General features: G+C 46.2%; 5 protein-coding genes across 7 annotated transcripts; all 5 read right to left on the bottom strand.

The window, feature by feature from the left end:
* Positions 1-17,035: 17,035 nt before the first annotated feature.
* MYH9 (myosin heavy chain 9) lies at positions 17,036-89,509 on the bottom strand. The gene is made up of 41 exons (XM_086753621.1): positions 89,355-89,509; positions 73,161-73,513; positions 67,594-67,750; positions 57,210-57,237; positions 56,656-56,749; positions 51,271-51,363; positions 50,497-50,560; positions 49,865-49,963; positions 48,853-48,996; positions 46,523-46,618; positions 45,349-45,467; positions 44,559-44,711; positions 42,056-42,229; positions 41,097-41,270; positions 40,388-40,502; positions 37,811-38,004; positions 37,338-37,459; positions 36,882-36,951; positions 34,843-35,003; positions 33,940-34,048; positions 32,799-32,930; positions 32,178-32,384; positions 31,523-31,660; positions 30,918-31,041; positions 29,925-30,096; positions 29,136-29,348; positions 28,543-28,687; positions 27,813-28,019; positions 26,743-26,847; positions 25,361-25,513; positions 24,773-25,021; positions 24,122-24,334; positions 23,228-23,440; positions 22,711-22,872; positions 21,854-21,982; positions 21,420-21,508; positions 21,092-21,215; positions 19,784-19,992; positions 19,246-19,354; positions 18,725-18,897; positions 17,036-18,547 (listed from the first exon to the last, which is right to left on the bottom strand). Exons 2-41 carry the CDS (start codon positions 73,491-73,493, stop codon positions 18,430-18,432), a joined length of 5,883 nt encoding a protein of 1,960 aa, XP_086609747.1. The 5' UTR covers positions 73,494-73,513; positions 89,355-89,509; the 3' UTR covers positions 17,036-18,429.
* A 21,445-nt stretch (positions 89,510-110,954) lies between these two features.
* TXN2 (thioredoxin 2) lies at positions 110,955-118,972 on the bottom strand. The gene is made up of 4 exons (XM_086753608.1): positions 118,936-118,972; positions 118,017-118,210; positions 116,284-116,407; positions 110,955-111,710 (listed from the first exon to the last, which is right to left on the bottom strand). Exons 2-4 carry the CDS (start codon positions 118,208-118,210, stop codon positions 111,594-111,596), a joined length of 435 nt encoding a protein of 144 aa, XP_086609734.1. The 5' UTR covers positions 118,936-118,972; the 3' UTR covers positions 110,955-111,593.
* An 840-nt stretch (positions 118,973-119,812) lies between these two features.
* On the bottom strand, positions 119,813-129,822 carry FOXRED2 (FAD dependent oxidoreductase domain containing 2). Its single transcript, XM_086740134.1, has 10 exons — positions 129,709-129,822; positions 128,630-129,175; positions 126,590-126,841; positions 125,826-126,095; positions 124,934-125,100; positions 124,124-124,289; positions 123,372-123,613; positions 122,335-122,505; positions 120,086-120,896; positions 119,813-120,009 (listed from the first exon to the last, which is right to left on the bottom strand). Exons 2-9 carry the CDS (start codon positions 129,151-129,153, stop codon positions 120,631-120,633), a joined length of 2,058 nt encoding a protein of 685 aa, XP_086596260.1. The 5' UTR covers positions 129,154-129,175; positions 129,709-129,822; the 3' UTR covers positions 119,813-120,009; positions 120,086-120,630.
* Positions 129,823-130,044: 222 nt separating this feature from the next.
* On the bottom strand, positions 130,045-137,656 carry EIF3D (eukaryotic translation initiation factor 3 subunit D). Of its 2 annotated transcripts, none has more exons than XM_086753586.1 (15): positions 137,521-137,656; positions 136,966-137,099; positions 136,594-136,639; positions 136,057-136,193; positions 135,855-135,940; positions 135,287-135,359; positions 135,039-135,154; positions 134,696-134,828; positions 133,917-134,064; positions 133,538-133,668; positions 133,046-133,131; positions 132,686-132,815; positions 132,076-132,218; positions 131,005-131,285; positions 130,045-130,168 (listed from the first exon to the last, which is right to left on the bottom strand). In XM_086753586.1, the coding sequence occupies exons 2-15, from the start codon at positions 137,086-137,088 to the stop codon at positions 130,155-130,157; spliced, it is 1,647 nt and encodes a 548-aa protein (XP_086609712.1). In that variant the 5' UTR covers positions 137,089-137,099; positions 137,521-137,656; the 3' UTR covers positions 130,045-130,154. The 2 variants fall into 2 exon arrangements, with proteins under 2 accessions (XP_086609712.1, XP_086609721.1); XM_086753595.1 differs by having other exon boundaries at positions 135,039-135,151.
* Positions 137,657-151,444: 13,788 nt separating this feature from the next.
* CACNG2 (calcium voltage-gated channel auxiliary subunit gamma 2) lies at positions 151,445-203,359 on the bottom strand. Of its 2 annotated transcripts, XM_086740133.1 has the most exons (5): positions 203,064-203,357; positions 202,383-202,528; positions 156,384-156,467; positions 152,503-152,643; positions 151,445-152,017 (listed from the first exon to the last, which is right to left on the bottom strand). In XM_086740133.1, exons 2-5 carry the CDS (start codon positions 202,522-202,524, stop codon positions 151,482-151,484), a joined length of 903 nt encoding a protein of 300 aa, XP_086596259.1. In that variant the 5' UTR covers positions 202,525-202,528; positions 203,064-203,357; the 3' UTR covers positions 151,445-151,481. The 2 variants fall into 2 exon arrangements, with proteins under 2 accessions (XP_086596259.1, XP_086596258.1); XM_086740132.1 differs by having other exon boundaries at positions 202,383-203,359.
* Between the last annotated feature and the right edge of the window lie 16,673 nt (positions 203,360-220,032).

The raw sequence follows: 220,032 nt of genomic DNA, 5'->3' as shown, positions 1-220,032 counted from the left end.
GCAGGGCTGGGGCAGTCACAGTGGCCACAGGGATTTGTAGTGTGCCAACTCCTCCAGTAGAGCCATGTCCCCTATGCCCCCACCACGGGCGCAGCCATGTTCCTACTCGTGCAGGGCTGGCTTTCAGGGTGAGGTTTTTGTGGCTCTGACTTGATCTTCTGCTTCAGGAGCATCCAGCTTCTGGGGATGTGCTGCTCAGCTCTGTACCTAATGCTGCCCCTGCTCAGCGTAACCTCCCGTCGCTCATGGCATGTGTCTTTTTCTGGCCTTTTCCAGGATTCCTCCATGCTGTTCTGGGCAACTCACCCCAGCGCTCATCTCACAGCCCCAGATTCCATCTGATTTCTTGAGAAATGGGCTGTTCTGCTTTCCCATTCCTAATAGTTTCCATGAGTTTCTCCTGCATTTTTGTATATAACTAACTAACTCATTCGTTCTGCTGCAGATGACTTCCAACCAGATGGAGACACCAGTCTTCCAAAACTTGAAGCCTGTTCATCAGCCCTTTTTTTTTTTTTTGTCTCTCCACATTTTTGATCTTGAGATTGGGATCCTCAATAGAAACTTGACATTGATTTTATTAGGCAGCTGCTGTCTGGTAGCACCAAGATGTTTGCTCTAGAATGAGGAATGTACAGGCAGCCTGTACTGTCCTGAAAGTAGTCTGGAAGCCATGGCAACTTGATGGAGAACTAATCCCCAGATCATAATACAAATCTGCCGTTGGCTTTATTAGGGGATGGGAATGGCACTCTTCCTCTGCCTGCCAACACTTTGTAGGAAAAGGAGAAAACCAGGAATGGAGGTGGTCATTGTGGGTCAACGCACATAGAAGGAAGCCCTTCTTGACTTCTCAAATATCACCATGGGTAACAAAGCTGGTGGACCAGTGAGATTATCTTGGTATGTCTTTACACATCTGCTGATCTTCATGAAATGACAGAGCCTTTGGTTTTGAGAGACAGGTACAATACATGACTCCAGTCTTCCCTTACACCACATTTTTCCTGATCCAAAAATAGTTTTCAAGGCCACGTTAAAAGCTATTTTAAGTGGTATGTTTTGTGCTGAGGTGCCAGATTGTCTCCTCCAGTGACGGGGAAAATCTCTTTTTTTCAAAATGATTACAAATCCCTGTGGAGTGGCAGGCACCCAGAGGACAATTACATGCAGCTTTTGTCTGCTCACCCACCAAGGGTAAACACGTCTCATTCATCTTGACTGGGTTTGATAAAAAAAGCCAGACTGTCAAACAACATTGGAGGAACAAGTTCAGTCCACTCTCCGCTTGAAAAGAAGCCGAGATTCTTGTGACTTCTCATTCAGAGAAAAGCAGCATTCCACCTAATTTTAATGAGGGGTTCTAGATGAAGGGTACAGGTTAAGATATTCCCCATGAGGCCCTGCAGAAGGCTTCAACCTGAAGTTAGCAGTTTGGAGACAAATCTGTGTGTGCACTTGGGAGTGCTCCTCACACCGTGGTCTAGGTGTCTGATACTCTCCTTGACAGATATCGAAAGAAGGAATTGCTCTACAGAGTCTAGCCTCCATTTTTCTCTTCATCTTCCCCTAACCCCAATTCCACCATCTCCTGCCGTGCAGGTGCCAAAGCTGCTGCCAGTTCCCTCTCACATCCCGCGTTCACATGGTCTTGTGCCGCAGAGCAGGGCCTGGGAGAGCTGGCGGTGCAGTAGGCAGGTCCCTTGGTGAGGCATTTTCGGCTGCCCATGGTCTGCAGCCTGCCAGCGGAGCAGCCAGGACCACCGCAGAGCACCCTCATGGTGCCGGTGAAAAGAGCTGAGGCAGGGTACTGCGCCTACCCCACCAGACTGACCTGCAGTTGCCGCTGCCATGCTCTACGCTATCGTTTGCTTTCTGTCATTACTGCCACGATACTTCATGTTATTATTTCTCTAGCCCTTTCCATTTCCTCTTAAAAAAGATTAATGAATTAGTCTTCACAGTATGCTTGTGAGATAGGTATTATCTCCATTGAACAGATGGGATATGAGGCATTCCTGAAGTCACAAAAAAGCTTTTGAGCTGGGACTACAATCTTAATCCGTTGATTTCCTTTCACACAACCCAGCTGCCTTTTAGGTATTTGTATGTGACATCTGAGACATACTAAACAGACAGCTGACTCCTCTGTTAACCCTTCCACTGCTGCCCAGCGCTCTTGCCAAAGGCTGCTACGTGCCATGATTTTATGGACAAGTTTGCAGAGCGCTCAACAGTGTTTTGTCTTTGAGAGATCAACGAGAGGCAACTGTAAGAAACTTTATCCTTCCAGAGAGCTCTCAGAAGCTGGTGTGAAGAATATTTATTTCTGAACAGGTTCATATCTTTTTAGCGTAAAGTTGTGGGGCTTTTCCCTTCCTTGGAAAGATACCATCTGAAGGGATTCCTTGAAGGAACATGTGCTGGTGCTCCCTCTGGGCTGGAGATCAGGTGTACTTCCATCAGGTCTATGGAAGTACAAAGAGCTGAGTCCCAGGACCTGCTCAGATGGAGCAGAGGCAATGACTCATGCGGGCTCTAAGGCACAGGCACGAAGTGAGGCATGAACTCGGCTATTAGTCTTTGACCTGAAGGCACAGAAATCATTAGGAGACAGTTCAAAGCAGATTTCCCCTCTCCACCCCCAGAACTGAGAATGGTTTCTTGCTGCTTCCATCATCTACACATGATGTCTCATCCTGCTGAGCAGCTCCCTCTTGCCCTCACAGCCTCCCGCAGCTTTGCCCCTCTCCTTCCCGGTGGATTCGGTCTCTCTGCTAGGCAGGTCAGAGGAGGTTTAGTGGCTTGCCCAACCCTGCTCATTCCTGCTGTTTCTGTCCTGCCAGCCAAGCTCCTGGAGCCAAACGCTCTTCCTCCTGACAGGAGTACTCCCACAGGTTATGAAGTGCCGCCAAGGTAAAGTTTCAGCCTGCACTTTGGTCATGGTTTCGCAGGACGCGGTGATGGGGCTTTCCGTAGCAACGAGCGTGGGTAAATGTTTCTCCTTGCTTATCTCGGGCCAGCTCTTTGCTATGAAATTTTATTAACAGAAGCTGCCTTTTTGTTTTGTCACCGACTCGCACACATAACACAAGTCAACAAAATCCAAAGACCTTGTCACCTGACTTAAACCGTCTGCCGGAAGGATGCCAGGCCGCAAGCAGTGGCAGGAGGCCAGTATCGATATGTCACTCTGACGCAAGGGTGCTGGCAGCTGTCAGTCAGTGGGTCAACATCCACAATGCACCCAGTCTGTTCCCAGTGCCACCTCTTGCAGTGAGGACGCCTGGCTTCAGCGCACGCCACCGAGCACCTCAGCGCTCCCGCAAAGCAGCAGTGTCAACAGCTGGGAATCAACCAGAGAGCTCAGAGCAAAACTTTCCCGACTTGTTTTCCTGCTGGCTTCAAACACTGCTGCAGCGCATTTATCCTTGCTGATTGCTGCTTGGTCTGTGGTTCTGTGAGATATCGTCGTGTACCAAAATTGTGCCGTTTCAGGTGCTAAAGCAGTACGACACCTGCAGTGCAGATGCAGTTATCTGCATATATGCAGTTAGCATTAAAATGCTGCCTGCCTGCACTGCTTACACCTGGAAGGATGCAGAATAAAGTAGGTCCTTCAGCGCTTCTAATATGTAAGGGCCTTACACTACAGCCCCAAAATGTATAATAATAGGAAACTGTGTGAAGAGAATGTCTGGGAAACGAAAAGTCTTTTGCTTTCCTGTTGAGATAGCGGGGCTGACTGGCTCAAGATAAATAGCGTGAGCCACGGAGGTACCACAGCGAGTGCATGGGGATGCAGACCAGAACAAAATAACAAACATTGGCTCGTTCCCACCCTCTGGGTGCCAGAGATCAGGAAGCGGGGAAATACCTGCCATTTATTCCCCTCGGCTGCCTGTCATGAGTGAACCAGAGGTTGTTGGAGGCTGGAGCCTACGTCAACGGGCCAGCAGTGATGGCTGTTGATGCAGTCCTCCAGTAGCCTCACAGTCCCTGCGTAAATTTGTCCCTGGCTGTGTCTCTGAAGTACCTCAGGGCTGTGCCACCCTCTCCTCTCTCAGACACGAGTCTGTAGCAGCAGAGTGGCCATTACATTATTATTCAGCCTAGACGGGCGCACAGAAAAACAGACAGCACAAATCATTATTTGCAGCTGCTCGTTTCCAAATAGGCTGGAGGCTGCACAGCTCGAGAAGGGCAAATGCCCCCGCCGGAGGCAGGATTCATTCCTGGTGTAACAGGCAGACAGAGCGAAGGACAAAGCAAAACACTCGCTGTGGTAGCTGGGCGCATCATGCGAACAGAAGGGGTGTTCTCACGTAACTCCTGTTCATTTTCAGTCCCCTGTTTATTAGGGCCCCTTCGCTACAACTCAATTTACTACATGGCTGATCTCTGGAGTCAGGGCTGATTCTTTCTCCCTAATTGGTTTATGGAAAAGCATCTGAAAGTGCATTGTTACACACAAAATGCCAAACTAAGCTGGGCTTTAACACGACTCAACTAGCAAGAACAGCCATCTCCCAAGGCAGAGAATAGCTTGCAGATATTTTTTACAGCGATCCACGTATCACCTTTCACTTCTGTGACTGATGCAAGGATAAAGAAAGGGTGTGTGGCTGAAGCAGGCCCACACCCTGATGTTTCCCAGCTGTTCAAGCCTTCCCTTGAGACGGCAGCCGTCTGTGCAAATTACAACAGCATGAATTACACCTCGGGATCCAAGCCACAGGAGTGTTTCCAGGATTGCTCCAGCTTTTTGCTATTCCAAACATTTTGCAGGCCCCTCCTCTTCTGCTGCTAAAGTTTTAGCTCTTTGTGTCCTTCGCGCTCGCAGAGTTTTCCAGTTCCATTCCTCATATTTTCCTTGGTCTCAGCTTTCAACTGAAATGTCCACGTGTCCAGTCCTACTTATTCAGCCTTCCAGATCACGACACATACATTATAGATGACTCCACCTGCTGGCTATTCAGTAGTCCAGCATTTGTATCAGAAGGACTGAGACGCGTTTGACTTACTCATATAAATATGATGACAAAATCATGCCTTTGCATTGTGTGTTTTCTGCAAAAGATTACGAGTTTTCCTTGGCAGAGAAAAGAGCTATGTGAATTTATGATAGCATCCTATCAGTAAGCACTTGCAATCTCATTTTACTTTGTTACGATGCTATTTGTTGCTGATACAGCACACATTTCAAATAAGATTTGAAACCATACTACATTTTTTTTTTAATGTGATTTCTCTACTCTAGAAATAGTTACTGCCTCTTTGGCTTCAGATCCAAATTAGAAAATGGTGATAAAGCACAAGAAATACTCTATATACGAGCCAAGAAGATATTTTCAAAGTTAGGCAAACCCTAGTTTGTAAAGAAAATCCCCCATACGTGCTACATCTGAATAAATACTGAAAGTTCGCCTAAAAACTTGGTGCGTGCAGAAAGCCAGAGCCAGCTAGGTCAAGAGACCTGACTCCGCGAGAGCATGAAGAAAGCCTTTTCTTGTGATCCAGCATGACATTTAAGCGCTTGTTTAACTTGAAGCGTGAGAAATATCATTGCAGTCAATGAGGTTATTGACACGCTTCTGGACAAGGCAAGCGTTCTGGTGCCGGGCTGAATCCGGGCCGTGCCTTGCACGCACGGCCAGAGCGGCCGTGCCGGCTGCAGGCAGGGGAAGCTGCCTACGTCTGTCTCGGAACATGTCCATCTGCCCTGCCGATTGCCAGTGCTCTCTTATCTCCAAGAAAATGAAATTATTTCAAACGCAATTTGTAGCCCACACTGAAAAAAAAAAAAAAAAAAAAAAAAGGCTAACCCTCTTCTCCCGGAATCATCCAAAACCCAGACAACACATAATCCACTACAGGAAATGTAAACGCCTAATGCAATTTTGTAGGCGGCTGGAGGGTGCCAAGTTTGCTAGCCCACACAACAGGTTGCAGATTTCACTGTGGAAAACAAAAACAAAAACAAAAAAAAAAAAGAAAGGGAAGGGAAGGGAAGGGAGGGCTGGACTGCAGCTCTTCTCGGTGCTCCCCAAACCTTGGGAACTTCAGCTGTGGCTGCTGGCAAGAAGGGACAGCTAATCCCGCCATCCATAGCAGTCAGAAACACAGCCATATTTAGTCATGTTTTCCAGCCCCTTCTCCTATTCCTGCCTGCTGAACAGCCATTTGGAAGGTGAGCAGGGCTACGAATTCGCACCGGAATAAAACATTACCAGCCCTTGCAAAATTCAAAATCCACAGCCCTGCAAAGCTGATGATAAAACCGTCGTGGAAAGCCCTGCCTGAGAGACGCTGGAGCTGGCCAAGGACACCAGCCCCGGGCCATGGGGTCCGGCTGACCCAGAAATTGGCTGCCTGACTCAGGATTACCACCAACGTGCTGGCCCCACTCCCCCCAGAGGCTTGCGTCCGACTTTATTAATACCACTTTTCTTCCCACAGGTTGCACCCAGATGGAGTTACGGTGGTTTGGGTAACACGGGTTAAACATGGAATGGGGAAGTTGCCTTATTCTCCCAAAAACATGCTATAAATTCAGGCAATTTAGGGCAGAGGGGAAAGCTGGAAGCAACCCGAGCGTATTCTTCAGCAGTGGGAGTGCCCGGGCAGGGCACCTGAACAAACGTCATTGCGGTACCAGGCTATAACCGTGTCATTCTGGAGGAGTCACTTTAGTTTCATCTCCCGGACTCGCTTACACTGATTTTTAAAGACATAGTATCTTTTTTTTTTCACCCCTTGATTCCCATTCTCCAGCCCTCAGCCTGTTTGGGTGCCTCAGCTGTACATCTCTTACCCAAATATACTTTGTATGTGACCTGAGCAGTGAGTTTCCTCAGTTTGCAGTATGTATTTAGAGGTTAATTAAAACATTCGTGTGATGGACTTTACCCTGGATAACATCCACGTTCTACTTCATGCATACTTACTTACATACGTGTGTCTATTTACACCCACGTATAAGCACATATGTACATGTATGCATGCACACAAGCACCTACATGCACATATGCACACATAAGGGTTTCAGAAAGCCCTGGCCCAGCTCTTTTCTACTCCTTCAGCTGGCTGCTTCGTGCACATCGCCCCTCAACATGGCTCTCCCAGGGCCTCCATCTCCTCCAGCTGCCCCTTCCGCCTGGAGCAGGGGATGCTCTGGCCCCCACCACCAAGCACAGCACTGGACGCTGGGTCCCAAGGGAAGCCCTGGGCTCCCGCTGTTAGAAGGTTACTGGGGATTTAGGGGCACATCCTTGACTTGCACCCTCCTATGCAGTTCCCCACTGGCCTGGATGCATGGGGGAGTGGGCGGTGTCCACCCCCACTGCAACTTCCTTGCCAATGTCCCTGCATCTGCTCCAGCGGCCCAGCCCCTTGGAGGTTGCTTCCCCCGCTGCATCCCTCAGGCCTCCACTTTTGCATTTTTTTCTTTTCCTCTCTTTTTCTGCAGCAGTAACTTTCCCTTGCGATCCATCAGTAGGGGAAAGGAGATGAGGAGAAATGAGAGTCAGAGGATCAGATTGTGAACAGGCATGAATTCACCCCTCCACTGCCAAAAGCTCGTTGAGGGCTCCAGAGCTACCAGGAGCGTAAGCCTACAGGCCGAGGGCTCGCTGTCCTGCCTCTGCTCAGCCCTCTTCTTCCCCAGCACCCACGGAGGTCTCTGCAGCGTACCCAACATCCCTCCAGAGCATACCCAAATTCCCTCCTCAGGCTGCCCGTGGCCTTCCTGTGTCACTGAGCCCAGACATGGCGCCAGGTAATCCCTTTCATCAATTCCTCCAGCTCCAACTGAAACCACTTTTAAAGCGGTTTTCAACTCCTCTACTTCTGCAGGGTGGCTGCTTTAGAATTAGTTTATACCAACACTCTCCATTTAATATAAAGCTATCATCAAGCCCTTGCTTGGTTTTAAAGGAGATCACCTCACGCTATCAGCTCAGTGCTGTGACGAAATGCCAGCTTAGGTGTCACTGCACCAAACCAGTCAGAAACAGGCCAAAAAAAAAATATTACCAGCTGAAATAAACTTCTCCTGTGTGCTTTAGCACTAATAGGCTAGCTGAGAGGCGTTGGCTTCTCCAGCTCTCAGAAACAAGCCCCTGCTCCAGCCTGCAGCCGGTAATCACATTTCATCCCAGCACAGACAAATTCCTCTTGCACTTCCTCCGTGCCGCCGAGCGCAGCACGCCCGCCCGGGAGAGCGGATTATAATCAAGCTCAGCAGGGCTCATAATCAACACAGGTAAGTACACATCATATCTTGCTGTGATTTGGAAATAAATAAGGTGACCCCTTTTCACCTGCTGTATCGTTGATAATTCATCTCCTTCCTCTAGTTTTCTACCCACGAGAAATTTCTTCAGCTGAAACCATTTTTCATTAGTTTTCTGAGTTACTTAATTTTTAAACGCATCTCGGTCCATCAGTCACAGCCAGTATTCTCCATCCACAATTTCCACGTCATCCTCTAAGGCTGTAATTTAGCAGCAGGATCCTACCAGATCCACACGTCCCAAAATTTTACCCAACAGCTTCTGCATAAGCCTATGCCCAGCTGCAGACATGGATGTGAGCATTAGCTAAAGGCAGGTTTTATATTTTCACCACTGGTCTTTCTTCCATCAATGTTTATCTCTTTCTTCATCTTTTTTTTTTTTTTTTTTAAAGACAGAAGTTCAAATTGCAGAGCAGAATTGCCATGAGCACTTCTTATTTCCCGTGAAATGTGCTATGACTGGCTCTGGCATCAAAGCATTTGCTGACTAGTTCAGAGAAGAGAGGAGAGAAGAAGAGAAAAAAAGAAAAAAAATTTAAAAGAGAAGAGAAAAAACAGTAAGTATTTTATCTATTCACTGCTCAGCAAAACCAAAAAAAGCAAAATTGCAAAAGCAGCAGCATCAAAATCACATGAGAGCAGTCACTATCCGGGCACAGTAGCTGCCTGGGTTAGCGAGAAGAGCTGTGCCAGTTGCAACGAGAGAACCACAGAACAGTTTGGGTTGGAAGGGACCTTTAAAGGCCATCTAGTCCAACCCCCCTGCAAGGAGCAGGGACATCTCCAACCAGATCAGGTTGCTCAGAGCCTCATCCAACCTGGCCTTGAATGTTTCCAGAGATGGAGCATCCACCACCTCCCTGGGCAACCTGTGCCAGTGTTCCACCACCCTCATCGTAAAAAATGTTTTCTTTATATCAAGTCTGAATCTGCCCTCTTGTAGTTTAAAACCATTGCCCCTTGTCCTATCACAACAGGCCCTGTCTTTCCTATAGGCCCCCTTTAGACACTGGAAGGCGGCTATCAAGTCTCTCTGGAGCCTTCTCTTCTCTGGGCTGAACAGCCCCAACTCTCCCAGCCTCTCCTTGCACAAGAAGCTCTGCTTGCACAAGAAGCGCTAACACTGTCACTAGAAACTGCAGCAGGCTTTGAAGCAGAGGTATCGGCACAGCCAAAAAAAGGTTTTAACGAGGTAACACGCAGCCCAATTTGCTGTGCAGGCTTTTGATCCTTTCTGCTGTCGATGTAATTGCATGCCGCGCAGCTCACAGCGAGCCGGCTCATCGTTTTCGGAAGCATAAGGCACCCAGCTGTCTCGCCCTGATGCATCCTTGTGGGTAAGGCACAGAGAAAGCTCTTGATCAGCTTTTGCTTGAAGCCTGGCTCGCTATTTCACTCTCACCTGGAAAGTTTCTGGGATGTGACTTCAAGAACAGGACTTACACTTCAGCGAGGATCTGCAGTTAAGAAACTGTGGTGGGACTCCACGTGAGGAAAGGGGGACCCTGCAGCGGGAGCAGCTTGGTTGGTGTAATTGGGAGCCCAAACGTGCTGTCATGATGGGAGCTGTGCCGCATTTGTGCTGCATGCCTTTATTCACACCCTTGCTGCCAAGCTGAAGGGAGCTGGCACCACATCCCCTCTCCTTTACTAAGAGAAGTCCTCACCTCTCTGCTGCAGCCATGGGGTTTGGTTCGGAGGAGAGACAGCCAGCGCAGCCGGCAGGCTGGTTCCACCAGAGGATAGCCTGCAGCATCTCTACGGCGTAGGAGGAAATCTACATCAAGATTAAAACCTCACTTAGCCTGAAGGTTGTTTGCCTGCACCACTCCCCCGGGGCAGAAGGTGAGCAAACCAGAGCTGTTTGTACAGAAAAGCTGCCAGCGTGGCTGGGCACAAGTGCCTGAATTTGCAGGGCTGACTGGTGCAGGGCACGCGTCCCCACTGCCACCCACAGAAGCATCCGTACACGGATGGGAGCAGCACAGGAGCTCCAGCAGCCAAGGATGCGGTGCTGCCATGTGCAGTGTGGCCTGCAGGGCTGGTCTTCCGTTCGCAGGGTGCAGCATGGCCCTGGCATAGCTTTGGGCGGGACACAGAGGATGAGCAAAGCCTGGCACCACCTCCCCATGAAGGGACCTGCCTTGTGTTTGCTTTGGGCAGCAGATGCATCAGGGTTAGGGAGAAAATCGTGGAGGGAGACCAGACAGTAGCTTCTCTGTAGCTTCTTTCTCATAACTCAGGAGCAAAGAGGTGCGTGATTGAGAGAGGAGGGGGGCACCCACGGCATGGACGGAGCTGCATCCAGGATCATTGTGCAGGATCATCTGGAAATAGCCTCTCTCCAAAGCCAGATTTCAAGGTCTTGGTCCCCTGGCTGGACAGAGCAGCTGTTTCCTGCTTTGCTGTCCAGGCTCTGACAGAACAGTCCCTCAAAATCTTCCCTCAGCATCCCCCCAGCACCTCTACGAGCAGTGCTATGGGACACCTGCTCTCCGTAGGGCTGCAGTACCTACGGCCCACCCAGCAGGAGAAGCTGCCTCATGATACTGCCACGAACTATTAAAAGCTGCAAGACGATTAAAATAAACTGTCACGGGACATTCATACCAAACAAAAAGCATGAGCTGGACTTCTTCATCTCCTAGGAAGGATAATCTGTATTTGCAGGCAAGGGAGCTGCCTGGGAGGCGGTTGGGTAGTGCTGGTGGGGGGGCTCCCCAGACCCACTTCTCCACCGGCAAGCGATGTGTGGGCAGGAGCGCTGCTGCAGGCGGCTGACTCTGGTTTCCTCCATTGAACAAAGCCTTTCCTGACTGCTGGGGCGGAGGAAGGAAACGCCCCACAGCAGGCACCTCAGCGGGAAGAGCTGGGGCTGGAAAGGCCAGTGCTCTCCTAGCCACAGCAGAGCCATGGCCGTGCTGTGGGAGGGTGATGGGGGCCTGAGTGGGAGACGATGGAGCACCTCTCTGCCGCCATCCAGCTTGCCAGGGCACATGGGGTTGAGCCCTGTGCTGGTGTCTCTGGGGTAGGTGTATTTCAGAAGCAAGAAACCCTTCTGCCCTGCTCTTGCAGGGTCAGGCATACACGTCACAAAGGGTGCGACATGACCTCAGACACGCTTCCCAGTATTCCAGTATTCCCTGCAGCAGGGGAAGCATGGGGGTGAGGTCTGCTGTACGGCTGGATCTCTGGCTGGGTCCCCTCCCCAGCACCAACAGCCCCACAGGCTGTGCTTGCACCCTGCTCATGCACTTTGGGCTCAAGTTGAGCTTCAAACAGCCCCATCCTACCAAGGCAGAGAGCACTCCCTGTGAACTGTAGCGGGCTAGTAGGACTTTCATACACCCCAGAACCAACCAGAAGAGCCCGCAGTTCCCTTCTGCACTGAGTTTCTTCCAGCAGAGGTTAGAGACTCCCTGACATCTCTCCAGCTGGTCCCAGCAACCCTCCTGCCCTCGCAAGAGGGCCCCTGCCTCTGTGCGGGCAGGTAATCCCCCTGCTGTTACTAAAAACGAGGTACTTTTAGGCTGTTGTTTAGGCTGGGGGTAAAGGCTTGATTGCAACCACCCAAGTACCTTCACTGGGGATGATCACAGCTACTGTGTTCCCAGGTCCACCAGCCCTGCATTACTCCTTGCGTGGCTGAAACTGGGGACCCATCTGCACACAGAGCAGGGCCAACCCGTCATGTTTAAGTCACCAGGTGAGAGGAAACCAAGTAGCAGCGATAGGTTGCACAGACAGGAAAATTTTGCTTTGACATAATTTGTTCCCTTTAGCTGCTTACTTTTTGAGTGCTGCCTTTTCTTCTCCCTGGTGGTGCGGTTGACACGTTGGAGGGAAGGGATGCCATCCAGAGGGACCTTGACAAGCTGGAGAGGTGGGCCCATGCAAACCTCATGAAGTTCAACAGGGCCAAAAGCACACGGGTCAGAGCAATCCCAAGCACAAATACAGGCTGGGCGGAGAATGGATTGAGAGCAGCCCTGAGGAGAAGGACTTGGGGGTCTTGGTTGATGAGAAGCTCAACATGAGCTGGCAATCTGCACTCGCAGCCCAGAAAGCCAACTGCTTCTTGGGCTGCATCAAAAGAAGCCTGGCCAGCAGGTTGAGGAGGGTAATTCTCCCCCTCTATTCCGCTCTCATGAGACCCCACCTGGAGCACTGCATCCAGCTCTGGAGCACCCAACGTAAGAATTACATGGACCAGTTGGAGAGAGTCCAGAGGAGGGGCCCAAAGATGATCAGAGGGCTGGAACTTGCCTGGGACTGGAGCTTGTCTCTCCCCGAGAGGTGAGCTCCTGGCTCCTGCACTGGCTGCAGGGGAGGCTTTGGGAGGCAGAAAGAGGGTCTGACAGAGCCAGCTCCAACCCAGGATGAATTTGGCAGCATGGGCACAGTGCACACAGCCCCTGTGCCCCTCTCAGCCCCCAGTAGGGAAGTGTTGAGAAGGAAATGAAACAGCAAGCTTTCAACACACACACACTGGTCAAGGGGCAGCCTGGGGAGGCTGCATCCATCCAGCAGCCTGCAGGGCCAGGAGGTTTCACCAGGGTCCTCTCTATTCCCAGGGACAGCCCAGGACGGGGAAGAGGGGTCCGGGAGGGAAGAGGCAGCCAAAGCTGTCTCAGTGCCTCCGGGCTAGGAGGAAGGATGCTTCCCTTGCTGCAGCACCAGGAGCGCTCATTGCCAGGAGTTTGGGGGAGGAAAAGTGAAAGGTGGGCTCCGTGCTGGTGCAATGCTGTTTCTTTATAAGGCAACACATGGAGATGTTTCCCTGGATACAGCAGGAATGAAGAGCAGGAGGCAAATTTCTTTGATCACAGCTCCAAGGGTTGGTTGTGTTTCGGTGGGGTTTGTTTTTTTTTTTTTTTCCCTTTTTTCCCCATCAAGGCTGGTACAGGCTGCCTTACGGGGCCGGCCGGTCAGCACAGCTCCTGATGATGATTCAGCATCTCACTGCTTCTAGATACATCTCTCAGCTGACCACCACCAGTCCCCTCCACTAATATGTCGTCTCCAGCGAGACTTTTTCTGGCCACAGAGCCTCACTTTAGCCTAAGCCTTACATGAGACCATGGATTTGAGCAATGGCTCCTCTCCTAATAAAGAGCCTAAGGAAGCAATCCATTTATCCTGAGCAATACACCCTGCCATGACACCCTCTTCCAGGAGGTTCTGCACAATTTCCATCAAGAGTCAATTAAGGCTGTAGTGAATTAAGCCGTCCACAGTATAATTCCAGATTAATTAGCAGCACACAACCACATTATGAGTAACAGTGTTGCAAGGGCAGCCACTCCATCACCGTCAGTTCTCCATTTCCCGCCTCGTTCTTCCTTCGGGCTGGGGTGCTGAACAATAGCGAAACCTCCAGGGCAGACCTCTCCCATGAGGCGCACGCGTGCACCCAGGCAGCACCACGTCCCACAGACTTCTGCTGCCTGCACATGTTCTCAGCTGCTGTAGGAGAGCAGAGAAGGCCTTGAGCGTTCATCATGCAGAAACAAATGATTGCCCAGATCCAAAGAGCGAGTGTGACTTTCGCTTCATGGACTTTCCAGTGTCTTTCTCCGCATGCTTTGCCTTTTGCAAATTGAAAGCGCCGTAGCCCAGCAAGGGAGTCTGCCCCACCACAGGGAGCTGGCTTGAGAAGGGACTCCAGCACCTCTCCTCTCACGTGCTAGACCATCATCGCTTGAGATGTTTCACTTTTTTTTTCTTCCTCTTGCTGCACTGCTGCTCAGCTGTTTGTTTTACTCAACACTGGCTCAAAATGGTAGCAAGGACGGGAGAGTCACAAATTTAGAATTGGAGGGTTTTTGATTAGTTGGGTTTTTTTTCCTCCTTTTCCTTCTGCTTTCGCTCAGGAAAGCATCAGAGGAAGGAAAGAAATAGGTCCAGACAGGCAACAAACAGTTATCTACAAGTATTAGCTATCTGTCCTGGAACCAGGAATATCGTCTCCAGCTGTGCTTGGAGACAAGGTTCAAAAGGACATGCCCCTGACAAAGCTCAGATCCAGGCTCTTCAGGGAAGGCAATGCAGCTGGGATCTTGCCAGCAGGGTTGGGACAAGGCATCTCCAGAATAGGCTGAGCAGCGCTCAGGACTGGGCTGGGCTTCCAGACGAGCCCCGTAGCTAGTCAGGATGGGGGACCCACACCAGCTCCAGAGCTTCTTCCCTGCTCCAAGTGCTATGAGCCAGGCTGTGCATCGTCACGGACAGATGCTCCTGGACAGCACAGGCCAACAATAAATGCTTTAAATTCTCCTGGGGCCTTGCTGATCTCTAGTTGGGCTGCAGCAGCCTGCATTTTAGTTTCAGATAATTCAAACCACTGCTCTGAGGCCTCCCTCACCCAGGGAAGGCAAAGCTGCAGTTTTCCACCATAGCTCCCTCCTGTGCCCATCACTGAGGCATCCCAGCCCTGCAGCCATTTAATCTGCACCCTCGGCTTTCACAAAGTAATTCACCATTTACGTGAAGTGGTACTTGAGACAATTTGGGGAGGAAATAGGGAAGAAGAGGGCTAAATCCTAAACCTGGCAGGTCAGTGGTGCTGTGCCATGGGAACCCAGCTGGAACTGGCTCTAATGGCCCCTGCCTTCACTCTGCCCTGGGGGAAACTGTAGCAGGAGCAATCCCAGTGCTCAGCTGCCCTCGGCACAGGAAGGCTCTTTGCCGCAGGGCTGGATGCTGCAGGCCCAGTGATTTACCTCTATCTCCCTGAGGCTGTGACAGGGCTGATTGCTCTGCCCCTCGGTTCTGCTGTTACAACAGCCTGTGAGGGCCATGCTGTAACCAGCATCATTTTATTTTAAGGCCAGGTTTATTATATTTAATGACCTGGTTTACAGATCCTTTGTGCCAGCACAACGATCTGGGGCGGGGACAGGAACATTTGAAATCAACTTTACCATCATCCCTTGCATCTTCTGAAACTATACCTATGCGTACCCTCTTGTTCAGACCCTTCCCAATCAGCCCTGAGGTTGGATGGTGCAGACAACAAACAAAGCTCCAGCACCAACTTCCAGGAACAACCCTCTTGTAGGGCCCACAGATCAGGCCCCAGGTTCAATCTCTTTTTTTCCTCTTGCTTTCTACAGCATTTGCAACCACTCACCTATTCAGATCATCCCCAACATCTGAGGAAAAGCTGTGAGAGGCATTTAGCAGCTCTGGAGATCCACAGAAGCAACTAACCTGGAGCAACAGGAACTTGCTAGCTCAAGATTGCACTCAAAGTGGAAAATGTTGTGCGAGACTAATTTTTACCCTTCCATGGGGATGCAACAAGTGGAAAGTTGAAGGAAAGTACTGTGGTAGTGGAAAAAGACACAAGTTTCTTTCCATCTTGCACAGGAGAGAGCAGCATCCAAGCAGTACACTGGCTTGCGCGCAGCAGTGCCAGGGACACAAAAAGCAACCTGAGCTTAAAGGGTCAGCACCCACCAGCACACAGGTGTTCTGGCAGTTCTGCTTTCTACCACAGCAGTGCCAGGCCAGCTGGCATTAGTTTAAAATGATGGGAAAGCAATTTTAATGTAATTTAAAGGGCATGCTGTTCACAAAGATACCCTAGATGTTTCTGCAAAACACTTCGGAAACAAAGATTGAAGTATCTGTGCCAAGTAAACTCCCAGAGGAGAGGCACTCCAGTCCTGTTTGTAACAGTGTGTATGCTAGACATCAGTGCGGCAGCGCCTGTATTCCCACACCAAAAATGCACCTCCATCCCTTCACACATTAATCCCCATCCAGGCTTTCAAAAGCTGCAGCTTGTGTAAGGTAACATCAGAAGTTGTTCAGGCTCACAATGGCCCCTTAATGTGACTACATCTGCTCATGCAGCAGCACACAGTGAATCTTCATGCCTCCTCCTTCTGCACATCCCCCTCCCTTTTCTTTTTTTAACTCCTACCTACACTTAAGTTTCTTAATGAGAAGACTTTTTCCCCTCTCAACCCAGGGTCCAACCCAGCCCCAGCCACAACTTCTAACTCAGACTTTCCCATCCAGGTTTAAAACTCTGCCAACACAGGAGGAGAGGGATGAGGTTACAATTATCAGGCAGGTGCTGGTGTCACACTCCAGCCTTTTATGCCATGGCTGTAGAACCAGAACACATGAGCACCTGGGGCAGTTAGTTTGAGGGGCGAAGGACCAGCACATGAATACAGCCACAAATTCCTTATTCCATTTCTAGCAGAAACATAACAAGATTTTCTGGGCACAAGCTGGAAGATGAGTGAAAGGCAATTTTGCCAATCCGTTGATAAAATGGACTTTTAGAGTTATTTATCACCTCCTCCACCAGCCTCGCTTTCCAGTGACTCCAGAGACTGGAAATAAAAGCAAAGAAGAGAGTTTGTTTGCATAGTTGTTACTTACAGATTCAGAAATACCATCTTCATGCCAAGAACAGAACCAGCTCGGCTCAGATTTACAGCCTGTTTTTTGAATAGGTAACTCTCTGAATGTACACAAACAAGGTGCATTATCTTCCTCCCAAATCCCCGACGTTGGCTGCTGCCAGGTGCCCCGGTGATGCAGACGGTACCGTAACACCCGATTTCAGCTCTGGAAAGCCACTCAGCGTGAGGCAAGGTCTGCAGTGCTGCAGACAAGACAGGCCCACGCTCGGACACCACAGCTGCCACCTTCAGAGGCGACGTGTAAGGTCTTCCCCGCACTTAGGGACAGAGGGAACAGCAACACGCGCAGACAGACTGCAGCACATGGATAATCTTTATTGGTAACATCAGTGGAGCACCAGTAAAACCATTACTGACTGTAGTGGTGACACACAGCTGAGGCACATGCTAAGGCACTTTTATTATATAAAAAAAATTTTAATCTTTTTTTTTTGTGACAGCAATTGGGACATGAGGCTCCTGCATTTAGAGTGCTTCAGGCATACAGTATGGCGCTTCATATTTAATTATTTTTACTTCGCTCATAAGTAGGTCTAAATGCAGCATATACAATATGGTTAAGAATACAGGTAAATCCAGCAACCAGTGTACAGTGTAGAAAAGTAAAGACTATCTATATATAACCATGGTCCCAATAGAAAGGCAGTGATAGAGACCTTTATTTTTTTTTCTTAATTACTTATTACGAGAGATACAAAGGCCTTACATATATCTGTGCAGATTAAAGGGTTTTTAATATACTCTTAGTCAATGGTGCACAATAACTAATCCCAACCCCTGGTTACAAAGCAGGTGCAAGAGGCTTGGACATGTCAATAAAAGAAGGATTTCCCTCCCCTTACCCCCACCCTCTGCCCACTACCCTATGAAATTCCCCTAGATTCTGTCTATTGCCATTAAATATATTTGGTCCCCCACAGATTCTCAGACAAGCACAAGGACATTGTTCTGCTTCCCCAGCCTGTCATTAACTACTGGTCCACACTACCTTAGATGAAACCGCTCAGAGGCAGAGACACTAACAGGACATCATTGCACTTCAGAGATCTGTCCAGACAGTAAAAATAAGAAGAGGGAAAAGAAAAAAAGACAACTTTGGCAAGTCCTCCAGGTAACCGGTCCCGAGAGGAGCTTCCCTCTTCGCCCCTATGAAAGAAGAAAGGGCAAATTGCCATGGCCAAAGCACACCATTTTTCCTGAAACTGCTCCCAAACCATGTGGGTGGGCAGATTAAAAGAGGCAGAAGTCTGAGGTCACTGAACATGATTGCCGAAAGCAAACAAAGAGGGAGGGGAAATAATACAGGAAGAAGCTTCCCTGCAGCTAGAATCAAAGATAAAAGGAGATTTACAGCAAAAATAATCTTTCCCTAACCCCACTCCCTCCAAACTGTGTAAGGATTCACCAGCAGACATGGCACAGACAGTTCAACAGGCCTTTGTACTGGCCAAACTGCTGGTCAGATTTCAGAGCCCCACTCTTTGGCATTAAATACAAAGAGGATTAGGAAAACTGGAAAGAGGAGGAAACTAGGAACACAGATGCCCGATGGCTCCAGATACACAGAGCTGGGCTCGCTCTGCAAATCCCCAGCCAATTCAGGAGGACAGGGTTTGCTGAAAGTCCAATGGAAGAGGGAAGGGTGGATGGGTCACTCCATCACACGTAACCTGGGTCAAATGGTAGGACTTATTCAGTAGCTTTGGCATCACCAGCATCTGCCTTGCCGTCCACTTCCTCATCGGAGCACTCTCCTGCACCCTTCCTGACAATTCGACGTGTCACGACAAACGGCAGGTCCCCGCGCCTAGGGAAGGACAGACAGTACGTCAGTAACACAAGGTTTCACTGAACTCACCAGATGGAAAGAGGTAAGGAAGTACCTGGCCACGTTGTTTGCTGTGGGCAGCTGCCACTGTGGGCAGTAACAGCAAGACTACACTGAACTGGCTGCTGAGGTATTGCACCAAATGCTCTGCCTTACCTGAGTTTGCTCTTCAGGGAGCTGACTTCTCTATTCATTGCATCAGCTGTTTCAGTGGCATCCTCCAGCTCACGCTGGAGCTTCCTACGGGATGCATTGGCTCGCTGGGCCTCCTCTTCTGCTTCCTCAAGCTGGCGTTTCAGCTGCTTCAAGCGCAGGTTTGCCTTGTCCGCCTGAGCACGTATGGGGGAAAAAAAAAAAAAGAAAAAAAAAAGAAAAAAAAAGATCAGTGCTTCCACAGAGTTACAGCACAGTAGTTAGAGCAGCAAAAAGCAGAATTTCCAAAGCCTCCTCCTTCCTTTTCTGAAGAAAGCTGCCTAGGAATTGACAGCTCCAAACTTGTCCTTGAAAGCATTACATTTTCATCTGTGTCATCTTGTAATTACCACAGTGAGGGAAAAGAAGAGAAATATACAGGAAGTTCAATGCTAGAGCCCTCTTAGATGCAGATGATGCTTCAGTCATAGAAGAGAAATGCTCCTGCCAGAAGACTCACCAATGCTGCAGGTAACTATACACACCTGATCTTTGAATTGCTCAGCATTACGCCTCTCATCATCCACCTGCAGCAAGATATCTTTCAGCTTCTTCTCGGCACGGCGCACCTGCTTGCTGGCAGCCTGGCGCTCCCTATACAGAAATACAGTGATACTCAGGTAAGAGCTTATCTCCCATTGTCCCCAACAAGATGACCTGCCTTGGACAAGCTAGAAATAAAGAAGATAGCAAAAGTCCCCCTAACTTAGAAAAGAAGGGGATGGGAGGCAGTGTTTCACAGAAATGACCACAAGACACTGGTATCACACAGGTATCACCATTCCTGAAGCTACAGAGGGGCAGCAAGTGTATCACAGCTGCAGTTTTAGGAGTGGTTAAATCTGGAAAGAGCTAGAAACCTCTACAGTGAAAAACAAGGAAGGTTTGCCTAAACCTTACTTCTGTACTACGCAGTATACCTAGGACGAAGCCCTCAGACCAATCAGAATCTGTTCAGAAGAGCTTAAAATGCCAGAGTGGGTGGAGGCCTGTAAAACAGATAGAGTTTCTACTAGGACATACTTTGTCTCCATGTCCAACTGCTCTTCCAGCTGTGCTATCTTTGCTTCCAAGGCCGTGATGGTAGCCTTGTACTTGGACTTTACTGCACTCTCCATCTCCTGCAGTTTAAGCTTAAGCTCCTTGTTCTGGCGCTCCATCTGCTGGCGAGCGTTCTCATTCTTCTGCGCGTTGCTACGCTCAGCATTCAGGTCGGCATTCATCTGATCAATCTGCAGAGAGAAGAAGTACTCAGCATATCGAGTGCTCCAGCCCAATAGGTTGATTTATTTCTCAGACACATGCTGACATGCAAAGAAAAAAGATCCTTGGAGTAAGCTGGATGAATACCTGGAATAACTATGATGCAAAGGGAGCTCTCTGTAGGCAGGGTACTTCTCAAAATATCTTAGTTTACCCAGATTTTCAAAGTAATTCCTTAAATAACAGGTTTACCAACCTCCTCTTAGGGCTAAATTTGCCAATCGCACACAATGCTCTCTGGAGCGAAGGCCATGGTTTGGCACTTACCATAGTGATTATCAGTCTTAGTGAATTACAAAAATCCTGAGGCAAGTGGATCCAATACGTGTGCTTTACTAATTTATTGTTTATTTGCTGTCTACTTCCACCACAAAGAAGCAGCTTAAAAATACTGACTTTCAAAGGTGAAAGGGCAAGAACTCAGTCCACTTCCAAGCCAGGACTCTGGCTGACAGTCAACCAAATATGAGGACTATGCTCTCATCCACCAGAGCGAACAAGCCGTTTGGAAAACCATCAGCCTAGCTCCTTGGCTTTGGAGCGCTAAGAAAACAACATGCTCAACTCTCAAAGTTGGGCAGCCGAAATATGGCAGAGAATAGGCAGATTAAGATCACGGTTTCTATAGCAGCCTAACAAACTCCATATGATTAGTCCATTTGAAGAAGCATAGAACTGGCAGTAAAATCATTTTCCAAACACATTGTGGCACTGATAGCATGCCAAGTTGGAGCAGCACGCTACAGATCATCTTTCTCATAATCCCTTAATACAGAAAATAGAGACTGGGAGATTTGGGTTTTGTTTTTATTTTTTTAAATAAACTTGGGAGGTTGTTCCAGCTACCCAATGATTTAAACGATCAAAACCAGTGAGTTAACACCAGCTCTGACTGCCAACCCTGTTTTCTGTATTGTGGTATTCAGGTGTTTCATCTTGCTCACATCTATACATTTCTGAGGGCCTGTACTCTGGACAAAGCAGCAGCTGGCATTACTCAGAGTGCAGTTTGAGAATTTACACAGACTAGAGAGAACCCGTACTGGCACACACAGCCTGAACAGGTACCTGAAGATTTGCCTTCTTGAGCCGGTCATTGATTATCTCTGTGTTGCCCTGTTCTTCTTCTAACTCCTCCTCCAGCTGAGCTATCCGGGCCTCCAGGCGTCTCTTTTCCTCCATGGCCAGTGCTCTATAGGACACAATCATTAAAGAAGTGTTGGTGGCATTAATGCCCTGGGGAAAATTCACCACTTTTAATTTTACAAAATAAGATCAGTCTTTCAAGAGCAGAAGGGATACAGTATGTGCTACAGTCTATATAAAAAAAATAACAGCCTGCAAAGTATTTTCTCAAACCAGCTCCTCCACCCTTAAAACAGGGAACATGACTCACCCTTTACCACTGTTGTTGGCAATCTCATCAGCCAGCTCATCCCTTTCTTGCTGGGCCTGGCGCTTGGCACGCTCAGCAGCTGCAAGTTCCTGGAATGAAAACGAGACGGTCAGTGATTCAATGGGAAGCTACCAATTAATGCAGCATAGAAAAAAAACAGTTACTGGTAATGGGTGGTATGGTCTCTGGCTAAATCCAGACTTAATTATAAGACACGGTCTGTTCCCCACCCACCCCACAGCTTCCTTTGTTTTGCACACTCCTATCACAACTGTCAAGAAAGGGCCAAATTCTGCATTTTGAAGTGGACCTCATATTTGAACAGAGCAAAAAGTACAAAAGAAAGGAAATAACTGCTTGAGCTTAGACTGCTACACTTAGTTCATGGCCAAAGAAAACGAACAAACCCTTGACTTGCATGCATATTCCATTACCTCCTGCAATTGGATCATCTCTGCCTCCATGCTCTTCAACTTCTTTTCATTTTCTTTGGCCTGTGCCAAGATCTCTTCTCTGGAAGTACGTGTATCCTCCAGTTCCCGCATGTAATCCTTCATTTGTGCCTGAAAAGGGAGAACAAAAAACCAAAAACAAAAAAAAAAAAAGAAAAAAAAAAAAAAGAAAGAATTTCAGAGCATCCACATTAACAAACTGGGTTTGTCTGTCTTATGGGAAACATGGAGGGAAAAATGGAAACAGAGATTCATTAATCTTCAGCTACCGAAAAGGTTGCTGGAAAAACAAAAGGAATCATCCTTTTCTCATTTCACAAGTAACAAGGAAAAGTGGTAATGGAAACAAATAGGACTGCTTAAATTGCAGGGGAAAAAAAAGTTGTCAGATAGAGGGAGCGGGGAAGGGGCTGTACAGGAAGGTTTCTAGTGAAGCAATGGAATGTACAGTCTTAGGGAGGATTTGGAGTTTTCCCAAAGAACAGATTAGACGAACACCTGGAATTACAAAAGCATAACAAAGCTTTCTTGGGGCAGGAGAAGGCCTAAATTATATTTAAGTCCCTCTAGCTTTGCAGTTCCAGAATCCTTTCCAAAAACACTGATGTGAGGTGAGCACTAGGCTGGACTTTCCCTACAGTTTCTCTACCAGGGAGTTAAACAGGCGGATCGGGGTTAGAAGGATATTTGAAATGCCAATAAATCTTTTGCGGTAAATTGCTACACAGTTCTGCTTCTCTTGTGACACTGATGCATTGTTCTCACGAGGTGAAATCTTGTATCCCATTTCTCTGGGTAAATGCTCTACACTGACAGCTAAAATAGTTGAAGGTTCTCACCTGCAGTTTGCGGAGCTGCTTGATGGCTTCTTCACGGTTCTTGTTAGCAGTGTCTATATGGCTTTCCAAATCCTTCAGGTCCATCTCTAGCTTCTTCCTGGCAGCCACAGCAATGGAACGCTGTTTTCTTTCGTCTTCCAATTCCGCCTCCATCTCCCGCACCTGTATGGAGAAATACAGGCATCAGCATTTCCGCTCCTTGACTTCCCAACAACCACTTTTCGTATCCCCCTTTCAAAGTGTACATAAGTGTAAGCATGTGACTTGTTTCCACTCTTCCTGCCAGGGGGATGGGGCTAACATTCCTCACTAATAAAGCCACATGGGTTCCTTTGATAGACAAAGGCCGTTTGAACAATCGTGCACACAAGAGGGAAAGTCTCTCACAGCTTTGTAGCGCTTCCTGCAGAGTTACCATTAATAAGAATCTGTGGATTGGCACTGTCTGTCTGACCATCTTTGGACACAAGTGTCTTTGTGTACAGAACGCTTTCAGGATTTACAGAGCAATTCTTACTTGTCTAATCAGCTGTTTCTTCTTCTCTTCATTCTGTTCATCACGGCCCTGGAGGTCCCGGTCAAACTGTGCCTTCATGGCCTGTTGGTTCACTTCTAGCCGCAGTTTGGCATCCTCTGTGGCCTGCAGTTCATCCTCCAGCTCTTCCAGCTGCGTCTTCATCTCCTCCACCTGCTGCTCCAGGGCTCGCTTAGCCTTCTCCAGCTCATGGACCTACAGCACAGTACCACACATGAGGCTTCCTCAAGGAGCGCAGACAAATTTAACCTATCCTAAGAGCAAGGAAGTCTAAGAACAGCCACTCACATAAGACATGATACAAGAACACTGCATCTGTCCCTTGTATTAGGCCAGAGATATCTCTCAAAGCCAGCTGCTTGCATACCTGCAAGCTGCCAGTGTGAATCACAATGACATATTTGTTCTGGTCATGTATGTGTGGTGGTGGGGAGAAAGAGAAAAGCATTTGTTAGCTCAGTCCTGACCTACTGCAGACTTATCAGACCTGGACACCTCTACTTCTGACAGAACTCAGGAAAATACTTCTTAGCCTCTGAATTTTTTCTTTTCCTTCCTGCTTATCAAAACATTTATTGTCTTGAAATATTGGCGTTACTGTCTTCTATTGCTCAGCTAATCCTGTATCAGGCTCACATCATACCTTCCTCTCTGCCACTATTTTCAGTTTGCCACTACCTCAACTGGGTCTTTTCCAGGCTCTTCCAACCCATCTTTCCCACTTACTAATGTAATACAAACATAACATTCATAAACGCACGTGCCCAGTGTTCTCTGCTACCTTCCTCTGTGTTAATGCTAGCATAAGCTTTTTGCAGTATTAAACCAATGACCTCTGTGACATTTCCTGCCCACATATTTTAACCTCATACTTACGCTTTTCCCAACATCATCCTTTGAACTCATCAGGTCTTCCATCTCTGCACGGAACTGCTTATTGATTCGTTCCAGCTCAGCCTTCTGCTCTATGGCTTCTTCCAGGGCTCTGGCCAGGGACAGGGCCTTAGTCTCCTTCTCACGAGCTTCTGCCTCAGCACGGTCCCGTTCTTCTGCATACTTGGCAGAGATGTTCTTCTCCTCCGCCAACAGCTATAAAAGCACAGCATCAGTAGTCTGAGAAGTTACTGACAATTTTCTAACAAGGTAAATATGCATCTTTTCATTATTGCCTTCTTAATAGTGTCCTGCCATGGATAGAAGGAACCAATAAAATGCAGCTTCAAAGAATGAAGCATGCCACCCCACCTTTAATAACTGTGCTGACCCCAAATGAACAAACTTCTGATTCCCTAGGCCTCCAACCTATTATTTCCAACTTTCTCTCAAAGATCTGGAAACAATGCCTTGAACTTGATCTTAGTCTTGATATAAATATTATCCCTTTGGGAAAAGGAGCACCACTAAACTTCCTATGCATGGAACAGAAATTCAGAAGTAAATATGTGTTCTCCAAGCAGCATTGCTTAGATATTCTTAAAGCCTGTCAATAAGACACACCTACTGAAAGTCCAGTGACTGAAGTCATACCTGATCAAACTTCTTCTGCTTCTTCTCTAGGTTGGAAACGATCTGCCGCTGATGATCCAGGTCCACAGTGAGGTCATCCAGCTCTTGCTGCAGGCGGGTCTTTGTTTTTTCCAGCTTGTCATAAGCAGCTGTCTTCTCTTCATAACGCTGGCTCAAGCCCTCCAAGTCCTTCTGCAGCTTCTTCCTGGCTTCCTCTGCTGATTCAAGGCAGCCCAGACCATCATCCATCTTCTTCTTTGCATCTATTGCCTGAAGGACAGAAAAGATAGCACATTAAGCCACATCACAGATAATGCTGTGTGTAGTTTACTGGCACCAGAAGTTGAGGAAATAAGTCTGCTCATTTCTGAATATAGTACTCCCCCCTCAAATAATACTACATGACTGAATTCCCCAAAGGAATCTACAAGCAGTTCATATGATTATCAGAGACCTTTTCACTTCCTCTCTCACTCAAATCAGCAGGATCACCCTTTCCCAAGAAAGGTTCTGTTACTAGAAGTCAATTCTGCATGTAGATTTTACTTCCCTCAAGACACTTATGCTTCTTCTTGAAACTCATGTGTTTATGGGATGCAGACTCTGTACCTGTTGCTGAAGAATAGAGATCTGTTTCTCCAGGTTTCTCTTTGTCTCCTCTTCTTCTTCTAGTTGCTCTTTGAAACTGTTCTTCTCATCCTCCATTTGCTTCAGCTTAGTGCTGAGGCTCAGTTTTAGGCGAGTCTCCTCCTGCAGCAGCTCCTATAAAGCAAACACCCCAGTGGAATTCAGCAGTGCTCCTTGGCTTTAAAGGCTCACAATCCTCGCCCACTCTCTCCAGAATGAGTACTTTTGAAGTTGAGTTTAAGTATGCAACGTATTTCATAGATAAGACAACCAAAGACAGAATATAAATAATTGTCTTCCAGTGAGTCAGTACAGAAACAAAACACTCAGAAGGGTCCTATTCTCTCATACACTCTGATTGAAGCATACTACTTCACCACACAGTCCTTTCTGGAGTCCTCCGAGTAGCACACAAAGCATTAAAACCTTTCCCAACAATAGCATGACTCTACTCTGCTACGTGACTTTCTCATACTCAAGTATCAAAGAAATGGACAACAGACTTAAGGGATTTAGCATGGTTAAAACCAACAACAGTCTTAGCAGAATTGTAAGACACTGGTCATTTACCAACTTAGGACACCAACAACATTTATTGACTTACGCTGCTAGTGCTTGAGCTGAAGGATCTGCAGAGACTATTAAGATCAATCTTCAAACTAGTGCATAATTTTTGTATTGTGCACTTTGAGTTTGTTTGTTTTTTTTTTTAAAAGTAATAGTGGATAGAACATCAATAACTGTTCAAGGTTACTCAGTATCTGAGGTTTGGCACACTCTTCCCTTCCCTTCCAACCTTCTGCTTGGTAACTCCATGCTTTACCAAGAGTCATATTCTGTTAACTGTAAATTGTTGTTCTATCCCAAAATATAAGACTAAGAATGATTTTTTTCCCAGAAAAAATACCAAATTATTTGAATCAATCACTTCCCCATCATCCCCTAGGAAATTAAATTTTCTGCTTAACTTTACAAATTTACTGGAAGTCATACACACACAAAAACCCTGTCAAATACTTGACTATGAAGACCTCAAACAAGAACCTAGCATTCCAGTGCAGTTCTAGCATTAAAGAGCTCTCAAGCAGAAAGGTGATAGTAGAGGACTTCTAAATCTAAGACAGGGAAAGTTACATATGTTCCACAGACAGTGGAAGCAAAAGGAAGATAAATAGCTTGTTTCTGTAGAAATGCTTTCAATACCATGCAATATAATCCCTTAGCAAAAAAAAAAAAGCCAGATCCAATCTTTGAAGCGTTGTATATCTAGTATTTAATGGTGTTCAGAGTGATTTCTCATTTTAAGAATCTGTAATGCACACTGGCTGTATCACACATAGATGGCGTAGCTTCCAAGCTCTCACCTGTGTATCCTGAAGCTGTGACTCCAGAGCAGAGAAGTCCTTTGCTAATTTGATTGATTTGCTGTCAGACTGGTTCAAAAGACCTGTGACGTTGTCCAACTCGACCTGAAGAAAAGATGAGAGTATCAGTTATTAAAAGCACCAGTAAAAACAAAGCCATGAACAGATGAGCTGCTATGACACCTGAAAGTGAAAACAGAGGCACCTCTCAACAGTAAGGCATGCATAGAAACTCTCAGGGAAATAAATGTATAATTTCCAAAGTCCCAGGGATGAAATATGAAAGTTGAAAGAGATTTTTACTTGGGATCACCTCTGTTGCAACAGCCTTCTGGTTTTGGTTGTTTTGATTTTTTAAGGCCAAATTTTAGACAGCCTGGCAAGAATTTTAAAAGCTTCTATTAAACTAACTCTCTTCTATTTTATACCATCTACTTTGGGACTGTATCTAGAGCCTCAGAATTACATTTTCACACTCCAAAAGAGAGCACACACACTGGCAATGCTCAAGTTTTAATGACAATACTCCATAAAGGAGAAGGCAGAAGACAATGCTCAGTGTGAATCAAAGGGATTTGTTGTTTCCCTGGAGAAAGGAGAAGAAAATCCTAAATTTCAACATTACTCTTGAGCCACTCCTCATAACCATCAACCACATTACAAGGCTTCAAGACACTGTATTCCAAATGAGTTACACAATCGTAAGGGTTTGTGCTGCTCTAGGTTTAGGAGCAGCTGGATGTTTACAGAACTGTACTGTACAAAGTGCTGCATACTGAAGGGGAGTGGACTTGCTGATATTTTAAGGCTTACAAAACTCAAATGGCAACTGGTTACTTCACCTTCTCAGTGCTGCTCATGATAAGCAACATCAATCCAAATATCCTGCCCTGGCAATGAGTTGAGGAGCTTGCCTAGGCCTTTGGAAGCAAATTGTGGAATTGCTTTGTGTAGGAACTTCATCTTCTAGAGGAACAAGATTTTTGAAGTAGCTATGGAGAGGTACCACTCTACCTTTTCTCTCTATCTCTGTGCTGAATCAGAAGCTATGGAAAACCCATGCCACTCACCTGCAATTTGTTAACCCTCTCAGCCAGTTCAGTCTTCACTCTTTCACCTTCTGTAAATTTCACCTGCAGTTCTTGGAGCTGAGCATCTACTTTTTTCCGTTTGTGCTCAGCATCTCCTTTGCCCTGCAGAAGAACCTTCACCTCATTGGACAGTTCAGCCCTCTCACTTTCCAGAGCTTGTTTTGCCTTTTCAAGATTTGCTTTCACCTGAAGAGGAAAAAAAACAAACAAACAAACAAAAGACTTTAGACATGGCAGGATCCTTCCACTGAGTACATTTTTTTTTTCCAATAAGCAAGCTAATGTTGCACGTTTAGCAGCTAAGTTGTAGGCTGCTTACTCAGAAAAAAACCAATTTGAACAGCCTGTCACTGATCAGCAGGAGACAATCTAACAATCAGAGAAGCCAACAATACAGGAAATAGTCTTGCACCATCAGATTTCCAAATTAAAGGTTGTACAAGTCAACAAGTGCTAGGAGTGAAAAGAATGTCTTGGCTACGCAGTATAACATGCCTGATGGGAAAAAAGTATGAGCACAACTACTTAAAACAACTTCATATATGCTTCATTGTGAAAAATGATCTATCAAGGGAAAAGCAGTACATATATCACAAGCCTAGTATCATGAACGCTTCATGTTCTTCTGCAGCTTTAAGACATGGTCATAGAACAGCTATCCTTTCAGGAAGGCTGACTGCTTTGGCCTTGCATTTTCTGTTCCACATACCCGTTTGGTTTGTTCTAACTGTTCTGCCAGCTCTTCAATAGCTTGTGAATGTTTCTGCCTCATCTCTTGAATTTGAGCCTCATGAGTCTTTGCCTCATCTTCAAGAGTCTTCTTCAAAACCGTTACTTCTTGTTCTCTCTTTGACCTGCAAAATTCACAAATTCCATTTAGATGCCAAGAAGAGAATCAAACAGATGTGCATATCCACCAACAGCATCTCTGATGAAGAAAAGTGCGAAGGGCTGTTTAGCCTCCCAAGCTACAAAGACACTTTTCAAAGTTAGAACTTAGCATTGCACCCTTAAGCGCAAACTGGCCACATTATTTTTATCCTAAGAAGTAACTGCCTGAAAGTATGAATATTTCAGAGGTATCACTAACACTATGGTTAGGGAGCAAATTAACTTTCTTACATCAGCTGAGGTAATACAGACTACAGCTTGCACACTACCTCCCCTTCTGTAGTCATTGAGGCTGCTAACCAACCTACCCTGATAAAGGCAAAGATTTGCTTTGGTAGAAAACTGGATGCAGCAGCATTTATTTAAAAAGTCAAAACCAAATAAAGCAACATAGCTACATGTCGGAGTTACCTGAGCTCTTGTTGAGCAGCTGTAGAATCTAGCGTGTCTTCTAGCTCTGTTTTCAATGCTTCCAGCTCTTCTCCCAGATCCCGCTTCTGTTTTTCTGCTTTATTCCTGAATGCTCTCTCTGACTCCAGGTCTTCCTGCAGCTCAGTGATCTGTGATTCGAGTTCCCTGATCTTTTTCAGGGCCATGTTCTTCTGAGCTGCCTCCTCTTCCACCCTGTGTTCAACATAGAGTTCTGGTCAGTGCCAGATTTAAACCATATGTAAATTCAAACCACCTGTCCTACCGAGGATAATAAAGAAAAAAAGCTGGTAGTGGTCAGCTCTACAATATTACATGCAAACTTTGATCGACATATCTACAAATTCTAAGTTCTATTTCCCAATACTTGAGAGAGCACAACTACTTACCTTAAAGAAGGGGACAGAGAGAGACTGACAACAGAAGAAAGCAGAAGAGAAAGCACCATTTTACATTGGAAATTGGACACTTTACTGAATAGATGAATATAGCAACTACCAGAGAGACAGTGTGTTGCCACTACTTTTTAACCTCCCCCCCCCCAAAATCTTACTGTTCCAGTGAAATGCATGCAGCGCCCATTACATTCATAGTCTAGCTCTGTACAGAGAATGTGGCTGTGAGCAGCAGCCAAAGAACTCTGATGCCAAGGACATGGATCTTAACAGTCTACAGACTGAAATACAACAGCCACGGATTTGATTTAGTCCTTTTTCCAAACTGACACAAGACACCCTGGACATCCCTGAATCCCACAGGTCAGGTTCTCACCTAGCTAAGGCTGCTTGCAGCTCCTCTTCCTTCTTGGCCAGCTGCATTTTGAGTTCTGCGATCTGAGCCTGCAGCTCAGCAATCTGGTCATGCAGATCACTGGAGTCCCCTTCAAGCTTTCGACGAGTCTTTTCCAATTCTTGCCTCTGCTTTTCTTCACGTCGCAGACGTTCTGATGGAGATAGGGACACATTAAGTTACACAGACAACATATACTCAAAGAACATTCTACAAGCAGAGAAAATAAAGGTATTTAAGTAACAATTTTTCTCCTAATAGTACAACTGTCCAAACTAGCTGGAGTGCATTATTCTCTCAGGATCTATACATGCAACTGTCCCCATATTTTGCCCTGAAAACATATCCAGGCAATTTCCTGTTCCCTCATCTTACAGCCAAATCTCCTCCCTCTCTTTCACTGTAATAAACAATGCCAGCACAGTGCCAGTCTCTCCCAAACCCACACCACACAGGCATAAGCACTCATTAAGTAACGCTGAACACAAGGTCTGCTCTCCCTTTACTGAAACTAAATAGGCTGGCTCCTGCTGTATTAACTGAGGTAGTCTCCAGATGAAGTGCCTCTAGCATGAACTCTGGAGAACTTCTACCAACGAGGTATCAGAAACAGCACTAACCCTGACAGATTGATGCTGCTGGAAGTAGAAAAGTAGAGACACTTCCACAGCAGGAGAAGAAAGAGAACCAGCTTCTCTTCTCCATTGGTTTGCTGGTTTGGAGAGGATTTTTATTTAGATCAAGGGCTCAGCTGACAAGGCACATAACCTTCAGCCAGCCACTGAACAGCTCTACCAAAACCGATCAATAGCATACTCACTACAGACTACTTTTAACCCCTCAGACACTGAAGAGGAGTAGAACTCTAGAAATTAAATTGAATTTCAACAAATGTTAACAAGAAACCACCTAAAACTAAACAGGCAACTACTTCGCAGGACCTGCCTTACGAAAAATAAAACAAAACCAAACCACCTTCAAGGTCTGTGATCATGGCCTCATGCTTATTCTTGAGTTTGGCTAAACTCTTAGATTTCTCCTCTTCCTCTGTAAGGTTTGTTGTAAATTCAGACATTCTGTCTTCCAACAGTTTCTTTTCCTGCAGAATGGAGAAGGCAGTGTCAAAGCAGTTGCGGAATTACAGGTGATTTTTCCAGAGCTGACTGTTCTTAAAGATCTCAATGGCATGAGTGCCTACTCCGGCTACAAGGAAGCTTGGAATGAAATAAATCCTTACAGGATTACGGATAGTATTCAAATAAATGTATTTGACAGCCCTTCCAAAGCTGTAAGGGAAGCCTGTTTATGAAATAACTTGATACTGTTTGGCATAATGATGTATCGGAAAACATTTGCTCGTGGATCATTATTTAGTCAAGGCTATTTAAATATCATACAATATTGACTTGTAAAGAATACATGCAAGCAGCTAATCTAAAATATCCAGGCCAAAGTCACCCAAGACAAGATTGAATCAATTCAAAAGTTTCCACATAAGGAAATGGTCAGCCTTTGGTGGGTTGCTCCAGGAGAAACACTTGTGCATCTTCAGTCTGCGTAAGAAGCTGCAGGAGTCTTACCTTAGCCAATTTGAGATTCTGATCTTCCAGGACTATCACATCTTCTTCCAGTTTCTTTAATTTGGCCTCCGTGGTCACTTTTTCTAGCTGCAACTTCTGCCTTGCGCTTTCCTCTTCTTCAAGCTGTTCCTCTAGTTCCTTCACAACACCCATAGAAAAGCAAGGTATTTGTCAGTGCCGTTCACGAAACAACGTAACGGCACAGTAGCAACAATAGAACTTGGAAGGTTTCTTTACCCTTCCTTCAAGGTATTATGAGTACTTTCCAGAAGTGACATCTCTGTCATAACTTAATGCAGTGTATTGCATTCTAACAAACAAGTTTCTAGGAGAATAAACAACACTGTTTTGCAAAGAATGCTACCATCCCAAAAACATCTGGCTTCAGCAAAGACTTGTCTAATTATTTGACAAGCAGCCATCATCTTCATCTTCAAGAATGGAACAGCTCATTCCGGATGACTGACTGAATGCTTCAGGCTCAGCACCAGAATCACTTCTACGTTCTATTGCTATTTCCACAGCTAGATTTTAGTATGTGCTGGTTTTTTTTTGGTTCTCTCTCTCTCTGTTTCCCTCCAAGTTGAGACAAAAGAACCACTGTAATCCCTACTTGCCTCTTTACTGACAAGATACAGCATTCCTAAGGCATTACCTGGATGTTCTGCTGCATTTTCTTCTTTTCAGCCTGCAGATGTTGACACCGTTCTTCCTCCTCCTCCACCCTTGCCTCCAGGTCATGACATATCTCCTCCAGTTCTTGTTTCTTGGCTGTCAGGCGGGCTCTTATCTCCTCAGCTTCAGCACAGAGTTCAGTTTCTGCTTGCAACTGTTCCTGCAGCTGCATCTTCTCTGCCATTAGCTACATTGGACAGAAAACCAGAAATACAAGCTCCGATTTACCAAAGCACTTAGCAATCTGTGTTAAGTGCAGTTACATGCTCCTGTGTTCCACAGTTACAGCCTTAATCACTGCAGCAGTTTACTGCTGCTAATCAAAAGCTAAACATCAAAATACAGTTTCTAAGCGTTTGTTCTCCTTCACAAATTATGCACTGCAACCACATATTATCTTAGCCGTAACAAATTTCTCAGAACATATCCATTTGAAATAATGAGATTGTCTAGTTTGAACAAGATGGCAGCCACGTCACATATTTCAACACGCTGGAATTCTGAACCTTGTCCATTAGACCAATAAAGCAAAGGAGGAGCTCTCAAGCAGTTGGCCTGGTGGAGAGAGAATGACTTTTACACATGAGATTTACAAAGTCACCTGGGCCTGGAAGGTCTCCATCTCACTCAGTCTATTTTCTGCAGCTAGCTGCTTCTCCTTGACCTTTATTAGTTCTTCTTCTTTGGCCATCATCTCCTCTTCCTGTCTGCTTACTTGCAGAAGGGGTTTCACCTGAAAGGGAAACCAAGGGAATGAGATGTGTATAGGGAACAAGGAAAACATGAAGAAATGCTCTTGTACTTGATAAGCACTGAATAAAACAACATTTTAGATAAGCGTTATATTTGAAGGACTGGCCAACTGTTTTGTTGTGAACACTGGGAGGATCATGGAGGACTAGGTATCATTTACTCTGCCAATAACACACTTTCTGCCTGCTCAACTTTTCCTCCAGGAGAGGATGCATCAGGAAAGGGTTTGGTAAATTCCAGGCCCTGAAGGGCTAAGTAGTAACAGCAGCAGAATAAAAAAGTTGCCATACAGTGAGGAAACTCACAGGTAAGTCAATGTAAACAAAAACCAAACACCCCCCACCTAAACCACCTAAACTGTGGCTAAACCACCACAACTGTGCTCCCCCACCAAAAACCCATAGAAGTCATTTCATAGGAAAGAGAACAAAAGTTTAAACTCCGCTCTCAACTCTCATTAAGCTGCAAAGTCTCATGGCTAAAAAGCAAGAAATCCCATATATTTAGAAAAGAGAACATTTCTTTGTGTGTTCATTGTCTTTATAAAGGTAAAATATCTAGAAGTCTAACAGCAAGATCAGATCTTGGTGATTTTCCTTTGCTCTTACAACCCTGGAGAAAGAGACAGCAAACCATCCTTGTATTAACAATTTTTGTCTAGTTAAATCAACTAGCCACATAGTAAATGACTCTTTGAAGTGCCATACCACCAAAGCAAGTGATCCTCTTACTCTTCTTAGGCATAAAGCATTAAAAGATTACTTCTGCTTTTCCACGACATTACTTGGTTGTGGAATCAAGCCTTTCACTTGGTTTATGCAGGCATACTGCATAGCTATAAAATACACTATGATATTCTCTGCCTAAGTGAATCAGGGTGTAATTGCAAGCCAGCCCAATTGTAGAGGAAGTGGGTTTTGTGCTCCCGTTCAATGAGAGAACCTGAAATTGCAACCAGACTATCAAAACTGCAAAGGGAAAAATATTACCTTGGTGAACAACCTCCACCATTGCCAGTTCCGCAGTTTCAAATAGGCAGCACAGTTCCTCTGAAGCACTTTCATGGCTGTCAATTGCTGCTGGCGCTTGGCAAAGGCTCTGCAAGGTAAGCGGAGATCAGACAAAGGAACCCACAGTGGCTCTCAATTCTCTCCACCACCAAGCCCTTTCGTAGATACCTCTGTATTTTTACTCTACAAGGTTCCCTCTAAAAACACAGAAACGTTTCCAGTTAACTTCCTCTGTCTTATAGAGTTTTATTCTGCTGAGTGGTTATCCTTTCCTTTAATCAATTTCCTATTTAATAAAGTTTTTCCCTAATGTCTTCTAATCTGAAAAGCCTCTCTATTTTCACTTCAAAAATGGGAGATCTGAAACAGAAGTGTGTTTTCCTGCCAATCTGACAGATACTACTTTTGTTTTTAGAACTGTACCATTTGCAGTCGTACCTAATAGCTTAAGAGAAACCCTACACCTTCTAGATCAGTACTGTACTAAGACCTTTTCATTTTCACATTTGCAGTTTGCAGCTCTTCTGTCAAAATCTTTGCCTGCTGTACAGTATTCCTATAGAGAGGAATAGACTTTACTGCTCTGGTAACATGTGGGATAGCAGCACACCAAGTTTCTTGCAGGTGCCACAAGTCCGGTATTACAGAGATCACAAAACCCTAAAACAACCATCAACTGTTACATACAACAAATAAATCATGGCCTTCCTGACAAAAAAAAACAAACAAACAAACAAAAAAAAAAACCAAAAAAACACACCCAAACCAAAATAAAAAAAAAATCAAACAATTTTCTAGTCAGCTTTTTTTGAAGAGAAACTTGTATGCGCATGGGAGAAATACACATTTATATAATGTACTTCACAAAAATATAGTCCTTACTTTCTGGCCAGGTAGCCTCTACAGCATGCTTGGAAGCCAATAATGACATCTGTGATCTTCAGGTCTCTCTCTTCTTCAAGATGAGCAAGGACTCCAGCTCTGAAAAACACTTTACTCTGTCCAATTCGGTAAAGGTTGGAATCCAGCTCCAATGCTTTGATCTAAAATGAGAGAGAGAAGAATTAACCATCTGCAAAGACTGCTTCATGTGAAACATCACAAAATATATTTGTGTCTCATGGCTGTAAGATACCCCTTCCCTACGATGAGCCACTCTGGACACCCAAAGTTGCTATCTCCCAATAAATTGGGAGAGACTCCTGTCTCAATTAAAGGAGTTAGAGCTCAGCCAAGTACAGCATGAAATGGAGGAAGAGACAGAAAATATGATAGAAAGCATTGTTTAACACAACACCGCATCAAGTACCCTGAACTACAAGGATGCTGTGAAGAACACGTGCCTAGTTCCAAGAGCCCTCTTCCTTTCCCAAAGGAAACACCTCTGTTGATCCTTCCTATTTATGGACATGTGTATTTAGGTGTATTCATACGTATTTATGGACACCAAGCTGTGTGGTGCTATCGACACGCTGGAGGCGAGTGATGCCATCCAGAGGGACCTTGACAGGCTGCAGAGGTGGGCCTGTACAAGTCTCATGAAGTTCAACCAGGCAAAGTGCAAGGTCCTGCAGCTGGGTCATGGCAATCCCAGGCACAAATACAGGCTGGGCAGAGAATGGATCGAGAGCAGCCCTGAGGAGGACTTGGGAGCGATGGTAGATGAGAAGCTCGATGTGAGCAGGCAATGCGCCCTTGCGGCCCAGAAGGCCAACCGCATCCTGGGCTGCATCAAAAGCAGCATGGCCAGCAGGTTGAGGGAGGTGATTCTCCCCCTCTACTCTGCCCTGGTGAGACCCCACCTGGAGTACTGCATCCAGTTCTGGAGCCCCCAACATAAGAAGGACATGGACCAGTTGGAGAGGGTCCAGAGGAAGGCCACAAAGATGATAAGAGGGCTGGAGCACCTCTCCTATGAGGACAGGCTGAGAGAGTTGGAGCTGTTCAGCCTGGAGAAGAATCAGCTTCAGGGAGACCTTATAGCAGTCTTCCAGTACCTCAAGGAGTACAAGAAAGATGAGGAGACTCTTCAGTAGGGCCTGTTGTGACAGGACTAGGGGTAACGGTTTCAAAATAGAGGGAGGCAGATTTAGATTAGATAGTAGGAAAAAATTTTTTACACTGAGGGTTGTAGAACACTGGCACACGTTGCCCAGAGAGGTGGTGGATGCCCCATCCCTGGAAACATTTAAGCCTAGGTTGGATGAGGCTCTGAACAACCTGACCTAGTGGAAGATGTCCCTGCTCCTTGCAGGGGGGTTGGACTAGATGACTTTTGAAGGTCCCTTCCAACCCTAACCATTCTATGATTCTATGATTTTTTTTTTCCAGTCCTAATCTTTGGTCAGACACAGGCACCTCAACCAACTTTCCCATTCCTTCAAAGGATTTGCTGTCAAAGCTTATACTACTTAAAAGGAATAAGGTATACTCCTTTAAGATAGAAAAAAGGGAATCCTTTACAGCCCAATTCAATTCAGTCTCTCGTAGTCTTAAAGCTATAGAGCTAAAGCTTTCCCTTTGAAGCAGGCAATTCTGCAGAAATTAATTGGAGCCTTCACTGAAAGCATTTGTCATCAGCAGGCCATTACAAAAAGTTTGTTGAAGCTCATACTTCAAGCATGTGCTAAAGATAACATTAATGTTTCTAAGCATTTTGATTCCAGGAATACTGCTGGCATCTCAAAGTGTATGCATCCATGGAAACAGAGAGATCCTCTTTGCCTAGGTTTTTTAACCTCATGCCAGTCAAAAGCCTCCATCTGTGAAACCAAGAAAAAGCTTTTTGCACCCTCTTCTCTCAGACAAAACATTCAACTTTGGAATTTTGGTCTGTGAGCACAAAATATATTTAACATGCAACAATTTCTACACCACAGCCATAAAGTTTTTATTCAAGTAGAGTTCCTGGAATGTCTTACCATCAGCACACAAGCCTGCTTCCCATCCATAAATCCTTTGGGAATTGCATTTGGAGTTAAGATTTCATATCTGAAAAGGAGAAAGCATTATACTAGTTACACAAGTGTATTTGAAAACAACAACAAAATCAGTAATGCATTTCTATGGCATTATGAGTTTAACAATTTATGGTTTTGTTAGAAGGAAAAAATCGCATCTCTAGACAGATGCAGAAGTATGAAGCAGCAGTGTTAGATGGGGTCCACTATGCCTCACCTTAACTACACACTTACTAGAAAAGAAGTCAAAGATGCTTTTGAGAGGCTTTGTGCCAGGGAATGCCAAAGAACAGATGTTCTGTGTTGCCACCTTTGAAAACAGTGGCAATCTAGCTGCAATAAAATACTTCAATTTTTGCACTTATATCTTAATTTTGCCAGGGTAAAGACTGCTTCAGATTCTTTTCTAGGCTTTACCTTTGTCTGAATTCCTGGAATACAACTCTGTTGGGGAAACCTTGACGACAAATACGGATTCCCTCCAGCACTCCATTACAGCGAAGCTGGTCGAGGACCAAGTGGGGATCTAGTTTTCCAGCCTAGTGAGGAAAAAGCATATTTTATAAATACCACAAAACTGTCACAAAAACAGCTTACCCCCTCACCTCCTCCTTTTTTTTTTTTTTTTTTTTTTAATAAAGCAACCAGTTCTCTTTTTCCCAGGTAGAAGTAATTGAAAGCTTTTATGCCACCTTAAGAAGAACTGCAAAGATCAGCTTCCAAAACTATGGTAAGTATACAGTTATTAAGGATGACCTTAAAAAGGTATCCTGAGAAAACAGGACCTCTTAAGATCTCTTGCAAAATCTGACAAAACATAGCAACCCAGCCACATGTTCCCAGAAGCCCACGTAAGAGTGCATGGGCTTTGCTGCTATAACTGTCTTTACCTTTTTCTCATGGTTGGGGATAATACAACGGACGAAGTTGGGATTGGTGTTCCTCAAGGTAGCCATTAGTTTAGCCAGTTGTTCCTTATAGAGCTGTCCCACTGTTCGGAACATACCCTTCCTGGTTTTAAAGGCCCCCGGCAATGCTGTATCTGACATACCAGCTACCTGATCCAGCCCAACAATACGGTCAACTAGAGAGAGCACAAGAGCGAGCATTAAGATTCTGCCACAAACAAAGGAAGTACTGGAACGTACAAAGAACATCTGGGTAGAACAGGATAAATGAGAGGAGCTGCAGGATCCTTTTTGCTTCATCTCTACACAGATGTCCACTCCTGTACAGAATTTGTGCAGGGATAGGAGCAGGAAGGAAAAAAAAAAGCAACAGCTCACTACAGGAAGTTTGAGTGAGGAATCAAACTTACTCCCAAATATATTCTACTAATGCTCTGGGTGGCAGCTCTGGAAGAGCAATCTAGAAGTGAGTTTCAGATGCTTTTACTTGCTTAGGTTACAATGAAAAAACAATAAACCAAGAGTTCTAGCTGCTAGCCCCGCAGAGTCAACTATCAGTTAACTCTGACCCAGAAGGTGCCACTGCTAAGAGAAAAAGCCCAGCTTCACTCTTGCAGTACAGGCAGAGCTGCCATGACCGGTGATCAGAAAAGCCGTATCTACTTGTAAACTGAGCAAACACGGTAAAAGGCATGACAGAAACCAAACCTCAAGATACCACTGCTTGAGTTATTTTTGGAGTACAAGTATTCTATAACAGAGACATGAATGATACCACTCGGAGAAAGTCAGAACTCTCTGCCCCAAGTTTCTCCACTATGCCACAGTGACATCCAAGCATTGATGACGCTATCACCTTGATCAGCAGACTCCATAGATCCTTTTTCTTCTACAGAAGTCAGCTAGATCTGACAGCAGCAGGGACAAGAAGGAACTAAAGCATTACTTTTTCCCATTGCTCTTCTACATGGAGATAAAATTCACCCACCCAACCAAAATCAACCGTATCACTATAAATTTCGACACCTCCAGTACATTTTTATTAAGGGCTTCAAGCCACTACTTCACTTTATCTTTAGTGGTTGGCTGATGCATGCACTAAGGCTCTCAGTATTCACAAAATACATCAGCTTGTGCTTAATTGGCTTCTGATTAAAAAAAACCAAAAAACAAAAACAAACCTGCTAAGAGAAACTCCTACAAAACAAGAAACAAGAAAGAATACTGTGATTTACAGCTAATATTAGTTTAGAACTGCTCACTTCTAGAGCAGCTGTTCAAATAGGGTCAAGGTTGTCTTATCAGAAAGAAAAGAAGGTTATGTTACTAGATGACATCACAGAGAAATCCACAGAACAGTGTCCCAGATTGCAGCTGGAGCAATCCTCTTAAAAATCTTGAGCCCTGCAATCTACATCAAGATAGCAAAAAGGACAGCCACTTGCAATAGAAGATCCAGCTAAGAACAGTCAATGAGAACTGATAAGCTGTGGTTCAGCTGACATTTGAAGTCCAAAAGAAGTTTCACACAGCAAAGGCCCCGTTAGGCACAAGTTGCTGGTGGCTGTTTTTCATGCAGTAAAAGTTTCTTTGCCAAACTAAATTTCTTTTAAATGATCAGCAGCTGAAGTCAAATCCCAATACTAGAATCAATGTTAAACTAGATTTCAGTTTAAATATCTCAGAAATCTTCCTTCCAAATCTTGCAAGAAATACAGCCTTGCTAGCTCTAAGCTCAAACAGTTGTCAGGGATTTGCTTTTAGCTGTTGCTACACGAGTCTTGCAAGAGTAAACTTTAGCACCTGAATATATCCATATCTTTCCTGTATCCACTTGCAAGGTGAGAGTTTTGCTTTTGTTTTAAAAGTCCATGAGGAGCTACTAGCACAAAGCAGAGGAAATGAACAAGAAAGACAAGCAGGTATGACAAAGGGACAAAGAAGTTAACGGAAGCGATTCTTGCACAGCTCTAGGATGCATTACACACATGACACAACAGCTGGGTTTCTCAGTCACCTGGTTCTAGATGAAGAATAGGAAAGTGTTGATAGAAATAGGCTCTCTGAACGTTCTGCATCTCTGCAACAGACAGAGACGTCAAAGAAAACCCACCACAGAAAGTGACAGCAACAGTAAGACTCAAAAGCAGATAAACCCAGAGAAGATAGTAAGATACTGAACAACACTGCAGGAAGAGCATTGCAGGACTGAAAACAGATTCAACCTCAGATCTTGTGTTGGAGTGCTGCAGCATGCAAGCTGCTGGGACATAGTAGTGCATTCATATTTTATCCTCAAATTTTTGGTTTCAAGAAGTGACTGCTATACATACGCAGCAAGCTTAACATAAGTTGATGCAAGTGAACCTCTCTCTTGAGTTACAGCGAGCATTTAATGCAATACCATGATGTAAACAAAGGATGTTTCAGATAATGCTCATCTTGGTGGCTTAGTCTTCAGGGGAAGAAGCAACATGGCTCATCATAAACTTTTGATGATCAAACTAACTCTTCACGTAAAACAAGAGAAAACAGATGAGATTAAGTTTAATTACATACCATCTTTCCACAGCTCAGACACAAACTTATCCGATGACTGGTGGAGAAGAGTAGCAATGTTATCATTCAGTGGATCCATGTTCTTCATCAGCCATTCATCTGCTTTATAATCCACCTGGAGAAGATAAACGTGTCAAGAAACTTGGAAGGGATTTTCTGCAGCACTATATGCAACAAGATTCCGTAAAGTCTATAAAAGTAGCACTCACATTTGCACAATCAACAACATATTACCTAATCATTCTTGGATTTGCTATCTAAGTAAACATACCTACAAATTTTAAACCCTAGCAAACAGCTGTTCTGTTCTGTCAGTACAGGGAATGGATTTGCAATGCTAGTTTGCACCACCCAGACTGTGACACAAAAACTAACTGCATCATCATTTTTGGTGATGAAGTCTTGATGTAAGGTTTCTGAAAAATACCTTCAATCTCACCAAGTCACAGAGAACAAATTTAAATTGGTCTCAGCTTCACATGTCTTCAACTATACATCTATAACTTGCAGGCAAATCCCCTTAGGTCCTGTAAGGTCCACAGCAATAACGGACCTTACAGGGCCACTATTAGTGGGAAACCAGTGAAATCTTCCCCTGGTTTCCTATAGGCAGCCATTTTGGTAAGTGGCCATTTCCAAGAAGCAGTGTTATGAATCACAAAATACAGCAGACATTCCCATGTTCACATTTTAGCTACTAATTCTTTACCTTGCCAGCATAATGTATGATACAGAAGTCAGCTTTGTCTTTCAGCTGTTTTGGCTTCTGAAATTTGGGGTGGGTGCCTTGCTCCTGCATAACTTTTTCCACAAAGCTTTTGTCTGTTGCTTTTGGGAACCAGCACTCTTCATCCAGCAGGGCCAGTATACCAGGAGGCCCAGCCTTAAAGAAAGAAAACATCAAAATATCATTAAATACATGACTATGCCAATAATTAACACCTGTAGATGGTTAGGGGCAAAAAAAAAGATACCTAAGCCTGATCCTCATCACATTCACCTGTTGTGTTTTATCAGTTCAACTATTTCCACACTAATAGAAATTGTTAATGATTCTTCAAAATCCTCATCTGAATTCTGAACATGTTTATGAGAAGGTCTCTTCCATGACATTTGTCTAGGTTGTTTACATGGGAAAAAAAATCTTTTAAATAGAAGGAACACTATCACACTGTTCTCCAAATATCCAGGTGTTTGAATGCAGAAGACCATAGTAGAACATTCTGCAAGCTGGTCCTTACTATTGGAAGATCTACTGTGAAACTTATAAATTTCCAAGTTTTATTAGAGCAGAATGAAAGTAGAGACTCATAGCTTCACATCACACACAGTTAAGTAAGGAAGCTCACACTACTTACGGTAAGCCACACATACATCTAGCACCATGCAGATCTACACAAATGGAGACAGTTTTGTGAAAGGAAGAAGTGGCTGACTAGATCTATTTTTATGCAATATTTCCTACAAAAATGATAGTAACATATTTATTGGTGACATACTTTCAGACAAAGAGGAAACTTTTAACTTCTGCTTCTAAGCATACCACAGTGCCAGTAGATTACAAAAGCTAGAGAGCTGGTTTTCAGTCTAAAAGGTGGAGGTTATGTGCTCAATGACAAAATTAGTGCAGCCATTTCTTGCTGCTTGACAGTAAAACAACAAGCTTACCGGCTTCTCTATGAGGTCAATGCAGGGCTGCAGATCCAGGCCAAAGTCAATGAAATTCCACTCTATGCCCTCCCTCTGGTATTCCTCTTGCTCCAGAATGAACATGGTGTGGTTAAAGAGCTGCTGCAACTTTTCATTTGTGTAGTTAATACACAACTGCTCAAAAGAGTTCAGCTAATGAAGAAAGAGGTAGAAAGATGTTTGAACAGTTGCTTTTGAAAACACACTTACTACTATCTTAGCATGAAAGATCACATCTATAGTTCAGGAATTTAAGCTAGTGTTTCCTGTGGGGTGGACCACCCTTTGTCAATAATCTGATCTGCTTATGAACTGCCTTTCCTGTAACATGCCACTGCATCACTGCTGCAATCCCTAGGGAAGTTGATACACAATGTTCCTCAGACTTTGCAAAAGAATGTTCAGCTGTAAACAGCAGAATTACTGCAACTACTTAACCCGGGAACAGAAAAGACTCTGGTTTTATCACAAACTCAGAGGTAGCAGGTCCTCTTCATAAGAGGAGGAAGCAACAGAAGCCTGAAGAGAAATTCCTCTAAGCATGGGGACTGGAAAGTCCCTTTTTAATCCTCACATATAAAAATCAGAGCAAGGAAAGTGAGGGAAATTTCTTCAACATTTCCAGATTTCTTCAAACTGTAAGGACAAGGTTAATAACCAGGGGTGCATTTTCACATTAGACCACACTAAATATAATGCAGCTGCTGAAGAGAATGGTCCTGTTCTACTTCCTCCATCTTTTATGAATTCCTAATCATGTATTTCTACTCCTTTCATTTTAATGAGGTCCAGCAACCATAAAACCAAAGGTAGACTTGATTGGGGGGAGGGGGGTGGGGGGGGTGGGTTGGGGGCGGGGGGGGGAAAGAACTCTTCTGTGGCTTAGTTTTCTATTTAATTAATAAATTGGTCTAATTCACCCTGCAGTTGCACATGAGCTAGATCCAGGTTGATAGGAGCTGCCTGGCTGGGATAATGGGGATGACAGAATAGTTATTTTCTGATGGCAGCCTGTGCTCGCTCCAGACTAAGTATAATGCAAAGTCACATTCTAAAATTGTTGTTTCATAGACATAATGCTGTGGCCTAACACTTCACTGTCACCTATAGAGGGAGCTCCCACTTCCCCCTTTGCAGACTAATTCAATTATAAAACACCATAAGAAAATATTTTCTGCAGGGCTAGAGGTGAACAGTTGCAGTCAGGAGTAGCAGAGGGGAAAAAGAGCAAGTTCATTCCTTGTCTGCATCCAGGAGCTGTTAAATCAGTGTAGCTCTATGCGAAACCACATTCTGATCCCAACAGAACATATGTTGGCTCTTGCGGCCCAGAAGGCCAACCGCATCCTGGGCTGCATCAAGAGGAGCATGGCCAGCAGGTCGAGGGAGGTGATTCTGCCCCTCTACTCTGCCCTGGTGAGACCCCACCTGGAGTACTGCGTCCAGTTCTGGAGTCCCCAACACAAGAAGGACATGGACCAGTTGGAATGGGTCCAGAGGAGTGCCACAAAGATGATCAGAGGGCTGGAGCACCTCTCCTATGAGGACAGGCTGAGAGAGTTGGGGCTGTTGAGCCTGCAGAAGAGGAGGCTCCAGGGAGACCTGATAGCGGTCTTCCAATACCTCAAGGGGGCCTACAGGAAAGATGGGGAGAAGCTGTTCAGTAGGGCCTGTTGTGATAGAACAAGGGGTAATGGGTTTAAATTAGAAGGAGGTAGGTTTAGATTAGATATTAGAAAAAAATTTTTTACAATGAGAGTTGTAGAGCACTGGAACAGGTTGCCCAGAGAGGTGGTGGATGCCCCATCCCTGGAATCGTTCAAGGCCAGGCTGGATGAGGCTCTGAGCAACCTGATCTAGTCAGGGATGTCCCTGCTTCTTGCAGGGGGGTTGGACTAGATGACCGTTGCAGGTCCCTTCCAACTCTAACTATTCTATGATTCTATGGTACTCTGTCTTTGTCTTTTCCAAAACTCATGATGAGGAAGAAGAAACCACTTCTAACAATTTTTAGTGATGCTAACAGGTTTCAGTGGTCCATCCTTTAGATATTTTGGGATAGATTAATGTGACATAAAATTTGAAGTCCAGTGGTGATCCGTAATTTTACACGATATTTTTAAAGACTTCTTTGCAGGTTAGCAAACTCTTAAGCTGAGCTATAACGAGTCAAGAACATCTGGAATTGTGAAATTAAAATAATTCTGATGTATACACCAAAAAGGATGCAAGCACCAGAATATAGCAATGAGATAAAACATTTGCAGAATACCTAAAATACTAAAGAATGAACCACTTATTTCAAGAAACAACATATCTGACAGTTCACATCAGCAGGGATCTCAAATAACAAACGTGGAAAACACATCCTTTCCTAGCCAGGACAGCTATACTATTCTTTCCCAGTTTTAAAGTGATTTTCTTTAGCAGTCTTTGTTCCATGGCAAACTGTGCTGAGTGCAAGGACCTGACTTCTCCTTACCTCAAAAATCTCAAAGCCAGCAATGTCAAGGATTCCAATGAAGGATGCACCCTGTCGCTTGGTCTTATCCAATGCTTTGTTGATACGCATAACTAGCCACCGGAACATACGTTCGTAAGTGGCTTTAGCCAGCGCTTCAATGGCAAAGTCAGCCTAAACAGAAAAAAGACAAAGATCAGGAGTTACATTCTAACACAAAGGAAGTCACAGATTATATTGTTTTACCATCTAATGGCGAACTGCAGCCCAAGATTTTTCTCTCCACCACCAAACTCACTGAACAAGGCCCATTTCAGAGGTTATTCCCAATGAAAAGTAGATAGCACAGCGATACTCCATAACAAGAACGAAGAATTTGTCTTACTAAATTTACATTCAGTTTCAAGGGTGAGCAGCAAATTCCTCCACTCTAGTAGCTGACCTGCTCGAAACCACTGCTTTCTATATTACAGCAATGTGAAAATATCATCCTTGCATCCAGCACTAAAGGAACTTACTCCCTTGGGACAGCCAGTCACCAAAATTAGGGGAGTTTTGTTTTCAGTTTGTTTTTTTTTTTTATTCAGATGAGAAAAAAAATGCTAGAGGGGTAGGGTGACTTCTATCTTTATACAGATCAAGTGAGCAAATATTAGAAGCAATATGTATGCTACATTATTCAAGTATGGTTCCATACATTGCAGCCATAAAGATGGTTATTAAATGCTAAAGAAACCTCTAACACAGTTGTTAGCTTTGTGGTGGCAAGATTAAAGACTAAATTACTCACTCATTTTTAGAGAATGCATACCTGCTCCTTTGTCTGAGCTTTCTGGACGTAGTCTCGCCCAACTTTGATGCGAGGAGTCAGAATACCTCTAGTGAAATCAGTCACATTGATACCCAACAGGTGAGACACTTTCTGAGCAGCTGAAAATGGTAAGAGGAAACAACAAATAGATTAATGTTCTTTTGTTTTTCTCACAGAAAGCAAAACAAAAAGGAAAAACATTCCTGCAACTGCCTTCCTGAAATAGTCATGAAACACCTTAAAAAAACATTAAATGAAGAACAGGTTAATGAGACAAAGAAAGGTATCTTCAAAAATCCCCCCCCAAATTCTTACAACCCATACTACAGGCTATTGAGTTTCTCCAGAAGCCACGAGAGTAAATTTGAAGCAATACTCTTATACCACCGAGTCCTAACTTGGAAGCTTTAGAAAGTTCATAGTCTATAATCAATTTAAAGACACATTAAGTAATGGATTTCTTAATCAAGGTAATTGTTCTGTCTTCATCTACTGATTAATCTTTGAGGTAACTCTGTACTTCAGATTTAAGATCCAAAACGCAAATGGTTTACTCCCCTCCTCAAACTGCCATTTAGAGCATATTTTCCATAATAATAATAATAGCCAAAAATATAAACACTTAAAGATAAATTAGCAACCTCTTATATTTCTGTAGTACATCTATAATGAAGGCTTAAGAGCTAGGTTTTTCGACAGATACCCTTCTATTATGTGAAACATGGTACTATTAAAACATGAGCACATACTTTAGACCCACCACAAAACTATTCACCTTACTCTTACAGTTACAAATCCACCTACAAAGTCAGCAAAGAACACTCCTTAAAGTCTGGTAACATAGGTTTGTAGGAGCTATCATTCCTAGGTTGGTTAAAACACACACAAGCTACATATTCCAGTAAAGTAATCCTTTTCTCACGGTCATCAGGTGTAGTCCTGTCACAAGAACAGGGCCACATTCTTGCCCATGGGTGGCTGCAAACTCATGCCTGGCAGAACAGTCTGTATTTGTATGAAGGAGCATGTCAGCTCCTTTGACAAATAATTCATCTTCTAGAAAAACAGGACTCCAGCACTTTCTACACACTGTAATATATTATTCTACTTGCAAGAACTTCCTGTAGGTTTTTTTTTGCACTTTTCTTTGTGGTAGGAAGAGGAGATTGGTTACCTGTATTGTCTGGCATAGAGGCTTGGTCTGTATTACGCTCCTTCTTGAAAACTATGTTGCCAAGTTGAAGAACACCTGAGATAACCTTCAGCAGACCTTTTAAATAATAACAATAATAATAATACCTTAGTGTCAGACACCACCAAAAGCCCTGATATGACCCAGCTACCTTTCCTGACATGGTTAAAAGGCCCTTTTCAACATCCCAAAGAACTTTCTGGAATTTGGAAAAAAACACAACAGGTAACTCCTCTGCATGACTCCTATTCAGGACACAGGACTTTCCCTGTCCCTCCTGTGCAAGGTTACACAGTCTGGAAATTTACCCATTCTCAGCATTGTTATAGTAAAGCAGGAGACAGGATTAAGGATAATGTGCCATCCTACATCATCTATATTTTTTGATAAAACATTTGTTCTCTGTTAGAGGGCCAAAATTCACTGTTTTCCTGAATGACTACTGTTAAACACAGGAAAGAGACAGCTCTTAAGGTACAAACCAATTAAGAAAGGAAGATTTTGCTCCCTTAACCCCATATCACTTTCAGCTCCCTGACCAAGGTCTACAGTCCACAGAGACACACACTGTAACACATGAAGGGCAGCAGGATGTGGGTGAAAGTGCCTGTACCATAACTATTACTAATTACATGCTGAAGCACCCCCACCCACTGATAATGATATATTCATACACTTCAGACGGTGCACGTCACGAAAGCAGCATCAGATGCTAGAACAGGAAAGACATTTTTCAATGCCATAGCATCAATTCAGTTTTCACCGTGTATCAAAGCTCATTGCTCAAGGCAACTAGAAGCTGTTCTGCAAAGTAAACTGCCAGTTACTTGTAGAGGAGATCTTGCACCAAAGACTTTTTCATCCTCTAATCTCTACCTGTTACAGAAACATTTGTTTTAAAACAATATCTTTTTGATAGCCGAGCAAACAAAGGCTCCATATATGCTACATCAGGACTAACAGAAAAGAAACATATATGTTCCTAGTGGTATGTTATGAAATCCAGTGGTTTGACACCTGAATTTGGAGTTCTGGCACTTGGAAAGACAGCTTGTTTTGATGTTGTCTCATAAATGAACATAGTGTTTAGACTTTACACCAAAACTAAGTAAGCCTACCATCCTGCCAGCTACTCTATGTATTATTCTTCTAAGCCTATAAGGAACATCAATGCACTTCACACTTTGACCAGCAAGTGCAAAACACTAAAGCTAGCTTTGGTGTAGTGGCTGGAACAAAAAGTTCATCTACGGAACAGCAAAGACATGCCATACAGCATACATTAAAAACTGGACTCAAAACTGAGCATAGCAGGACATCCTGACAATAAATTAGGCTGCCGATTCTTTTATTTGGTTTAGGCAAATTTTTCTTCCCCTCCACACAGCAGTTTCAGTCACAGACGATTCGGGGTATCAAGAATTGTAATAACCTGTGGATAACGACAGCATGGATATATAGCAGGCTGGACCGTGAAGAGCAATAGTTAAGGCACAGGCACATATTCCCTACAGCCACAAGAGCTGCAGCCTCCAGCAGAGGAGCTGGTGACCTCAAACCACCACAGATCCTTTTTTTAATGCAGAGAAAAAACAGTCCTAGTTTTAGAAGACCTTATACATCTAGAAATTGATATTTTTCAGAACACTGGTTCCCAACCAATGAGGCAGATCACAAATGAGACAGCACAGAGCTCTGGTGAATACGTATTACTGCACTTTGTGCTGGCTGCATGTAATTCTAGCTTCATGGTCATGGTACTGTGCTCCCAGAATCAGACAATATTAATTTCTGATCAGCAGTTCAGTGGTTCAGTGTTAAGCTGGAAATAAAGGCACTACGACCAGGCTATTCTCAAAGTACTAATCCAGCAGTGGTTGGATTAGGTACTTTAAAGCCACTGCTTAGGGACTGGGGGAGCACACAAGCCATGCACTGCACAAGAGAATGAGAGGATTCTTTTATCTTGGATATGTTATTCATAAACTGGATATAGAGCCCCCAGATTGGGAATAAAAACAGCAGCCATGTTTTCATTAGCTGCTTGACTTCTAACCTTAACTGTATAACCCGAAACTCTGCTGGTAGATTCTGAGGTGGGTTACTCCAAAGCCACTATGTTTATTACTTGCACACTGTTCACCGGGGGGGCGGGAGGCACGGGGCAGGAGGGGAAGGGGGTTGGGGATTGTGTGTGGACACCAGACAAAACAAAACCAACAAAAAAAAAAAAAAAAAAAAAGCTCTATAGAGGTATGATCTGCTCCTTCTTTCCTTTCCTTGCATTTTCAAGCCCTTTAGAGGATTCATACCCATTTGCTCCTCATCTGGAATGCCCATGATCTTCATGGCCTCCATGGTTTCCTGAAACATATCTTTGTCTTGCTGACCCGGGATCGTAACATGTCCATTGGAAAGGAAGCGATATTTGTTGTAAGGCTCCAGCAGCAGATCAGCTTTGGAAAGAATTGAGAAAGAAGTTACTATGGTTTTTGTTGTTTTGTTTTGTTTTTTTTTTTTCCCTTTTTAAATAGACAACAAGCTACCACTGAGATTACATTTCTGACTTGCATATGCTAGCAGGTGCTGGATGAATCTGGGATTAAGCCCAGTTTTACTGCAGACTGAAATTTAATGTATTTTAGATAAAAATTGGACTTTTTCTGTCTTATTTCTATGTCCCCCTCTGGACTACTTCACCAAAGCAGTGTCAATCATCATTATGCCCTAAGTCTATAAGAAGCAGGGATTAACTTGAAAGCAAAATTGCCTTTAATTTCAGGCACCTCATCTGTTTCAAGTGAGGGGAATGTTAATATATAGCTCTTGAAACAGTAGCAACTATGAGAAAAGTCCTCTCCTTCTGTCACCTCCAGATCAATCAGTAGTTCCCGCACAACATGGACCCTGATTACTAGGTGGAGCTAGGTGCACTGGGATCCTAGACTTTTGAGCTTCTTAGGCACCAGCAGCTTTGCTCCATTCAGTTAAACACTGAGTGCGTCACAGCAGGACTGCTCCTGCACTGGAAGGGTTTACATCACACAAGACCAGACTAAACATGGGACAGTGATTTAGATAAGGAAGGGCGTAGAGTCATTGCTGGCAAGGAGACAAGTGCAGAAAGGAACCAGAGAAGCAAGCTTTCAGGAACTGAGAAGTGCAAGGGGAGGGCAGAGGGATGTACGAGCATAGAGAAGAAGTGGAGGAGAGGTGACCATATCTAAAAGAAATTATGAAGGAACAGGTCCTAGCCTACAAGCGTTTTGGACCCTCTGTCATTGTGATAAGGGAACCTCATAACTACAACAAAGTCACACTTACTTTTCAAATGCTCGCCTGCCCCAGATAGCAGGTAGTAAAAGATGTGGAAGGTTCTCTCCTCTTTGGCTTGACGAATTGCACGTGACTTCTCCAGCAGATCTTCAGAGAGTCAAGGCATATGGCAGGACATACAAGTCACTTCCTAGTCTATCACAGAAGAAAAAACACTTCTCCTCATGCCAGTTAACAGGGGTATTAATTTAGCAATCATTATCAGTCAACAACCCACTGAGCTTCTGGTCCCAGTTCTGCCAGCCTCTGAATGATGGCTATGATGAGAGAGAATTAACTGAGAAAAAACAGTGGCCATTCATCCCCACTTGCCTTGGACAGAAGTGAGAATGGCTTATGAAATTCCAAAGCCATTCATCTTATTGCAGTTTATGCTTCTATTTCAGCCTCCTAAGATTAGAATTAATTCAAAAAAGCTTTCCACCATGATCACAAAGGTTACAAAATACTATACGAAGAAATAGAAGACTACAACAGTAGTCTTGCCAGCATAAATTTGAGTGCTTCCTACCATTTTCTCAATCTGACAAACAAAGTCAGTTGTGAAAAGATTGCTAGGTACCGTTAACGCCACCTCTACAGCTTTCACTTCTCCTTTTAAATGGTTACAGAAAGGATACAGGTCTCAATATTGGCTCCAACAATGTAGCCGTTGACATCAAAGTTGATTCTGATGAACTTGCCCTAAGAGTAAGACAAAAGCATTAAAACTAGTATTCACTCTATCTGGTAACAGCAGTAAACAGCAAAGGTAAATCTTCTCTTTTTAATCCAGGAAAGGAAATTCAGAACAGGTCAGGCAGGTTTCAGGCAAAACATAAGGTCAGCCAATAGGCAATGCCTGCTGATCACAACAGCGATTTAACAAAAATGACAGCAAACACTTTCAGACATTTCTGACATTCAGATAGTCTACAATTCAAATTCATTATGTTTCAGCCTAAATTTCCCACAACCAGGGTCCCTTCATTTTCATGTGCTATATAGTCTGGACAGTTCTGCTTCCTTCAACATTAGCTTCAACTATTTTCATTTAATTCCAGCTCTAGCTCCTCCATCTGCCTCTCAGATGCTGTCCATTGCTCTCCAGAGCAAGTAAAATAAGGATCCATATTTGCTCTCTAAGATAAAACTGATTGTAATAAACTTGCAACAAAAATCAGCATAGATGATCCTGGCATAGGGTCAGGTCCCTTCATTCCAGAGACCCATCCGGTCTATTCTAGACAATTCACTGAATTAAATTCACATCCCACATTAATTTGAGTGAAGTGACTCACAGACAGTTATCCTATTCCTGTTCTGTCCCTGACAACAATTCACCCAAAAGCAGATCAAGTCTCCCCTCTGGAAAGTGCAGAATACTGGCAACCATGCTGGATAGTAATACTCACAAATCTTGAGGAGTTGTCATTCTTTACTGTCTTGGCATTTCCAAAGGCCTCCAGAATGGGATTAGCCTGGAGCAACTGTCTCTCCAGTTCTCCCTAGAGAGAAATCAGAAATTAATAAACTAGGCAGCAACCTACTGCATTTACTTTGGGTCAAATCGGCGCTGAAGTTTCAATTCACACTAGCTTGGCATCTGTTGTAGAGAAGCCATGTTAAATCTTAGGAAATGATCCCTTAAATCTTCAAAGGAGACTCATTAGTTATCTAGGTAAAACAGAAAATTCACAAATATGCCTTATTCCCTTCCTCAACACAAGGACATCCCAGTGCTGTCTTCTGTTAACAAAAAGCCCTTCAAAGCCACTTGGCTATCACATCCCACAGACTTCTCAGGATCAAAGCAACACGCCGTACCATCCAAGATCAGGCTCTCATCCCAAAAGTGTCTTGCCATCTAGGCTGGAACAGTGAGGAAAACCCTGTCTTGCTACTGCGAGACAGCCTTGAACTCTGCTAGTGGTAGGTTAAGAAGCTAGTCTGAAAAGGTTTAATGCTTTTAAAATGCAGAAACAAAACAAAAAGCTTGCACTGAGAGACTACATCTTCCAAAACACAAACAAGCAAAAACCTCCTTTGTAAGGAGGCACATAAAAAAGAGAATTAGTGGTATCCCACAAACTGCATGATCGCTTGTATTCTGTTGCCGTATTTGTACACTCCTCCCCTCAAGGAACACAAAATGCTGGAGCTGTAGAAAAAGGAAATCCAGAACCTTTATCCCTGCCAAGTACCAGACCATTGGTGCATACACACCTTTCCCTGCAGGCGCTAGACATATTTCTGGTTGTTTTTAAAAATTACTTGTCCTCTGTGCTAAAAGCATGGAGTTCTATATATTTCAAGATTATCTAAAAAACTTCTAGAGACAGAAGATGACAGTTTAGATTAATGTTTCTCTTTTTAGCAGTTATCACTAAGTACTCAAGACTTCCTGTGCGTAACGGATGGAAATGAAGTTTGATTCATGAGAACTGGAATTTATGGGCAAATTATTTAAGGGTATTTCTAAAGGAAAATTGTTCCCACTCATTCTCAAAGTGCATTATAAAACAGATTAGTCCTTACACAGTCTCTCTAAAAATACATGCATTAAAAACAAGCAAACAAAAAAAACCAAAAGAGGAAGATACACGAGAAACTGTATAAAGAACTACAAGTCTTTATTTCTTACTTCCACAATCAGCTCACTTCATATTTGTAAAGTGCAAGGTCAAATAAGACCCTCAATCCCTGTAGAACTGTACATATACAGAAGGGGCAGCTGCTGCAAACACTTCCATTCACTGTCAAGTATATATAGCAAGGGGCTTAGGCCTGGGAAGGGAACCTGAACCAACTCATCTGCTCTCTTACAACAGAGCCAGCGTGCGGCTTTGTAAGAATCTTGAAGTTAGAGTTCAGACCTTGAAACTGTGTGGCAGTCACATTTCCCCTTCTATTCTGGCACATGCACTTAAGAGAACACTCTTCCCTCATCTCATTCCTCCTCCACATCCTGCAGTGAAGCCCTAGGCCTTTGTGACTGCAATCTGTTACTATGCAAGTGAGAGAGACCACCAATATAGCATTTCAACCCAACTATGGAACATGTAGGGAAGATACTTTTAAAAGCCCATTTTAAACTCTAAACAGAATTCAGGCTTTGACATCAAATCTGTTTTAATTATTTGGCTAAAAATAAAACTAAGGTCATGCTTAGCTACACAAAGATCCGAAGTTTACAGAAATCCATACTATAGACCTCCTGTCATTTAGTGCCTTAGTAAGAAAGTGTCATTAGTGTCAAGGAGGTGTTGGTAAACTGTAGTTTAGAAGCAATTAGGTCTCCTGAGCCACCAAGGTAGCAATACACAGAGAACGCCAGCTCAGGGACACAGCAATATGAAGCTGTGGGGAAAGGAAAATGTTAAAGAGTTGATCAAGTCGGTTCTCATGACTTGCCTTAGCACCACGATACAGTGGGAAGAGCAAGTTCTCAGCATGCCATGGTAGCAGCACATAAGATTAACTGGCTGCAATTACTGTGATGTATCCATTCCTTGCTGGCATGCACTGCACACTGTCTTTGTTTAAAAGGAAAATTCCTTTCTCTTTAAAATTGTAAAGAAGTTTTTGGGTGGGATTTGTTGTTTGTTTGGAGTTTTTTAACCTTAAATTTTGATGATCACCTTTCACTGAAGGAAAAGACTTCATTATTGTTATACAATGGGCAATTTTGCAAAGCAAAACCAGTAAAACACAGAGCTGTCCATCACAAGCTTTCTAGAAATTCTAAGGTTCCTATCATTAAGATGCTGCCAATTTTCTGACACCTGTAATTGCCATTCCCTGAACTGAAACAGATTTATTTAATACTTGGCATGCATTTGAAGTACATACAATACTCCTTATAAAAAGGGAAGCAATAACAGCCACTGGAGCTGTTGGGCAGCGCACATTCTTCAGTACGCTCTCCTCCTTTTGCTCTGAAGTTACAACACCAATTTAAAGCAACTAAAATCCTTGACATATATCTTGTACTCTGAATTTTTTGCATCTCATACACTTTTTGGAATGATTTCTATGCAAAGTAGAAGTTTTGTCAGCCATTTATACCTCAGGAAGCAGGAGAAAGGCATCTAGAAATCTCAGCTAGCTTTAAACAGCACACAATTTAAAAAACTAAAAGATGAGGGAGGGTGTTTGGGGTTTTGTTTGTTTTGGTGGGGTTTTTGTTGTTTTGGTTTTTACACTTTAGGGATTTGCTTTTGTTTTCTTCTCTGCAGTCATGTGTGAGATTCTCAAGTAATTGAATCCAAAAAACAGTGCGTTGGATGTGGAAGGGAAAAAGATCATCAATAACTTAACCTGCACTACAAATATTTAAGCATTAGAAACTATTACTCATTAATTTCTGATTAGCTGTGAACATTCTCATCTTGAAAAAAACTATTACACAATTTAAGATGTCAGTAAAAAAGCAGAGATTAAACATGGGAAAACATCAATCTCAACTTGCACAAATAAAGTTTCATCAAATGAAAAAAAGTGTTTATATAATTAGATTCAGTAGGCCCCAAAAGCAGCCCTAATGTGCTTAGTAATCACACCATGCAGGTAGAAGCTATTCAGCTGAATATACTAATGCACTGGGATCAGTGGAAGGTGCCAGTACCTCCAAAAACAAGAGAGCTAGAGCTGAAGAACATGCTTGAAAAACTTGACTTTGCTCTCATACTTGGAAAAACAGGGGTTTACATCCAAAACTTCTCGTAGGTGACAGTCAAGAAGTCTTCCTGGTAGATAAAGCACCACTACTTTCTATATTACTATTGGAGAAGTTCCATGCCTAGTCTTGTAGCACAAAGGTTCGACACAATCATATTCTGCCTTAAAGAAGAAAATCTGCCGTGACCAGTATACCAGAGATCCTCAAAAAATTTAACACATTCATCTTCATAAATGTTTATAATCTGGTTCCAAGTTTAAGGTTTGTAAAGAGTTTTTCCATAGAGCACTCATTACCAATTAACATTCAAAGACTCCAGTTCTAAATCCTCTCTGGTAAAGCCAGTGCTACTCTTTAGTCAAAAAAACTGGACCAAAATGTGAGCTGCAGGACTTTCCAGAAGAATCAAAACTTAAGGGGAAAAAAAAAAAAAAAAAAAAAAAAAAAGAAAAGAAAAAAAGAGGAAAAAAAAAGAGAAAAAAAAAAAAGAAAAAGTCAAACTTGGGCAAATCACCAACCAGTCCAACTTAAGATCGTTTTATTCTCCTAAGCAGACTGCCTGTCTTGCTTCAGTGGTTGAAATTTTGCTCAAGGATAAGCAGTGGAAGAATACTTAACTCAACCCCATGATTCTGTTTTCCGCACTTAAAAAAAGAAAAAGAAAAATGGAGAATGTTGCTAAATACAGCTACTGACAGACCATGGAAAAAGCCTTCATATGTCTGAAAGTTTGGCACATAGGAAGTTCTTTTTTGGTTGGAGTCCAGAAGTTAACTTATTACTTTGTGCATGCGCACACACAGTATGCCTGCATGCGGAGATGCCTTCTTATTAATATATTCTACACGCATAAGACACGCCTACACATTAAGCTACTGTGGGAAAACTCTTATGTAGAGATACAGTGGACAGACTTGGCATCTGGCTTTCATTACACTGCTCACCAGTGAACATTTCCAACATGTTCAGCTCTGGTAACGAGCTCACAGTCCTGGAGCACTCTATCTACAGCGCAGCCTTCCTCTCAACTTTTCTTCGCAACCTGCAGCTACATCTCACTGCAGGGACTAGAAAGCTAAACACCTAACTACATTTATCTGAAGAACACCACACACACCAGAGACGCTTATGGTTCTAGGAAAGTCTGGTTCAGTCCTATTGTCCCGCAGGAATGCTTTTCAAATGGTATATGTGGGAAAATCCTGCAAGAAAAAAGTTAAATGCAAACTAGTATTGAGCACAGAACACACGTATTCTTGATATTATTTCTGTCTCCAATTGAACATCCTCACAAAGATTACTGTGCACCACACACAAAAAAAAATTAACATTGTGAATTGTCTATGAATTTGTTTTAGCTGCAGAAAGTGATATTGGTGTGGAGTGAAAAGCTGCTCAAAAAAATCACACAATGGGACAGAAAACGCATTCCTGGTGCAGAACGTGCAGTAAACGTGCAGCTCACCTACGAGGATACAACTGACGAATTCGGCAATAGTCCATCGGGGGAGAGGGAGGGGGAAAAAAATATAAGTGAGACATCTTTAAAGTCCTCCCACCATCACCACCACCCTCCTTTCATGTGCTGCTAACACTCGGCTGTTTTCCACCCTTTTAATGTTTTCCTACAATTTCAAAGTTTTCAGCTGATGTCCACTAGCCTATCACTGTATTCTGCAGTTTTGAGACAGCACGTATAATAGTCAGACCTAATCCATACAGGTACAGAAGAAAGGAGACAACTTCTCCACAGAAGGACCAGTTTTAAACTGCCTAGAGTGGTTATAAGCAATACATCCATGTGAAAAGATCAGTACGGGTGATGCTTCATTTATAGTGTCTCTTATCTATGCACTTGCCCACAAATCCAAGATGAGTTTATCCCTACTGCAGGTCCACTGAATTCAAAGGAGTTATGACTTAGACCAATGCTCCCTGGCTTACAATTTTTGCCAAACTTTTATTGTTTCATAGTTCACTATGAAAACTCCCCAGTCCCCTGACAGATGTTAGAATCTAGACTTTTATTGAGCAATATGGCTTTTACCAACATCAGCCAATATATATTTGTTGTCCAAAGTCAGGACAGCAATAAAGCATCATCAAACCTAGGTCTTACCTGGTCTTTTTTAGACTTGTGTGAAGAAGCAACATGAGCCAGATACTGAATGACCTTCTTGGTGTTCTCTGTCTTACCAGCTCCTGATTCACCTCTGTAAAGAAAATCTGCAATTCATTCACAAACAAGACATATGGGGACATATCCATATTTCTAACCAATTTTGCTGTGTCTAGAAGAGAAATTGCTGTATCAGTAGTATCTGTAACTGTATCAGCCTCATCAGTATGAATGTACTTAAATATGACAGCTGCATTAAATCTGAAGGACTTTTCCAAGCCTTTTCCATTGACAAAGCTGTATTTCTCTAGGAGTTTGAGCATAATGGCTGTTTCAAAAATTCCCTTCTTCCTCCACTTCTTACAAAAATTATTCTACAGAAAGGATTAACTACATATTACTGGAGGAACTGTAGTGGAACCTTCCTTGACTCTCCATTATTACTCGATTTACTAAGCCCACCCCCAGCACTTACAATCAAGAGAGTCCTCCAACCAAAAATTTAAAACCACAAACTTTGACATCCAGGGAAGTTGACAACTGCAAATACTCACGTGCAAAGGATGGACTGATCCTCTCGATCTAGAATAAAATTTTTAAGATGTAGTCAGACTAAGACTCTAAAATTAAATTTCTGTGACAGAATGAAATCAACAAAGACAAAACCAGAAACTAGTAAACTCTGACAAGTATCTCCAGAAATACGGCCAGGTAACCCCTTCTCCGGGGACAGAGCCCAACCTCCCACCATATAACAAAGTATAACGGCACCATAATAATTTAATTTTCTTCTTTCTGGAAGAACAATGCTTGCATTACAACTTTTCTACAAACAACACAGAAGTCTACCACTGAACGCTTTTTTACTACAGAGCTATAATTTCATGTACACCTATTTTCTTTAGCCCTCTGCTCCTTATTACACTGGGCCCACAGTGACTTACAAAAGTTATTAGCAGAGCAGTGGAAATGGAAGGGGGAGGACGGAAGTGGTACAGGAACCATTACAAATCCCAAAGTGCCAAAAACTCACATCAGAGGCTTTCACCCCCAAAACAAACACTGGAAGCTCAGTAAGAAATTTTTTGTTACTTATTTTGTACAGAATGGACTTGAAAACTACACCACTGAGGAGTAGCCCGAGTCCTATAAAGCTATTTGTTTGTGGCACCATCCTCTATTATATTAACATAACTGCTGGTAACAGTAGAAACCTTTTCTTCTTCATGCTGACATACCAGTAGACGTACTAATTCCTGTGTTCAATTCCCAGCTGTGGATGATAGCATCTTTCCAGTTACAGAAATTACTTCACATAGCCTATCCACCACTATCTTCTCCCACATCTTCAACCTCCTTTTAGCTATCACCTATGATTCCACTTCCTCATACGCAGTGCTGACTAGTCCTTCCACCATGCCTTCATCCCATTGCTCCTTCACCACTTCTGTGTGAACACACTTCCCTGCCTCTGCCTTGTTTTCACCTTTCATCCACCTCTCCACCCCGTGCCCTTGCCACTCCCAGCCTGCATCCCATTCCTCCCGCATGCCACCAGCTGGGAGGACTGGGCAGATTGGAGAGAGCCCATGCCTATACCACAACAGCCTTAGTAGCTTGTAGTCATCACAGGGGCAGTGAGACCTGTTCAGACATGGAACAGACTTGGGCACAGCAAATCATTCATAGACAGTTCACAAGAGCTACTGGGGCTCTCACAAAACAGACTGTATCACCAAACTCAAAATCCCCATTAGTCTGCAAGTTATCCATTTGGCTGTGGTTTTTGGTTTTGTTTTTTTTTTTTATTTTAGGGGTTTGGGTTTTTTTTTTTTTTTTTTTTTGCTTAAGATCAGATCAGAGGACTATTACATCATCCAGTCTGAGAACCTCAGTAACACAGCAGTTACATTTCATGCAGTTATTGTCATTCTTTCCTTTTTCCACGCTGAGTACCAATTTTGTGTTGGACTGAAGTCTAAAGAGAGAGAAAGCAAGTCTCAAACATCCATGAGTATACAATTCACTGTATCGCTCTAATAAGTTATTTCAGCAATTGGTAACCTTCATCAGCACGTTTATGAATGTGACTATCTCCATATTATAGCTGCTGGTTTTTTCTATTCTTTTCTCTAGTAGCTTAGAGAACCCAATTGCATTCAATATTCTCCCCATCAGAGAGTACTTTGACAATATAATTGAGTCACCATTCAAGTTGATTTGTGCAAGATAAAGAGACTGAGCTGCAATTAGAGAAGGCTTTATAGTCAGATAGAGTTCAAGCACCTGAAACCACTTTCTATACCCCTAAACACTGCTGCTGCAAGTAAATTTAGCATTTCAGTCCTAACGTCATGAATGCCATATTCATCAAGGAAAATCTCCTATAACTCAGTTTATAAAGAGAGAAGAATATCTAGCATTTAGACACATTTTCATGGCATAAGGAAAACAAGTAAACCTACCAAGTTTGAGATTCTATCTTTTCTTAAATAATTTTGAAAACAGTAACAGAAACATTATGTTCACATGCTACAGATAGGCAACTTTTGCTGTTACAGTTCTTTACCAGAAACTGACTGTATGCAAATCAGCACAAAAAAATTAGAGGAAAATAACCTGCTTTATCCCTGTTAATACTTTTCTCAGAAAGAGCTGATCAGCTCTAAGACTGGAAGAAAGCAAGCAGAAGAAAATCATTACTCAAAGAGTTTTGGCCCAGCCAACTCTTAAGCATTCAAAGCTACAATGCTGCAGCTTTACTAGCATTGCATATTCATTTTTTTTCAAGTGCTGAATTTTATTAATTGCCTTTACGATACGCACCCCTTTTGCTGAGGGACAGGCAAAGAGTAGATGTTAGCCAGCTCCAAAGGCCCCATCCATTCAAGGTTACCACTGGGTCAAGGGCCCAGCAGGTACACGCCAGTCCTCTGCCTGACTCGGCACTTTGAGGGTGGATCAGGGGAATAACTAATGACTTACTAATGGATTGCCTAAGGAAACGTATTCTTTGGCAGTGCGACACCTGGGTGCAAATCTTTATCGCAAAGCGGCTATGTGAAAGGAAAAGATTGTGACTCCAAATAACATCTGACTTTCAAAAGCTTGACTATAAACAAGCAGCCCACTTGTCCAAGCAAAGGTTATACTCGCATTCAATTACTACACAGGCTCTTCTAAAAGGCCAATTTGGGGGGGGATAATCCTAAGAAAGGTGCTCCTTACTCCCAGTAGCCAAGTCCAGTGTTGAAATTATAGGCTTGAGCTCCTCATACAGGCAATGGAGCCCTAAGCACTTGAAAGGGCATGCTTTCCCCTTCCCTCTCCTCTAGGGGAGGATCTTTATTCTAGGAAAAAAAAAAAAAAACACCAAAAAAACCACCACCAAAAAAACACACCTAAACAAAAAACACACATTAGTAAGCAGACAGATAAACCAACTGCCCAACAGAAAAAGATGACCAAATCAGATAATACTCAGAAGCTCTTTGGCACTGAACACTTTTTGATGACGATAAGTCTTGTTGCACTTAGTTGAGCAGCTCTTTTCAAGCCTCATTGCAATGAGGCAAAGTAGCAACAGCACCCTGGAGTGACCCGAGAAAGTCCCAAAGGGGGAAGCACTGGATTTTTCCACGCCTTAACACACAGCAAGGTGTTGAAAGGTGCTCAGGCAGGAAAAGTCACAGACAGTGTTCAAAACCCTCTCGGCACTACATTCTCCTCCCCCGACGTACTTTCCCGGTGGCCGGCTGCAGCTGCGTTAGTCACCTCTGCTTTAAGCCAGCAGGAACGTACCTGCGAGTGCAGACAAGTCACCGGCAGCGTGCAGACACTGCCATAAAAGGCAACATTCCTGTTTGCAATCCAGAGGAATTCTTTCCCAGGACTGCAAAGCAGCAGTCATTGGGATAGCTGGAATTCTTCTAATTGTGTACAGACAGACAACTCCAATAATGTGTTGAGCAACAGGAAACTGGAGCCGAGCAAAGGGCCAAAGAGTTATGCCTTTGTATGCGTTAGCTCTTAGACACACTTCCAATTAAGAGTTGCTTTAAATGCCAATATTCATTCTCTGTACAATACCGACTTGTGCCATCACGAATCAGAATTCGGTTGCCCAGACAAGAGGCCACCTCCACCCTCTTTTTTATTTTTTAAATGATCATTCAACATGGGCGTACTGCACAACTTCAGTCAGCACTTGCCCTTGCTCCATTGTCAGTTGTGCAAGCAACCTAACTCAGCAAAAGAGAATGTGCTGGGTACCATAAACTCGGTTGCTTATAATAACACAATCAAGAAATGCCTGATTACAAGAAATCTGCATCTGCTTTTCAATTCTAAACAGAGTCACTTATTAAAAACAATCCAGAATAACAACTCATTACTTAATTATAGCAACAGTTCTGTATTTCAGAGCAGCTGGCAAGGAAAGCTTTTTATCTAGGCTCTTCGTTAGCTCTGATCACCGTAGTATTCAAGTGATCATAAGAAGCAGCAGCCTCAAGCATCCAGAGATTCAGGAAGTAAAACGTCCTTCAAATTTAAGCTATACAGTAGAATGGTATAAGATGATCAGTAGATTAATTTTACTATATTAAAAACCCCACAATATCTAACTCATTCTTGACTTTCTTCAGTCCAAAAATAAAATACTTAATTTTAGACTGCTTCCAGGACCTTCAGCTGCATTAAAAACTTAATTAAACCGAAATTTGTTTTCACAAGAGAGACATCTTGTACATAAAAAGTCCTCACCCAAATATTCCACTGCAAAACAACAAATCTAAATGAATGCTGAACTGCTGTGGTCGGATATATTAGCATAATTGATAAATTAATAGAGCCCCAAACTCCTGAATTTTGTTTTCAGATGTTTTGGGATGGGAGAAGAAAAAAGGTTGGGAGACTGGAAGAGAATGTACAATTTAGCTCAGTATCTCAGCTACAGAACATCCTAGCAGGCCTTTATCACCCACTTCCTCATGAGTGACTCCGTTTCAAGCCTGTTCATCTCCATAAAAGGAGAAGTAATATAGCATTCACACAATGGTGACATCATCCCTCCAGCTAAGAGGAAGTGTAGCTGAAAGGCAAAGGCTTGGCTTGCAATCCCCTGCCTATAGCTGACTCATTAAGGCTAAAAGCTTAACCATAGCTAGATGGTACCGCCCACCTCCTAACCACTGAGCATCTGGCAGAACTGAGCAGCCTGGTCGGCTAGGTTTCCGTTACTACACTGCTCCCCCAGCATCCCCCAGCCAGTGAATGCCTGTAGCCCAGCTTAGGCAGCTGGCTGGCTGACCAAGTTAGAGAGGTGACCTAAAGGAAGAATATAGCCTTAACTGCATGTAAGTGCTTCAACCATGTAGTAGTTTCAGCTCCTCAGTCCCTCCTCAAACTTCTCTTCCGGCCTCAGCATAGTTTTACAAGCAATGTCCTTCCCTCAGGCCTCTAACACAGGAGGAACCCCAGGCACTTGACACACTCTGCTACTCAGAACAACCCCTCCGGCACAAAATCTTATCAAATATGTTCACTGTGGTGCTTTAACCTACATGCTGGTTTCAGTAGGATCAAAAACACTTCAGGGGAACACTAGAAGCCTGAGCGCGTGCTTTCGCATTATCATTTAAGGAATGCATTATAGAGAAGTTTCAAAAGGCTAACAACCTATCATCAAGTAGACAAAAAAAAAAAAGAAAAAAGAAAAAGAAAGAAATCAAATGAAGGACAAACATAGCATATGCAAGACAGCTCTCAACAATAGAACTTAAAGATGTAAAAAAGGAGAAAAATCATTTGAGTTGGCAGGAACACTGCAGTGCCAAGATTCAGCTTTGCACTATCTGAAGTTTGAGGACAGTCAAAGAGAAAACTTAAGTTTCATTTCAAAAAATGAAATTCATCCTACTAGGTCAAATGCAAATATTTATTTCCCCAAGCCATTTTTGAACTAGAGCCCATATCCCTTTCTCTAGCATTCCTTAACTGAATCTGGAGATAGCAAAACAGGAAAATAAGTTAGGCTGTAATTTTAGGTTACACAAATGTTTATGAAGTTCTGACAGGAAAGAAAAACTGGTATACAGCCTGCAAAAGCTCAGGCAGCTCATAATACTAAACCAGTGAACTGCAGGCAGACTGACAGCAAGGGCTGAACCAGTGACTGCCAGAGATCTCCTGCTCTGCTTTACAAGAATGAAGCAAAAAGGGTGTGGTAACTACTGAAAAACAAGTGGGCAACGGACTCTTTTTTAGGTCCCTGTTCTACTGAAAACCGCATTTCAAGACACAGATTTCTAGACCTGCAGTTAGAAATCTCAAGTAATTCAAAGCATGTAAAACATGTCTTAAGAAAAACCAGAAACTACGTACACCTTTTCTTGCAATTTGTTTACAAACATAATCAAATGAACATCCTCCATAATTAGCAGCCAGACTTAACATTGTCCTTTGCATCAGGAATTTGGGAAAGTCTTGGGAACAAACTAGAGAAAACATAGGCTATATTCCTTTGGCTTTAGTGGAAACAGAACTTGACCTTTACACGCAACTTGAAAGAGATATCTGTGCTGCTACATAATCTAAACAGTTCTGTTAATCAAGCATCCCTAAATTGGTAAGCACACACAAAATATTGTATAGGATATAGAGATGCACTTTGGGACAGTGCAATATACAGTGCAGCATAGCAGACCAATGCTAAGAAACAAGCTGAGAAAAGACTTGAGACCAAGGAATTTAAAATAGAAGTGTTCTACTAGCTCAGAAACTGAAGAAAGACAAACATCTAAGAATTACAAATAAAATACTTCAAGGTCATATCCTATAGAAGCAGATCTAGAGGGTTGTTTCTTGTGAAAATGACAACTGAGCCTGAGGTACATGTGAAGGTCTACAACAGCAAGTGCTTTGCCTTACAATAGCTAATACTATTTCCTTCCTTAATGTAACAAGGCCAACAAAAATAATGAAGTTCCCGTGCTTCAAAAACTTTTTCTTCTGAAGTCCGAACCCAGAGACTACCTAACTCCCAAGTGAATACCAGCAAGGTGCTGGCTGCACAGGCTCCTTTGCAGAATAATCCACCAAGGTCAAGGAGGATTTAAGCACTGCACAATGATTTTAAAGAATTTTGTTCAGTGAACCTACGCTAATACGTGGAGAAACTGGATGAGAAAGGAGGTGTAGTATATTCATTAGCAATGTGCTGTCTGTTCCCTCTCCTACCTGTCTCTTAGTTGAGCAGGTTGAGCTTTGGAGACCAGAATAACCATACTGATCTAACCTATTATAAAAGTTTCAGATACTGGCATTAAAATAGCCGTCATGCTCCAGACACCAATGAAATTTCTAGCTTCTATCAGTATTTGATGTAGAAAACTCCCTATATGCATTCCAAATAGACGAACAGGTGCTGTTTAGCAGCTTTAAAATACCTTTTTCTCAATAGATCCCCTGGAAACTATGAATTGAGGTAAAGAATGTACCCCTTCAGTGTACACCTGCTGAATTAGAATAATGATTTGTTTGCTCAAGACACCACTCCACTTACAGGCACTAAGCTTCAATCATCAGCAGCAGAAGAGTAATTCTTCTGAAAGCAGTCAGACCTGAGGCTGCTGGCATCCAGGTTACCCAGGGAACAGAAACATTAAGATAAATGGTTGTTTTCTCTCAAAACAAAAATGTCACACTTTTTTTTTTTTCCTTCAGAGTTCTGCTCTTGAAGCACAGGAAGTCTCTCCAAGTACCATGAGCAAAGTAATGTTTTCATCTCATTTCTGAGTTTTAATGTCTTGGGTTGGAGAAAGGAGGGGAAAAAAAAAAAACCAACAACAAAAAAAAAAAACAACAAAAAAACCCCACTTAACACATTTTCTATCATGTTATTGTTTCAAGGTGAGATTTAACAAAAAGCAGTTTGACCTCTTGGAATACATAAATGCCACGACACTTCTGTGAATGTAGTAACCAGGGTACACACAAAAAGAGGACCAAGCTCACTCATAGTGCATCAGCATAGATGTCTGAAAAGGCTTAAATAGTTTCTAGATTAGCAGAGGTTAGAATAAAGCTATCATCGTCCTCTCCCTTCACAATTCCTTTCCGGACAAACACCCCTTTGAATGGCCTGTTTATTAGAATACCATAAATTGACTGAAAACCAAAAAAATTCGGAGTCCAAATCAATTAACATGCAAGGCTTTTCCACTCTCTCAGCTTAAGAGATAACTATACCCCACGCTAACAAAAGTCAGAGTCAATGGCTTGCTATCCTTCTCCAGACCATGAAGGATTCCCTGTCTTCAGGGCTCTAAAAGTAACCTAGGGAAGGCAGCCTAATCCTAAATGCCTCCGGCTCATGTGGAGCACTGGACCCTTTCATCTTCTGTTCTTTGTACAGATTCCTGCCATACCACTGGCACCAAGCCTCCCCCACCGCTAAGCAAAACTGAGAAAGTGGAACAGGAATGTTGCTTTCCATTGCCCCAGAGGCTAGCCAAGACCAGAGACACTACAACAACCTACTCCCCTTCATTCCCAATAGCAGACATCAGAATGCTACTGTTACTCTTTGCAATAAGGAAACAAGGCAGCAAATAACCCTAAAACAAATCTCTAAGGTTCTTGCTAGCACACATACACATGTGAAGCAACACAGACACACAAAAATCTTTCCCAATCTAGTTAAACAGGTCAAAGTAGGCTAATTAAAACGCTAACTGGGAGTGATATTCACGGCCAACAAGCATTTCAGAAGTCAGCAACAAGGTATCTCAAACCAGGCAAAGAAGAGCTGGGGTAAACTTCTAGACTGTCAACACTACTGAGAATATTGCATAGCTACAATTGTCCTGGGAAAGCAGAGCTCCAGCAGAGCTCAGCACAACTTTCCTGTGCTAGGAAAACAGAGGCAGGGCTGCCATTCTTTAGCTCTTTGCACCAAAGCAATTCAAGTCTGCCATTTCTGAGTTTTAGACATCACTCAAGCAGTGGTCTAACAGAGATACCTTCTCTTCAAAAAGGAAAGGAAATATCCATGTAGATTAATCACTAGCTCTGAACCGTTACCAGACCAGGAAAGGTCACCTGTCCCTTGTTGTAGAATCGCAAATGTCTGGATATCCACTGCCACATACTATGTATCTGTCAGGGATGAAGGACAAGATGCACGCATGCGCAGTTCCAAATAATGTAACTGTTGTCTATAGTGGGAAAAGGACTTCTTCAGTCTCCTTACAACAATGCCAAATGAAACTGTTTCTGATGCTATGTAGGAGAGATTTCTTTTTAGGGAACAGTAACTCTAGCATGGTTAAGTCAGTAGCTTGTTTAAGGAAAATATATGCTGGTATTTCAGCTGACAAGGAGTGGGCAAGGAAGAAAAGGAAGTAATAAAGGAAGTGAAACAGTGATAAGAGGTTTATGGACAACCATGTTGCCATGTATAGTATAGGCAGTGCAGCTCTCCTTGTCATTCATGGCAGATCTAGTCTTTGTCTGAAGGAAGTGAGGTTCTATATAGGTCCAGGTTCATATTTTTTCCCTCTGGATTCCTTCCAGAGTAATATGTCAGTAGTATAGCTGTACTTCAAGAGCTGCCACATCTTCAATGAATTGCCATCAGTACCCTGCCACCAGTCCACTGCAGTGTGACTGTACAGCTCACCCCTCCCCATTCAAGGCTTTAATCAATATTGCTTAATTGATCCATCATGTTAGCTCTCCCATGTGCTCTGCATGGCACTACACTTTACCAACACGTAAAATTAGTTTAAAGTCACTAACTCAGGCAAGTGAAAGTTTTTCTTGCTCCCTTTCCACTCTGAGAAACCATATTGTTATAGTCCTCTTGTGTTTGAAAGTGCAAGTGGGTAGTAAGGGCAGGGAAAAAGCAGAACTCTTTAAAACTCAGTCTAATTACAATTTTAAAGCATGGTTTTATTATAACTGCCCTTTGTTCAAAACAGCGAGGCTAATTGCCAAGACCTAGGAGAGAGAAACACCTTAACCATGGCTAGTTAACAGAAAATAAAGGACTAGTCAAATTCATACAAGCCATGCCAAAGCAAACTGTCCATTTTATCCTTTAAATGTTACAAAGCGTGCCTCATCATATAACCCAGCTACAAATAGGAAGAAAAGCACAAAATACCTCATACCTGAACACTCTCCAAGCATGCCAGACACAAGCACTGACTCTGTGAAAGACCTCCTCTCAGAAGGGGGGATATGCACAGGACATCAGAGCTTCGTATTTAAAAGTTGTCAAGTGACAAACAAGCAGTAGACAATATACGTGGTTCTTTACTTCACATTTGTATACACAGGGAAAAAAATAGGTCAATCCACTTGCTTTCTTTTATTCTATGAAAAGCCAACAGATGTATTTAATATTGCCTGATACTTTTATCCTTTACAGAACAAGAATGTAACCAAACAACTCCTGATCAGTAAAACTACCACTGACCATCACATTTCAAAATGCAGGTCACACTAAGCTTATTTCACCTAACCAGGCTGTATGACTGGACTTGAAATATTTTTGTTAAAAGCCTCCATTAACCAATATACATACCTGGCCTTCTACAGCTATTGTTCTATAGGGTCATCACTGAGAGGGAAAGTTCACTACCTCAGTTCTCCTTGCCTGCTTCTGTAACCCCATGCATTCACACCAGTCTGTTCTTTATGCCAAGCTTAACTCTTGCCAGACCCTTTGTAAGGTTCTTCAATCCACTAGAGCAGGAGAAAGCTATTCACTTGAACATAAGAGCTGGTACCAAGCAGGTGTCATGTGTCTTTAAGCAAGGACAGAGGGTGCAACAATGCCTTTTGATAACAGCAAGTTTTTCTCCTACAGCGTTTTGACTGCAACGTTGATTTGTGATTTCAACAAGAGTCATTATCTCAGTCAGCACTCACCTTGCATCATACTCCTGTAGGCTGTGTCTGTGATGGCATAGATATGAGGGGGCATCTCATGTCTCTTTTTGCCTTTGTACATCTCCACTATTTCTTCTGAGTATATGGGCAGGTTCTTGTAAGGATTGATTACCACACAGAACAGGCCTGAGTAGGTCTGGAAAGAAAACATCCCAGCAAATAAAGACAGGAATTAAAAATTTTGTCTACTTGCACATTTTAACATATTTATTGGAAAAACAAACAAAAAAAAATCAGTCCTTTTTTAAGTGCTTCTTCCAGTGATACCACATGGGATGCTTCCCACTAAGCAATATTAGAATCTGAGCAATAGCTAAAGTCATATCAACTTGATTAGTACTCAACCTTTCCAAGTATGCACAGAGCATCAACTGACTCATTAGTCACACTGATATCAAACTGGCCTGCTCCCTAGCTAATTAACAGTCCATTAGGATTGGCTTTTCTTCCATTAAAGTTCCTATATTCAAGTCAAGTGTCCATTTAATTATATAAGGTAGGTACTCAGCTCATAGAAACATGCATTTTATTATGTTCCGCCTCATGTTTACATGGATTTATCCAGTAATGGATCAACTACAACATAATAAACCAAAATAGTTACTAACAAAAATAGAAGTATACTCCTTAGAGGTTTTCAAGATCACTGGACTAGGCTGAATACAGTGTTGATCCTGCTCTGAACAAGAAGTTGGATTAGACGGCCTGTTCAGGCCTTCCAGCTTGAGCATTTTCATGATTTCTAATGTAAAAAGTATAACTAGAACTAGATTTTAAAAAAAAATCCCTCTAACAAAAAAAAACCAAAAAACAAAAAACAAAACAACACCACAAAACAACCCTAACAAACATTTTACTTTCAAAGGGAACAGAAAAAGCAGAGGCTTCTTAGATATTGCCTAGATATTCTAAGAATAGCATTCCAAGCCTTGTTCCTGGGTTTTAGAGCTACTCTAGTTCCTTGTCAATTTTAGAGGCAGCTGTTTCAAACATCTGGATAGGAGTAGCTTTCAACAGCAACTTGCCATGCTACCAGAAGAGAGGTTATTTTGCACTATTGCTATTGCTACCATCTCTTCGATTGTTTGCTCAATGAAGAGTGCTTCGGAGTGGTAAAGAGTTTTCCACAATGAGCGCCAAGAGTACTTAATCAGATTTAGTCTCTTTAGCTAGATAAAGGTAAGGATTAGATGACAGTGATCGAAGGGTGAAAATAGCATCGACTACACAGTTTACAGTCTTGTATCCAAGTTTTCTACATGCTGGCTTAAGGTTAAGTAATTCGCCCACTCTTACATGCAGCAGATTCAGACACAGCTTTCACCCTATATCTTTGAGAAAGCAACATTTTTATAGGTATTTAAGGTTACTCTTCCATCCTCCAGTATAAACTACCAGGAAATGTTTCCAGATTTTTTTTTTTTTTTTTTTTAATATTTGAGGAAAATTTGAATAGCTTACAGAAAATACTATTAGTTTCCCACTTCGGAAAAAGATATGAAAGTTGGCTAAAAATCTTTTAGTCTAGCACTTCTACAGTTCCAGGAAGCTAGCTTCAGTGAGACATTGTAGTCAGGTTGGCTTTGAGGTGGCGCTTGAAAGGAACAGTTTAAGGAGTTTGCAGAAACCAACTTGGTAATGCTAGTTCCTTTTGGCTCAGCCTTAGTTCTCCATCATGTCAGACAGTACTTGTACAGCACAGAATAGCAACTGAAAGACTGGGTCATGCTTTCCTGACTTTTGACTTCCACAGTGGTGGAAGACAGAATAGGAACAAGAGGTAGGAAGGAATCTACCCAGGAGTAGCGTGTTCACAGTACATGTAATACACTTTTTCCTTATACTGGCATGGAAATAATTGACATTGGAGTCAACTGAAGTGTTAGAAGAAAAGCTCTTATTTTATCAGATTTCTGGAAAACAAGTAAACAAAAACCCTCTAGGCTGCCAGTTGCAGCTGTCTGCATTAGCAACCATCTTGCCTCAAATCCCATGTCAGCAGCCACACGCACGTAGTAATTAAAAGAAGATGCCCTATATAGTCCCTGTTCCTCCCTTCAACTAAACTGTAACTCATGTCACAGACCAAATCTACATCTCCTTTGAAGATGTTAAGAAAGGTAAATGGCTGTTTGCTGCTTTTGGGAGATTAGAAATGAGAGGAAAGGAAAAGTGGTAGCAAATACTGTGGTAATATTCCACAAAGAATGTAAAGTTTTCTTGTTTGTGACATTTTACAGCCACGTTTCCTGACAAATTGGAATTGTCACTTTTCAGGTAAGAATAGTGTAAAGGTCTGAATGTGGACTGAAGCAGTCTTACAGATGAGAGCATAAGTTTAGAAAATGGAAGACATTAATTTCAATTAGAGTGATGAAGCCATGAAGCAGGTATGCAGGAAGAAGTCACCATCTTCTTCCAGCATTGTGGTTGCCAGGAGAAATACCTAAGAGAAGTCTCCTTGCAGTATAATGATCTCAGATAGATGTGTGAGGTAATATTTTTGTCTAATAAAGAGAGGCAACTAATAATGGCTGGGATAGGCAACTGAGCGAGACCACCATGTCAAGACAGCTGGTCAAGCACACTGACTGAGTTTTGTATAGGAAGCAAGCTGAATTATATCAAGCAGAAGCTGCCAGCCCCTACCACAGAGAAGACGAAAGTCATCTTCATCTTATTAAAGTAGAAATAAAGACTTACATGCATAAATCTCTGAATTGAACCCAAGGCTCAAACTAAAAGGCTAGTCTATTACAAGCATCTCTGGCTTGGAAATCTGTACTTTGTTTCAGACACTAGTATCTCAAAACGGAATTTTGGCATTACCTTTTGCTATTTCAAAGGACACGTGGACCAAACTGGAACTAGTTTTATTTTTCTAACTGCTAAACTAGCTCTGAAGAGCTGAATGGACTGCCTGCACATGACACAAAGCTGACAGCATAAGAATTTATTTTCCAGCAAATGTTAACTTCAGTTAAATAACTGGAACATGTAAGGTTGAGTTTTGAGTTTCACACTGAATACAAAAAAGGCAGTTCAGGTAAGCAACACAGAAGTTGAAAAATCATCTTCTGACAAAGCATTCTGAAGAGCAAGGGTTAATATGAAAGCCATTCTATTAGCAAGTCACCTCAGCGCAGAACCAATCAACACATGGAAACAGTAAACTGGTGTCAGATTCAAGGTCTTGGTTCTTCAAGTGTTTGATGCTCCCTGTTCAAAATTTGTCGGCTCCAGCCATAAGATTTCCCCCTTCCTTTTATAGGATAGGTAGATAGAAAAATAAAGTTAAAAAAAAAAAAAAAAAAAGAAAACAAAAGCACCACAAAAACACACAGCCCTGCTGGTAAAGAAGAGAGAAAGGACATGAGTAGAACTAAATTATGCGTACGATCTTTCCAGACATCTACGCTAGAGATACATTGCGTGTATTCTTTTTCTTCAAAAGGATTAATGATCAACTAACAGCCACTACAATGAAAGTATTTTAAGCCTTCGCATTAATCTCCTGACTTGCTGAGAACTGCTGACAAGTGAGATCAGTCCGTTTCACAAGTGCACAGAAACACGGTTTTGGCAAGACTAAGGTTCTATAACAGAACATTACCATGCTAGGTTTACCTGGGTGAAGGGTGTGGGGATTTTTTAATACTTCTTTCAATCCAATTAGAAGAACTCAATTTATTACAGCCACAGACTATGTCTGAAATTTCAAAGGATATCTTGCAAGATACATGAAACAGTCCATTACATAGCGCGCAACAGACTTTGAGATGCTGTTGAACTATTTTCAACAACTTATTACATAACCTAGCAATGTTTCCTGTTCTAGAAGGAACATTGCACATCATTACACATGATCTTGCAGACCCTATTTCATCTCAATACCAAGCTGCTGCTCTCTGAGAATAGATTTTGACCAATAGACAATGGAGTTATTGACTACACAGGAAAATTAACTGCATCAACCTCCACATTAGGTCTCAAAGTTTTGACATCAGAGGGTGAAAGTCAGACTAAATTTATATCAGCTTCACATCCTTCAGATGTTGTCTGATAATTTCTGCAACAGTTGCCTATATGCCTTCATTCCACTCCAGAAGAGCAGTGGTCACAGCACTAGCCAGAGCTCCTTAACTTAGGAGGCAACAGTTCACAAAGGTTTCTACCCAAGAGGGATAGCTAGGGAGAATTCCTGCCATGTGGTTTCTTAGATGCCACCAGCCCCTGTGAGGGCAGAAGAGATCATCTATAGCTTGCCACATAAGATGACTACATAAAATACTATATCCCTTTGGGAATGACAAAGTATACAGATAGGTAATGCAGAGAATTTTTATCTATGTCGTCTTCTCCATATGACAAGAGAGGCAGCTTTTGGGTTTTGGCAGCACAAAAAGTGTGTCTGTGTGTGGAGGGACGGGGCGAGATCCAGGTAGGCTTTCTTCAAGGACTGTATTAATATACATGTTTACAGACTAAATTTATTCTTTAATATCTTTTATTTTAATAGATCTTCTAATTTACTGTGAAGATTTCATAGTGCCTAAAAATACCGAACATCCGGCATTTCCACATCCCTCGGGATTCCATCTGAGGCAGTTCCATTTTAATTCTGAAAGCAGAGTGTAGTCTGAGAAAAATAAACCAAGACACACTAGTTTGTGTTTTAACCAGTCACTGCACCCAAATTTTACATTATTGCTGAGTTCAATAATTCATTCTATGCCTGCAGAGTATGAATAAAGTAGAGGCTATCACGAACAACATATGCTGGTTAAACAGAGGCCGCATGAAGAGGAAAATCAGAAGGGAACTGAAGAATCAGGTCAAGGTTCCAAGTTCTCCTTCTCTACCTTTCCTTATTTATTGCATTTGGTATTCGGTGAAGCAGTTAGTGCACGCTTCATTGGGTATGACATTGTTCCCATAAATGGTGTGTCTGTCATTTCCACAGCAGTAAGAAGCAAGAATCTCTGCTCTTGTCCATTTTGTGGTGGAAAGAAAAGCAAATATTTCCTATCTGTAAGCACATGCAGACACACATATGCCTTCTCTACCAAGGCACTCCAAGATCCATAATTTTTGTAACACAAAAAAGTTGTCATTAGCATTCTTTCCCACTGAAGCTCCAGACATGGGGGAAAAAAAAAGCAATTCAGATGTTAGGCATATTAGGACTGTGTTTTTATTATTATTTGGTTCAGTTCAGATCAGACTCCCTGTTTACCACTTTCCAACTGCTCTCACTTCTTGCTAAAAGAAAGTTAAATGGCATTCAAAACATCCTGCAAATGAAGACATTAAAATGTTAAGGACAGATTTACCACAGCATTCCTTGAAAGCTTCAACATTAACCAGAGGGGGATTGGCATAGTTTAGAGAAAAAATTTTAAGTAGAGGGAAGAAGCTAAGTCACATGACAGTAGCATACTGGGGCAATGAAAGGTTAACATACACATTTTAGAAGCAAAATTATTACAGTAAGTTCACATACTACGTAATCAAGAACTCTTACCCCAATAGACAAGTTTACTTACATAGATCAGTCCCGAGTAGTATCTCTCCTTCAAGTTGTGAAGCACAGAAGCCTCATTCAGGCATGTCAGCTCTGCCATATCTTCCACTTTAGAGAATTTGGGGGGGTTCATCTTCTGGATGTCATCCTTATTTACTTTCACTTTCTTCCCATTCTCTGCCAGTTCCACGATGGCCTCATCTCCTACTTCCTCCTTCAGGCTAGCTGCCTCAAACCCATTTTTCTCTGAGGGAACCCATACCAGCTTCTTAGCTGCCCAGTCAGCCTGAGTCAAGGGGTTATTAATGATGTTTTTGTCCACATAAAGGTACTTATCTGCATCTCTTTGCGACATTGTGTTTTAGAATTGGGGACCTGCGAAAAAGAAAAAGAGGGGAGGGAGAAAAATCAATATATTTTTAGATATTTTTAAAGCCTCAAGTTGCCTTGCAAAGTCTTAGAGGCAGACAAGCACATGCTAAGTACTCCGAGTCCCTGGTCATCACAGCATGCCTCCCCCTCCTTTAGTTTCATGTTAGTAAGCACTGGTAAGTTGTCAAACTTCCAATAAGGTCAAGGTTTTGCTTGCCAAGAGGATGAAAAAACCAAACTAGCAAGCAGTTTAAAAAAAAAAAAAAAAACAAAAACAAAACACCAAACAAAAAGCAAAAACCAAAACCTACAACAAAACACTGACCGTTAAGCATTTGGAAGCCATTATTTGGCAGAAAAGAGAAAGTACATTAAAGTGGAAAGTACCAGTTTTTAAGATGTGACAATACTCATAGCATCAGGTACTATATCAGTAACATTCAGGTCAAGATTAGCCCTTGACTCCTCTACTGCTAGAGATATTAGCTCCGAAATATAATCAATGTTTAATCTACATTTTTACTTCCTGTCTCCTTGTTCTGATAAGCTACAAATCAAATACCAAAACTGCCCAGAAATATACCATATACCAATCTAGACGATACATGAGATGCACTTTGCTTCTAAAAGACATCATCGATAATTTGATAACAGTTAAGACCAACATTAGATGCTTTCCATTGCCAACTTAGCAGCAAATCTCAGCCCACAAGTTTATATCTTCTTCCTAGATAATGCTCAGCAAAATACCTCCAAGACAGTAACAGAATAAACCTGTGGTCAGACAAAGTTTTACAGCCATAAATCCTATATTTGGATGTCTTCTACAAAGCTGTGGTCAGGTAGAGGAGAGTATACCACCCCTGCAAGAGGGAGATTTAGGCAGTATGCTCAGAAAATGGCACCCTAGATTGAGTGTTTCATCAAAACCAGAACACTACTGTCAGGGATTTTCTAGTTTATAAGGCAGCAATTTTATTGGTGCCATTCAGAAATCCTTTCAATCAGAAGAAAGGACTGCATGCGTCAAGGCTCATTAACCATGTAACAGTAGCCTCTTTACAAGGTCCCATAAACATGACTTCTGGGATGCTTCCTCACAAAAATACCAGTGTCCTCAATATATGTTTTTCATAACTTAGACACTAGAGCAGTTTATCACCAAAAGAACAGGAAATGAAAATATCAATATTAATGTAATGGAAGGCTGTCAGGATAATTTTTCCTACAGAACATACTCATATTTACAAACCAGCCTGCAAATCAAATAGGTGAAGTCTGACTATGGGTACAGCAGTCAAAAAGGTATTGAGAGCAGGACAGAAGCAGTTCAACTCCCCAAATTTTCATGAGAGCAATAATAGATGTTGAGTCCCAGCATTAGCAAGCAGTGAATGAAGCCAGAAAAACATCAGCTCTAATAATGATGGGCACAAATGCCCACACCAGTCATTTGTAAGCATGTAGGGAAATTCCTTTCAACAAATATATCACTGTAGGTGGTGTGCAACTTTGTGCCAGAGTCTGTATGGATAGCTGTATATTCCCAGTGAAAAATTCTTCAGCAAACAAAGAGAAAATTACTCTATAAACAATCATTTCCTTTAGCTTGAGTTTAAAAATCTTTGTCTTCAGCCTTACAGGATATGCCAAGCAGCTATCCCACACTTCACATCATCTTTCCTTCCCCAAGGGTCACTGACACTTCCACCTCAAGCACCACAACGGTGCTTCTCAGAGCAACTCCTCCTATCTGGCTTCTCGTATTTTTATTGAAAATCCAGATTATAACGGGTACACAAAGAAGAGATTTGTTGCAGAGATAAGATGCAGCAATCAGGAGGTTGCCACGAAAAATCTGAGCTGTCAAGAGCTCCAAGACCACACTACAACAGCTAGCCTGACAGAGTATGCAGGAAATAGAGAAAATTAAAAATTTAACAAAAGATATTGAGGCTCCATGACATTGTAGAGTACCATCTGCAGGTTGTGGTCAAAGGGTTAAGAAATGGGAGCGAAGGGAAGGAGGAGGGGGAAAAAGAAAAAAAAAAAAAAAAAAGAAAAAAAAGGAATAAATATTCAATTGTGTTGAGAGTTGTATCAGGTTTGGCAAGGCAACAGCTGTGCTCTACCCTCCATTACACAGTTTCCTGCCTATGCAACTCCCAGAATCTAACCAGTTGCCTTTTTTGGCTATAATCAGGCAGGACACAGAAGCAGAATGTTTCAGCTAAATTCAGTTTCATCATTTCCTGAGGAATCCTAAGTAACCAGCCCTCTGAAGTGTCCTACATTACACTGAAACATATTCCTCGCCTCTTTACTGTTAAGAGTACATGCATTCACCTTGGAGATTTATTCTGGGATAAAGACTAATTTTTTTTTGGATAAAAAAATACATAAGATCACAAGAAATCTTTCAAGGGGTATCTGCAGCCAGTTCTAGATCTGAAGAGAACTAAGGAAAGAAGATAGCTAGGGAGATGAATCAATTTACTCACAGGAGGAGAACCCCAAATTCTCTCACGTACAGCAAGACTGCGTTCTTCAGCCAGTAAGGAATAATCCTATAGCATCTATCACTTTTTATTCCCAGGACTGAAAACAACAACTTCCACAGCAGGAAGAGAAATAGCCTAACGCAGCTATTCTAAAATCTCACCAAACACTAGGTTTTTTATGTCAGTACTACCAAATAGTGAGGAGATTTAAAGATGGTCTGCACCTCAAACTTTAAACAGACTTGAAAATTGCCCTACTGCATGGCAGCAGCAAACAGTCTTGTTATCACCATCCCAAGCTAGTTTTCATATGCTCCAGAACAGAATCTTCAGGTACTAGAACTAAAAAAAAATGGGAGGATCATGCTAAGATAACATGGTATTAGTGCTATTCTCGAGGCTGACTTCGAACCCACAGGGCCTCTAAACTAGCAATACCACAAACCAACCATTAATTTGCCTTCTCCACAAGAACAGTACCAGAGGAATCAGATTCAGCAAGTTCCATCTCATGGGCTCCAAAACTTATCTTCCTAGCTTATGCTGCATTTCACTGGGCATTTCTGAAAACCCTTTAAAAGTGGTCAAGGAAGTAAGTCCAGTAAGCTCTTGCAGCCTTACTGCAAGTCACAGTGAATGCAAGTCATTACCATTACAGGAACAAATTAGGAAGCAATTTGTTTGCCTAGTAGTTAGCATTTTGGGTGTAGATAATTACATGAGGCAAGGACATTTATCTTTACATGGCTACTGTGCAACCGTCAGATGAGAATACCATTAACAATATTCTTTTCAATACAACACCAGTCTATAGATAAGACGACCAAAAAATACAGAAGGCAGACAGACCATTTTTGTTTTGAGTTCAAACGCCTCCTTCCTAGTATTGTTTCCAAAAATGAAATATTACAGTCACTTCCCTGTTAACTCAGTATGCTCCTGTATTGTGGTTTGTAGCAGTCTAACAAACAGGCTCATCAAGTGTTGCTTCTTTTCCATTATTTCAGGTGCCTAAAGACATTATTTTTCCATTTAACTAACTACATAGTTGCCACAAAGATGCCATACAGTTACAGATGGAGGCACAGCAATCTCTACAAGTTATGAATAGGAAGCAACTAAGACATTAATAATATGCAGTCCAACCTTAAAAAAAAAAAATCAAGAACCCTTTACATACAAATTTCCCTGCAGATTCTTTTGAGATGAAAAATTAAACATTGGCTTTAAGTTAAGATGCCATGCATTCCCTCTGAACTAGTTTTTTTTTTAATACAATCATATGGACAGAAGTTTGCCTCAGCCTCCTACAACTCCACAGCCTTAAGGCTTGAATTATGAGACACTTCTCTGCCTACTTAAATATCAAGTGCTTCCCAAAAACCTGGAAACAAACACCTCCTCTGGCTTGGAAAGGTCTAAAAGCTGTCTCTGCTATAAGGTCCTTTCCTTTAGATTATAGTGTTTTGTAATTGCTAAAAGCATAGAACATTATCTGTTTGCAATTTCATTTTCCAGAACTATTTGTATTATCTCCCCTCAATGTTTACTGCGTCAGCAGCCACAGAATTGTTTCTGGGACTGCGCCACTGCTCAATAGATGAGCTTGGGCTATGCTAAACTATCAAGGTAACTAGCTGAAGGAGAAATAGAATTAATATATTCAGAAGAGCATTAATGGAAACAGTTAAAGCATCACACTTATTAACAAGTATTAGAGCTCAAGCTAGGCAAGGAAAGCACTTGTAGTTTGAGTTACTCGAACTGCCATTAAAGTAGGGATCCCCACACCGTTCTTCTTAGGCTTCAGCCTCATAATCAACAAAAGATGCATTACTACTCCATTGGAATAGACAGCGTTAATTACAAACTATTTCCCTGCTTTAATGAACTATGAGAAGTTTGTGAAATACTGGGCTATAGAGAACATAAAAAAGCCAAATACACGTACTGTTACTTGCTGATTCAGGTCATCATTTCAGAACTTTGCTATAAGACTTAGCCTGCGTGAAAAGGGACATACGTGGGTAATTACCAGAAGTTTTCTTCTGCTTCATATCCACCAGTAAGACACTGTTATAAAAACTTCCTGCGATTTCACATGAAATGATCCCCCCATATGGTTTGTCTAGTGGCCTTTACACTAGCAGCGCAAGAAGAACTACCCTACAGATCAGGGTGATAAAAAGAATGAACAGTAAATAGCAAACACATTTAGACTAAAACAAGTTAATTCCCTTTGTTTATACAGTTTATACGCATTTTAAAAGTATTTCAGGAACACAGTTCTCATTTCATTTTCCAAACTTGTTTACCTTTAGCAGGTTGTGAGAGAATGGCATACAAGACAAAAAGCCCTTTCACAGACCAAAAGGAATGTACACCATTTCTGCAGGCAAGACAAGCCCTTCACGCTATAGAAATCACAGCAATACTGGTCACTTACAGTCCCATTTCACTGAGGACAATTTAGTTGTAACTGAAGAGACTTGATTCTTTGTTAATACAGAGCATTTAAGAAATAATCTGACTTTGAGAAGAAGCTAATGATTCAGAATAAGTTTGGTCAGTAACACTCATACGGCAGGAATCCTTGTTAAGCGTACAATCTGAACAGCTAATACTTGCATTATTTTTGCAAAGTCAACTATTTCATTTTCCCCAGCCAGCTGCATACAGTTCATGAAATCAACAGAAACAGTTGCATTAAATGCAGATAGAAAGCACAGCAAGTAGACTTTAGTGGCCAGAGTGTCTACAGTGACCATGAACTGACAACAGCAGAACCAAAACCTAACTCATCAAAAAACCCTCCCTATAATTCTTTTATATTCATTAAGAAACTCTTCAGATCTCATCTGTTTAGGACATACTAGGCTGACACTTCACAGCTCCACGTGCCAGGATGTTTATGGGCAAGAAAACTGCGAAGCTTGTTAGCACAAACTGCTCCAATTTGTAAATAACACCTATATAAAAACTGAAGTCTGAATCACTAAGGGTGAGAAATGAATCGCAGAGGGGAGGGGGAAATGAAGGGAAGCAGAAAAACAGGCAGGAAGCTGAATGGATGGACTGGTTATATCTGCTTGTTTCTCAAGTTCAGTATATTGTGACATACCAGTGCCTGATGCTTCAGGCTGAACTCAAGAATCATGAATTTCAGTTATCCCACTAGAGAATACAGCATCAGGCAAGTACACGAGTTTGCAACTAATACTCCCTCACAGATAGCCCCCTCAGCTGAGGGCATTCAGCTACGCTTACCCTTTCTGTTCAGAAGGCTGTGCTGCCACACAGACTCATTTCTTCTAGTTCAGCTTTATTTGGGATTCATAATGACTGCTATTAGGCTTACTGTAGTTCACTGCTTTCCTCTCTAGTCACAGTCTGACGCACACAATACATTGTTGAAAGATTTATTTCACAACTGGAATGCAGATTGCTGGCAATTATTGTCGCATATTCAGTTTGACTGTAGTGCTGCCCAGACTTGCCAGCTACCATGTTTATTACTGTAAGTTAAACTCAAGGCAGAGCACTAAAGTGCCTTCTCTGTAAGCACAGGGCTCCAAGAATCAAGAAGGAGGAATCTAATTATCTCATGTGTAAATGATACACAAGTGATCTATTGACCAGACTACACATATTCAGAAGAAAAGTGGAAGGGAATTCTCTGTCTTCCAGGTGGCCTAAAGGTACCTGGCGTGTACCCTCAGAACAATGAACACGGAATAAACGTTGCTCAGTTTCTGCGTGTCCAGCTCTCTTCATCAGCTGTCAAGCACCACTTTCTGGTATGTGTGAAGCAGCACTTGCATATTCTACTGTAACAGCTGACACAGGAGTTTTGCTGTGCAAAGCTGGGACTTTCCATGGCAAATTGCAAAGGCCACAAAGCCACCTACAAGGCACTGCCCTTACATGCCACTTAGTAGCCACCTTTTCTCTCCATTATGTTCAAACAAATGGCAAGATTGGGAGAACAGAAGCTACAAGCACAGCACATGTAGCTGTAACATAAATTAATGCCAATCTGAAGAGGCTAGTTTTGTGTGCCAAAGAGTGAAAATGGGACACTGCAGGCTTCATCACGGGCTACACGAGCACAGAAACAATCTTTGGCAACCACACTGCATACCATAAAGAAATCAACCAGTGTAGGTTATGGGCAAATATGGCCAGGCATAGTTCTGCTAAATTAACGCTAGGGAGGGTATGCTTACCCCTATTTTAATTGTACCTTCTCGGTTCAGTGAGACACAAAGACACACTACCATGTACATGGCACCAATAAAGTTAATCAGTTCTATGAAGCCTGTGCACATTGTTTAAACACACCAAACACTGGTTTAGGGAGGGGGAGGGTAGCCTTCCGTTGATTTCAAGTCCAGTCTTTAGCATGACAAAGCTAGGCTGGCTGCCACCCAATCCCATTCACTTTGAATAAATATTCAAAGTTTACAATCCTGCATAATACACTTTCTGCAACTGTTGTTTCTCATTAGTGCGCATACAGTACATGCCTTCTCAGCAGAGGAGAGAATTCCTCTTCCAGAGACAGTGTGCCCACAAGGAAAACATTCCAGGGGGAGAACACATTCTTCGTGACCACTCAGCAAAGTAATCCCACTTAAGGAGACAGCTGTAGTTCAGAAAACTGCAGCCCATCCCTGCTCTTCGAGCTGTTTTGCTGGAAGACTTGTTTTCAGGAGGCACAATGGACTGCTGAAGTTCTGATCGGGCACGCAGAATTCCCTAAGGACATTGTATAAGAGAGGGAGGAAGAGCTTGGAAAGTTTCAGCCTGTCCTTGTTATCTCAGGGTCACTTTTTATCTCTTCCCTAACATTTTGATTTAAGGCTAAAAAGATATCTGCCACGAACTCTCTGGGGCACTGAAGTGTAAGGCAGCTCTTCCAATACACAGTTCTATACCAATTAGCACTCCCTATCATCTTTGTCAACTCCAGGTTTCATTTCATTACAAGAAGGAACAAGGAATAAAACAATGACACCTAAATACAGAGAAGAAGAATGCAGTTCTGCTTCACTCTTTTAGAGACAAATATTTAGCCTATATGTGGGAAAAAGTAATCTTACAGGAGCAATTACTCTTGCTTACATTAACTGAGAACTTGCTTTGATATCAGCATCACTAATAATAATTTTCTTCCAGCTCATGTTGGAAAGAATGAAGAATTGGCACAAATACATCTGGGAAACCATTTTTAAAAAGATTATTTTTATACTACAGCAGGGTATTAAGTTTCTCTAGACACTTACAGCTCAACCTACTGTGCCAAACTACAACCATGTACAAACAGCCTTCTGCTAGATCTCGTATTTTTATTCTTGTTTCAAATAGCTCTGCTCCGCAACTAACAGCAGCTACAGGGATGGTAGGCAAAAAGCCTGGCACAGATAAGTCTACCAGCTTTACAAGGTCCAAGTTTGATCCTCAACTCTTCTAGCTATACATATGGATTCATTAAGAGGACCTATCTCTGTTTATGGAGGTGGGGGGCAGGAGGAGAGTGACTCTTTTTGGACATGAGAACAGCAATTCCTGCACTGAAGGAAAAGCCACATAGCCTTAAGCTCCAGGTTGTATGAGGTGAGGCTGAAAACAACCTTGCAGAACATAAATATCAAGTTCAAGATGGTCTGAAAAACTTTGAAACATTCCCATTGTGACACTTCCCTATTGCATTCAAGGTCTTGCACAGCTTTGTGGCTCCTTATTTAGCTATCCATTATAACCAATATTCTAGAGAAAGTCCCCGGTGCAATAGAGCACACAAGGAACACTCATTTGGTCTGTACACCTCAACCTCATGCTCATTTTCTGGTTAGTTTGTTCCCTTCCTGGCCTATGCTTTCTTCCTTAGATGTCAAATATATCAGTCTCTAAAAAGGAATAGCATTAGGCATCTCTTATTTTAGAATTCACCCAACCATGCCCTCCTGTCTGGATCTCCTGAAGCACTAATTTTTTTTTTTATTAAAGGAGAAGAAAGGACTCATATTCCAATCTGAAATGAGTAAAAGCAAGGGCACTTGAAGAGGAAGCTAGTCTGAACTGTTACAATCATGGTTATATGGCATATAAAATTTTCTATATTCCGGCATTATAGGAAAAGACTTTTTTTTGGAAAAAAAAAAAAGAAAATTATCCCCTTCTGACAGGAGACTGACATACTATGACATTCCACAGTCCCAATAAGAGAAGGCAAATATAATTTGGAAGCGTCCAACAAAGTTTTGCTTTCTGGCATAATAGGGTAAAAAACAACATGAGGAAATACTGACCGTAGAGTAGCAGAACTGTTTTATGTTTTTCCACCATAATTACCAACATTTTCCACAACCATATACACAACAGTGCCGTGGTGATGAGACACTGGAACAGGTTGCCCAGAGAAGTTGTGGATGCCCTCTCCCCCTGGAAGTGTTCCAGGCCAGGTTGCACGGGACTTTGAGCGACCTAGTCTAGTGGAAGGTGACCCTGCCCAGAGCACAGAGGATGGAACCGGATGATCTTTAAGGGCCCTTCCAACCCAAACCATTCTATTATAATCTTCTCCTTTTCTGCACAAGCAAGAGCTGAACCATTACAGCAGCTGTACTTTTTCCTGATATAATTGGTATAATACAGTGTGGTAGCATTTATCAATTAAATTTACATGAAGTTTTTAGAGCATTAAAGAACTAAAATCTAATAGTTCTGCCCATTAAGAAAAAACTTAGAATTTGACATGTAAAAAGATTCACTCCCACTATGTGGAGGAAGAAGATAAACTGACTGTGCATACTATATGCCAGTGCTATGCAGACAGTATGTAGATACTTAATTTTTAGAAGTCACACCAGTTTGTCTAATAAATTGGCAATCCCTTTTTTAAAGAAAAATTACAACTAATACATCTTCTTCATCACATTTCTGTGTTCTCATTTTACATTTCCCATCATACACTGCATTAAACTGCAAGCTCAAGTTCATCTATGCAAAACTTTGACTTGGGAAGGGCCATTAAAACAATTCAGAATAATTTACTGCATAATGAAAGGTCAAAGACTTTAGTATGTGCTATAAACATTCATACTGCAATATAACACAGACAATAAAAGCCAAGTGAACTGGTTCAAGTCACAAATCCTAAGTCACAGTTTAAAGAGCTTTTGTGCCTGTGGAGAAATCCTCTTCTGTACTCATGCTCCTCTACAAAAGAAAATTCCCTTTGTCAGTAAGCAGACGTGTCCATTTGAAACACAATAGTGTCAAGTATCCAATTACCTGTATATATATACACCTGTACTCATTTCTATATCCGTTTATTTAAACAATTCTGTAAAGTCTGAATACATTTTACTTTATGTCAAAGAGAGATAAAAACATCTCTATCTCTGAACAACAGAAAGACAGACATCTGAATATTATATATGAAGAATAAAATATATTAACTGGTATTCTGCTAAAAAAAAAAATCCATTAATACAAAAAAAAAAATAATGTTTTTCTTGGACTACTTCAGATGCATTTACAAGCAAAAAGTAACCCAAATTGTATTCTAGATAGTTACCTGCAATCAGCAATTTATGAATTAAATTGCATGTTTCTGGATACCTTCATCTCAAATCCACCCCTTCTGATCTGTTCCACTAATTGAACATAGTGAAACATACAACCACTCACCCCTCTAACCACCAAAAACAAGGAAGAAAAAAAGACCAAAGAAAAGTATCATTACCTTCCCCTAGATTTTAAACTATCAATGACATGGCCAAAAGAAAAGTCAGAGAGTATTTTTCTTCATCTGGGAAAAAAAACCTGTCAAAAGTCAGTTTACCTCATCAACCAACCAGTTCCAAGTGCTTAGCCAGGAACTCTCTCATCCAATTAATTGGTTTAACTTTAGATTTACATTCAGTAGTTGTTGCCAACTTCCTACATTTAAGCATCCTACACAAGCATTTGTTCAAATATGCCTAAGCCCTGAGATAGACTACCAATTTAAGAAGAAGGAACACTATAAATGAAAATTAATTTCTACTCACACTTTTCTCAAAGTAGTTCATTTTGTTGACTAGGAGCACAGCAAGAATGGAATCTCTTGCACCAAATGGTAAGCAGACTACAGCATAACAGTCATGCCAAAAAGAACTTACTGACTGAAAATTTAGCTAGTTTTAAGTCAGATTTGGAGAAAAACATAGAAGCAGCTGAAAAACTTTTTTTTTAACTGAAGTTATGCTGTAGGTTAAATTCAGTGCTTCCATTTTCTTTTGTTAGATATTTAAATCAACTTTAAGTACATCAGTAAAACTAGCTGGATTGAGTGCTGGCCACAACCGACCTCAACCAAAGTAAAACCTACTGCACCTCCAAGGTTAATTAGAAGAGCCTAAATTCAAGTGAGCTGGTGAAGTCTTAACCTTAAAAGAAAAACACAGCTGAATGTACTCTCATCACTACAAACAATGAAAAGGGAAATAAACTATTACAAGAGCATGCTTGAAATCTTAGATTTTAAACAGGAAGCTGCGCAACAAAAGAAAAAAAATCCGACTGTACAGGACTGTCAAAGCTGCACTGCAAAATTTCTCTAAACCCCTTCTCTTACAAGTTTGAATGCCTACTTTGCTTTCACCCAAATCAGAACTCCAGTTCTGCATTGAGGCATGTATCTATCACAATGGATTTCCTGCCAAGACTCATTAAAATGATAGTTCTTGATGAATACAAGTATTCATCAGTTAAGGAGACTTTATGATACAGATTTGCGATTTCCAAGTTAAGTTTCCCTCAACATATATTAATTATTAGCTTGAGTTTACTGAAATCACTCACCCATGTGGTTTTATTTACTACTCTCAGTAGAGTCAGCATACATGCATTAGGAGAAATTTAAATTTCTAGTAATGAAGACAAGCAGAATCCAAACCCTATGTACAAAACTCGAGAGGCATAAATTTCATTAAGAGGTCACGGAGTCAAACCACAGTATGCAGAGTTATATTTCATTATACCTCTCTGCATCCAGCAGCAATACATCTGTAATACTTCTATAAGAAATAATTTGCAGTAGACAAGTATGCTAGATCAATTTTACAGTTTCCACTTTGCCGTGGAAGACATGGCTTAGCAGTACCAGCTCCCAAAGTATTGAACAACAAAATCAATCCCAGTTCCATCACTGGAAAATTGTAGACACTACTATTTCTTTAGCCTTTTTAGGATGCTCAGAAAGGCAATACATTGTGCTGAACCACAACAGGCCAAAGGGCCATTAACTGGAAACAGGGACTAGTCCATTTTGCTGAACATGACTGAGTTGGAGTGAGGTCAGAAGTTGTTAAGCCACTACAGAGGCCTAGGATTGTGAGACGAATTAGTGTTGAGATTACTACTTCAAGTACTCAGAACAAGTTCTCACAGCCACTAAAGAAAAAAAGAGAAGCGGATAAACCATAATTAAGATGAACTTGTAAATTGATGCATTTCATTTAGTTGGACAACACCCATTTGCATTAGCTTCCAGGGCAGAAGCTGCATTTGGTTTTCGTCTCATCATACTCTATTTAAATCAGGTTGCTAGTTTCCATCTCTTTCTACACTAGGAAACTCAATTAGAACCATGGTGTGCTTAAATGGAAAAGAAATTTAAGGTACAAGGTCACCAAGCCACCACTAACCTAGAGCAATTGCCAGCAAAAAACAATGCCGCTGTAGGCAATCCTATGCTATTATAGTTTGGTTCCAACCCACAGAAGACTTAATGTTAGGCACACAATTTCTCTACTTAACATGCAAACAGCTGTGCCTCAATTATAAACTAAGAAAACAAAGACTAATAAGATATTTATATGAGAAATCAAAGATAAAAATGGATGTTAGAGCGCACCAAGTGCATTATTGAGTCAAACAAACAAAAACTTATTAAATCATCCACTCAGGATTAAAGTTTTGGGCCCCTTTTAGTAAACGTGCACACTAACTCTGGGCCTCTAAAATACACTTTAGTCAGCAGTTAGCTTCAGCATGTTACCCAATAACCTGAAGTTACCAGGCAAGAAAGCAGATGTAGTACACAGGGGTGGAGGATAAGACAATCTTAACTTTGACTTCCCCTTTTGGTAAACCTTGCATTAACCAGAAAGGTTCCTTTACCTTCAGTGGGTCCACTTATAATCTCATCCTATTATAGTCACACAAATTAATAGGTGACATAAATCTGAGCAAGACATGGGCCTAAGGATGGGGATAGAAGATTCAGCAGAATCAGCTTGGAAATCACAATACTTACGACATGTGTCCTGTCCCATCTGTTCAGTATCCTGGAGATTTACAGAACAAATCCTGAATTTTTGGGTACAGACAGACTACTTTCATCTCCCAGTACAACTGAAGTATATTTTCATGTAGTTAGTAGCCATGCCAATATACATACACTCCCTTGTACCTGCATGGGAATAGTCTGACAGAGGACTAACCTGTGAATTATTAGTTATTGTAAGTATTTAGTACATTATTTTTAAAGACCTGCCAAGATAATAATGGTTTAAGTTTTCAAGATAGTTTGTTGCAGTGGTAAATGTAAGACTCGGCACTTGTAACAGAAATATTTGCAGTGCTAAGTACTGTTGCAAAGAGATTTAAGCACCTGTGGCATCTGACTCCACCAGTTTTCAACTCAAACACAAGTATTAGAGCTACCACTCGCTACACAGTTTGAAGGCTCTCCAACGTTTTTTGTAATACCAAAATAATGTGCTGGACAACACAGATTATTTCAGCCTCCTAAGTGAGAAATTCTTCTAATCTCGTTCTTACAACTTTACTGGATAAGTAATTTTATGATTATTATTACTACTTCTACTCATTCATTACTGATTCACTTAAAAGATTATGGTGTAGCTCTCACAAGCTATTTGTCTTCTTAAAACATTTTGAAATAGATCAAAATCCACTTAGAGGAAATAATGAAAAAAAAATTATTCTTTCTTTTTTTCTTCAGATGAAACTATCACCCTGGCAATTTTTTTTTTTGTTGTGAGCATAACTGGAAAAAAAAAGAAAAATAATCCCAGAACCACGGTAGGAATATCCTAACAATCTATGCAAACAAAATCCAATAAAAGGCTTTCAGTTTCTACACCCATTCTTCTGGAACAGACAGAACCTAACTATTTAGTCTTCCTGTTTATACAAAAACAGCCACATGCTACCCAGTAGAGCAAACTCTGAGGTCGAAGTCTCGTCTCCAGAGAACTTCCACGATCAGATCTTGGCTATACAAGTCAAACACCCAAGAGATGACACCATATTACAAAAAGAACCACCTAACTCACCAGCTTCATGCTGGTCATACTCACTTTGAGGTTCCAGGTTGGTAAATATGAGTTCAGACCCCTGTTTCTATCCACTAACAGCAATTTTGCAGCCACCTTAGAGTTACTGAAAATTTTACCTGTCTACCTCCAGAAAGGCAGTGCACACACTATGAATAAGTGCAATTAATAAAGCCATCAAGAAGGAGAACACGTCAATTTAAACAGTTCCACCTGACATGGAGCTGCACGTAACCGTTGCATGATTTCACTCTGGTTATTTTTACAAGGTTGGATTAGCAGCACAATCTTGTGTTTATACAGTTTTAGCAATTGTGATTAACAACTTCAAAACTCTTTTGTGCTAAAGGCAGCTCCACTTAAATTTATCAATTGCTTCCCCCTTATTACAACTTTCTAGTTAACAAAAATATTTGCTTATCTCATTTAAACTGTGGGAGAGAGCGCTACAGTTGCAGACAGTGCATCTATGAGTCAATACATATCTGCACCATGATTTGCCATTTTTACTGGAATGCCACGGATAAGTGAACTTAATCACATTGTTACCTAGTGACTAATTTCAAAAGCATCTTTACACAAGCAGTAATTGATTATAGTGCTGTTACGTTGGAGTTAAAACTTCACCGTATCTAGTCTTATGGACAGGAGACGTATACTGGAGTGAAGGATGTGTAATTTAATCTTTCAAGACATGGTTCAACAGCCTCCATGCAAATAACTTATATTTTTTTATAGTGTAGGGCAGAGGCACAGAAATCATAGTCTGCAGGCCAAAGTCCATCTACAGTATCTCTTCAAGTCTGAAGCACAAATTTCTTATGCATTACTTGAGAGATTATTCTGTTTAGGACAGACCTACTCACTTAGAAAAACACTTAGGTTCTTAGTCTGCTCTGATGGAGTGCAGCTCAGGAGGTCATGATATAGGATACAGAAGAAAAACCTACAGAAGAAAGAAGACTAACAGCACAAATGCTGTTTCAAGAGGAAAAAAAGGAGGAAGAAAAGGAACCATAAAAAAAAAAATAAAAAAGAAGGGAATGGGGAATTTAACAGCCACTATACGAAGGGCTTCCAGACCAATATAGTCTACCTCTGAAAAATTCCGCTTTATTACCAGAAGCACGCTGTTGCTTTAAAACTCATTTCACCCTGCGTTTAGGCAAATTAGGAGCAACCCTTCTTAAACCCACTGGGTACACACCACCCTCGGGGGCTATGAAACTTGTTACTTTCCACACCTACTGCAGACAGGTTGGGAATGCTATCACTAAAAGCCGGAGAACTTTTCCTCCTCGGTTGGCGGTGATGCCTGAAAGCACAAGCTATCTGCAAGAGTTTTTACTGCAAGCTTCATCTTGCCCTGTCACTCCCTCCTCCCTCTCTCCTGGCTTCACTGTACAGACCAAACCGAACGAGGAAGTCGAGATCAGAGGGCGGAAGCCAAGCCCATTGCAATGTCTGCAGGAGGATTGTCAGCCTGTGACTCAGGCTGCAGCCCTGACAGCTGCCAAGCGGTCCAATTTTCCCCTACCCGTTACTTCCAAGGGACAGGCACTTAAAGGCGAGGAGGGGAAAGGAGGGGGAGAGGCACCGACGGGAAGGGAAGAGGACGGTCCGGTGAAAAAGAGCGCGAATAACGCCACCCCACCTCCGAGGCGGCCAGTTAGCAGGGCGGGGAGGGAGGAGAGAGGCAACTCCCCGGGCAGAATGCAACCGTGCGGCACGCACGGCCCCGAGGGAGAGGGGGAGGGCGCGGAGGGTGGGACGGGGAGCACCCCAGGCACCCCAGCCCGGCTGGGCGCCGACCTGCCTCCCGCCCGGCTCGGCGGGGAAGGCGGAGGAGGGCAGCGGGAGAGCGGTACCCTCTCGCCCGGCCGGACAAAGAGGCGCGAAACCCGCCAGGGGGGAAGCGCGGCGCCAGAGGAGTGGGGAGGGGGGACAAATCGAGGCCACCCGCGCCCACCGCCTTCGCCCCAACCGTTTCACCTGAGCCCGGCTACGGCGGAGGGAGGGAAACGCCGCGGCGGCGGCGGCTGCGTTCCTCGCGGCGAGAGAGTGGCGTCCTCACGCTGCCGGCTCCTCCCGCAAGCACCGCGACCGCCTCCCGCTCACCGGCACTGCGAGGCGTCCGGCCGGGAGGAGCCGCCGGGGCCCAGCAACGCCGCCGGCCCGCCCCTAACGCCCCCGCCCTCACAGCACCCCCAGCCAGTGGCGGAGCCGGCCGCGGAGAGCTGACAGCCGCCACCGCCAATAGGAGCCGACCACAGGGCGGAGACGAGCTGTTGAGGAAGAGGCGAGCCGTTGAAGGGGGCGGTTAGCAACGCCCGGGCGCGCGCGGAGCCCCGCCCCTCGGCGGGCCAGCCCAGCCCCGCGGCCGCTCGGGCGGGGTGCGGCACAGCGGAGGCCGGTAGCGGCAGCGGCTGCCGAGGGGCTCGGGAGGGGCGGGTGGCGCGCACCGGCCTCTCCTCCCTCTCTGTTCGCGGGGCCAGGCCGAGCTCCCCTTTTCCTTAGGTTCCCCTTCCCCTATGGTTCGAGTGGTGCCAAAGCCGCTCCCACAACGCCCCGCGCCAGGCCGTGCCAGGCCAGCCCCACAATGCCCTGCGTCGGGCGGGCACCGGCGGCAGCCGGGAGTTTCTGGCTGTCCGGAAACGCTGCCTCGCTGGCACTCGGGAGGGCCTCGGGTTTGCCGGCCCCAGCGTGCCTCTGGGGCTGGGAGAAAGGTATTCGGTAGCAGGGCGGTAGGCTGGACGGTGGCCCCGTCCTCTGGAGGCAATGCCAGAAGTCCTCGGAAATGGGATGGGGAGATTCCCCACCCGGTCAAGAAGTCCCCACCCAACCCTGCCTTCTTACAGTGCAAAATGACCGCCACAGGAAGATGCAAGTCAGAATTTCGTTTCATCCAATAACAGGACAGAACCGAGGCAAGCAGAAGCATCGGTATAAGCAGCCCCTGGTGTTGCTGAGGTGCTTGAACAGCAGATGTGAATGCTAAAGGAGGCTCAAAATGGATTAAAATAGGCATGCCAAAACAGTAGAGGTGTGAAAAGATGTAATTCTGCCTCTTTGCATTTATTACAGCACTTTTAAAGGAGAAAAATAGCAGATCTTAGCTGGGAAAGCAAATGCAAAAGGCAGAATGAACTGACAGCAGCAGTAATACGGGAAATAATGACTGCAAGCATGAAATGCAGACGTAAAAAGGCTGCCACAAAGTCATTTTTGAAGAGTGTATGATAGAGGGCATTTTATTTTTTTATTATTATTTTCTGACTCTCATACTTTCATATGTACTTTGCTCTTCCTGATGCTAAGATATAAATCTAAGGTTAGCTTGGACTGTCTTATTAAGATTTGGCAGTTTTTGTCTTTTTTTAAATCTGAGAATTTGGTCCCACTTCTGTTTAATCAATATCAAAACTTTCTTCATTAATTCAGCAGTAAAGCATCAAAACTGAGCTCAGAAAGCTCAGATTGCTGCAGGTGTACACCATCCTTTCCCTTAACAAAAAAAAAAAAAGTATCCCACCTCTCTTGAAAACTGTGTATTTCTCTCATAGTCAGATTTGCAGATGTGTGGTAGTTGAGGTGAGTCAGATTTGAAATGTCTATTTTCCATATCTTATTTTACTTTGAAAATAAGTGCAACAGATTTTTGTGTTGATCTGGTGGCAGGAAGTTACCCTGGAAAGGAGACACACCTCAGAGAGAAACAAGTGCGACTAAAAAAAAAGCTATCATAATAATTTTATACATCTGTTACTTTCTACAAATTTAAAAGATGTTTATTTGGATCCTTCAAACTTCACTCACATTTTCCATTGATGTTTGCAAGCCAGCATCATTTGGAAGAACAAACGTGTAGTGGTTATTTAATTCTAAAAAACATCATCTCAACAGCAGACATTGTTTGGTGGGAGTAAATTAATGGTCCTGTAGTATTTCTAGAGGGGAAAAAAAAATCTACTAAGCAGTGAGCACCCAGAGATGCCTCTTCAATTTGCCAGCCTTAACTGCAGACCAAACAAATGCCCACCTTGCTGAGCTACAGTGTTTTCCCCTGCGCTGATCTAATCCAAGACAACTACGCTGATGTTTTTTGGCAAACAGCAATCCCTGAGAGAAGCTTCCACTTCTGTGATCAGCAATAAATGCAGGAACATTTGATTTCTATATCTGACAAACAGATAAAGTGGCTAAATTCTTTTTGATGAATAATTTCCAACACTTTGTGAGGCAGAAGATACCTCTTCCAAAACTGGTTTCTTACTGACAAACTTGACAGAGTGAAACAAGAAGAGTGACAGAGACAAAAGGTGTTTACTTCATCGGAGAAGTCACATTGCTAAATGCTAACCACAGTGTCTTTAGACAGAAACCACACATACACAGATCTGGAGAACGTCACAATCTGGTATTGCTAAGAAGCCTGAGCTCTGCTTTTGCAAAAGCCTGAAACATCAGTAGTTTCAGTGCAGATTCATAATTAGAATTTCTCAAAAAGAAAAAAAAAAGCAGCTCTGGAGTAGCTTTAATATGTACACCCATACAAAGCAGCAGCTATAAATGCAAATGAGAACTTGAAGGGTTTTCATGTACTGTAACAAAAGGAAATGGCTCTTCGGGGGTGGGTCTGTAGAAGAAAGCCGCACACGTCTGTGGACTTCACGCTTGGGTCCTCTGAACAACCTGAACTTTGTCTACAATTTAGGCACCACCTCAACAAATGTCAAATCCAAATTGTGAGAGTGCAGAAGGTGGAAAACCATGATGTGGAACTTAAGATGTGGAAGTAGTGAAAGCAAGTAATGTTTCCACTGGGGGGTCAGAGCTTACAAATTTAGTGACTAACCTTTTAAGCCCAGGTTCTAGCTCTGTTCATCCAACCTCTACCAAGAGCAGCTCATACAAAAGAGCTGCACTGGACCACAGTAAAGGAAACGTGGCCTGGTAACCTGTCTCAGCCAGAAGCAGCCAGTAGCAGTTGTTAGGAGGAGAGTAGCCCTTTTCTTACAGAATGATGTTACCCTTGGCATGGTTCTGACACAGCTGTAGAAAAGGTACAGCTTAAATGGCCCATTTGCATAATTCAGAGTGCAATTCCATCATGCCCTCTTCATTAGTGAGCTGGTGTAAGATATCTACTCTCCCACTAGCCATTCATTCCTAGTCCTGTGCGATAGTTTACCACTGCTCCAGTGGTGCTGATGCACATGTTTCAAAAGCCATATTGTAAACTGGATCACTAAAGTAGAGTTTAAAAAGAAGGTTAAGAAAAAAGATCAGTTCACTGATCTAGTTTATCGGCCCACAGAGAGATGCATCAGCACAACTGAAGGATTAAACTGAGGCACTGTGGCAGGAGTCTTTCAAATTGACTTTGCTGATGGAGAAAATTTAAGAGGGAACTATACCTGCACCCCAAGACTGGGGAGGAGCCGTACCTGGCACACTCTAGCAAACAGTTATTCTACTTTTCACCTTTCCCCAACCCTCCACGCATGCAGTCTCGTGTCAACAACCTGCTGAACTCCTGCTCCCTCACTGCGGTTCTTGCTTCAGCTTTAGTAAAAGAGGAACATGTTTTTACTTTCTTAACACATTAATTACAAGATCTGCAGCTGACAAACACAGTGTTTACATACAGCATCTCTGCTTATTTGGGATACCATTCAGAGGCATAAATCTCTACCCATCAGTTATATAGCACAGTAAGTGTAGTCATCTTGTGCCAGAGTCCCTCCTTTCAATAAAATGGGAGAGACGCCATCTTGTAGGAGGGACCTTTACTGGGGGACGCAGGTTATCAAACAGCAGTGCTCTGACTGAAGTCACAGAAGTATCCTCAGAAACACACCTAAATGAAAACTTCTGTCTTAGGTAGAAGACAACTCTTCTTGGAGTTTGTGATTTCCTCCAAACCCTGAGATGAGTTTACAACTCCATTATGCATGGTTAGAGACACCACAGTCCTGACCTGACATACTAAGAATAATCGTCCAGAACTCTTTACCTCCAAGGAATTCTAATATAATCATGTCTGCCATCATGCAAGCGCAATGCTAAGCAACAGGCATTTTTTTAGTTCAGTGTATCCCCTTCCTAACCTTATTTCCTCGGGCCTTCTTCTCTTATTTTCTATTCAGCTTTAAATTTGGAGAAAGCTGACATTCAACACCACTATACAAAGGGGCCAACACGAATACGAGCCATCCAGCAAAAGTATCTTTGCCCCAAACCCGAGATTTAGAATCCAAGTTTTCTGCCTTGGGCCTACTCAGACTTGTCCAGAGTGCCAGCAGAACAAATCCTGTTACCTGCCTTAAATAAGCACGACAACTCTTCGCTGCAGAAAACAAACCAAGCATTTTCACACAATCTGTTACAGCCTAGCTCCTTCAGTGATAATTCAGCAAGTACGATACATGTAATTAATAAGTTTGTCTATCCTGGCCTTACAGCTCCCTGGTTCAAGAATTGCTAAGGATCCTTTATTAACATCTCAAATGCCTCCTTTTCCTTCTCCCTTGCTCAGAGGGGCTAAGAAATGCTTCAGATTCCTGAGTAGATTCAGTAGTAGAAAGGCTTGGGGGCATTCTTCTTAGCAGAGGATAAGCTGAAAGGAGCCAGCCCCTCTTGCAGCTGTCGTGCTTATGATGCTCAGGTAGCAAACATACTTGCCAGGCTTGGTCAGATATTGATAAGGAAAAATACTTTAAAGAGATTGACAAATCCATCTAAATGCTGTTTAATTCATGCTGATAAGGCAGGACTGTGGAGAGCTTTACGCCACCTTTGCTTCTCTTTTCCTTCCCTATGTCTCAGGCTGGGCCATGTTTTCACAAAACCAAGAATTCCGTGGCAAGGTGACTACACTATTTGGAAAACAGGACTAAGTTCAGAGAGTACATAAAGGTGATAGTGTTTAGCTACTCCACTTTTTTTTTTTTATTGTTTTAATTGCTTTTCAGCATCAGTCACCTTTAATGGACCTCTAAAGAAAAGGCATCTAACTGGGTTTGCTTCCTTCTTTCTCTCCCCAGGCGTTTTCCTACAGCAGGAATTTAGTCTCCCTTTATTTCTTTCCTCCCTACAAAAACCATGACAGCCCTCCTACTTTCAGCTTGCTGCCTTTCCTGGGGTTACTGCGTGAGCTTTTGCTTCGCTAATGGTGCCTCTCAGCTTACCTCATGTTTGCTGTTTGTTTTTGGGCTCAACTTGCAATAGTAATCAAGACCAAATATTTGCTCAAATGAAGTGGCTCTGTGGTTCTCATTCCAGGGAGCTGGCTGAGGACAAAGTGAAACTAGCTTGAAATATTCTAGTATGCCCAAGAGATGCTAGGAACAGGGGATTTTTCCAGTGCTGTAGAAAGTCAACCAGATTCTCACTGTAGCTTTGTTGTGGGAACTGCAGGGGAACTAACTCGTTTATAGCCTGCCACAATTAAAGACACCACTTTTGTCTTCCAGAAACCAAAGTCATTCTGGTCAAAGCCAAACTTTGGGATGATTCTTTTGGGCTACAACCAGACAGAAGACTTGGTGCGAAGTTACGCAAGCATTCATTCTCCCTTTTCTGCCAGACCGAAGCCCACATTTTTCTGATAAGGGGAGGCTACATCCTTTGTGCTTGCAAGTCAGCGGCAGGTCTTACAAACACACCCACAGATTCTCAGCGTAACATATTGCAAGCTCTGTGTGTCTGGAGCCAGTGCATGCTTTGCTCAACAACCCCCCCGTTCATTTCTGCCAAGATTCCCTCCCACATTTGGGATTTTTTTTTCCCTGCTCTCTTGAGAGCCTCCTCAATTCTCCCAGCTCCTCTGGCCTTCGACTGTCAGGGCTGTTCTGTACGACTTCGCTGCTCTGCTCTGCCTTTGGAAACCTATGGGCCGGTGCAGGAAGCTGGGCACAAAGTGCATTGCCCTTATTGTCAGCTCCGTGTTTGGGGCAGGTGGATGAACCAGAAGATTGAACAGACAGCGCTGGTACAGAAGGCAGAAAATTATCTGGGACGTTCTGAGATGTTAGCTTTGTAGGATGTGAGAAAATACCAACAGAGATACAGGAGGTGTCATCACTGTGGGAAGCCACCTTTTAGCAGAGGTGCAGATGAGAGCTCCATTTAACACAGCCACCTTCTCTCTCATTTGTCAGAGCATCGTTTCCTGGGATTATTGTGGAACAAAGAAAGCAACTCACTGGGCATCCTACATGTTTGCATAACACACAATTCCTGTCAAAAGTCAATACCTCACAGAGGACTACCAGGCTACTGAGCTGCACAACTGCAGGCTAACACCTGCTTTGCAATATTTCTCAGCTACCAAGAGACAAGAAAGTGTTAGAGGAACCAAACCCACAGGACAGAGGTGCTCGGGGGGCTTCTTGTGAAATTCCTTACGTGAGGTAGCAGCTCATGTTAGCCTGGGATGAAAGGAGTCCTGCAGGCACCGCTGCCTTCTGCACCGGCTCAGAGAAGAAAAAAAAAAAAAAAAGAAAAAAAAGAAAAAAAGGTTAACAGTTTGGGGTTTTTTTGTGTGTGTGTGGAAGAGAATATTTGAACTTTGAGTTACAGCCCCAAGAGTGATACAAATCTAAAGCATGAAGTAAAAGTACAGCTCTGCTCTCTTCTACCTATTGGGTCAAGGCATTCAACCCGTGGTAAATCCTGTGCATTCCCTCCTTGTCTTTTCTGTATACACATGGAGTAAAAGCATCCTTAAATCTCTTGCTGCTCCACCATTCTCCTGATTACAGCTGCATCTCACACTGAACTTGAAACACACACCTGTACGTAAGCTTGCGGCTAATTGCGAGACAGCACAGAGGCCTATAATTCTTTGACTCTTTATAGAGGAATGTACATGTATAAAAGCCTTTTGAATTTTCATGAGCTGCCCCTTAGATGTGGGATAGCAAAACACGAAAAGATGAAAACAAGATGCTCACCCGATGATTCAGCTTTCCTGCAAAGTTTCTTCTAGCAGCCACTCTAACCCTGAAAATAACCATCCTAGCCCCTTTTTTCCTGTGGGCTAAGGACACATCAGCAATGAGGATCATAATTTAAGTTTTTTATTCCCACTAGGAATCCACGAGAAAGAGCTTTTCATTACATGGAGAAAAAAGAATCATATGCAAGGAAAGAAGGTATGGGTATGTTGTTTTTTGTTTTTACTTAAGGAATGCTAAATCAGGTTTAGCTTTGCTAGGGAACATACCAGCTGTCTCCAATCTCTTTTTGTTATGATCTCTCTTGTACCTTAATTGAGAAAGCAGGGTGTGGAAGTTTCAACAAAGGCTCCCCTTTGTAGTGTGTTAATTAGGCACAGGAGTTAACAAAACCCCTCAGTTATAAACAATTACCTTTCCCCAGGCTTACTTTCATTTTCATGCTACCGCATTTTTACTAATTTTCTATTAGTTCTCCAGAGTGGACAAGACTAATTTCTAAAATTGGCCTTCTAATTAGCAAAGAGAGAAAAAAAAAAAAAAACAAGCAGGAAAATATGTAAAGCAGGAGGGGGAAAAAAAAGGTATAATTAGAAGCACTTAAAGATGCCTTTTTTTTTTTTTCTTTCCCTTCTTCTTCAGGATACAGGAGCGCAAGATCTTTTCAGATCCCTGTAAAGTCTCCTTTAAAACTGAAAATCCAGATTATGGTCCCCTGGAAGTGACTCTGGGAGTAAATGCCTGGGGTTGGAAAGAATCTGGTCTGGGTTTCTGTGCCCTGAAATAGGTGCTGCCCCCGCGGGAGGAGGAAACAGAGGAAAGGGAGAGGGGCTGCAAGCTGTAATTCCTCCAGACCCTCTCCATCCATTCCATTTGCAAAGCAAAGTTTGTTTTAAAAAGAGGGCTCTGCTTGGCCTGCCATCTTTTTGCCTGCCAGCGTCCTGGCTGGCTGCTCAGCATGGGCTCAGACCCAGAGACATGCAACAGCTGGGAAGGGAGAGGCCTCTGCCCTCCTCCCTGCCAACACTGGGCTTCATCCTGATGGCAATGACCTCACCTCTTGGCACCGAGCTGTCCCGCAGAGGAGTGCCAGCCACCCTGGCACTGGTACCCCTCCACCTCCCGCCAAGGGAAGGAAGAAGAAACCCCCAAGCCTGGGGTAGTCCTTCTGCTTCTAGAAGAGGCCATTCCAGTGATGGAAAACTGTACTGTAAAGAAACACAACTGCCATCTTAATGCTAAACATTTTACACCCTGCATTGGCATGAAACCTTTCACACTGCTGCTCTCTAATCTTGTTCCCTGTTGAATTTCTGGAGAAAGGTCAAGTGAGGCACTTTAACCCACAGTATCAGGAGAAGCACGTTATGATTCAGTCTCTAGTCAGTGTCAGACTTCTCTTGCTGCCTGTGATAGCACTGTTTGCCCAAGACCTTTACAAAGTAGAAGGCACTCAGATATTCAAGTGTAGATGAGGGGCTACATCTGTGTTCCCTGCAGGTTGCCTTTGCATCCAAGGAGTTGCCTAGAAAGCAGGAGAGCAGTGTTTATGTGGGACTGGGGAAAGGGTAGCTCAAGCTACAGTGCCAACAGGGTCTGTGTCCCCTGGCATGCCAGCAGACCTGGAAAAGACTGTCTAGGGGAAAACTCATAATTCTCTGTGGCAGCTTCCCAAGCATAGCAGTTCTCACTGGAAGAGACTGAGGATAGTCTAGTGAAGACAGGCATTCCCCGCTTTATTGCTGCACATCAAACCACAGTCCTCCTTTCTCACTGTGTTGCAGTAGCACAGACTGATTCTCAAGCCAAGATCCGCTCCTGTTGCTTTCCCTAAAGAACTTTTGAATTCAAATGGACTAGACAAACTCAATGAAAGAGCAATCAGAAGTGAAGAAAGGCTGAGACTGATCCCAATGCCTGTGGCAGCTCCCAGGCAGGAGCTGGGTACAGAGTACTACCCCGACTGACAAGGCAAGTCAGGGAACCAAGGACCCCACGGCAGCACATAGCTGCTTCATGTATGATGGAAAATGTTTAAACTGCTGTAGTTGGGGCCCACAGGAAACTTTTGGGAAGCGTGTGCTGGGTCTAAGACAGGAACCAAGAGAGTCAGTGTTTAAAATATGCACTGACAATTAATTGCTTCATTACTTAGAGAAAAATTGAGAAGGGAGGAAGGAGTAAAACTCAGCCACATCAGGAAACAGGCAAATAATTGTCTGGATACATCAGGTCTCCTGACTTCTGATCTAGGACTTTGCTGCTGCTCAGCCTACAGTGTCTTCCTCATCATGATAAGCTTCTCCTTCCAGGAGACAGCAAGGTCTCCTCTGCATTTAGTTATTTCCCCCTGGAACACACTTCATCTAAGAAAGGGTAATATGCCCTTGGAAGATCATTTTCCTAGGGAGAAAAGTTGGGGGAAGGTGGCCATTTGAAGCGTAAGACCCTGAGGGACTGCCTTCTCCCTCAACACCCACAGCAGGGGCTGCATGGCACAGCTAAGTCTCCCCCACTCTGTGACCCCCTGTGCCCCAAGTCCCCAGGGGCTGTGTAGTGTGCAGAGGACCCCTCAAGAGAAGTGCCCCAGCCATGCTATGGGATTAGGGCCAAGCTCAGCAAGGCGGTGCGATCCCTGCCTACGTGCTGGTCAACACAGCTCCTTCCCTGTCATGCAGTCCCCTGCCTGGGTGCTGCATGGATCCTGCGGGATCTCACATCCCGGAAAAGAAGCAAGCAGGAACATCTTGCATAGAGCTGCTTACCATCTCTGCGGGTGCCTTGTTTTGCCCTGCTGTACTGTTTCTCTTTCTCCTCCTACACCTTCCCTTGTACATACACTCTCAATTGAAGAATGAAAGTGCCACCCTTTAAACTAAGGAAGTTTTTGGCCCACAAGCTGCTGAAGAAAGGCACATAGACACATGAACTGCAGCCCCCCTCCCGCAGCACTTTGTAAAGCAAACAGATAGTCTCAGGCCGAAGGCTTTCTACACGTTGAACAGTCCAAGGCAAGGAGTCGTGTAGGGCAGAGCACTCGGAGAAGCTGGACCTCATAGCCTGGTCTCGCACATCCATGAGCAGAGACGTGGGAAACGCTGCCTTCCTGGAGCTGGAGTGGGGAGGGGAGCCTTGGAGGCAGCAGGCAGGAAGAGTCTGACTTGGGAAGGTGCCCAATCTCGCGCAGAGCGAGGCAGGTAACGATCATACCACTATTTATGGCTCTTTTTCGTTGCGACAACAACAGCCTTATATGGGCAAGAGCGCTCCACTCGAGGCAGAGCTGCGGAGGTGGAGCCTCAAGGGGCACTCCTGATGCTTGCTCCCAGGCTATCTGCCTGCACAAGCCACTGACCTCTTTCCCGGGAAAAACCCTGGGAACCCTTGCTGAATCCAGCTGTTTAAATTTCAAACTAGAAGATGACCCGGCTCCCCTCCCCTTCTCCCCCATACCTCCTACTAGCTGGAGCTGTGGTGAAGCAGAAACGTCTGCATTTGTAATGTTGTGGGCATCTGGGAGCACTGGGTTGGAGAGTCCCCCGCATCCGACGTGGGAAATGTATTCCCATCTGGTTGTGATAGCACTGAGAACCGGAAGAAAAAAAAAAAAGAAAAACAAACAACCCACCCCTCAATCCCCCCCCAGTGTTACTTTTCGGACATTAGTGAGTGTGTGAAAGGCTGCCTCTGGCAAATCTGGTGCACAAACTCCATTGCAGATCCTTTTGCCTCTGGATGTTCTTCGGAGGCCCCCCAGTATCTCCGGCTGAGCCACCAGTGTGCACACTGGGTTCTTACACATCAACCCCATCCAATCCAGCTGAACTATGCTGGAAACTGGTTACAAATAAAACTGAACATAAACATGCTAAAAATGTCACTGCCATCAGATAAGGTTGCTATGCACATAAAATTCCTCACACAGTTCATTAAACCAAGGACATGAAAAGTGAAGCCACATCCATATGGTGGCTGGGATGGGGAGGCGGGGTATGGTGAGTGGGGATTCAAGCTGTAACTGTTTTTGGGCCTGCTGCCAGACCGTAGAACATCACCACAGTGTGACTCAATTTCTCCTCATGGGGAGGGAAAGAAGAAAAAAAAAAAAGATGTCATTCCACCTCCTTCTCCGAACTCTGGTGTGTTTTGGGAAGGAGCAGCAGGCGGGAGCCAGGGATTATCCTTGCTGCTTGCGAGCTGCAGAAGGCTGGCCTTTCAGAGGACAAAGCACATGCTGACTGCCAGCCCTCAGCAATCTTTACCAAAACCAGTCATATTTAGCACTCCAGGAGGCAGTTATGTCTGTTTTATAAGACAGGAAGCAGGCACCGAGAGCTTCCTCTGTAATATACTTCTTATCGTCATGGCTATGCTCAAGTCGCAGAAACATGGGGTTCAGTAGGCTGGATGCTACTGCATGGGCTTGCCAGTTCTCAGACGCCCAGGTTTGCAGAGGTACATGAGCTGCCAGATGCAGTGACCTTCCGCACCACATACTGAGTTTTTATAGTTCTCAAGCTGAGTATTTTAAGAGCCAAAGAGGGCAGGAGCTGTGGGAGTGGTTCAGGGTGGGAGTGATTTCAGGTAATGCCCCCCTCTCCTGAGCTTACCACAACATTTAACTCCTTGCAGGCTGTCTGTGGCTCAGGAAAGAGAAGCTGTGCACCCTTTCCCCTGAGATGAGTGATGTGGTTTAGGTTAACCTACAAGGGTGGAACATCATGTTCCTCCTCAGCCTCACAAAGGTCATGGTTGGGGTGGGAGGACTACGCAAAGCCAACCCAAGTCTGAGCAGCCCCCGAAGGAAGAAGTCCTGTTCCCCTCCTTCCTCTGATCTTCACACTCCCATTGCCAATCCCAGATGACACAGACAGCTGATCCAGCTGGAAACAAACTTGAATCAAAAGAGAGAGAGATGTTTCCACCTTGATAATTTTCTTGGTCCATTTGACTACTTGGGTGCTAGAGAGCCATGGGAAATGCACGGTCATAGTCAACTGGACTATTAACTGGTCAGAAAATATCAGGGAATTGCATCCCAGGAGAGGCCAGAAAGCCTCCTTTCCAGTGATGTCTACTGCCAAACATGTAGGATTACCAAAATCATAGCATCATGTAGTGTAGGAGGTGACTTTGGAGGCCTCCAGTCCAACCACCTGCTCAGAGCAGGACCAGCGTTAAGATTAGATCAGGATGTTCAGGGGAAACCTCTGAGGATGGTAAATCCACAGTCTCTGTCCTTGCCTCCTGTCCTTTCCCTGAGCATCTCTGACAATCTGACTTTACCTTCTGCATAACCTCCATCTGGGTAGTAGGAAACAGTGGTTAGATCCCCCTCACAAGCCATCTCCTCTCTTGGCAATCCAGTCCAGCTCCCTCAACCCCTGCTCATGCGTCAGATGCTCCAGCTCCCTGGCCAGATTCATGCTCCTCTGCCTTAGTCTCTCCAGTTTGTTCATGTCCCTCTTGCAAATGCATCGTGAAGCAGCCTGAGCAATTGTCCATCTCAGCTCCTGGAGGAAAGCAGGTGCCTCTGCCTCCTTATAAAGGGACAAGTCTCTGTGAGTGTGTTTGTTGGGGTGTGCATGCACAGTACCAGCCTGTATCAGTGCGAGTACACAGTGTCGCACAGGGAGTCGGTGCATCCGCCCATCATTTAAATATTGGCTCAGAAGTGTAGGTGATAAAAATGGGTGCAAATTCACTCAAGTCCGTCTGTATGTGTACCCAGGGACGTCTGTGCGCTGTCCTCCTTCAGTGGCTCTGTGCCTTAGCAGGCATAGATCCTCCTTCCCGTTGTTATCGGAGATGTTTACAGTCAGGTCTAAATCTGGTCAGGTAGCTTCTCGATTACTCACCTCACAGTTATTACTCCGCTTCAGTAACCCTGAAGCTCGAGGAGACAGGGTGTACCAGGCGGTAGCTAGGACTGGAAGACAACAGAAATCATGTTCTGCTCTGGTGATGTTGCCCTCGGGCAACGCATCACTGCCGTGATGTCATTACTGTGAGGCGCAACCTTCAGAGCGTAAAAAAGAACACCCATTACTCAGTGGGCCAGCAGGTGATATCCAAGGAGGCAAGCGAGAAGGAAGATCTCAAAACTTTTGCCTGTTTGCTGTCCTGGGGATAATGGTAGGCAAAATGACATGTAACTGCAAATCAGCGGTGCCTTTTGAATTTCAGGATTGCAGCATGATGAGCAATCTCTCTGAAGCCTTCATAGAAGGTGGGAAATGGGGAAAGCTGAGATGAGCTCCAGGCTGTGGATGGGCGAATTGCACCGCAGGGATGTGAGATGTCAGGTACAAGGCTGACCGAGAGGTCACGGACATGATCTGCAGGCAGGGAGGGAGGCAGGGACAGGGCATCTCTGCACTGCCAGCTGAGCGTGCAGCTCAGCTTCCCCCAGTCCATCTTATGCAGCTGAAAGCCCCATCAGGGAGGAGTCCCTGGAGAGAGGGCTTGGGGCAGTCCAGTGCCGGCCACACCAGCGGCTGCCCTGAGCTACAGAGGCTGCAGCAGAATGAGAAAGCCCAAGAGTGTTGGTTCTCAGCCGGTAACATCCATGCCTCATTTTGCAGCAAGAACTGCCATTGAGCCTCTGTTGTAAGAGGCAGCCCAAAGTGCCTGGATGTCTGACACAGGAGGACAAGGGGTACCAGGTAAAGACCTCGGTGTTCAACTCCACGCCCCGAGTTGTGGGCTTACAGAGAAAAGGAAGCGAAGCAATGCTGTCTGCTGTGGGTAACAGAGATGTAAACCTGGGTTAACATACGGTGAGGCACTCAAAGGCCTGGCCTAGTTCAGAGCTGGGTAAAGTTAGCTCCCCAGCTATAGAAAATTATTACAGAAATACAATAAAACAATGTTTTACTACAAACCAAGGACAAGAATCACCAGCTGCTTCTGTCACCCAGCTCCCTTTAGTCTGAAACAATTTGAGGACTGCCTTAGGTGGCATGAGCAAAAGGCTCAGGTTTAAAATGCAGAGCTTGTTCCAGGGATCAGCATCTCCTGCGGACACCCTTTGGTCAATCCCAAAGTAAGGCAGGGAGGTAAAATAGAAGCTCAGCTCACCTTCCTCATCAGTTCCACCTCTGGACCAATGGGGCCCAGCTGGGATGGGATGGGAAGCCACGCCTGTGCCACCACCACTGCTGGATGTGCATAGGTTAGAGGGCCCAAAATACGTGCACAGCCACCATAAGCCATGGAACTTTGTTCTCTGCCCAGGGTGGCCCGACCCTCCCAGCTCTGGTCGCGTGCCCTCCTCCCTCCCCAGCTGTACCCCCAGGGCCAGGTTTTCCTGCTTCACCCCAAATGCTTATTTTTATTATTTTAAAACAAACAGTGTTGCGTCTGTTTTGATTTCCAGAAGAAGGTTAGAGGGAGGTCAGAGCTGACATCTGGGCTGGAGATAACATTCCCGTCTAATTAGCAAGCTCTGAATAACGAGGGCCTTCCTGTCCCATCCCCCTGTCCTGGCCCGGGAGAGGGCAGAGCCAGCGGAGGCTGCAGCAGAAATGGGGCAGGAGAACGGCCCCATTAGGTGACATTTTGTTTCCTAGTGCCCCTGGGCCTAGGGGCTGCTGAGAGGCACCCATGGGTGACGGCCAGAAGCTGCTCCTCCTTCATCTCTGCTTGGGCACCATTTGCAGGCCCCCAGCCTCCGTGGTCCCTTTTTCCAAGCATTTGGCCACAGCTTTCCAAAGTGCTGCCAGTCACCCCCTGAGACCCCGTTCACCCTTTCTGCAATGCAGAGGTTGTGGATGTAAACACCCTGGGTGCTACCCATATTGCTGTATGTGTGGCAAGAGAAGACACCAGGAGACATGATGTTGGCGGGGGGACACGGAAGAGATGCGGGGTGGGGTCCTCCCCAGCATGGCTGGGCCATCCGCTGCCCTCCCTTCAGTCTAGGGAGCTGCACATTGGCATCTCCGTCCCCACTCTCGGGAACTGGGTCGTTTGTCAGAGCGGCGCAGCCCTCCAGGCCGACACGATGCAGCTGTTTGTGCGCAGCGGCACTGCGAAGAGGAAGTAGCCATGGCAGGAGCCAGCTTTGGGTGGGACGCTGGGCTAGGGATGGCAGAGGAGCAGCAGTGCCGGGGAGACCCAGTCTGTGGGGGCTCTGGCAATTTGTAGACATATCCCCCTGCCCCCCGCAGCAGCGCACAAGAGACACTGGAATAAAGCCTGACTCAGCTGGGAGAGATGCTCCCCAGCTGAATCACCCCAGGATTTGCACCTTCCCTACATCTCCCCCACCGTGGGCTGGCTGTGCCCAGCCAGCAAAACCCTATGAGATCACAGATGCTTGCAAAACCCCATGAGATCATGGACGCAGGAAAGCGTGGCAGGGGCTGAACCACAGCCAGGTGCTCTCCAGGTGAGATTACAACACCGAGCACATCTGCCTCATGCAAAACCCCGGCTGACACCCCTTAGCAGAGCTGGTGACACACCAAACTGCCTGCCCCGTCAGCCCCGTGGCAGGGGAATTTGCTGCTGGCAGCCTCCAGCGCATGGCTGTGCTCAAGGGAAATGCCACAGCCTGTTGATTCCTCAGAGGGGATGTGATCTTCATTCCCAGTCTCAGCACAAAACCCCACAGAGGGAAGGAAAAGGAGGCAGGGGAACAAGGCTGGGGGTTTAACACTGGCAGAGCTCGGCCGCCGTGCTCCTGGCTGCAGGCTGAAGAGGACGAGGCTGGAAACCATGCCCTTGGCTTGGCCACGTGCCGCCAGCTGCCATGATCTGGGCATGATGTCGCAGGCATGCACAGCGTCATGGGGAGCCACAGAACAGGGAGATGACAGCAACCTAAGGAGTTTGCATGCAGACATGGCCACATGCTGCCAGTTTCCATGCTGCAGGCTCCAGCGAGACCAGCAGTGACGGGTCCGTCATGTTCCCACATACTTTAATCTCAAGGTTGCTGCTAGCTTCTCCCTTCCTGTGCAATGTCAGACAGATTAAGAAAACCCCAGACATGCTTCCTCTGAGTGTCACCAACAAAACCAAGACTGAGAACAGAACTTGAGTCCAGGGCCAGGGAAAGGGGGAACAGGAACTAAGCAGGGCCCAGAGAGGTACAAGGGGGTTGATGTGCTGGGTAACTGCATAGTTTAGCATTAGAAGTGCAGTGGCAGGCATGGCAGCAGCAACCTTTAATATTGCCCAAGCTCTGTGCAAAATCTCCATGCTCCTGCCAGGATCTTAGGGCTAAGACCTGGCCCAGCTGGGAAGGGGAAGCTGGACCTCCCCAGGTGGGGAGCTAAACTGAAAGAGCTAAGCTGGAGGATGAGCCCCTTGAGAGCAAACCCGGCGAGCGAGAAAGAAGAATGTGAGGGTTTTGTCTTGTAGCTTCCTGCCAAAAACTGGCACAGCTGTAAACACGAGTGCAGAACAATAAGGTCTCCTGTCCCAGCAGCTGCTAAAGCCGTCACCTGGGGAGCTTCCTGCAATCAGCCAGTGGAAGGACAAAAAGGAGCTCCCACATGCTTTCCTGCAATTTGTCATATGCCTGATCTCTGCTCTGCTCAGTCCCTGCCATCCTCCCTTCCCCCAGAGCTGCTTCTCATGCTCGGAGAAGAGGATGTGGTTACAAAGACCAGCCTCTGGTAAGGAGCAGGCTCATCATTCAGCCTTGCTTCTCCAAGCAGCAAGAAGTTATTTTCTTTATGACTTCTGAGTCACCCGATAGCCTCTCCACAGACAATATTTCCCCTGGGCCGTTTCTGCCCATGCTACGTGGACTTCCCCCATACCCGGGTTCAGGTAGCTCAGAGAAACCTGCAGCGCTCCACAGGTCCTCTCTGCCTGCCACGCATTGCAGCTCCAGGGCTTCCAGTGGCCAAGGAGTTGGCATGATGCTACTGCTGGCTTCTTTTCAGACCACCGCGCCTTTCCAAGGCGTTAATCTCTGGGTCTGAACACTGCCATGCTGGATCTCTCCTCACGGGTGAGTATTTTTAGAAAGTTTGAGCTCAGACCATACAGTCACTCCTGAGCTATGCCAGGATGAAAGGAAAACAACCACTTCTGCCTGAACAATACAGGCATGAAACAAAAAACCACTGCAAACGGGCTTTTTCAGCATCACTCAAAACTAGCCGAGCTTTGAAAGACGAAACTTGCAGTCAAAAAAAAAAAAAAAAAAGAAGAAAAGAAAAAGGTTCCTAGTGAACAGAAAGAGCTTGACAATTTACTTAAAAAGCCAGATTAAAGCAAAATGATGTTATATAAATATCAGCAGGCGTGCCGGAGCTTGCAGGCGGTACGGCGCTCCGTCTCCATCACAGCCGCTGTGCTAGCCAGACCCAGGGCGTTCGTTACCTGTTCGCTGCAGCCTGGCACAGCCCTGTGGTGAAAGCCACCTGCAAGGGAAGGAGCCGTGCAATCCCTGCGCCCACGGCTACGCGCCCCACAGGAAAGTGTTACTGCCTCATGACGGAGCAAGAAAGCCACCTCAGGGGATGCAGCTCCTCTCTGTCTGGAGGGCCTGAAGCTACATGCGTGCAGAGCTGGCTGGGACTAGCATGGAGGAGTTACAGCCACATGGGTGGCCAGAGGTCACCATGATCTCTGGAAACCACCGAAATCTCTGGTGCATTTTGTACGCTCTGGACAACTTGAAGTGGATGTTTCTGAGGACTCTCGCTGCAAAAATTTCCTGGTTTTCAGTATTGGTCGACAACTTCCCCGCTCATAGGAGAGATGGAGCCGGGGTGCCTTCAGCAGCAGAGGGATGACTAGCGTGTGCTGAGAAGGGTACAGGTTGCTCAGCCTTCCCTTGAGTGGGAGAGCAAGCAGGCTGGCTCCTGTCCTCTTCTGTCAGCAGCTACAGCTGCTGGGGACATCTGTGAGCCCCATAAGTTCCTGGCACACTCCACAACAGGGAACAAGAGTATCTGAGTGGATAAATACATGTATCTATACATGCAGGGACATTATTTCACAGAAGCTGCAGGCCATGGAGAAAATCCAATCAATTTTAGTGCATTTTTATTGCAACTTCTTGGATTATGAGGGCCTAGAAAGTCAATGTGGGCAGCCAGGAAGTTGGGTGCTGCCCTGTTGCTCACAGCTTCCAGCTCTTCTCTGCCCACAGGGCATGACCAGCTCCAGCGTTCCCCTCTGACCTCTCCTCACCAGACCGGTTCCCCCATGTCACTGCCCAGCAGGGACCCCTTGTCACCAGGAAGGCAGCCTCAGGGTTTCTCCTCGCTCCATTCCTGCGGGGATGTGGGATGCCACATTTTCAAGCTCTCCCCGGAGGTTTCTGGTTTCCACCCATTTGGCTCCCCTTGGGTATAAGAAACTGGAGGTTTTTCCCTGCTGCTCCTGCCTCCATCCTTCCCTGGATGGTGGAATGCACGTTGAGGAAAAAAGCAACCAGGCATGGCTCAGCACAGCAGCTCCCTCCAGCATTGCACCCAGCCTGTGGCTGCCACTCTCACTCACAGCCTCTGTTTTTTGGCCTGAGAAAGGTTTTAAGAGGGAAGGTGTTGCTGAAGTTACAAAGCTGTGGAGGTAGAGAAACCATGAAGCTCACAAGTGCACCCAGTGTTCTTGAGAAGAACAGCAGGAAGGCATCCCTGTTTGGTGATGGACTTGAGCCTGGGTGGGTTGCAGGGACAGGTACTGAGGACAGGACTGTGTAACAGCTGATCTGGTTTCGTTTTGGTTTGGAAGTCAAGCCTATGGTAGCTTTATCTAATCTTTTTATTGCTTAGGATATTGCAGCTGTGCAAGCTGTTATTCTTTAACTTGCAGTAACCTAAAACTCACAGCGAGAGCTTAATGCCATTCAGCAACAGTTTTGAGCAGCGCGGAGCTCAACGTTGCTGCTAACAGCCTTGCAGGTTGGAGAATTTAATTGCCCGTTCTGTCTGAAACCTGTAATTACTTAGTTGAGAAAAATGGAAAGGGGGGAAAGCTCAAATTGATGAACCAACTATTAGGGCAAATCCGCCGGGCTGGTGAAAGGCCCTGCCTAGGCCAGCGTCAGTGGTGGCTGTTTCCCTGTTGACATGGAGCTGGTCTTTGTTTTGTTCTTTGCACGGGAGGAATCATATAATGTTGATAAAGCAAAGGATTTACTGTCAGTGCTGGGTGTCTGGGCTGCTGAGGTCAGACCTGATTGGAGCCGAACGTGGCCAAAACTGTCCCCTTCAGAGCCGTAGGAGACCACATATACACAGCCCCCTGTGTGCTGCAAACCAGGAAACCTGAATTTTCCATCCTCTGCCAGCCAGCATTTGAAGCAGAGAAGGTAAGGCAGCTCTCCCTCCTTGCAGGCATTTGCCGTAGCCCAGAGCAGTTGAAGGTTAACATGGAGTTCAGCAGGCAGGCACAAACATCTTGGGGAAAGCAGCAGCTGCGTTAGGGCTTGATGCAAGTGTAAAGCCAACAGAAACGAATGGAAAACCTCCGCTTGCCTGGAATCGGGTGCCTTGGAAAAGACTGTGAGGACAGAGGCACCGTGCCTGACCTTTAGGGAGGATCTTGGTGTTGGGTTCAGAACATACCTGGGGAGGGAGAAGCAGGTTTAGCTGAGCTTTGCTCCCCTTGGGAACACACTGACTGCCATGTCCTCTTAAAACAGCAACCAGGAACGCTAGAAGCTGAGAAAACTGCTGTAATATAGGCAGGCTTGAGCAGGAGAGAGCAATGCTTAACAGATCAGAGGAGCATCAATGTGCGTAATTCCAAAAGGGAAAACAAACTGCATCCTTGCTGGAGGGACCAGAGAGGAAACATTTTCCCAGCTGACATGGAAAAAACAGCTACTGCTGAGGAATTACTTACTGCTTCAGCTTTCTTCTCTCAGGAAAGACCACCATCACATTCAGGTGGCATGAAAATTGCTGTGCAACCCCTCTTTTAAGCGCTACATAAATACACTGCTGGTGGTGCTTCCCGCTTGCACCTCCTCTGTTATTAACAGCAGCTGTGGGAATCCCTGAAGCCTCCCCCAGCAGTCAGCAAACAGGGAGCTGAATTAAGATCCTGCCACAGAAAAAGATCCTTGTGCTTTGAGTCCTGTCCTGTGGTGAAAACTGTGCAAAGCGCTTGGGGAATTGCAAGGTGCCCCCAAACATCTCCTCTCTGCCTGTTACACTGTTTCTGAAGGATTTCCACATGGCACCACATACATCGCTCTTCAGCATTTATCTCAAAGAGACAGTTGTGGGTTTCACATAATACACCCTAAAGCATGCTGGTGCTTCAATAGCTGAATGGCACCTTAACTCCTCTTTTCCTTAGAAGGAAGTGATAAAATAGCTAATTTGTACTGCCCCTTAATTACACAATGCAAAGTCACTGTGTTTTTTCCTGTTCTGTAGGATGGTGAAGCATGAAAGTTTGACTATTGTCGGGTATGTGACGCTGTTCCCCTACTTTTCCTGCTTGTGCAGGAAAATGGAGAGAGTCTTTACTAGAAGTGTTTACAGAGCAGGAACAGCGAAACTGCAGGGCAAATTGCCCGGTCTGAAACATGAGCAGCATAGCTTCTGTGGTCTCCCAAATAAAATAAAATGCTGTTTTTTACTGATCGTAACTGACCAACAGTTCTTTACCAAATTACATCCAAGTGACATCACCTCTAGCAGCACACCGGGGGTGAGATCAGCCCAGCCTAAATAGGGAGGTACCCATCTCAGGGACCAGCACCACCTCATACTGCTGCCCAGGCCCTGGGGTGATGGAAGCAGGTGGGAGCAGCACTTCCTGCAGTACTGCAGTTGCAGCAGGACTTGGATCGCCACTCCTCTGCTCCTTCAAAGGTCATAAATTGTTATTGCAAAGGTGCAGGGGAAAAAAAAAAAAATCCCTCGCTGCTTGTAACAACCTATGCCAAGGAGGTGAAATGGAGCAGAGCCAAAGCAGAGTTAAGAGTGACTGAAGGAAACAGAAGCTGAGGGGGAAGAAAAAAAAAAAAAAAGAAAAAGAAAAAAAGCAGCAGCAGCTTGTACATGGTTATTAAGCACTTACAATATTCTTGTGCAGCTTAGATAAGCGAACTGGAATTAAGCATGACAGTAGGCATCAGCCCTGGTGCTGTACTCTGCCTACAAGCGCAGGAGGCAGCTGGGAGCACTTAGAAGCCAGGTTAGCTGGAAACAGGTGTACGCAGGGAGGAGGAGGAAGAGATGGGAAGGGCTAAAGGCTGCTTGCGATACAAACACACAACTGCCTCCCTTAGTCTAAAGGTCAGGGCAATTAAAAGTCAAAAGACTGCCTTCTGGCAGGGCTCACCTGCATGAGCAGATTTAATCATTCACGCAAAGGAGAGGGAGGCTCTCAGGCAGGAAAGGGGTGAGAGAAGCATGGGAGGAGCCAGCACAGCTCAGGTTCCTGGTGCTCAACGAACTGCTGTTCCTCTGTGCACAGGAGGCGAGTCCTTCTTCTGGTATCCCAGATCCAGCAGCACCCCAAGGGGGTCCTAGAAGCAGCACTGAAAGCCCCATGAAAGAAGTCTACTTGTTTGTTTTTCAGCACATTACTGTTTAGTAGGGATCAAGTCGTAACCTGCGCTCTCCCAATCCACCATTAGAAACCAGCCACTGTGCTGCCGATACTCCCTCTTACCTCCCTGGACACACAAGGGACTTTTCTGCGATTTCTGAGAATCAGGTTTTATTCTCCAGCTAGACAGCAGTGACCGATAAAGTTCTCTTTATTACAGACCTACAAAAGGAGATCCATAAAATACTTCTCTCTATTTTTCCTTATAAAATTACAACAGGACCCTATGGATTTGTGGAGGCATTGTACCTGTCCCAGTGACACAAGGACAGAGAGATAAAGAGACAGGTTTCACAGACAAGGCAGAGGCATTCTCAGCTTTAAACAAACCCACCCAGGGCAGGTATGTACCCACATTTTGCAGGGAGCAGCTGTCCTCTGCTCTGGGCTATCAGATGCTAGGCAAAGAGAAAAACATTCCTCCTCTTAACTCAGCAGCAGCAGCTCTGCACGTTGGCTCTTTGCTGATAAACACAGGCTCCTAATTCCAGCCGCATTCCCCGTTTTGAGAATAAGCAGCCCCACTCCTCAGCGCCCTTTACAACTACTGCTGCTCAAGAGAAGGGGGAGTGGGAGGGAAGGGTTACAACACTGTCCATCTTCTAAAAACCCCAAACCAGAAGCAAACCCCAGGTTGTACAAGGCAGGCAGTTCACGTGCCCCTCAGCTCTCCCAGGCAAGGAATGCACAATGTGGAAGTGTCCAGAGGCAGAGGTACAGCCACCCTTTTACTTCAGGCTCCGATGAGTTTCTTGAGGAATGCCTCCAGCTGATCCTCATCCTTTATCCCCACAAACTTATCCACGACATCTCCGTTCTTCATAGCCAGCACGGTCGGCACTGCTGACACCTGGGGGCAAGAGAAACAAGGAGACACAGGTGAGCAGAGGCTGCGGGGAGCCCAGCTGCACCCGGGCCCCAAATAGAGCTCTACAGAAGTGGCTACAAGGGAGCTGAGCATACACTGCTCAAGGGTAGCACGTCCGCTCGCAAAACAGCCCAGCCAAGCTCCATGTTCCCTCATCTCTGCACTGATTTACATTGCACTGCTTAAGTCAAGGCTGAGAAGCTTTTCCAGTTTAAATAAGTCCCAAAATTTTAAAAGACAAACCCAAAGCTAATATAAAAAACAAACACATAAAGCTTTTCCTATCTTTCCAGTACAAATTCCTCCTCTCCTTCCCTTTTTTCCTATTATAAGCAAACAAACCCAGTCTTTTACCAGGACAGCTCTCAGACATGATGACCTTTGGACATTTTATGGCCAGCATGGTATCAGACTGGACCTGTGTCCTTCTCCAGACAGGACTGGAGCTGAAGGAGGATCTCCTCCCCTCCCATCACTGCACAAGCAGATTTCCTGCTCCATCCTACCCTGGTAATGACAACCTCCTCCCACCCATCTTTAGTTTTCTGCTCCTGTTTTCAGTGGTTTAGCTGGTCATGCACCAGTGACTATCCACTGCAAATCCCGGAGAATTAGGTAAGTGAAAAAGTCACTCTGACCAGAGCCAGCAGGCAGCTGCACTGCTCTGGATGCTGCTTTTTTAGCCCAGAATTTTCTGGGAACTACTCAAGAGAACAGCAGTGGAAATGACAATGTTCCCCAGGGACTTGTCAGCTGACTGGCGACAGAAGAGACCCTGGGGACACCACTGAGAGAAGGAGCAACTCCAGCTTGGAAAGCTGCAGCAGGGGTCATGTTTCTGACCCCAGAGCTTTGGTGCTCTTATCTCTGCAAAGCCTCCCCTCATCCCCGAAATGCGTCCTATCCTTATCTCGCCTGCTCCCTCCCTACCAGCCTGCAGAGCTTTCCCGCATGCGCTGCCAGCGAGGATCTGCAAATCCTTCCTCGGGAAACCCGCCAGAGGGCTGGCTTTTCTCCCATCGGGAGCCTGAGATGAAAGGGACATTTTGTGCTTCCCTTCCCACCCGATCCTGGCCGGCCAGTCCAGCGTGGCTCCCCGCAGTCTGTCTGTCCTCAAGGGCTTGTGCAGTCTGATCTGAAGGGATGGGAGCACCGGGGCTGCTGCAACGCATGATCTTCAGCTCCTCCTAGTGACTGGCGGCAGCGGATCCGGAGGGCTCGGGCCCCAGCGCTGGCAATGGTGCCGCCAACGTGCTCGCTTGTGATTTTAGAGGTGGCAAAGGATGGTACCGGCACTGCACTCAACTGGTCTCTCCCTCCCCGAGAAGGGCAAAGCTCCACTGAGCCTCCCTCTGGTTTGCAAAGTGGGTTAATAACGAGCACAGTTGCCCCAGCTTCATCCAAAAAACCAGCATACCCAACCAGCACCAGCAAGCATCAGGCCATTATGGCCTGGGTGAGGAACGGGCGACTCTTCGAAGCTCTACAGAGAGGCAGCTAACACAGAGTTACAAGCTCTGCATGCTGATCAGCACGCCCAAAAGCTTCACACAGCCTCAATCCCTCCGTCTCTTCCCCTTTTCGTGCTGGTGAGCAAACCCCGAGAACGGGCACCAGGTCCAGGGCTGGCGCTGCAGAGCTGGGTGAGAACCAGGCGCATTGAGCAACTTGCCTTTGCCCAGAAAAGATGCCACTTTTGACAGCTTGCTTCCTGCTAGCTGCAGCAAGGGCGGCCTGTCAATGGAGTACATACTTTGTTTTGTTGCTTGAGAAGCAAACATCATGGGAATTTCTAGAACGCAAAGTTGGGGCCTTTCCCCCCCCCCCCCCCTTCTTTTTCTGGGTCCCATCTGCACTGAACCTAAACAAACCCTCCTCCTCCCTAAAGAGCATTTCTAGGAAAAAAGTCAAGCTGCTTTTGATCAGCGCTGACCACACAGATAAACAAACAAATGTGGCCAGCCAGGCTATTCCTGGCAGCACCCGTACCAAAAGAATTCTCTCTCATCTGAAACTGGGGTTTTATACAAGCGTGGATGCCACGCAACAGAGCAGGAGGAAGGATTTCACCCAGGTTTTGGAATGAGGCGTAACACAGGACCGAGCTCCGCTGATGAATGACTGTCCCCGTATCCAGCAGCTCTCCTGGGCTGCCCACCCGCAGTGGCTGGAGAAGGGGCTGCCCTTTCCCAGTCGCCACGCAGGCGGGCAACGGGCCAAGGCAAGAGATGAATCTAAAGAATTTTAAGAGATGGCAGTTTAAACAAAAGTATTCCTTCTCCCTTTCTGCTCTCAGGGCGAGAGGTCAGGAGCGGGCTGGAGCAGTGGAGAAAGGCCACAACCAGAGATGAAAGGTGTTGGATAAAAGGAGGGATCCCCAGAGGAAGAACTTTTGTGCTGGGCATAACCAGATGGGGAAGGGCACTGGGGACGTTTCTAGTCACAGGAAACGCGTTCCCGATTCGTGCTCAGCCAGGACGGCTGGGAGCCAAGGGCAGACGGCAGCGCGTGTGAAGGAATGCACCGGCATTCCTCAGCTTTTCCGGGGTCTCTCCCCCTCGCCAAGGCGGCTGCTGAAGAGGATGTTGTGCAATCGGGTCGCAAGCTGGGGGCTGCGTGCGTGGGCAGGGGAATAAACATGGATGGAAGGAGACTTCCTGGCAGCTAGTGGAGGAGTTGTGGGGGTGGCATGGATGCTGAAAACTCCAGAAACAAAAGCCTTCTCAGTCTGCAGACATCTGATCCCTGGCAGAATGGCTTTACAACAAATACATCTTTCCTGATCCCTTGCAAATACCACCTTTGGTTTTCCTGGTCTCTCCCAAACACTACCTTTGGCCCCTCTTTGATCTCAACTTGGTGTCTTCCCATCAGCCCTTATTCTGACAGCTCCTCAAGTGACAGCTTCCCGAAGCAAAACTAAACACGTGCTCAGCACATGAACAAAACTTCTGCCTTGAAAAGGATGCCCCAAACTATGAAGAGCAAAGCAAAAATTTCTCCTTCACCTCGACCCATTTGCAGCTATTCTACTCACAGACATGACTTAGGGATTGGGTTTTAGCCACAGGGATAGTGGTCAAGACTAGATACACACATCACTCCAAGAGTGGAGACTGCAGCGATGCCCCAACCCTGGAAACATTCAAGGCCAGGCTGGATGGGACTCTGAGCAACCTGATCTGGTTGGAGATGTCCCTGCTCCTTGCAGGGGGGTTGGACTAGACGACCTTTGAAGGTCCTTTCTAACCCAAACCATTTTATGACTCTGTGATCCCCAGATCTCTTGCAAAACAAAAATCTCATCATGTTTGTATACAAGACTCCAGAACGAATTGCTGGGAGCTGGCTCTTGCCTGCAGCCTCAATCCTAGGCCACCAGGGCTGCAAGGCAGGCAGACCCTGCAGACAAACGTCTGTACGTGCCAGGCTGTGCAGCTGCTCACTCACCATCCAGTGGGACAGCACACACAGCACGTCATCAAACCTGCACAACTGTCAGCCTCTTTTTAAAGACCTTTCTTCACATGCACACACTCTGTTTGCCGTTTTCCAGACACCTGAAGTTATCCTCTTGCAATCTCAGCTAATTCCATCTACTGGAAGGCTTGGAACAATACAAGAGTTAAGCTAATAATCTCTGTTCTCTTCTTTTCTCCTTAGAGCGGTTGCTACCAGAGCTTCGCCTGCATCTACTAGGATTTACGCACTTTCTGACCACCACTGAAACAATCTCACCCTCTTCAGCTTTTCACCAGCACCCTCGAGCTATGCAGCCTTCGGGCTTGCAACACACAGCCCTGCTCAGCAGCCAGCAGCCATCTTCTTTGGCCTGGGGCGCATCTGCCAGCACTCCACCACAGAGGAGAACACCAGAGGCTCTCACGCTCAGCCTGTGGAAGCCGAAAGTCACATTTGTGGATGTCAGCTGGGTGGGCACGCCACCACAGCACAGGCAGAAAGATCTCCTTGGGAAAGAGTGGGAGGGAACAAGCTGTTTCTACTTCCTTCTCCTTCCGGCTCAGCAGGGTGCAGGGACGGCACAGAGCATCTCTTCCAGACTCAACAAAGTGACAGCTTGCACAGGAGATGGTTCGCACTTTGCTTGGCAATTTGAGGAGCTTCCTGTGCTAGCCTTTGCCCTGGGAGCAGGACTTCATCTGCAGAGGGGGAGCAGTTCCATCTGCATGATAGGCAAGTGAAAATTAAGCACTTTCTTCCCTGTTAAACACAGCAGCAGGATGCCCTGACTCCATAGACCGCGCTGTTGTTTACAAAGAGAGACAATGGGGGCAAGCACAGTCATCGGAGGGATTTTTGTGTTTCTTAAACTACCTAATCACTGACACAGGGAAAAGATAAATAAATCACAAACCAAGGGCATGGCCTTTTCCAGCAGCAAAATCCACCGACTAATGAGCGACCTGAGGGATCAGGAACATGTAGGCACTGGGCTTCCCCACCAACACTGCTGCTGTGCAGGCACACCTCTCCCCAAGGAGGGACCTTCTTCACACGCCCAGCAAAAGAAAGCCCGTGCTCTTCCACCTCCTACCTCGTACTCAATAGCGAGGTCTGTGTGATCATCAATGTCCACTTTAGCCATCAGCACCTTCCCCTCCTGTTTGGCCACCATCTTCTCTAACCTAGGGCCTAGGATCTTGCAGGGACCACACCACCTGATGGAGAAATAAGAAAGGGGGCATTAGAGGCAGCAAGCGCAGCAGAGGCTGTGGAAGGCTTGGTGGTACACCAGTGCCTTTACCACCATCTCTGTTCCATTCAAGAACCAGCCTGGAAACACCATTCCTGAACCATGGCTTAGAAGAATGTTTCTCTCACAAGGATGCTGTCAAGGGTTTTTCTGGGGGGTGGGGCGCTGAGTGGAAGAAGTAGTCCCCATTTAGCATTCACAGTGCTTTTGATGTCATTTTGATCACACTGCAGCCTGCTCTGCCAGCCTTGGTGGTCCTCCTGTCCCCTCTTCTTGGTCATTCATCCCTACCCTGCTTTGCATCCTCGCTGGTGGGCACGCGCAGAGCTGTGACCCCGCTGACCGCAAAGCTGCCCTGGAACAAGTGTCACTGCTGGGTGCAGGGGTTGCAGCCCACACTCAAATTGGATTATGCCAATCACCAGACCGGAGACTTCCCCTCTGCACTCACTGCAGGGTTCACAGAAATTCCCCTTTAGCTGCAAAACTTGTAGAGGCATTGTATCTGTTCAAACAGAGACCACCTATTCCAAACTCCAGTGCAGCAATAGCAGAGTTTGCGAGGCCCTGTACACAGAAAACATCCCCTGCATCCTCTAACTGCTCCAGTTAGGATGGCATGAACTTACTTAGTCCAAGGCAAACATGAGCTAAAGCTTTAAAAGAAAAGGGCACTTAAAGCTGAAGTTCTGGTAAACTTTATTCCTCCTCAGCCTCCCTCTGTATCAGGTTTCAGGCTTTCAATTATTTGTCCTCTCCTCCCTGGATGATCCCAATTAACATTCATTTGGGTTTGCCAGTTTGGTTTATTTAGAGCAGAAGTTTTCGGGCTGTTTCATACTCTGTTTGCCCAGAATCAGCCACAACAGGCTCACATGACAGCACTGTGGGACTATGAAAATACTTGAGAAAACAAAGATAATCAGTGTTGTTAATCCAGCAGATAACATCTAGGAATATTTTTACTGGCAAGAGGATGACAACATTTTTACTGATGACAAATGCTGCCGTTGGTATCATGTGGCTGTTATTAATACATAAAGGTATTCACTGTCAAGAGCCCTGCCCCAAGAGCATGCAGCGTAAGAAAACTGGAAAGACATGACACGACAGTGCAGGGCCAAACAAAGCACAGTGTTCTTCCACGGCTGTTAATATAATTTATTGTTTTTAAGAGGACATTTAATCTATGAAGCTAAAAAAAGGGAGGTATTAGAGCTTTTTTCAGTCTCGAGGTGTCTTTTGCAGGATGATGCAACACCAGGGCCAAAGTGGCCCCCGAGCACTTGGGAGGTGCTGCTACACTTCTGTTTTATGCTCCTGCAGGGTGTTGCTACACCCACAGTGGGGCAACCCAATGGATTAAACCTCTATGGATTATGTCATAGGGGCAGAAGCACCTTTTAAGACCAGGTACCAGGTAGGGCAGTTGACAGCTCTGCAGCATGGAAAGCCCTTGGGCACACCCATGTAACCAGGGTGCTCAGAGTGCCACAATGTCAGGAAAGCTGCAGGGACACACCTGCACGTGTGATGTCAGTGAAGGGCGCAAGAGCTGCTGGGGAGGGACTTACTGCGCATGGAAGTCCACCACAACAGGTTTGGGGTTGTTCACAACCCGGTCCTGGAAGTCGCTGCCATCCTGGACGTTGAAGGTGCTCCTGCAGGCTGGTGAGGTGCCAAAGGCCCTGCCGTGGGGCACTGGGGGGGCATGTGGCGTCCTAGGGGTGAGGGACAGCAGCCGCCGGAGCACCTGCCTCTGAGCCATCTGTAGGGAGAGGAGGAGAAGGTATGTGAGGTGGGCGCACCCCATGGCCAGTCTCATTGCAGCAGTGCCCTGCTCAGAGTCCCCTCTGCAGAGCAGCCCCCAAGCCAGGAGGTGCCCTAGGCAGAAACATATGGGGCACCACACTGACCCTACACCCAGCCCTTGCCGCCCCACTGCAGCTCCAGCCCCACAGCCGTAGGGTCCTACCTGTCATGGGGCCCTAGGTATAGATCTCAGCTTCCTCCCCATTTCTGTGTGGCAGGGCACCCCGCCTCTGGCACAGGGTCTCCGTATCCCCCTACCCTACAGAGCAGAGCCGTCCCTCCCCAGCTCGTTCCTTCCCACCCCGCAGGGCGGGCCCCCAGCCACGGCATCCCCGTTCCCCTGCTACCGTGGGGAACGGCTCCTTCAGCCACGGGGTCCCAGCAGCTCCCACCACAGAGGCATGGTCCCTCAGCCTTGGAGGTCTCCCCTCAGCCCCCTAACCCGGTGGGGAAGGACCCCCGCACAAGCCACAGGGGCCCCACTGGCCCGCCAGCCCCAGAGGGCAGGGCCCCGCCACCCCCGCCATAGGGCCCCGACTCCCCCCTCCAGCCCCTCAGGGCAGGATCCCCCAGCCAGGGGGTTACCGCTCCCCCGGTGCCACAGGGAAGATTTCGGCCATCGCCAGCCCACAGGCTGGGGGGAGCCCCCTCCGAGCCCGAACCACAGCCCCCGCCCCGCACCTTCCCGGGTCCGGAGGTGACCCACGCTCAACCAACCTTCCGCTTACCGCCCCGCCCACCCGCACGCTGATTGGCCGCCTCCGCAGGAAGGCTGCGAGGCGCTGAACCACCACCCTCCCAACCGATTGGCCACCGCTCCAAGCGCCCATCTCTGACTGGCCTCCTTGGCCGTCCTTCAAGTCCCTCCTCACCGCCTTGTATGGGCCGGCGGGGTGTGTCACGGGGAGGGGCGGGGCGAGCCTTGGGTATTGATTGGCGGCGCCGCCCTCCAATGCGTGTCGCGCCCTCGCCCCGCCCCCGGGCCGAGCCCTCGCACCCGGCCCACGGCTCGGGGCCGCCGCTCCCCAATTCTCCGCCCGCTCCGGCGGCACCGGGCCCGGCAGGAGGGAGGCTGGAAGGGCGACGCTCGCTCAGCCGAGGCGAACGGAGGTGGGGACGGTTTCCCCGCCTCCCGCTGCGTGCCAACAGGTGAGGCCTTGCAGCAGCAGAGCCAGCGCAGCCCAGCCTTACCCCTCCCCCGGGCGTGAACCGGAGGGCGGGCAGCAACTGGGGCTTTAGAGAGAGAGAGCAGCTGAATTTGGAGACTTTGAGGTACATGGAGGGCTCCCAGGCTGGAGTACGGGGAAGCCCCCGCGCAGAGGGGTACGTTCTGGATGCCAAGGGGAGGAAAAGCCCCTCCTCTGCTTCCTAGGAATCCCGGGGACAGCGAAAGGTCGAGCTCAAATCCGCCGTTGCTTTGCCGCTCCCGGTCCCTGGAAGGAGCCCACGGGGAGGTGACAAACGCAGGCGGCTGACAGACGGAGCAACGCAGTGCAGCCAGCCGCTGCTGGGGAGATCTCAAGGGGACCGGGGGAATAAAAGAAACAGAGGACGAGCATTTTATCAACATCAAAGTCCATCCAGAACTTTCTTGATGGGACATAGTGCAAATAGGAGAAATACCGGTCACGCTTTATAAAAGACAGGGGCTGACCTTTCAGGCTGCTTGGTGCAGGAGAAGAGGAACACAAGGACAGCGGAGCCAAACTCAGCGTAAGTCTCTGTGTCCCAGGCACTCCAGGCAACACAGTCACCCTCTGTGGAGGGAAGGGTCCCTCGTAGTGCTCTCCAGGAAATGACAAATTATATGATCTGTACGGTAACTAAAAACCACCCCTCTCTGCTCAAGCTACACAACTGCCCTAACTCAAACGCAGGAAAAATACCGGGACGTTTGCCTGGAGTACCGCTTCGGGAGTCGGCGCATGAACAAATTTTCAAATATAGGCAGCGTACGGCGTCCAGGGCGCAGAGAGCCTGCGCCGGTCTGCCACAGTGTGCCAGCAGGTCACCTCCGAAGAGGGACGTGACATTTTAAGTTACTCAGAAGTTCCTGCACTCTCCTCCGTGACCCCTGGATGTTGCTGCAGATATTGGTCTGCGAGCTAAACACAAACACCATCTTCAGGCAACTCTGAACTCTGCGAGGACAATGGGGGAGGCTCAGCATCACTGGGTTTTGGCCCCTCGCTCATCCTTCAGAGCACATTGGTCCTCTTTGTAACAGCGAGATCTGAGCAGGTCTTTGGCAACTCATGATCAGTGGGAGGCATGGGGAGGGAAAAGGTGCACGGGAAAGGGCAGAATCCTGCTGTGGATCTCTGTTACAATATTGTCACGACAGCACCTGTGGGTTTCAGTGTTGAGCGAGAAAGGTTAAAGCTCATCCTTGGCACTAACAAGATGCTGCAGCGGACGAACTGGTATCACGTGATCTCTCAGCAGCTGGTCCTGTGACCCTTCGCGGATGTCAGGGGGTCTGTCGCCTGAAAAGTCTGTGAGAGTGTAATCCTCCAGCAGGCCAGCTTCTACGGCGTGGCGCCGGAGCCTCTCGTTCCCCACCAGCCCTTGCATTCTGACGTACCCCTGCCAACAGAAGGGAGGCAGCTTCTGACGGGTGAAGGCAAACAGGAAACAGGACTCTGCGGACAAAAGGATAAAAAAAAATCAGACTCAGAGGAGATACCCTGTAGAGAAAAATTCCCATAAACTCTTGAGGACTTACTAGAACAAAAGGCTGAGAGGATGAGGGAAGATGACTGGAGTTTCCCACCCAGCACCCTGCCCTGGATGGATGGCAGAAGAATCACCAACTTAATTCTGCAGAGCTTGGGAGATGCAGAGTGGGATCTCCAGTCTGCACTCTGAGAGGAAAAGGAGCTGTATTTGAGCTTGCAGCCCTCTGGCATCTTCTTCATACCACACAAGTGCTTCCCTCTGTGTGGCGTGTGGTGTTCCTACAGGAGGTTCTCAGACCAGGAAGGGAGAGCAGCTGTCACCTGCCAGCACCCCCATTTCCCATAGGAAAGCAATCTCATAATCAGGGCATGAAAAAGAGATCTAGCACCCGATGGCACAAAGGAACATTCAGATAATGGACGAGGAAGGAAAGCTGCAGGTAGAAAAGAGATTGAGCCAAACCTCATATACTTTTCCCTACATTCTAAACCTTTCCCCTGGACAATCCCAAGCACAAATACACGCTGGGCGGAGAATGGATCAAGAGCAGCTCTGAGGAGAAGGACTTGGGGGTGCTGGTTGATGAGAAACTCAACATGAGTCAGCAATGAGGGCCTGCAGCCCTGAAGGCCAATGGTATCCTGGGCTGCATCAAAAGAAGCGCAGCCAGCAGGCTGATGGAGGTGATTCTCCCGCTCTGCTCAGCTCTGGTGAGATCCCACCTGGAGTACTGTGTCCAGTTCTGGAGCCCCCAACATAAGAAGGAGATGGACCAGTTGGAGAGGGTCCAGAGAAGGGCCACGAAGATGATCAGAGGGCTGGAGCACCTCTCCTATGAGGACAGGAGGAGAGTTGGGGCTGTTCAGCCTGGAGAAGAGGAGGCTGGAGGAAAACCTTATTGCAGCCTTTCAGTACTTAAAGGGGGCCTACAAGAAAGATGGGGACAGACCTTTTAGCGGGGCCTGTAGTGATAGGACAAGGGGCAATGGTTTTAAACTAGAAGGAAGTAGATTTAGATTAGACATAAGGAAGAAATTTTTTACAATCAGGGTGGTAGAACACTGGCACAGGTTGCCCAGAGAGGTGGTGGATGCCCCGTCCCTGGAGACATTCAAGGCCAGGTTGGATGGGGCTCTGAGCAACCTGATCTGGTTGGAGATGTCTCTGCTCCTTGCAGGGAGGTTGGACTAGGTGACCTTTATTCCATCCAAACTAGTCTGTGATTCTATAATTCTAAATCCATGTGTGCCTGGGGCAGTCTCTTTCTGGTGGTGAGCAAGACCAAAGGCTATTTAGGAACATGGACACAGCACCGGCACTTTTCACCATCTGGGGTGATCACTCCTATCACTCCCTCCTGTCCCTCCTCCTCCTGCCACCTCGACCCTGTGCTCAAATTACCTGCAAAGAAGTTGCGCAGGTCTGTGCTGAGGCAGTTCTCCAAAAACCGCCTCAGTGGCAGGATGTGAGCATTCGGGGCCGTCCAGTCTGTCAGAAAGTCCTCCACAATGTGATGGATGGCATCTGGGCGGGGGAGAGGCCAGTCCGGGGGCCGAAGTCTCATCTCACGCTCTGCCAACAGAACATTAAGGGAATCTCTCGAATGAAAAAGGCATTAAAAAGAGCTTGGGGAGCAGAAAGCAGCTACGACAGCTGTTCCAGCTTTTGTCCTGACCTTTTTAATCCCTACCTTACTTTCATTTGCAATCCCCTCTGCTAGCTCTGTCCTCAACAGCCCTGCCACTGCACAGCTGCCTTTTGTCCCTGCCCACAGTACTTCCTGTCATTTCACTCCCGTTGCCCCGGGCAGGGGCTGCCAGACTGGCTGAGCTATGTTCAAGCTCAGCCATCACACTTCTTTCTGTGCAAGGCAGGCTGGACCCTGACCCTAGGTTTCCGGAGATGAAGATTCAGCACACTCATTTCCCAAGGGAATCTGTTCTGAGCATGTTTGTTTGCTGGATGTAACACTCATCTTCAAACCTTTGCCTTCGGCTGCTTCTATTACTGCGTGACCTCTCAGACCCGGGCAGGCCACAGAGAGCAGCTTTCTTTTGGCAGTAACACTGAACAGCCCAGCCTCATCTGCTGGAGCTCTGCAAAATACATGCAGGGTGCAAGCCACTGGGAAGCAACGTTCCTCTTTTTGGGAATGAGGAAGCTCCCAGCACGCTTGTTTGTTTCTGTTCTCAAATGTGATGTCTCTGCTACACCCCACAGCCCAGATCAGTTTGACCGATGGAAACTTCTTGCTAACTCACAGCTTTTTCTTCAGCTCACACAGTGGTCGCAGGTGCCCCAGAGGATGGACATGAAGGAAGCAGAGGAGAACGGTGTGCAAATGCCTTCAGGCCCCTCTCTTTGGATCCAAAGTATCTTCATCCCTTTTCCATTTTGCTTCTGTCAGATAATTAGCAGAGAGAGGCAGGAAGGCTTACCTGTTGGGAGGCGTTTGTAATAGTAAATAACAGGATGCAAAAAGTTGGACTGCCAGGCGTGCTGTGCCTCTCCCACGGCTCGGTTGTAGTAGAAGACATCCTTGTCAGCCCCTGAGAAATTCCTCCCGTACTCCATGACGACCACAAACAGCCCGTTGGGAGCCTTTCTCCCCGTCTGCATTTCCAGCTCGGCCAGGACTCCGACCGGGTATTCTTCCAGGTATTCAAATGCTGTGGCATTCCTGTGAATTGCAACCACAACTGTTAGACTGTTCCACCAGAGAAAAGCCAGGTGGGATCCCACACCCCATCAGCTGGTCAAGGCTGAGACCAAAGAGCCATCAGATAGTAATTATTTTTGGTCATTACAGATCTGGGTTGCACTTGACGCAGAGCTTATGAAGGCTGCAGATAGAAAACTCTGTTATTTTCCCGGATTATGGGATTCCTCTCTACATGAGCACTGCTCAAGGGAAGTTTTTCCCTGGGGATAGCAAAAGGGTACTACACCTCTGAGCCTAGAGGGTAGGTCTGGATCATTTCAGCCCCTTAAGAGAGAGCAGCAGTTGGCAGAATTGGGCATAGTGGCACCTGTCGTAGCAACCATACAGGTTTTGAGGTGGCTGCCTATGTGACGGTAACATCCTTAAGCAGCAACAGAGCTATTTTTTGTGGTGGCACCATGGGAAGCAGCGGTAAAGAAAAAGGAATGAAATGATGGAGTGGAGTGCTGGGAATAATTACTCACTCACTCTCTCAGCAGTATGATGTCAGCCAGAACACTGAACATCTGGTAGAGGCCCGAGGCCTCATTCACCCGCTTGATGATGGAATTGGTCAGCTGTGTAATAGGGTAGACTACAGACGGCCAGGGGACACCATGGTGACGGTTCTCCAATAGGCGGTGGACTGCACGAGCTAAGGCATGGGGAGAAACAAAAGACAGCTTATTTAAAAATCCAAGCTTACGCGTTTAAGAAATCCAATCGCTGTGCTGCGGCACACAGGGATACTGGCAGGACACGATAAATAAGCTTTGCAGCTCATCCGTGCTCAGGATCTCCCACCCCAATCGCTGGTAACTGCAGTGGAGATGCCCTCTGAAAGCTGATGTGATACTAAGTGGTTGGTGACGGGGCGGGGGGTCCTCAGGGGTATTTCATTACTTCTGAGCAGTCCTTTAATGATAAGGATGGGCACACACAGATAAAAATGGAAATTCTCTCTACTGCCCAAAGCCGCTGTTTTTTAAAACAGCACAGACCTCTCACCCACAGCCTGTCACGAGGCAGAGCATCTGGCAGGCAGAAATCTATTGTGTTACATAAATCAGAGACAATGGGCAAGAGAGACACAAGACAAAACAAAGACAGACAACCAAAAACTTCAGATATGACCCCAAGTCACTTCTCCTCTACTTCAGACGACGCAGCTGCAGCTTGGCATCCTTACTGCCAGCACAAGACTAAAGGTGATCTCTTTCCAGCAGTAAGCTATGAATTGTTCCTTCGAAGGGAGGAACAATTCCCACCTCTGCCCTTTCTCTGCACTCTTGTACTCACTTGTATACCGAAATCCATGGATAAAGCCTCCAGCAGATTTCCTGAAGTCAACAGAGTGGCTAGCAGTGCCGAGAACAAAAAGCCCCCGAGTGCCTCTGGACTCATAACTAGGTTTGATCTGAGGATACTTCTTCTCATTCTCTTTTCCTGGCATGATTCTAAGGGATCTAATGTAGAAAAAGAGAAAAGCAGGCTGTCAGCAAGGGCAGAGGTGGAAAAATAAAGTGTTTCTGAAAAGGCACACATTATATTGCAGCCACTATAAGACACTGCTTCATGTCCCTGCTGCCTTCAGCAGGATTTATTTATTTCCCAAGAGCATAAAGTCAATGAGAATCTTCCAGGAGACACGGGTGCTCATCTCAACATAGCTCTGGACAAGATCAAATTCCGGCCTGAGCCACTGACAGTGAATTTTGGAAGACAGTGAAGTTAGCAGTATAATTTTCATCTGCAGGATGTAGTAGGAGACAAACCAAGGCAGAGTGAAGGTTGAATTCTCAGGGAAAAAATGCAGACAAAACCTTTTTGTACCTGTATGATCCTCGTTCCCAAAAAAAAAATCCAAACCACAAAACATTGCTAGCCTTCTCCATGTGATCTGGCAGGTCAGGACGTTAAATTTCAAAGGCACAAGCTTTTTCTGTCACCAAGATCCCAACACTGTGACTTGCTCAGCCCAGTTGGTCAGGGCAGTGGCACACGCATTCCCACTTGGACACAGCCATAACTGCAGGGCAAACAAAGGACTGTGCAGCACCAGGTAGCTCAGAGCACGTGGAGGTCCACGAAATGCTGCCAGGAGAGGACCTGCCCTTCCCTTCCCGGTCAGGCCCTTCATAGTCTCTCACTCTAAATTCCTGCTTCTCTGGAGATCCTGGTTCTCCCTCACCTGTTGTAGATAGAGAAGTCAAACTTCCAGCCCAGGCAGCGGATGACACGGTCATAAGGTGCACGGGTGGCAAAATTATCCAGTTCATCCTGCGGTAGAGTGATGGAGTCAATGCCTGCGCTGGTGTTCCTGTTCTCCAGGTAGAACCGGAGCGTGATGTGCAGCTTCCCTTTCTTGTCCTTGACGATAGCCAGATCTTCCAGGTCGCCCTCCAGAAGCCCATCCAGAGATTTCAGCTGGTATGTGTCCAGCAGGCCATTGTTAATTGCTCTACGGAAAAAGAGGAACGTAAGAAGGGCTAAAAGAAGAGAGGCAAGGTAGGATCCACGGTTCGGTGGAACACATTTACCAGGCATCGCAGGCTCCCCTTCAGTGCAAAGGTTATCTCCAGTGCCTGAGCGCTCACAGGAACAGCACAGGTAACACAAACTCGCTACCCGTGCAGGAAGTACTCAACCTCTCAGCTCTGCTCCATGACTGCAAGCAAGGGAACAACTTGGGAGCCAACACTTTTTAACGATACAGTTTCCAAGGGGACATTTTCCTATTTCACACAGACCCTGAAGAGCTCTCATCAAGCTCCTGCGTTCAGCAACTGCCACCTGGACTGCTTTAAACCAAGGAACTAAAGATAGAACGCCCCATGTTTCCTCTGTGACCCCCAGGACCTCCTGTGCCAGCCCAATTCATTGCCTGGGCAAGAAGTAGTTCTCCCCATTCATACTCTGGCTGCATTAGACAGAGGAAGAAGAGTGGTTTCCTACCTCAGATCCCCGACGTAGTGGGTGGCCCACGAGAGTCGCACACGGGACCGGCTCACCATGTGGATGAAATTTGTGACGCCCAGAATATTCTCCGCCGTCTCAAAGGCCGAGTTCCCTCGGCCCAAGATCAACACGGTTTGGCCAGCAAAATCCTCCGGGTTGATGGACACAGTCTCGTAACCCTCAACGTATTCGGAGCCAGGGAAGTTTACCACGCTGGGGACCCACATCCCAGTGGCAACCAACAAAGAGCTGCAAAACCAAGGACAGCATTAGGGAATGCAGGAATTATGGGTACGGGGCAATCGCTCCATCTTATCACTCCTCCCTCCTCCTGCTGTGGGACGCGGCTGCGATGTGCCCTCTCCAGCCATGCTGGATCAGCTGCACAGGTCATGGTTTTGAGAGAAACCTCTCCCCAGCTTCACCTAATCATCTGCTCCTCTCTTCCCCATTCTCAGGCCAAGGAAGACAACCAGGAACGTCGTTATATACAGCAAATGCAGGTGCTGTACATATAAGCTCTGCTTGTTTCCTAAGTCTCTCTCAGTTTTTTTTTTTGTGAGTGTGCAAGTGCTGCTCATATGTACTCACTGACGACACATATTATAACACTGAAGTGTTTCACAGGTTGATTAAATCCCGCATAAAAAATTTACTTTGATTTAAAATTTGTGTTGCCTTTTAATACAGTGGAAAAAAAAGTCATTTTAGGAGGGACAGAAAATGGTTTCAATATTTTAAAATGTAACTCCTAGTCATAAAAACATGTTAGCAACAACACTAATTATTAACACTAAAAGTAAGTACAGTAATCTTCTTATATCTCTCGGTAAGGACTTTTACTTTAATCTTAGGGAAATTTTTGTCACTTAGACGGAAACACTAGGCACTTTCTGCTGTCCCAGCCTTGCTCGTGCAGCTCCTGAGAGCAACTCACTCGTGGTGCGTGGGTGCCTGGGATTGCCTTCTGTCCCCTCCAAGCTTGCCAGCCAGCGCGCCTCCAAGTGACAGCCAGCGCGACCTGCTGTCATAGAGCTGAGGTTCTCAGGAGAGGTGAGAAATACACTCCGTATGTTCATACAAGTAATTTCTTGACATTTTTTAGGAATGTAGCTCAGTGGTGCTACGGAATACACAGGCGTGAGTATGAGAAGAGGAAGGGGAATTTGGGGACCAGCAACCTTGAGGGTTATTCCTCACAGTTGGCTCCGTCTTGTGCAACAGCCCCACTTTTCTCTGGTTCCCTCCTGCTGGCTCTGTACTAACCCAGGGCTTCAGCTGGCTGGGACATACTTTTAAACATTGGTTCTTCTAAGGACTTGTAGGTTACTGGAGGTGAAGTGTTGCTGCACTGACTCACACAAGTTTCTAACAAAGGCAGCAGTGACTACAAGTACAACTGAGTTATTTTTTTTTCACAGAGAGCAATTATCTAGTGATAAAACAAAAGTGATTTCAAACTTACATATCAAGTATGGAAACTGCAGTAATGGCAATCACAGCCAGTTTGTGTCTGTCCCGCCAGGTCCTCAGCTGTCCGAGGCGTAACGCTGCTTGTGAAAGGCAATGCCTTCCCAAGAGCAGTTATTCCACCCACCCCACCGATCCCTGCAAAATGTGTTTCCTCTTACAATGCGAGTTGTAGAACACTGGAACCGGTTGCCCAGAAAGGTGGTGGAGGCCCCATCCCTGGAAACGTTCAAGGCCAGGCTGGATGAGGCTCTGAGCAACCTGATCTAGTCAGGGATGTCCCTGCTCCTTGCAGGGGGGTTGGACTAGATGACCTTTGAAGGTCCCTTCCAACCCTAACCATTCTATGATTCTATGATGGTGGTTAAGCCCTGGTGATGGTGGTCAACTCTCCAAGCGGCTGTGAAACCTCTATCCTTGCCTCAACTAGGTAAGGCTCTGAGCAACCTGATGTTGCTGGATGAAATGACCTTCATAGGTCTTTTCCAACCTAATTTATTCTATGATTTTGTGACTTCAAAGACACCTGTGGAGAGCAGCGTGGCTAGCCCCGCGTTCACCCATTACCTGCATTTGTAATTCTGCTTGTCCTGGTCAGTCAGGAGGAAGTAGTGGCCGTTCCAGGCCTGCTCATCCCTCTCTATCGTCACATGGATGATGGCTGTGTTGTACTGAACGTGCAGCTTCAGCAAGGAAGCAAAGTCCTCCAGGTACCGCACCATGGCGTCAGCATGGGGGAAGAAGTCGCGGGAATAGCGTCGGAAAAGCAGCCTGTGGTCATGGCTAAGGAGCGAGTTCCAGTCGTGGCGGAGGTTGAACTCGCTGTTGGATTTGCTGGTGTACTGCTTGTTGATGCTGATGAGCTTGCGGTGGCGAGGGTAGAGGGCAAAGAAGCTGCCAGGAGCGTGGCTCCGCTCGAAGACGATGTAGTCCCGGCCAGCTTGCTGGAGGAAATAGGCCGCCTGCAAGCCCGAGGGGCCGGCCCCAATGATGCAGTAGTCGTGGTAGAGGGAGGTGGCACCGCTCGCCGCACACAGGCTGCTGGCATACAAGGCCAGCCCCAGGAGCGTCCTGCAGACCACCGGGGCCATGGCGGGGCCAGGACAGCCACCTCTGCGGGGGAGAGGACAGGGGAGGCGTCACTCAGGGGGCAGGTGGCTCCAGGCCTCCCCACAAGAGACCCCGGCCTGGCCAGGCCCTGCCCAGCCCTGGCCGCCATGATGCTGCCATCACACCTCAGAGCCCCAAACTGGGGCAGTGGTGTTGGGGTGGGGCCCCACTCCCTGCCAGCCAATAGCAAAAGGGGTCTCAGGTCTTCCAGCCAATGGGGACACAGGATCCCTTAACCCAGCCAATAGCAGACAGCATGAGGCCAGCAGGCGTGAAGGCAGGGCAGCACCTGTGGGCTCACGGCCGCGAGCCCTCGCAGTGCCTCTGCGCCCCAACAGCCAATGGGAAAGGTAGGCGCAAGCCCATCAGCCAATGGAAGATGGGGTGCCCCGCACTGCCCTCGCTCCCCTGCCAATAGGGACCGGTCTCGGTGGGACCCCCCCTGCTGCCCCCCCCCGCAACCCCCGCCCCCGCCCAATGGCGTGCGGGGCGGGGCCGCCGCCAGCCGGCCGGACCCGTCTCGCCAACCGCCGCACCTGCACCACGGAGCTCGCGCCGCGCCGCACCGCTCCGCTCCGCTCCTCCCGCGCCGTGCCCGGCGCACGCGCCCGGGGGTGGGCGGGCAACGCCGCCGCCGGGCGAGGGGGCGGCGCGCGCCCCGCGCCGAGCCACCGCCCGGCGCCGCCGCGTCACGTGACGCCGCCACCGCCGCGCCGCTTCCCGCCGCCGGCACCATGGCGCCACCGCGCGCGTACCACGTGCCCGTGGAGGAGGGGCGCTTAAAGGGGCAGGCGGTGACTTCCCTCACGGCGCCTCCAGCCCCTCCCTGCCCCCGGCCCCAGCCGCGAACCCCCGCACACAGCACGCAGCCGCACAGGACAAAAGTAACTTTATTCGGCTTTCTCCCCTCCCCAGTGTCATTTCTGTGCTGAAGAGGCGGGAGCCGAGGTGCAGCCCCCGTCCGTCCCTCCCCAGGCAGGGCTCAGCTCTCCTCCTCTGAAAGAGAAGAGAAACAGCCGTGAGGGGAGCGCAGCCGGGGACGGCAAGCCCCCCAAAAGCCCCAAACCAACCCCCTCTGTCATGGAAATGCCGCACAGAACAAGAGAAGCCAGGCTTGGCTCTGTGTGCCTGCTCCCAGCCCTGACCACGCACACGTCATTCTTACACCATGCACATTCCTGAAGCAACTGCGCAGGGACCTAAAATTTCTGTAATAAAAACCAGAGCAGCCAGGCTCACTTTACAACCTTAAAAAAAAAAAAAAAAAACCAAGCCAGCAGATATTTTTTGGTACCCCAGAAGCAAAAGCTTCAGGTTAAATGGTTTCCCACCACTGACAGAGCACATGCAGACGTGTCGGGGACCACAGATGGGTTTTGGCAGCGAAGAAGCCAAGACAGCAGGTGTCCCGGCAGCACCACCGCTCCTCCCCACTCGCTAGCGACTGCTCAGCTCTGTAAAAGCCTTCCCCCAGTTACCCCACTCAGGCTAGGTCACCCCACATTTCACATGTGTCATCTTGCTGGTGCTCTGGCCCTGGGTCCTCTTCCCCACCCACCCCTGCTAAAATCAGTCCCCACTCAGAGCCCAGACAGAGGCACAACATCCAACTCTTCAGCTCCTTCTGTTTCCAGGTGAGTACTCCCGATGTCACTCACACCTTTTCCACCACCACATCCCATCCTCGGCACCACACTCTCCAGCCTCGCTCCTCTCCTGCCACTGCGCTCCTCAGATCTCACCCTTCAGACCTGCTCTTTATCATAGGTCACCTCTTCCCATCCAGACCAGTAGATCCCTTAAAAGCATAAATCACCAAGCATGCTACAAACCTTCCTCTTCCTCTTCCTCCTCCTCATCCTCCTCATCTTCATCAGAGCTGAAGGTGCCATCAGGCAAGCTGTAGATCCGGATCACCTGCTTGTTGGGGTCCTTGAGGATGAGGTACTTCCCCTCATCCAGCTTCATGCAGATGTCGATGACGCATCGCAGGATGCCCCAGGCGTTCTCTATGCTCAGGTTAATCTGGCTGGCAAACTCATTCGGCTTGAACTGCTGCGTGCCCAGGATCACATGGCGGGCAGAGTCCTTCACGTGGTAACGTGATACGTACCTAGGAGGGGGCAAGAAGAAAGCAGAGGGGTATCAGGAGATTAAGCCCAGTCAGCAAAAGAACACCACCAAGAAAAGCACTGTGATCCGAGCGGGAAAATCCCAGTACTCCAACTCTAAAAGCTAAGAGGATCTCCTGGCTACAAGCTCTCAATTGGTAATGTACCTGGAATCCTTCCACCACCCCAAATCAGATGAGGTGGTACAAAAGACAGAGAGGAATTAATTTCACAGATAAAAATTAAGCAATAGCATGATTAGCACGGAGTTTGGACTTAAATAGATGTGAATGCATCAGTCCCATATCCAAGGACAGAAACCAGGATTGCAGAACCAAGTTAGCAAATGCTTCTTGTTCATTATCCACAGCACAGACTAAACTGATTTTAAGCCAACGGTTCAAAAAGGCCTATGGTGATACCTCCCCTCCACCCAGCTGCTCAGTGACAAGGCACTGAGGATCTCAATCAAACTCCTGACAGCACAGTCATCGCATTTATTTCCCTTGTTGGCAATCTCGGCAAAGAGGCCGAGAGCGGCGGAGGCTGCCCGTCTGTCACGTGCGCAAGGTCTCACAGGGTCAGTCACAGCGGAAGGCACATCAGCCGGATGCTGAGGGGAAGAAGCTTACATCAAGGCTGGAGCACTCACCGCAAGCTTTCCCCTCTTGGCCACTCAAAACGCGGGGCGACTTTGCGATTAGTCATTCTACAAATGGTTCACTTTGACATATACTGGGTTAAATCATGGAAAATGCACCTGGAAGTTTTGGTGTGAAAACCCCATCTTACCCAAGTTTAAGATATTCTGATCCAGCCAGCAGCGCACAACACGTCCAGCGGGCTAATTTGTAGCTGTTGTTTTTCAGCTCTGTGGCAATCACAGCTCCTCTCTGAGAGTCCAGCTTCTGGCGCCAGTCTACTCCATTGCAATACTGAGAAGAGAATCAAAACCAGGGTCAACCTAACAGGGGAGCAGCAGTTATCTCTTCAGCCATCATGTAGGGAACTCAGGGAAGTTTCTTCCACCTACCTTACAATACCATATGGGGGAATGCAAACAGCAACTTACAGGGAAAGCCCTTGCAACAGAAAAGGGGAAAAGCGAACAGCAGGGACTGGCCAACATTCGTGGCTGTGTTTAGGAAGGGCAGTTTGCAAGGGAACAGTTCACGAGGGAAGCATGGGAACAGACTGGCTATGGTGCCAAACACCTGGGGACAAGAGGGTTCACACCAGCTACCTCGCCATCTGGGGGAGAATCCCATCAGCATTGCTGGTCCACCAAAGTGGACCACCCGGGGACACTGCCAGATGTTTGTCTCATCCTGCCTGCTGTACCTGGCATGTCAGGCAGCAGCGAAGCAGTTAGAGCTAGCTTTGGGATCTTGTTCCTCCTCACCCTGGAATCCCACTCGTTCAGTGTTTTGATGTTGATGAAAGAAACTTCTCCATTAGCTCCAGTCATCACGCCATCATGTTCACAGCGGACTATGAGGTCTATATCATCTCCAAGCTTCCACCTTCGGTATCTGCCAACAAACAATCCTGCTGGTTACTTCTGGCCCTTGTTTTCTTCCAGATCCATGCAAGCACTCAGCAAAATCCTTCCTCCCTCTATCTGTTTTTCACTGTGAGGACATCCAGGAATCTCTCTCACAGTAAAGCTTCTATCAATACACTCCTAATTTGTCTTGCCACCATATCACGCTGACATCCTGCCCCCTTGCCAAAACTGGCCATCAGAGAGAGATCAATGTACCTGTATGCAACAGAGGCTACTTCATTTTTATCCATGTCATCCTCCACAAAGGGGTTTGGGTTGGGAAACTTGTATTTCTCCTTTCCCTGCAGAAAAAAACCAGAAGGGCACGTTAGGAGAAAAACCCGAGGGAGCTCTCCGCTACTGTATAAATATTCTCTTATAGCAACAGTAGCTCATTTCCCTTATGCAGAAAAATGCTGAAATATTAAGACAGCTGAAAGCATTACTTCTATTGGCACTTCAGCTTCACTAAAGGTACTCAGAACCCTGCCTGCTTCACCAACGGGAGTGGGATTTCTGCTTTGTGGAATAGAGGCAAAAATCCTTCTACAAAGTCGCACTGCTCACAGAAATAATCCCACCTCTCAAAAACAAAGGTACCTCTGTGAATTAAAACACTTCTGTGCTGTATTAAACCAGCGTTACTGAAGTATCTTCTTGAGACTCTCTGAAACACAGACCCTACTACCCAGCACTGCCCGACCTTACCATCCTCAGACACTGCTGGGAGAAGTTATGATTGATGTAGGTAGCTTCCATGGCAAGGTTACGTGGAGAATTAAAGGAGTTGCCCTCTTCCTGTGGTGGTTCATTGGCTGTTTCGCTCACTGTCAGGAGGTCTGGGAAGAAAACCAGACACAAGCGGTTATACTCGGGGAGTAACTGTGTCAGCTTCAGTGAGTCTCTCACCTTGCACTGGAACGGATCAATATTGAAGTTACCCCCCCAGCTATCACAGTCATCAGCTTGTTCCAGGTGTCTCAGTCTGGACACCGAGACATAAAAGAAACTCAAAAAAAAAAAAGCATGAAGAAAATCAGACCCTTTAGCTACTGTAACAGAAGTTTATTTCAGGACTTTTCCTTACCAAAATCTGAATTGTCCCTCTTGTCAAAGAAGAGCTTGGATCCAACCCTCTGGACAATGATGTCCCAGGAGTAGACGGAGCGAGTGCAGCTCATCAGTGTGGCCAGGATGGCATCTGTGGCAAACACATTCCCTTGGGTCTTGGCCAGCTACAGATATAGGAGGAGACGACAACTGTGTTTCAGCAACAAGAACAGACATCACTTCCTTTCCCCTGGCACAATGAGAAATGTTAGCAAACCAGATAATGAACAACTTCTCTCATGCTGAGGAAGCTGGACTGTTAAGTACATCACTGACTGCTAAACCAAGCGTGAGTACTACCCAGCCACCTAGGCCCAGCCTCATCCAAACAAGGAAAAAGTAAGAAACCCACTACAAAAAGTGAACTCTTTTGGGAAAAGACTTGGGTCCTTCTTGCTGATGGGGTAAGACAGAGAAATCTCCCTGAGCCTTCTTCATATCCAAAAGCAGAAACCTCAAGGATCACATCCGATATGGAAGTTTCTTTCCCAACACAGCTCAAGTACTGGTCTAGCTGCCTTTCCAGAATTACAGCTTTTCCTTGGCCAGTATTCCTAGTTTTGCATTAATCTAGCTCTGCCTTGGACCTAAGAAAAATAATGATACCAGCTAATGCTTTTTTTTCCCTTGACAAGTCTAGGGATCTGGAATCTTTCTGCCCACCTGTTAACTTTGGTCTGACCACGACAGTGGGTCTCTTAACAACAGCACACACTGAGAAACACACTATTGGATTTTACAAACCAGGAAACATACCTTTCGGATAACTGGATCATCAGTAGTAGTGACGGTATGGAAGATGCGCTTAATGCTCCTCAGTAGCTTCTCATTCCTTGTTGTAATGCGGTCGAAGGCTTTGTCATAGTATTCCAGGGCTCCGCAGCACTCTCTGTAGAGGTAAGCGGACCATTTTCATACCCTCCCTACAGGTAACACTACCCACGGACCGCCCAGGGGCCTCCTGGGTGTTCCATTACTCCCCCCCGCTTCGGGTACCTCAGTAAGAACCCTGGGACCAGGCCAGGAGACTCTTGCCCTCCTGCTTTCCCAAAGTGCGGTCAGTACAGGAAGCAAGCGCACAGCTGCTATAGGAACTTACATGTCCTGCGGCTCCGACACCTCCAGGTAGCGCATCTTCATCAGCCGAGGGAAATCCATCTCTTCTTTCACTTCCCAGTCGCTGCGAACTTCAACAGAGGAGTCACGAGGCTTCTGCTGTGCGGCCAGAGGTAGGGCACAGAGAGAGAGAAACAGAGACACAGCACATCAGGATTTGAGCAAGAGGAGCTGTCCTGTGAGCATAGCCAGAGGAACCAAACTATCACAGGGGGCAGAAAGCTTGTTTACCTGTGATTTTTGATCCCATTTCTGCCTGACTCCAAACTGCTTCTGAAACTTCTTTTGTAGGCGCAAGCGATCTCTAGAACAAAAAATACGGGAAAAGCCATCAAGAGAAGTTCTTGATGCCTACGTGCTACAGCCATTCCTACGCTTCCAAACTACCACCAGAGGAGCAATGCTTTCAGCCACTGAGCCGCTGGAAGATTTGCTGAGCTGTCTGTTGATCAAGACACCCCAGGCATTAAAACCTCTGTTCTTGACTCTGAGCAGCTCTTTAAATATTTTAATCTCTAAAGACTGCAATGCAGTTTTCAGAAGGGGTATGCTCTGCTTTGAAACGCCATGTTTACTTTCTAAACGTAATTTAAAAATCCTTCTAAATTCTTAGATAGGTGGTTGAAACCCACGCTTATAACCACTAGTGACATCAGCAGAACATCAGACTTGGAATACTCTGAAATTCTTTGCTGACCATTCACTCTAGTGGTTTCTGTTACAGAAACTTCACAAATTTATCAGCAGTATGGTCACACACCCCAGCCCAAGCACAGTGCACTCATATCTGAGGCCTCACCTCTCCTTCTGCTTGGCGCTCTTTGGCAGCGTCTGCATGCTGAACTGCAGCATGTTCCGACGGTCCTTATCTCTCCGAAGGTTCCTCTGCAGAAGTGAAGGAAAGGAAAAGGAAAAAAAAAAAAAAAAGAGGATATCAGATGCAAAATAATTCTGTGCTGCTGAAGCTTTCTTTTTAGCCTACTCCTGAAAACACAGGTTACCTGTGCAAATCGCATACGATTCCTCTGGTATGCTGTTTTCTGCGTTCGCGCTGTATCGACCAGCTGGAAGCTAGTCTCATCCTCCTCATGGAAATACGCATATTGACTTCCGCCACCAAACTGTGACGAGTACTTGTCTGGAAATAAAACAAAGCCTCTTGACACCAAGCTTCTAGGAAAAAAACCTGACGCTTTGCCCCTTTCTCCCCCCAAATTCCCTTCAACTGCCTTCACCTAAGCCTGATGCATAAACTGGGACTCCTGCCTTACGCCAGCATGTTTCCTCCCCACTCCAAGCCTCCCTGAGAAGTGCCAGCCATGAGGCAATACAAAAATAAGGAGTAAGCCCTAAGGACAGGGAGAGCCCCACAGAGTTCTCCCAAGGGTGAGGCACACTTCCCAATTTAAGAAACCTCTTTTGCTGTTTCTTAAAACAAGAAACCACCAGAGCGGGTGTGAGACATGAAAGCAGGAGGGACGCTTGAAGAAAGCTTTGTAGGAAATAAACCACTGGAGTAGCCACCAGATAGCACGTACTTGTATATCTTTTATCCTGATATGTAGCTCCTGTCCAATCAGCCACCTAGGGACAAGCACAGACAGTCGAAATAAGCAACCATTAACCTGATAGTTCTCCCCATCTCTGACTTTACATATGCAGGACTTCAAGCAGGAAAAGCAAATACTGCCGTATGCTCCAGAACCAATCCTTTCAACTCCCACCTCTGCTTGCCAGCCTTGCTAATTGTTCGTAACCGCCAAGCACTAGCACGCACTGCAAAGGGCGTCAGAAGAGCAGCCACGGTAGTAAGAAGCAAAACCCAGCAGCAGCGTGCGGAGTTGGGGTGCCAGAAGGCGCTCAGGGCTCGTTCAGCAGCAGCCCAGCGCACCACGGCACGACCGAGGTACCTTTCCCAGGCGGTCTCCTTTACTGAAGGGCTGGTAGGGCATGTCCCTGAACTGCTCCGGAACAGCGCACGGGCCCCAGCCGGAGGGATTGTCCTGGATCACGGGTGTCACAAACTTCGCCATTTTTCAAACTTCTAGAGGGCAGAAAAAGCAAGGGAAAAAAAAATAAAAACAATAATCCTCAAACCCCTCAGCTGCCGCACGGTGAGTCCCGCCGCACGCCGTGACTCCCGCTGCGGTGGGGCGCCGGGCGCCGCGGCCTCCACCCCAGGACGGGCCCCACTGGGAGACGAGAGGCGGGGAGGCCGCCTCCGCCAGCCGGGCCCGCACCGAGGGCAGCGGCCGGGGTGGGGTGAGGGAGTGCGGGGGGGTCCCGATCGCCGCTGCCACTGCGGGGAAGGGGGGAGAGGGGCGGGGACCTGGCCTCCACCGGAACCGGTGGCAGCGCCGGGGCGGGGCTGGGGGTCCCGATGCCCGCGGGGCGGGTGCTGGTAGGGCAGGGGGCCGGTAGGGGCCACGACACCCCCGGCGAGGCGGCCCCGACGCCCCCCTCACCTGCGCGGCCCCGTGGCGGCTCCGATGGCAGCGGATCCGGCGGCGGCGGCGGGCGAGGAAAGAGGCCGCGCGCAGCCCCGGCCCGCCCTTTCCTCGTCAGCGCCGCGCGACAGCCCCGCCGCCGTCGTAAAATTAAAAAAAAAAAAACCAAACCAAACCATCGTGTCTGCCGTAAAGCGCGACCCCGCCCCGTCAGGGCCCTGGAGCCGGCGGAGGGCCGGGCTAGAAAAGTCATGATGCTCCCCGGCTGGGTGCGAGCGCCCCCCCATCCCCCCGAGCCGCCGGGCCCGGGCCGTGGACGGTCGTCGGTGCCCCCTCCTCAGGCCGCAGCGTCCGGGGCGGCCGGGGTTTTCTTCCGTGTCCGGTGTGGGGTGTGCCCGGGTGGAGGTGGTCTGCGTCCTGTTTCATTGGGCCTTTTGTCATGATGGTACCGTTTTCCAAAATTTAGCTCCCTCCTCACAACCGCTTCATAACAACAGCGAGGAGGAGTGGGAAGAGAGAGATGCGAATGGTGGTAAATTTGCCCAGTTAATTAAAAAGCTTGGGTTTGGCCTTTAAGTAGAAAAGCTGGGGGTGACACGTGGCAAAACCATTCGATCTGTAGCTGGCTGTCACAAAAAGGAAGAAAACGTTATTTTCTGTGTCTGCTGAAAGCGCAGCAGAGCACAACGGCTCAAACAAGCAGTGGTGAAGTGTCTGAAACATCTTTTCCAGTGGTTATGATGATTAAGCTTCTAGAAATGTGGAACTTCTCCTGGCAGAACTACTTCAGCCTGCAGTAGGTAAATGACAGTTGGGAATGGTTTTGGTGTAATTGACTCGCCTGATGGCAATGGGATGGAATAGGTTGTCTAACAAACTTCCTCCTCCTGCTTCATGTCATGAAGATAGCTTAGGCTTCATGGCCACACAAGGGACTGCCCAATCTCAATAATATTTTTTTTTTTTCCTTTGAAAGAACTTGAGTTCAAATTATCTAGCCTAAAATAATGTGTTGGAAGAATACTGAGCCTCAGCTTAGTCAAATGAAGGCTTCAATTACTGACATGCAGTCGCCCGTCTGGTTGTGCCAGGTTGTTCTACAGACATGAGATGGAATTATTGTGAAGTTCGGTAGGTAAATTGCTATTTTCACAGATTGAAATGGAGACAGAAGTTAAGAGATTTATGACTTTTTATAAAGAACTGGCTTACAGGACTCTGAAGAAGAAGTATATCAATAAAGCCACGTCAGGACAGACACCTGCCTCTTAATTTTCTCACACACACAGCCTCTTGAAATAAAAATATATTCCAAACTATGCAATGGTTTTATAGAAAAGCAGGTACTTTTCAGGTTGTAGTTGTATGATCAGTCAACCAACTTTGTGCTCTAGACGTTGTTACAGAATGCTTTACCTAGAGAGGTAAAGATGTGTGAAGAATGGGAATTGCAGTTGCCCTTGCTGTGTGTTCACACGGTGGTGTTCAAAGTTTTGCGTTGTCTCTGAATGTTTTCCTTGACCTGCTGGAGGGGGCACTTAGGGCTGGAAGTTAGGATTCATCCCTACGACCTCTCTAGGAGATCACGAACCAGTCATTTAACACAGCATGTGACTCAGATCCCTGTCTCAGTAATTGGGATAGTATTTCTTCCTGGGGAGTGAGGGCAATAAGTCATTAAATCTCAGATGTTCACATGCCAGAGTGATTGAAGTTTTCTCTACCTCTAACAAGAGCAGGATCCAGTTCACAGATCTTTTCAGCTCACAGGCTAAAAACTAACTATTTAGAGAATTTTACTGAGTATCTTTTACCTAAGAAGAGTCTAGATGAATATTTTCCAGGCAGAGAAGTGTGCGTTTTCTTCTTTATTTACCACTTGTAATTCCTTCTCGAGAAAGAACTGAAGCTGCAGCAGTCTCTGCTTTGCCAAGACACCCTGCCATTAATCAGAAGTGGGATTATTAAAGCACTTTTCCCTGCTAGCGAAAAAATCCACTTATAGAAATACAGTTTATAAAATACAATTTGTAACTGTCTCACCTAAACAGCCTTTTTGGAGACAAACATCATTAGTGCTGGAACTGCCTCGCCGGTCGCTGGCGGTGGCTTGATGTGATCTTAGCTCCAGGTAACACCCGCAGTGCCCGTTCCTTGCCCTCCCCAGCTGGGGCAGCGGGCTAAACGGGCTCGGAGGGGCTGGCTGCTTAGGAGATGGTGATAAAAAGTGCAAGAGGTTCTGAAGAGAAAACAGGACTAAGGAGTGAATGAAGAGAAGCAATGAGAAATAGACTGATAAACCAAAATCCTGTCCTTTCCATGGCTTCCTCTTCACTCCTGAGCCTGTGTGAAGTGCTTAAAAGAGAATGTAATACTGCTGCTGTCTCAGAGATGACAGATCTTGTGCAGTTTGGGCTGAGCCCATCAGACTACCTTGTCTGGGGACAGGGCTGGGTACAGGGTCGGAGGAGAGAGCGTGCGTAGGGAGTGCCTGGTGTGAGTTAAATGCTCCTGTGGGCATGGATATAACCTTCCAGTTTCTTATCAAGGGGAAGAAAGGTTCTAAGAAAAAAAATCCAGTCTTGAAATGGGTGAGATTTGCTGCCACGTTGAGGTCAATTTCCTACGAGAGGGGAGGAAGTGAGTCTGTCTCGCTTTCTGCTTCGCCCCCGGCACTGCACCTCCCGCCTCCTGTACCGCTGCGCTGCGGCCAGGGCCCTGCGGCTGCACGCACCTCTGGTCCTCTCTTGTTGACCCCGCGCACCGCTGCCACAAACGGTTCGCTGCCCAGCCTCTAGCTTTTGTTAAAGGCGTGTGAGAAACGTCGTTTCCCAGAAAAGTACTCAAAATACCCTTGCTTGCAGTCATTTGATCGTTGATCTGCAATTTCACTTCATCAGTTAATTAATCACTTAATCAGTTAATAAGGCTAATCATCCTTCCCTGGAAGATGCTCATGAGAACAGTCAGGATAAATTGCTCCCATCTGGTTTTCTGTTCCTGTCTCGCACTTCTCTGTTTTTGGGCTCTGTGCTGGTGTTAGCAGATCCGTAAAAGGGGCTCATTCCAGCACCATGGCTGTTCCACTCCAAAACCTTCGCCGCCACCAGCCTCCGCCACAGTTCGGGGCTTGTTGGAGAGCTGCCACTGGCGCTGCATTGAGCAGCAGCCTCCTCCTGCTGAGCGAGGACGATGTGCAGCTCAGGCGGTGTTACCAGAGGTTGCCAGGTTCAAATGAAGGAGAGCAAGTCCGAGTGCCCAGCGCATTAGGGGCCTTTCCTAGAAAACAGATCACCTCTGCCTTCGCCGAAGACGCCTTGGAAAGCCTTAAGACAGGAGTTGCTTTCCAGCTTGCGTGACTGTACTTCCACTCAAAGAGGCCATTGAGAACTGGAAGACTAATGTTCACATTAAAACACTGTTTTCTGGTAGTTCCTTTTCTCGTTCTTATAACAAATGCATCAAAAATGGCCAGTTGGGGTTTTCTTCCTCACTAAACACAAACATGCCGTATGCCTGTGCCATATGCTTAGTTTCCACTGCCCTACGCTTCTTGACAAACCCAGAAACCAAGGGAAATAGTCTTCAGCCTTAACACCTTCCCACTGCGGAGAAGCCTGACATTTACACGCCTCCTCAGGTCAGATTCTTCTTCCGAAGTTGTCGTCATCGTCTTTAAAGCAGCAAAACTTGCTGCTGGCTCCTGGGCTCTCGTTGCAACCAACCTGGGCTGTATATGAACTGGCTCCTGCCACGGGCCGGCGTTCCCAAGGTGTGAAGCTCTCCATCCTTCCCTAGCCTTCCTCTTCACATCTCATCTTTCCCAGTGCACTTTTATCTGCCTTCTCAGTCTGCTGTTCTCCCAGGCCAGGTGCTTTGCTGCGACGTGTGGCTTCCTTTCGAGCTCCTTCATCCCCCTCCCGGGCGCCTCGGAGGCTGAACTATAAACCTGCCCTCCTCAGGGGGGAGGTTGTTCGCCAGCTTTTTCAGGGAAATGCATGACTGGATTTTCAGGAACCCTGGAAAAACAGCCATAAAGAAACTTTACTGTGCACGTGCTGCGAATCTCATTTTTAATTTGCTGTCTGCGCGATCTAGCGGGGCTGGGAGCAGGTGGCACCTGGCAGATTTGCTGCGTGCGTTCAGACCAGCCGTGTCCGTACAGTAAGGTCCACGTAGGGAATGTGCTGAGTTTATTATTCTTGGTAGCAGATAGTGCTTTCAGTGCAAGGCTTTCTCCCTCTTCCTCCTCCTGCCCTGCTGAGCTCTCCCTGCAACTGCTGGGCCAGACCGATTTGCCCTCAAGGACACATAAACCTGGCAAGGGCAGACTTCCCCTTCTTAAATGGTGTTGCTTCTGTAGGCTGGGCTCAGATCCTGGCCTTGCATTGTCTGCTCCTTCCATGCCTCCAGGAACAGCCACAAATTTATGGCACACCCAAAAATTATCTTTCTCTGAATTGGTGCTATTTCTTGCCTGGCTTTGACCATTTTCATCACCAGTGCTAGATCTCTCCCAAGGCTTCTGTAGCTTTGACCATCAGGGCCTGGACCACGCATATCGTTGAAGAGGCAGCATGTGTCATGCCGTGTCCTTGTCTTCAGCTACTGAACACTGCCCTTTCCAGAGCTGTAGAAGGAGCCCAGATCCGGCTATCTCCCTGCAAACTGTCAGCAAGATTGCCTCCTTTGATCTACACTCAGCGCTGGATTTTATCCCAGCAGCCAACAGGCTAATTCCACAAGTTTATTCTACAAAGCTCGATTAGAGCAGCTGGCGCCAGCAGCGTCCCTGCTGGCTCCGAGCCTGCAGAAGGAGAGGGAGGCTGGTGCAGTGGCTGGGGTATGAGTTTGGGAGTCCGCAGGCTGAGTTGCAAATCCCCACTCTGCAGCTGTCCTCCAGGCCACCCCGGTAAGCCTCCCCAGTGGGAGCTTGGCACCTCCGTGCCACGCAGGGAGGGACAACGTTTCCCTGCCTCACGAGAGGAGAAACACGTTCCAGATACAAGCTATCGTGGTGATGAGGAACTGTGTTGACAGAGGCAGAAGCAGGTCACAGCTGCTGCATCTGGGAAATGCTGCGTAGATCCAGCCGGACCAACAGCAGGGAAGAGGATGGGGCCCCGGGTGATGGAGGGTGCGAGGCACACCATGCCTTCTCACAACTGAGTTAGCTGTTTGCTCTTCAGCTGCGGGAGCCCCGCTCCATGCCTTGCGGTTCTCCAGTGCCCGAGTTATATTCAGCGCTGCCCTGAAAAGGATCCTGGTGTGTGTGTGTGAGCAGAACTGCGGGCAGCACGGGCTTTCTTTACAAGGGCCCTTGCCCAGCGCAAAAGCGTCCACAGTTATTTCCTTCAACATCATCAGTGTTACGGTAACCTCTGTGAAAAATCAGAATCTTCTGGGGCAAAACATGCTCTGCAAATGCTCCTGCCTGGCTGGTCGTTCCTCTGGAAAGCTTACTGTTCATGCCAGCCAGGCAAAGAGGTGTAAGCAGAACATCAGGAGGCAGAGAGAGAGTCCAAGGGATTTCTGGTAGGGAGGAGAGTTGAACCTCATTTCTGCAAGGCAGTGAGGAGTTGAATGCAGATGCTACCTACATGTATAATGTGCTATTCCCCTTCCACGGACTCTCAGAAAAGTCCCCACAAAAGAGAACAGCAGCAAGGGACATACAGCAGACCAGCGAGCCCGCGGTTGCTGTTCCCTTCCCTGCCCCTCAGTAAGTCAGAGGCAGGGCTGGCCGACACGCTTGGCCGGGGACAAATGTGCCTCTTGGGGTACAGGGTGTGCGGAGCCTCAGGGCTATTCCTTCCTCTCCTCTTGAGCAGATTTCAGCGCCATCTGCTCTCTTCTGTCTTTGGAGGAGTCAGCCGGGCGCTTTTGTCCCTTCTGGCAAAGCCATGCTGCGTATGTCCCCCATCGGGCGTCAGGCACCCCGAGGCAGCCGGGAAGGAGGTGCAGTCTCAGCCTTGCTCCAGAAAGCTCCCACTGCAGCAGCCCAAGGTCTTTCTTTCTCTCCTCTTCCCTGTCTGCAGCCTGTCCCTCTGGACAGCAGCAGGGGCGGGAGGAGATGTGGGGCAGCCATGGGTCTCCGTGACCTCGGAACTGCTCCGTGGGATTGCTCTTTTGTCTGCTCAGGTGAAGTATCTTCCCGCTAAACATTCCTGGATGATCCCTGGCCCAGCACCAGCCGGAGACCAGAGGAGCTGCAAAATTTAGGGGAGGAGGGATGGGGAGGCTTGCTGGTGGGAAGCAGCTTGCTGGGACATGCTGCCTTGAACCTCACAGCCACACCAAGCTCAGGGTAAGATCTTTGTTGTCTGCCCTCCCCTCCTAAAATCATACCTGCCCCTGGGCTGGCTGGAGCCTGTCCCGGGTGGGAGTGAGCCCAACGCCCGTGTCCAGATGAGTTATGTCGTTTTGTCCCCTCGGAGATTTCCTGCTGGAAGGAGAGGGGGAATGAGGGGAAGCAGGTAGTGAGGAGCCCTGGCAGGCTGGAAATGGTCCCCGGCCATCCCTGTGCACGAGTGGGGCAGCGGGCAAGGGTCCCACTGCTGCGTCTCCTGTGGGAGCTGTGCGGCTGCTGCAGCCCCTGCACAGTGCGGCTCTGAGACTCCGCTGCTGTGCAGAGCTCGTCCCACGGGATGGCACTGCCTGCTCAGGAACGGGCAGGCAGGCTGGCGCTCCTGGCAGGCATAAATTCAGCAAATTAAACGACGGTGGCAGATTCTGATTGACAGGTCCCTAGAGAGCAAAGTCCCTTGTTTTCTCCATCCCCGAGGGGATGAGGAGCAGCAGGAGGAGCAGCAGCAGTGAAAACCTTCTCCCAAGCCCAGCGCTTTGCCCTTGTGAGTCCATTTTTGGGACTCAGCCCGTACCTGTATATCTTGACCCCTTTGCTGAAGCTGCCGGTGCTGGGCCAGCCGGCTCCTTCACTGTGGACTTTCCGCAATGTCAAGAGCTTACCGCTGCAGAGGACACCGAGGCCACCTCATCCAAACCCTCATTGCACACATGAGCCGTTGCACCATTGTCACTCCGTGCCCAGGATGCAAGGCCTGGAGGTTTCAATAAAGGGCAAGCGAAATGAGGCCAGCGGGGTTTGGCGTCATTCACACGTTACTCCTCTCTGTGGTGTAAAACTGGCACAAATGACAACGCTCTGCCAGAACGGTTCACGTCTGCGGCAGCTCTGCCGGAGCCAGGTCAAAGCTGGGATTTGCAGCCCTGGAAGACAAGGGCTGGGTGAGCACCCGGCTGCTGCTCTGCTGCTGTTCCCCTGGGAAGCAGCACAGCCCATGGGGGTCTTGGCTTCTCTTGTGGGGTCCTGCAGCCCTATGTCCAGCAGATCTCCATTACCCCTCTACCAGCTGGTTGTCAATGGCTTTGGGTCAAGGTATCCAGCCTGGGTGCTGGGATGTCAAAGATGTCTGCTGTACCTGTGTAGGCACAGATCCCTGACAAAAGGCCTTCTTAGAACCTGTCCCGTGTCCTGGGGACAGGTCCCCATTCCCTCTTCAGCGCTGGAGGGGAGTTTCTTCTCTCCATGGGGGATTTTGGCTGCACGGCTGCTTTGGAGCTCTGCAGAACCAGCAAAATGCGGTGCTGGTGTGCTCGGTTTGGTCAGGACTTCTTGTAAATGCCCCACCTGGGTGAGGAGCAGCATAGTCGGCAGCAGGCCCCATGGGGTCCAGCTCCATGCCTCAGCTTAGCAAGAGGGATGACTTGTTCTCCACTCTTGGAGGGAAAACTCAGGCTGGTGGCATTTAATTCATATCCCCTTAATCTGTATAGCTCCTTGGCTATTCTTAAAATTTACCCTCCCTCTGCCTCTCTTCCCTTGCAAAACTGTTCTCTCTTCTTTCTGTCTGTCCAGAAGGGCCTAGGGAGTGGAGGGGAGAAGCCCCCAGCAGCTGGAATGCACTTGGACAGGGGATGCTGAGTCATCTGGAGCCACCTCTACCCCTGGACAGATCTCCAGGATGTTCAATTGGCCTGCCCTTTGCCAGCCTTGCTCACCCAGCAGCTTTTGTTAGGCTGATTGTACCTCCTCACAGACCCCCTTTCTCCATCAGCTCTCCTTCCTGAGCCTCTCTCCTTCATTGGTTTCAGTGCTTGGCTTTGGAAAGGTGAGATACATGGCTATCTTCCTCCTGTGTCAGTCCTCATATGCAAGCAAGACAGGAGGCTGTTGTGGTTTAGCTCTGGTCACCACACAGTTGCTCACTCACCCTCACCCTCCCCAGGAGGATGGGGGAGAGAATTGGGAAGAAAAGAAAACTCCTGGGTTGAGATGAAGACAGTTTACTAGAATAGCAAAGGAAAATGACAATAATAACAGAATATAAGGATACTAAAATATACAAAATGAATGATGCACAATTTCTTACCACCTAATGTCCCAATGACCGATACAGCCCATCCCAAGCAGCGATCATGGAAATGAAACTCAACAGCAAGCAAAGGAGCAAGAGGGAGCCATGCCTCCCCAGCCAACCCCCACTCACATCCTGCGTATGACGTTTATGGCATGAAATACTCTCTTTGGCCAGTTTGAGTCAATTATTTTGGTTGTATTCCTCCCAGCTTCCTGCATCTGCATATTAGAGAGACCTGGAAAGCCGGGCAGTGTCCTTGATCTCATTAGCAGCAACTTGTATCGTCAATGTGCTTATCAACATTCTTCACATCTGAAATCCAAAACACACTGGCTACTGAGAGGAAAATTAACTCCATCCCTGCTGAAACCAGGACAAAGATGTGTGTGTCTGATGCTTGGCCTCTCTCTCTGTAGTCATTTGGCACTAAAAATTATCTGCAGAGAAAAGTACTGGGCTCCATACCTGGGTCTTAATTTCCTCCTTCACCAAACTACTATTACTAATTACCGCTTCTAGGTGTTTAAACCATTTCAGTGATACTGTTAAATGCCCGGCCTTAATTTAATAGCCAGGTATTTGGGTTTCCCCACATGAGGAGCTCTCAGAGTGTCTCCCACAGAAGTAAAACCCAGACAGCCCTGGCTGTGGTCCATATGAGAGAAGTAGCAGAGGAGCAGCAAGCATATGTTAATGGCAGACCCACCAGCGCCAGGAGCAGGGCATTACTCAGCAAGAAGCTCCCTCACTCCGTACCATTCCCCAAAGGGAGCCCCCTCTTCAGCCATGCTGCCTTTGTGGCGAGGGAAGACCTGGCACAGCTGCCCGTGCCAGCCGGCATCCCTGGGCAGAGCGTGCCCTCTTGAGCTCGGATCCTTTGGCAGAGATTCCCTAGGGGATTGCTCCATCTGAGTGGGGCAGCACTCTCCCTGAGAGGTGCCCTGCCTGCCTTCCACCCATCCCTGGTCAGCATTTGAGAGCGTGTCCTCAGATTTGGAGCAGGGGTGCTGTCAGAAACCAGCCCCTTGCATAGCTGGGTGCTGCCTTCCTCCTGCACCTGAAATCAGGGAATGGCTGTTGCCCCTAGGGAAGCCCCAGGGCTGGGGTGCAAAGGGGACCTGACTGAAGGCATCAGTCCAGACTTTGCCTGCTACATCTCTGCTCCTGCTGTGCTGCAAAGGGCCTGCTGGCTCTCTTCCCCTGCTGCTGGGGCTCGGGACTAGGGCAGAGAGACTGTTCCAACCCAAAGATTTTAACTGACCTCTCAGCCACAAATCTCTGGCATCCCTGGGACCTCAGTGCCTCAGAGCTGTGGAGGAGAAGACCCTGGTGCCTTGCTCACCCCTGCTATACCCAGGGCATGCAGGAGCACACAGCCAGCACTGGAAGAAACAAGCAAGTGGCATGGGGGGCACTAAGGCCCAGAAGGGCACAGGGAAACATTTTAGGGTCTCACACCCACCCAAACATTAATGCACCCTGGGAGAGAAGGGAAATGAGGGCTCCCGCCCACGCACAAGCCCTTTGCTTTCAATGCCGCCCCTTTAAGACATCACTTAATATGACAGATTAATTAGTTAATGTTTGTAAAGTGCTTTGAACATGAAAAGTGCTGTCTAAGTGCTGAGTATTAGTATTAATTATGATGACAGGGAGGTTGGCCCCATCTGAGCAGCATTCCCCACATCTAATTTCAGGTCAGTGCTGTTTCCCTGCCTCTCCTCCTCTGTTGCCCCATCCTGTAAAAGCCAGAAGGAGAAGGGGAGAAGCAGAGAGGAAAAAGGAAGAACATCTGCACCCTGTGAGGAAGGAGCACCTCATGGAGTCATGTAGGGGGGGCTGAGCCATGCACCCCCTCTGCTCTGGGCATGGGAAGTGGAGCCACATCTCCCCAGTGCCCCACTGGCACGGAGGAGGGTGAGGTAGCACCCTCTTGCCCCCAGCTCTGCAGCAGGCCAGGGTTGGAAACATCGCAGGGAGGATGGAGAAGATGCGGGGTGGTTTCTCCAGCTTATCCCACCCATGCCTCAGTAGGGGTACCCAGCACTGGTGGTGGCTTCAGAGCCAGGCAAGTGGATGAGGAGGGGGCGAGAAGGTTTTGGGGTCTGTGAGCTAGACAGGGCGGGGATGCAACTGCGTCCTAGACATGCGCGTGGCAGGGCTGGGAGCTCCCCGGTGTCCCCCAGAGCTGGTGCCTGGCCCGTTTTGCTGCCTCTCCCCTCCTCATGCCCTCCTTCTCAGCGAGGCTGCTCCTGGGAAGGGTCCCCAGAGGAGGAGCAGAAGTGGGGCGCCGGCTGCTCCCAATTACCTCAGCAGTGAAGCGTCCCACCTGCTGGCCCACAAAATGTGTGTGCTGACAGGCATGCTGGGGACATGGGGCGTGGGTGCAAAGTGCTACCCAAGACCCAAAGGAGAGGAGTGAGCTGGAGTGGGCAGCTGGGGAGGGCCAAAGTGGGGACCCACAGGTGCTGGCTGGGGAATTTGGATGCTGAGCACCAGTATTGATGTGTGCAAGGTGCAGCAGGTGGCAGGAGGATGGCAGTGATCACACTGTGGTCCATCAGTGTCTGCCAGGACATCTGGAGCCAGGGGTACCTTCACCCTGCTGCCCCCCTGCCACCACTGAATTAACCCCCCTGGGACTGGAGTGTATGTTTTGGAGGGCAGCAGGGAAAGCCAGCACACATGACTCGAGTTTACCTGCTCTTACTTCAAAAAAAGTTGTGCAAACTCATCGCCTCTTGCCTCCTCCTTCCTCCAGCCCGTCCGCTGAAGAGCACAAAGCTGTCCACAATAGTTGACTCTCTTGCTAGGTTTCCAGGTATTCCTCTGGCACAGTGGGTCCATAAATCCCCCCCCAATAAATTCACATAAATGAGGACCAAATTATATAAAAAAAAATCTTTATTTCATGTACCAGGATTTTTTTTTTGTCATTTTCTCTTTTTAAAATTTTTTTTCTTTTTAACAGTCTGAAAAAAAACACGAAATAAAGAAAATGGAGGTTGGTTTCTTGTACTGGTTTGAGCTGGGCATGAGCAACACCCTTGGAAAAAATCTTCCCCACCAGCCCTCGCCTCCCACACTCTTCCCATCCAGCCTGGCCCCGGGGCCGCGCTTGGCCCCGTGAATGCTCCCCAGCTCTGCGCGGCGTCGGGTGGGCAAGGGCGAGTGGGGATGGAAACCCCAATGCCGCCCTCCCTCTGCGCCAGGGTCCGGAAAACCGGCTTAAAATTATTCCTTGGGGGGCATGGGGAGGTCGAGGGGGTGCTCCCTGTGAAATTTTTTAAAGGGTTGGGGGGTCACAGGAGGGATTTCAGCGGTGGGGGGTCTGGACACCCAGCCAAGCCACTTGCATCCTCCTCTCGCCCTGTGATGCTGTTTTTGGGGGTGACCCCCTCCTACTGCTGCCCCTCGCCCTGCCCCGGAGCGGGGAGGAGGGGTTAAAGCAGAGGAGGGGGGGGCACGGTGCAGGGAGGATCAGGCTGCTTTCAAGCAGAAACCCCACTGGGACCCAAAGCGAGGGACTGTGCGGCTCCTGAAACTGGAGCAGCAGGAACGGGGACAGAAAAAAAGTCGAAAAGTGGGTCTGAGCTGCCGAAGGGCTCAGAGGCCCCATCCTGCAAACCCTCGGCCTTGCACCGGCCCGGGGCACTGTGGCTTTTGGGGAGCAGCCCTGTCCTTGCCCCGGGCTGGCCAGCCGGGTCACAGAGGGGTCCCTGCACTCCACTGCCACCGCTTCCCCTCCTGCCTGTATCCGTGGCGGCCATTGTGGAGGGAGATGGATTAAAAGCAGATCCTGGCACCCCTGGTGCCCCGTTCCCCCAGCATGGCAGGGACGGAGGGGGCTGTGGCCAGGCCAGGGGTCCCGGGGCAGAATGGCGAGGGCCCAGCTCGCATTGCTGCTGTAGATGAGACCACAGCAGGCTGGGACCCCCCGGCGATGAGGGGGACAAGGGCAAAACCCAGCGGGCGCGGAGACGCCCAACGGCTTCGCGCCTCTCCCTGGCATGGCCGCTGGGACTCAAGGCCAGAGCCGGGGGGCTCCCTGGGATGGGGGCTAGGGTGGGGTGCAGGGGTCAAGGCCAAACAGCTGGCGGCCGGCTTTCGTCAGTGTGGGCTGACTGTGGCCAGGAGGGGAGAGGACCCATTTCAGGGGGGTGACTGGGTGGGCCTCACCATGGCCCCACATGGCTGCTGCCTCACTGACGGGACCTAAGGGGGGATCCAGGCAGATTTGGGGGCACGCAGCCGCCCTGGGGAGCCTCTGGAGCATTCACAGGAGAGCGTGTGCGTGAGTGCCACCCCCCACCCCGTCGACACGTTGCCCTTGACTTTGGCCTCCTGTGTCCCCCCCCACCACAGCAGCAGGACCCTGAAGGGATGGGAGCCCTGGTTCCCCTCCACCAGCCCCCCGCCCTCTGCCTGTGCCTCCCACCCCGCTCGCTGCTGTCTTTGTTCTTTTTTTTTTTGTTTTCACAGTTTAAAGGTGGAGAAAACAAAAATGAAAAGAAAAAAATACTATCTGTTTTTCTTGCAAGTAAATCCACTTATTATATTTACATTTATTTATAGCTGTTGTTTTATTAAAAAAATTGCCACTTTTTTTTTTAAGAAACCTTTTTTTGTCCTTTTTTTTTTTGTCTCTATGTGTATGTCTATTTACTGTGTCTGTTTGCTTTTTGGACTGTCACCGTTAACCCCAGGGTCCCCAGGGTCGGGGAAGCGGGGGACCCCCCCGGGGACACTGCGGAGGGGTGACACAGCATCAGCTCCTGCCTCCCTAGGGACAGGAGTCACTCTTAACCCATGCGGACCCACAGGGGACAAGTGTATCCCCACAGATCCTGGGGGAATGGAATGGATCCCCACGGATCCCAGGGGAATGGAGCGGGACCTTGTTGACCCTGGCACCTCGGGATCCTCCATAACCGGCCCAAGGACATCGAAGATGCTGCCGGCTGAACTCCCATCCCCTGTCCCTTGAGGAGCCTGTGCTGGGTTAAAGGTAAGTGGGAAAGAAACCGTAAAATGAAAGAATAAAACCCCCCAATATCCAAAGAGCTGCCTGCTCCTCCTTCTCCTCCTCCCATTTGATTTATTGTCATTTGTTATTTCTTAGTTCCCTTTTATTTTTTTTTTAAGTCTGTTTTTATTAAATGTTAAAATAATGGTACATGGGAAATCATGCATTTTCTTTTAAATTTATTTCTATTTTTTAAATCTCTTTCTCTCAGTTTTAAAGTTTTTCTTTTTTTTCCTTTTTTCTTTTTCTTTTTTTTTAAGATTTTTTTTCACTGTTGTCTCTTTCCTCGCATTTCCTTTTTGTTTGTTTGTTTGTTTTTTGTTCGCTCGCTTGTTTGTCTGCTTATCTGCTTGTTCCTTGTTTTTTTTTGTTGTTGGTTTTTTGTTTGTTTTTTTTTTGTTGTTTTTGTGGATTTTTTTTTTTTGCGTTGGGCAGGTCCCCACCCTCCCAAGGGGCGCTTCCACCTCCTCCTTCCCACCCTCCCTGCTGCCCCCTTCCACCCTCCCCACCCTGCAGCCCACCCCGTCTCCTCCTGCCCGCTCCTGCCCCATTTTCAGCTCCTGGCGACGGCTTCATACCGGGGTGGTCCGGCGGTTGGCTGTGTTGGTGTGGATAGAGTCCTTGTTCTCTTTCTGGATACAGTTGTGAACCTGGAGGAAACTGTTATCCCTGTCGGAGTTGTAGGTGGCGGTGGGGGTGGTAGTTGCCTTCAGCGGGTCCCTGGTCAGGGTGTACATCGAGATCTCTGTTGATGGGAGGGTGTTGAACCCTTTGATCCCGACGGGAGAGGCATCCCTGGAGTGTGAAGGCTCGGTGGAGCGGGAGCTGGAGCGGCTGCGTCTCTGATAGCGGTACCTGTAGCTGGGGATGCGGGTGATGGCGGAGGACTGGAGGTAGTCCGTGGCACGAGCGTTGGCACGCAGCTGTTTGTGCCGGTCTATGAACATGTGGACAGCCAGCACTCCCACCATCTCAGCTATAATGAAGGACAGGGCCCCAAAGTAGAAGGACCAGCCGTAGGAGTAGCTGTTCTTCTTGGAGTCACTCTTGGAGGGGTCTCCAGCGTTGGCTGATATGTATACGATGATGCCAATTATATTACTCAGACCTGACAGTCAGCCGGCGGGGGAGAGAGAGGGAGATGTCAGGAGAGTCACACATGGCGGTGGTGGGGGCCGTGGGGTTGAGCCCTTCCCCCCGTGAGGTGGGGACGTGAGAGCCCCCAGCCACCCATCCCCTCCCGATGGGCAGCTTTCCTTGGGAAACCCAGGCAAGACCCTCCTCATGTGCCTGGGCTGCACTCCCAGCTGATCCCTGAGAGATGCCAGATGCAGGGAAACCCTCTCCCTCCAGCAGCTCCCAAGCAGCAGGAAAGCCCCTGCCTGCAGGGCACTGCTGCCTGCTTCTGCCAGGCAAGCAGGCAGGGCGGAGAGGCATCCTTGGGAGGCTGCTTTCACCCCGAATAAGCCTCATCAGGGCTGGGAAACACACGCACACCTGCCTAGGCACACGTGCCCCTGCTGCTGGGGGACAGCCCTCCCCCATCCCCCCGGAGCCCATCTCCGGGGTGTCAGGCCCAATGCATCTCTTTACCTGCGGACACGAAGAAGATGCCGGCACTAAGGATGATGTTGTGTCGGGTTTTGTAGAACTCGCTGGCTGCAATGCAGAGTCCACCCATGAAAAGCAGAATCACACTCAGGATCGGGAAAATACTAGAGGCTCTAACAGCCCCTGTGGAGGAGAGAGGGGCAGAAAGAACAGCGCGGGTGTGAGAGAGAGGAAAAAGGGGCACAGAAACGGTGCCAGGGGACGCGAGCACGTTTCGTGGGTGGGGGCAAAGGGGAGAGGTGGAGGGCAACATGAAGGGGGGGAGTAATTCAAGGAGAGATTCAAAGGCATTGGGGGACAGAGGGAGGGAGAGAGAAAGAAAGTGTGTCAGAAAAAAGAAAGCGGTCCCAAGCAGCTCTTCCGTGTCCTGGCCACTGATGCTGCTGTGAAGCCAGTAGCCCGGCGTGGGGAGGCGGAGGGGGCTGGGGGGCCAGGGGCTGAGCTGGGAGCCTGCCTATGCTGCCTGTTTCCCCTCACACTGTCTCTTCCTCTGCTTTTGAGGGGGATTACAGGCTGGAGGGAGAGCCCCAGCACCATCCAGCTTCTCCTGCGAGGCACTACCGCTTGAGCCCGCTCTTCAAAGAGCAGCAACCCAAATGCTTCCCGCAGAGCTACTCAATCTCAAATCCTCCTGAAAGGGCACGAGCATCTCAAGGAGAATTTAGATTTTTTTTTGTTTGTTTTAAGGGCTGGGAAAGAGCTCCTAGTGCCGTGCATTGCTTTGCAGCTGCAGTAAGGACTGAGGAGTGAAAGTCCCAGCCCTGTACACCAAAACACAGGACTTATCCTAGTGATTAAACAACTGGGCTCCTTCCAGAGGGCAGTGATGGGTTTGGATGTGCCAGCTCCCACACAGACGCTCTCCATCGGTCGATACGGGCAGAGCTCAGCCAGCAGAGGGCAATGGCACAGACGCACGTATGTGCTCATACGCGCATGCAAAACATACCCCAAAGCTTCTGGGGGGGCCCTCTCTTTTATTCACGCAGCAAAAGGCCAGGACTGTGTATACACACACCCACACACACATGCACGCACACACACGCTGCTCGTGGGCTGTTTGGTGGGTACCAACAGTCTGCCTGAATTCGTGTTGCCAATATTAGTATTTTTTATCTAGGAAGGCCTTCCCTCCTCCCTTCCTGAGAGAAAATAAGCTGTTAAAGTGTAAATTGAAGCCTTGCTTGATAAAGAAGGGTATCAGACAGGCTGGTGCAATTCTGCTTGTCGAGCAAAGATCTGGAACGGAGGATGAAAGCTAATCCTTCCTTGCCTGTAAGAATGAACCCTACTGAAGCAAGTGCAGGACTTTTTCCTAAGCGAGCAGAGACCGTGCTTCAAAGACCCCGTTGGCATTGGGGTCCTACCAGGCACAAGCAGTCAGCTCTTTGAGGGAGGGTCCTACCCCACTGCCTGTGCATGGGGAATGCGAAAGACAGGGAGAAACTGCTCTTGCTTGCTTTCCAGTTCTTTCTGGCTGTGTTTCAGGGAACAGGATAGTGATAATAATCATCTTAATAGCTTCTGGAAAGCAAGGCGGGATTTGACAATGCGAAGCTTAAATGGCGGTAAGCAAACATCAAGCAGACATCTGCTATTCAGAGGGTTTCTAGAGGGATGCTCAGTCAGTCCCATGGCCTGGCTCTGACCACATCAGTTTTATCTGGGTCTTAATCCTGAAATTCACATCTGTTGGGAGAACACAAAGTTGCTGGCTGGCATGGGGAGCTGAGGGCATTATGTGATGGAGGAAGACAGCAGCCTCGCTCAACCCCTGCTTGCTGTCCCTCAGGAGGACCATGCCAGCAAGAGAGGGGCAGAATCTCATCTGGTCTTCCTGGGTCCAGAGCTTTTGGTCTAAAGAGAAGGGGACTCATGATAGTGTTTGAATGGTCCCTTGTATTATCTGTGTACTGTCTAACTCAAGTGTCTTCTAGCAAAGAAACACAGGGATGCTTCTGCTTCCTCTCTGACAACAAGCATTTGATTTCAAGAAGCCTAAGACACTTTATGACTGGCAGAAATAAGGTCTGAGCCCTTCTAGCCAGGCCATGGACACTGCCCCACAATCATCCTGGTCCCCTGAATGAGGGAATTGCCTGGTCTGATACTAACAAACAACTTGATAGCTGTTCTTGCCAGTACCGCCAGGCATCGTCCATGCAGAGCACCCAGGGACCCTGATTTGGCAGAAGTCCTAGGAAGAAGCTGTTCAATGGGGTCCCTTTCCAGTCAGGTCTAAGCCAGCAGAAAATCCACATCCCTCAGGAGCGACCCAAGTAGTCCTTTATTGACTTGCCAAATCCCTCTTTGAACCTGGTTCTTTCTTAAGAAAAGCTCTACTCTGGGGACACTGTCAGATCTTGACATTAGGCTAATTTTTGTCTTCAGATCTTGTTCCCTCTGAGGGAAAAGACCCACCCTTCTTGAGATGTTCACCCCCTCCCCTGGCTCTTCTTTCTGAAGTGCAGCTGATGCTGCAAGCAGCTTCGTCACTCCCAAGCAACTCTGCAAGAGCTGGTTTGCCCTTAGAGGCAGCCTGCAGAGCCACTGTGCCAAAATGGATCAAACCCCAGTCTTCATCTCTGCTGTTCCGGGGCCATGCAGCGATTCAGAGACTGATGCTGCAGAAAGGCATATGGAAGAAGCAATCTCCCTGGGTTATTTAGAATTTACAGTGGATGAAGAACTGTTTGAGAAATGAAGAGGAAGCAGCATAAGATCTGCCTCTTTTTCACATACAAATGAGCCTCACAAAGCCTAAATTATCTCTCTCATCTCTGCCGCAGGCTGGGTCTTCACATCTGGCTTGGAGCATGCCCAGATTACAAGGAGCAATTCTGAAAGACTCTCAGGCTGTTGGAGACCTCTGATGCTTAACCTTGGGAAGTCAAAAGCTCTTATCTCACATTTCTGAAGGGAGAAGATCTCTTCTCCTGATGTCAAAAGGTGTTTGGCTTGTGGAGGGAGGGTGGGATAGGAAGGTGGGGACCTAAGAGGAGGACCTAAGATCCCTGTTCTGCTGTGCTACAGGAAGTGCAAACTCCTGCTTCTGGGGCAGGTGGGAATGATGACTTGTGATCTGGGAGGTCAACACATGATGTGTATCTGCCCTGATGGCCAGGCTGCCTTCCCTGTCCCCACATACAAAGTGCTGTGAGCTTCATCCACACATCCCAGGCTGGGCTTGGAGCTCAGGTTTGGTTTCCTTATGGAGATGTCGTGTGCCTGGGGTACAGCACCTCTAGGTGAGCACCAGGTCTTTTCTTCAAAGGGCTCTGACTGTCCTTATTCCTGCTTCCGGTTCCCATTGCTAAAATCACTAAAACCAGCAAAGACCAGCAAAGACCAGATCTGCAGCCTCTGTAGGCAAGTGATGTTTGGGGAAAGGTGAAGACAGAAATAGGCACTTCTTAGACACAATCCAGCTAATTTTTAAAATCCGATGCCATTGGAGTATCAGGTAAGGAAATATAAACTTCCTCTGCTTTAAGAACACACACACACACACTAACACACACTCACACTGCTCCAAGTATCCCAGTCCTGACCTTGTGCCCACTCAGCAGCTCTCCAATGGATTTGAATTAAGACTCTGGATAGATATTGTAATTAATTGCCATTAATAAAAAATGCCACTGATTGTTACTATAAGTTCAAAACTTGCACTTTCTCTTGGGCAGGGCCCCAGAGATGTGAGAGTGGAGTCTTTTTTTGGTGGGTGGCGAGGCTCTGAGGTTGCCTTCTCTGGCCCAATGAGGCTCACAGGGCCCAGCGTCTCCACCATGCTACCTTCAGAAAGCAAAACGTAACCGACGCTAGCACCTACGAGCCGTTGCAAGGAGAAGAGCCTGCGGACTTACGGAGGAAATATTCTGCTGTATCGGCTTCATAATCTGCATCCTCAGGGAAGTGATCGATTTGCTTACACAGACCTTTAAAATTCCCTAGGGAACAAGAGAAAAAAAGAACAAATGAGAACACCAAAACCCGCCTCCCAGGAACAGCTGCCTTCTGCGTCGGTCTTTGCGCCCGCCCTGCCTTCCTCCTGGGCACCATCCTCACTTGTGTACAGATGCCCATTAGATACCCAGGTACTCTCCTCACACAGTCCCACATGAATCTGCCTCTTATTTGCACAGGAATGTGGGATTTGCCATGTGGATCCAGCCTGATGCCTACCTAGCCCAGCACCCCTCACGCAATGGTGGAGAGCACCAGAGGCTTTGGCCAGCAGCTATGATTGCTGCTGCAGATGGACAGGAGAGTGCTGCCCACCTCTGAGGGAGGTGGGATGGGAAGAGGAGCCAGAGGCTAGCTCAAGCTGCAGAGCACAAGGATCAGGGACCCTTCCCTTAACATTGACCAATGTAACCATGGATATTTGCATGTTTATTGTAACGCCCACTCTCCACTTGCGTTTCATCTGGCATGGCCTCAGTGGATCCCAGCAGTGCTGCATATGGCAGCATGATCAGATTTGGGTAGAAAAGTGTTTCTCTCAGCTGTGAATTTGCAGCCTGTTCATTTCATGGGCGGGTTACATCCCATTGTTCTAGTGCGGTGTAAGAAGAACAAAAGCTCCCAATCTAGTTTCTCTGTACGACTGCTTGGTTTTGCATACCTTCATCAGGCGTCCTCTTGTGTCCTCTCACAAAGTCTACAAGAAGCTTGGTGCAAGTGTGTATGCAGCTGGGCAGCAAAGCACCCTTTGCACCGGAGAAGCAAAATCTTCCATAAGTAAGGGAAGCTGGGCTGGTCACCCTCAGTTTTGTCAGGCTGATTTACGTACAGGAGTTTCTGACAGCTTTAGTCATGGGGCACCCTCTTTCACAAACTCCCCGATCAGCAAAGCCATCCCAGCAGGAGACCAGTGACATCTTCCCAGTCTTTTGTCATCTGAGATGTCTGCCAGGCTCTTATTTTTGTCATTCATGTCACTCTCCTCCTGCAATCAGCAATACCACTCCAGAGAGGTAATCCTCAAGCCACATCATCATCATGACCACTAGTTGACTAGTATCTCTAAGGATCATGTTGTTCACACTCGTACAGGGGTGCCCATGTGGAAGGCAATTTCGTTATACCTCCTGGGGTTCCCCCAAACTTTTTCTCCTGCTTTCCCTACATTTCTCTCTGGACTCTTCCACTAGCTGGCCATTAACAGAGAATTGATGGGCATAATCTGTTCAGAAAGGAGGAATGCACTGTCCACATGAGGTGCGTGGCAGGGCATGGTAATCCCATGGGCCTCCTCACTAGAGGTCATCCATCAAGGTGGTTTAGGCTGACTGAGCCCTCATCAAGGGAGTTTGTAGCCTGAGTCTGGGGAGTGACAAGTGCTGTGGCAACCTGAGAAAGCCACCTGCCACCCTGGCCCTGAGCCCAGGTGCTGGGTGAGCAGAGCGAAGGGACAATGAAGGCACCACACTTGTGGCTGTTGCCTCTGGGAAGGGTTGTCTATAAGGAACCCAGAGCTCCTCCAAGCTAATCCCTCACAGGCTGAGACCTGCAGGGACCATGTCAGGCTCACGAGGCATGTCTTGGAAGGTCTATTCCAGTTGAATTCCAATATTGTTTCAGATATTTGGGGACAGCTGGAAGAATGACCAAGCTCAGAGGATTTCTCCCGAGTTTCTTCTCGAGGCCAAGCCTTGCTGGAGCAAGGTTTGGGATGATCTGGGAGGCAGTGCTAAGAAAATAGCTGCAGAAGGCAGGTAGGTGAGTTCCTCTAGGTCAGTCCCCAAGCTTGGCTCCTTCAACGTCCATCAGCTTGTGGCTGATGCTTCTGAGATACCTATCACCTTTAACTACTAGTTCAAAGAGCTTCCATGAAGAGGATAGACATAGCAGAGAGGAGTGTGTGTGCATGTAAGAGGTGATAGAAGAAAGTAGGAACAAAGCCTCTCCATATACTTCTGAAGTGCTATTCCCACATTGAAACTGTGGGCTATGAAAGGAAGTTATTCATTACCCATCTCCAATCCAGTTACTTAGTTCAAGAAGTGTTTGCTTCTCAGTCATGTCTCTTCTGGAAGGAAAGCTTCACAGACAAGCAAATTCCTTTGCCACACTCCCACCCTTCTGCTTGCCCACTGAAATACCTGTGAGAAGGGCAGATACAGCATGAAGGGGGTCCTTTCTCTTGCTTGCCCCTGATTGCCTGGGGCCATCTGCCCGTGACAGAGGAGCAGCTCATCACCCTGGTCCTTTGCCTGTGGTCACTGCTGTACAGTGCTCTCTGAGGCACCAGGGATGTCTTCCCCAGCCTCGGATTTCAGCTCCTTGCCCAGCAGAACCTGCACACTGAGTACTTGCTGCCTGTACGCACTGGGAGAGTAGGCAGAGCCTGTGTGCACCTCCCAGGCGAGGCTCCCGGCACATGGCCAGAGCCCCTCCTTTGGAACCAGCCAGGGAGGGAAGAGGCACTGCATCTGGAAACTTCCTCCCTCTGTGCCATTCTTTCCCTGCTTGCTCTCTTCTCCTTTTCCCCTACTCCATTTCTTGCTATATTTGAGCCTGTTTAATTCCTGTGTGAAGAATCAAGCTGCTTGGGGAAGATGCTGCATCTTGTGCGGGGTGTCTTTTACATGGACTTGTGTGGGATAGCTAGTTAGAGGTTCAGCTACTTAGGCAGGGTGCGGGGACATGCAGGCTCCTGGAAAATCTGCTCCTGTGTGCGTCTGAAAGGTCTTGCTGATGTGGCTCAGCAGGGTATTTGGCTGTTGAGGTGTCCAGCATTGGCTTGCTTAAAATGCTGTGGCATTGAGGAGCTGCCCTTCACCGCAGGTAGGCACACTGCGCCAGGCTGATCCCCCTCCCCGGCTCAACCCTGCCGGGGTTCGCGAGGGCAGGGTGGGCAGCATTGGTGCCACTTTAGCTCCTGCTGTGTCTATGCTCAGCATGGAGCGCCGTGACTCTGGATGGTGCCTATTTGCCTGCGGTACCACACCCTCTCCACCAATGCCTCCTGGCTCCTCTGTCTGATGGATGGGGAAAGAATTCAGAATTTAGGTCATTAATGTGGTAACTGGGAATATAAGAGAACAAGATTCAGTTCTTGTTCTCTGCTCTGCTACAGGCGTGCTGTTAAAACGACTTCTCTCTGCTTTGGAGCCTCACCCTGTAAAACGGGGGTGACAGCCCTCCTCTGCCTCGTGCCATACGGGGATGTGTTAAAGAGGGCACGGTGTGGGTGCACTGGTGCCAGCGGCTGTGCAGGCGCACGGAGTAGGTGAGCGACGGATGGCGGTGGTTCAGAAACCCACTCGGTGCGGAGAAGGCCTCGATGTCACTTCTTGGGCCAAGGTCACGCAGCGATTCTCTGACGGACATCTGCGGCCTGCTGAGACGGTGCGGCAGCCTCCCTGGCACCTGCGTTGATGGAAGCGCCACGGCCACAGGCGGGGAGGGGGATGGAGCCATGGAGCCGCTCAGCAGCGCTGCCGAGGTCTGACACAACAGCCTTTTCTCGAGCTGCACGTGCCGTTTGCAGAGCCAGGGGGACACACGCCACCCTACAGTTAATAGTCCCGAATGCCTGAGTAAGAGCAAATCGTTAATTGGGAGGGCATGTAGGGCTCTGAGCCCCTCAAAGGAGTAAGAGCAATGTCTCCTCTGCACTTGTGTCCCTTTGCCCTTCCTGTTCTTCCCGACTTGAGCTCTTTCATGCTCAAGTGCTGAAACAGGCAGGTGTGGAGCTCCCTGGCTTCTCCTGTGTGCCTCCCAGAAACTTAAGCCACACACTTGCACCTCCTCCCTACAGCTCTCCCGGTGCAGTTCGAGCTCTCCCCTTGTCCTCTTCCTCAAGCTCACCCAGCAGATCTTCCTCCTGTTTCTTGGAATCTCTCATTCATCACAGCCACCTCCCTCTCCCTGGCATATCAGTGTGGGCATCCTTCGAGCAGCCGGATTTGGGATGTGCAGGCTGCAAAGGAGGTGGGAAGGAGCTCTGGGTTGTCTCTGGGCGGAAAGGCTGGGGATGCCCAGGTCTGTGGAAAATGACAGAGCAGCCCCCAGTCCCCCCTGGGTATTACTTAGGGTCCTTAGATGAGATTGCCACCGTTTGCTCATCACCTCCCCAGGCTTTGGAAAACGCAGTTTGGAGGAGCTAGGACTGGTGCAACAGGCACCCCTCCAGTGCCTGGGCCAGGACAGAAGTTGCTCAGCTGGGGCATTAAGAGCAGAGACAACCTGCCGTACTGCCAAGAGGGACTGAATGTCTAAGATGCATGAAGATCAGTGTTAACAGCACGTTCAGCCCTCAGAGAGACCTCCTCTGATCTGGCCGGGTCATCGTTTGGGTACATGCTGTCTGTCCATGACAGCTGGCAGCCGTCAGCTCTGCTGCAGCGAGAGTCAGACCGAAGTACCCCCGATGAGAACCTGGCTCAGTATTGTTGGTGATACGGTTTATTTTTGTGCCGCTTTGTGCAGCCCTGTCTCTTTCAGAACTCCTGCTTGCCTGCAGAGTGCAATCCATCACAAAATAGTAGGTTCCAAAGAATGAAAAGCTACTCCCTTCCTGCAGGGTAGGAACACTTTTAAATGGTCAGGACTGTACATCTGAAAACTGGGAGCCAGAGGCAGAGGAAAAGACGTCCAAGAGGAGAGAAGCAGACAAAGAGGGACGAGAACAGAAAGACCTGTTTTCCCAGAATGATTTGTGATATTTCCATTTATGGAAAAAAGCAATCCACTGAAAGCTTTCCTTCAGCCTCACTCTCTAATTTAGCAGAGGTTTTGGCATGATGGCTTCTAGAGAAATAAATAAAGAGGGCTGGATATAGCTGTTGTCTCTAAAAGCTCAGAAAGATGGCTTGGTGTTGGCCAAGGATTCAGTACCTCTTTCTGCCACACACGCCTTGTATAATTTTAGGCAAGTCACTTAACTCTTCTTTCTGCTGAAATGGGAATAACAGTATTTCCTTGCCTCAGGGAAATAGCCTGAGGATATTTATAATAAAAATATGAAAGTGATCAGACACTGGATCATTTGGGCCAGATAATTCTCCCCACCTTCCAGTTCAAACGTAGCGTGCTCATCTTTGATGTCCCCTTCTCCCCAGTAAACGCGAAGGCTGTGCACACATGAAAGCTCTCCCAGATTCACACTTGTGATTCCTGTGTTAGAAGTAATCTTCATTGCAGTTTGAAATATTTGCTATCTACCCATGAAAGAAATGAGAGGAACAGTGCAGGAAGGGCAGGTAGTCAGATGCAAACACAAATATTTCTTTCTCCTCCAGGACCCTGTTTCTGAGCGGAGTTCATTTGGTACCAGGTGGGCTCAGAGCTGGGAAGAAAAATTCCCCAGCTACGTGGCAAACTGTTGGCGTGTCTTTCTTACACATATTGGCAAAGGGCTTTCAAAGCAGGAGAGGAGGTCTGCTGTCGCTGTCAAAAAATGACACTAGTGACACTGAGTTGTTAATGCCCAACCTGACATGACTTCAAAAGGAAGGAGTGAGGTTTCATGAAGTGCCAAGGGAAGCACAGGAAAAGCCCTTCAAAGGCATTTTGATTGCTCTCCACCCTTCCAAGAATGAACTACTTGAGAACACTCATCGTTTTGGGGGATCTGGAGCCGATGGAGAGCATAGTGGCAGGGAGCACAGACAGTGCTTGCGGGCATCTGCTTTTGCCCTCCTCTGCTGACGTGCCCAAAAGAAAGGCTGGCTTTTCTAAAGTGCTCATTATCCCTCTTGGGGAATCTCTCTGTAGATAGCACCTTACAAAAATTAGGCCATCTTTTCAAGTGCCTCAGTACACATGTAAAGGCCTTGGTTACAGGGTGTGGGGTTATATCAGCAAATGTAGCCACTGTGCCTCAAGGGATGGTCGCTTTGGGGCTTGAGCAGGTGCTGCTCCAGCAGCTTTGACCCTGCGCAGCAGTGAGGGATGCTGTGCTAGTTGCAATACCTTTTGACTCAGGCAAATAATTTTAAGACCAAAGGGTCCACAGCTCTCTTAGGGACAGAAGAACTTCAAGGTGAAGCTCAGTAGGACAGCAAATGGGGTCTGGGACAATAGCAGAGATCCCATGGGAACAAAGGACCATCAGAAATCTTGCCACCTTCCCATCCAAATGTGCCTGCTTTGATGTGGTCTTCTTCAACATAAAAATGCAGCAGTGCATATGTTAAAAAAAAAAAAAAAACAACAGACAAAACCCTAGCAACATAACCAGTATGTTGCATACATAATTCTCTCCCTGGGGAGAGGATAAAAGAACAAACCGCATGTGACTGATATCAAGCCCCATCACTTAATGTGCCACTGGAAATCATTCAGATATCGTGGTGAAGAATCTTGTAAAAGAACTGATGCAAAATAGAAATTGATCTTGTAGTTATGAAAGAATATCCCCCCTGCCTGCAAGGTAGAACCATTATACCAGCTCTCCTCACCTTATTATTAATAATCATGTTTATTACAGCTGTTGCCAAGGATCAGATAATAAAGGGAGTTTAATGCAGTAAAAATGGTACAAACACTGCCTTACAGACCATTGGTGCCTTGATGAGCAGGAAGGAAGGGGTATGTCACAGCACATTAGCAATGACCAGCAGTAAAATGGTCTGATAATACTAATTCTGGGAGAGGAGTTTAGTCAGGAGATAGTTAATAAATAGAAAAAGAATTGCAGGCATAGATGGGTAGGGGAGAAAAAAGTGGGAGAAGTCAGTATGGGGTAGCACTGAGGAGGAGATGACGAGGTGGAAGGAGAGAGGTAGAGTGAACGGCCACTGAGTGCCAGGGAGAGAAGTCCTATCCAAGCCAATATCAGGCTCCTGTTCTGCCTTTTTCAGCTCTTACTCCTCACTTGCTCACTGCAGCCTTCTTTGACAGTCACCCAGCGAAGGAGAGGGGGCTAATGACAGAAGAAGACACCATGTGTGCCGCTGGAGGCGGCTTGGGTCCCCCTCGGTAAAGCCTTGTTGGTGTGGGAGTGCAGAAGAGCCCCATCACGTCCCGGCGTTACCCGCATGGTCTCCCTGCAGCGCTCTGCCTGCCTGCCGCTGCAGCTGCGGCGGTGAAGGGAGATCGCGCTGCATTACGGCTGGACCCTGCGCCTGCTCTCAGCCTTGAATTGCTTTGCATTTTTCCTCGGAGGCAGCAGCCTCCTCGTGTTCCCACCCCGCTCCGTAACCCTGCTGCATCCTGCTAAGTAGCCGATAGACTCTGCCTCAGAGCTGGGTACTGCTATGCCTGTACGTGGGTGGAGGTGCAGTGGTAGCAAAACCTATTATTAAGATTATATGAAGATTTCCATTTATAAACACCCTCTTTTTACAAGGTTGTAACTTTCAAAAATATCCTCACTGTGGCTTGAATTTCCCCATGCTTTGTCACAGGCAGAGAGTGAGATTGGCTGGGAAAATTGGGCAAAGGCTCCTGAATGCATTTTGGTGCAAATACAAGTCCAGCACGTTTGAGCTTTACAAGCTGAAACATTGCGGATGGCTGGTTTTCAGGGACTGCTAGACATCTGTCCAAGTTACAAATGAAAAACCTCAACACAGCAATAATAAAAATCATTCAAAAAATCCTTTTTGCATGCATGCAGTACAAACATCTCCCCCAGTAAGAAATTGCCTCTATTTTCTAGACTTTGCCAGAACCAAACCTGAGCTGAATTTCTTCTGCAAATAGTACTAAACACAAAAAATGTATTAGGATCATCTAAATAATCTAAAGCTGTGGATAACTTTTCTCCTCCTAATGTTCTATTTCTCATATTTCCCTGCTGAGCTGGCATTCTGGAATTGAAAATAATTTTATATATACATATATAACAACTGCATGTTATGATTTCCTATGCATGTAAATGAAATAACTTGGTTTTTCTAACTGATATTTTCCTGCGTGATTATGTGAATGTGTACAGCACTGACAATATCTCTGATTCTTCAGCAGAGAGGTTAGAAACTATTTCTACAGCTGTTAGAATGACTAGTGTCACTCTAGGGAGGAAAACCATGAACTTTCTGGCATATGAGCCCCATTGCAGAGTTTTCAAGGTCTATCAGCCAAGTCGGTAAAAGCTATTGTCTTTGCCTTGCAAGAAGAGGCAGAACTGGTCTTTAAATTTGCTGGGAACCAGAAAAAGTATTGAGAAAAGGGTTTGTAAATAGTTGTGCTTAGATGTTGTAGCATGATGTTGGGTTTTAAACTCCAGGAGCACAACTTAAGTGCTGGAGGTGCTGGAGTGGAGGATGGAAAAGTAAAGGTAGAGGTTGATCAGGGCATGGAGAGAAGTCCAAGCAAAACAGAAAGGGTAAGTGAAAGAAATCAAGGTACTACGGAGGATTAAAAAAAAAAAAAATCTGGCAATTTGTAGCAAGAACATTTGTGTGTGTGTGTAACGAGTCAAATGTGACACTACAACTGTGAGACAAGTGACAGTGAGGGTGATGCAATTATCTGCAGTGAGAGGGAAATGATGTGCATAAGGTGTGGGAGGAGAGGAGACGCTCCATAGCTACCACAGGCAATTCCAATCCGTGGCTGCACAGCCAGATGTCAGAGGAAGGCAGATACTAATGTAAGCCTGGAGGGAAGGAGGTGGATGGGATGAAGGGAGTATTTAAGGACTGTTGCTTCTCTTCTCTTATTTTTTTGTCCTATCACGGTAACAATATTGTAACTAGGACAGGTTTTGCATATAGGGTTGCAACATCAAACTCTCAGAAATCAGAGCATGTAAACAACATCCTAGCCAGATGAGGACATAGGAACTGAACCACCTCGAACTTGAACTCAAAGACCCAGAGCTTATGTGGGTTAGTCTCTCCACAGAAGTACGCAGAGGAAATTCACGTGCCAGAAAATTTATAATTCCACTCATCCTATTGGGTTGCATTTTTCATCTCAAATATAACTGTGGAGCTGCTCTGTGAGCAGGCATCAAAGCACAGAGCCAGGCTCATCTTGTAGAATAGGCCATGTTTTGGGTCAGTGGCAAGGTGATTGGAAGTTATCATGCACAGGCATGAATTTACCAGGAAAGAAAAGAGGGACAACCAGCCCTCCTTACACCATGAAATGTGGCCTGTGCAGCCTGGACGCAGCCACAAGCTGTACAGTGCCTTGGTTCAGATGTGGGCTGAGCCCCTACCCCAGTGGGAATTTGGGCTTGGTTGTTCCCAAACTCCAAATTGTGAATCTTGCAATTGTAATGCTGTGTTCACAAGGCTTTTTGAATGCAGTTTCCTTAGTCATTTTTAAATTATAAAGGAGGAGAAAAGGCAATTCAAATCTTTCATCTCCACTCCACACTGCATTTGTCTCTGACATATCCAGCTGGATCTATAGGGAAACGCTGTCCTCAGTTAAACTGGTGTAAATCTAATGTCACTCTGAGCTGCTCCTTCAGCAGATGTGGCCACAACCAAGAAAGGAATTAGGCTCACAGCTGGTAATTAGCTTATGAAGTATATGGTGTGCTTTAGGGTCCTTCAGGATGCAAAGGTCTGTATAAAATTATTATTAGTTATTAATAATAAAAACATGCGAGAACCCCAGGGAAATAATTGAAAGAATGGAGCAAGTCAATGACACAGGCAGCTTTCAATTCATCCTCCCTCTTCTGCGCCACTTAAGCTCTCCTCCCCCTTTCCTTCCAAGGCTCAGACACGTGGAGGAAGGGAAAGACCCCCATCGTACGTGTTTAGCAATTTGGCAGTCTCAGCAAGTCTCCTGTGTTCTCCCACACAACATCGTCAGCCTGCAGTAGGAACTGTCAAATCTGTAACATAATTGACAGCCAGCAGTAGAAATTTTGGGGAACAGCAGGGCGTGGGAGTTCCTTGGCTGGCTTCCCATGGGAAACCTGTAACCCTGCTCCAGTGGTCCTCAGGACCTGTCATATTACTGCCCTCCCCATCCCTGGGAAAACGATGAGGCAAGTAGGCATCACTTGCTTTCTTTAATGATCTCTGGGTGAAGACTGGGGGTCTGGCCACGGTCGCCTGATTTGGGATGAGCAGCCCCATCAGGGGTGCACAACTTGCTTTGGCTATTCCAGCCTGGCAGAGGAATGTGAAGTTTATTTTAGGCAAGGAAATAAAACAAGGGAAGGGCTGGGTTTTCTCTAGCACTTTTTATACCCCTGGGAACCCAAAGCCCTTCATGCAACACTGAGAAAGATCCCCCAGTGCAGTGGCTCCGCAGACGAGCATGGCAGCCATTACGTGCTCACTGAGCTCGCACACGCTTTGCCCTCGGAGAGCGGAGATGGCTTTGCCCAGTCAGGGACTATTGGTTATCCCTTACTCCCTTCAGAAAGCGCGCTGGGATTTTTGCTGTCCCTTCAGGCAGCCCACGAGAGATGGCCAGGAGGGAACTCGGCGTAGGATTTCCTTGGCAGGGAGCCTTGCTGACTGCAGCGCTTCGGCTGGAGCTGCAACGTGCAGGGCCATGTACTCGTGGAGCTTTTCTGCCCTGTCCCCTTTATACCCTGAAATGCATCACCTACAACCAGAAAATAAAACCTCTGAGGAAGAGGTCAGGACTTTCTAATTTTGCCATTTCCTTTAGCGGTGGCCACATCTTGCCCTGCAGCGCTGGTGTTTTGGGAGAAGCCCAGCCCAGAGCAGCTCCTCAGCCAGGCCAGGGCTACACAGCGCTGTGCTCTGGGGAGCATCCTGGGATGAGAGGAACATGAGTATGCCAGACCCCTTTAGGACGCTCACCCCTGGTAAATTCACTCCTGAGCTGGTCCTCACTCACAAAATAATCCAAAGCCTCCCAAATGGTTCTTAAACAGGAAAGAGTAAGAAACTGGAGGGAAGATGGTGCAAGAAGAGTGGAGGGCTGACCTGATGTACAGCAAGCCCCTTCTCGCTGGCAGCTGGGGAGGAAACCACTGATGTACCCAGCTATCCCAAAAAGGGGAGCTCTCTGCCTTGGCGGTGTCCCCAGGGTGGGGACAGACCCTTCCCAATCAGCCTGAATACAGAATCCAAACATGGCTTAATATTGTTTCTTGCATTTTCCACATGTACTGGGATTTAGGATTTGAGGAGTCGCGTGGGTTGCATGTATAGGTCCTAAACAATTTTAGGCTTCTACTTCCTTGGGATTATTTTGGTGCAATCACTGGCAGGGCAAATATCCAGAGTAACAACCTGACTGGTCTGTGAAAGCTGCAGGAAAGCACTGTGTGCTAAAGAGCCAAGACATGGAGTTTGCTTAGTTACACACGGAACAAACAACATGCTTATTTTTGACTTGGGTCAGAAAATATTGATAAACACAGTCGGTATCCCACAGGGCTGAACGGGGTAGCGGGCCCGTGAGAGTCTGATCAAATTGCGTTAGCACAGCTATGCCGTGGCTCTCAATGCCTCCAGACGAGCTGCCACTGTTCCAACTTGCCGCTTTCCTCATAATCCACAGCAAACACTGGGTGTTAAAGTAGATATTGCACAGATTTGATTTTAGGTCCCTTTTTACGCAGCTGAGCAAAAAACAAATGCCAAGCCTTGCAAGTGCTGTTAGCTTTTCCAGGCTGCTATTAGAACATTCATAATTTTATTATTGTTACTTCCGCTGGATTGCAGGTACCCCAGTGATTTATAAGGAAACAAAGTGACTTGGCCCTCTCCTGAAGCGCTTATAACAAAAGTTAGACTTAAGCACAGCGCTGGGCTTATTTAACAAGTAAACAGTGCCAGCAGGGTGTTTGGAAGAGGGAGGTTTATAGCAGCACAGGATCAGGAGACGTTTATGGTTGTGTTTGCGTTTGTATCCCGCTTGTCTATGTTGGCTTTCAAAAAGAAAATCGCTGAGGGGAAAAGCGTGTTAGGTTTAGGGACGACGCCAGCAAGAAAGGTGAGTGGAGGTTAGCATGGGAAGGGTGATGTCGAGAGCGGAGGCTGAAGGGGAGGCTGTGAAGGAGGAGCACGGAACTACCTGCGGTACAGCCAGCGAAGGCATACGGGGGAGCAGGTACGGCTGCTCCGTCATAATAACCCCGTGATGCTTGACTGCAAGCCGCGCTGCTGCACCAATATTTTTTCATCCATTGAGCACACTAATTTATTACAGAAGAGTCTGTAGGTGTGAGCTATGTGCTACGGCTAATCTCTGAAGCGTTTTCAGCTACTCCACACATAACATTACTCTCACGACCTGGGGAGGAGGCTATTCATAATGGGATAAAATTTACTCACAATACTAGACTAGGGAATATTATTTCTAATGTGATCTGGTCCAGTTAGACTCAGTTAGAAACCTGAAAGGCCGTTCCAGGGTTTTGAATCTTGTCCAAGCCAGGTACCAAGACACCCTCTGTGGCCAGGATTGTATTACCTGCAGACATGCCCATGAAAGCTTTTCACACCAAACTGTGCTTCCTCACCGACCCCACATGAGGGGTAATGTAGGTCTCAGAACTGAAACTCCCCTCCTTTAAAGCCTGTTAAACAAGAACTTGTCTCCTAAAGACTGCCAAAACCCAAACTCCTTCCAGATTTGCTCACTTTTCCTTGAAAAAATTACCAGTTTTCCACTGGAATCACTGGTCTGGAATTCCAGCCCCTTCCTCGGTTTCTAATTTACTGCTATAGCTATGGCAGTCTGTGAAGCAACAATATTGTACTGCACCTTAGATCTTAACTTTGTTATCTTACCTTTGAACTGGAGTTGCCAGTCAGAAAAAGTGTCAAGGTCAAGGAACAGCAGCATTTCAGTCTCACTGTGTTTGTCTCTTCGTGAGTAAATCCCTTTTTTTTTGCCCATGCTACAACCACTGCCACTTTCTCTCTTGAAGCTGGTCAGAGTTTTTCAAAGAAAACTTCTCAGAGGAATACAGAGACTTTGATCTGAACACCTGAATCCCAAGTGAATAAGGTGAACACCTGAACTATTGGCTTACAGACAATTTCAGTGCATCTAACTCCTGGTTTTGGTCTAAAAAAAAAGCTTTTAAAAACTGTTTTTGTCCCACCCCAGTGCAGAACAGGAAACTTTATTATTTCAGAGTTTCGTGGGCCAGAAAGATAGCTCTCCAAGTTTTTTCAGCCTGGTCTATGCATCTACCTGACTTCATGTCAGCTACCATGCACCTTACTTAGCATACGTTTGCGGCTTCTCTTTGGGTCCTCCTGAGAGAGCTGTGGCTGCTGAAGACACAGCTGGCCAGCTGTTCCTTGGTGACCGCTTGTTCACTTAACTCTACCCACAGTTGCCATATCTCAGTCTATCAATCTGTTTCTTCAAAACCAACTTCTGAGCTACAATGTGCACCAAGGCCTTGTCCTCTTCGCCCTCTTGATCAGCACAGGCTCGCCAGGCTGTGGCCCTGGTTTTGCCAAGTCAACACTGGAGTCATGTCAACCTCAAATATGAAATTCAGCCTACGCATTAGTCTCTGGTGCAAACTGTCTCTCCTGGAGCCGCCATTAGTAAATACCAAAATGAGTTTTGGCCAAGCTAGGACCAAAGCCGTGTGAGTTTTCCTCTTGCTTCCTCTGTGACCTGACATAACAAATGTGTCGTGTAAATGCCTCTTCAGGACTGCCCTCCATTCCTACTGAAGGGCGCCTCTGTTCCTGTAGTGCACTTCAAGGCGTGCTGCAGAGCAGAGGTGGTTAATACATCCGAGCAAGAATGAATGACTTTGCTGAACCACCGGGATCCTGTAACAACCCCGGCACTTGGAGATTCCCCTGCAGGGGGGGAGAAGAGAGAGCATTTCTTGACTAGCTGGAAGCCTTGTGTACAGAATACCTGTGGAGACTGGCAGGGAAAGCGAACGAGCTGGGACTGGATGCCTTCCAAGCATCAGAGCAAAACCGAGTCTCTCAGTGGAGGATGCTAAATTTTGACAACGGGAAAGAAACAGATAGACAAAGGGTGAGTGGGAGGGGGAAGCCTTCCCCTGCTAATGCTGTCTGCTCGTAGCGTTAAGCATTATTATGGATTTCCACATGCCACCATGTGTACACGGCATTTTACCGGCAGCTAAAAAGGCAGAATCTTGCCCCCAGGATTTCACAGTACAAAGACCCTAGCCTTTGGGGCGCTAGCAAGGGAGGATGCTCAGCTTCTTAGAAGAGGCTCTCGGCAGCTGTTAGGCAGCAACTGCGAGGCCTGGATCCTGCTTCTGGTGAGGTCAGCGGGAAACCAGTAGGGACAAGATTAGGTCTGAGACGTGCAGGCTGGAATGAGGGGAGGAAGCGCCTGAGAAAGGTCACAAGCTGAGCTATGGCATATTCATGTCTTGTTTGCTCTTGGCTTTGGCTGGGTATCTCTGAATCATTCCTCATTCTAAAGATGTAATATGGTAAACAAAGTTAATAGTCAGAAGGGGCAAAGCTTGCCAAGGGTATAGGAGAAGTGGAAGTCATTAACACAGGAAGACTAACCGCAGTAAATGAGTCCTGAGGGCAGGCACGAGGGAGGTGAACGAGGTTGTACAGTGAAAGGAGGGGAGAGGGCAGCGGGAAAGGAGTGGAGAGGTTGCTGCAGGCAGATGGAGGGGGGCCAGGGAGGGGGAGATGTGCTGTGTGAGCAGTGAGTAGGGTGGGAGATGAAGGAGGGAGCAAGCTCCCACAGAGCCACGTGAGGCCTTGGAGATGAAATGAGGAGCTGAACTTTGATGTAGAAGGAAACTGGAAGTCAGCACGGGGATTCGAGAAGAGAGAGTGACACAAGTGGAACAGCAGGTAAGGAAAAGATAATGTAGCTGCTGCACGCTGGGTGTTTTAATGTGAGTATTAAGCCTCCCCTCTAGTCCTGCTGGGCCTCTCTGGCTCTGAGAATTGAGTGGGTTTGTGCTTTCGTGATCTGGTCTAAATAGCTTGGTAAAGCGTTTTCTCTATATTGCTTTTGCCTAATCAATCAGCCACACATCAGGAGTGTTAATTTGTCAGGGGAGGCAGTTGCAGGGAAAGGGCTGTCTAGGAGCAGTGGGATGGGTGTTGTCACTGCAGCAGAACAACATGACGCCAAGGAGCTGAGGATCTCCCATCCTGGCCCACAGGTTGTAGGGTGCAGAACATTTCTACAGAGAGGAAAGCAATGGGATCACCTCCAACCCTGTGACCTCCCGAAAGGTAACCAAGGGGATAATCACAGCAGTAGATCATCTCCCACACTCTGCAGGTTCCCAGGGAGGTCAATACTGCTGTCTCTGTTGTTTATTGCAGCTTCCCTAGATGATGTCCTACCAAGGGTAGTTCCTGCAGGACAGAACTGCCAGCACAAACAAGAAACATTCCTGTTCCTGTGGCTCCCTCCCAGGACAAGCCCCATCTCGCATCTCTGAAACTCTGAGTAGATCCTATGTCTTTTTTTTTTTTTTTTTTAAATAGTTCATCTTTCCTTTCACTCCTGGAGCAATTTTCTGCATATGAATTTCTTCTATTTTCTTATCTTCCGTGATCTTTCAGTCTTCTTACAGTCCTTTGCTTTATTACTCCAACTGTGGTGACTCTTTCTTCACGCTTCCCCTTCCTGTTTCTTCTCCATCTTTCCTAACTATTGGCATGCAATTTCTCACCTTCAGCTTCCTGATCTAATGTCCTAATGAGCCCAACTTTCCCCTCCCTACCCAGTGCTGCCTTCCTTAATTTGCACCAATCCCTGTCATCTCTTTGTCTCAGGATTACATTAAACATTTTATTCCCTTCAAGCATTCTCCCCACATGCTTTTTAGTGCTCATCTGCAGTTTGACTGGCTCCCTCCTCTGCTCTTTCTGTCCATTATGGCAACACCTGAAGTGCTGTGTTAATCTCCGTTTCTGTCCAAGACTGTCTGCATTAGAAACCAAACCCAAACAAAATCCATCACTTCAGGGTACTTTGTCCAGGCTCTGACTTCCAATCATTTGGATTATACTTTCAGAACCAACAGTATGACTCCCTCTTTCACATGCAGAAGGAGACTTAGGGCAGTTTGTTAGGGATAGTCTTGTTTCTATTCCTTCTTCATTTCTCAAGATGCTGTTAGCCCCTTCTTCCCTGATTCTCTGACACTGGTATTATTCCCAGCACATCCATGTTGTTCTCACCTCCTAGTCCTTTTCCAGACAAGTACAATATACTTTTTTCATCTTTCAATCACAGATTGCCCTGATTTATCTAACTCACACTTAACTCTCCCCTTTCCCAAGTCTTTCTCATGCCTCTCCTCCTACTCTCTTTGCAGCCCTGGAAACATCTGACATAATTCAGTCACTCAAGAAAACAACTACTTCTCTTGACCTTGGTACCCCTCATCATTTAGGCCTATCTCCTTACTCCGGCTTTTTACTTTACTCCTGTTTCCAGTAATTCCTTAGCTGCTGGTACTCTGCGGAGCTCTTTGAAAATACGCCATTATCTTCTGTGTCCTCAGGCTCCTCCACCGACACTGCTGCTCCATTTAACAAGCACCCAGAGCCTCCTTATTCTTCGTAGAGCGCTTAAGAGAGTCACTCTCTCTTATCTCTCCTACATGACTGTCCTCGTCCATTTTCATTGTAGGTTCATGCAGACCGTAGTGCAGAAATCTAATGATCTCCTTTCTGCTAATGACGCCTGGTCCCATTTCTTTTTTATTTCATGGCAGCCTTGTGAAATGGTTGCCCACTTGATCCATCTCGGGGTATTCATTGCGATGAAGGTACTCTGGTTTCTTAGCAACTGCTCAACTTTCAAGCAGTTCTTCAGACAAGGATGCCCCTTCTCTGCTGGGATCCCTTCTCTGGGGATAAATGATCCTTTAAATCTTTTTCTAATAAAAATTATAATCGTACTTAACATTCATACTGCTTTTCATCCATAGAGCTCAAAGCATTTTGCAAAATCAGTAAGCATCTTTTTCTCCATTGTAGAGATGGAAAAGCTGAGTCACAGAGGTTTTAGGGCCAATATTTTCATGTGTTCATTCATTTTATGCATCTTCATTTCTGGGAACCCAGTCTGAAATAACTTAACCTAATTGCTTTGCCGTAGGACTTGAAAGGGAGCAGTAGGTCTTCAGCACCTTTGAACGATACAGAATAGAACAGTAGGTGCAAAATATCTCAGATGAGGCACTGAGAAGTGAGTACCTATGAAAACGTAGTTGTATACCATCTGATCAGGATCACATAGAGCTCAGTTACTTCTGGCATCAGAGCCAGAGACCTCCATTCATGAGGATACTGCTGCTTCAGGGTCTTCTTTCTGCCTTAAGTGGTGGAGAGCTGTGATGGTACAAAGCATCAGGGTATTTTAGAAGTTTCAGAATAAACATTCAGTTTGTACTGTAACATTTCCATACCTCCTCAGTTGTTTTTTTTTTTTCTGTGACGAAGGGAGAAAACAACCCTGCCCTAGAAGAGTGAGTGGTCTAGCCGCCAGGCTTAATATTGAAATGGTGGAAACTGGTTCAAAATTCTTCTTCTCACCCAGCAAAGACTTCACCCTGGATTTCCTGTGTTCTAGACGAGAAAATTAATTACTTGGCTCTTCTGATCACCTCTTCTCTTTCTCTCCTTCTGACTAGTGAGCCTGTCTCAGATCTAAGCAACCTCTTCTGCTGAGACTAGAAAGTATGTTCCTGCAGAGTGTCAGCTTCAACAAACTGACATTCACAGACAAAAAATGTGTTTCAGTAAAAAATTCCTGTGAGCTCTGCTAACCACTTTAATGTCAATAGTACTCAAATACGCATACCTTTTATAACGGCACCGGCTCTTCCCTGCTTACCTGCAGCCTTTCTTGCCTAAGAAAGCTTCTGGATTTGCATCAGCTTTTTGCAGTTAACTCCTTCACAGATAGAAGAGTTCCTCTTAATCTAAAGTGCTTCAAATAGTCCATATTTCTTTCCTGTCCCTCTTTGAAACTCGTTCTGCGTATGACAGGCATAACCTGGGCATTTTTGTGGATTTTTAGCTCATCTTCTCTACCTAAGCATGTCACAAGAGCAAATCTACCAGTCATAATGTCTACAGCATGGTCTGACCTTGGAAATGTTCTTACTCAGGGCTTTTCCAAATTTGTGTGTACAACTAAACACAACTGGTATTACCTCTTTGCCTTTTCATCTCAAACTCTTGGTTTACCACTCTTTTTGAGGCAAATTTTCACATTCTGCTCCTTCATTTTCCAATAAGATTTTCGCCGATCTGTGCCATTACTCACATTTCTCTGCCAGCGTGAGCTTCCTTGGTGTCCCACAGCTCCAGCTGTTGACCTATCTTTTCCCAGTACTGCTTCCTTGGCCTGGACTAATGTTTCTGTCTCTCTGCTTTTTGGACTCTCTCTCTCTTTCCCCTCTGTCTTGATTTCAATTGATCTCAGATTTGTTTTCCATTGTTTTTGAAAACTTTAGTCGTGTATTTTTCCACTGTGAACTCAGGCCAGCCTACTTTCTTCTGTCACACAGTACAAATGTTCCAAAAGATGAGATTGAAAAGCAATGTAAAAGTACAATTCCATGCATGATCAACAGAAAGCCCTTCTCTCTTTTGAAGAACCTGGGAGATATTCACTCCCTCAAAACTATTAACCCTCACTCCTGTCTGTTTTCAAATAATTATTGGAGGAAAATAATAATTCCCCTTAATTTGTTTGTTGATTGGCATTTTTTTGACAACACAAGGGCATTCAACCTCTGATTTGTTTGCTGATTCATTTCTGCCAGCATTGCTTTAAGTATATCAGATGTGAAATTCAGTTCTTTTCTGACTGGACATATATACTAAATGACTTTTATCCTATGCTATCAACTGGAAATGGAAAATATTTTCATTTCCATTGCACCCCCAAAAGAAAGAACGTATTAAAAATATGCCCAGAAAAACAATTCTTTTCATTATGTGTAAATTCTATGTTTCCCTCAGACAAAAATTTCCAGTAACAGTTTGGTAGTAGCTTTAACTCATTAATAGTAGTGTCTCATCAGAGTGAATACTTTTTGATTATAGATTCAACATTTGCTTTTTACAAACGTGTTCACTTAAATGTTGCTGTTTGAGTGAAAATCCATGCCAAGTAAATATGTTGCTGGAACAGTCACAGAAGGCAGACAAATGAAGTGGGAACACAATTGAAGCAAATTTGTTTAAAGCAAACTGAATGATCACACACAAATATTTTACGTGATATTTACTAAAACTTATCTCCTTGCCCATCTGATAACCACCATGTAATTTTTACAAAGTAAGACACAACATCCTGACGACAGGCCCATCAGGGTGTAACCTGCCCCTTCAAATGGTAGGAGTTAACCAACAGCGAGGAGATGTAGCGTGCTGAGTTTTCGTTAAAAAGGTAGTCTTAAAGGTTAGTCTAAAATTCAGGTCACATACATGCACTTTTCACTTCAAATGCACGTATATGCTCAGTCCTGGTTTGACCGCAACTGCAGAATACCTTCTTGATGAAATAAGCCATTTAACAAAGAAAATGTGACTGGAGAATCGATACTTAAGGATAATGATAGGTAGAGGGTATGAATTGCTACCTTCTTCTGGTGGAAATAGATCAGCTTTCTCAATTACTGGTCTGCCCAGCTATGTTTCTTTTCTTGGCTGCTCCAGGAACGCCTCTGTTGTAGTACAGGGTAGTCTTGCAGGTGCTATTAGGAGCACCACATCGCTATCCTGTTTATTGGGCAGCAAGGGACAAGTGCGGGGGAGTCCGGTGGTCGTTGAGATAGTTTAAGTTGCGTGAGTTATGTGCTGGCAGGACAGAGAAAATGACACATTACAGCAGCTCGCACTGCCTCCAATTCACTGCAAGCTGTGAATGCAGCCAAATGTATACGATTTGCTGGCATTTTTATTAGCTATAAACTTCCATCTTCTCTGTCTGAGCCAGCGAAACGGCTTTGGTACCTTGCTGGATGAAAGGCCTTTGCTGCTGAGTGGAGACGTCCTGAAATTAAATCCCAGATGTTGTGTGCAGTGAAATGGCTGCAGCGCAAAGTGATGGCTGTGGGTAAATAAAGTTGGTATTGGAAACTTATATTGCAAACATCTGATGAACTGTTTAAAAGCGAGATGGCCGAGATGACAGTGTCACCACATCTAGCTCCGGATCAATCATGGTACTGTACACCATTACACGCTACGTACACCATTATAAAACCGATAAGCAGCCCTGGGAATCACATACATTTCAAAACCAACAAAACACCAAGTGCTCATCTGCCATATGTAGCACAGTGACACTCGGTGCCACAGGGCGTACTAGTGAATGCGAGCAAGCAAATTTGGGACTGTTTGCAAAGTCATTTGACTGGGTACCTCTGGGTGCACAGCATTTGGAGTACAGTATCTCTAACACAGCCCCATTTCCTAGCTGGTCTGGGCATTTGGCTCCAGGAAAGTAGAATTAATAGCAACTGATACGTCCCCACACAAGGAATTACTGGAGGTGACAGTAAAGAGGAGATGTCTGCAACCAACACAGCCACTGATACAGCAAAGGGGAAAGCTTCTGATCATACAAGAGGCGCAAGCTGTTACCAGGGATCTGCACAAAGCTGTTTGCAGCCCTATGGTCGGTGTCTCTGGAGCATCAGCATGCAGTACCACCCAGAGGTGCAGCCTCTCCTGGGAGCCTGGAGTTTGGGAAGGCTCATCTGGCTGCAGATTTGACTGCCCTGACTGGACTGGATCCAGTGGGCCAGCCTGAAGCCTTTTTGTGTGTTTGTCTAACATGTGTCACAGCAGGAGGGCCTAAAGCCTTTTTTTTTGTGTGTGTTTATCATCTAAAGTGTCACAGTAGGAGATACTGCTTTATGAAATATTTTCTGTTTCTAATTACAACCCAGGGTTTTCCAGAACGGTGGCTTTGGCTGACAGACATCCACATGGTCTCAGATTGCTTTTACTGTGTTTTCTCGTCCTCTCATTTGTCCAATGGGTCATTGAACTATTGAGCAGCCGTGGCTGACACAGTTTTGCAGCTCTGAGACCTACAGTAGTAGATCCTCAGCACATAGGGACCATGATCCCTTGTCACATTTAGGAAAAAAACCCCACAGCTTTTTATCTGAAACAGCTAAATCGGTTGGTGTTGCTGTTGAAACTTTCCTGTCCACTTTGCACTGCATGATGAGGGTAGTGGACTCCATGAACTGTGATACAATTCCCTAAATAAGGTCCCAAATGAATGAGATTTCAGAGGGATATTTTTCTCCTTGTCGCTCCTGACATCAACATGACATTACATCCCGGTGCAGGAATCCAAATCCAGTACAATTCATGCTGACCAGAGACAACTTCACTGGGTTCAAACACCTGTCTCTGCTCCCAGGACTCTGAGGACGGCCCAGATGGGTTATGAGATGGTGATTCCTCCATCTCTCTAACCCTGGAGACTCTTGCCAACAGAAAGACATAAATTCCTGTTACATATGCAGAAGTAGATGTAACATAAGAGTGGCTCACAAAGAGAAGCCCACTTATCCCCAGGACAGAGGGGAGCCTTGTGTGCACCTGGCTGCATGGACTAGAAATAAGGCGCATGGAATTTCACCTACTGGTGCAAAGAGGCATGAGATATGTTCCCATGGGTTCACAGCCTCCAATGTGCACACAGTGAGCTCCCAAGGAGCGTGATACTGCAGATCACATTTTCCTACATCTCTTACTCAAAGAGTAGTCAGAGAGTTGATAGGGCAGATGAAGCACTGCTCTCTCTCTACTCATGTGGACCACCTAGGAAAAGTCATACAAGGTGCTTCCTTTGGCTTTCTTACAAGTACATGGACCAAGCAGAGCTTGCAGCTTATATTGATTTCAGATCTAAGATGGGCTATTTTCAGTTCTTGATCAGTATGTACTGAGGACTGCTAGAGTGAGGAGCAGGGATAAGTTTCAAAGGTGTGATGCACAGACCACTAAGATCAAACTATTAATTTTTAAAAAGCTGTGTGCCTCTGGAAGTTTGGGCATGGCTGTTCTTCAGTGATATACTGTATTCATTTGAAGTTCTAACAGGATATGATACCAAACCTGGCCCCAGCTGGATAAAGCCCTGAGCAAACTGGCCTGGCGTCACAGCTGACCCTGCTTTGAGCAGTAGCTTGGACTAGAGACTTTGTGAGGTCCCTTTCCACCTGAAGGCTTCAGTGATCCTATGATTCAAACTTAACTATCACAACCGTCTGACTGACCTTTTCTTTACCAACATCCACTACCCTGTGATTGGAGGGTGTGTCTAAACAAACACAACTGGAGGTGACAGTCAGTGCTATGTCATTGCAAAGCTTGACAATCTGGTGCTAAAATACATACACAGCATGATAATGGCCAGACTATAAATATCTATGGACCAACTGTAAAATTTTATCCTACCACAGGATCCAGCTGCTGAACTTGTGTTATAACTAAAACTTACAAGGAAAAAAGAAATCAGATTGAAAAATATGTATAATGAAAAACTGCTTTCCCAGTCTGGCAACATATTGACAGACTTCTGTCAATGCATCACATATTAAAGTAAAATAAAGTTCCGTGCTAGTCTAAATATAGGAAAAGGATGAGTGCTCCAGCTGATCCACCCCATTGCTTGGTCTTGATGTTCTTCGTAACTGGTAAGACTGAGAAGATTTTGGAATGGAAACTCAGACTTCACCTAAGATTTATGATGCATTATTATTTCCAACTTACCAGTGAAACTGAATCAGAGAAAAGGATGAAAACTGAACTCTAACTCAGGCCAGGAGCATTTTATTTGGCTTGGGATGACCAAGGGTCCCACCACATTTGAGAATTGCTGTGCACAAAGCAGGAAAATTGGATTCCTGAAATCCCAAGAAGCAGTTTCAACAGCCAAAAGGCAAAGCACCTCACTGGATGTTGCTGCATTCTGGTGGAAAGTAAAAAATCAGCTTGTATTTCACAAGAAATTGCAGGAAGAATCCAAAATCCATTGACTCTTAAAACCACCAATAAGCCCTGGTTCCTTCCCTCTCCAGCCCTGGGCATAAGGTTTCCTCAGAGACACGCCAGGTCTTTTCTGTGCATGCGCTTGCTGTAGAAGAGACGATGGGGATTATTAGTTTTGTCCCTTCTCCAGTGGGGCTTGTACAAGTTCATTCCGTTACTGCACTGATGAGACTGGTGCAGGCAATGAGGTCACGACTGCAGTTACCTTGGACATTCGAGGGTCTCAAGGGAATTGTAGCCCTTTTCTCTAGGAATGCAGATGCACACTTTCAACCTGCATTTATCTTACAAACCAGTGTGTCTTGAATCAAAGTTCTGCACAACAGGATTCTTCATAATGGACTTGACAAATCTGGGGCAGTGCATAGAAAATCTCCCTGCAAGGGAACAGGTTCAGGTGCACTGACACTGATTTTCACTCTTCAGCAGATGGAAGGCTATTTGGAGGTGGAACACTGAAGATGGTGTTATTGCCAAGACTTGCACTCTGAGGTCAAGGGAAAGGGAGCTGACAAACAGAGAGGTTATGCTGGTAAGAAACTCCCAGACTGCTCCAACTCCATTCCAGGACTGAACGATCAATGAGCTTGGGCAGATACTTCTCTTATGGGGGGCAAGGCTTCATAAAGAATTGTTGTCCCCATGGAATGTATCCAAGGAGAGATATGAGATGTGTCTGAGGAAAGAATCTAAGATGAAACAAGAAGTGTACAGCCATCCAAGCAGATGGAAAGTGGTGTCACTAACTGGCCTGACAGACTCATTTGTATGTGCATGGTGAAGCCTGGAGATGAGCTGCCAGGGATGACAGAGCGCGTTCTCTCCCTGAGGACTTCTGGATGGGATCCTTAGACTGGGATCTCCCTGAACTCAATGAAGCATACACCACTTCCAGACTCTGTTGCCATGCTCAATAGCTTGTGGGAGAGGAGTAATGTAAAGACAGTCTTGCCTCTCTGGACTTCAGAGGTTACTCAGGTGGAGGTCAGGATCTTCACTCCTCTACTGTAATGAAGGAAATGCCCCAGGCAGGAAGAGAGTCCCAGGGGGTCAAACAGAATAAAGCTAAGATAGGCATGCTTCAGCCTTTGATGAATGGCAAAAGGAGAGGGATGAACAAGCTTTTCCTTTTGTTGCCCCATCGTGCCAGTAGCTATTGGGCTCTGTAAGGCTGCTGAGGTATTGCTAACTCACTGTGTTAGGATCTGCTTGTTAACTCCCCGTGGATACAGGAGAGGAGTGAGGGCTTTTTTTTTTTTTTTGGGAAAAGACAGAAAGAGTATGGAAAACATCTTGGAAGGAAAGCCAAGGACAATCAGATATAGTCATGATGCTTTGGCTGGGTTGTATATTGAATAACACTTCCAAGTTGCCCATAAAGTCAAGATCCTGGCAGAGGATGGATCTGGATGCTAACTCAGCATTTGTGTGCTATGGTGAGAATACCATGGGGACTCAGTCCATTTTCCTCATTGAAATGATCAACTCAAGTGAATTAACTTGGTTTCCACCTCACCCAAACTAAATCATCCTCCTTTGAAGTTTTCCTTCCTCATTCATGCTATGTCTGTGGCCTACATATAAAACCCAATGTGTCTCAAAGGCGGTTGGAATAGAAATGACAGAAGGGACACAGAGGCCTTTTATCCAAAACAGACCTATAAAGAAAATTAATCCCTTTTTGGGACACTGTAACAGTTCTCAGATTAAAGAGACAGAAGAAGGTAGCACAGCTGGACTGCTGACTATACCTCTGCTTGCTGCCCTCTGCTTGCTGCCCCCCTGACTGATTCAGGGGACTTTGCTCACTAACACTAAAATACTTGGTGAGTTAGAGGAAGGTGGAAAAACCTTGTCCTGATGCTACATAAGCACATTGTGTAACTTAAACCGAGGGATCTGTTCAGCTCTGTAACTATGAGCAGGCATAACTGTAGTGAAGTAAAATTGGTATAAGAAGGAGTGAGAAGGGGGTTAGGGACTGACTTTTCTGTCATATCTCTCAGGGAGAAAATCTCAATGAAAGCCACCAGTATTAATGAAAGCCAATTGGAATTTGATAGGAATTATTTTCCTATTTTGTCAGCGTTGGTTGGAACACAGGGATTTAGGAAGATTTCCTTTGTGGAAGCACATCTAGGAAAGCTGTGCTGTCTCCTCTGAGCTGCGAGATGCTCAAGCCTTTGGGAATTTGTATTTCTGTCAGGATCTGGTTTGTATTCAGCTTTTCAGATTTTTATGGGAGACCAACAAACCAACTTTACTGGCACCTGTTAACTGGACGAGAATGCATGAGCACAGACAGAAATCCTACCTATGTGCTGTGAGGGAACCAGAAGGATGGAAGGGAAATTCAGGTTGCTAGCTCTAATCACTGCACCTCTTCTAAAAATCACCACCACGATCTGAGGAGAGGAAAACAAGGATAGATAAACAGGTACTTTTTCACAGTGGAGTAAACTGCCAAGTCCCAAGGAATGGGCTTCAAGAAAGTCCTTCTCAAATGATTAAAAAAGTAATATCAAAGAAATGGCACATGAGAAAGTGGCTTCTGTTGCTCAGTGTCATGATGGGTCCAGGAATTGGAGTGGGAAGGGGTCGCTGTAGGTGGGAACCAGCAAAGCTTCTAGGGATCCCAGAGAAAGGCACGTGCTACAGCTGGTGCATTTCCTAACTGCATTTGCTGGTATCACACCTGGCTCTGACCAGAGCCATTTGTTGTTCTTTCTCAGGAGCACACAAACATTCCCTCCCATTTAAAAGGAAGGAGTAGGAAGAGCTCAGCTGCAGGGGAGAGTAGAGAAATCAGAGAGCGAGGCAGGGAGCAGCGAAGGAAAGAGCAGGTATAGTGCACGTCCGATGATGTCCATCTGTTCCTCATTAACCAGATGTCCCCCACCCACCTCCTGAAGTGCCATTGACTGTGTATTGTCAGGACAAGAAGGGGATAACAATGCCACCATGGCGCAGACAGTCATACACCAACAGGAGTCCTGCCATGCAGCCATCCCTCCCTCTACTGCCCTTCCAGATTGGATGCCAAGTCCCTCTTTTTCCTAATCAGCTTTTAAACAGTTGCATCCTCATAACGCTTCTTGCATTATAATTGCCATGTGTTTCATCTCTCACTGGAAATGGCAAGTTATTTCAGCCAAATTTACCAGAATCAGACCTTACTTCCTGTAAGTGTGTCACCACTTCCTGCAGTGTTTAAATGAGAGAAGTGTGAATCCTTGATTTAAAAAGTGATTTCTACTTGCCAAACTTCATCATTTTAAGAGTCAGAGAGTCCTTGGATTCACACCTGTATCCAAAGAACAGCAATAGATTTATGGACAATTCAGCCTACTAAAGATTATTCAGAAATGCAGGAAGAGCCATAAATTACTTTGTCTATGTTGTTAGCCAAGGATCATTTATAACAAGAGCCCATCAAGTCATCCTTACTCCAAGGGTGATCTGTGCATTGGTCTGTGTGTGGGCATGTGAGTGCAGGAAGAGTCTGTCTCATACCCTAAGCTGTATTCATAGCCCGTTCATTGGAAGCTTTCCCTTACCTCCATGGCCCTGATGAAACCAAAGCACTCTGTCCTCTACCCTCTAAATCATACTGCAGCACAGCTCATAAATTGTGGTGCGCAAATGGAGCATCTGCTCATCTGCAGCCACAAATAACGCGATACTTCCACCTATTTCCCTTTATAAAAAACATGCAGGTTATGCTCTGCGCTGCGTCTCTGACTCATGCAACAGCTAGAAGATAACCGGTGTCCTGATCTTGTATTTTTGCTCTGAGCTCCTGCACAAGAAACTTGAATGGATGGAGGAGATCCAGGTGGGCAGGTGTCCTCCAGAACCAGCAGCTCTGAACACTTGCCAGATAAGCAGCTGAAGGCCCCAGTCACTTGTTGAGATAAATATCTATAAGTCTTTCAAAGTCCTTGTACTTATTGAGCCTGCAATGCCACTAGAATAGCACTAGGTTTAAATATCTCTTCCCTGGGTGCTAGCTGTTGAACAGCTGGTCCTGAGCCTATGTTGATGTGGGACCTCTGCTTGAGTTGTGTGCTCTCCTTGATTGTCACGGTGTTATTACATCGCTGTAACTGTGACAGTAGCTTCAGTGTGGATGCCTGGTTACTATTAGGCAGAAGAGTCCTTCATGCATCATTGACAGCAGTTGGTCCTTGAACCCTGGTGGGTGGTAACTTAGACTGAACACAAGGGTGGTGGGATTGCTGAGCCCTACGCACATTACAAAAAGCTGAACAAAGCCAGGTAAAGATGGAAAGGATTAAAGACAGGCTTGGGTGAGGAACAAAACAGGAAACTTCATCAAGGGAATGGATGGCAGAGAGGAGAATGAATGGGTTTTGAAAGTAAAAAGCCTAATTTAGTGAAGGGAATAGCCACGTTTAGAAAAGACAAATTATGAGCTCGCAATCTGAAGGCAGGAGATGCCCCACTGAGTCAAAGGGAGAGGGAGCAGTGGGTGGGGACATTGTGTTTGTGTTTTCTCATTATCTGTATTTTCTAAGAGATGCTGGGATCAGACATTATGTGCAAAGTTCATCTTTATCACACATGTGTTACATCTAGCAGTGCCCGATGAATTAAAGGCTCATGCCTCATGATAGGATTCTGTGAAAGGCTGCACTTAAGCTACCTGGGGAAGTTGTGTGAGCCTGCAGGGAGAGGCAACTGCAGTTGGAGGTCAAGCTCTCAGGAAGGGATGGTTGATAGAGGCTCAGTGCCCCTCAAACATCCCTGGAGATGCCCTGTCAGGTGTAGTGCTTTTGTCTCTCCTTATACTCCAGAGGCTAAAAAGCTCTTTGGAAACTCAGCAGCTGGATTCTGTAGCAGCAATCTAATGAGTGTCCAACAAATGGCTCCCAGCCAGGTTTGTGACAACCTGATCAATCAAATCCCGAAAATCCCTTTTTACCTCCACAGCTGACATTGGAAAAGATATGGGAACATGTTTGGGAATTGAAGGCACCTGCTGAGCATGAATGAGAAAGCAAAAACCACAGAGAAGCAGATGGAGAAAGAAATTAATTGATGATGGTGAGACAATTCCTTGTGTATGGAAGAAAGCAAGCAATGTGAGGTGCCAAATTGTGTCTTTGCCTGCATCATGTAGCACACATGAGGCTGCGCTGCAGTGGCAAGTTAATGTGGATGCATTTCCATGTCTTGCTTTTGCAGTAGAAAAACACACCTGAAAATTCCTCCAGGTGAGTTACAACTGACATGGAAAGCCTGAGGAGAAAGTTCGAATCCAGCAAGACATGGAAAGGCTTACCCATAGTGACTGTTGTTGATATTAAACACCATCTGTTGCAGACGTACACAGGAACTCCGTATTGGATCCTTCTTACATCACAAAGGTTAAATGAGATAATCTGCATCTTAGCCTCGCACACATCATTGCTGAACATAAGAATTGTTGGTTTAGGCTCATTTGTAGAGGTTATGGATTTGACCCAATATGTCAACTTCAGGCCTTACTTCCCTGACACTACACAAGATTTCAACAGCATGGATTTTCTTTTTGTTTTTTCTTTTGCTGTTTTCTTCTTCTCACTCAAAGCATTGTAGAGTTGGTTTGGTTTTTAATAAAATCTTTTTTAGGTACCAAGTAAGTCTGCAATTGCAGCAAGAACAATACCCCAGTGTTCTCTCTTTCCCCCTTGGTTCTAACAACCTCTGAGTATCAAACGGGCTTTGCTTTGGAGAGAAGAAAGATAATAATGAATGACTTAAAATAGCTCTGCTGAGGAAAATATGAGTTTGATTTCAGTTGCAGAGGGAATAACTTTTTTTCCTGGTTCACTCACTGACTCTTATAGAAGACCAGCAAGATCTGGTGCAGCTCCTGCAGAGATCTCCCGTGTTCAAAGAATCCAGGAGCTTGCAAGATGTACTGTAGAGCTTGAATTGGCTCTAATAAGTTACTGATTGCAATCCGTGACACTTCTGTGGTGCTTTAGAGATCATCTATGACTTCACACTTGGAAAACAGGCAATACCTTTCTGTGGTGTGATAGGCAGTGGGGCCAGGTACACGGCACTTTGGAAGGATGGTGGAGTGATCTGGGTATGGACTTAAGACTTGGCAAAAAGTGAGTTCAGCTCTGCCACAGTCTTTGTGTATACTTGGCTAATCACTTAACCTTCCTATGTCCAAAATTTTCCACATACAGAATGGGGATGGGAGCATTTTCGTGTGCTCCAGGGATATTGGGTGATGAAATGCATCAAGGAGTCAAAACCCATGCACTAGTAGAGTGACTTCTGTTGCTGTGAGCAGGGGACACAAATCATATACATAGAAAGCACAAGTTGAAACCTCACCAGCAGCATTATTTTTGCTGATGGAAAATGGGACATTTTCTTCAGTAAATCATCTGTTAGTCTTTGTTTACCTGACCAGTGATGGCACTAGTGGGTTGGGAATGTCATCCTGATTGGTACAAGTAAAACATTCATACCACAATCTGCCACTCTCTGTTCTGGAGGTGCCATGTGTGTCATGGAAAATAAATTTATTTTGAGAGGTTTAAAAATGTTATTGACACTATTCTTATATTCCTTCTCTGTGAAAACAATCATCAGTTACTACTCAACTAACCACACAAACCTCACAGGAGGCCATAATGATTTTAAAAAAAAATCCTAGAATAGTCTTTCTATGCCTAAAAATGTCAACATTTTTAAACTCTTGCCATTCACAGTGACTTTTGTAGGGAAGATGTGGGTTTCCAGCTTTCTCAGTGGTATCTGAAACAGGATGGATGGTGTGGCAGTTAAGGGTGACTTTGTGCTGCGTTTGTATTTTTCTGACCATCAGACCAGAAGAGATTGGCTTAGTCTCTGATGCAAGTTAGAGTCACCTCAGGGCTGTTCTAACATACACCTTACCAAATCATAGCTCGAAACAAGGTACCGCTGAAGCAGGGGACTCCTGGAACATGATGTCTTGTTACTTGTACTATTTGTTCTTCGGCCACATCCCCTAATTGAGGGGAGGTTTATGCACTTCTTGGCTGTATGGGGGTTTCTCTGTAACAGGATGATCCCCAAGTAGGCACTTAAACCAGTAATGTAGACAGCAGTGTTAGCAGAGGGCAGGATCTCTTTCTGACTCTATGGAGTCAGGCAGCAATATAATTAAGTGGAATAGCATGATGTTTTCTGCTCTGAAAAAAAAAAAGAAGTCACTGGCTCAAGACTAGATCTTGCCTGTTTGGGGCCTTGGGCAGGTTTTGTTTTGGAGGGCACCATTCACAAAGTCACAGTTGTTGTTTAAACTAATAAATGAGACAAATGCATCTTTTCCAGGGATGAGATACTTCATCCATGAGAAAAGGCCATAACCAGGTGCACTAAAAGGCTATAGCAAACCCTTCTCATCATTCCCCTGAGCAACTCCAGCAGGATTCCTGGCGAGTTCGAGAGATGGTATCTGAGGAACCCAGCATGACCCCATGACCCAGCAAAAACCTGTATGACACAGCAGTACCTGATATAACCAGTGCAAAATCACCACAATAACCTAGCATGACCCACAAGATTGATCCTGTGACAACATTTGATTTATTACAAATGACATGGATTTAATCACTCACCAGAGAATGCCGAATGATGCAGCACAGTGTTGCTCACTGTGGCTCTACTGAACTGGCACGCTCTGATTGGCTTTGGAAACACACCCATTGGGTGATTCATCCAATTATAGCACGGCCAATCCTCCCAACGCTAATGAAATACATCTCTATTTATTTTACTTGTTGCACTTTCTAGCAAGCCATGTAGGCTTTTCTGCTGCTCTCATCACCCTAAGGTATGAGCACATCGTAATTGATGGACAGCTGGTTTGCAGTTGAGGTTAAAATGAAAAACCTGGTTCCTAATAGGATACAGTTGAATAATTTGTGAGTTTATAATCAGAATACAAATGTTCAGTCAGCTAATTAATTATTATGCTGACTAAGCACAGGTTGGCTGATGTACCCCACCCCAATAACATTAACATAGAACTGTAAAGGACCATGTATACTAAGCAAATCGGTGTTAAACCCTGTTGCAAAGTGTGTAAACTATATCTCAAATATGGTTTGAGATTTCCTGCAGGACATGAAAAAGACACTGTGGTTCTTCAGCACTGGAAGGAAAAGTAAAAATAGGTTCAAGGTGCATAGCAAGCTGCCCACTAAGATCACTAGTGTATTAGCATATGTCAGCAGAGCATAGGTACAGGGCTTGGTCCTCAAATGCATTCCAGTTGTTTCACCCCATTTAATAGCACAAAACAGCAAACAATTTAGCTTAAATTCCACATGAAGACATTCTGTATGTAGGGGAAATCCTGGATGACATAAGTTCAGGGGCACGTGAATGTGACAGCAGTTTAAGACTCTTTTCTCCTCCTCTGTCATTCTGGACTGAGTATAATCCAGACTTGCTGGAAGATCTAGTCCACATGTGAGGGACAGCCAATAGGGTCTGTCATGAACTAAACTGGGTCAATAGTATTGTCTCAACTCTCATAATAGACCTATTTTTTCCTATTAGAGCCTCAGTTTCCCTTACTCCCTTTGCATGTCCTTTAGTCTAACATCCATGAGGTCCCAGCTCACTTCATTCCCTGCATGAAAATTAAACCTCCCCTCACCTGTAGACTCTGCCCCCATTCCCCACTCATTTTGCTGCTGTACAGCTAAAAATCATATTCTCCCGCATTTGCTCTCACCGTCCTCCTAATTTAATGCCCTGGTGTTATTCTCATAACAGCATGTAAAATGTGAACTGATCTGCCTCCCATCTTGTCATCTTTTCTCACATATCCGACCCAGTTCCCAGGGTCTGATTTTGTACAACTATGAACATTTATTCTTGAAAATTGATCACTGGCCCAGAGGCTAAATGTTTGCTATCCGGAAAAAAAAAGACAACACTACAATTATTCTTCTTTTAGGTCCTGAAAAGGGCAGGAAGTCCTACTACATTAGCAGTAAAAGGCTCAAGAGGGTCTTGGCAGGTTCATAAAGCCACAATATTTGAAAGCAAAGTCCACATTGGATCATCTATCAACAATTTATCAATAGCTCAGTGATTAAAAACAAAGCTCTTTCACTTCATTAAACATATTCAGTGCCATTTGCTCTACATTCCAAATGGCTGAACTGATGTTCCAATGCAGCCTATTTTTAGTATTTCTGATTAGTTCATTATTTGGGAAAAGCTACTGACTGTGTATCTGTTGCAGAGATCTAATTCTTCACGTGGATTTCAAAGAAGAGAGGGGCTTCATATGGGTCTTAAGAATTTGTTTGGATGTGGGTTCAACCTCTGTGGTGCAGCTCCAGTGAAGTGATGGCCACGGAGCTTTCTTCTCCTTGAGACGTTTCCTCTTTTCTTATTATGGGGAAGGAATCATGTAACATATTACACCTTTTTCCAAGAAAACTGAGATCAAGAATGACAGAAAACTAGCAGTCTCAGTGAGAATTAAACAAGATACTCAAAATAAGTGATCTCTTGGGTGTCTGAGTAAATTACCACCTCCAGATCAGATTTTATTTATTTTCAGAACAAACTATTTCTTTGCTGGTAAATCCTGCAGTTTTGTCATGAGTCCAATGAATTTTCACTGGTAAGTGACAACCCAAGAGACAGAAGTGGCCGTGTATCCCCAGGGCAGATACCACATGGGCAAAAGCATTCCAGCATTGCCTCTTCAGCAAGCTTCAGCCCTCATGTGAAAGGACAGGATCTGCAGGTCACATGGAGATTAGTCTCTGTGTCCTTCAAACCTGCCTGCTAAAACTGCAAAGGAGAAATCCAGCAGTGATGACATCTTCCGGCTCCAGATTTCTTAGGCACTTGGAGACATGCTTGGGACCAAGCTCCCTTTCCGAACCCCAAATAACACAGGGCTTCTCCCAAAGGAACAGAATGAGATGTGATCCTTCCTTTCAGACCACCTGTAGTTACCAAGTATGGGGGAAAAGCCCCTCCAACAACGTAGGCATGCCTGTACAGGCATAAGAGGATTAGATTTGGATTTAGAGCTGAGAGAGGGTCTTACTGTAAGTCTCCATGGCACAATGTAATGTCACCTTGCATGGGTCTTGGGAGCAGCACACCTGAGTAAGCGCTGCGTCCTGACAGCTCTCAGACACGCTGCTAATTTGCCTGTGCAGAGCACCATGCTCAAGTAGCCAGTAGGGCTTGAAATACCTAAGCCAGCTTGCTTAGAGTTATTCAGCTATCTCCTCCTGGCACTGCCTGGTGCTGGGTGGACGTGTCCTGTCCTGCATTCTGCTCTGCCTGCTCTGGAGAAAGAGATGAAGTCAGTTCTAGGTGTAATACCCTCTTGCTGATGTCAAAAGCAACAATGCAGAAACAAGTTCTACACGTTTGCTGTCTTCTGCTTTGCTGCCTTTCATATGTCATTTGTCATCTTTGATTGTCACTTCTTTGATGTAGGGACGACAGCTTTTGTGTATGCACAGTGTCTAGCATAAGGGTGTTTCCACCCTACATGAAGCATTTTGGTGCAGCCACAATGGCACAATGCTAATAAAAGATGAAATGCTCAGAAACCCTCTGCTGAAGAGCCGCAGCCAGAGACGAGCATCAAGTTTTTGTTCCCCTTCTTTACCAAAGATAATCTGGTCAAACTGTGAGTTCTCTGCCCTGAAAACTGTACACCAGGCCTCCAGAAGGACAAATTCCTGTGCTTACAGCTGTGAGACCACCAGAGAGACTCAGTGTAGGAGGAGGCCATGTCTGCCTTATGTTGCTTACATAGATAAATTTCTTGTCATCACCAAGTTGGGACAAAAATTTTATGCTCCAACTCCTTTGATTCTTCCTTTCCCTAGCTTTCCTTTGTGAAACTTCACTGCACGGAGTTGCGACCACTGGTCACACTTTCCAAATTGCTGCAGGTCCCTGATTGGTTGGTTGATGTGATTGATCCTGCCCTGTCTATGTGTGTTTAAACCCTTCTTTCTCCCGTAGGCTGGAGTAGAGGGGAGAGGGAGAAAAGGTCATTAGGGGTGGCAGATCCTGGCATCAGACGGGAGAAAATCAATCCCACTCCACAAGGCAGAGAAGATGGATGAGGAGTTCTGTCTCTCCAACCATGGGCTCCCGCTGATATTCCTGCTTCTCTCAGCAATTCAAGTCTCTCCTACCTCTGAGTCCCAGGGTTTCTCCTGACTCATTGTCCTCTTTCAGACCGTATTTCTCAATTATCTCCTTTCAGCACTCCCACTGCATGCCTATTACCACCTCCCCATGCCATGCCATGGCCAAGTCCTGGGTTCCCTCTTCCCTAATGTTTCCTTCTGGCCAGCTGTGTTTTCCAGCTGCCATGGACCCTTCCAGCCCCAGCCGTCCCTCTGTTTCCAGCATGCAGAGATGCTTTCTTCCACAGCTGAGTCAGTCTACTCCCAGAAACAATTCATCCCTTCAGTTTCTGCAGAGGAATATAAATTTTCCCTGGCTCCGGTGCCTTTACATCCTCGCAGTGCTCTGTCTCATCGTCTTGCTTTGCTCTGAATGCTTTCCCCCTCACTATTCCTGTAAATATGGGCCAAGCTGTAATGATGCAGCACACAGACAAACACCTTTCTCCTGTGATCTTAGACAGCCCCTGGAATTAATTCCTGGAAAGCTGTTCTTGCCCTTTCTGAGTTATGCTTTCCTGTGAGCACAGGGACAAAGTGATGACGGAAGAGGGGAAGAGTGGAGTGGTGATTGGGGAAGAGTGGTGCAATGATTAGGCGGCCACCTGAAATTTTGGAAAATTGTCAATCCCATGCTTTTCCTGTATGCTGTGCTGCTGTTTGTGTTGCAGTTCACTCAGCAGGGGAGACATATTAGTTTCTCTGTTGCTCCCTTTCCCAGCAGCAAAAGAGCTTCACTGCTCTGCTCTGCTCTTGGCAGTTGTTTCCTTTGAGATTATTGAGTACCGTTGCACTGGAGGTGTCTCAGCTAGAGGACACTGCAACGTTCAGCTCCAATTCATCTCCAACACCAAGCCTGTTCACAGCTGCTCTGTTACCCTAAACCCTCGCACTTCATGATAGACCCTGTCATCCTCCCTGGTTTCCTCCCAAACCTTCTCTTGAACTTTTCTGTGGAATTTTCTCTTCCTTGAAAGGAATACATGGAGATGCAAAGGGAGCAGGAGAGATTTAAACAACTCAATAACTGGAAGACTCAGGGGTCTAGCCCACTGTGCAACCCCTCTCAGCCTGTAAAATATGAGGAAACATAGCCCTGGTTGTTTCTTCAGGGAGCAGCTACATATCTCCACTTCTGTCGTTTTACAGGTTAACTTATAATTTCTCTTTGTGCACTGAGACGATAGGGCTCCAGGCAGGCAAATTATTTGAGGAATATCTGGGACAGAGGCTTCTACATCAAACTGTAGCAACCCCCATCCCAAAAGCACGCACTGCAAGGGTGCTCTGAAGCAAGACAGGAGCCTGGAGATAGCTGTTGCTGGACCTTTCCTCTCCCCCAGCTTCATTTCCACCATGTGTTGGGGATCTCTGGCTCTCACTCAGTTGTTTCCTCTGGACACCAGCCCCTCTTGCTGTCCCCAAAATACTCTAAACCAGCTCTTTGCCCTGCCTACAATGTCCCCACTGTCTATGGCCAAGTACAGACCCCCAAAAGCAGGGAAACCATCCATCCTGTGGTCAGGTCATTCAGCAAAACTTCACAGTTGCTTTAACCTATTCCCTGTTCTTTATTTCACCCCTCAAGCACCATTCCCTAGTCTCTGAATATTTGATTTCTGCCTTCCCCCTCTCCCCTTCACGCAGGATGACATTCTTTCCTGCTCGAGTCCTTTCAGGCGCTACTGATCTTGAAGTTCCCCAATTACAACCACTTTTCTTGTGATGGTGACACCTTAAGAGACAACAGCAGCTGCCTATAAAGGGCCTCTGCCATCTGTTTCCTCTGCCACTTCTTTGAGACAGCTATAGCTATATACAGAAAAATATTTATCACAGTTCATTCACTCCCTCACTCAAAAATGAGCAAGAGAAAAATGTCTTCTTTCATGATTCTGCTGCTGCCCTTCAAAAACCCGTGACCCTCAGCCTAAGGAAAAGGGCAATGCTTGAATCTAAAAGGAAGCAGCAGAAATTCTTGATGATTGATCCCTTGAGACCCTGTACTCTCAAGGCAATTCTGAGGGGCATCTGCATTCGGAAATGATTCCTCACGGCTGTCTGAAAGGCAAAAGTCAGAGCCAGGCCACTTCATTTCAACCACCAAGATTTCATACCGGCCATATCTGAAAGGAGATGCACATGTACATGTGTGCACGTGCACACACACACACACACACAAACACATTTATTTGTCAATCCTGTTCCACCACCTCTCCATAGAGGCTGAATGGGATGGGATTAAGGGGAGCAGTTCCTACCCAGGAGAGCTATGGGCTAGCAATGTAAATGGAAGAGAAGAAATGTCGTCAGGGGTGAGGGCTGGGAGAGAAAATGGCAGACATGAGAGATGATGTGAAGAAAAAGGGAAGAAGAAACAGTGAATTCCAAAGGGGACTGATGGAGAGAATGAAGAAAAATTGAAACCAAGAATGAAAAAGAAAAATTGAAACTAAGAAGGAAAAGTAGTAGGCAATATCTTCAGGTGAATATAAATCTCCAGAAACAAGTTCTCAGAAATTTACTGGTTACAATGGACAGGTCACAGTAAGGTTGCAGGAGTCAGCAAATAGGGTTGGATCAAAAGTGGTTGGATTGACAGTGCTCGGTCTGATATTGAATGAACATGACCATAAGCCTGGGAAATATTCAGTGTTCAAGCGTGATCCATCGCACTGCAGCTACACTGGTGGTATAAACAAGACCTGAAGAAAAAGAGTTGTCTGAGTGACAGCAAATTTAAGAATGAAATGTAGTTATGAAGCAGTGGGAGGAGAAAAATAAAACAGACACTAAAAAAAAATAGTGTTCAAGAGGGGAATGAAAACTGAGAAATAGAAAGAGAAAAATCAGAAAGGGATAGAAAATCCAGGGGATGGAGGTGGATAGTGTTATTCTTTATTTGACAGAATGTATACTTTACACAACAAGCTAAATCAGAGATTGATAGTTGTTTGCTTCTAGCAAAAACACACATCAGAAAACTTCCTGCCCATGGATAGGATGGCATTGCATTCTCCAGTTTTTGTATACCATCCTAATTTTCTGTTTTTCACAGCTAGCAGGTAGGAGTATATGCTCTGGGGGAATAGGAGGGGCAGGATAAAGTCCATATGCTTCTCTGGGGAGTTATAGATCTGATAGGAAGCTAGTATAAAAACTTCAGCAGCCTGTGCCACAGAAACAGAAGTGGATTTCCTGCAGGGCTTGTTATGAAAACTCTGATTGTGTAGTCTGGAATTTTATGAGAGAGTTTTTCTGTAACACAAAGAGGATAAATGGGGCTGGGAGACAGAAAGCTGTCAGTAAATAAGAGATTCAATGGAAGATAGAAATGCAGAAAGAACAAAAAAATAAAGGTGAATGCCAGGGGCTTCATGCCATTTTACATGCTCACCGATCCAGGGTGAGGAGTCCGTAAGAGGTTTTGTGCCCCACAGGGAGGGTGGCCAGGTTGAATTTTTCTAATGAGGGTGAAAGACAATGAAAATGGAAATAGTTCAAAAAGAGAACTGCTGGACTGGGTAAGCAACTGGCATAAATAAGCGCAGAATCTCATTAACACTGAGGTCGTTGCATCCACTCACACTGGAAGTGAATTTAGCCCCTGGTTTGTTTGGTACGGCACTGGCAAAGCGGAGCCACAGAGTGACCTTAGGGGCATGGCTGTTTAAAGCACACACAGCCCTTCCTCTCCCTAATTCTCCCCTTGCCTACACAGACAGCGTAAGCAGCGTGGCTCCATCTGAGTCAGTGAGGTTGCATCAGTGCAAACGAGTAGAGAATCAGGCCTCTATCTCTTGTGCATAGAAACACTACGGTATTGAACGTCATCAGATGCCAGTTCAGTAATCATTTCCACAGATACCAGAGAAAAGAGACAACCTCGTTTCTAATTTAGTCATGATAGCATCAAAGAGACCCAAAGCCTATTGCTTTCTGGGTAGCAGGGACTTCAACAATAATAATTCTTTGCACATATGTAGCACCTTCATTGCTAACTACTTACTTTATACCCTAGGGTGTGAAGAAAAAGGACTCCACTTAATTCCATATGCTCATAATTGCTCTCTATCCCAGATCCTTCCTAGCAAAATATGATAGAAATACCTAAACTCGCTGCTAATTTGTCAAATTAGGGCAGTCATTGACACCAGCAGAAACGCAGGGCCTAGTTTGCATCTTACGTTGCAACTGCATAGCATAGCATCTAGAAACAAAAGAAATGCCAGGCTAAGTAAATCTGAGCTCCGTTTAATCCCTGACAAATGTTGCGGGAAAGAGGCAAGAACCACATGGCAGTCAGATAGGGGATAGACTGCCCTTGTGAAATGTTATCCTAGTTTTTATGGCAACTGGCTTAATCGCTGAATTACGAAACACCCAAAATGCTGTTCACATCCATTAGGAGGACGCTTAATTTTTGTGAACTCTGTCGTAAATGCCCACTTGCTTGCTAAATGTTGTTAAAATCTTGGCCACGGGAGCTCCAGTGGCAAAGAGCTCCACAGCCCTGATACGCATCAAATGAGAAAGCTTTAACTGGGTCTCCGGTGACTCACGTCAGGTCCTCTTGTCTGTATGTTACAAAATGGGGAAATCAAGAGCTACTGATCCATCTTCTCTAGCCCATTCATTATTCAGTATAATCCAATCGCTTTCCCTCTCATTCACCTCCTTTTCCAGCCAAACACGTCTAGACTCGCAGGCTGCCTTCATACACACGATTTCCTACTCCTCCTTGTCCCTGTTCCCCTTTTACGAACCCTCTTCTGACTTTGCAAACCTCCCCCTTGGAGGGATCCCTTGCTCCTGCACTCTCTGCTGTCCCCCTTGCTCTACTCCTTGTGCATGGGGACTTGCTGGTGGTGGGTTTTCTGCCTACAGCCATGCTCTGCACTGGGCCACTAACAGCAGTATCCCTGCTTCTGGCATCCAGTGAGACATCATGGTTCATGTAGAGCTCTGCACGGTACACAATCCTCCTTTTTCCAGAGGCCAACAGCACCCTCTGACCTGACTCATTAAGATTCATTCAGCTGATCATTGAGAGACCCCAGCCCTATTCATCTCACCCCCGAAGTGTTCCTGATAATCTCAGAGAAAATAATTCCCCTGTCAACAGCTTGAAAAGGACGACTGCTTGCTGAGGCACTTTTTCCTGACAACTGGAGATCCTGCACTGTAGTGTACAACAACTGCCCCAGGCTGATGGCTACAGAGACCCTTATTTTCCATTTGGATCCTGGCCTGATCCATGTCTGAGGGTTGCCAGGGAGGGTATTTAGGGCTGCCGTGAGCTCCTTCCAGCCCAGTTGCTGCCTGCATGCAGATGAGCCAGCTCATCAGCTGAGCTGCCAGTGAGCCCTCCGGCCACGGGAGGTTGGAGGCAGCAAAGTGGAGGGATGTTGGCTTGACCACAGGCAACGAGCAATGAAGGGGAGTGGAAGGAGAGGCTTGGGTCTCCCCCCCCTCAGAGGTAGCCAGGGTGCCCTGGGGGCAAGAGAAGACAACGAAAGCAACCAGTGTCATGCACTGTTTTGAGGAGGGGGAACACTGGCCAGAGAAAGGAGGAGGGGGAGAGTTTGAGAAGCATTGGAAAAGAGTTGCTTTAGGGTGGAGAGGATGCACAGCTCCAAAAGAAATTCTTTCAGCTGGAAGGGAATGATTGCATGTGAGATGGGGGAAAGCCAGGGGGAAATGATGGCAGAGAGAAGAGGAAGGAGGACAGACAGATGAGACAGCAGGAGCAAAGGGAACAGAGGAGAGCAAGGACAAGATAATGGAACAGAGGAAAGAGCAAGGGAGATGGGCCTCAGAGAACTTGAAGAGAAACCGGGAGAAATAATGAAGGAGAAGCTGCTTTTGAGAGAAAGCACAGAAGAGACATGAAGATGAAAGAGCAAAATAAAAAGAAAGAACAGGGGAGGGAAACGAGAACAAATTAAAATGGAGATGGATAGAATAAGTCAAAGATGGAGGGCGAGGGAAAAGCTGGGGTCATACAGGCTAGGGAAAAATAACTTTTAGGCGTATTGTATTTACAAGATGTTCAGCGTACGCCTGACTTGTTCTGCGCTCTGTGTTTCCCCTGCCGGGTAGTTGTCGCCCTGGGATGGGGGCTGTGGGGTGAGGAGAGGGAGCGAAAGCCCCACTGCTGACCCATTCCCCCTGGCAGCAGCCCCCTTCACTCCCTGGGAGCCCCCTGCAAGGGGGAAGGTTTTGTGCCCGTGAAAGGCAGCAGCACGTCCCCTGACAACGAGTGCAATATGGAAGGGAGAAGCAGCGCAGAATGGAGCAGCGAGGGCTCCCCCTGGGATAAAGCCGGTATGCTTGATTGGGAATCTGCTCTTAAAACAGGGGCAGGGGGCAGAGCCATGTGAGAGCCTGAAATGTTCCCTGCTCCCCCCGGCAAACTCCTCGCTACTGCTTTTAAATTAAATAAATATGGAGATTCTGCCGGCAAACCTCAGCAGTCCTCCTCCCCCAAAACTCTTGCTTAGATCGTACCGAACTGGAACGAAGTGAGACAAGGGCTCAGAGGACTGCATGGGGAAAAGGATGGGTTAAAAGGGAAACATTGGATAGGAATAGCTCCTGGTCTCCCTGGCAAAGAGACATTTGTTCTATCTCTGTGTAATTTCTTTATACATTACTGCTGCCACACTGCATCTCCATGTCCCTCCCACTGCATTTCGCTCTCACTCTCTTCAGCAAGGCAATTTCTGGTGCATTTCAGGACAATATTAACCCATTCCTCTTTCTCTGTCAGCAAGAAGATTCATAATTTAAAAGCAATTTAAAACTCCATTCTAGCAACTCACTGGCGAGGAACAGCATCTCCTTGTCAAATCTTACAAAGGAATTGAGCTTGCAAGTCTCAGCCCCTCAAATCCCTACCTTCTCGATGATTTACAGTCAGGTGTGAATTTAGGCTGAGAGGAGAACCAAACCCACCCAAGTCTGGGATCCTGAGTAATTCTCCCTCGCCAGCTGCTACCTCACTTTTTAAAAATCTTTTGTCTTCCTCTTCATCCAAGGCCTGTCCAGCTCTGCATCCTCCTTCGCCCCAGCAGATGCAATGCCAGCAGCAATCAGCTATGTGTTGGGCCATTGCCTCCTGCTGCATCTCAGGGCTGTGCTAGGCTGCTCCTGGTCCTGAACGACAAAGACGTGGAGACCCCGACTTAATCTACTGCAGTTTTCACTGCCTGTTCAGAAAAAAAACCCTGGATTGGGACAGCAAGAGTCAGGGGAAAGGACCCTGGCAGATTTGTGGATTCTTGGAAGCAGGATGGCAGACAATTCTGCAGAGCAAAACTAAGGATGCTGACAGAAATGAAGGGTAAAAGAAAGGAAATTGGGAAAGGTAAGAGGGAAAATAAGGAAAAAAAAACCCCACTCATAAGATGGGTGCAAAAGGAAAAAGGTGGCCCAGGAGCAAACAGCAGTGGGAGAAGGCAGCATGAGAAAACGATGCAGCATCAGAATTGTCTGGCAGAAGCTTGTCCACTGCCTGTGCCCTGCCTCACTTTGCTGTCAGCTCTTCATTTTTGCAAACACTGAAACTGTGCTTAACTCTCATCCTCTGTTCACATATAACAAGCCGGAAAGGGAACAGATCAGCTCATTAATTTTCCTTGGGAAGGGTCTCTAGGCAGGAATTATTTTCTGCACCAACATCCATTCAATTACTTGCCTTCACACCAGTCAGATCTACAGGGATGTCTAACCCCATGCGCATCACTCATGCCTGCCTGCCCTGGACTCTTCTCTTCCTCCTTCTCGGCATAAAAGCCTCCCAGACCTATCCCTTTCCTAATAATAATGACAACATGACAAAACCAATAACCTGCAGATATAAAATACATTTCATTTGCTTGCTTCATGAGACCCTGATAAGGCATCGTCGCTCACTTTTTGAGATCCTGTAGGAGATCTACAGGAGCTAATGAAAGAACTAGACAAGGCATCACTCATAATAAAAAGTGGTTTTAAAGCATCGGTGCCAAGAAGGAATTAGGCTGGAAGATCCGCAGCCATTTCGAAGTTGTAAGAGGTGCCGTATCCGTGTGTGGCATGAGCTTGCAGATCTCAATTGCTTGGTGTACGTGTGTTTTGTGCCTACACAGTCAAAGGGCTGAGAAAAGCCGTTTTTCTTGAAGGGCAAAGATTTTTTTAATAGCCTGGGGACACATTTGGGCAACCCCAAAGTCTGAGAAAGGATTATTTCAAGGAAGATTAGGAAATAATCAGAAGTTTGATCTGCAGTAATAAGAACAAACACCACCTTTCTCCTTTAGCCCCACAGGGGAACAAGGGCTCACTCTAGGACACAAGAAAGGGGGGAAAGAAATCGCAACAGAGGAGGAACAAATGACACTCCTCTTTGGAGCAACACAAAGATCTGAAAATGCTGACTGAAAGTCTACCGTGGGGAACAGAATGAATGGAGAGAGGGGAACTTGAAAATTGAAAGCCCAGGGTCCAAATTCTCCAACAGGAACTTGCAATTCTGACCACAGCGTATCTGTGTGTACAGCCCAAGACTGAGTTCCCCATGTCCATTTTTGCTGTTGGATATCTTGGCCAAGAAGAGAAAAGACAATTTAGCACAATATTTTGAACACAAGGAATCCACTGTCTCTGACAGCCTACAGTGTTGACTAATGCCAGTGTTCCCCCACATCCCCCAAAATGAAGACAACCTCATCAGAGGCTTCCTACCAGTAGCAGAAGGCAGTTTGAGCTCCTTCTTTGATTATTTGCATGTTAAAAATTCTTCTGCCCTCCTCTTCACTACCTCCCCTCACCTTATAGACCTGCCCTGACATCCACCCCAGGCAACAGAAGCATGTCTGTCCCACAGCCTTTGATCTGCCCTCCACAAATCTGCTCACCCTCTGCAGCATGGGGGAAAGGAGCCTTTGCTATACCCTTTTCCCTCTTGCTCACTAGTGGGCAGCTTTCACCAGGGAGAGCAAGTCAACCAGAGACACCTCTGATTCCTTCTGCTAAGAAAGAAGATAACTCCCCTCTGCAAGTGGATCAGACATGACAGTAAGAGGCCTGTTGTCCAGGGGCTGGTGGGGATATTTGACTGTGACATTCAGGGAACAAGAGAGTGCCAGCCACCACCCCATGCAGGCTATGGAGCTGCAGGAAGACAAGCGGAGGCATCCCGGCAGCGGCAGTGCCAGACCTGTGCCATGCCAGCTGATGAAGCAAACCCGTGCCCAGGCGCTGCTCGGCACATGGCCATAGGGCTGATTTTGCCTTCTGATGAGGTACTGTTGCTTCCTGGCCCCTTTTCAAGTTTTGGTGCAACCTGTGCCCTCAGGCTAGGGACTTGGAGCTGGGCTCAGCTCCTGCGTGGTGCATTGCAACCTTCCTGCCTCACATGCCACTTCTGCCCAGTGTCCAGGGCCTGGGGGAACGGGCCACCCCAACCTTCACATGGCTGGGACAAGCCAGAGCACCCTGCCAGGGCCGTGCAGCTCGCGCTCAGGCTGCACTTTACACCCCTCATGCAAGGCTGCAGTCTGAGCCCACAGGAGAACGTCAACAGGGAGGACAGGGGACTTGGCTGGCAGCGCAGCATCGGGGGGGCTGGGGCCACTTCGGAGCTTTTAATTGGAAGTGTCCTGGCACTTTCCTTTGCCATGCAAGCCACTTCTCCACTATGCCTGTGGGGTCCTGTCAGATGTAAAGGAGAAGGAGCCCCAAGCTCCTCCGATCCGACAAACCTCACCCGCCCCTTCCTCCTCCTCAGACCGCGTCTCTCTGGGTATGGCTCTGTGGGCAGATAGACATGATCTGAATTCACTGCCTCCCCTGGCCAGGGTCCTTATACCTCCTGTCTCCACCCCAGCCTCCCTCCACCCCCCAGCTTGGGGACTCGGCTCAGGGAGGGTGTTCTTTCCTGCAGCCTCCCTTCCCTGCATGGCTTTGCATTTGGGCTTCCTTTTTTTTTTTTTTTCCCCTTCCCACTCATTAATTTTTAATTAAGGACAACCTTCCCTGGTTGTAATGAATAGCCGTGTGAAAGGCTTTTCATTTTTATTAATATATACCTCTATATATTTATCTATTTGGACGAAACGTGTGCGTGAGCGAGTGTGTTTAAAACATCCCCCATTAATTTACTGCTATTGATTTTCTGGCATGGAGACAGCATATAGTATTCAGCATAGAGCTCCTCTGCAGGATATGTTAAAAGGCAGCAGTTTGGGTTGACAAAGGGCACTAAATGCAGTATGCGTCAAATAGACCATCGCTCAATGAAGTCACTTAGCTATTCAAAACATGTCCAGCCATCACTCAACCGTTTGCACCAAGAACGGGGTGGAAATTCGCACTTCTTCCCGGACACAACCATTTCCAAACAGCAGCTTTAGCTTGCTTTGGTGAGAGACATCAGGACATACATAGTTTATTCCCCCCTCCCCGCTGCCTTCCATCTCCCAATGCCGGTCTTAGAAAATCAGTTCTGCGGTACACGCTCCCAGTTCTCTCCCATCAGGGAGCTCCAGGCACACCCAGCTCTGGTGGATACCAACAGACACAGACATTACCCCTGGATGTCCATAAACCTCCGGCAGCCCACCCTCCAGCTGGGAGCTGATTCATAAACAGAGCTTTTACAATGGGCTGTAATGTGCGCTCTTGTGCTCTCACTCTCTCCTTCTCGCTACGTGTGTAACATAAACCACGCATTTACATCGGTTGCCCCTATCCCTCCAGCACAGGCTGAAGACCACCTCCCCAGCCCACACGTACGCCAATAGCAGTACTGAGCAACGCATATTGAAAAGCGAATCACTGGCCCCTCTCTTCTTTCCCCCTCCCTTAGGAACGTCTGATTCCAGAAGTTGGTTGCGGCGGTGTCTCTTCTGCCATCAGACATGTCACTGAGTTGCTGTTCAGTTTCACCACATCAGACTTAGGCTGATTTTTCCATTCAGAGACTTGCTTATTTTTAGCCTTTACCAGAAACCTTGAAAAAAAAGCCCCAAACAAAAAACCACCCCCCAACAAGAAACAAACGGGAGATAAATCCCAGCCCCAAACCAAACCAATCAGCCACCGGCTAGACCCCTCTGCACCCAGCCCAGTGAGATGAGGTTGCTTACAGACATTACGAAATGCTCTGAACTCTGCTCGAGATGACTGGAATCATTAGATTTACTGTATGAGACATTTTGGACATAACAGGGTTGCTTCCCTTTCTCTCTTTTTTCCTCCTAAAGTGAACTAATAATTGCATCAGAAGTGCTTTGCAGTCACCCCCTCTCCACATCGCCCTGCACTCCCAGTCTTGTCTTTGCAAATAAGCCATTTGCAAAGAGAGCAATCATTTCACTCTGGTTACAGCCGGAGCACAGCAATAATACAGCATTTTGGCATTGCTTTCCCAGGCAATACAAACAAGCTGAAGACAGGCAGAGAGCACGGTTGCTTTTTGAAAGGGTCTCTCGGTGTTTTTGTAACACACACATTATTCCAGTTGGAAGGGGGAAGTGAATTTTGGGGGAAGGTGGTGGTGGGGGGAGGGTAGGGAAGAGGAAGGGAGAATGGAACGGAGCAGAGAATGTTTTGCCTGTCTTCTAGCCTCTGTGCCCTGAGTAACTGAGCCCACCGTTCTCGATCCGTGGTGAAAGAAATGAAGTAAGAAAATGGTGGAATGTGGAGGGATTTATTTGGGGTGGGGGTGGCGGGGGGGAAACATGGAGTGGTGGGAGAGGAAAGGGGAGGGGGGTTGCGGAGATCCAGAATAAAATACCTTCCAGGCAGCAGGTTCTCCATAATCCAGAATGGGTCATGACTTCCTCGTTCTTTTTGCTGGTTTCGTTCTCACTGACAGTTTTAGTCTTGCAAACCCCTCTGGAGTAAAGCCAGTAGTCGGTCCCCACAGCTATGGTCATCAGGCTGAAGGCAGCGAAAGCACCAACGGTGGTTAAAAGCATCTGAACACCTCTGTCAAAGAGCCCCATAATTCTTCATTATACAAATACCCAACCGCCTTCTGATTCTTGGGGTGTGTGTGTTTAATAAAATAAAAGAATAATAATTCCGACTAATAATATAATGGGTATATATAGAGAGATAGATATCAAAAAAGGGAGGTAAGAAAGCCCACGGAAAAGAGTGTAAATTAGAAAGACCACACGGGAGGAGGCTTGCCTTTTAAATCGGAAACGTTCTGGTTGAAATATAAAAAAAAGGAAAAAGAAAAAAAAAGAGATAAAAGAACCAAGAAAAACCAAACAAATAAAGAGAGAACCCCCCCCAAAACGAGACGCCTTAATCCCTTTTTCTAAAATTCTGGTCTCCAGTTTCCATATGTAATGGCTAATTTGGAGATGGCTTCCACAGTGAACAGGGGAGCAGCAGCAGCATCCTCAACACAATCTCTCATTATCTGGACCTAGACAGTTAGAGACTGTAAGAGCAGAGATGCAACCTTCAGTCTTCTTGCTTAGCTCTGCAGCCTGCGCCATGAAAATCCTTTTCCTTCCCAGTTATCTTCCTTGGGTTTTTATTTTTTTTTTCCCGGCAGCGGCAGTCGCTCCAATCCTCTCTCACTTTTTCTTGCTTGCTTCTCTTTCCTTTCGCTCGCTCCTACCACCAAGCCACACTGCCCAGTATACTGTAAGCCCTTGATTTCAGCTGAACAGGTGCCGAGGTCTTGCCTCCCATGGCTTTTCCGCACAGCCGCGGCGCTTGCTCCTGGCGGAGGTGGGCGAGGAGAGAGGGGGCCTTCTGGGGAAGAAGAAGCGGGGCGGGGAGGTGGGGGCGAAGGGGGACACAGGCGTGGCGTCCCTCCCGGGTGGGGGGCGCGGAGCGGAGCCCGGCTGCGGCACCCCCTGCCCCGCGGCGGCCCCCGGTGATTCCCGGGCCCCGCTACTGCATCAAGGCGGCGGCGGCGGCGGTGCGATGCTGGACGGCTCCCCCGCGGCGGCGGCGGGCGGTGGTGCTGAAGGACAGCTCCCGGGGCGGCAGTGCGGGAGGAGCGCTGCCGGTCCCCCGGCGGTGGTGCTGAAGGACAGCTCCCGGGGCGGCGGTGGTGGTGCTGAAGGACAGCTCCCCTGCCCGCGCCGCCCGCCCTGCCCGCGCCGCCCGCGCCCCAGCATCCGCGGGCGGCAGCCGCCCTCCTCCGCTCTGCGCGGGCAGGCAGGGAGGGAGGGAGGGAGGGAGGGAGGGAGGGGCTGAGGGGGCAGCCCCCCCCACCCCGCGCCTAGCCCGCCGCTGCCAGCCCCGGGGAGGGTTGGTCCCCCCGGGCCGCCGCGGAGCCCAGAGGAAGGAGTAGCTGGGGCTCTCCCTCTTTCTTGCTTTCGGCCTTTCTATCCCGACCTCGCCCACCCCCCAGCTCAGCCTCCTTCCCATCCCCGCCGTCCGCCGGTGCAACCTGCACACAGTGGTTAGAGCCGCACAAAACTTCAGTCAGCTGTTTCTCTCCTCAGGAGACGGGTGAAATGTAACGCGGAAGGGTAATTTAAAAATAAGCATTTATTACTGTCATTATTGTTGTTTTTATGATTCATAAGTGCTTGCTCTTCACTCTTCTCGGGTTCGCTGCAAGTTGCATATGTTTTGGTGTTGCTCGTTTTCTGTCCCTCTGTCTCCCCCTGACCAGTGTTGTGTGAATCCCTGCATTCTGACTTTGTCTTTATAGCTTTCTGTAAAACCCCAATGCCTGCTCCACGAAGAAGACATTTTGGGAAGATTCTTCACGAGAAAGGATGATTTATTATTATTACTACCAATTTGTTAAGGAGAGGAACCACCAAATTGAATCCCTTCACGGCCTCCCAACCCCTGGAAAGCAAACCGTCTTTCATATCCTCGTTTTACACAGAAAGATGCATGAGCTGAATGGATGCAGACTAAAATCTATCACTGCTTAAGTCTCCTGTGTCAGGCACAACCCGATAGTACCGGGAACATATACAAAATTGTGCAATACTGACATCTAAGTATGTCATAATCCGCTCTCTCTTCCTCAGCAGTATCATTACACCAGGTTAATTACATTAGTCACCTCCTGGTTCTATACATGTAGCTGCTCATTAATGCAACAACCATAAAGAAAAGAAAGAATCTAATTCTTGATGCTACCGATTTTGTTTCTCTCTGATCGGATTCATTGTTCAGTGAAAAAGAGACTAGAAGAGCTGCTTTAGGTTCACTGCTGTTCTGTGCGGGGGAGTGGGGCTGAGAGAAGGGGGTGCTGGGAAGTTGAACCAGTTGGAGGGCTTCAGCCACATTGCAATTTCATGGCTCCATCTGTCTCTCCTCCCTTCTCTCTGGGTACAGACTGGGACTGCCCTTTCAGAAAAATCTCCCCCAGGACTGTTGGACATGAAAGGCTCCATAGCAAACAACAGGGTGGCCATTGGCTGCCCTGCAGACCACTGATCATTTCACCAATTTGGAGGGAACTGACCAAGCTGCCCTCACAGCTGAGGGCAGCAAGCACTCATGGTCCCTGGCATCACCCATATGCACATCATCACCAGCAGGCAGGCAGAAGAGGCTCTGGGGGAGGAAGGAGAAAGGATAGAAGTAGGAGTGGTAGTAGACAGCACAGGCTGAGACCACAAACACCTTGCTGGGGAACAACCACAGTCCCTAGCCTCACTTGGGGGACTCCTGGCCCTCTGCCACGGGAGCTGGGGGTCTTTTTCTGCACTCACTGAGCTGCCAAAAAGCTGAGGATTGGCAAGGGGGGATGTGGCCCCAGTGCACCTTTAGCACTCTGAGTGCAAGTTGCTGCAAGAGTGCGCAGGATGGTAGCTGTGGAGAGGCTCTCTGAACTGTTGTTCTTGGTTCAAAGGAATTTGAGAGGCAGAGACATGCAGAGAACATTGCTATACTGGTGGGAGATTACGGCTCTACAGGGATGGCCTGTGATGAAGCGGCTCTGTAAGGCTCTTAACTGGGGAAGCTAGAAAAGATCACTCAAGGACTTCTCCTTCCCTTCTGAGATATTTCCACTGAAAGAAGGAAGAGGCCTTGAAGAGGGAAGGCATAAGGGAGAAATAAGTAATTCTTGAGATTCTGAGCCATTTTCTTTTTATGCTGGTGGTTGTGGCCCTCCAACCCCACCCCAGTATTCAAGTCTTCTCATTTTTCAAAGGAGTGTAGAAAAGCTGGGCCAGGAGATTGAAAGACTCTGAGGAGGATAAAACTTCAGCTGGCTATTCTGGCACTCAAATTCACCAGGCATCAACATCACAGGCACTCTGGAAATCTGTGGAGCTCACAGTTCCAAGGAGGGTGGGTTCCTCACTTACTCTGTACTCTCAAAAAAGCATAACACAGCTCTTCTTGTAATGCCACACAAGCAACCTGGCTGGAGTGAGTGGAAGCAGAAAGGGCTTCTGAAAGCTCACCCATCTTTACACACCAGGGTCATTCAAAGAGGAGAGGGAGAGAAGGGGCGATGCTATGTGTTTTCACCTAGGGCCCACCTGTGTAGCCCATGTGGTTATGTGTTCATTTTACTGTTACAAACGGTAGTGCTGCTTTGGGTCAGGGTACGCTGCACTGCGCAGGCAGAGGTTGTCTCTGGGTTGAGGAGCTTGCTTCTGTTGGTATCTGAGTGTAGTGAGACTAGCAGGGTGAGCAAGCAGTCATAGGTTGTGGTTGTAGAGGTTGTGGATTTGGGCTTGCGGGGCACCCCAACGCTGTGAGAAATTACAGATTTAATCTATAAAAAGAAAAATATTGCTGAAGTGCCAGGATTACATATCTTTACATTTCATGAATCCAGTCAGATGCAGAGGATGATGCAGCAGCTGGGCCAAAACAGAGGCCCTAAAATCAATCCAGAACTGTTGCCTTTATTACATATTTCTACAGCTTTGACAAGTTTGGTTTCAAGTGACTAGAGCAACAGAAAAGAGGCATGTTATACCCAAAGAAATTGTCAGTGTAAGAAGGCCAGGTTTACAGGGTTGTGAGTTCTTTAATCTCTGGCTGAGAGGAGCGAGATCTATGAAAGCTCAGGATCAGAACTAATCACAGCTTCCTGCCTCACACTTCCCAATTTCCAGAAATAATTATCTTCCTGTTACCCTACTTATATACTCTTAGACCATTCACAATAATCCCTCTATAGTTCTAAATGCCACAGGAGAAGATTGGAACAAAGGCAATGCAAATGCCAGAATGTCCTGTGTGACTGCTTGTGCTGTGGTTAGATGCTGTGCTGAGATTTCATCTTTCCTACAAAGAATCATTAAAAATGATAATACAAAACAAGAACACAGAATAAAAACACTGTGACAGATTTTTACAACAGTTCGCATCTTACTGAATAGCGCAACACAGAATGACATCTATAGAAGAGTAAGGAGAGAGAAATTAATAGTCTGGAGGAAGTAGAGAGATTTTAAATTACATTTTAAATTACTTGAAATGAGAAGCTGATGAGACAGGGAGCCGCAGGAAGTCTGCTTCCAATGGCAAACCAAGAGTGCTGCTATTTGTGGAGAGAAGGGGCAGTGCTGTAGGAAAAAAGGGGCATAAGAAAGATGCAGGAAGGGAAATGAAGGGCATGAAGTCGGAAGCAACTCCATGGGATAGTAATGGAAATGAACAGAGTGTTTGTGTATTGAGTGGTGCAGCGGAGCTTTTCAGCACATACGAGTAAATCAGACAGTGGTAGTTCATGAAAAAAGGTATCTAGGAATTTTCATCCTGAGCAGACCAGCTCAGAAGGAGCTGCTGTAATGAGATGTAAAAGAGATGGAGCTGATGCAGCTGTATTTGCAGGCAGAGCAGAGGTGTTAATAGACAGATGCACCAGCAGAGGAGATGTTAGGAAAAATAAATTGGAGTTAGGGTGATGGTTATAGAACTGGAAGCCAATGGGGTAGAGAAGATAGAAGTGAGATATGATGCAGAAAGAGAATTAATATTGAAAAGATTTCACTGGAGAAAGTTGAAAAAAACTCACATATCTGCATGGTTAGACAAGCAGAGGGGGTGATCAGAGCAGTCATAACTGGCATCTAAAGCTGAGGCTCCTGAAGCACTTAAGAAACATTATTCACATCATATATCTGCATGTTGGTAGTTTTCTTAGACCAATTTAACAAACTAGCAAAGTGAGAAAAGAAGATTTGTGGTTTTGCCAGAGAATCGCAGGTGGAGATGATAGAGATAGAGATGCAGATGGAGATGGAGATGAGATAGAGAGATAAAGATGGAAAAAGCCTCAGTAGTCCTCTCTTCTGATCTTCAGGTTCATATAACTTGAGGATCAACATAAAAGACAGCTTAAACACTGGGTATTGAAATACTACTGGAGATTCATCTCTAGTGTAACACAGTGACCAGAAAGGAAGAAAGAATCATAGAATAGTTTGGGTTGGAAGGGACCTTTAAAGGTCATCTAGTCAGACTCCCTTGCAAGGAGCAGGGACATTTTCAGCTAGACCAGGTTGCTCAGAGCCCAGTCCAAGCTGGCCTTGAATGTTTCCAGGGATGGGGCATCTACCACCTCTCTGGGCAACCTGTTCCACCCTCAGTGTAAAAATTTTTTTCCTAATGTCTAATCTGAATCTACCTCCCTCTATTTTAAAACCATTCCCCCTTGTCCTATCGCAACAGGCCCTGCTGAAGAGTTTCTCCCTGTCTTTCCTGTAGGCCCCCTTTAGGTACTGGAAGGCTGCTATAAGGTCTCCCTGGAGCCTTCTCTTCTCCAGGCTGAACAGCCCAAACTCTCTCAGCTTGTCCTCATAGGAGGAAATACAGGGTACAGAGGTGTAGCAATTAAAATAGGTTTCCATGCAAAAATGGTGCTGGTGCAGCCCTGAGAGTGCATTAAAAACTCCTGTGTTTGGCAGGGATGAAGTATGAGGTTATAAGGCTGCAATACATAACTCCCTCAGATTCTGACCTATATCCTCTTCCAAGCTAAATGTTGTGCAAACAATTCATTTAGCCTCATAACACTCTTACAAAGTAGTATGTTCACTAGTTTGCAGAGGCACTGAGATGCTGAAAAATTCAGAACATAATCACAAAGCCCACCAAAGTGAAAGTATTTGCACTGATTTTAATGGGCTATGGGTGCTGTTATAAATGAGTTAGGTACCCAAAGATACTCAAGAAATCTGTTTCAGAGTGAGTCTTGAAGCTAGAGCTCCTGTGCTTTCCATGCAAGACTCCCTTTTCTCATGCAACCTTTTTTTTTTCCTTTGAAATGTTTGCTACTCGAAGATGATGATTGGAAAAAAAAAAAAGTGTCACCTTATGAGCCCTGTGGGTTGATTTCCTCAAAAAGGGAAAGACCTCCTTTTTCACTTGAAAGAGATAGTGGGAGAAGACTGGGATTTCCAGGATGAATTTTCTGCCATGATGAATTTCTGGGATGTGAACTGTTTTGCCTCTCTTTCTCTTTTCATGCTGTGCTGAGGTTTGTATGTACAGCAGCCTCCTAATCAATAGGAATAAAAAAAAAAAAAAATCAATGCCTGCAACCTATTAGCTCTAACAGAGGGCAGGCTGCTAACAAGTTATTATAGCTGGAATTCCAGTATTTGGTAAACTGTCTTCAGTGAGGATATATGCATACATATACATACAAACTTGCTGAATAAGACTAGCAGAGAAAATCAGTTGTGAGAACATTCCCCCTTCCACCAGCATGTCTATTCCCATGTATTTGCATAACTATATTATATTAAAGACACTATCCTCCCTCACTCCCAGGTGTTGTCCTTCATATTTTTCCACTCCAGAGCACACATTTTTCTACACTTGATCTATAATCTCAGGCTACCTTCACAATGGACCATCTTGTATATAAATAAATGTATGCCTCTACACAACCTTACTCCTACATAAACCATACACCATAGAAATCCAATTTGAGACCCACTTATTCACAAGAATACGGCCATTTCTTCTTGTTTGTTGTATCCCCAGATCCTTCATGGAAATCCTCTTTCTTCTTCCCATTCATATCCAAAATCAGGCACAGATAGTTCCCATCAACAGCCGCGTAGACCATGGAAGTATACCCCAGGAAACAAAAAGTTGGTGAAAAGGTTATGGCACAGGTTTTGTAATCAGAACCTACTCTAAGGTCAAAGCAGAGGGAAAGGGTCTCCAGAATGGATCAGAAAAGCAATGGATCTCACAGCCCATTGTGCAAGAACTATGGGCACAAATAACTGTCTTTCTCCCAATAAAGCCTTTGTTCATCCATCCACTGACTAACTAGAACAGACTCTCACTCCTGATCTGCCTCTTGTGGTAAGGGATGGTCTCTCCTGGTCAACTTCAGAATCCACAAGTTTAAAAAGTCATAGTTTCTCGACAAACAGCTTCATGAAACTCCAGTGAGGAAATGTGCAGTGGCTGTGGTTTGGTTCTTAAAGAAGAAAAAAGACTATTTTAATGTAAAAAGTAGTAAACAGAGAATTCCAAAGAATAAGCCGAGAAAGGCCTTGATTTTTTTCTGAACTGAAGGTTTTCAGAATCTTCCTGGAAGCATCAGCACAATGATAAATGCCGAGGGAAAGGTGAGGCCTACACTGAGGATGGTTCATGTTGACACTGATCGATATTCTGTGACATCAGACTTTCTTCCAGTGTAAAGGGCACAGATGAGGACAGAGAAGAATATCCTGTGCAGCCTCATCTATTCAGTATCATCATTTAAAGCCACAATCCAGCGCAAACACGAGCTTTTGCCATTTGGTCCTCAGCCACAGAGAGATCACCAGGGCATCATGTATGAGGCAGACTTGCTCTCCTAGGTGTGGTGGTACTGACACAGGTAAACCTTCTGCAGGCCAGCTATATACACTTTTGTCTTCTTTAGGACACCCCTAGACCATCTTTTGTTAGATAGTTTAGGGTATCAGGGGAGTAATATAGAACTTTTAATTTTTCTGATGCTCCATAATAAATCAGAGTTAAAAGAAACTCTTGAAGGAACATCCTAAGCAAAGCAAGAGAAATGGTTAGTCTCTGGGATAGGTTGTTTAGTCCCTCTGGCTTTTCAGAGGGACAAATCAAGAGAAGTACATATCCCAACATCTGTTCAGGAGCTCAGCGAGTGGGCAAACTTAGAAAATTCAAAATCACCAGGTCCCACTAATGTCAATAATTGGCTACTGATTTTAATATGAGAGGGATTTCTTTTTGTAGTCCCACATAGTCAGGGAGGCATATCATGAGATGTACATGTGCTTCAGACACTGTTTCAGAGAAAGCCAGCTGGTGTATTGTGTCCACAGAGCTGTTCTTTGAATTCCTAGGATTTGGTTTTACATTACCATTGTAATGGTTTAGGATCCCCAGTGTGAATTCCTGTAGAAGAAGTAGGTTAAACACATCAGATTAAGCCAAGTGGATGCTAGACTGGAGCATTATGGTGATGCACAGAAGAGTATACCATGGATAGAAATTGTAGAGAGGTGATACTCTGTGCCTTTGGAATAGAGACCTATTTTAAAAAGAAAGCAAAACAGACATCTATTTGGGCTTCTAACTCCATGTTTAGACGCTGAAGAACTGTCCTGATTTTCAGTTGTGCTGAGCAGTCAGCATCTCACATTGATTCTGCAGAGATGTAGAGGCTTCAAATACCTCTGAAGATCTGGATGTCTGTTTTGATGTCTAAATGTCATTTTAGCAGATTACCTTTGACCTTGTATAACAACAAAATCCTTAACAGAAATGAAATCAGAAGTCCCAAGACCAAATGTTGAGCTCATTGAAATTTGCCACTTTCAGTCGTTAACTGCAGCTACTGACCACTTGTGAAAGTTTCTGGGAATGGTCTGAAAGCAGAGTTTACTCACATGGTGGCAAATTATGGGAAGTGAGGAGGCTCCTGCAGAGCAAAGGAATTCCCAGCAGTGCACTTGGCTCATCCACCTCCACCAGACAAGGCTCAGGGCCTTGATGATGCCTCTCTGCTGGCTATGTAGAGGTGCTTGGCAGCACCAACCCCAGCAGATGCTGGCCAAGTACTCCAGCCTGCCCTCCAAGGGTGTAGGGGTATGGTTCTCCTTTGTGCGTCTCTAATTTGTTTGTTCCGTTGTTGGCATTTCTCAGCCATGCTTATTCAGGGTAGAGAAACATGCACAAGAGAAGACAGCTCAGAGCAGGAAAAGGGAATCTCAGGCTGATTATTCCCTGGTTTAAGGGAGTGACTGGGAGATAAGCAGAGCTGGTCAGCCTCCCGTGCTCACCACTACTGCATTCTTTGATAGGACACTTTTCCAGGTTGCTTGTGTCTTTTAGATAAAACTATTCAGTTGCCATCTTTCCAGTAGCCAGTTTGAAGTGACAAAATACTTCTCTGTTTCACAGACCATTGGGACTCTTCCCTGCAACTGACCTATATTAGTTATAAGCTTCATTCGTTCTGGCCCGCGCTCCTCTCTCTTCTCCCACATGGAGCACATGCACTGCTCCTCCCCCTCAAACAAACACCTTTACACATCCAAGGACATTGTAAAAATAAAATGATCACAACCTGGCCCTCCGGGAACCTCGGTTTTACAGTTTGTCCCGCTCTGATGCCAACAGAATTCACAACCCAATTCAAGAGAAAGCAGAGATTGAGTGAGAGAAAGCAGGCCGACAGGCAGAGAGAGAAGGAGACAGAGGAATCATGGAGAGATAAAAAGGAGCAGAAGAAAGAGGGCAACCAAAAGGAATAAGCTGCAACAACATGGGAAGGCATGTAAACTAGGAGTCTAGAACACAACAGAGAAAGGCGGATGGAGAAAAATTTTAAATGATAGAAAGTTGAAGGAAGAGATAAAGAAGGAGATGAAAAAAAGACAGAGGAAAAGACAAAAGAGAAAATAAATGCTCAAAGGCAGGGGCGAGATGTCAAGTCAGGCAGCAAAGCAAGGTGCTATCTATGGCATCAGGTGGAAGAATTAAGGTGTCTATGAATATGGGCACTGCTTTTTCACATCTCCTTTCTCATTGAGAGTAGTATGCTGTGAGGAAAAGGGCAAGAGGAGAGGGAAGAAAAGGATAAATAAATGTCTGAGCTGTCATCTTAAACAGCTCCTAGCAGTCAAGCAGATACACTGGAAATAGGCAGTCCACAGGTTGCAAATGCTCAGGTACGCATTGCAGTTCAGCAGGCAGGAAGCAGTCTGCACTAGCACAGTGGCATTTACACTCCCCAGTCCTCTGGGTCTCTCTGTGCACTGGCAGTGGGCCCTGCACACATAAAAACGCTTCTGTTTAGTACTGGGGAATTGTGCTCTGGTCTCTACCCTGCATCCTCTCTCAGGTCCCAGTAAGAAAACCTCAGCCCCAAGCAGATGAAAGCTGTTAGTCTCCCTTCTTTCTGTGTGATTCCCCTTCCTCACCTCTGCCTGGTCTCAGTTCTTGTTTGCACTCCGAGGGCTGCCGTGCCTTCTCACGCCTCTCTTTTCCCCACAGTTCATCTCTAGGCTTGCTTTTTTGCTCTTCTGCTTTCTCTCTCTCCTCTTTCCTTATGGCTCTTCTTCCTCACTGTCATTCATTCAGCTCCCCCTTACACAGGCCTATATAAACACACATCCCTTCCCCCCCTTTATCTCCATCTCTGTAGTTATCCACTTACCTATTACTGCAGTACCTAGCTGACACACGTCTCTCTCCCACAGACAATCCATCTCTCTCCACACCACACACCTGCCAAATCTGCCTGTCTTTCCTTTCTTCTCAGCCTTTCGCTGGCTGTCCCCCAGCCAGTCCATTTCTTTGTCTCCCCTTGCCCAGCTCTTCCGTCTTTCCCTCTCTACAAACCATTCCTCTTTCCTTCTCCCCCACTTTGCCCATCTGTCCATCTGTCCCTCCTTCTCACAGTTCTCTCCAGCTGATACACATGTACCCCAATCCATCTCTCTCCTCTTCTTCCCCCCCCCCCCATTTCATCTCTTTGTGTCTCCTACACACCCAGGCCCACGCTTGCTCTCTCCCATACTGAGAGGAGGCGGCAGCAAAGAATTTGCTGCTGACCGCTGCATTGCTAGGAGGCAAACACATGGCTGGCCTTGTGCAGGCCAGTTTCTGCCTGAGTGCCCCAAGTCACATATCCCCAGCATCATCTCCGGCACTGGGAAAACAGATGGTATAATAAATGAGCACAGTCTGATAAAAGGAGGAAAGGGTGCCTGCCTCCGATGCCCCTCACCCGCGCAAAGACACACATCCAACGTGGGCACAGCTCTCTCGCTCCTATAACCAGTCCAGTTTCGTGCCAGAACCGGCCAGCTGAACAAGGCACAAGCTCTACCCTAGCACCAGATGGAGAGGAGAGGGGTAGGAGAGGGTTGTAGTGGATAGAAAGACCAATGTTGTTTTTCCTGGCAGCAGCTTATAACTCCAGAAGCAAAAGCACATAGGGGAGAACTAGGCAGTCTTAAGGTAACGGGTAGGGCTGTTAGCATGGGAGGTGTATCAGAACCGTGGGGATGTATAGCTACAAGACCTCCATGTGTAGAGATAGTTAGGAGGAAAAAGGCAAGAGGGCAGGGACAGTGTAGAGGTATCAGATATCAAAATGGTTGTGGACCGAGATGGCAGCCAGTGATCACTTCTGTCTTGGTGAAGAGGGATAGCCACCCTGCTGGCAGTCTTAGCTGGGAAGGCCATCAAGACCAATGACTTACTCTACTTAAGGGAAATGTCCCCAGGTCTCAATAGGTGCAGGAACTAGAGGGCAGGGTCTGTTTTACTCTGCTTTTGCTCATATCAGAACTGTCCTCCTATCCTTACGCAGTTTCATGACATTCTCCAAAAATGCTCCTTTACTTCCCCGACATGCACATCCAGAGAGTTGCATATCCTTTCCTCTGCATTTACCTCAGCTACAAGCAGCCCACACTTGTTACCCATTTCCAAATCCACCAGCGTTCCTTCTCCATCTAACATTTTCACATTCATTGCAGGCTGATCTCTCTCTGCTGGCAATAGCACTGAAAAGTATTATCTTAACCCTGCAAGACATCTTTCCTAGATACAGTGTTCTGCTGTCTTACAAGCTGATTTTATGTCTGATGCTTCAACTGCAACCTGAATTCCAAACCTCCCAGTTTCATGCTTCCCAAACTGAAACCACCCAACATCACAAAAACGAAGTCCTAGAAACAGCACACAATGGCCACGCACAACTGTTAGACTAAGAGAAAGTGACGCTTCCCAGGAATCAAAATAAATTAACAAAAGCACAGAAAGGACACCAGCACAGAAAAGAGATTCCTCCCATGCAGAGCTGAAGGTATTTTTTATTGTAGGCAATTTTATTCATTAACAGAATGATTTCTACCTGCTTTACATTGACCTCACACACATTGCATTTTTCTATTTTGTGAGGTTAAATAATGATATTCTGGGGAAGTCTTCCACTGTATGAACTGATCATGAAGTTTTTATTGGGAGATGCAAATACTGAAGTTGTAGCAGGCACTTCTGCTTGGTTGGCTGAGCAGATGAACATAATGTATTCAGGATGCTGCAGCTCAATTAGGCATAGTTTATGTGTTGTCCCCCACACACACAAAAAACCCAACCAAACAAACAGAAAAAAAAAAGGTTTAAGCAAATAGATCACACCACTTTCTGGCAAAAGAAAATAGACATAGTGCTGGAACTAAATTGTTTTTCAAATGATACAAAGATGTGTGGGTAACAATGGTAGGCGTCTATTTCCCTCCACTCAGAAATCCCCTTGGAAGAACTGTACTCAATCTGAATTTCCAACATCTCTTCACACTCCTCCATCCTGATAGTCTGATAGTATCCTTAGTTTACCTGCTCTATTTTTTCTGGTCTCACCTGGATATGCTGACTCCAGCCACTGCTCCTCACAGCACCACAGCTTGCTGTTCTTATCTGCCCAAACTACTGCTAGGCTTATCATTCTGGATTCTTGCTGTTGCCCTATCAAATCCCAGCATCAGCCCTGTCATGCAGACTCATCCTGCCTTGTTCTAATGCAGGTCGTACATCTTGAACCTCAGCTGATGGCTACCAGTGACCTTACTCATCATGGCTCTGAATTCCCCAAACTGATCTTGGCCCCAAGATTTTGGCCCTGAAAAAATCTCTGTTCAGTTATTTATTCTTACCACCTGCCCTCCCACCTGCAGAGTCATCCAGCTCTACCCTGTATCCTCATTTTCCCTCAATGGCTCATGCAAAAATTACTTTCCCTCCCACTTTATTTCCATACATCATTCTACAAGCCAGGAAAAGCCTTACGTCTTCCCATCCCTAATTCCCACCCTCCCACTCTGCCTCAGTAAATCTTTTGGGCTCTTCAAGAAGAGATATAAACCCTACTCTTTCCTACATATTTCTGTTCCCCTACTGCTCCTGCATTTTCCCTGTTTGGGACGCAGCAGCTGACCAGTTCTGCCTATGTACCTACTCTGCTCACAGTCCCTAACTCAAAGTCTGCATATCGTGTATTTTTCTAGTACTTGCGCAGAAAGATTACAGGCTCCACATTTCTCCAGTTGATGCATATCTGGCTGGAGAGAAACTCATCAAACTGACCCCATCCTTGACCCCAGCTTAGCATGTAGGGTCTGTCACATTTCCCTTTTAAACATTGCTAGATTTGGATTTGATCTCAGAGACCAGGAAAGAGAGCAATCCCAGGCTTCTCTTGAAAAACAGCTCTAGGGGAGGAAATATGTGAAACTGTGACAGAAGAATGAGAGAAAGACCCCCAAGGAGTAAAAAAACAAAACAAAACAAAAAAAACTCCAAGTCAGAATGAGAACAGCCAGTGTCTGTGAAAGTTACACTGTGGCAAGCTCTGGAGAGCCAAGATGAGGCTGCCAGGACTCAGACAGGGGTCTCCTGCCAGGAAATTACACTCTAGACTGAGCAACATCCCTATCGCTCAGGTGACTTCGACAGGGACTCAAAAAGCTAAAGACCCAAGATTGAATAGCTCTCTTCTTTTTCCCTCCCCCAAGCATTGTTGTTCTGGGTCAACAGAGCCAAGGGCAACTGGCACAGAAGACATTGCTCTCAAGGCAAGATGACAGCAGGAGGAAATAGGATGCGAGAAGCAGAGAGATGATGTGCCTTCAGGCTAAGAGAGATGTTGTGGGGGCCAACATGGCCCTTGAAGAGCTCCTGCTCAGACTCCACCTCTACTGCGGAAGGTCCTAGAAGTCCCTTAGCCTCAGCTTCCTTGGATTATCATCTGCAAGACAGAAAAATTACTTCCTAAGAACAAGCAGAGGTGGATATTCTCCATCAAGAAATGGATACGAGATAGGAAAAGGATGAGAATGCATGCGGGGAGAGGGTCCCATCATGCAGGTGTCAAAAATAGGAATGTCTTCCTGCTAGTAGCAGATAAGCTGCCATCACACTGCTGGCTTTATACAGGCAGATGAGACAACAACTGCAAGCAATTGCCACCTGAACATCATAGATATAGTAATTATTAAAGGCAGAGCACAGTCTTGAGCAGGGTATGGACCCCCACAGATCTGTGAAAGCACCAGTAGAAAGCAGTTGCTGCCTACAGAACAGAAATGCAGTGTTTTCCCTGCTGTCAGCACCTGTGTCAGACTCCTGGATTCCCTTGAGACACAGCTCTTAATTGGGATAGATTGTACACTTTCTGCTGTAGCCCAGCCCAGCTCCCAGTTTAATTGCTAGTTTATGACTTAGCCTGTTTTGTGCTTTCCACGCTACTTCTTTCCCCATTTAATCTAATAGAATTATAGAAAGTATTGCTGGAAGGACCTCAGGAGGCCACACAGTTTATCCTTCTGCCCCAAGGCAGTATTTCATTTTCAACAACATCATGTGTCTTTTGCTATCAGGTCAGATCGGTCCAAGATGTATAGCGGGTAAAGAAATGAAGCTTACCCAGGGGAGTCAATTGGCATAAAAGACTAAATCCAGCCCTTTAAGTCACTGAAGTTGTATCAGAAATAACCCTGGTCCAAATGGTGTCATTTATCAGATCATTTTTCTGAAAGAGGTCCTTTCTTAAGTTTTAAGTCTCTAAAATGAACAAATCTCTAGAAGAAACTGTTCTGACAGCCCCATTTCAGTATATTTAATGCTTTATTATGAACAGCAGTGACCACTCCATTGTTAAGACTGAACAGATCTTATCACAGCATGATCAGCTTTGAAACTCCTATTAGCTCCCACAATAAAACCTAATCTTTCTGGAATTTTACATCCTGCATTTCACTCCACAGTAGAGTATGTCTGGCAAGACAAAACAAAACCATTAAAGCATCTTTAATATGACAACTTTACACAAACGAATTTCCAGTAAAATTCAGAATGTCAGTCAACTTCTTAAGGTTCTTTCTTCCAAGACAATTTGACTAAAAATTCCACTTCTGTTTTCCTTCGTCTATTAATCTCTCTAAGAAGAAATGTTCTTGCAGCATTGGGGATTGGTAATGCAGAAATTAAAAGGATAAAAAAAACATCAGCTGGTAAGGTATCAAGCTAAGTAAAGCAGGGCAGAAGTATAAGAGAGATTCTGTGCAGCAGAACCATGAGGACCAAAGGAAAGATAAGAAGGAAGGACTCCAAGGAGGAAAGGATGTTTTTTATCTAATCAAACAAGCAAGTAGGAAAAAGAATGACTATTTATCTCTTTAAAACAGTTAAAGGTCTGGTTTTTCCTTCCCCCTTCTTTTGAAATTTCAGTTCTGGTTGAGCTGGGTCTCTTCTGGGTTGTAAAAATCCATGCTGAGCAACCGCAGCACTGCACAGCTGGACAATGTAGGGGAGCTGTAAGAAGACAACAAGCTTCCTGGTCGGCAGGAAGGCTTTCTGCCTTCCTCCGCCTGTTCTTCATCGTGTCTGTAATTCAGAGTGATGCTAAGGCTATAACCAGCAAACATGCAACCTTACCCTACAGATGTGACCAAAACAGTTACTGAACACGGTAAGAGAAACTTAATAATGGTTTCAGACTCTTACTCATCCTGCTTGTCCAGCTCAACTACTCACTACCCTAAACTCTTTCATACAGACACAAAACTATTTTCCACTGCCTTCCCGTATCTGGTTCCCATGTTCTCTACTCACTCTTCACTACTGGCATCTACAACCAAGGTCACACATAACCTAGGAAAACAGCAACAATCATCACCTGCATCATGCTGGTATTATGTAGCACATTAGCTAGGAAGGACAGTATATTATGCTTTTAAAATGCCTTTGGAAGGACTGAGGTGTTATTGTCAAACGTACCATTTTGAAGGACATTAAATCGTGTCTACATTAGTGCTTGAAATAGTCCTGTAAAAAGCAAGCTGGGCAACACGCTTTAGACACAACCTCTTTTCTAATTCTAGTCATGGCCTGTGGAAAGAGGGAAAGGGGCAGTGGGTGAATCCCTACTGCTAGCTAATTAGATCATACATTTCCTCTCTCAGGCAATATATCTTTCCCTGCATGGGATGCATTTTTCTTCACTAACCTCTCAAAAACAGCTTCCCTATAAATCACAAATCACCACTGCAAGCATTCCCTTAATGAGATCCTCTAGCTTTTGCATTCATTTAAAAAAACATCGTTCACCAATCTTCATCTTACTGGTGCATTTAGACTGTTTATTTGAAGTTATGGGAGGTCGTTCTAGTGCAGAGAGATTGAACTTCCTGGTTAAAGATTGCATAGGATTCACTTTATCACCCAATCCCAAGGCGTTCATCCCCCCTATATACTGCGTCACAGGTGGCATACACACCTGGTATGCTATTTTCAATGTGAAAAAATACCTGTCTTGTGGTGTAATCACATCATCAATAGAACTAGGGGGAAATGAGCTACCAAATCAAAACAAACCTTCTTTAGTTCTGTAACTAGATCAGTACAGCATCCAAAATAACTTTTATTCTTCAGAGTCAGAGGCACCAGCACCTGCAGGCGAGACTCTACTCAGCCTGTGTAAATCAACAGACAACCCTCAGAATTAAAAAGACAGCTCATGTAAGAAAAAAAACCCCACACCTGTAATGCTAATCAAAGTGAAAAAAAAAGAGTGAGTCTTCTAGATACCCTAAGCCCATGGAGAAGTCCTTCTTTCTCTGGAGGAAGCAAGAGCTTCCCCAGCTGGTTCTGTCATTTTTTGAGGTAGCTCCTAGCAAAAGAACCTATTCATTTTCTTCTTGTGGGCTGAGCTCCTAACTTAACCTCTTCAGGTATTCATGCTCCCTAGCTAATTCCCAGCATCAACACACTGTTGCCAGTGAAATGAGCCCAGCTGCTTTTCCAGATTCTTGAAGTACTTCACAAACTCAGCTACAACATCTGCAGCCATATTTCCTATGTTCAATCCAATCTACTTTTCCTAGCATTGGGCATAAAAATGGTTATAAAATGCACATATAAAAGTCTTGAAACACAGATTCCTGAAAAGCCTGCCTGAAACATCACTTAGTGCTCACTCTCTA

This window comes from Chlamydotis macqueenii, chromosome 1 (genome assembly GCF_036417535.1).
Source record: "Chlamydotis macqueenii isolate bChlMac1 chromosome 1, bChlMac1.mat, whole genome shotgun sequence".
NCBI lineage: Eukaryota > Metazoa > Chordata > Aves > Otidiformes > Otididae > Chlamydotis > Chlamydotis macqueenii.
The sequence above is the reverse complement of the archived record's forward strand: the minus strand, read 5'-3'. Positions and strand labels throughout refer to the sequence as shown.

What these genes read in the sequence shown, in the direction of transcription:
- MYH9 (XM_086753621.1), bottom strand. Translation starts at nt 73,493, where the DNA reads ATGTCGCAAAGAGATGCAGATAAGTACCTTTATGTGGACAAAAACATC. An exon ending in ACAAGTCTAAAAAAGACCAG is followed by an intron (nt 51,364 to 56,655) that starts GTAAGACCTAGG and finishes ATTTCTCTCTAG; the next exon opens with GGAGAACTGGAGAGACAGTT. An exon ending in AGCAGCTCCGCAAACTGCAG is followed by an intron (nt 21,983 to 22,710) that starts GTGAGAACCTTC and finishes CTCCCTTTTCAG; the next exon opens with GCACAAATGAAGGATTACAT.
- TXN2 (XM_086753608.1), bottom strand. Translation starts at nt 118,210, where the DNA reads ATGGCTCAGAGGCAGGTGCTCCGGCGGCTGCTGTCCCTCACCCCTAGG. An exon ending in GTGGTGGACTTCCATGCGCA is followed by an intron (nt 116,408 to 118,016) that starts GTAAGTCCCTCC and finishes TTTCTCCATCAG; the next exon opens with GTGGTGTGGTCCCTGCAAGA. An exon ending in ACCTCGCTATTGAGTACGAG is followed by an intron (nt 111,711 to 116,283) that starts GTAGGAGGTGGA and finishes TCTTGCCCCCAG; the next exon opens with GTGTCAGCAGTGCCGACCGT.
- FOXRED2 (XM_086740134.1), bottom strand. Translation starts at nt 129,153, where the DNA reads ATGGCCCCGGTGGTCTGCAGGACGCTCCTGGGGCTGGCCTTGTATGCC. An exon ending in AAGCAGAATTACAAATGCAG is followed by an intron (nt 126,842 to 128,629) that starts GTAATGGGTGAA and finishes TTGGTTTTGCAG; the next exon opens with CTCTTTGTTGGTTGCCACTG. An exon ending in TTACAAACGCCTCCCAACAG is followed by an intron (nt 122,506 to 123,371) that starts GTAAGCCTTCCT and finishes TTCTGTTGGCAG; the next exon opens with AGCGTGAGATGAGACTTCGG.
- EIF3D (XM_086753586.1), bottom strand. Translation starts at nt 137,088, where the DNA reads ATGGCGAAGTTTGTGACACCCGTGATCCAGGACAATCCCTCCGGCTGG. An exon ending in ATCGTATGCGATTTGCACAG is followed by an intron (nt 135,941 to 136,056) that starts GTAACCTGTGTT and finishes TCACTTCTGCAG; the next exon opens with AGGAACCTTCGGAGAGATAA. An exon ending in CCCAGCAGTGTCTGAGGATG is followed by an intron (nt 133,132 to 133,537) that starts GTAAGGTCGGGC and finishes TTTTTTCTGCAG; the next exon opens with GGAAAGGAGAAATACAAGTT.
- CACNG2 (XM_086740132.1), bottom strand. Translation starts at nt 202,593, where the DNA reads ATGGGGCTCTTTGACAGAGGTGTTCAGATGCTTTTAACCACCGTTGGT. An exon ending in TACAGCAGAATATTTCCTCC is followed by an intron (nt 152,644 to 156,383) that starts GTAAGTCCGCAG and finishes TCTCCTCCACAG; the next exon opens with GGGCTGTTAGAGCCTCTAGT. An exon ending in CATCTTCTTCGTGTCCGCAG is followed by an intron (nt 152,018 to 152,502) that starts GTAAAGAGATGC and finishes GCTGACTGTCAG; the next exon opens with GTCTGAGTAATATAATTGGC.